This window comes from Perognathus longimembris, chromosome 12, assembly GCF_023159225.1.
Source record: "Perognathus longimembris pacificus isolate PPM17 chromosome 12, ASM2315922v1, whole genome shotgun sequence".
NCBI lineage: Eukaryota > Metazoa > Chordata > Mammalia > Rodentia > Heteromyidae > Perognathus > Perognathus longimembris.
Window position 1 is genome coordinate 10024637 of NC_063172.1, and position 288358 is coordinate 10312994.

Genomic DNA, 288358 nt, shown 5'->3' on the forward strand with positions numbered 1-288358 from the left:
CCCTAGGATGCAATAATATCAATTATGTCAGGCACAGACAGGCATACACCTATCGCCCAGCATTCCAAAGGATCACAAATTTAAGGCTGGGCTGAGCTACACGATCAGATCTTGTCTCAAAGGAAGGAGAAGGAAAAGGAGGAAGAGGAGGAGCTCAGTTACATGGGTTGAAGTACTCTCTCTGCAAGGATTTTGAAGAAGAAAAGCACTTGGGTCTTAATTCTTAAAATCACTTGAATATGTTTTAAACTCAGGTCTGTCTGTGTCTTGCTAACTTGTAGTGAAAGCCAAGAACCTACTAAACACCAAGCACTTCAACCCATCATCTGGTTTAATTCACAGACCACTCTAACAAGGGATGGAGCAAAGGAAGAGAACTGACTTACCTCGACTGAGGCTGCAGGGCTAGCTTGGGAATTCAGACTTACATCTTTCTGGTTAAAAAGCCCATAGCCTTGCACAGTGCTGAAGAGTATGGGTTTAGAGGGAGACAGCCCCTAGCTAGAGAGTCAATGTGCCCTTGCTGGCTGTTGACCTTGACAAGTGCCTCAAAGTCTCTGAGCCACAGTGTCCCCTGGGTGACAGCAGGAGGATATGTAGCACTCAGCCTAAGCATGGCTGGAAACATGGAAGGAGCTGACTCATGTAAGATGCACACAACAGTATCCAGCATAGATTAAGTGCTGCAGAAACCTTAAACTAGTTGCCTCAGAAGGCCAGCTGTAGAAGGAAATAAACACAAATGAGAGTTGTGTATTTCTTTCATTCTTCTTTACAGTGAGCTCATCTATGTTTCTCCACTGAGATCTTTGTGTGTTCCCATATCCAGAGATCAGGCTCCAACTGTCCACCCATCCACGCTGCTCACTCATTCACCAGAGGACACTAGGCTGAGGGTCATGACAACCCTGAATAAGCAACACAATGGTGAGGGCACCGTCCTAGAGCTGCCGGCTTTCAGAAGGAGACAGATCCTAAGTGACACATGACAGAACAAAGTCTGGGAGAGCCGCAGAAGGGGGACAGCAAGATGCGTGGAAGCACATGTCAGGGCAAGCCCCCCCTCCTTCATTGAGGATGGTCAAGGCCACTTATCAGTGGGGGGCCTGGCTGAGCTGAGCCTTATGGGAACTGAAGGTCATAACAGGACAAGGCCCTGAGGAGCAAAACGACTGCACAGCTGAGCTAGAATGGGGTGAAGCTGTCAAGGCCAGCAGGAGCTCTGCTGCATCCAGCAGGCTCAATCTTAACAGCTCTACTTGTTGCTTCGGCAAAAGGTAATGTGAAGAGGTTGGCGTTGAAAGAATTCATGTGAGTACAGAATTGAGAAAAGCAAGGCCTGGAGGTAAAGGAAGATGAGGATCCCTCCCCAGAAAGAGAAGCCATGGGACATCTAAAGTAATCAGACTGAAAGCACCACTTGCCAAACACATCATACCAACAATACCGTTGGGTCACTTGCAAGGATGGAGCTTGTTGTCTGGGTTCTATGGGGCTTACCACACTGATTTCTACTAGGATTTTTTTTTTTAACAGTGGAACCAAGAATTGTTTATGTGTCAGACTCTTTTCTGTCCTTCTTTGGTTCCATGCGTCTCAGTCAGAGCAAATAAGAAGAGCTCCTCAGTCAGCAGAGCAGAATGGTGTTTAGTTTCCAATCCCAAGCATCATCTCCACCGAGCCTTCATTGCCAGGCAGCTCAGGGGACAGACCCAGAGGGAGAGCTGAAAAAAGGAGGAAAACCAGTTTTTAATAATCATAGGCCGCTGTGGTATAATCACAGCTTCTGATTTACAGAGCATGTCCACAGACATTATCTCATTTGATTCTCACAGTGAACAGGGTAGAGGGAGGGGGAACGGGCCAATTAGCATTAGCTACACCCTTTCAAATATGAGCATTTGCGGCTCTGAGAGGTTACTCAGTTTGCTCACAATTATAAAACGGGTGAGTCGTCAGAGCAGAATGTGAATTTTATGACGCTTACATGAAGTGCCTTCACTTTGTGCATTAGAACAATTTCGGGGGTGGGGGGAGGAGGAGGCAGGGTGGAGAAGGTGAAAGTGGTTCTTTATGCCAATGGAGAAAGTTAGTGCTTTTGTACCCATGAACTCCTCAGAATTGAGAAGTCAGGCTACAAGAGGGCCCCTGGGCAAATGAACCACACAACAGAATCAACTCATCTGGGTAGCGCAGTGAACAGGCTGGGGCGGGCTGGAGGTACTAAAGCTCAGGAAAGTACTAGCGCTCGTCTTCACCTGAAAGGATTGAATTTCCCAGAGGAATGGGGAAGAGTAGAGCGAGCAGGCAGTCTCTACAAGAGTCTAGGGGCTGGTGGGTGGGTGATCCCTTCCTCAAGAGACTCTGAAATCCTATCCAAAAGTCAAGGAGCAAAAGGCAAGTCCCCTAAGCAGCCAGGCCTGCCTGAGCAGAAGCACTTAGGTCCAGGGACCTTGCCCAGGTGCCTGTGCATGTCACCAGATAGGAGAAACAGCACCGGGACTCTGCCTGTGGATGCCACCATGAGACTGGAAACACAGAAGGCAGCGTGTAGGGCTCTACCAGCCTTGGGCCTAGAGCTGCCTGGGCGGCCGTGAGAACCACAGAAAGGAATTTGTAGGAATGATCTGCAGGAGCCAACCAGGAAAGCGGGGGGGGGGGGGGGGGGGGACCCACATAAGATGGCCCTGCTGTCTCCATGCTGAAGAGGAAAGACTGGGACGTATGAACCTCAAACCTGAGAGGCCCATTCCATCCCAAATCCTACTCAAAGCCCCCGTGCTTAACCCTGTTCAATCCCCCCAACAACCCCACATCAGGCTGGAAACAGACTGGAGCAGATACACTCTCCTCCCAAGGTCACATAACAAACGAACTGCGAGGCTGAGATTTGCTGGGAGGTCTGGTGGCTCCGAGCCCAGCTTCTTTCTACTCCCCACAAAGCCTTGTGAGTGTGTGTGCTCAAAATAGCACAGCAGGGAAAGAAGAGGAAGGGAGCATGGAGAAGGGTGGATATGGTGTCTGAAGCCCCAGCCCTGACTCACTCCCCTTAATAAGAGTCGAATGACAGCTGAATAGTCTGCCTTGTTGGGGGGGGGGGCTGGGGGGTTTCTAGAACAGCAGCACTGCAAGGGGGACTCCAGACTGCCAGTGACTGAGGCATGAATCATCATGGCAACTGCCAGGTCAGAAAGGAAGACGGGATGAACAGCCAACCCTGGTACAAGAAGAGTTATGCCCAGGTCATCTGAACATTCTAGGGCCCCACAAAGCTACGTTTGGGCTCCCTGCTTCCATCCCCAGCACAACTTCAAGCTGTTCCATGAAACGCAAACCACCAATCCCAAGCTTTATTCTTGGCCTCGCGTGTAGGGAAGCCCTTCTGGTCCCTGCTCTTTGCTCCTGAAGCGTTCTTGCTCTCTTCTATGCCTTTCCAATCTGTATTTCCCAATCCCTCTCTTTCTAGCAGCTCTCTCTGGTCTGGGTTCATCAATACAATTAGCGAACACTTATTAGGACGAGGCATTCGGGGACCCCGTGCGGCACACTGAGATGCAGGGGTGAGAGCTTCCTGCTGAGTCGGAGTGAAACACACGGCAGGAATGTAGTGAGAACACCACAAGGGCTTCGGCCATGCTCTGGCCATGACACAAATGACATAAATAACATTTTTTTTTGGCTATGGAGGAGTCAGGGAGGCTTCCAGAAGGTGGTGGACATGACTTGAATGAGGAATGTACAGACCAACATACTAACAGTCAAGAAACTAGTGTTCTAGTCCACACTGTTCCTGTCAATGCTAACCTTGGGCAACTCATCTCTCACTTCTTTGAACTTCATAAAAGGGTTAAACCGGCCAAGGCAAATTTCTTGCCTGCGCTCTGACCTCCATGCTGACTGACTATCTAACTATTGCTCATCTCCTGTCTCCAGGCCCCTAGTCCCTTGTCTTTGAGATGCAGATGCGAAGAACCAAACCTTAGGGTTCTAGAAGACTCAGCAGGAGGGCAGGTGGGCAAGCACTTTGAAGGTGCTGCTGTTCTGAGTACTGGAAGGAGATGAGTGTTTGAGTGTTTGCAGGTCATTTCTGCACTGGGCAATGCTCCTTTGCTTCCATGGAGCTAGAACAGGGTCAGGTTCATTCCTTCTATGTGTGAGCATCATAGACACTTCTCAAATGAAGATGGGCCTTACCTTCACACACACACACACACACACACACACACACACACACACACACGTAGGCTATGCATCTGACAATATTCTCCTCTTTCATTCCCAGCAGAGCAATGAACTCCCCTGTCTAAATCCCCCTCCACCCTCAGTTGCAGAAGGAGGTGACAATCTAGACACCGCATCTTAAAGACTCCTTGCTCCTCTCTGAGTTCTTCCATGAATACATTCAGGCCCCAGGTTTGTGGGGAAGGAAGATATGAAATTAAACCCTTCCTGAATCAGTAACTTTGGATAGGTAATTTAATCTCACTGGGTCCCAGTTTTCTCAAGTGTAAGGTAGTTACTACCTTATACTACATTACGGAATTATCTAGAAACTAAGAAACAAAGTGCCTGACACATAAGTATCCAGTAGGTTTTATTTTATAGGCTCACTGTATGTTTTCCCATACATGGTGCTTCATGAATATTCAATATTTGTTAGTTACTGCTATCCTCATCACTAGTGATGAGAGCCTGAAATTTTTTCTTTGTTCCTCTAGTTATAAAATAGGTATAGTAATGGCATCAGCTCTTAGGGTTATTTTTTAGGATTGAGTAAAGTCTGCAAAGCATATAGTACAGTGCTTAGAATACATAAGCTTCAAAATATTAGCTATCATCATTGCATCTTTTATGGTTAATTCTACATGTCTTACTTTTATGTTACTATAATTCCAAAATGATTTTATAGGCTCTGTGGTTTCTTAAAGGAATGGTTACCAGTTCTCCAACTCTCATTGAGAAGTGCCACCTACCTTCTGTCTCTTTATAAGAATGAACAGGACTATGATGGTTTCAATCAGTCAAGTCCAATAAGTGACACCCTGTAACTTTTGTAGCCAGACAATAAGGGTCATGGTGTTCTCTCTTGCTGGAGCACTTCCTTTCTCAGTCCTGAGCAGCTGTTTAAGACATCTGACCTTGAACCTACGTGCTTGAAAGTTTGAAGGCTGCATGTTGACATTCTTATAGATAATCCACAATGAGCATAGCCCTTACCACATCCCAGAAAGGAATGGAAAATGTCCTTCTCAGTTCTCTGAGCCATCTCCAGCCACTCAGGTCTTCCAGACATCATGGGGTAGAGACAAAGCTTCCTTATTGGGATTGGTCCAAACCCACGACCACAGGATCTTTGAGCACAGCACAACAGCTGACCTGTTGCACCACCTAAGCTGGAGTGATCCATTTTCCTGAAATAGATAGCTAGAATTCACTTGTCAGATGAGCCCACCCAAGTGTACAGACACTAGCTTATCTGCCCATGTGCTAAACTCCCACAGGGGCTTTCTTAGTTTCTCTTCGATGTGCTACAGAGGTCTTACCCTCAGCCATCTCATCTCTAAATGTTCTAAATACCCCCACGGGGACCATGCCAAGTCCCCAAACTTCCATCTGATGTAATGAATTCTTGTGGCAGAACATTCTCTTCTAACAAAATGGATACCAAAGCTGAGACTGAAAATATTTACAGGATTTATCTGATGATATTCAGCTGTTTTATGGCTCTCACTCTAATGTATTTTTTCTGCTACAATCTGTTATAATTATGGTGATAATGAATGCCAAATATCTATACTCTGGGTCCAAAATGAATGAACTTATCATGGGGCCAGAAACAGCACTTACTCACTGAGGATTCCCCAGTTTCTTTTCTTCACAGTCCTAGAAAATTGTCACCCAGTCTGCAGAAACAACCTCTTAATGGCTTAATCAGGAGTGACAGCCAAGCATTTGCTTCAGAATTAAATGCTGCAATTACGTAGCAGATGATGAACATATCTGTGTATATATACATAAAGCACTTAGGCTCATATGGGCAGGACCTAGAAATTCTAAGAGTAAGTCCTGCCTAGCTATCCTTGTCTCTTTCATTCTTTTTCATCCTCCAGAACCAAACACAACAAAAGTTTACAATTACATACTAGGAAAATTGCTCTCTCTGTTTCTCTCTCTGTCACTCTCTGTGTCTCGCTGTCTGTGTCTCTGTGTGTCTCTCTGTCTCTCTCTGTCTCTGTCTCTTTCTGTCTCTGTCTCACTCTCTGTGTTTCTCCATGGGGAGGGTGCTCACACACATATGCGTGCACACGCGCGCGTGCTACCACGCTGGGCCTATGCACACTATCCTTGAGATTTTTTGCTGGAGGCTAGTGCTGTACCATTTGAGCTACAACTCCACTTCGGGCTTTTTTGGTGGTTAATTGGAGATAAAATTCTCATAGACTTTCCTGCCTAAGCTGGTTTTGAACCATAATTCTCAGATATTAGCCTTCTGAATAGTTAGGATTATAGGTATGAGCCACCAACACACAGCTACATTCTCATTTTTTGTTTAAGACTTTTTGACGGTAAGAGTCTCATGGACTTTCTTGCCAGGACTGGCTTCAAATCTTAATCCTCATATCTCAGCCTCCTGAAAAAAAAAACAAACTAGGATTATAGAGTAAGCCACTAGTTATCAGCTTTGAAAGGATTTTTTTTAAGCCTTGATTTGGGGCACTGCCAATTTTCATGGTGAACAATACTGTCATCAAGACCATTTCATACCACCAACATGAAGGGTTGGAAAGAGAAGCATCCTCAGTTCTTGGGCACCAGTGGGAGTCATCTCCAGTACACTGATGGGCTTCTGTCTTCCCTCTAGTGAGGACAAATCACAGAGTCCAATTGCCACATCAGTTTTATCTCTTCCTGGTTTGGTTTCCCTAAATGTTCCTTGTACACCAATGTCCTGAGAATTGATTCTTACATCCTGAATGAGATATCTTCTACCAGGATGCCAGTCCTATAAAATTACAGAATTTGGCTTATGTATTTACTGTTTTTTTTCCCTTACTCTTTTCTATATAAGAAGTTTGGTGACTCAAAGAATAATTCCTTTGCATTAACAGGACTCAATACTCTGCTTTATGACTTGAAGGTTCTAGTACTCTCTTAGCTTTCAGCTTTTAGTAACTACAGCTTGACCTGAGATCCTGATAGAAAGGAAAGTAGAATGCTAAAATGCTTACAAAGATACTTAACATTCATCCAGTATATACTGTGTGTGTAGTATGTGCTTGAGGTACTTGTAGTAACACAACAGTGATTAAATTTAAGTCTTTCTGATAGTAACATTGATGCGAGTGAACCAGATAGGCACGAAACAAGTTAATGTGTGAATGAGCAAAATAAAGTCATATATTATCAAATACTGAAAAAAAAGTGTCAAGAACCACAAGGCCATGTCTAAATCACCTTGGAATACCACAATAGAATTCCTTTGCAGAAGTGCCAAGGAACACATCAGGAACAAGGGAGCATTTGAAGTGGATATTGTTGGGTAAGAGGAAGCTTTCTATGAAGGCAGAGTGCCAAACAGAAGAGTGAGAGGAAGAGTGAATGACACTTTTTATAGCAATGACACTGGCCATAGGAATAACAAAAGACAGAGAGACAGATGAGGAGACTGAAAAAAAGACAAAAAGACAAGACCCACTGTAGTGTTTGAGAATGCAACATGGAAGTGTAGTAAACTTAGTAACTGTGGTTAGTAGAATAACTAGGACCATTCTAAACCTTCTGGAATCTCTGTCTAGTGTCACTGTAGGAAGATACACCACACACCACTATTTTCCCTTCCTTTCAGTATTGAAAATAGACTCCGCTTCTCTGTTCTTCAGCACAATGAGTCAGCCATCCGCTCATAAGCACTGTATCTGGGCTCTACTGTCTTCTGGGATATCTTGGACCTTGTTAGTGTATGTCCTCGGCAGTTAGGCTCTATGACATTCTTCCAACGAATCCTTACAACAACTCTATTAGATAGGAATTACCTAGTTTACCAAGAGTAATTATTGTCATCAAGTGAATATTGATTACGTGCTCACTGTACTAAATATTTTACAAGTATGAAAGTATGAATTCATTTCATCTTTGCTACAATGTGGATGAGTAGACATTGTATTAGTCCTATTTTACAAGTGGATAGCAAGACAATGGACAAATGTTTACAGCAGTTTTGAAATGACCAAAAATTAGCAATAATCCATAATGACCATGCAGAGATCAGTGGATACACAAACTATTTCCATTCATAAAATGGCTTATCAGATGATAATCAAAGGAGGTCCACCATGGTTGAAAGTATTAAAGACCATATGATGAGTATTTTTGCTTATAGGAATTATAGTGTACATTAGTAGGGGTCTTAGAGTTGCCAAGGAGAGTGAACAAGGAGAGGATAGAGGAGATTATAAAAAACATTTGGGTATGAGTGATATGAACATTATTTATTTCATGGATGTATCATGTGCCAAAACTGTATGCCCTAAATATATGTAATTATATTTGCCAGTCTATTGCATTCCAGCTATACCTGGATAAATGTTTTGTTCTTTAAAGAAATGATATGGAGATAAGGGTACTTATAATGATGAAGTCTTGGGCTGGGAATGTGGCTTAGTGGTAGAATGCTTGCCTAGCATGCATGAAGCCCTGGGTTCAATTCCTTAGCACCACATAAACAGAAAAGACCGGAAGTAGTGCTGTGGCTCAAGTGCTAGAGTGCTAGCCTTGAACAAAAAGAAGCCAAGGACAGTGCTCAGACCCTGAATCCCAAGTCCCAGGACTGGCAAAAACAAACAAACAAACAAAAATGATGAAGTTTTCTTTGTTGTGTGTGAAATTGTCTTCTGTGATTTGTTATCCCCCAAACAGTCACACCTAGTATATGCTGAGGCATCTCCATAAGTGTAAAGGAAAAGGATTTTGTGGGGATAAAAGCTGCGAGTCCTAGATTGCACCCTCCTTTCCAGTTCTGTGTGACTTGGCATTGATACATCTGGAAGCTGATTGGTGGGGAGCCACCAATGCAGTAGGGTCTAAGAAAACACTGGGTTTGCAGCCCATACCCCCTGTGGACTTTCTCTTCACCTTGTCACTGAAAAGTCATATGTGTGGAAGGGTGCAGAAAGCCTAAGTAGGGGACTTCACACCTGAACACCTCTCCCAAAGGATCCCCAAGCACACCCGGAAGCTCCCTCCAGATCTACTTCATTTGTTTTTTGTTTTGTTTTGTGTTATCATTTGGTCGTTGTACAAAGGAGTTGCCATTTAACAAAGCAGTTTATACATATAATACATCTTGATCAACGTCACCCCTTTCACTAAGCTCACGGATCCCTCCCCTCCCTCCTCCTTCCCTCACTCTTCTCAATGTTGTAGGATAATACATTGGATTCTTGACCTCATTCCTCCCTCTTTTCTTCATTTGTCCACCTTTTTCCCACTGACCCCGCTCCACCCCTTTCAAATACCAGCTTCCTGGTATTTTATTTTGCTGAACTTCGATTTTGCCTTTCTAAGGAATTACACTATTTGAGATTTTCCTTAAATCTACAGTATTTCAGTTAATATATTTGTATATACCTGCATACCACCCACTATATTTACATATGAGTTTAAGAGTTAAACCTAGCGTCCACATACAAGGGTAAACATGGATTCTTTAGCTCTCTGAGCCTGACTTATCTCACTTAGTGTGGTTTTTTTTTTCCAAGTCTTTCCATTTCTTTACAAATGGTACAATATCATTCTTTCTAATGGATGAGAAAAATTCCATTGTGTATAGATACCACATCTTCTTGATCCATTTGTCCATTGAAGGGTATCTGGGCTGATTCCATACCTTTGCTATGTAGTAAACAGTGCTGCAATAAAGATGGTTGTGCTGGTGGCTTTACTATAGCTGGGTTTGTAATCTTTGGGGTAAATGCCCTGGATTGAAATTGCTAGATCATAGGATAGCTCTATGTTTAATTTTTTTTGAGGCATCCCTACACTTTCCAGTATGAACAAGTTTATATTCCCACCAACAGTATATTAGGATTCCCTTTTGGCCACATCTTTGCCAGTACTCAAGAGCCTTTTTTAATCATTAAATCCAAAGAAAGTTTGATGGGTCTTGTTTATCTGCCTTTGTGATGGTAAGCAGGGAGCAAAGAAATGTAGAGATAAAAGGGAATAAATGCAGCAGTGGTACTCACTAGGTACGTATGGAAAATGAACTATCTAACTTGTTGGTGAAGGCAGGAGGGAAAACCTGGAAGACAGCCAGAAAAGGGGTGATACTGTCAATATATATTCATTACCTAACTTACGCAAGTGACCTCTCTATACATCACCTTATAATAACAATAAAAATTGTTTAAAAAGAAAGTTTGATTGAAATTCTCCCTCCACCTCTCATTAGTGGCATGACTCTCAGCATATTTTCTCCACTATAAAGTGGAGTTAACATTGCCCATTTAACAAGTTTTACTCAATAAAGAATAAGATGAACTAGCATGCTTAAATCATCTAGCGCAAGGTCTAACATGTTAGAGGAATTTTAGACATGGGAGTTCCCTTCCCAAGACATTTGGGAAGGGCAGGCCCCGCAGGATGGAAGGGAAACGGTGAGGGCCGGCTTTCTTTCAAGGCACGCAGTGGGTGAGTCCTGCCGCTTTGCAGAGCCTCCATCTCCAGTTCTATTTTAAAACACACAAACAATAAAAACATCTCATAAATGCTGAACTCGGTATTGTGCTCCCAGAACACTTAACCAGGGACACAAGGATGAATAATGCCAGGCTCTTCTCCTCTAGAGACAGAACTCACAGCTCTCCAGTTTGTGTCCGTTCCCCGTGAAAACTCCAATTTCTGTGCAATCGCATAAATATACGTGAGTGTGCAAATGGGAGGGCAGTTGTCATGTTGCTGGGACTATTCATCGCAATACCGGAAGGGTTTTTAAAGCGTATCCCATCTCATCTTCTCAAAGAATAATGTGTGAGCAGATGTGTGTGTGTGTGTGTGTGTGTGTGTGTGTGTGTGTGTTTAATTCAGGTGATTCTGTTGTAAGTAGTCCCCAGAGAATGTATGGGAAAGCCCTTGGGAAGGAGTAAGATCAAAAGTTGTGCTGAGCCCAGGACAGTCATTTCAAAGTTAACCACTACTTAATAAATAAATACACAAATAAATAGTCTCTGAGGACCAATTTGCCTCCTTTTCATTTTGCCACATTCCCCTAAAAGGTACCAGAAACACACTCTGTCACGCTGAGAATGTCCCATTGTTTGAGTTTCAATCATCAAGTCATTTCTTCTTTGGAACCAGGGTTGCAGCTTTCCCTCCACTGAATCTAGGCTTTTAGGAACAATTTGCTGGCTTTCAAGCAGGGAGTGATGATGATGTGACCAGCCTGTCCCGGGGCCTTCTCTGAACCAAAAGCTCACGCAGCACTGGGAACAAACTGTCCTGTCATCCAAGCGAGCTTCTGGTACCAATGACTCCATACCTGTGGTCACGAGTGCTAACGCTAAGTGACATGCACAGCACAGAAGGTCTATCACCGGTTCTCTGAAGAATGGACAGTTTCAGCCAAACTCAAGCCCCACTTTGTAAAGAATAAGGACTAATAGTCAAAATTGCCATAGTCAGCATTTACAAGGCATTAGCCATTTGTACATACTCTCGCGGGCTCTTGGTTACCTGAGCTCTGCTATGCACTGAATTATTGTCCTAAAGCCAATCGTGTAGTGACTTGTTACACAGCAACAGCGGACTAACCTAATCCCCAAGAACAAAGCTGTCTGTCACACTAGGGCTTGGGTCAACCTCCTGATTGCTTTTAAATGATGTTTGATTAGAAGGCAGACCCACCCACTCCAATGTACAATAGCTGTTCATGCTACAACCTCAGTGTTGAGTGGTAACAAGGACCTTATGATGAATTTGCAAAGATAGTGAATATATTAGTATTCACTATCTGGGCCTTCACAGGAAGTGTTTGCTATAATATTATAAATGTTAAGCCAGGAGCTCTTAAATGACCCTATGTCAAATTCACTTGGAAATGGTTTTCGTTTTGTCACTGCACACAGTTATGTGGAGCTAGGCTCATACCCATAACTCATATAATTTAGCAGAATGCTCAAACACGTGCATTTCTTACAAATTTCCAGGTAGATATTAAAGCTGCTTGTCTGAAGTGTACAACTGTACCAGAGGTAGGAGAAGGTCCTCACCTCTGGCTGTACAATAGAATCTTCTAGAAGTCGCTTTCAAAAAAAATTGTTTTTAATTCTCTTCCTCAAGGCCTCAATTGGTCTAATGTGGGGTCCTGAGGCATTAATAATTATCCCATACTCCCAGGTCAATCCTAGTTTAGAGCTGGGTTCAGGGAGTGACTCTTTCCCCACTGAAGTACTGGTTGAGTAGCTTCTATGAAGAGGCAGCTGTTCTAAGAGCAGCTGTGAGGACACAGTCCGGAGCACCAGCAATCGCACAATCTGGGCAGGAGACACCAAAGCAAAGAACAAGCGGGAAGCTAAGTACAGGCAGGAAGCAAGCATCAGGAGGGGACTTCCTAGGGGGAAGCTGTCAGTCAACGCAACGAGAAGGTGGGGGAGGCGACCTAGAGATGTGGCCCCTGAAGCAATTTTGAAGAAGAGAATTTAATATGCACTTCACCCATCAGGAATGCAGACTGGAGTTGTTCAGCAACTTGTCTGGGGACCACCTCCTAGGAGGTGACAGGACCAGGAGCCAGATCTGGGTGCCCTGGAACTCACCTTGCTGACATCTGGAAAGAAAAGCATGTGGCCCTCTGCATGACAGGTCATTGGGGGATACTGGTGCCGACGACAGTGTCATCTCATATGCGAAGGTAATGATATTTGCAAACGGGTACCCCGCGGAAGAGTGGCTGCCAGAATGGTGTCGGATATGGCTGAACCTTGGTTTGATTTAGAAGGCCCATCGGGATCTTCACGGATGCTCAAGGAACTGCCACTATTCCAGGTACATCATAGTCCTCATCATCTGAGTTTCTTTTTTTTTGTTGTTGTTTTCAAACTGCTTTGAACATCGCAGAGACAAGCAGACATCTTCACTCACCTCCTGGTGGAAGTACACTCTATCCCCTAATGTAGTATCCTTGCTTGAAAATCAACCCCAAACATAGCCATGCACCTACGTACCATTTACAGGCAACGTTGGAAACCACAGGGAGGCAATCTGGAAATTTCAGAAAGAGCAAATAACCCAGGGTAGAAAAAAAACAAACACAAAAACTCCCTTTCACGAGGAAATACACTGTGAGGATAACGGTCTGCTTTGGGCGCAATTGTGTCTCCCTTTCCATCCTTCAGGACCACAGAATGTGACTATATTTGGAGATAGTGTGTTCAAGAAGGCAACTTGGTGACTGGCCTTACACCACCGCTCCCCCTCACTCCTGCTGCAGACCCCGAATGAAGCTGGGGAATGGAGGAATGCTTTGCAGAATCACTCGTCAAGGACCAGGAACAGAACCACTGGGCTGAGGCAACAGCAAGAGTCCTGACCGGCACAAGCCGGGGCACCCACTAGCAGCACATTTGCCTCCCTCACCAGTGGGCTTGTTTATATCTACCTTGTGTGCTTTGGCTTTCACAGCTTCTGTTTACAAATCTGGGTCAAGGAAAGACAGGAATTCCAACAACACACAATTCACAGAAGTCTCCCCATGGCTACTGTGCTCAATTTTCCTTGTAAGAAGGCATTGTGGAACATTGTCCAGTCATTGATGGCAGGCACTTCAAAGCCACTCAAGGCCAGGAGATGCTTAGCTGGCATCTGCAGTGACCACCATTGCCACCTTTTGCAATTCACCTGTCTCTATGAGCCTCCATTGTGTTATGGTTTGTTGTTTTTTGTTTTTGTTTGGGTTTTTTTGGAAGGAAGAGGATAACTCAAACTTAGAATTAGAGCCAACATGCAAAGGAAATAGCATATGGAGTCCTCTCATTTGATACTAGTGTTTACATTCACAGCTAGAGCTTTAATATGTCCCATATCAGGCAGGGTCTTGATGTTATTCTTGGTCCCACTCACTGAAATACAACTGGTTGCTCTAGCTTCTTTCATTGTTATTATAAAAGGTGATGTGCGTATTTCTTTTGGGACAATGTCACCCTTCCCTCACTCATTCCCAATTTGTCCACCCCATCCCCACCCACAAGCTGCATAGTTCATTTCTAACATGGTGTCTACCGATCACCACTGCTGCATCTGTTCATCCTTTGTCCCTCCATTTCTGTGCTCCCCTTACACTGCCAAAGATAGGATAAATAAACAAACAAGACAAAAAGAATAGAACAAAAAAGAGAAAAACGTCTTGTTTTCTTCTCCTGGAGTTGGTTTCCATAGATAAATAGTATTTTGTGTGATGAGATGCACATACGCATTGTGTCTCTCTGTTCCTCTCCTAAGCACATCCTCCTTTGGTCTCGCTCTGTATGAATGTCTAGAGTCCTGTGTAATTTATTATGTCCCGGTATTTTAGAGAGAAAACATATGCCATTTGTCTCTCTGAGTGTGGTTTACCTCACTTAACATTATTTGGTATAGGTCCATCTATTTCCCTGCAAATAATATAATCTTGTTCTCTCTAATGGCCATGTAAAATGCCATTGTGTATGAGTACCACATTTGTTTTTTGGATCCACTCATCTATTTGATAGGTCTAGCTTCAAATTTAACATGAACCTATCTTCTCCCCCTCTTTTGAGGCTCTCCCCAGAAAGTCTCTTCATCCCTAGGTTACACTCAGGAGTTGTTAACCCAGGAGCTTAATCCTGTCTCTGTCACCTCTGACTAGGCAATATTGAGCAAGTTGCTTACCTTCCACAGAACTCAGACTCCTAATCTGTACAAAGGAATGCCAGTGACAGGTGTGGGGCACACACTGTTGATTTCACATAGCCCATTGCTATGTCCAAGGTACGTTCAGAGACTGCTATTGCAGAGGGGAGGCGCAACCCTAGCGTGGCACTGTCTCAAATGTGTAAAAGGTTGTATTATGCTGGGCACTCAGTGGCCTTTCAAAAACATGTTCTAAATGCCTTCAGTGTCCAGTTCCTCATGGCTGAGCTTGGAACACAGCCACAGGAGTGTTCTTTCCAAACTGCAAATCAAACTGTATCAACCTCCTGCTCAGACACTTCTGCCTCCATGATGAAATCGAAGCCTCCCTTGGTGTATAGTCACTCAGTTTACCTCTCTCTCAGCCCAAACTTATGTGCACATTCTCCTGACCCACTGACAGTCATCCCTGCTTGCCTCTGTATCGACTTTCATTCATCCACTGATTCATCTACTCATTAAAGAATAGTTTTCAAGCACTTACTCTGTAACCCTGTCTCAATTACTTAGGCATCCTGGTAAACAAGAGTGACTTCTTGTTCTCAGATGTCACGTCAACAAATGCAGGTGCTCCTACCCATGACAGCAAATCAGAAGTACTCATGAGGCTTTTAAAAGTACAGAGGCTTCATCTCAATAGACCAGGATGAGAAGGGAGGGGAAGAAAACATCAAGCAAGGAGAGTCAAAAGAGTGTGCAATGATGAATTGAAATGACTCTTACCCCTTTCTAAGAGCCAGTGAGTGAATGTACAACAGCTGGGCTTTGGAGTCTAAACAATGGTGTTCAAAACTCAGGGACCCGTGTCTTCTAGCTTACTGAGGCATTCTACCTTTCCATCTGTTGCTTGTCAAAATTATAAATCATTCCACCTTTCACTCCCAAAAGTGTCTTAGTAGGAGTGGGAAATGATATAGTCACCTTACTTTGCATGCAAGTTTGCCCCTTCCTATTCATATGAGCCTAGAGAAATCAGTGACACTCCCTAGCCTGAGTTTCATGATCTGCCTATCACAGAGTGAGCAACACCTGTTATAGAATGTAGGAGAATTAAATGAGATGATATCTGCCCATTGCTCAGCCAGTGTTTACTTCCCAAAAGTGCTCTTATTTCTGCCTTGTAGACAGCAGTCCTTATCTGTTCTGAATTGTTCACTGTCAAATGCAACAGGACCTTCACAATGAGCGCCCATTCAGATGGAAAACAGAGCATGTATATGTAGGGAGAAGACCTGAGCCAACAAGACACTGCTTAGGTGATTACTGGCTAAGATGACAAGCCCGACTTAAACACGTTTATTACAGTATTTAAGCCACAACTCCACCATCTAGAAAGTAGAGCTCTCTCCCATCCCCACTGTTGGTTTAAATTGCCCCTAGAATTGGGTCACAAGCCTGCAATGGACACAGCTGGTTGGAAGCTAATAGGGTGTCTAGGGCCTGGGAGAGGAGGGCCACTGACACATTATCCATCTCGGTGACCATACGAGTCATCTGCCCTCCCCCCCCCCCCCCAGCAGTGATTCATCCGATAGCCAGAAGGACCTGTCTCGGGCCAGTGACTCACTGATGCCCACCAGAAAGCCCCCTTCTTAGGTCCTCTTTCTGAGTTCTTCAGTTGGCACTTGTGGCCTAAGGAGATTTAGAGAGAAGAGGAAATGGGGTGGAAAGGTCTGCAACTGGATTGGCACACTTTGACTAAATGGCAGAGACAAGCCTACAGAGAGAGGAGGAGAGGGAAGAGGAAGTGCTGGATTTAGATGGCTCCCGAATGAGAACTTGAAGACAGTCATAGGAAATAACAGTCATAAGTGGTGATGGGTATTGGGCAGTATGTGGGTAACGCAGGGGTCCTCAAGGGATGGAGAGGTTCACAAAGGAGACAAAGACTGAGCCTTGCAGAAACCTGAAATCTCCTTGGATGAGAGGGCAAGAAGGTTGTCACGAATGGATTGCTTAAAAGTCTAAAGTGGATCCAACTGAAGATAAAGCGGATCAACACAAAGAAAGTATCTGTAGTGAGCAAAGGGAGCAAGCTGAAGGCTTGGCATGGTGGTACGTGCCTGTAATACAAGTTACTTGGAGGCAGACATAGGAGTATCCCATTCAAAGCAAGTCCAGGCAAATGTGTGAGAACCCTATCTATAAACTAAAAGCCAAAAGGATCGAGATGTCGTTCCAAAGGCAGAGCACTTGCCGAACGAGCATGAAGCCAAGATCAATTCCCCATTGCTACCAAAAGAAAAAAAGAGAAGGGGAAGACCAAAGTTACCCAGTGTGTCACAGTAGATAGTTAAGTCTCAAGAATTGTCCCTGACTTCTCCAGTAGGGGCCTGGATGTTCAGTAGGCAAGAACAATAAGGTATGTACATGGAAAGAAAATTTCCCTTTTGTAGCTATGAATATACTTGTTATGTTCATACCACTTGTACATCAAACCAATAATAACTCATACTCTTCTTCAAAGACAGTTAAGTAAAAATGTGTAAACTCTTTCTTTCTCCAGCAATGACAAGCTTTGGATCCCCTTCAATTCCCTCTGCCTGCAATGTTCTCCACCCCAACTGCTTCCTGCCATGACTATCTCAGGTCCCAGATTCTCCCAGAATTCAGGGCCGACACTGTGAACTTCTGGGTAGCACAGACCACCATGACAGACGGGTGAAGCTTGCAAGTCCTCCACAGCGGGATGGTGTTGATTCTATCACACAAAGACAAGCTGCTTCTGATGAAACTAGTTACAGAACTGACTTACACGCGTGCGCGCGCACACACACACACACACACACACACCTTTTGAGAGATTCATTATTAAGTGACTAAGTTAGCATATTGCAGTGACAGCATGTGTCGACTGAGCTTAGAAGACAGAGGTTCTTGGAAGGGACATTGGGAACAGCACACATCTGAAGCCACACCTTCCTGTTGGGGGGACATTGTGAAGATAGGAAATATGGGGAACCCTGTAGTGGGATTTTATTCATCTGTTGGAGTCCTGGAAGTTAGAGCAGTAGATTCTTACCCAGACAAGAGACATCAAAATGAGAGGAAAGAGAACCCATGTGGAAGGTTGAAGCCAACATCTCAAGGCTGATGGAGAGCAGCAGACAGAGAAGCAGAGGGTGGAGTGGGGACAGTGGAGCTCGGGAGATGAGAGGCCATCCGAGCTCCAGGGATTCCGGGGTAAGTACTAGAAAATGTACTATTCCAAGTACTTTAGCCTTATGCAGTTAAGGGCGACACCACCATAGAAAATGGAATTCCATCTCTCTTCAGAGTCGAAATCCCATGCTGTAGAATGGGCACCAATGTTCCACTTTCCCAAGGCCTTCATCTTCTAGCTACTCCTAATGGAAGGGCCCATGCATCCTTGTACCTCCAAACATTAGGTATTTGCAAAGGGACACTGCTGGACCTGAGAAGCAGCGATAAATCAGGCTGTCTCTGCCTCAAGTTGTTCTTAGTCGAAAGAAAGAGACAAACATAGATGCTGACACCAGGAAGGACCAACTCAATATGGGCTGCACCTTTGACCAACTTTGGTGGATTTCTAAATCTCGAATTTCCATCTGTTAAAAAGAAAAAAGGTAGTATCATTCACCTCACTGAGATGACATATTGAAAGAACCTCACACAAGGCCTGATGTGTCCCAAGTGTGCGTACGTTGCTTTCCCTTCTCGCATGGTTTCCCAGTTGTCTGGTCACTGTGCTTTATGCGTGAATGTGAGGCTTAGCTCCTGTGCACAGGCTATGGCAGACTTCTGAGGATGGGTCCTCTCCCACCAAGGTTTCCTCCTCACCCCAAGGTAACAGCTCCATAGGACGTGATGCTGTGACACCATGGAGTTCTGTGGAACTCATTTTTGTGAATCCAACAAGAGGAAGAGTTCAGCTTCGAGGCAGCCATTGTCCAGCACAAGCTTAATGAATGAGGGTGGTAAATAGTAAATCACAGGAAGTCCTCTGGAGTCGAGGGCAAGGATTCTCTGTACGAAAGGGCATCATGGGTTGGAGGGGAAAATCTTGGACTTAGTTCTTAAAAACATGGAGGACTTGGGTAAGTGGAAGGGAACTGGGATGGTAAACAGTAAGCATGTTTCTCTGTCTTTTCCCCAGGAAAGACAGGGAGAGATGGTTGAGGTTGAGCACAGAGGAATCTACAGCGGCTTCTGCCGAATTTCATGTAAGACAATGAAAGATTGGAAGTAACTGTGGCAAAATGTCAGCATCTGTTACAGCCTAGCAGGAAGCACAAAGGCTATGACTGTATTCCGCGCATCTTGCTGCGTTAGAATGATTTCACGCTGAGAGAGGAAGAGAGGCATTGTGGTGAGAGGAATGGCATGGACATGGACAGAGAGCTTGGGAGGGTTATGGTAAGTGCAGAAAACGAATCTCTGAAGTGGGAGAATTTATACTCAGACCCCAGGAGGGCATAGGGTCCTAAAGAGGGGCTGGGGAGCAAGATGGGCACTGTCCTTGGTCCTGAACCACACTACCACACCCTTGGGTGCTGCTATTTCTGGCTAACCTCAAACACTGGGCTCCTTCCCACTCCCAACAATGCTCACAGATTCCTTGGTATTCTGTAGCTTAATACCTGCAAGTCAGCCTTTAATCAAGTTTGAAATGCCCAAATGAGTATTTTTCAGCCTATTAGAGTATATTTCAGTCTGTTGTTAGTATCTATTTTTATCAGGATTTTTCTGTGCTAGGCACTATGATGAACATCTTTCATATGTTGTCTCTGGTCATTATACTCATTGTCTTTTTTTTTTTTTTTTTTTTTTGTCGATCTCTTTTTTAACTCTGGGCCTGGGCACTGTCGCTGAGCTCTTCAGCTCAAGGCTAGCCTTCTACCACTTTGAGCCACAACATCACTCCTAGTTTTCTGGTGGTTCCTTGGAGATAAGAGTCTCTTGGACTTTCCTGCCCAGGCTGGCTTTTAACTGCGATCCTCAGATCTCAGCCTCCTGAGTTGCTAGGATTACAGGCGTGAGCCACTGGCGCCCAGCACTCATTGTCATATGATAGATGAAAAAGAACATACAGAATGATTGAGATCCCAGAGCCCACAACAGCAGAGTCAAATTCAAGTGAGACACATAAGTACTTATCCTAGTGATTAACAAACCACACAAATAAAGCACATGTAAAAAGGCCTTGACTCAAAGCAAATTGTCCCCATAAAGCCATTATCTCAACACCTTCTAGATTTTTCCATCTGTAAAAGCAAGATTGTGGGTTCAAAAACAATGCAAGTGAATGTACCTCATCAATGACAAAGCCTTTTACAAATCTTGGCAGCTCTCTCTACTCTGTTATTTGATAGGAATGGTCACCTGAGAATAATAAGCATTCTGCAGAAGCCAACATGACAGACTCTGTTCTGCTCCGTTGCTTAGAGAGATAAGCCAGGGGAAAAAAGGGAAGAAATAAAGCAGAAAATGTTCCTGCATGGGATGGGTCAGCTGTGAATTTTTGTCTTCTGTTTTAACATGTACTAGCAATGTGACTATGGGGTCATTGAATGGCCGCGCAGCCTCACTTTCCATAGCTAAGAAGTAATTATGTTAATCCATACATAAGGATAAGAGACAGGATGGTGACACCTGTAGAAAAGGGTATGATGATGGTTGTGACTCTCGTTATGTATGGATTACTTACTGCCTTGGGCCAGGTGTTCTGTGTGTGTGTGTGTGTGTGTGTGTGTGTGTGTGTGCATGTGTGTGTATGTATATATGTGTGTATATATATGTATATATATATATATACACATACATATATATTTGATGAAATCCTTTTACTGGTCCTGGGAAGTTTCCGTCATTATTATCTCCATTTTGAAGATGAGAAAACTGAGGTTCAGAGGGGGCCCTTAATAATCATCCACTAAATCAAAATCCAATTTGACCTCTCCATAAAGCGGATGGGAAGGTGCCCAGGTGGCAAGGGCAGGGAAGTAGGAAGGAGGTGGCCCCACTCTGGATTTTCCAAAAACCTAGCAGCTACTCCCAAAACAGGTCCCAGTTGGAGCCAGAGCATGAAAAATTTAAGGAGCATGAGCTGCTACAGGATTTCCCAGAAGCCCAGGTTCTAAATGGGATCCAAAGCAATCAGGTTCCTCTGATCATCGAACACACAGCGAGCCAAACTGTAGTGCTCCCCATCCCTCCTCTCCTCTCTGAATATCAGAAGAATCTGCCCTGCAGGCAGCCAGAGCCAGTGCAAAGGAACTGGCCTCCTCCTCCCTTTTGGAGGGAGCAGGGGAGGGGACAGGAGGAAATTGTGCCAAAGGTCGCAGTGTTCTGGTCAGTGTGTTCCAGCTTTGAAGTCAGAGAGCTGCCAGGATCTAGGCAAGAAAAAAATGCTGCAGGCTATTCCACCTGCCAGCCTCCCACAAGCTACAGCTGGGCTGTGTCCTCAGAAAGAGCTGCACGCTGCAAGCGGGCCCGGTTCACCAGAGACCTTCTTCCTAACAGCGGCAGCTTCTATGCCTCCAAAAGTCCACCTTCTGCGTCTCCATCCCAAACTCCGGCAGGGGAAATAAGCACTGCTATTCTCCCACCTCCTTCTCCTGCCTCTCCCTACTTTGAACTTTATGTGTTCAGTGTTGAATCCATCCCCCAAACACAAGCCTAATGTTCACTGTACACCTACTGTGCGTCTCACGCAGGGCCAAGCTAATGGTGGCTTCGTTTATGAACACACCATTGTCCTTCATAGAGCTCACAGAGGGAAGAAAACATTAAACAAGAACGGAAGAAATTAAGATAGAAATTTTCAAAACAAGAAGCTAGGGACAGTGCTCAGGCCCCAGGACTGGCCAAAAAAAAAACGAGCCCTCTGTGGGTAGGGTTTTTTTTTTGGGGGTTTTGTTTTTTGTCTAGGGGAGAAAATAGAAACAAGGTGCCTTCCAAACAGGAGGTAAGGAAAGTTCTCTGCAAGCAGGAAACGCTGAGATTGAGGGTTTCAACATGAGCAGAAAGCTGCCTTATGAGACCAGAGTGGTGTGGAGATGGGGTTTGTCTAGGGACAGCACAGGGAAAGCTCTCGAGGCAGGAAAAAGAATGGAATATTTGAGGAACGGCATGGCTGCCTGTACGTGGCCCATGAAGCTGTTGGGACCTCAAGACTACATCTGAATGCTCTTGCCTACATCGCACTGCAAGCCGGTGAATACAAGCAACCCAAAGTGGCATCATTGTCCATGTTTCTGCAACCATTCTTTCTTCTGGCTTGTCTTAGAGAGTCTTTCTATAAATGGGAGGAGAATGTGGACAAAGAATGTGGGAGCCTAAGGCCATTCCAATTTCCTGTTTCCTTTCTACTGAGTGAAGGAGTCCTTCGGAAGGGATCTTAGAACTGAGACACCACTACCCTTGTGCTCGTGGTTCCCCAGGGTCCTGGATCACAGACATCTCCAAGGATGGCTCAGGGAACAGCACTCTGGCACTCACATCAGGGCTGGATCCCACTCTGTTCCTTGCTTAGCTCTACTCATAGAGGCCAAGGTGGAAACAATAAAAATAAAACAATATATATTTATATGGTATCCTATCGGGCACTGGTGGCTCATGCTTGTAATCCTGCTCATGCTGAGGTCTGAAGATAGCAGTTCAAAGCCAACCCAGGCAGGAAAGTCTGTGGGACTCTTATCTTCAATGAACCACCAGAAAACTGGAAGTAGAGCTGTAGCACAAAGTGGGAAAGTGCTAGACTTGAACAAAAAAGCTCAGGAACAGTGCCCAGACCCTGAGTTCAAGCCCCATGACTGACTATCTCTATGTGTCTATGTATGTATCTATCTATCTAGTATATGTATGTGTGTACATGACTGACTATATACAGTATTTGTATGTGTATATATATATGACTGACTGTATATAGAGTATATACATGTATATATAGGACTGCATATGATATGTCTGATTATACATATTTATGTGTGTATTTATAATCAGTCATACACGTAGATGCCTGGACTCCTCTCAGCACACAGCCCTGTGTACACAAAAGCGTGGTGAACGCACAGCAAAAAGGCCTTACAGGAAGCATACTGAAGGTGGCATCCCTTGAAAATATGTTAGATGTGCCCCAACATTTTAGCCATCGTCAAAGTCACCATTCTGGAGTTAAATACAACCTTCCTAGAGGCTTTTACTCTGTACTGTTGACAGGTAGAGCATGGTGAGTATGCACAGGCTTGAGAATCAGAGGGAAGTCTTGTTGAAGTCCTCACGTTGGCTTAAGTACCGGGGAGCTCAGGTCCAAAGGCCAGCTTCACAACTGGGGAGCTTAGCAGGTGATAGGATTTCCTAAGTCTTACTTTCTTCTCAAAAAAAGTGATGTGACAATTGCCATATCTCAGAGCAGCTGCTAGAACTCAGCATAGTGTCAGGTAGGTCCTTGAACATAGCAAGCACAGAGGGAGTGAGCATCGCTACCTTTATTGATAAAGCTTGGATCTCTGATATTCTGGTGACTCTTGGGACGGCCAAACCTCCTTGTGGCCCTGGACAAAGCTAGCAGAGGATTCAGATCCTCACCTTTATGAAGAGCATATGGATTGAGGGCCTTCAAGTCAAGCAGGCATGGGTCCAGATCCAATCCCACTCAACACTCTTCCTGAGCAGTGACTTTACCTGCAGGTATCTCATGAATACCTGGTATAACAGAAACATCACATGAGCTATCCTTCTACCCAGAAAGACTGCATATTCCTTGTCCACATGGGAAGGTGGCATGGGTTCTAGGTGACAGTACCTAAGAGGGTAAGAGGGGTACAGAAGCGGAGGGACCCAGGATGAACACACGCAGCCGTGGTACTCAGTAGACACTATGTCGAAAATGAACTTGTGGGTGGGAATGGGATGGGAGAGAAAAACTGAGAGACAGTGAGAGAAAGGGTGACGTGATCCAAAAAGAAATGTATTTGCAAACAGCCATTGAAATCAAGTTGGCTTTAATCTTAAAAAAAAAAAAGAATTATGCTATGCCTGTTACTTTAGCTGCATAATGAGAATACTGGTCATCTCTACTTGATTTTCTGGGATAAATGACAATGTCCATGTGAAGTGCTCAGTAGAATGGCAGCAACAGGGTAAAGGCATCATAAAGATGAGACGGAAATGATGTATTAATTTGATTTTATTGTCTCAGTGGTTCTCGCCACCATTGTGATTACGTGGTAACAGGTAGCACCGCCACCACCCTTGTCTTCTCCTGCACTTGGGTGAGGCATTCCTGACAACGTCCAAGGGCACCCATTAGCTCAGCGTCTATCTCCAATGTTTACCGAGGGAACCTTAGCGTCCCACCCACACCCAGAGATGGTTCATCCAAGGTCTTCTGCCTATTTTTGGCTTTGAAGAAGGAAAACAAATTCAAACAGCAAAGCACCAAACAAGACAGCTGCCCCCCACCCCCCACAAGGCCAGGACTCCATTGTCAGGAATTCGGAGAAATGTTTCATTTCTAGTAACCTCTCTGCAGAAAAGTATATCCGCATCACTCATCCTGGAGTTGTGAATCAAAGCCTCCCATCCTGTGATCTAGCACAAGGGGTTATCTACTTCGCTATTTGATTGATGCTCCATGCAATAGCAAGATGTTGGCCTTGGTTACTGATCCCCTGGCTCTTCCACACCCTGTGTGACAAACATCCATGCACTATCAACTCTTCAAGCACATTATCCAGGCTATAAGCCAGACACTATTATGTACACATCTCATATAAACCTCTCATTGACCCTAACCCAATCCAGGTCCTCTTTGCTTTGTCTATCCTTTGAGCCAACAGACAATTCTGTTGTTGTTAGTATTGCTATTATTATTATTCATTATCTTTAAGTAGCTGTCCAAGCAATGCATCTTGATCAGTGTTATCCCTTCCATCATTCTCTTCCCCCCATCTATCACAACCCTGCCTATCCCACCCGGTTCCATTTTCACCTATCCATATGAGATGTTATGACTATATTCATCCACTCTTTCTCTCTCCATTTGTCTGCTTTCCCTCCCGAAAAGCCCCATCCTTCTCTGACAAAACATATTTCAGCTTCCTGGTATTCATTTTGTTTAACTGTAAGTTAGTTGTTCAGACCAGTTACACCATTAGAATCCCCCCTTGGGTAAGCTACATTTAAGTCAATTTCATGGTGTGTATATGCATGTGGTCCTGTATATGTTTTCATACATGTGTATATTTTAGATTTAACTTCCACATACATTCAAGAGACAACATGTACCCTTCCTTACTCTGAGCCTGACTTAGCTCATTTGACATAATTTTTTGAGTACTCGTATGTGTCGCGTAGAGTGCCAGAAACTGGCAGACAGACATCAAATGAGATTACACTGTAATGTAATATATAATATAATGTAAGGTGATAAATGTGACAGTGAAGAGAATGATCAGACGTACAGAGTCCCACATCCCTACAGGTGGAGAGCTTTCTCTATTTCCAGGATTCAGATCATTGGAGAAGTGATATTTCATCTACTGAAGAAGAAAAATGGCCATTTCTCACCTCTAACTTCCCTAGTAATTTATCTCACTAAATAGGAAAGTAATCCTTTCCCAGCCCACCTCTCTCCAGCAGCTGCCCTCTCAGAACAGTTCTATGTAGGCACTCTGCCTGACCTAATGCTCAGAATCATCTAGAATTTCTATGAAGACATAACCTGGCCTGCCATGTGCTTTGTCATAGCTATAAGGAGGTAATCTTTCCCAGTATGTCTTATGCACACAACCAACATTTGTCACCTTAAATAAAATGCCAGGTGATGATCTTCTACTGTGGAAGTCCCATGCTAGACAACAGTGATATGACACAACTTAGACACATCTGCAAAAAGGAGTCACGAATAATAGAAGCCGACACATGAAACAACTCAATGACTGACTGAGATTGCAGAAGCTAGGTAGACTTAGTAAGTTTAACTCAGTTCCTTTAAATCTAATGCAACAATTGTCAATTGTTCCTTTTAGGTGAAAGGAGTGCTTTATGAGCAAGAGGAAATACAAAATTAATCAAAGGAGATTAATCAATGTGAAGAAGCCCTTATGCTCACCATTTTAACCTAGAGGAGAGAATACAAATGCATATACAAATAGCATAATTTAGAGGCTATGAATATTCAAAAAGAAGGTATTTAGAAAGTCTCTGAAATTAAACCTTTCTATGTGGTATCAGATGAAGTAGAGGGAAAAAATATTCCAGGAAGAGAAAGGAACCCAAAGCAAACAAGGAGATAGAAGACAAATTGTTCTTTTCAGGACAATCTAATTTGACAGTCATCTAAACAGTGCTCAAAAGTAAACAGATCCTTACCTCTAGTCTTCAGAGAGCCAGCCATCCCTTCCAGGAACCTGCTCCACAGCTTTGACGTGTCATGGGCCCAGCCTTCAATGCCATAGTGATATATTTTCTCCTTTTGTTTCAGAAAGAGGTGGCACAAACACCATAAAACCATTGGCAGACGGCTAGGGAGTAAATCTATACTGCTTCTCTCTGCCCAATGCTTCCTCCATGGAGGAACTACCCTTCTCCATTCCAAGTGGTCCTGACTGGACCAGGATAGCTCACCTCACCCTTCATCAGCAGGAGTAGATACAAGGAGAGCCATCCCAAAAGCAAATCCCCCTGCAATAATAAACAGTCTGACAGTGGGCACTTAAACCTTCAGGACAGCCATTAGAATCCTATCCTAGATTGATGCCCCGACATTGCAGAAGAGATGTCTCTTTTCAGTTGCAGTTGCTAGACTAGGAGGAAATAGTGTTGGACATTGTTGTGTTGCTCTCTACACTAGCCAAATGTCATGAAGCCAATGAGCAGGGCAAGTAGCTGAAGGATGGAGAGATGACATGACCACACACGTTTACAGAGGGAGAGTCTTCAAACCTGAGTGGCTGAAGTAAAGATGGACCTGCCAACAGAAAGGCAAAAAGTTCAGAGAATGAGTTAATCTTCAGAAAGAGACAGTATCATCTCAAATCGCAAAAGCCAGGCATTATTAAAAGTTATGAAGGGACTTGACCCAACCATTTATCTGATGCCCAAATTGTTTTATCTTTTGCTTATGTTTTTCCCATAATGAATTTGATTCTATTGGTGGTTTTATTCAGTCAACACATGATGATGAAACAATTGATCAATTTGATTTTTTTAACTGTTAGATTTTTATTTTTTTTCAAATTTTTATTATCAAACTGATGTACAGAAAGGTTACAGTTTCATACATTAGGCACTGGATACATTTCTTGTACAGTTTGTTACCTTGTCCCTCATATCCCCCTCCCTCCTCCCCCTTTCCCTTCCCCCCGCCCCCCACGGAGGTGTTCAGTTCACTTACACCAAACAGTTTTGCAAGTATTGCTTTTGTAGTTGTTTGTCTTTTTTTACCCTGTGTCTCTCAAATTTGGTATTCCCTTTCAATTTCCTACTTCCAATACCAGTATACACAGTTTCCAATATACTCAGATAAGATTACAGAGATAGTGTAGGTACAACCACAGGAAGGTGATACAAGAACATCATCAATAATAGAAGCTACAGATACACATAGGACATTGAAAGTAGTGACAACTGTTTCCATAACATGGAGTTCATTTCACTTGGCATCATCTTATGTGTTCATAAGGGTATAGCTATTGGGCTCTTGTGATGCTCTGCTATGACTTGCCTAAACCTGTACTAATTATTCCCAATAAGGGAGACCATAGAGTCCATGTTTCTTTGGGTCTGGCTCACTTCACTTAGTATAATTGTTTCCAAGTCCTTCCATTTCCTTACAAATGGGACAATGTCATTCTTTCTGATAGAGGCATAAAATTCCATTGTGTATATGTACCACATTTTCCTGATCCATTCGTCTACTGAGGGGCATCTGGGCTGGTTCCAGATTCTCGCTATGACAAATTGTGCTGCAATGAACATTGCTGTGCTGATTTTTTAATGCACTAGCTCTTCGGTTAAGAGGTTTTCATTTAGTTGGGGATAAACGCAATAAAAAAAGTGAATAATATGGTGTCAGACTTCAAAGGCAGGTATTAGAAGGAAATCAAACAGAGTCACATGCTGTCTATGAATATGCTGAGTTAGATAGGATGGCCAGGAAGGACTCTCAAAGAACTTCTCATGTAAGTAAGAGGCTTGAATGAGGGAAGGATGTAATTCCACAACCATCAGGATACAAAGAGGCAGAAGCCACAAAGAGAAGAAGCACGTCAGGCATGCTCATAAATAATAACTCAAGAAATTGGGAGGACACAGAGCTCAATACATGGGAAAGATTGTCACACAAAGGTCACCTCCTGCCTCTGATATCACAACTGGAACTTGGTTTTTCATGAAGCTAGAGAATGGAAGATGGTAATTAGAAAATGAACAGAAGGTCCAGGAAGGGAACTTTGAGCAGCCATGGAATTAAACTTGAAATGTTGGAGGGCAGTACATGCATAAGTGCAGAGAGATGCACAAAAGTTCTTGGCACATTTCAGTGTCCAGAAAACTAAAACGGGAGGTTAGACTCAGACACCAGGCTGAGGAAAGAGCTACTGGAAGTTTGTGGAAAGGGAAGATGACACCTGTCTCAGAAAATTATGATTGCACCTGTGAAGAGAAGCTGTTATAAAGCAGGAATAAGAAGAGATTTGGTGTTAGGCAGTTCTGGTTCAAATTCAGCTCTACTTTTAGTGTGTAATTTGGGCAACCATACTGATAGGTGAAACTAAGAGAAAAAATATCAATCAAGAGGTGCCTCGTTCTTAATAAGGAATGTTCCAGAGCAGGGCCAACTATCCTGGTATATGTGTTGCAATAGGACACAGATATAGTCATTTACACATTGTCAATAGCTGTGGTTGCACACTACAATGGCCAGGGCCCCCCCAAAAAAAATTACTAACAAACCCTAAAACAATTACTATCAAGTCTTTTAAATAGGGTGTATTGTCCCTTGTTTGGAGTCTTACAGAAAAACCTTGATATGACTTGGCCCCTCAGCAGGGGAGAGAAATAAACATAACTTCTGTCGCAGGTGTCATCGTTTAGAAGAATGGGGGGCACCAGGAGGGTTGACTTCTTTCCCAGAATAAGGGCAAGAAAAAAATTTTTTAATAAAAAGTGTTAAGAGCAGCCACACCATGAGAGAAAGACCTAAAATGGATATAGAGAAACACAGATGAGATACTAAAGAGATAAGAAGATAGCTGTGGATCTGGTTGAAGAGAAACAGACACCAAGGAAAGAGAGGCAAAGAACAGAGAGATCAAGAAAAAAACTGCAAGATGAAAAAGATAGGGGATGTTGCGAAAAATATTTATATTTTTCAAAGAAACGGAATGAGTAGTCTCTCTCTGGGGTTTTCACACAGTGTTTATACCTTCAACACAAAGAAAATACCTTTGGTGAAATGTCAGAAGGTTATTTCTTCATTCCAGCCTTCCCTGAGATGGGTAATCAGGCCATATTGACCCAAGTGTTACCTGTATTGACAGAGACCAAGACAAGATCAATATAAAGTTTCGATGACAAAGTTTGCAGAACATTGAGGTAAATATGGATACATTTCCCACACGCTTTTATCAGAAAATATCTGTTTCAAGTTTATGAGGCCTCCTTCCCTGTCTGTCTCTTTCTGAGCTTATAAAAAGCTTTTAGAAAATGTCCGTCTTATCTGCAAATATCAAAAATGGAAATAATGAGGGCTTTTTTTTTAAATACCCTCTCAAAAAAATGAGACCATAAGAAGGACAAAATGCAGCTAGAAAAGTCTTAGAAAAGTCACAGGTGGATCCCTGAGTGGTCGCAGAAGCGTGACAGAGCTGTGAAAGAGATCCAAGACAAAGGGGGACAGAGGGAGGTGGACAGTCGAAGGGATAGAGGGAGGTGGACAGTCAGCGGTGAGCAGGGGGCTGGGCAGAGGGTTATTTCTGCTGTTTACCACTTGGGCTCTGGGTGAATCACAGTGGCTGATGGGGATGTAGGCAAATCAGGATGTGCGTTATAAATCTGACACATGGGAACTGGTTGAGCATGAGCAAGAAGTTCCTTAAACTCTCTTAGTCTGAGTTCCACTTGTGAATCACAAACAGTTAATAATAGTTGGAGTTTTAAGCACGTGTTGAATAGGATAAGTGATACTAGTGAAGATGATAAGGATCATGATGATGATGATACGGAAGTTAAAGAGACAGTGAATTATTTGTTTCTAGTCTGTGTTTCTTGGGTTATGAGTAAATAAGTCTAGCCCAAACTGGTTTCAGCCTAAAAGGAGTTTAATGACCTTGGATCACTAAGGATTTTTGTATCACTTTGGCTATAAAAGGTTGCAGAGATTAAGCATGGTAGCTGAAGTCTGTAACCTCAGCTGGAGGCAGAGACAAGAAAGATGTTGGTTCAAGGTGAGCCAAGCAAAACAAAAGTTTATGAAACCTGATCTCAACAAACAAACGTTGGGTATAAGTAGTGTGTGCCTGTCATCCTAGCTATGTGTGAAGCATGAATAGGAGAATCGTGGTCTAGGCCAGGTGAGGCAGAAACTCAAGACTCTATTGTGACAGTAACTGAAAGCATAAAGGGCTTGGGGCATGATTGAAGTAATGATAGAGCATGCCTCACTAGGCACTCGGTCCCTAGTCCAAACCACAGTATCACCAAATCACAGTATCACCAAACCACAGTATCAATAAACAAAAAATTTCAGATGACTGTCTATAGGAATCCAAATAAGTATCATCTGTCTCCATCTCCGAAATCTAATTTCTCTAGTTTTGGTTATAGGAAGACAAACTCTTCCCAAGAGATGTCAAGGTGTCGCCCATTGCTGGGGAAATAGAATATGGCCTGATTCACATCATGCTCATCTTTCTCAGCAAAAGGCATGTTTTAATACTCATCTTCTCAAAAATCCCAACTGAAAGAGCAATTCTCTATGCCCAAAACTTCAACACGAGTTTCAGTGGACCATCCTGGATCACATGACATCCTTAAATTATCCCTATCACCATAATTAAGAAAAGATATGCCAATCTTAGGTTCAAAAACAGGGGGAGTGAAAATTGAATAAGACTGCATTTTGAAAAGAAAATATCCAGTTACCACTGTAATCAAACCAACACCTCCAAATCAATGTGTTGCAAAGCTCATAAGGTATTGAATCCATAGCCGGCGCTCATTCCTCTTGTGCAGATGCAGTAAGAGGACAACAGTTGTTCACAGTGATGGGCAACAGGACTTAGTATCCAGCTGGTTTCCCAAACAGCGCTACCCTGAAGGTTCATTTGAGGACTGGCCCCACTGTGACTGCCAAAGGAGATGAACAGGAATTCAATGCAACTGCAGTACAAAACACATACTCGGCTTAAGAAGGTATTTGAAGTACACAACCCATCCAACCATCTCTTGCAGGTATTAAATATAGCAATGGGACAGGAGCAAAGTGGTCATGTGAATCCTCTTGCAGGAGATTATTATAAAAAGTACATAAAATATTTTTAACTCGAAGCAGTGGAAAGCACCCCAAAGCAGACAGAAGCCATCTAAGAGTTTAATCTTGAAAAACAACTTTCAGGAGAAGAACTAGGGCTATATGGATTTCTAATCTGAGTGTAGCATGACCATACCTGTGAAAACCCAAAGTTGTTGTGGCCTAATATGCCATAGGTCAGAAAACAGAGCTACAAAAACTGGTGAATTTAAAGGCAGATTCCTGACAAGAAAGAACCACAGATGTAGTGAAATGAAGTATAAACTTTGCTGACACCTAAATTACACAAGCCTACAAGAGAACCAAAAAGACCAGTAGAAAGCAGGTGGAGACAGCATTCTACTCTCTAAAGTCAGAGCCACAGTGGAAAGATCTGTGTTCACAGAGCTTAGGTGGCAAAAAACTGGAGTCTTACAGTCTTGAAATGTCAGAATGCAGAACATGATGGAAGAAACTTGAACATGAGTAGAGAAACTAGAAATTAGGATAAAATTTGTCAGTAAAAAACAAATACAAACCTGAAAATGTGAACACAAGATTGTCCAAATTCTTGGCAAATAACCAAGCAAACAGGTCCTAGGAGACATTCCCCCCCTATATCCCGAGTCAGATTTAAAAAGCAGCAGTGAGAAAACATGAGCCAGCAAAGACATCAGATGCAACAATATGAAGTTAGTGCTCTGAATGCAGCTAACTTATCTATTTACTATAGCAAAATCTAATAATTCTCATAAGAACACAGCATAACCCAAATTATATAGGAAACTGTCTACAATGGTCTAGCTTTCAACTGAAAATTACCAACATATGAAGAAATAGAGGAGAGCTAGCTAAAGGCAAGATCACGCCAGACAATAAAGCAATGCTTGTGGAGGAGGAGGAGGAGGAGTCAAACTTGATAACATTTCAAGAACTGACTATATGCCAACCAACCAAAGACATACCTCAAATATATGTCCCAAGTGGATTAAAGATGAAACAAATGAAGGAGATATCATACAAGTAAAAGGCATGAGAAATCCAGGGTTACTATATTACTAGCAAATAAAATAAGTTGCAAGATTTCTAGTGACATTGGCAGACACTTTATAATGATAAAAGGTCAACAGAGGCAGGGAAAGGAAGGGAGAGAAAGACAGAAAGAGAACTACAGCTATTACAAAAGGTATTTCCTGTCTCTAGTCCTCTATAGTGAGGATTACAGCATGTAAGATGCCTGATTATCATACCCTGCATCAGCATAGGCAAAGCATAGGTACATAACTAATGTGTGTGTGTGTGTGTGTGTGTGTGTGTGTACTTATATATTTGAACAAATTTTACTACCATAATTCTTTTTTTTTATATTTTCTTAGCAGGTACTAATTGTACAAAGAGGCTTCATTATGTTATTTCCATGCGTGCAAATAATGTATTTTATTCACAGTCAACCCTCTTTCTTATCCACTCCTTTTGTTTTTACAAGTAAAGTGAGTTTCATTGTTCTGTTTTCTGTGCATGCATGTAATGTCCTTGGTAAAATTTAACTATCATGTTTCTTCTCTCACCAGAGCATAAACTCTAGGAATACAGAGACCTATTTTTTTTTGGTCTGATGTATGCAATTCTGTATCCCCCAGCACCTAGAACACAGATCCACAGGTCCTTGTTAAGTCCTAGTTCAAAAGAGACACTCATGACTGAGTAAATGAATGAAATGGCTGCAGAGAAACAGTGTTGGAGCACCAGGAATGCCTTTCTCTGCCCTGTTTCCTTTCTTCCCACGTGAAAGGAAATGCATCCGCCAGTTGCTCTGAGACGAAGTTCACAGATCAGAATCCATTCTCATCCCAATCAAAATAATGTGTCTTTTGGCTGAATGACACAGGAAATGACTGACCACAGAGAGTGACACAGTTGTTGGCTGAGGAGAGGAATGGAGAGTTTCTGGGCAGAGGGGGCGACAGGGAGCCACTGGAATGTGAGGCAGAACCATTTCTGAATGATTTTTTTTAATGGAATGATACAGCTTGCTTTCCAGTTATTCTCTGATAAATCCAACACTCACTCTACAAAAAACCTGTGATTTAGTCAGCCACATCTTCCTGTGGGAAGAGTGGTAAGTCAGACTCAACAAATCAGAGAATTTGACTATCTCATCTTTGGGGGAGTAACAGGTGGCGAGATTCTCTGCCCAGAAAAGCACATTTCCACAAGACACTTTTCATACCCTGCCAGGGAGTTAAGCCATGAGATGTGAGACAAAATGCTCCATTTTACAGGTGGAAATCTCCAGTCAAAGAGTAAAACCAACCACTTACTGTCCTAAGAAAATGCTCTAGCCTGACCTGACTTCATGTTTATCTCAAAGCTAGTATTATTTTTGTTGTTTCATAATTACTTTGCTTTTCATAAGCATTCAAAATATTTGCAGGCTTTTCTGATGAATACGATGACTCAACCAGTCAATATCCTAGTGGAAAATGGATAAGGAAACAGGAATGTGATTGGGGTTTGCATCTCAGAGGATCTGGGATTTTTTTTCAAGTAATGACTCTCTCCTTAGCTTTTCAATTGTGAAGTCAATGCTGATCATTTCTTAACTGTTTTATTTGTGTGGGAAGCAAAAATTTATATTCCCATCTTCAGGATGTCTTTAAGCAAGGTTAAATAAGTAATCTTGTAAATCATTCCCTGTCACCAATAGCAGCAGTATTACTTTCATTATTTTAAAGCACTTTTTTTTTTAAATGGAAGCACCAAGAATTTTGAGTAATGGCAGTGATGTTGAGATAAAAGTATCTAGTAACTGTCAGTAACAACACTAGCACTTCTCTAGGGTCTGTGCTGGGAGAGCTAACCTCAGACCAAGCAATAAAGAGAAAACGGTTCAGGCAGAATGGAAACACTGTGTTCTTATAATAAATCCTGAAGACTTACCTCCACACATACTTATATCGCCTTCAATGATTTACCCATCACCCATCACCCGGGACCCCCTGTGCTTTGTACCATGGCAGGGCCCGCCCACCATCCAATCCAGAGGGAATGCCATGCTGAAGGCCACCAATGATGATTCTGTGCTTCCGTTCACATTGCCTTGCCCAGGCCATGTATACAGGGGGTAACAATGTACAGCACCGCCCCTAAGGAGATGTCAAGAACATTCATGAACCAAACACAGTCTGCCTTGGTAGACTGGAGCTGCCCTCAACAGAGACCACCTGACGAACAGAACATGGAGCTGAAATGTTAGAGAACAACTGACGACCACTTGACTACTCTATTGACAAAGGACTAAAGCCAAAGCCAAAGCCCAGGCATAACAAATAGGCCACAGGCTGGAAAGGAGATGAGGGACGTGAAACATGAATGTCATTGTCACTGTTTGAGAGAGAGAGAGATTGGACTCTAGCTATTTGACTGTAAGTGCTTTCTGGCTCACCTGGCAAGCATGCTTTTTGCCTAAGCATTGCCTCTACAACGAGTTCCTAATAATAATTATTATCATTATTATTATTATTATAGTGATCTATACAATGAAGTCCTAATAATAAAAAGTTCTTAGAATGCCCAGGAGGGTTATTCAGTGTGACTATAATTGTGATGTGCTGAGCACATGCCTGGTCCATTTTAGATGTTTGTGGAATATGTGTGTGTGTGTCTACGGCTTTGTATACATGTCACATACACACATGTCTATGCACACATATTTATCTACATTATCTGTATCTCAGATCACATCATACTCAGGGACTTGCACAACAGGGAGGCCAACAGCTCTCCAACCCCACTTGGACCTCTGTCCTCACAGCTTAGAGCCCCGATCTATGTACAGTGTCTCAGCATTTGTAAAGAACATCCCCAGCTACGTCCTCCCAGGTCATCTCTACAATCTCCGAGTGTAAGGATCCACAGCTCATACATCATGAAGCCTTTGGGATGGGATCCAGTCCTGTACCATTCACCACAAAATCTTGCCTGAGGCAAAGGAGGCAAAGCTCCATGTTCTCTCTCTCTCTCTCTCTCTCTCTCTCTCTCTCTCTCTCTCTCTCTCTCTCTCTCTCTCTCTCTCTCTCTCTCTCTGCCTTTCCCAGCCAGCGTGTCCAACCCAGGAAATGGCTGGCTTTGGGTCAGTGCAGTCCGAGTTCTGGACTTCAGCAGCTCTGACACAGAAAGTCTGCTTCTCATTGTTACAAGGTTGCACTAATTAGCTGTTTGATTTTGCATAGGAGAGAGGATGCAAATGAATGCAAAGGAGTATACAAATGAGAGCATCCCAGCTCTCCCAAAGAATGAGCCTGGAGTGCTGATGTCAGTGACAATGTATATTAATAGCCATCTTGCCAAAGCATGCTGCCTTTTTTTTCCAGAAGGGAAGAACATCAGGTTTTGGTTTTTTTCTTGAACAATAGTGACTTTCGATTGTATTCCAAGTTTATGATCCTTGACAAGAGGCACACTGGTCATAATGTAGTGATCTGTGCAGAAGGTTCCCATTGGAGGGGAGGAGGAGGTATTGGAAGAACAACACAGGCTAGGAACCAAGCCATAAGTAGTAGTTCCTGCTGTGAACCAGTATAGTACACATTTATAACCCCAGCACTTGGGACGTTGAGGCACAAGGATCACTTGAGGCTAGCCAGGATACGTAGACCCTGTTTCAAAAAAAAATTGTTAAGCCCATCGTAGTGGCTCACACCTGTAATCACACTAACGCACAGCAACCCAGGAGGTAGACAAAGAGCCAAAGGATCCTTGAAGGCCAATCCCGACAAAAAAGTAGCAAGACCTCTATATCAATGAGCAAGTCAGGCATGGTTGGTCATGTTTGTAGTTCTAGCTACACCAGAAGTATAGGCAGGAATTTTGTAGCCTGAGACTGCCCTGGCAAAAAGGACCAGACCTTATCTGGAAAAAGAAAGAAGAAAGGGGAAAGAGAAGAGGAAGGATGGAATGAGGGAAGAGGAGAAGAAAGGGTGGGAGGAGGGAAGCAAAAAAGTCTTGGGGTCATGGTTCAAGTGGTATAGCACATAATCTGTACAATTCTCAAATCTTTTGGCTGTCAAACATGGTGCTTCACAGCTCTGAGTGAGGTCTAAGTGAGATGATGTTTCAAACCAGCTGAGATAGAGTTGGTGATCAGCAATTGCTCATCTCTCCTTTCTCATTCCTTCCCCTATGGGGGAACTCAATGCGCAAATGACAGAGCTTCACTACTGTGCACTGCTTGTCATTCGGGTCAATGACAAGAACACGTGGCCCAGTCATCTTCTCACCAGGAGCTCCAGGACCTAAGGTGCCTCCCTCTGCAGAACAGCCGTTTTCCTTACCAAGCCTCTCTTGTCCCCCGCCCTGCCCTGCCCCTCGGGGTCCCTGTGCACTCCTGGAAGGCCCAACGGACCCCCAGAATTGCTCTGTGGCTCCGGTGGATTCCTCTCCCTGCTAAACAAGGCAGATCATCTGTGAATCATCTTTCTGTCCTGACATCGCAAAGGTGCTCAGCATGGAGAGAAAGTGAAGGTGGCAGAGGGTGAAAAGGAGATGACATCTCTGTGACCTGGCTGAGACCTACACACTGCTGTCTACACCAAAATATGGAAAGTGGCTCTGCCCAGTGCCTGGCACCACATGAAGGCCTGAGCTTCGGTCCCTGACTCCATATCCTACCTCAGAGCAGGAAGCCATGAGGAGGAGGAGGAGCTTGAGTCCCTGGCCCCATTTCCTACCTCAGAGCAGGAAGCAGGAGGAGGAAGATGCACTGTAAGGTAGACAATGCAGGGGCAGAGGGACTTGGGCTTGGGGCAGTGGGTTTCCCAGAGCAGTCTTCTCGGGGAGTAAAATGTCGGAATGTTCTGCCTAGAAGATGGAGACTCTTATCTTTTAACTGAAGCCTCTAGCCTGACATGAAACAAAACACACACACACACACACACACACACACACACACGCATGCACACACGCACACACACACACTCGGAACTACTCCCAGGAGCAGACACCCATACTGAGCACCTTTGCTTCCCTTCTGTTCCACACATGCAGATGTTGTTCCTGATGGTGGACACATTTTCTGAAGCTCCGTGGATGCAAAATGGCCCAGAGGTAGGCACCCACGCAGGCCATCCTAGGACTCTACTCCACAGGCAGGTCATCGTACCCCTTATGATTGAGTCTGGAGAATGACCCAACTTCATCTGAGGGCTGTTAAATTACCTCTGGGGCCAAAAGGCTGAGCAAGCCAGAGGCTGTACATCCTCTCATGATATCTGCTCTGATACTTAGTTGTTATCACCTTTAAGGTAAAGAAACAGGGAGATAAATGGAACTTGAGGCAATAAAGATGTGTGGCTATTGAGCCAAAATGGAGACTTACAACCTCCCCAGCCCCAAGCCCAGACCTGCTCCCCAGGGCTGAGCATTTTGTAAAACAGATTCTTAAGAAGAAAACAGCCCAGACATCCAGAGTGAAACTTCTCAGCCCACAAAGGTGCAGAGACCACCACAGAAGAAGGAAGGAGAGTAACGTTGCTTTTTCTGAAGATGAGTCTGTCCTTCTGAAAGGAAGGGCAGAACAGAGAGGGAAATGGAAAGAGAGAAGGAAGGAGGGAGGGAGAGAAGGAAGGAGGGAGGAGAGAGAGAACAAGAGGGACAAGAGGGAGAGAAACGGAAAAGAAGAGAGAGGGGGGAAGTAGATAGATGGATGGAAGGGAAGAAAGAAGAAATGGAAGGAGGAAGGGAGAGGAATGAAAGGTTAAAAAGAAGAGAGGAGGAAGGAAGGAGGGGTGGGTAGGCGGGTGGCAATCCACCTCAGAGTGAAGAGTGGGTTCTCCATGGAAACAGAAGTGCCTGTTTGCCTCAGGATGCCACCAAAGAGGAAAATTGTAAATCACTTTCCAGGCAGGAGGCATGATGATTACTGTGGCTTTGACAGCTGAATTTGAAAAACACTCCTATCAATCTCCATAGATTCCAGAGCCTCCCACCTATGCCAGGTGCTATAGGGCGATTCACAAAGAAGGCAGCCGCAGACACACTATTTCATCTTAAACATTCTGTGCAGACAAATAGTATGCAGAGATCATTTTGTCTCTTTCCCTTCTCCCAACTGCAAAGCAGAGCGGAAGGAAGGCAAGGGGAAGAGGAGGAGGGAAGGGGAAGAAGGAAGGAAGGAGGTGGGGAGGGAGGGAAGAGGAAGAGAGGCTAAGAGGGAGAAGTAGGTAAAGCTTACCTAACTGCCATCAGGTAAATACAAAGTGAAGGAGTAAGTAAGGATTTTTCATCCACATACAGGTGCTACAAGTGAGTAGACTGGAGTCTGAAACACAACAGCCCATGCACCAAGCTGTGTGGCTAAGAAAGCTGCTCTGTTGCTGACCCTGGTCTGGGGATAAAACATAATCTGCCCACGGTCTCATGGAGTTGTTCATAAGGACGTAACTTGTAACATAGCAGCTGAGTAAGTACCTGGCCAAGGGTCAGGCGTTCTTCCTCTCCCCTCTGATGCTATATAAAACGCCCTTCCCTAATGGATCCAGTGTTGCTTTTGGCGCTTTCAGTTATCTGTAGTCAGCTATAGTTCAAAACTGCCCACTTACAAATTCCAGAAATAAACAGTTATTGCATTTGAGGTTGCATGCTCTTCTAAAGAGCATAATGAAGTCTAGGGAAAGAGGGGGGCAAGAATCACCCCTTCTTCCAGTGTTTGCACAGTATATAGGCTACTGTCCCACTAGTGACGATATCACAGTTATCAAACAGACTCAGATTGCACAACCAGTATTCAAGTAGTCCTTCTTTTACTTAATAATAGCCCCAAAGCCCAAGAGTGGTAGTACTGGCGGTTCTAATATGCCAAATTGAAGCTGCAAAGTACTTCTCTTAAGTAAAAAGATAATTTCCTGACTTGTGGGGTACTGGTAGCCTAAGCCTGTAATCCTAGCTCCTCAGGAGGCTGAGATCTGAGGCTTGCTATTTGAAGCCATCCCTTTTTGACTGGACTCACTCCTATATTTGTGGGTCATCAACCTCAGGTCATCCTGGTTCCTGCTGTCTATTTGTGGTGGGGGTGGGGATGGGCGTGCCTTTTTCTGCATAGGCTAGTGTGGGCTTCAATGCATGGTGTCTGAAACATTTGAAAAATGTGGGTAGGGCTTGTGGGACCCCAAGAGTTCTCCTCATGTCACTTTTGCAATAGTCTATTCATCAGATCAAGGCATAAAGCCATCTTTGATTAAAAAGAGTAGAATAGGAAACATTTGTGGCCATCAACCTCACCACTTCAATGTGCAGAACCTTCCTTTCCTTCTCAACATAATTCCATCTGAGCAGGCTTTCTACTTCCTACTGAGACCCTGACAGGCCCCATGTAGAACATTATTTACCATAGACTGCAGCAATCCTTTTCAAAGAGCTTCTTATGCCTACCAGCCTGTTTTTGAGTTGCACGCTTAGTTCATTTCCCTTCTCTCCTCTAGTAAACTAGTATGAGTTCCCTAGAGAGTGTAATTAGGAATAAAGTTGCTATAGTGTAATCCTGCCAAATCACTTTCTAGAGTCAATAATAGTCTTCTGTAGAACAAATAGAATTTGAGAGCTGAACACAGTTGAAAAACTGGGTTTGCCTTGTATTAGGCATTTACGGGTTTTGAAGTAGTATAGCAGTATCTGGCTGGAATGAAGCTCCGCGCAATGTAAGAGTCTTTACAACAGTGTTCCAGGAGGTTGTCAAACAACCCTTTGTTGAACTCTTCAAAGTCCTGGGTTGGGGGTGGGGAAGGCAGGGGGATTGATATACTCACTGTAATTCCCTCTCTAGTGCAAGAATACTTTTTTCCTTTGATGGTATTGGGTTTGAACTCACCACTCAGGCTTGCTTGGGTGGCTCTCCACCACGGAGGGATCTCTGTAGCCTAAAGCAAGAACAGTTTGGAGGGGGAAAAAAGAATCATCACTCCTTTTGCTGCAGCCTGTTCCAAGGCACTGTAATAAATGGGGAAAGGGAGAGGGATGAGAGGAGGTGGTGGCAGAGCATGTAAAGACAATAAGAAAATAAGCCAGGAAGCCAGATGCCAGTGGCTCACACCTATAACCCTAGCTACTCAGGAGGCTGAGATCTGAGGATCGCAGTTCAAAGCTGGCCAGGGCAGAAAAGTCCCTATGAGACTCTTATCTCCAATTAACCACCTAGAAACTGGAAGTGGTGCTGTGGAGCAAGTGGTAGAGAGCTAGCCTTGAGCACAAAGAGGCTCAGGGACAACACCAAGGCCCTAAATTCAAACCCCACAACTAACAACAACAAAAAGGTAGATGAGGAAACAGGAAAATTATCTTCAGCAATTATGAAAAGGGCTAGACTCAGAAATTAAAACTAAAAATCTGGAAAGTCTTCCTAAATGGGTAGAGACAGAAAGGAAAGAGGAATGCTTTGCTTTGGTGTTTAAAAGCTCATCCTGTCTAGATCATCCAAAATGATGGCAGAGAGACCTAAGAGGAAGTAATCATGACATGGATATAATCCCCACATGAAGAGACCCTGAGGATGAAGAAAGAGCTTGTTCCAGGGGTTGAGATGGAATCTGGAATAAAAAAGACAGGTCACTCATGTACTTACATGTCTTGTCAACCTCCTTGAGCATTTTCTTCTTTATCTGTAAAACAAGGATCACTATAGTGCTGATTTCATAGAACTAGTGGGACGATAAGTGAAATTTGACTCTCAAGAAGCTTAATGCCTGGTTCAGTGTGTGCTACTTACTTTTTATCACTGAAAAAGATCATTGACAGCTCCTAAGAATGACAGCAGTTAGGGTAGATTGCACTGTTATTGCTGAGGAGTTTCCAAATGGATAAATAATGAAAATACAACTGAATTTTATTTCTTATTTGCATGACAGTCCAAGACCCACATTCTTTACTAGGAGTCACCTGCCCTTCACATGGTTAGAGTCCAAAGTAGATTCCTGTACTCCAGAACATTCAGTCTGAGGACAGTAAAGAGGAGCATGCACTTCATGAAGTCTCCTGAGGTATGTGGGAGCAGAGTTCCTATCCACATTCTATTGGTGAGAACAAGTCATGTGGCCATACCTAGCTGCAAGGGATGCTGGGAAACAGTCACTGACCAAGCCACTGCTCCTAACTCTTCCAGGGCAACTCAGTCATAACACTGCTGCCACCGCAACCTGGCTTATACTTTTCTGATGGGCTGTATTGTGTGTGTGTGTGTGTTAAGGTTTTTGGTAACAGCCTCCACATATTATAGATTGAAGATCTCTCATCCAAAATGCTTACGAGAATAATTATTTCAGATTATTTTTAATTTTATAATATTTCTATTTACCTAATAGTAGATGCAAATCTGAACACTAAACATGCTTATGTTTCCTCTCTTTCTCTTTCTCTCTTTTTCTCTACACACACATATACACACACAAAATATATGAATAGCCCAAAGTTAAATAATTTTGGCCAGCAATGGAGTTTGAACTCAAAACCTTGTGCTTATTACTCAAGCTTGCACAATTGGCTGGTACTCTACCACTTGATCCATGCCTGCTGTCTTGGGGAGGAGGTTGCTGATTATTTTGGACTTCTCTGCCAAAGCTGGATTCAAAGTGTGACTATATCTCAGCCTCTTGAGTAAACAGGATTTCAGCCATAAACCATCAGCACATGGCTAATTTTATGAAATACTTTTAGAATGTTTTTTACATGAAACAAGATTTCATGGTGTGGACATGGAATCATGTCAGCATTCAAATAGATTCTGGTTTTGGAACATAGTTCCAGATTTTTAGATTAGGAATGTGCATCCCGTAGATATTAGCAATATGAACACACACTTCACCCCAACCTCCATCACCACAACTAAACGTGCTCCAGAAATAATCTCTTAAGGAACAAAATCAGCCCTACTAGAAATCACTGCTGAACAGAAACATATGGGAAAGCCATGCTGGTTTTCCACGGGAAAGAGAACATTCAAGCCAATAGCTTCCCTTTATTCATGGTCCCTACAGGATTCGAACTCCATAAGTGTGCAGGTTTGGCATATTTTGATTTCTGCAGGAACCCCTCACCTAACATACAGACAACATGCAAAAAAAAAAAAATAGCTAATAATTAACTGGATATGGTATTTTATAGGCTCGACCATCCTTTACTGTTGAAGTGGCCCTGTAGTGCTTTCCATGAACCAATCATTGTACTTCAAAAGGATTTCCTGTGCCAGAGCTAATGACAGCAACCACCACAACAAAACCCCATATCCACTGGTAGGAGGAAATCGCATGGGTCTATCTACTCCAGCTCTACCTCTGTAGATACTGAGCACCTGGTACTAAAGGAGAGAAGTGAAACTCTGGCTCCGACTGCGGCACCCCACTGTTCCTGATTTAATTCCTCTAAAGGGCCTCACAATGCCCAAGTGTTGTACATTCCCCCTGCCAAGCCTGACACCACGCCATTACGTTCTCTGAGAGAAGACCTGATTATACCATAGGAAGCAACCGACAATTTCTCATCGGCTGAGTGAGACTCCATGGGGTTTTAATTCCTCCTCTCTCTTTCGAAGCTCCTATCCTCTCTTCTAAGCATCTCCCCTCCTCCTGACTCTGACATCTCTGTCAACATGACAGGATCAGGGATGCAGCGACATTATGGCTGCCATGGATTAATCTAACAGCTATATTGATTTCTTGCTTACATCTGCTCCAAAAGAACTACAGAGAGTGGGCTCCTAAGGGTCTGAAAAGATAAAAGAAGATGAGACATAAATGCGCATTTTTCTCCTTGAGGAAAATAACAACTACAAACAAATTAGCATTGGAGCCTTGGTTCTGTAGCCTTTATTTGAAGAGATCATGAGATGTGAGCACAGCAGGACAGGGTATGAAATGTGTGATGCAGATGAAATCAATTGACGAAAACACCTGGAAAAGAATCTAGAAGTTAGATACAAGGCAAAACCCAATAAATTTGCAGGGAGACTGTATGTGTAATAGGAAGACACTTCCTAGCGAGGAGACATTAAAATCTCTATGCCACAAGTTCCTCTTGGGTAACATGGAACTAATAGCTTTCCTTGTGAGGTAATTGTAAAGAAAAATAAAGGCAACAGAGAGGACAATACCAAGTTTCTGACACACATTATTAGTATTAATTTTGCTTTGCAGAGAGGAATAAAACAGATATTCAGGGGCTGGGGATATAGCCTAGTGGCAAGAGTGCCTGCCTCGGATACACGAGGCCCTAGGTTCGATTCCCCAGCACCACATATACAGAAAACGGCCAGAAGCGGCGCTGTGGCTCAAGTGGCGGAGTGCTAGCCTTGAGCGGGAAGAAGCCAGGGACAGTGCTCAGGCCCTGAGTCCAAGGCCCAGGACTGGCCAAAAAAAAAAAAAAACAGATATTCAGAAAATATGCATGGCTTTAAGCAAGACAGTTCTTATAAAAGTATAAATCTTGGAGCCCCATCTTAACAACTCTTGCTACATAATAGTAGATGCAAAGAAATGCCTATAAAATGATATGTAGTTCCTCTCTGATGCAAACTAATGTAACAGCTAAGAGCATCCTAGAACTCAGTAGTTTCAGCCAACACAAAACTCAACATCTGTATCCTCTTCCTCAGCACCAACACCAACACCAAGAGTTCCATCCTAGCCATACCTTGAGGGAGCAAACTGCCTACCCTGGGAGTCATGAGCCAGGAAATTAAAAGAGGGGGGATCAAAAGGGGCCAGACTGATTTCTACAGGCAGCTTGCAAATCAAAACCAGACTACCAGCTACCAAAGAAATCAGACAAACTCATGAAAAGAGAGCCCTGGGACTCCTTCAGCCAAATGTTCTCATCTACATCCTGAAACTGGCGGGGAAATCTTCATCTCTAACACACTAGCCAGTGTGGAAAAGGGAAAAGTCCCTCCTTCTTCCCATTGTGGCCACCAGGCACTGAGTTTCCCAGAGACGGTACAATGAGTGGCAACTGTTGAGATGTCTTTGATAAGCCTGGGGACGATCCGGAAACCACAGGGACAATGACATTTTGTGTGTGTGTGTGTGTTCCGAGAACAGCCCCACTTGAACTTGGTCAAGCTGGAATAGGGAAATGTGGCAAACGACAGGCATACCTATTAAAAGTGGCCCTCTAGGATAAAGACTTTTTATTTCATCTATCGTGGGGCTTGAACTCAGGGCCTGGTGCTGAGGCCTGAGCTTCTGTGCTAAGGCTAGTGCTCTACAACTTTGAGCCACACACCACTTCTGGTTTTCTATGATTAATCGGAGGTAAGAGTCTCATAGACTTTTCTGCCCAGGTTGGCTTAGAACCGCGATCCTCAGATCTCAGCCTCCTAAGGAGCTAGAATTACAGGTGTGAGCCACCAACAACTGGCTCAGAATTAAGACGTTTAAGCGATAAGCACCCATAGTGAGTTGGTATCAAGAAATAGAAGCCATCCTTCAGTGGCCACCTACAATTCACTAGCCCTTGGGGAGAGATTAAGAAATGCACAATATTCAGTTAGCAAACATCCACTAAGCTACCTTACGTGTCAGCCCTAATACTAAGAACTGGATCCACATCAGTAAACAGTAGGGATAAGGAGCATTTTATTTTTCTCCCAACTTCGACTTCTTTCTTAGAAGGGTGTACAATACTAGGATTGGAACTCAGGATACTGAGCTTTCTAGACCGGTGTTCTACCACTTAAGCCATACCACCAGCACTTTTTGCTTTTTCCAATAGGGTCTTGAATTGAGACTGGACCACAATCCTCATAGCTCAGATGACAGGTGCATGCCACCACACCCAGGTTGCTATTGGTTGAGCTGAAATCTCATAAATGTTTTGCCTGGGTTGGCCTTGAACTGGGATCTTACTGTTCTGTACCTCTCGAGCTAGGATTATGAGTGTGAGACCTATGTCAGCCTTTTCTGTCAAGTTATTCACGGAGGTCAAAAAAGTAAATGGATATTTCAAATACAAGGAGTAAGTCCAGGGAAGATGGACAGAAAGGGCTAGGAGGAATCCACAGTAAGTGACTTGATACGGGTGATGTATGCTAACATCAATGCTAACAAGACCAATGATAGCAACAGAACAACCAATGGCATTTCTTTAAAATTTTTGTATGCAATTCCATCTGTTGAAAGGGCTTTTGGGTGATGTGTGCATTGGACATGCCCTATTTTGCAGATGAGAAAACAGAGATGTGATGAAGCTAAGAATTTGTGTCAGTAGGGCTGGGTATGTGGCCTAATGGTAGAGTGCTTGCCTCGCATGCATGAAGCTCTGAATTTGATTCCTCGGCACCACATAAACAGAAAAGGCTGGAAGTGGCACTGTGGCTCAAGTGGTAGAGTGCTAGCCTTGAGCAAAAAGAAGCCAGGGACAGTGCTCAGGACCTAAGTTCAAGCCCCAGGACTGGCAAAAAAAAAAAAAAAAAAAGAATTTGCTTCAAATCATAAGTCCACACATGGCAGGCTAGAGTCCGCCTTTCTCACCTCTGGTTTTGTGGGTCACAGGAAGTTTAGCTTGTATTTCAGGAAGAGGCCATTAAAAGATATTTCATAGACTGGGCTCCTGAACATGTCTGTATCTAAGGAAAGACAGGCCTGGGGCAGAGCTTTTAATGTCTACACAGGCAAAGACAAGAGCTGGAACAGAGAGAGAGAGAGAAATCAGCAGCTATATGCCTCTGGCCATGAGGAGGGCAAGGTCAATATTTATTTCACTGAGTACCGAGGGTGTCATGGAGCTGGTGTCATTTCAGTAGAGTCACGTAGGAAGACAAAGACCCCTGGCAGATGTCACAGCATTTCTATTTTACAAGAAATCTAGAAAAGGCCATGTGGGGTGCCACCTGGGAAAGCAGAAGGAGCTCTAACATACCACAGTGAGACCAAAGGAGGATACTCTTAGAAGGCTACTTAGAGGAACGCAGAGGCGCAATGCCTAAGTGCATCTAGTCATATAAAATAACATTTATTGAAACGAGCTCCAGGAAATGGAAATCAGAGGTTTTCTTTGAAAACACACACACACACACACACACACACATGCACACACACACACACACACACACACACACACACACACACACATACCCCCTGTTAGAGAGCAAAGGGAGGAAGAATGATGGCGGGGGTGACTCTGATCAAGACGCATTACATACATTAAATGGACATTTCTGCTTTTTTTAATTTAAATTTTATTGTAAACGTGATGTACAGAAGGGTTACAGTTACAAAAATCAGGTAATGAGTACATTTCTTTTTAGACAGTGTCACCAGCCCCCCCCCGCCACCCATTTTCTCCCACTTTTTCCCCTCCTGACCCGCTCTCCCTCAAGTTAAAAAGTTCATTTCCAACCTAGTGTTTAGTGAGTATCACTGCTGCATTGGTTCACCCTTTGTACCGCAGTTTCTATCACTCCTCCTTTCTTTCCCAGATCAGATAAACTTACATACTAGATAAAGGGTATAGAAATCCAAAAACAATAACAACAGAGAACAAACCAAAGGAGGGAAAAAGAAAGAAAAAGGAAATGACAGAAAACAGTATAATTTTTTTAAAGCTCTTGTTTCCATTTCTTGGAGTTCATTTCAATAAGCATCATTTTATATGGTCATATGCGCATAGTTATTGAGTCTTGCGATCCTCTCCCAAGAATATCCTCCTTTGTTCTCACGGTGTGAATGCTCAGAGTGCTGCTTAATTTGTCATGATAAATGGCTATTTTAAAATATAACTCTCTCTTGCACCACTAATTGATGTTAAAGCAAAATTTTAAATTTTAAAATAGCATGTTCTCTCATCAGAGTTTGTCTGTGGCCTGGACTCTAGAGCCTGAAGGTTTCCTAAAGCTGGACTCCATGGCCTGCAGCTTGCATTGCATAGACAATGAAGAGAAATGTATGCAAGGACCCCCTCTACGTGTCAGGAGAGTCAGAGTGTTCATCTGAGCATATATACCTCAAACAGCATGAAAGCTGCTGACGGGAGAACAATGGAGCTAAAGGCCCAAAGAAATGTCCCCTTCTGCTCCTTTCCCAATTTCACTCACACATACAGCCGTACCTCGAAACCTGCTGGCATGTGAAGGAATTCCTCTGAGAGCATCTGGACTGGGAAAGGGCAAGGGGAAAGCACCTGAGCTCAGACCCAGCCTGGCCCTGGTCAGGGGTGGGCTCATCTCACCATATCCTCCTTCCCAGAAGTTCTCAGACTTCCCGGAAGTTGGTTTGTAGACCGGGTAACACTTTTAGTCCACAGAATATGTGTAAAGACAAGAGAGGCTCTTCTAGGCCTAGGAAAGCATCCTATGACCCTTTGACCTCTCCTTTTCCTCCCCATGGTCACATTGAGAAGCCACCTGCTCCAAACGCTGCCAATCTAAGATGGAGAAGAGCAGCTCAGCCCCAGCAGGACAGTAACATGAGCAAGAATTGACTGCACCAACCCACTGAAACTTGGGCTGTTTGTCTCTGTAGCTAACAGCAATTCTCCAGCGGCCCTGAGAGCTAGAACCATTTCACAGCATTGAACTGTGTGGTTTCTTTAGCTCCACCCCAATCTAGAACTCAAAACCTCACAAAAGGCCAGTGATGGCCTTTTAGCTGGTTCAGCTAAAACATTTGCAAGCCACTGGCTCATTCTGGTGGGCCACTACATGGACTTGGTTTGTTTTGTTTTGTGGTTGTTGTTTTAGTGGGTTTTTTTGTGTGTGTGTGCTGATCCTGGAACTTGAACTCAGGGCCTGGGTACTGTCCCTGAGCTTTTGTGCTCAGGGCTAGCACGATACCATTTATACCACAGCTCCACTGCCAGCTTCTTTGGTGGTTAGAGGTAAGAATCTCACAGACTTTCTTGCCTGGGCTGACTTCAAGACATGATCCTCAGATCCCAGCCTCTTGAATAGCTAGCGTTACAGGATTAAACCACCAGGACTGGATGTAGTTTTGCTTTTAGACTCAGATTTCTCCTCCGTTTGATGGGGATAAGAATATCGCCCTTGGCAAGTCACAACAGAGGATCATAAGAGCCCAATAGCTATACCCTTATGATCACATAAGATGATGCTAAGTGAAATGAACTCCATTTTATGAAAATGATTGTTATATCAGAGTTGTAACTACTTTCAACATCCCATGTGTATCTGTAGTTTCTACTATTGATGATGTTCGTGTTTCACCTTCTTGTGATTGTATCTACACTATCTCTGTAATCTTATCTGAGTGTATGGGAAACAGTGTGTACTGGTATTAGAATTAGGAAATTCAAAGGGAATACCAAAATTGAGAGACAAAGGGTAAAATACGAGAAACAACAACAAAAGCAATACTTGCAAAACTGTTTGGTGTAAGTGAACTGAACACCTCAGGGGGGGACGGGGAGGGGGGAGGGGGGTATGAGGAACAAGGTAACAAACAGTACAAGAAATGTATCCAATGCCTAACATATGAAACTGTAACCTCTCTGTACATAAGTTTTATAATAAAAATTAAAAAAAAAAAAGAATATCGCCCTTGGTGGCATTCCTGAAAGGGTTAAGTGAGGCTGCCTGGTGTTCATGCAGGAAGAGTGAAACCAACCCAATGGCTGATTCATTCATTATAGGCAGTGCACAGTGCATTCATTCTCAATACGGGTGCAATGTTAGGTAGCTTCCTCCAACCAGAAACCAGGTGCCAGAAGAAAGTAGGACCCCTGGCTCCTGTCACTGTGGGTCCCGGGAGCCCTTGTATAAACCCCTCCAGGTAGGAGTGGATAGACCTGAAGACTCGGTCCTAGTGAACAGAATATGCTAAGGCCATCCTCCCTACAGAGGTTCTAGGAAAGAAGCCTGTGCCTCTCCCAGCCTCAAGGAGATCCCTGCCAGTACCACTCCAACCTCTGCCTCTTTCCTTACATGCTATGCTCCATCTCTCCTCTCTCTCTCTCTCTCTCTCTCTCTCTCTCTCTCTCTCTCTCTCTCTCGCTCACACACACACACACACACACACACACACACTCGCTTCTTTTCTGTCTCTTACAGAGATAGGAAGTCGATTTAGGGCCCCCTAAGTAACCCAGTGTGTGTTTTCATCTCATGATTCTGAACTTAATTCCATCTCCATCACATCTTTTCTTTCTCCAAATGAGCTCACTTTCATGGTTCCTGGGATAAAAGACATTTCTCTGAGGAAGTGCACTGCTTGACTCCAAAGTTGAGGCCAGGTCCTACTCAACCTGAATTCCCCTGACCGAGGCCCCTCCTGTCATATTTAGCATGCAGTAGGAATTTGACACAAGTTGTTTTTTTTTCGATAGAAAGCCAGCAGTGCATAGCCAGTGGGTTTTAGAATTAGCTAAACTCTATTCATACTCGGACCACTTCAAAGGTTGTAACGTTAGGCAAATTATTTGGCTTCTCTGGACCTCAGTTTCCTTCTGCGGGCATTTTAATAGTATCCGTCTTGTGAGAGTTATTATGAGGACTCAGCTAGTAAGCACAAAAGCACCTACTGAGTGTCCAGTACCTAATCGGGCAGTGAAATACAGCCCTCAATTCCAGCACAGAGCAAGTGCACAACATGGCCGTCCATTCTGACTGGCATGTGGACGCTTGGGACTTTCTGTCCTTCTTGCTCTCACGAAACCTTCTCCCACCCTTTTTCTCTGACTGCCTTGGGGTCCTCTATGCCTGCTCAGAGAGAAAAAGTGAGGGGGCTGTCGCCAGGGATCCCCAAGAGCCTTCTTTGAGACAGCCAGTCCTGCCTTCCCACTGCCCGGTTCCTGTGCTCCCATGATGCTCTGGAAGCAAGGTTGGCAGCAAGCTCACCCAGGCCCTTCATTGTGATTCCTGGCACAAGGCATTCCTGCCAGCCTCCTCATAAAAAAATAAAAATACGTGCATTTCTCCTTTCATCAGAGCAGCCCAAAGCCACGTGCACCCTCCCGAAATGACCCCAGCAGGTCTGGAAGCCGGCTGCTTCCCAGGATGGTCTGGTATGTGGGAGGCGGAAGGAGCAAGGATGAACCCAAATAACCCCAGCCTGGGCACTGGGCTCCAGCCTGCCAGGGAGATCGAAGACTTGGTGTGCGCCAGCCGCTTTCTCTGAGTCACATGAAAGGGGCCCCAAGACCCCACTCTGCTACCTGGCAGCTGTGAGATTGTAGGCTAAACCTTTCTGTTTTCAGGCTTGGACTCTGAAATCAAGGAGTGGGACAAGAGCATTGACTTCCTAGAGTTCCTGGGGGACCCACGGGGCTTAGCAGGCACAAACTTGTCGGAAATACTTGCCCAACATATGGTTCACCGAGCACTTGTGAGTGGAACACATGCAACTCAACAACTAAAAGACAAAGCACGTTCCTTTGACACAGAGAAGACTTGCACAGGTGACAAGGGAGAGGCACGGCACACACAGGCAGAGCTGCCCAGTGCCTTTAGCCATCAGGGAACCCCAAATGCGAGCACAAGGAGGTACCCTGTGTACCCCTATGGTAGCCAGAGTTCAGGCTGCCAGTACAAGTGTCGCTGAGGGCACAGAACAGTTCCACCTCTCATGGCTTCCTGGTAAGAGGCAAAAGTGGATATGTTTGATAGTTGCTTACAACTAAGTCCCAAGATAAATGCCCCTTCTAGGTGTTTCCTCCAAATGGTGCGTGGCTCCTCAGTGAGTCTCCAGCTCTGCCCAGCTTGCCTGCGATCCACCCATGTCTCCTAGGAGTCCTGCAGGCCGTGGGGGAAACACCAAGACTCTGAGAGCAGCCATGGTACCTCCTCCTGGCCCCGCAGGGCGGTCCAGCTTCCAGACCTCCAGGGCCTGCTCCAGCCTCACCGGGCAGTCATTTGTAGGAAGGAACTGTTCCTCATGCCTTTCACAAAGAACCCTATGCACCTGCGGATGACAGGAAGACAAGAGGAGAAGAGACTTCCTATTCTCCCCTTGCCAACAGGCTGCTGGCTGCAATGTGCCCACATCTTGGATGTGAATCTAACAAAGGCCTTGGAAGTCTTTGGAAGAGATACTTTTGTAGGAGATGAACGAAGTGTCCCTTTTCTGCCCTTCGACCAAAAGGCATGGTCTCAACACGAGTCAAAATCAGAACAGGGGCTCACATGTAGCTCAAGAGGAGAGTTGTGTGCTTAGCACTCACAAGGCCATGGGTTTGATCCCCAACACCACTCATCTCTCTCCTTCCTCCTCTCTCTCCCCCTCCTCCCCTTCTCCTCCTCTTCTTCCTCCACTTGCCCCTCCCTTCATTTTCTTCCTCCCTCTTCCCTTCTTCCTTCTCTTCCTAGTGTTGTTACTACTAGTAGTAATAATAATAATAAATAATTGAAGTAATACATTTTGAGCTTGGAGTATACCCAATGGTAAAGTATTGCTCCTGGCCTGCAGAAAGCCCTGGATTTTGCCCCCTCTTTACCCCTCTCCCTCCAAAACCCGAGTCAGAACAATATGCAGTAAATGGCTGCTTTTGCTCCTCTGAGAGGGAAAAGACTCGTCTCGTCCCTATGGTGACAAGTTGGTACCTAGCACTAGCAACATCATTAACCAGGCCAGCACAAAGTGAAAATACTTCTTCAAAGAGGGAGAAAGCCCTTTCTTCCTTCTGAGACCTGTCATGACCTGTCACGGTGTGTTTCTAATTAGCTACTTCATGTCACTCTCTCTTCTGCACAGGGACACGGGCAGGAAGGGTGCTGTCTCCCCTGTGACCTCCGTGTGTGGGGACCAATCCTCATCTCCAGGGCTGTGCCCCAGCCTCCAGCAGGAGCATGCTGGTGGAGGGGGGCAAGGACTGGGGTACCGGCACCCAGGAATCCATCTAGGGAGGCAGAACGGTGGAAGAAACAGGACCTCACCTACAAAACACAAATGCAAAGCACACGAAGCACTTCAAGATGTACCACAGATGATGAAACCCCAGACAGGAAGTTGTCTTATTTCTCACAGTCAGCTCAACAGTTGAATGTCAGGAGCCTGGATTTCCATCGTCTGATCGTCCCGGGCTCAGGCCAGGGTCTCTGCCTCTGGCCAAGTCATGACTCTCCCCTATGTGTACAATGGGGAGAAAGATGGCACAGGCTTTGGATTGATGGGTGCTCAGATGATCTGAAGTCACGGCGAAGGGTGAACATGGCAAACCAGGAGAGCTGGTACGTATCAGCCCAGAGCATCGTGCAGCACGAGGCACACAGAACATGCACCATGGTTCTTCTTTGCTGTCATTTAATCCTAACAGGGGGCTTTCCCCGCAAAGGGCTCTTCCACTCACTGGAGATCATTCTAAAGAGGAGGCCATGGAAACTCAGAGACACCGAGGAACTGGTCTAATGTGCACCAGCATGACTGAGTTTAGGAGATGAGGAGAGGTGGGTTGTGGGGAACAGAGGCGCGGGGAAGCTGAGGCTCATGACAGAGGGGTCCTGCACAGATACTCAGGAATTCAGACCTACACCATGGTGGCAGTTGTTGCTGGAGGGCTTTACTTTAAAATGGTGTGAGAGATTTGGGAGTTACAGGCCCAGGTTACCAAAGCCACCGATTATCAGGGCAAGGTGGTAGCATGAAGAAGGAAACCAAGTCCAAACTTTGCAGCTGGGGAAACTGAGGCTGAGGGAGGGACACGGCCAATTAGTGTTCCTACTTAGAAGGCATGGCCCAAGGAGGGAGTGACCAGTGAGGCCGCTGAGCTCGCCAAACTTGGCTGAACACAAACCAAGCTGCCAAGTCTGTAAATCCGGGGGCTGAAAACGCCTCTTAAACTGGACCCAGTGGCTCACACCTGTAATCCTAGCTACTCAAGAGGCTGAAACCTGAGGATTGCAGTTCAAACCCATCCTGGGTAGGTAAGTCTATAGGACTCTTATCTCCGATTATTTACCAAAGAGCTGTAGCTAAAGTGGTAAAGTGCTAGCCTTGGGTGGAAAGAGCTAAGGGACAGCACCCAGGGCCTGAGTTCAAGCCCCACCACAAAAGAGAAAGTGGAGGGGTAGGAGGGAAAGTGGGAGGGAAGGAGGGAGGGAAGAAAAGAGGAAGGAAAGGAGGAAGGTCCTCTTCATAGACAGCTAATAGGGCTCTTATTCCCCAGCATAGCCCAAATCCCCACCATAAAGCCCACAGTGATGCTTATTTAGGGTGATATTTGGGGCTATAAAATTTAGAGGGGGAAAACAACATCTCATTCACCAACAGAACCATTGACTTTACAGTTGACCACTTACTGGCTGGGGACCTTAAGCGGATTACTTAGTCTCTCCAAGCTTCCAGTTCCTGACCAGCAAAATGACTCTGAAGGGAAATCACTTCACAGGATATATACCTTTCTGGCAGATAGTAAATAGAAAGGCAGCTGCGTGTAAAATCCAGCACACAGTAGGTCCTCAGGAAAGGCCATCAGAATCCACCAGAGGCCAATGACACAGCAGCAGTGAGCAGATGTGGTCAGGGAAGGCAGGGGTTCTAGAAACTCTTACAAGAACAGAACCAGCAATGCTGTTGGAAACCAAGGAGCAAAAGTGTAACCAAATGTGGGGCCTCTGCAACAGGGCCACCCCACACCCTGCCTTAGGATACCAGCCGGGGAGGTTTTGCAGATGGGAGACTGGAAGAGGAAGTTGAAAAGCAAGTTTAAGTTGTGTGAGAACTTACAATTTGGGGGCTTTTTTTTTTTTTTTTCCTACTTAAGGTCTTGCCAGCCACCATGGAGCAGAACTCATTTCTAGCTCATGCTGTCAGCAGGAAAACATGTTGTCACTGAAGAGTAAAACGCACCAGGGCCTGCAGAGCCCTGGGGCTCTCCTGGGTCTTTGGTCTCCTGGGCTGGGTTCTGTGATTTGAATGACCTCCCTCTGAGGATTTCCAGAGGAAGCACCCTGGGTGAGCGTCCGCCTGGGGAATCTCCTGACACGCGGTCAGATTCAAATGAGGAGGAATTTGCTTCCCCTAGGACTGCAGTAACCCCATCCAACCCACTGCTGAGTTCATTCACCAGACTGCACACCCAGTGCATGCTGGGTAGTCTGCTAGGCCCAGCATGGACTACAGGGCTCCCATGCTCCCAGGACAGCCGTGGACGAGAACCATCAGGCTACAGACCCAGAGAGGACACAGAGTGCTGGTGCTGGATGAACCCACTCACAACTGGGAAGGACTCAAAGGCAGCTTCTCGTGTGGGGAGCAGGCCTCCGGGGCAGCCATACACCGAGGGGCTTCAACCCGCGGTGGATTCTCTCACAGCTCCTCTGGGCACTTCAGGTGTCAGCAAAGCCTGGCTTTCTCTGAAGACCATAGGAAAGCCCTCCTGCTGTCCCTTCCTACTAGTGCTAGATCTGGAATCCTCAGGGGGTCCTTGGTCTGCAGGTACCTTGCCTCCATCTCTGCCTCCTCTTTCAGACAGCTTCCTCCCCTATGTGGCAGTGTCCTTGTAAGAGTGACACTGAAAAACCACCATCTCCCGGACCAGGTACTCTGTCGCTGTGGTCAGAGAGGCAGAAGAGGACACCAGGGTGCTGCAAGGGACCCCTCTCCTTCCTCAGATCTGCTTGCAGCAGCACCTTACCTAGGCTGGTTGCAAGAGGTAGCAATTACTCAAGTGTGTGTCCCCTCAGAGTACAAATTCAGCAGAGCGGAGGCCTTGCCTGGCTTGAGTATGCCCGTATCTCCAGAACCAAGCTAAGGCCTAACTCAGAGGAGGGGTCTATGTGATACTAATACATGCATGCTGCCATGAATATTTAAAGTAGGGAGTAAGGAAGGGAATAGAGAAAGAAAGGGAGAAGAGGAGGGAAGGAAGGAAGGAAGGAAGGAAGGAAGGAAGGCAGACAATTTAAGTCATTTTCAGGCTCCACATTGAAACCCAGGTCTGCCTTTCCCACTTCCACTCACTTCCTTTCCCTTACATCACCGTTAGTCAGTGACTCCCAGGGCAGGCCCCACGCTGAAGACCACAGATGCTTACAGAGTTTAAAATATTACCAAGGAGCCAAACTAACGCTCACGGAGCCCAAGAGTGAGTGGGATACATGAAGGGAAGCGTGCCTTCTCAACAGACTCAAGAGAAGCGTGCAATTCTGTGTCAGCCAGGGAGCACGAGCTCAGGAACCCAGTGTCCCCACATCTGATGACCAGAAAGAGAGGGTCCAGCTGGACGGTACCCACCCCCCACCCCCACCCCCTGTTCTCTGGGTGATCCTGCTGAGTCATTGCTCCTGAGAGCATTCGCTGTCTATAAGGTGGGGAGTGACTCGCCAGCTGCTGGCAGGACAGAGGGATTGTTTCTGTGTAATGAATGGGACAAGAGCCAGTATGGCTAGACAGTAGCCATTCACTAACAGTGGCGAGGATGATCCCTCAGGAATCCCGTGCAGGGGTGAGGGCCTGCTGAGATCCGAAGGAAGATGCGGAGGTTGCTGCCCACAGCCGTCCCTGCTCACATAGCCTGGCCCTCTGGGTCAGATGCAACAGGGATGGCCACGCACAGGACACGTGTAGTACTGGGTACCAGAAGCGGGGTACTGCGGCCTGGCTCTCCACAAAGGAAACCTCCAGAGAGGGCTGGAGTGGGAAGGCAGCGAGCAGAGGCATTTCTTGGTCGGACACCTTCCACATGGCAGAACCCACAGTCACTCCAAGAGAAGATGCTGGTCCACATCCTTTTTAGAAATGAAGAAAGTGAGGCCGAGTGCAAAGCAGCCACAGACCAGAGGATGGTGCGTCCCTCTTCCTTCTGTTGGATTTCGCCGGGACTGGCAAGACCCCGCCATTAGGACAGACTTCGTGTGGCCCTGTGGTACTACGGGACTGCTGATCACAGAGGCTCTGCTCAGCCCCGTTTCTTTTTAAATTTTATTTTACCTTTTTTTTAAATTGTAAGTATGAAGTTGATGTACAGAAGGGTTGCCATTACTTAAGTCAGGTAAAGAGTACATTTCTTTTTGGGCAACGTCCCTCCTTCTCTCACGCTCTCCTCGTTTTTCCCTCCCGTCCCCACCCTCAGCCCCATTTCTGAAGCTTCTAGTAACGTTCTTCGTGATATTGGAAGCCCAGGACTTGTCAGAGGAATGAGAGTCTTCAAACACGCCAGCCATCCCCCCATCAACACGGTAAGCCGTTTGCTGTTTGCAACATGGCACATGCGGTTCCAAGTCATGAACCAGACAAGATACACACCTGGAAATCCCAGCCGTGGCTGGTTCCATCAGTGCTAGCTCTGAGCTAGCTCTGAGCGCCTCCCTTGCATGCACTGGTTCAGGTGAGCTCCTCTTCAGTGGTCCCTGAACGGACTTCACGTTGGGACTTGGAAATCTTGGAGCCCACTGTTCTGTCCTGGGGGGGACGAGAGGCAAAGATGGCTGGCTGGGCGGTGGTACTGTACACCACTAGCCTGTGGCATTCACTGGTGTCAGATGTGGACCGACCTCAGGTGCAGACCTCAGGGCTTGGATACATACTTCCCATTCTGGAAACTTCACCTGTACCAGCCAGGAAAACAGGATTCCACAGGTTCTTTTTGCGTACATGATTTGGGGCTTGAACTCGGAGCCTCTGTTCTCACTAACACTTTTTTTTTTTTAATCCCCTCAAGGCTGTTGGTCTAACATTTGAACCACATCTTCACTTCTGGCTTTTGGCTGGTTAATCGGAGAGAAGAGTCTCACAGACTTTTCTGCCCTGGCTAGCCTCAATCTGGGCCTCTGGAGTTGGTAAAATGACAGGAGTGAGCCAACCAGTGCCTGGCCCCCATCGGCTTTTAAGAGTGGCAGAGATCTTGGAAGCTCTCACGCTCCAATGACAGTAAAGATGAAGGATTTGTTACAGAAATGCCACGTGGCTACTGGGTTTCTGATACCAGACACATTATCTTATTGAATCTTCACGAACAACCCACGGTGACGTATAGATCACTGTTGCCATCTTGCCCACCAGAGATGAGTTCGAGTGAGTCTAATGGGTCAAAAGTCATGACACTGAAGAATGAATGGACACTCATGACCCCCCTCACCCCGTGGCCCCTTGTGGGCCCCTCCTCACCTGTCCTGCCCACACCCTAGCTGCACCCCGGGGGGAGGGAGGAGCCGCACTGTCCCACGTGGGTCCCATTGCCTGGGCTCCTTGCAGGACACACGGTCAAGTCTTTATGGAAATGGCAGCAGTGGGCAGGTGGGTTCGGTTTCTTTTTACCCAGAAATGAAAGTAACACCTCCTAACAGAGAAGAGCTGGGGGGGGGGGGGGCGTCGAGGTCTATTCTTATCCGGGTGGAATGAGGAGCGAGGGCGGAATCCAAATGGCGAGGACAACTCTACATCTCTCAGAGAGCACATCAAAAAGACGGACCTCGGTTTCATTGCTGGTTTCGGATTTGTGACCACCTAACATACTTGCCACCAGAAGAAATAAAAATCTGGGATCAGCTGCAAGACGGGGGAGCCTTGGCGCTCAGAACAGGCTTCCCCAGGTTGGCGGTGTGTGCTTGAGTCTCTCACACACACTATTCAGCAATCCCAATCCCAGTGCAGGGGGAAAGCAGCCACAGATACCATATCAACGAGCAGCCAAAGCTGTGTTCCAATAAAACTTTATTAACACAAGTGGCAGGTCACAGCCGACTGGTTCTGGTTTAGAACAGGGATAGCAATGTGGCTACTTCATCGTGATTAAGGAAGGCAGAGCTGACAGCCACTGCCCTGCGCAAAGGCCTGGGCTTGGGCCGGCCTGTCACCCCTGTCTGTCCCTGACTTGGACCCTGAAGTATGCACACTGTGTGGAAGGGACACGCAACAGGGAGGCAGTGCCCTAAAGAGGAATGCGTCCCGAATCCTGCTTTATGTCGGTGCTTCATGAGTACTGTTGTGGAGGCCTGGGCATAAAGGGTCAGGCAGAAATGTTGCCAAAGCCTACCCAGGCCATGGCCAGTGGGAGCTCCGAGCCTACCACTCACAGTTCAGATGGGCAATTTGTGAATAAAGAAACTGAGGCCAGAGAGAACGCACCCCGCATTTTCCTAGGACTGCCAATGGTAACAGCTACTGAGTGCTTGTGCTGAGTAGTTCCTGTGAGTTACAGCAGGATATTGCAATTGTTATGCTGTGTTATATATAACATGCTGTGTTGTGATGGTGTCATTGCTATGTTAATGCACTGTAAATGTTATCCTGCTGAGAAGCTTTCATTCAGCACAGAGAAGTTGCTCTTTTCAATGTGAAGTACACAGCCAGGATTCCATCCAGGCTAGTTACCCCTAACCCTTTGACACTTTCCCATCCACTGATACAGGGCCTTCTGTATGAGAAGCACCCCCAGAGAATAGAGGGCAGGAAGGTGAAAGAGAGGAAGGAAAATGGACTCTGGAGACACTCTTCCCAGATGAGAAAAGAAAGGGCCTGTTGAAGGAGAGCGGACCAACCCGATTGCCGTGTGATGGGGGACCGGGAGAGGGCTCTGAATTCAAGTCTGTGCTTTTCCAGAGCGAGGAGTCAGGCTGGAGAGGGACCGTCCTGCAGACCACAGCGCCAGCAGGCAGCCAAGGCCCAGCTGGAAGCGGGCCAGCGGCCGGGCTCTGGGCGGAGCTCAACCCTGTTGGGTCACTTCAGAACGCCAGGCAACCTTCGCACCAGAAAAACAAACTGGCCACTGCCTGCCAGGCAGGCAGAGTCGAAGGAATAAACAGCAGTGATGGCACCCCAGGGACTCGGCTGCTCCTCCCCATCCTGCTGGGCTATGAATAATCTCCATGACTGTCACAGAATAAGCTTGGCTGCCATAGGGGGTGGAGGGGGGGGGGGAGGAGGAGGAATAACTTCAAAGGTCCAAATAGCATGGTGAGATACTTAAGGACTCACTAAAAAAAAACTTAATTGTGCATTTCAAAGTAGCCAGTGTAGACAATCTCCAGTGATGACCACTGGAGTGTTAAATGTCTGCTGAAGTGACAGACACACCAGTGAGCTGGGTGGAGCTCTACATGATATGTTCTCTACCTGGGAAAATGCCCTGGCCTACCTCATAGATAGGCACAATGACTATGCATCCAATACGATTTTATAAATGTCTTTTACTATATAAAAACCCGTGGGAAAGGTGATGAAAGAGTTTCCACGGGACAGCTGAGAAATCTGGGAGTGAACTCACCTGGAGTGGCTGAGCTGTGTCACGAAGGAGCTAGAATGGAAACAGGAGTTACGGGACTCCACCCTCTTGCCACTGGGACTGCTATGTCAGAGGGAAGATGCCTGCCAGGGTACAACAGAATACAAATAACAAATATCTCCAAGTCTTCAGGGGCCTAGATTACAGGCAAATATGTTCTTAATTCCATCACTTCTACATGGGCGATCACACATCAACCGTGGTGTCTTTGTCTGGTAAGCAAAATGAAGACCTCAGGTCCCAGCAATGAACACTGGGATAAAAGCACAGTGGCGGAGACAGGCATGGGGCATGTGCTTGTAATCCCAGCTGTTCAGGCACAAGGCAGTCAATGAAAACTTATCAGCAACAACAAAACTAAACACAAGGCCGGGGGCGTGGCTAAAGTGGTAGACCCTCTGCCTAGCCCAAAAAGTTGGAACACAATCTGGTGAGAAGGCACAGAAACTGTGTGTTCATCCAGAACAAGCTTTTATGGAATGATCTGAATCCACAGGAGAGGAAAAGAAGACCCTTTCAGAGGTTGTGAATTCCATCACAGATAGCAAACTACCTCCTTACTCTTCTAGAAACTTTCTTATCCTTCTCTCCCCGAGGCAGAAGGAGGAGAGCCTAGGCACAGAACTGTGTCCTGCTTTGTTTATGCCAGTATTATGGCTCAAATGCCAGGCCTCTTGCTCTCATTCAGTTCGTTATCTCACAACTGGTGCTTTACCACGTGAGCCATATTGGCTTTGTGCTGGTTAGTAGGAGACAAGTATCCCAGATTTGTCTGCCTGAGCTGGCTTTAAACTATGATCTTCAGATCTCAGCATCCTGAGTAGCTACGATTACAGGTATGAGGTGTGAGCCACCAAGACCAAACGTGTATTTTAACATAACCATATTCCTTCACATTCCTGAGTACCTTATCCTAACACCTTTGGAAAGCATTATACTAGAAAGGAATCTCAAGCTTCTCCCATTTGCCAAAATGCTCTTATGGCATTAAAAAAAAAAAAAGTTTCAAGATTTCCAATCCTGGTGTTTCAGGCCCCAAGGAACTTATGCCTCTCTTAATTTTCACAAAACCATGATATCAACAAGTTGCTAAAAGGGATACAGACAGGATAGTGTTGCCCCAGACCCCAGCTTTCCTGTGGAAATCAAGTGCGTGTGTGTGTGAGAGAGAGAGAGAGAGATTCTCTTATATATCAAGTCTTTTCCTATTACAAGCCCCACTTCTGCTGTGCATAGCTCTGTGTTCAACTATCTACAGTCCCTTGTGGCCTGAGGACTCTGGGAAAGCAGGGTAATCTATCTGGGCACGTAGAACTGGAACAGGAAGAAGAGCTGTTATAGTTGAATGTTTCTGTCCCCCTAAATGGCATATAGAACCCTCACTTTTGGTGTCATGGTATTAGGAGGTGACCTCCTCATGAAGGTGGAGCCCCTGTGAATTGGATTAGTATTCACACAAAAAGACACCACAGAGCTCTCCTGATCCCTTCTGCCACCAACACACAGCAATTAGGAGGCCATCTATGAAGCAGAAAGTTGATCTTCACACGATGCAGAGCCTGCTTTGATCTTGCACTTCTTAGCAGCACAAATGGTGGAACCCAAATCCCTGTTGATAAGCTCCAGTCTGTGTTGTTCTGGAGCTGAATGAAGTAAGAAAGCAGCAGCTCTCTGGCAAGAGGCTTGAGGGACACTGAGCTGTTACACAGCTTCTCCCTTCGTTTTGTTGATGAGTATCTCCTGGAGGAGACCACTAGCTGCTTCCTCTTGGCCTCAGCAGTCTATTTATTCATCTTTTCTTCTTCTTTGGGTCCCATGTGTGGGGCACACGTGGAAGTCAACTAGCTGGCCCCGCCTGTTTCTCAGTCTTGGGGCCACGTGTGGCTAAGATGGCGGCGCCTAACAACAATGCGCAGCTGCTACAAGTGTCTTTGGTTATAACCGGAGGCGGTTCTGTGGGCTGTGATGCCCCGGCTCTTCCGCCCTTGATGGACAGCTCACCCCTCCCCTTCCTGCCGATCTTAGACCTGATTGGCTCCTGTGCCTTATATTAGTGGCACGTACTTCCCCAATAAACGAGATCTTGCGCTGACTTGACTCCCAGGCCGTCTGATTGTCCTCCAGTGATGGAGGGCTGGGTGAGGGCGGCCTGCCCACCCTTCTCCTTTCTTGGCTCATCCAGTAGGAGCGTGCCTTCCCCGTCTCTCCCGCGGGGCGGGGGAGAGGGGGCTAAAAACCCTGACACCATGGAAGACACATTGGCCAGGGTCTGTTTCCTAGAGTTGGGGCCTAACTTGCAGCTTCTCTCTCACAGGGCTGTTCTCTCTTCCTATGGACATGCTACAGGAAATTATGGGCATGCCTGTCCACACAGGAAACAAAACTGCCTCCCGATTGGGGATTAATTTGGGTATCATAGCAATAAATGAAAGAACAAGTTTTTCTACACCAAGCAACTTTTCCTCAGGCTGAGCACTGGGGCTTTCATGATGGGTATTTATGGAAAACTCCACCCCTGAGCATAGAGGAGATACTGCTTTCAAGTGTATGCTCACCATGATACACTGAGCCACTAAGGACATCTCCACTCCTCTTCTATTAGTACATATTAGTTGCACACAATGATGCGTTTCATTATGACCTTTACATACGCACGTCTCCATAACTCAAAAATACTGAAGTCGCCCTGGCATTTGTGGCGCATGCCTGTAATCCTAGCTACTCAGGAGACAGAGATCTGAGAATCAGAGTTCAAAACCAGCCTGAGCAGGAAAGCCCATGAGACCCTTACCTCCTATTAACCACCAGAATAGCCAGAAATGGAATCGTAGCTCACGTGGTAGAGTGCCAGCTTTGAGCAAAGAAGTGAAACAAAACAAAAAAAGCAACCAAACAAAAACAGATCGGGAATCATGTATAGCATGGTGGGAATAAATGGGAAGTTGTCAATAGCAGCAGTGCTGTCCAACATCCCCGGGATGGTTAATTTGACTTGTCAAGTTGGTTGTGGGAGAAATGCCCAGGAGGTTGGGAATGCACACTTCTGGGTGCATCCGTAACGGTGTTTTCACAGATGGTTAACTGGAGGAGGAAGACCCACCTTGACTGTGGGCCGCAGTATCTCACTGGCTAAAGGCATGGATGGGATGAAAAAGGAGGAGGAGGAATGTGCCCAGTCCAGGCACTCTGTCTCTAGTTCCTGGTTGCTGTGAGATGAGAAATATTGCTCTACTACGTAGAAATACTGCTGCAGACCCAAAGAAATGGGAGCATCTTATCATGAGCTAAAAATTCTGATACCACAACCAAAATAAATCCTTCCTCCATTTAAGTTCTCTCCAATATTTATTATGATGATGAAAACCTAACACAATCAGCACTACTTGGAAATGAAGAACCCTGTTTAATGCCTTTGATACTGGCAGCTCCACCTTTCAACCTCTGCCCCATCCTAACCTCTTCACCACAGTCAGGCCCTCTCAAGCCATTAAAGATGCAGGCTGACCAACCTTCCTACTTCCTCAGCCAAAGGCATGGCTGAAATCTTGAGCAAATCACGTATTGTCTGGTCTGCATCACGAACTCAGGCAGAGAACTCACCTCCAGCTCTGTTCTGAGACCCTCCGCTCTCCCCAGATCCCTCTCCAGTTGCCACACTAAGGAGCCCTCCCCCCCACCCACCACCAACTTTTGACCGGACTGTCCAGAGTGGGGAGACACACTCGCCTGTGTGAGGAGCCTCACGATATTGACTCCGCGTTCTCTAGCACACAAAGCCATCATAAGACACAGGAAACACTGCTTTGTGTTGCTCTGCTTGCCATACAGTCCGCAGAAGTTCCCCAAGTAGAGCTTCAGGCAAAAGATGACGGTGGCCTTGACATCTTTGGCTAGGGGAGTAAGCGGGATCTGAACAGAATGTTAACAGGCTGGTGCAGGAAATGTATACACAACAACAGTTTGCTCAGACAAAGGCAGTTGAGGTTGCATTTTCCTACAAATCAGGCTAAGAGAATACAGACAAGAATGAACGGGAAATTAAGACCTTAGTTAAAGCACACCTGAACCCATTAACCAACGTCTTAGTGATCCATGGCTGTGAACAAGCTCCCGAGAGAAACAACTTAGAGGAAAGATTTATTTTTTTGGCACATGGTTTCAGTGCATGGTAGGCTGATCCCATTTTTCTGCACTTGTAGTATAAAGTATAACATCACAGTGATGGTGGCAGGGCGTGATGAAGCAGAGCTGTTCAACCCAGGGCAGCCAGGAAGCAGAGAGAAGAAAAGAGAGGAGAGAGAACGACAGAGGATGGGAGGAAGGGATTGAATTATTTCTTTTTCCCTCCTTTATTTCATCTGGTCCCCAGGCTATGGGATGCTGACGCCCACATATAGGATGGGTCTTCCCGCTGCTTAATTCATCCTCTTCAGAAACATCTTTATAGACACATCCAGAAGTATGCCTTACTAATCTCTTGGGTGTGCCTCAACCCAGTCAAATAGACAATCAAGATGAACCATCCCAACCAATCTCTCCCCACCCTCCACTTTCTCACACTCCCTAACCCTTCAGTAACCATCATTCTATACTCTGCTTATACGACTTCAGGTTTTTCAAATCCCACACACAAATGAAGTCTGGCTCTACTCATCTTCCTGTGCTGGTCTTGCTTTGTTTAACATGATGGCCTCTGGTTCCTTTCACACGGCCTCAAATAACAGATTTTTCTCTTGTAGCTGAATGATATTTCATCACGCATAGCTACTAATTTCTTCATCAGGGAGAGTATGTTCTGGTGTATTACTGTGCAGAAAGGGGATCAGAGTTAATGTCAGGGTGTCGCCTAATTCAAAGTGCCTAGAAGAGAAGATTCTAAATAGTTCCATCACAAAGAAATGAGGAATGTTGGAGGTGATATACAACTATCTTGAGCTGGTCACTACACAATGTATAAATGTACCAAAACATCCCACTGTACCCTATAGGGATGTACAATGACTTCCTGATGCCTAAAAAAGGACAACTACATCATAGAAGCTAGTCTAAAATGTTCTCCAAACTCAGCTCATGGACTCTATCAAGAAAAGGGCATCTAAAGAGAGATGAGATGACAATTCAGTTAGGACATGGGCAAAGGAATACACCTGATTCCTCCTCCATAAAATGGGGAGATAGTAAAGGAGCCCCACTCAGAAGGTTAAAGATGAAGAGATGATTCAGGAAGACATGGGCAAGTGCCTCTCACATAATTATAAACAGCACTGGGCATCTATCTCATGATTCAAGCCAATGCAGTTACAACAGGCCTGGAAAGCAGATACCAAGTTGTCTTCCATTTTGTCGGTAAGACAAAGTGCAAAAAGACTAAGAAATGTGCCCAAGCACCCAAGCTGGAAGCCATGGAGGTGAGCTCGACTCTAACACCAGAGCCAGCCTCGGGACACTTTCGGGCTCTTGGGAGTGACAAACAGAAAGTTGAACTCCATGAAAGCAGGTCAAGACATTTCATGGAGGCAACACGGACGGGAACTTCTGTAGAACAACAGGCTAAAGGGTCCTGTTTGAGCCAGGTCTCAACGAACTTCTGTTTTTCTCCAGGAACACAAGTAGGTACAAAAGGCCTTATAGGAGGAGGCCTGCCCAGGTAGGAGCAAGAAGGTATGCGGCCGAAGCCTCTGATTGGGTTGGACTGTCCAGTCACGTGCGGCAGTAAAAGCCTGGCTGTGCTGGGAACAGCACCGTGAGGAACTCACTTCTACATCTCTGCACACATTCTGATTTACACCACGCTGGAATAACCAGATGTAATCAACCAGTCTCTTGTGAAGAAAGATTTATCTCTCTGATCCTGAAGTGGGCTCATCTTCAGCACCAAGGTCAACATAATAATAACTGACGAACTGGGGTGCTCTGGGTAGGGACCATCATCATCAAGCCTGCTAGGATCGCGATGCTTGTGTTTCTGCTCCATTATATATAATCCCAGATATAATCTGGGTCTCCTCTGTCGGCTTCATGCCCACTCACTGGCATCTCAAAAGGAACTTCAAGTTCATGTCCTTAAAAAGAAAAAATCTCAAGACCCAAAGACAGGGCTTGATCAATCACTATAGCTAGAGATTAGTTCCTGCTAAAAAAAAAACAAAACAGCCCACCCTGATGTAGGGATCTGAGCACACCCCTCTGAGCTAAATAACCAAATAGCTGTGATGTGATGTCAACTTGAATGCCCAGGAAAGGCACGGTCATGTAAAATGGGACCACAGACTGGAGACATAATACAAAGGCCTGTTTGCTTTGAGTTCTCTGCTAATCCCTTCCACACTCAAATCCTCAGGGTCTTGTTTCTCATGTGAATCTGGCCAGGTCTTTGTGTTACTCCGTCTTCAGATCCTTTCATTTTTTCCAATTTCAACAGCTCCAAAATAAATGTGTCAAACAACCGCATGCTGCGGTTTAATTGAAACATCCGATGCGGTTTAACTGAAACATTTGATTTTTTTTTGAACACATAGATAGATAAATGGTGGTGTATAACTGAGTGCATGTTGAAATGCAGAGGGTGCTGGAAACTATGTTAATTTAGACAAAACTTGCTTTCACTCTAACCAACAGCATCTGTAAAATCCCTTCAAACTTAACAGGTGAGCAACTGGATACCTAGAATGTCAAACTTTTTTTTTTTTTTAATGGCATAGCATATAGGAGAAAGAAATCAGATGAGTTCTGTATCTGAAAACTTAAGTGTGTTAAAACAGCACTGAGTTTTCTATAACTCGTTATTTTCTTTTCTTTTGGCCGGAAAATTTGGAAAGACTCATCTGGTTGGTTCTCACCAGGGTTTTCTCATGACCTTATGGATGGATGTCAGCTGACAGAGCAAAAGGCCTAAACAGCCGAGATGGCCACGCACAGGATTGCTGCTGATGGATGACTGGGAGCTCAACTAGGACCACAGGCCAGGCACCCACGCCATCTCTAGGAGGTGACAACCATAGCGTTATCCCAGAATGAGGATCCCTGAAACACCAGGCAGGGTTTCGCATACAGTCCACAGTGACTCAAGGGAAGAGACACAACAGCAAACACTTCTGTTGGGCTCTGGCTATACCTTTAAGGGGCAGTCCCGAGAGGCCTGCCTCTTTCCCCACCCTAGGGCTGCTTGGCTGTTAGCCACTCCTACCCCCTTCCGGGTTCTACCGGAAGAGGCCCAAACCAGCCCCGCCTTCCGCCTCGGCCACGTGTGATATCATAATGGCGCCCAGCCGAGCCCAAGAGGGCGGTTCTGTGGGCCGTGATCTCTGCCTGTAGAGGAAGTGCTGTGACATCACTATGATGAGCAGCTTGTCAGCCTATCGCTAGTATGCAGTTAGTCCCTCCCCTTCCTGCTGCCATTACTGTTATATAAACCCCTCCCCTGAGTAAATCCGGTGGGAGTTCCAGAAGCTCACCCCGAGATGCCCACACTGGCGTCCTGTGTCGTTCTTTAAGGGACCGAGGGGAGGAGGGGTGTCTCGCGACTAGCACCCCCAAGGTTTGCACACTGGGTTTGCACACCCGCCCGGCGGGACGGGGCGGGATACGCGCGAGGGTGAAGAGCGGAGCCCGACACACTTCAACTTCAATCCCATGTGTGGGGGCACTTGTCAGGACCCCAGGAGAAAATGGAGGGAGCAAGGGAAGAGTTGGATTCTCCATCAGACGCAGGATCCATCTCATCAGAAACAGCTTCCTTTCCAATGTGCTCATGTGGGAAATCCTTCCCTATGGTGTCTCTCTTTGCTCAGAATGTATCTGGAACGTCCAAGAGCATGGTTTCATGGCTAACCTATAGCAGGTTCACAGAAAACAGGCTTAGCACTTGATCAGCGATACTTTGTTTCTTACCCAAACTGGCTTTATTTAGCATCTTAACTACTTAGTGAGCACCAGAGAAGAATATTCCAGTGTCTGTGGAGAGAGTCTGCAGAACAGAATGTTTTCTTCTTCACCAGATTCACATTCTGGTGAGTGGGGGAAGGGGATTTCAATAATAGCAAGTCAGCAATGAGGTTCAGCATCTCACTAGAGATAACAGAAAAGGAGGAGCAGAGAGAGTGTTCAAGAAAGGTGGTCACCCAGGTGTCTGTAGCTCATGCCTGTAATCCTAGCTACTCAGGAGACTGCAATCTGAGAATGGTGGTTCAAAGCCAACCTGGGCAGGAACGTCCATGAGACTCTTACCTACAATTAAGCACACACACACACACACACACACACACACACACACACACACACACAATCTGAGAGTGGAGCTGTGGTTCAAGTGATAGTAGTTCAAGCCCTAAGATACATACAATGCGAGAACGAGAGCTAGAGTGAGAGAATAAAAAGTAATCAGGGGAAAAAAAGAAATAAAGGGGTGGTCAGAGAAGGCCCCTCTGGAAATTGACATGGAAAAGGCTGGGATGCAAGGGAGCAAACGTGCATGCAGGGGGAAGAATGTTCTGGATAAGGGAGATGCCACGGCAATGGCCCCGCGGTGGCTTGCTCCACCAGCCTGGGATGCGGCGGGAAGGCCAGGGGGAGCGTGATGGGAACAGACAGCAAAGCAGCAGCGGCAGCTGTGGGCCTGGGGTGGGCACAGCAGGAACTTTGCATTTGATTCTAAGTGAGAGGGGACACTGAGGCAGAGCTGAGCCTGAAGTCTCAAGGTTTGTTTGTGGTAAGGGATCTGAATTCAGGAGATTCTGTGCTACTGGCGAGGCAGGTGCTTGGCACTTGAGCCACACCCTCCACACTCTTTTTGCCCTAGTTGTTTTTCAGACTATAGTCTTGCATTTTTCCCCCAGGGCCAGCCTCAGACTGCAATTCCACCAAAGCCTCTTACAGAGCCGGGACCGCAGACCCACGCCACCACTCCAGCTTATTGATTGGGATGGAGGTCTCATTACCATCTTCCCCAGGTTATCTCCCGCTCTCCAGCCGCTGTGATTACACATATGAGCCACCATGCCCGGCTACTTGGTCGTGTTTATGCAGGTAGGGTAGCAGCAGGAAGGCTGATGAGGAAGAAGTGCTAACTAAAGGCGGTGCTGCCTGGTCTTTGGTGTTAGTGGAGAGGGTAATAAGGGGTGGGAAAGGGCACATGTTGTGCAGGAAGTTTACACAGGATTTGCTAATGGGAACACCTACTAGTTGATCTTTTAACCCTGTGAACAAGGTCTATTTCAAAATAATGCTGAGTTGTTGCTCAAATTCAAAAGTGACCTCTCCACAGAGTGGTCAGCTGAGAGTAGCAGGAAAAACCCAGACCATGCTGGTTCCCTACATACTAGCCTGTGAGCTGCTCTCCCCCTTCACAGGGACAGCTGAAATAAAGGCTTTAGACCCCTTTCTCCATCCCCAAGCTCTGGCCAGAGAGACCGGTGGGGGTTCAAAAGAATATACCCCTCACTGGAAAGACCCTTTTTAAAAAGGTGAAAAAAAAATAGAGTCTTCTAAAAGTAGCTGCCAAGAAAGACCCAACCCCATTTGCATGGGTGCAGGTTTGGGTATTTTGGTCTCTCAGTGATATGACTTGGTGGTGCTGGCCCCTTCTTGACAAGCCAATGCTCTCTGAGGAGACTTTTGTGTCAAAAAGAAACCACCAGTGTGACTGCTTTGGGACTAAAGTCTAGGTGGGCTTCATGCTCCATGGGTCTCAGTACCTCAAGGGTTAAGGGTCTGCATAGAGACCACAGTGGCCCAATGGCGGGATGGGATGAGGAACAGCGACTACCTTTCTTTTCATTCCATTTTAACAAACACCTCAACAGCCACTCACTCTGGCAGGCAAGGGCCTAACTTACCCTTCCATAAAATATCTAGTCATTTAATGAGCCCAATAGTTCATATGAGTAAAAGGAGGACTGCCAACCTTCCTTTATTCAACCTGCAACTGACACTTATCGAGCATTATCCAGATGAATCACCGAGAACTCAAGTGACTTGCTCGAGCTCACTCAGATTAGAACCCACCAACTTGGGAAGCCTGGCAGCATAGCTGGTGAGAAATCTGGGTATCAATTAGATATCTATTAGATAATCTGCTAGAACATCTAATAGAAATGCTTGCAGCTGAAATAAGACAACCCCATTTAGAGTGCTTTGAACAGCCCGAACCTGCTTCCTGTAACAAGGGACTATAAGGATCTTCCTGACTTTCTCTTCTCTTTATATCTCCCTCCCTCCCTTCCTTTTTTGGTGGTGGAAGTGAGGTTTGAATTGAAGTTTGCACTTGCTAGGCAAATGCTCTACTGCTTGAGCTACATCCCAGTCTCTTCCTGTCCTTTCTTTTCTAGCTTCTTAGTCTTCTGCTTTGTTACCTCATGGTCACATGATGGCTGCTATGCCTCCAGGCACCATCACATCTATAAAACACTGAATTTTACCCCATAAATGTACTCGATTATTATGTCACTTTAAAATTAAAACTAAAGAGTGTAAGAACTGTATTTTTTAAAACAAATAAAGGGCAAAAGACCTGAACAGCTTATCAGAAGAAACACACAGACAGAAAATGGATATATCAAGATGCTTTCAGCATATATCACCAAGGAAATGAAAACTAAGCACTGAGTTCCCACCACACAGACACCAGAATGGCCCCGTTCCAGAGTAGCAGCACGACCAAAGGCTGATGAGGAGTCACGGAACTCAGCTGCTGGGAATTCAGCATGCTACAGCCACTATGGGAGAATATGGCTGTTTCTTTCTTTCTGTTTTTATTTTCTTCTTTTGTTTACTTTTTATTGTAAAAGTGTTGATATACAGGGGGTTACAGTGACATAAGTAAGGTAATGGGCACGTATCTTTTCAAACAGTATTATTCCCTCCCTCATTTTCTCCCACTCCCCCTCCCAAGTTGTAAAGTTCATGTCCAACATAGTATCTCATGAGTGTCACTGTTGCATTGTTCAGCCTTTGTCCTTTGTCTTACCATTTCTTTAATTCCTTTTCCCATCCCCAAATCAGATAAACATATATATATGATATAAAGGGTGCTGAAAACAAAACAAAAACAGTGACAGCAGGGTATAAACCAAAGGGGGAAAAAATGAAAGAAAAAGAATAGCTATACACAGTATAGTAAGAAAAACAAAAACAGTCTACGGCCATACCACCCTGAACGCGCCCGATCTCGTCTGATCTCGGAAGCTAAGCAGGGTCGGGCCTGGTTAGTACTTGGATGGGAGAAAAACAAAACCCCTCATTTCCTTGTAGTTCATTTTGTAGTTTAAGAAGCATCATTTTACTAGGTCATATGTACATAGCTATTGAGCTATTGTGATCCTCTGCTAGGACTGTCCTAGACATATACTAAGTATTACAAATGAGGGAAACCAGACAGCCTTTGTTTCTTTGGGTTTGGCTTACTTCATGTAATACGATTTTAATGTGAATGTGGCCGTTTCTTACCTACTAAACATTCTCTCAGCACAAGCTCCAGCAACTGTATAGTATTTATATAAATAAATGGAAAACTTATCTACACAAATGTTTACAGCAGCTTTATTTATAGATGCCAAAGCAGAAAGTAACCAAGATATCCTTCAACAAGTGAATGGATGCTATAGTGCATTCCAGACAATGGAATATTACTCAGCATGAAAAGGGAGTGAACAACTAAGGCATTCAAAAGCTGTGGAAGAATCTTAACTGTATTACTAAAGGCAAGAAACTATAAACTTTGGGATTCCAACCATGGAACTTTCTTGAAAAGGCCAAACTATAGAGATCATAAAAATGTCCATGTGGGGCTGGGAATGTGGCTTAGTGGTAGTGCTTGTCTAGCATGTGTAAAGCCCTGGGTTTGATTCCTCAGCACCACATACACAGAAAAATCAGAAGGGGCACTGTGGCACAAGTGGCAGAGTACTAGCCTTGAGCAAAAAGAAGCCAGGGACAGTGCTCAGGCCCTGAGTCCTAAACCCCAGGACTGCCCCCCCAAAAAAAAGTCCATATATGCTAGGGGTTAGGAGAAGAAAGGATGGATGGATGGGAGAACACAGTGGATTTGGGGTTCTGTATGTTGTAAGACATCTGGAAGGAGGATTCAGAACCATACAAAACAATGAATTCACTCTCATGTAAACTCTGGACTTGTTAGGCATGAGGCATTAATAATGGCTCATAAATTCACATTAGTGCATGATGCTAATAAAAAGAGGGTGACCTGGGTGCTAGTGGCTCACACCTGTAATCCCAGCTACTTGGGAGATTGTGTTCACACTTCAAAGGTAGATTCAGAAGAAAAGTCTGAGAGACTTTTGCCTCCAATTGGTTAATTGGAGTTAAAAAAAAAAAAAAAAAAAAAGCTAAGGTGGCTCAAGTGGTAGAATGTCAGCCTTGAGTGAGAAAGCTAAAAGATAGTCCCCGGGCCTGAGTTCAAGACCCATAAGAGAACAGAATGACCTTTAAGATACAAACCATGTAAAAAAATACATAAAGTCTCATAAATGGGCAAGAATAATTTCTATTGTGTTAGCAAGGGCTGTGAGCTATGGATCATGTTTTATTTTATTTCCATTTTCTTATGTGTTTAGTATACCTGCCCAATATCCACTGGGGGAGGGGGGGTGTCCGTGACCCTTCTAGCAAAGGGAGAGAAGATGGGTGAGGTAGCCAGACACGAAAGGACGAATGCACTCACCACCTTCCCACCATGCTCTCCTTCTCTACGTCACTGGGAGTAACTCACCAAGGCAGAGCTAGATGGCTCGGGACTATCTGTGCATGGGTACGTAAAGCTCTGGCTTCTCACAAGATGCCAGCTGAGGACAGTGGAGTCACCAGAGGTGAGAGCAGAAGAGGTTAGCAACCTCCCCGATCCCTCCCTCCCTCGCCTGTGTTTGCCAATTCCTCTCAAGAGGCCCTAAGCGCAGGACACAATGAGCTCTCTAGCCTCTGGGGACTCCCGGGCTCCTCTCCACCAAAAGGCAACCTCTTCCAAGCTGTGCAGGCTACTCTCCACCAAGCTGTGATAGTTCTCACAGCGGATGGGTGTGCTAACTGCAGAAGGGGCCGCAGGCAGGAGTTCATCGGAGCTCCATGAGCAACCCTAGTCCGCGGCCTGCCCCAAGGCTCCCTCCCCACGGAAACCGTGAGACCTCAGGGGCCGCCAGAACCCTCTCCTCCCAGATGTGTTCACTTATACTGGCTTTTTGAGGGGGGGGGGGTCAAGGAATTTTATTTCTGGCTTCCCCCACCTTTCCCCAGCATCACCAAGCATTTCGGATCAAGGATTTACGAATCACAGGTGTGGGCTGACTCATTTCTGAAAGTTTCCAGGTTGGAGAGGAGGGTGGGGGTAGGGCGGATCAAATACTGGGGAAACAATGTGATTGACAGGAGGGGAGGAGGGCACCTGGGAGGAGGGCAGATCAAATACCGGGGCGACAATGTCGCTGGCTGGGCTCCGACCTGCCACTGAACAGCTGACTCGTGTGCATGTTGTTAAAATGAAGGCAGCTGCTGGACACTGTGCAGGCAGGTCCTTTGTTAATTTATTCATGCTAATTGCTCATTTATAACATGCCGTTCGGAGCTCAGCATTGAGGAGGAGCACCACACACCGGGACCTTTCCCGTACGATGCAGCATACACACAGGCAGAGTAGTATTCAGGCACAAAAGCTTAGGGAAACCAGGAGTTGGGAGGGCTGGGGATCTAACTTAGCGGCAGCACACCCATCTAGCATGTGTGAGGCCCTGGGTTCGATCCGCACTACCACAACACTACTAAAGAGGCTGGAACAAGGAAAGCCAAATCCCCAGAGCCTACCCGACTCTGCCCGCTCTGCCCTTTGCACCTCCCGACACTGACCTTTCACCTGCAGCACCCCTCAGGGGGTGACACTCACAGCTCACATGGGAAAGCCTCACCAGGGGAACCCACCATGGGCGAGTGACTCAGAGCCCGGGAACCGTGTCCTCGCCCCCTCCCACACCAGACAACCCCAGAGCGCAGGGGCGAGAGCCTCACCGGTGAGTCATGCTGCTCAGGATCTTCTGGGGAGGTGGGGGGCTCGCTCAGAACCCTTGAAGGAGCAGGGTGCGTGCCACTAGAAGCCAGGCCAGCTGCCATTTTCCTGTGAAACGAGATTTTGTGGCTTTGGGTGGCATTTCTTGAAAAGGCTGTCGTACGAGTGGGTGATAGGAGACTCAGAAATGCCAGGTCAAATGCTCATAATGGATGATTTACCAGTGTTGACAGTTCCTTGATGAAACTCCTGGGTAATACAGAATCATAGTGTTCACAGAGACACCTGAAGAACATAAGCGACCCACCTAAGTAAACACACATAGGATTAAACAAACCTGGAAGTCCAATTCGGAGGTCTGTACTCATTTTCCTCTTCACTGCATTGCCTCATTTAGAATAAAAAGACCAAAGCAAGCACAGCGTAAAATTTGTTTTAAATGAATGGAAAAGCCATTAAAAAAAAAAAAAGAGGCAATATTTTGCTGGCCAATCCTGGTTGAGGACAAGGGAATGTTGGTCCCTCTGGCACATAATTCTAAGCTCCAAAGTAGGTGGCTGACTTAGATGAAATTTGGTATAGCTACTAACAGGTAGCGATGGATATCGTTCATTTGTGAACTTATGCAAAAGAAGGGATCTGGAAGTGTAATAGATTGAAAAACAGGTAAGAGTATTCATTTGGTCCAAGGGATAGGTGACATATCTGCTCACTGCGGTGGAACGATGCTATAATTAACACGGTTAACATGGACTGTATTCCTTGATAGACCACTTAGCATAACACGTGAAATGTAGAATACATTTTGTATGTCATAAGTCTGCAAAGAGTTCTTTGCGGGGGAAGGTACGCATAAAAGCACTTAAAATGCAATCTCCCTATTTTAGGTTTTTCCCAACGTAGCTGACGTGATAGACCTGTGACCAGGCCCAACTTCGCTCCTTTGAAATAGAGTCTGGCAGATGGACAGGAGCTAAAATCCTCCCAATTTCAGCTTTCCAAGCAGATATACTTAGAGGCATCAGCCAGCTTAAAACTGGCATTAATAAAATAAAAAAGGGGGAAGAGAAAATAGAAAGAAACAGGAGCTTAAGAATTTATCTTTCTGTTTATTCACTGTTTCAGCAACTACCATATGCCAGGCATGCAACAAGGTGAAAAGTTCAGCCTCTTCCCACAATCAGCATTTGAAGAAGGCAAAACAAAAAAAGGAAAGAAGATGATCTTCACATTTCTTGGGGAAATCCAGAAGGCCAAAGCAGGGTCCCCAGGAAATTCTGCACTGGCTGCCATCTTGAAACACAGTGATTAATGGCCTCCATTTGAAAGAGGACGAGTCCTTGTGATTTTTAAAAGGAATCCCCATTGTTTCTTGGTTTTAGAGTTTGAAGTAGAATAGCACAAAGGGTGAAATTTGAAGCTCTCAACTACTTAGCCTCACAAACAGAGGGGTGGAGGTGGTTGTGGTGCTCGTTAAGGACACCTGCTCCTTGCGCGTTTTCTATCAGTCTATATGGTTTACTCGGCTAGGCTAGAAAGGGCCTCTACCACAACTGCTGTTTGCATTTCAATTTCTAAAAATAAAATCATGGGAAGCCTGGAGTTAAAGAAAGAAATGGCTATACGCAGCCGTCTCAGAGAGATGATTCATTCAGAGAGCAAGATGTGAAGCATTTGAATTGAATTACCTAAGAGCTGAAATTGAGGGCAAATCTCTCCTTGTAGCCACTGCTGTATAATTACCATCCTAATGGAATCCCTTTAAAACCAAGGCAGTCCAACAAGTAAGTTTAATTGAAAATAAAATTTTCACACCCACTATTCTGTCAAAAACCACATTCAATGAAGATAGCTCAGCCGTGACCAAATCACGAATGCAATGCGTCTGGGGTGACAGGAGACAGGGGGAGAAGGGGAGGGATGCTATCTCCTTTAGGGCAAGTTTCCAGGCTCAGTTTTCCAGTTCTGTAGATTTTTTTAAAGTAAGTCTTTTGGAACAAGGTGTTGAATTCTCTCTGGTCCAGTGTTACTCCTGTGTGTCTCCTATACAATTTCATCACAGTCTCCTGAAAAGAAGAAGGAGGATTAGAATCTGGAAGGAAGGAGGGGAAGGAGGGGAGAGGGGAGAGGAGGGAGAGAAGAGGGGAGAGGAGAAAGGGGGGAGGAGAGAGGGGAGAGGAGAGAGGGGAAAGGAAGGGGAGGGGAAGGAATAAGAGCAGAGGAAGGGAGGGGAGGGAAGAAGGGAGAGGGAAAAGAGGAGAGGGGAGAGAGGAGGGGAAGGGAGAGAAGGGAAAGGGGGAGAGGGAGGGGAGGGGAGGGGAGAGGAGAGGAACCACTGGACATGCAATTCTCCCCTCACCCATCCAGTACACATTCTGCCTTAGGAAGATCACACTTACCCATCAGCTGACAACTTTTGACAGTGCCCCAGAGCTGCCCTTAGCCTGTGGACGTCCATCTCTGCCACTTATCGCAGTGTGACCTCCGAGTTCCTTCCCATCTCTGAGCAGTAGTTTTCTCGTCTAGAGGGGAAACACAAAGATTATTAATTCCCACATCTTCCCTCTGTGAGGAGGGATGGACAGGTCCCATCTTTGCCACCCACAGTGTTTGAACTAGCAGCTGCATAAACCAGGCGCCAAGGATTCGCGCAGAAACTCAACCCTAACCAGAAAAATTGGCCAAGATGCTGCTGGTGAGAACCCTGGGCCATGTCTCAGGTGTGTGCTCTTCCGCCAAGTAACCACTAGCAGTGGTCTGGACTACATGTCTTTGTGATCCATGGGCCAGAGTGTTTCTTTAGAAAACTGTGATGTGGTCTTTGACTGTGAATTGATGCTCTTGTTGAGGGACTGTGCACACTCCTGAAGGTACAGCCCAGCACTGGAATCAGACACGGAGGTTCAAATTGCGGACCTGCTAATCAGAGAGGTCAGGTGTGTGGTAAGCTGATTCCTAGGAGCCTTTCCAGTTTCTTTATTCTTAAAAGTAGTGCTGAGCAACTGGTGACTCACGCCTACAATCCAAGCTACTCAGAAGGCTGAGATCTGGGGAATACGTCTCAAAGCCAGCCCAGCAAGTGAAGTCTGTGAGACTCTTTCCTCCAGTGAAACGGCATCAAGCCAGAAGTGGAGGTGTGGCTCAAGTGGAAGAGTGCTAGCCCTGAGCAAAAAGCCCTGTGAGAGCACCAAGACAGGAGTTCAAGACCCAATACTGACACATACCAAAAAAAAAAAAATGGTGACGACAGCAGCCATTATTAGATTTACTAATCTACTTGTGAACAGTACTTTTCTTCTAGGTGCACAAATGTGAAAGCCACGGGTGAGAAAGGCCAAGCTGCCTGCCAAGGACAACTCTACTAATAAATGTCATAAGACTCCGGCAACCGTTGGGGTGGAGCCCAGGACATCACAGTACAGACAAGTTCATGGAGGGCTGACAGATTTCTACGAGATTTTAGAAGCAGAATGCGTACCAGAACACTCAATAAATTATAACAATTGGAAACTGCTTCAAAATTAGTTTCTTTGAACCATGCACTGGTGGCTCACACTTGGAATCTTAGCTACTCAAGAGGCCGAGATCTGAGCATAACGGTTTGAATCTAGCCTGAGCAGAAAAGTCCATGACTCTGATCTCCATTAAACTACTCAGAAAAAGCCAGAAGTGGCTCAAGTGGCAGAACGCTAACCTTGAGCAAAAGAAGATCAAGGACAGCACCCAGACCCCAAGTTCAAGCCTGAGGACCTACACATCCATACAAAACTAATTGGTTTCTATGGTGAAGCTCTGCTGGAGGAGCAGCTGCTGATTGCATAAGCACTGTTCTCTGGCAGCTGGTATCAGAGTCATGCACAGGGCTGGGAGACAGGTGCTGCTCTGCTCTTTGAATCCTCATATTGCCCTCTGAAGGGATGGCCCACAGAAACCTAAGCAGGGGCATCTGGGTTACAACCAATCTGTGGTCTACTTGGCAAGAAGAACGGCCATTGCCAAAACGAACTGGACAGATCGAATCTCCAAGACATTGGACACGTGTGGGCTGACACTTCATTGGAACTTCTCTACAAATGTTCAGTGGATCAGATCTGGGGAAGATCCTTTGTATGAATACACCAACCAATGTACAAACAAACAAAAAACTGGAAGAAGTAGAAATCTGGTACAAGAGACAGTTGGCTGCTGAGTAGCCAATCAACATGTCTTCTCTTCCTTATTAAAATAGCCCCAGTTCTGCTTAGGTTTAGGGCTCAAAAGTAGTACAGTAATACCACAGTATTGATGATCGATTACATGCAGTTTTGACCAAGTAAGATACAAAAATAATGTTCTTGAGAGACAAAGGATAAAAGATGAGCCAATGCGGGCTGGGGATATAGCCTAGTGGCAAGAGTGCCTGCCTCGGATACACGAGGCCCTAGGTTCGATTCCCCAGCACCACATATACAGAAAACGGCCAGAAGCGGCGCTGTGGCTCAAGTGGCAGAGTGCTAGCCTTGAGCGGGAAGAAGCCAGGGACAGTGCTCAGGCCCTGAGTCCAAGGCCCAGGACTGGCCAAAAAAAAAAATTAAAAAAAAATGAGCCAATGCAACAGCACTATTTACAAAACTGAACAACTTGTGAGAAGGGGGGAGGGAAGTGAAGGGGGGGGGAAGGTAACAAGTTGGTTAAGAAATGTACTCACTGCCAGGGCTGGGAATATGACCTAGTGGTAGAATGCTTGACTCACATACATGAAGCCCCGGGTTCGATTCCTCAGCACCACATATATAGAAAAAGCCAGGGACAGCGCTCAGGCCCTGAGTTCAAGCCCCAGGACTGGCAAAAAAAAAAAAAAAAAAAAGGGAATGTACTCACTTGCCTTTCATACTTGCCTTCATACACTTTCATACACTTGCCTCTCATACTCACATATGAAAACTGTAACCCCTCTGTACATCACTTTGACAACAAATACATCAAATTTTAAATTAAGTTTAAAAAATTATGTTCTGGGCTGGGAATATGGCCTCGTGGCAAGAGTGCTTGCCTCCCATACATGAAGCGCTAGGTTCGATTCCTCAGCACCACATATATAGAAAACAGCCAGAAGTGGTGCTGTGGCTCAGGTGGCAGAGTGCTCGCCTTGAGCAAAAAGAAGCCAGGGACAGTGTTCAGGCCCTGAGTTCAAGGCCCAGAACTGGCAAAAAAAAAAAAATTATCTTTTCTTTTTTTAATTTCTTTTTCCTTTTTTTGGTGCCAGTCCTGGGGCTTGAGCTCTGCCCCAGAGCTTTCTTTGCTCAAGGCTAGTGCTTGCTCTACCACCTGAGCCACAGAACCACTTCTGGATTTTGGGTGGTTAATTGGAAATACGAGTCTCAGGGACTTTCCTGCCCATGCTGTCTTTGAACCACAATCTTCAGATCTCATCCACCTGAGTGGTTAGGATTACAGGCATGAGTCGCCACGACCTGGCTCAAAAATAATTTGATAAAGATAAATAAATAAGGAAGTGGAGCTGTGGATCAAACTGGTAGAACACTAGCATTGAGCAAAAGAGCTCAGGGAGAGTGCTCAGGCCCTGAGTTCAAGCCCCATGACAAAAAAAAAAGAGAAAAATAAATAAATAAATAAGAGAACAAAATATTTTAATTCCTACATGCACATTACACATGATGTAAAAAAGTTCTCAGTCCATTTCACATTGCTGTCAGGTGTGTTTAAATTGTCGTGCAATCTTCGGAGTATTTCCCCGTATATAATTTTGGAAAATATGACTTCCAAAAAAGAAAAGCAAAGTAAACGTGAATGTGCTTAATTAGAAATTTGGTAAAAGATGTTATGTGTTCAATGGAAGATGAGTGGCAGTATGGGGAAAACTGACTTAGGCATCTGCGGTAGAGTACCGAACTCTGAGCATCTTAGCATTGGTGGGATTTCCTCAGTGGTGATCTTCCTGGAAACATATATCCGTGAATAATGAGGGCTTTCCTGCCCATGGCAAGAGGCCATCCTGAAACAGCCAGGAAAACCCTGTCTTCTCTGACAGGGACTGGCTAGGAGGACAACTGGCCCAGATTGGCCAATGAGGCATAAGGAAAGTCTACAGTGGCCATCATGGCCACATGGTCGAATGTGTCCTTGCCATATACATGACAGACGACACCAGATGCTAGGAGAAGTCACGGGAAACAGAAACCCTTGAGCACGGCTGATGGAGGTGCTAAGTGGTACAGTCATTCGGGGGTAACCATGTGCCAGGGCCTGTGAAGTTACGTGTGCAAGTGTGCTATGACTCATTTGCATTAGTGCTGGGTCCACACCAGAGAAACTCTCCTACAGTCCACAGAACAGGTGTGCAGCGTTCATTCCAAACTCGGGCCCAGGGAACTAGCATCCTCCAGGAGGGCACAGGAGCCGTAAACAGGCAGGAGCTACGGCAGGCACCAAGGCTGGAGGGCTGGAGTTGGCCTGTGGGTGGGTTGAGTATGTCCTCCAAGGCGCAGAGGCCCGAAGCCTGGTCCTCAGAGCTGTGATGATGACGGGGATGGGGTGGAGGGGGATGAGACCTTACTCCATGTTCCAGGGAGCTCCTACCAGTGAAGTCCTCCAGGGTGACAGATCCAACCTCACCTCGCAGGCTGCATCCATCAGGAGGGGCCCGCTAGGCTGCGCTAACATGTATCCCTACATTTCAGCTTGTCTAGCTGTGCTGGATGAATTGACATAAAAAACTTTTGTGTACAGCATGACTATTTCTATTTTATAGCTTTTTCTCTTGTTTGGGTTTGTTTTATTTTTTCCTTTTTTGCTTGTAAACCAACAGTTTTATCTGTTCTCAAACTTGTTTGTGATTCAGTGAAACAGGGATAAGTCCTAGGCACTATATATTGCACTTAACTGACCAAATGGACCTAGCTAAGAATATTGTTAATATATATGTATACATATATTAATGTATACATGTATATTCATATTACATATGCTTGCATATATGTATACATATAGGCAATGATATATTTTACATATACATAGAATATATGTATATGTGCATATATTATATATAATACACACACACACACACACACACACACACACACACACACACACACACACACACAGCTGCTGGAACTCAGACTCTCTGAGCTAGAAAATCAAACGGAAGCCCAAACCTGCATTTTAGGAAATTTCCCAGGTGATGGTTTGCAAAGTAAAGTCTGAAATCCAATGCCACTTAAAGGACCTGAGAGAGGGAAAAGGATGAAAAGGATGGCAGCTAGGAGGCTGGAGATTCGCTCTAGAGGGGACTGTCGAAAGCAGGTGAAAAGGACAGTGGTGAAGGCTCCTGTTCTGCATGTGTGCAAATGTGTGTGCACTGTGTGTTCTACCGGGAGAAACAAGTTTGCAAAACCATGGCTCGCCATCTGCAGAGCCCCTCTTCCAGCCCTGGTCAAGAATGCTCACACTCGATCTGACAGTGTTCACAATCCTAACATGCACGAGGAGTTACCTTCCCCACACAGCAAAGGGGCACACCCGACAACCTGGCCACAGCTGTCAGGGACCCGGAGTCATCCAGATGTTTGCCAAATGTCACCAGCTCTACCTTCACTAATTCCACCAATCAGCAGTCTTAATTCAATGGGGGGGGGGAATTTTATGTTGTTTCCTTTGAATCTGACTTAAAATTGTACGCGAGGTGCTACACAACATTTTGCAGTGCACGTAATATGTTGGAATGACTCAATGGTTACTGATTACATCTAGTGTCTCGGCATTTTTCAGGAATTATAGCTACTGTGTGGTTAACTAGCTTTCTCCAACTAATTGCTCCTGCCTAACATGAAATTTTGTGTCCTCCGACACAAACTCTCCCATTTTCCAATCACCTCTGGGACTATTCACCAACTCTAGTTTTTTGTTGTTGGTTTTTTTTTTTTGGTATTCTTTTAGATTCAACATGTGAATGAGATCACATCACTTTTATCTTTCTCTGCCTGGCTTGGGCTACATATATCAAACACACATGCATATATATGAGAATAATGACTTGAAATGCAGCCCAGCAATGAGAAATCATGGAGTCTGTACTATTGAAGGCGGCTTTCCAAGGCCCCAGGAAGGCAGGTCACAGTTGGAGAAGGACTCAGTAGGTACCCAAACCCCCCCCACCCCCCTAAGCCTCATATGAGGAAGAGTATATTCTGCCTCATTCTTCTGAGAGGAAACCAAAACAGGGACTAAACCTGTGACTTGCCTCAGGACCTAGGAGATCTCACCCTGACCTTACTGACCTCAAGAGTCACACTGTGCTGCTTTGAAAGTTCATAAGATTTTTGATTAGGTGCTGATGGCACATTCCTATAATCTCAGCTACTCGGAAAGCTGAGATCTGAGAATTCAAGATGGAAGTTCAAAGCGAGCCTGGGCAGGAAAGTCCATGAGGCTCTCTTTCCAATTAATTAGTTAAAGAAAAAAAAGCTGGACTGGAAGTGTGGCTCAAGAGGTAGAACACCAGCCATGAGCAAGCACGACAAGTGAGAGTGTGAAGCCATCCATCAAGCCACAGGACCGGTACACACACACCAAGTTCTTTTGATATAAGTATCGAAGTTGGTGTGGTGAGGTGTGAGCCTGTTCTACAGAGAGGGGCCCAAAGATCTTCCTAGTTAAAGAAAAACCCAAAATATTTCATAACAATTCAGTTCATGAGCAATGAATGGCTATGAGAAAAAATAAGTAACAGATGAAGAAGAAAACTGTAATCCCATTACCACCACTCCAAATATTATATACTTCTACACATTTGCATATTTTCTAGCCTACACATAGAATGCAATTTTTACCAAAGTTGTACAGTTTTTTTTTTTTTTAAAACACGGATGGCTAGTGGTGCTTTCCCAGTGCTAATTGGTGCATTCATGCTGACACACACATTGCTTTGCAGGTTCCAATAGAGAATAGGAGCCTTTCACCTTTACTTTTCTTTGTTTCCTATGAACTGTGTCTCTACCATCAAGTCATTTAGCAAGGGTGTTTTACTGAGAGGACTTTGTAGAAACGCTATGTTTTGGTGCATACCGTGGCCTTGAGAAACAGAAACACCAATTGAATTGGCATCCATTTCCTCATAGATGAAAATAAAGAATGGGGCTTAAGAGCAACTAATAGAAAATGATGCAGTAATTTTACTCTTGATGCCAAAGGGAAATAAATGCAGCTGGAATGCCCACCCTCAGCCCCTCCCCATCCAGGCAGCTCCATGACAAATTCTAGCTGAGAGAGTGGAAAATAGCCTCCTTTGCTCCCCCTCCGGTGCTAACGAGGCTCCCCACGGAGACGTAATTAATTGCATTCAATTAAGAGCCTTGCGCACTTGGCCCTGTGTCCACGGGAAAGTAGGTAAGAGCATCAGCCAGTTGCCCCGCATGATGATCGAGAGATCTGTATTTCTTAGCCCCTCCATCTACACTCAGCATCAGCCAATTGCACCGCACAATGATCGAGAGACCTGTATTCTTAGCCCCTGCATCTACACTCCTCGTCTGTGCCGTTTTCTTTAAGTTAGGCATAACTGAGGCACAGGGAAATGGCCAGCCTAAGTCTGACACATTAACCCACCTCAAATGCACCATAGCACCAAGGCAGAACATTTCCTCCACCGCAAAGGTGTCCCTGTACATTTCCCAGGGGCTTCTGCCCACTTCCCAGAGGGACCCGCCACTGATTTCTAATACCACATCAGTCTCACATGTTCTAAAAATGCCTGCAAGTGGAATTGTGTTTCAGACGGGCATGACCAGTGAGCAAGAACAGACAACGTCTAATGGAAAGGCAGACAGACAGTGTCTGCACTTTGGAAAACAGTCAAGCAGTTCTGCAAAAAGGTGATAAACAATTACCATACAAACCAACAGCTCCACTTGCAGATAGACGCATACCTCAGGCCAAAGAAAGCACAAGCCCAGCAGAAACCTGTGCGTAAACCTACATTAGCAGTGTATTCCAGACGACGGAAACCGCCCAGTGCAAAGAAATGAAGAAATACAACAGGCTGAACCCACCCAATGGAATAGTTTCTAAGCACACACACACACGGAATATGGGCTGGGTACAGGTGGCTCACGCACTGTACTCCTGGCTACTCAGGAGGTTGAGTGTAGAGGACTGCAGAAAAGCTTGTGAGATACTACCTCGAAAATAACTAGCAAAAAGCAGACATGGAGGTGTGGCGCAAGTGACAGAGGGCCAGCATAGCAAGCGAAAGGCCCTGAGCAAAAGCTCAGTATTACATGAGCCGAGCAGAAGGGGCCAATCACAAAAGACTGTCATGCGTGTCACACTTACGTGAAGTGCCTACCACAGACCAGCTCGTACTAAGGGAAAGGAGATTCATGGGTAACAATGGCTAAGGAAGAAGAGAATTGTGAGGCGATAACTAAAGAGTACAGACATTCTTTCTGCGATGATAAAGACATCTTAAGGTGGAAATGTTATATGCCACTTCTATCTCAAAAAAAGCGATTTTAAAACGAATTTTGAGCATCCATAGAAGTGCTGCTTGGAGACAAATACACAGGCCATGCATCCGTCCATTCGAGTTGCTACACCTCTGAGTGAGAACAGGTGCTTTCAGATTTTTCTTCTGGCAGAGGCGGTGCTGCGACAGGTGCTCCCACACTTCCAAAGTGACTTGGCTGGTAAGTTAGCATGGTTAGTTGCTAATTCCTCCATCCAACCCATCCCCTTGGAAGGACCCCCACTCAAGTCAGGGACCAGGGCATGCAGCGCAGAAACAAGGTGGGCGAGACAGAAGTTTCCTGTTGAGGGCAGAGGCCAGCCGGGTCACGCAGCCATTGCTCAGAAAGGCACAGAGAGTCTAGGGTACGGCCGAGAGGACAAGGAGGGCAGGATGCCTCACAACATGTCCACACCGCCTTGGAGCGCACGCACACACTCAGCTAGCAAGCCCGGGACAGGACTCCTGGTTCCCGGGAGGAGATGGGTGTTGGCGCCCGCAGCAAAGCAGGTGCTCTTCTGCATCTGCAGGGCAGGTAGCCCCTGGAAGCAGCTATGAGGACACGTGGGCTTGGAAAACACTCCGGAAGTGACAAGGCCCCGCACACCCAACAGGGAAGACTTAATCTTCACATCCACACCCCTTTCTGCAAGGCTGACAACCCGGAATTTAAATCGTGACAAATGCCACACCACGCAGGGGAGAAAACATGTTTATGCACTGAAGACGGCAGGGCGACGCAGGGAGATGGATGCGGGGAGCCACGGAGCTCCAGGTCACCGCGCCTCCGCCTCCCTCCCAGGGCGCCCATCTTCTGCCTCCCCGTGCCGCCAGCCTCAGGGCGCCACCTGACCTTCCGGCACCTTGTTTGCAACCCCAAGGACGAGCTTTACAAATTGTAAATTGGATGCCAGATTTTCTTCACCTGGTTTAAAGGGTTTTTGTTTATTTGTTTTGTTTTTGTTGCCAGTCCTGGGCCTTGAACTCAGGGCCTGAGCACTGTCCCTGGCTTCTCTTTGCTCAAGGCTAGCACTCTACCTCTTGAGCCACAGAGCCACTTCCGGCTTTTTAAAAAAATATATATATGTGGTGCTGAGGAATCGGACCCAGGGCTTCATGTATATGAGGCGAGCACTGTACCACTAGGCCATATTCCCAGCCCCCCGCCTCCACCTTTGAAAGCAATCCTCACAGGCCAGACCTGAGGATGGGGGAAGAAATGGCTTTCCAGCAAGGTGGGACGGGTTTGAGATCTGTGTCTGTCTGTAAGTGATCTGTCATTTCCTGGTGCCCCGGGGGGATGGGGGGAAAACAAGTCATGATGAAGGGGAGACCCTGGTGGTCTGACCGATCTCACCCTGGAGAGGGGACCTGGTCTCTCCAGGGAGATAGGATAATAGGACAGAACAACCACACAGAAGACTGGCTTGGCCCTCAGCATCCCATGAGGTCATAGCTGTACACGGGAGGAATACTCCAGACTATTCTGGGTAGGAAGAGGACTAGGACTTAACATCCAGTGAAGAAGGTGCCAAGGGAGGGAACACAGGCCAGCCAGGGCCAGCTGGGAGCAGAAGCAGCACCCGCCAATTTCCATGGCAACCGGCCAAGCAGCTGGCAGAATATTCCAGACCTCTCTGACTAAAGAGGCCTAGGACTGGATGCAGTAGCATTCTGAAGTTTCAAAGACACACCTGCACATACCTTCTGGTGTTTCCCAAGTACAGGCCCCAGAGCTGCTTGTGCGGGAAGAACGGCACTGGGAGGCGGCCCAAGTTCAAGACCCACCTGAGGACCAACTCTCTGGCCTAACTTTAAATTTTTCTCACACGAGTACCAGTGCTTGACCCAGGGTAAAGAGACGACTAGTCCTTAAGAGCTATGCATGAAAGGGGCTGGGAATGTGGCTTAGTGGTAGAGGGCTTGCCTAGCATGCATGAAGCCCTGGGTTCCATTCCTCAGTACCACATACACAGAGAAAAACCCGGAAGTGGCGCTGTGGCTCAAGTGGTAGAGTGCTAGCCTGGAGCAAAAGAAGCTCAGGGACAGTGCCCAGGTCCAGAGTTCAAGCCCCAGGACTGGCAAAAAGAAATAAAACAGAGGAAAAAAAAAAAGAGCTATGCATGAAAGAACTAAACTCTATGAATAGAAATACACACATACTATATATGTATAAATCTGTGTATATATACACATATGTACTTACACATCTTTATGCTATATGCTCAGTCACATATGCATACACACGCATACGTATATATGTACACCCACTGCAGCATATACTGTCAGGTGCACACACTCACCTCTGATTATTCCTTGCAAAAGTTCTGCTCTGCTAATACAATCCCTATACCCCGGTAGGAACAAGTGGTAGGGAGGAAGTGAGAGCCTTTCCTAGGGTCACACTGCCGGCTAGTCAGAGACACAAGTCGCATTTGGAAAGGGCTAAATTCCAGAGCTCAGAGGTGCGAAAACAACTGCTTCCTGCAATAACAGTGAGTCACTGATGGAATCTCAGACACACAGAGTCTCCTACAAATCCTGCCTCTTCTCCTCCTATTGGTTACACCACCCACTTCTACTGCAGTTCTTACCCAAAAGATGCCCTTCTGCCATTCACACCCCCCCCCAAAGGAGCCACAGTCAATGCCCCCCCCCCCCACCTTGTTATTCAAAGCAGAGTGCAGAAGGGCTCAGGGCTCGGGAGTTATCGCTCACTGGATTTTGTTTTCCTGCACCCACAGAAGCCAGCCATTTCCTTCAAAACTGGTATCAGCCAGGCCAGGAAGTTGCTCTTTCCCTGATCTATGCGGTAAGCCGGGAGATCAGAGAGCGCTGTGGGATGCGTGCATGGAGCAGACCTCTGAGGCTGCAGGCCTCCGGGCTTAGCCAGTCCCCTGTGCCAGTGCAGCCGCGTCTGCCAAGAGTCCATTAGGACAATGCCTCAGAAGCCTTCCCAGCGGCCTAGAGGACCTGTGCTCTGCTCCAACGCCACTTTCATGACACCCTTTCCATCTCAGAAACCCACTGCCCACTTAGGCTCCCAGTGATAATCCGCCAGGTGTGGCTCCAACAATGCCGCACCAACCCCCACTCTGGAACTCCTCCGATGAGAAGCACTTTGTCTCATTCAACGGTCCATCTCACCATCTCCTACAGACAGTCTCTTCAGTAGAGCAAAGCCTTTCTGGAAGCAGGGGCTGCGTGCATGTCAGGTAGGAGACCCTCTCTCATTTTCACCCCCCAGATAAATAGCATTTCAGGTACGTGAGGTGTCATTTTAAAGGCCTGGGCTGGGTTGGGAGAGGCAACCTTATAGCCACCTAAATAAATTTGCTTACAATAAAGGAAATTATTCTGGATTATTCTGTGGTCCCAAAGGTTGTCTGAAGAGCCTTTAAAAATGGAAGAAAGAAACTAGGTATGGTGAGGTAGGCTTGCAGTCTCAAGTACTTGGGAAAGCTGAGGCAGAAGGGCCTCTGGAGCTCAAGTTTGAAGCCAGCCTGGGAAACATAGTAACTGTTTCGAAAGAAACAGACAAAAATCAGGAGGAAGAAGGGGGGAAGCAGGGAAGGGGAGAAAAGGAAGGAAAGAGGGAGGGAGGGAAGAAGAGGGAAAGAAGAAAAGGAAGAAGGGGAAAAGGGAAGGGAGAGAAAAGGGGAAGGAAGGAAGATATGAAAGAAGGAAAGAGGAAGAGGAGGAGGGAAAGAGGAGATAATAAAAACAGGAGAAGGAAGCAGAGGAGTCAGGGAAGCTGTCACTGTGGAGGAAACAGGGCCACGTAATATTGTTGATTCTGGAGACGGAGAAGGATGAGCACATGAAGAAAGCAGTTTGTCCCCTGGAATCTTTGGAAGTAACACAATCTTCTGTTAACATGTAAGAACCTTGTCACGCTTCTACAGATGTGCAAGACAACATACCTCTGTGTTAAGCCACTGGGTTGAGAAGGCTTCATGTCATCACCAGGAAAGGAACATGAGGCCAACAAAACTCATGAGGCGAACAGCTTCTCACGGACCAAAGCAAGTCACATGGCTACGGCCAAAGTGAAGAAGCGCAAGCTACCCACACTGACATCACAGTAAGGGGATGAATGCAAACCTTCTTATGATTTTTTTTTTTTGGGGGGGGGTCAGTTGTAGGGCTTGAAATCATCAGGACCTGGGCGCTGTCCCTGAGTCTCTTTGCTCTCAAGGCTAGTGCTCTACCACTTGAGCCACACTGCCACTTCTGGTTTGTGTGAGTGGTTAATTGGAGATAGGAGTCTCACAGGGACTTTTCTGCCTGGGTTGGCTTTGAACTGCGATCCTCAGATCTCAGCCTCCTGAGTAGTTAGGATTCTAGGTGTAAGCCATCTGCTCCTAAATGCATAATTTCTTAATGGAGGAGTGAAGAACTGCACCCAGGAAGGAGTTCAGTCTCTAACAGATAATAAGCACTACTGCTAGCATCTCATTTTACAGAGGGGGAAACAAAGTCAGAACCCTTAATGTGTATTGGAACCAGGGAAGGGAAAGGGAACACCAAAATTGAGAGACAAAGGATAAAAATACAAAAACCATTGCAATAGCGATACTTACAAAACCAATTGGTGTAAACTGTACAACTCATGGGGGGCGGGGAGGGAACTGGGGATGGGGGTGAAGGGGGGGAAAATGAGGGAGGAGGTAACAAGTTGGATAAGAAATGTACTTGCCTTACATATGAAACTGTGACCCCTCTGTACTTCACTTTGACAATAAAGAGAAAAAAATATTATCTCTTTCCACTTAGAAGTGAGAAGAAAAAAAAAAGCAGCTCATCCACAATCACACCATTGGTAAATAAAGGAGCCAGGATTAGAAGCCAAGCAACCTGGCTTCAGAGTGCTGGTGAGGAATTTCTTTCTGCTGTTGAGTGGCGGTAAGTGTCCTTAATCCTAAATGCACCGGCTCGGGAAAAGGTGCAATACGCAGGGCTGCAGTGCTTTCCAGAAGCACAAGAGTGACAGTCAGGAAGGGTGAAAAACAACCCAAAAGACAAGCCAACCTGAGCCCCCGTTCCCTGGTCCAGGCCCGAGGCCACGATGAGTCCGTGGGTTTCCAGGGATGATGTGTTCAGCAAGTCCAACCTCCGGGATGAGTCCACGGTCCCTGGCTGCCACTCGGCCACGTGTCCTGCCCTCATCTTTAAGGGTAGAATCTGCTGCGGGGGACAGGCCAGCTCACAGGACGCCAGCGATCTGGTTCCTTTGATAACCGGAAGCCAGAACAAGGAAAAGTGCAGAAGGGACAGCAGATGCAGAGAATGTGGAAGGAAGTGAAGCTGGCAGCGAGGCAGGGCCGTCCCCGGGCTGGAAAGCAGATGGAGGAAGGAAGAAAGGAGGCTTCGGGAGAAGCTATTTCTCACTCTACTGAGTAATTACATTTCAGGACACCTAGTTGGATTTCCTGGAAAGGGTCACAAAGCTAACAACACCTATGGTTCTGGGCCTAGCTGGGGCCTCCTTAGGAAGAAGGATCACGGGGCAGCAAGGCCAGGAGCAGCAGAATCTCTTCATGAGAAAAGCAGCTAGCATGGGAAGCCCCAGAAGGACTGTAGAGCCAGAAAGTAACCGGGGGAGGCGGTGGCCTTGGGTCACGTGGCAGGGGCAGATGGTTAGCAGAAGCTCACACACGCAGTTGCAAAAAGAAGTTGGTGGCAGAGCTGGCTTGATGTGATGATATTCTAAGGCTAAACGGAAGGTGAGCGCATTCCCCTGTGAGCTTCAGCAACCCAGCCCTGTGCCTGCTAGCTGTCAATCTAAGTCAAAGTCTCCCTCCCAGGCATTATCCTCCCGCCCAGCTACCATCTCCTGACAAGGAGCGGGAAGCACGACCTCACTTAAGACCCAGAAGAGCAGGTGCCCCCTTTTTGCACATACAGTGTAACCCTCCAGTTCATTCCTTTCCTTGTCTCCTCCAAGACAAACAGTAAGAAGTCACACAGCTTGTTCACAATCACCAAAGGGAATGGGACCCATGCAGGTCTGCTGGATTCCTTGGTCCTGGTCCCTTCTGCTGCCCCACACTATGAGTAGAAATCCAGGACAGTGATCCTTGGATCCTGTACCACGCATGTACCAAGAGGCCTCTGTGGTGACTCGTAGAAGAATCACCTGTAGGATGGGGGTTAGTAGCACAGATCCATCTGCCACTGTGTGATTCGGAATCCTGGCTTTACCATCCACCATTTAGATGAGATGGCAAGGCTGTGTTGCTTAATCTCTGTGGACCTCAGAAACTGTGCCTTAACAATCCTTTTATATTTATTTATTTGTTACTTATTTTTCTGGTGACATAGAAGTTTGAATTCAGGGCCTCATACTTGCTAGGAAGATATTTTTAAGCCACATCCTTGGGCAATTTTTTTTTTGCTTTTAGTTATTATTTATTATCTTGGATAGCCTCTCATCTGTTTTTGCTTAGGACCAACATCAGACCACACAATTCTCTTACCTGTATCTATAACTGCAATTACATGCACGTTCCACCACGCCTAGCTTGTCTGTTGAGATGAGATCTAACTAACTTTTTGTACAGACTGGCCTCAAAACCAGGATTCTTCCACTCTTCTTCTGAATAGCTGAGATTATGGGTATGCAACAGACTATGGGTATGTTTCAACAGTCTTACGGGGATGATTTGGTTGAAATGAAGGGCTGAGCACAGTGTGTGGCATAGAGTTAGTATTATAAAAGCAGCAACGGTTTTTATTGTCATGACTGTGATAGTCAAAACTGATTTCCAAAACACTTGCCTTCACTGGGTTTAAATCTAGTGGAAGGAGACAGAGGTGAGACAAAGACAAATCACACCGTGAAGGGGGAAGTGACTGCAAGACGGCAGGAGACGGAGGCTCACAGGCAAACCAACCTGAGCAACCTTTACAAGCTGAGCACCTTATGCTTGTAATCGTAGCTACACAGGAGAATGAGATTCTGAAGATCGTGGTTGGAGGCTAGTCAGGGAAGAAAAGTTTGTGAGACATTAGCAGGTTAGCCTGGGCAAAAACCGTTCTCCAGATTCCATCTTCACATAAGATGCTGGAAGTACAAGTGTGTGCCTGTCATCCCAGCTATGGTGGAGGCGATGACGGGAGGATCAAGGCCCAAGTGCATGACTGAACAGGGAGAAACAGCCTACTTCCAAGTGTGGTCCAGGGCTAGAGCTCTGCTGAAGAAAATACAAGGCCTTGCATTCAAATCCTGTATCTGAAAAAGAAAGATAGAGAGAAGAAGGAAAGGAGGGAGGGAGGGAGATTTTCTATGAGCTAAGGAATGCAAATAAGAGATTATTAAAACCTGCATGGAGCCTTTCAGGCAGGAAGGACAGGAAAGATGCACTTTGGGCAGGAAGGACAACTTCAAATGTTTCCTATCCAATCTCCCCCAAGCCAACTCAGTGCGGCGAGGAGAGGCCCTGGCTTGGCTGCAATCAATAAACCCACCCCACTGACCACTGTGAAGACCGGCCCCCAGAGACTTAGGGTCTGGATCTTTGCTCATGGACCCAAGCTTTAGGCCCATGCTCTACTGACCCAAGCTCCAAGACAACCCAAGTTGTCGGCGACTTCGGGATGGCCCAGGAGTCTGGCCAACCTGCCCAGTGCCTCACCTTCCTCTAGAAGGTGATTGTTTCTTCAGATGTGCCGTGCAGGGCCACAGGACAAGTAGCCAGGCCAACAGGCAACCACCAACCAACGGAACCAAATGAAACACCAATAATAAATCTCAAAGAAATCCAGAGTCGTGGGTTCAACATCATTGTTCAAAATCAAGAATTCAAAAATCATTGTTTCCGAAGGAGCTCAATCAACCACATGAAAACAAAGACAGATGACTAAATGACATCAGGAAAGAAAACATGAGCCAACATACAAGGTCAGTGAAGTACAGAAATCATGAAAGAAAAAAAAAAAAAAGAACATAAATCGGGCACAACCCACAGAACCAGCAAGTAGTAGAATGGGGGTTTGAACCCAGGACTCTGAGGGTGATGTCAAGGTGGGTCTTAAATGCTGCTCTAGGAAGTCTGGTCTGAGTCCTGGAGTGACTGTGTTTGAGCCAACGAGGAGCTATGTCAGACCTTCACTATTAGGAAAGGACATGCGAGACGGGAAACCTCCGTGCCCCCAATATAAGGCCCTCGATGGAAAGGAACGCAGAGAGCTGAGAGACACGGGGCCACAAAGAAAACGGAGCCCCCAGGAAGGAAGCCGAGGCAGGAACTGCTGACAGGAAGGGGTCCTGGAAGAGAGAAAACCACTTCTCCTTCCCTTTTTGATGATAGCTAGATTATTACTGGGGAGCAGGGCCGGACAGGGCAGGACTTCCCAAAAATTGGGAGGGGAAGAGTCCTGAGCATGTGCCTGTGACCAAGGGTACAGCCCCCACTCACGTGATCAACCCTGATGTCTCTCTCTCTCTCTCTCTCTCTCTCTCTCTGTCCACCCTGGAACTCTCCAGTGCCTTGAGCTCTGGCCGCAGGCAGACTCTCCTGCCCTTTCCCTCAGAATCTCAGAAGGAAGTAAAAAGCCCAAAGACCACGGAGCCCCCAGAGCAAGTCATGAGGCACACGGTAAAGAGTACAGGCTCCCACGCGCTGGCGGCCCCAGAATTCCCACCTGCCCAGTCGTTCATGAAGAACACACCAGAGTCTGGATTGAAACCCGGTACGCTCTGGGTAGATCTTGACTGAACAGTGGGATGAGCTGCCCCCTGCGGCATCACCTGGTAGATGGACACACAGAGGGGAGCAGAGCACAAGGCCCCAAAGGCTAGGGCTGGACAGAGGCTGTCGGGGATCCCACCATCCCAATAATCCAGCCCTTGCCTCAGCTACAGAGCCGCAGCAGGGCGCTGCCCACCGAGGAGTCAGTCTCCCCAACCCCCCCCCCCCCCCGCCCCCCGTCAGCTGGACAGCACCATTCATGCTTTCTCTTCTTCCTTCCCCATTCATACGCCCTGGCCCGGCCTCTATCAGTGCCTGCAAAATGCAAAAATCTCTCAAGAGCCCACTTCCGACAAGGCAAGCCACAGGCCAGGAGTGGCTATCTGAACAGATGATACTACTCAGGAAGGCCTCGGTGACCCAATCCCAGGTGACCGGCCCCTCCCTGCCCCCTGCCAGCTCAGAGCCCTGGTGGCCAGTGAATAGAAAAAGACCTATCTCTGATTCCTCAGGGCCTCTGATAAGAAATGTCATCCTTTGCTGGGTAATATTACCCGGCTAGATAAGGATCTCTATCAAGCTCAAACATATGGCTGGCTACATAACACAGAGCCCGGTAGAACAGGATAATTTATTTGCCTAAGCTGAAAAAAAAAAAATCCCTGGTGGCTGGGAGAAATGTACTGAATCACAGAATAAGAGCTAAATTATAACCTCTTCTGACTTGGCCTTGGGACTTCTCTCCCTGGGAGTGCTGAGGCTGCAGAGGACAAAGGGGACAGAGGGACCTCCTCCTCTTCCAGCCCCCGTCCCTCCCCCCCCCCCCCCCCGCCCCTGTACAACAAGCATTTTCTCCTCCTGGTCCCCAAAGGCATTTGCAACTGGAGTTATCACACTTCATCCTCACTACAACCTCAAGAGAAGCAGGAGGGGGAGGGGGAGTTTCCCCCCTCTCCCCCCACCCAGCGGTCCTTTAAAGATCAGGAAATTGCGATTCAGCAAGGTTAAGTGAGAAGGTCAAGGTCACGTGGCTACAGTGTTGGAGCCTGGTCTCAGACCCCAGCAGATCTGACTCACCAGCACACGCTGCTACGACTTGAAGGCTGATCTCAGCTCCTGAGCTGGCTCAGCTTGAAAGACTCAATTAATCAATTAGGTCAGATCTGCCTGATTTAACTGACAATGTCAGCTACCCAGGATAATCTCAAAGGGCCATGTCTGTTACTTGTTTCTCTGCAGGCTGGGAGGAAGTCTTATAGAACAGAGAACCACAGAGAGGAGAGAAGGCCAGGGACAGAACCCCCGAGGAGGGAAAAAGGATCACCATGGGGCCTAGGTTCCAGCTCATGTGTTTAAGGAGCAGCAGCAGGGGGAAGCTTATTGTAGAAAGAAAACTCTCCCTCCGTCCATCCATTATCCATTCATCTATGCATTCATGCACTCAAACAAAGCTGAAAACTGTCACGGGGGCTTGCTCTGGTCTGGACCCTGGCCTTGCCTTTCTCACCACGGCCTCCGTGGTCTGTGTCCTAGCCCTGACTTGCTGGTCAGCAGAGGCAGACGCAGCAACGTTAAAGTGACCTTGTACATGCCTCCAGTGCCTGGCTCTAGTTTTATGTTAAACCAATATTGCTAAGATTGGCGTTATATGTTAGCTGCTAATAAAACTTCAAGATTGCTTCCTATCAGTTCATAAAGCCATCAATTATTTTATTATTATTATCACTATTTTTTTTTGATACTACAGTCTGAATTGAGTGTTTTGTGCTTGTTAGACAAACAGTCTGCCATTTGAGCCACACACCCAGCCCTTTGTGCTCCAGTTATTTTTTGATAAGGACTTATTTTCTGCCCTGGACCATGAACCTTTAAATTCCTCCGCTCTCACATGGCTGGGAGCCTGCATGGGCCACCGACATCAGTCCTACTTTAACTGGTTTTAGTGAATAGGTAAAAACGCTATGTATTTATATGGTATAGAACATATTTTGAAATGCACTTCACTGAAGATTGGACTGAACCAATGCATGCAGGCATTACCCTATCTACTTATCTTTTATTTATTTTATTTTATTCTATTTTTGCCAGTCCTGGGGCTTGAACTCACTGAGCTTCTTTTTGCTCAAGGTTAGCACTCTACCACTTGAGCCACAGCACAACTTCCGGCTTTTTCTATTTATATGGAATCAAACCCAGGGATTCTTGCGTGCTACAAGCACTCTACCACTAAGCCACATTCCCAGTCCTTCTACTTATCTTTTAAAGCTAATTCTTTTTAATAACTGTATAATACTCCATTGCATAGATGTATTGTGATTTAACTGACTAATCCTTAACAAATGAATATTAAAATTGAGTCATTTTCCTTTTCTACTTGAATACTGTTGAAATGAAGATTCTATTTATATCATGTGGTACTTACACGTGTTTCTGTGGAAATTTACTTAACATCATTTGACCTTTGACTGTTTTGAGTGGAATAGCAACAAATCATTAATAATGTACATTTGCAAGCTAGTGGATCCTAAGTACCCGACCCCTGCAGACCATGGTGAGACTCTACTCAGGGTCCCTTGCCCATCCTTGGTGAGCAGACACTGCATGTCCACAGGAATATATAAGCAAACAGAAACCACTTTACTTCTGGTGGTCTTTCCTGCTGCCCTCTGCCTTCTCTAGCTCAAGGCTCAGATACCCCACTTTCTTCCTACAGGCCATTCCCAGCGCTAGCCAGCGCTCTTGTTTTCTTCTGAGATATTCAACACTGAAGAGAAGAGACACACACCTCCACTGGAGCTCAGGACTCAGGTTAGCTTTTATTCCCACCGGGGAAAGTACAACCAAGGCCAGTTATGCAATGCGGACCCCTAGGCCTCTCGCAGGAAGCCATCAGTCCCAGCCAGAAAGCGCTGGGACAGTCAGAAGATGAAGAGTGGGTCTCTGTGGCTGGAAGCGAGTCGAAGCACGCTGACCCGCACGTGAGAGGAGGCCACCGTGAATGGCCAGCACGTGGAAGGACAGCACCCCTCCCCCGAGAGCCCAGCATCCCCGGAGGAGACGGGAAGTTAGAGAGTGGATGTGTGAGCTAGGTGTGACTGAGCAGGAGTTCCCGAGGCAAAGCAGGGGAAGGGACGTGGAGGCATTTGCACAGGAACGTAGAGGAAGGGCCTACATGGTCTGGCTTCGAGGGGTACAGTTGTCCTGTGAGGAGGGAGACGTACAGGCTCCGGGGCAGCCGAGTTCTGCCAGATCAGAGCTATGCCTCGCCATGGAGGAGACACTGAGGAGTGAACATGTTTCCCTAGGAGAGCACGGCTTCCAGCCCATCCTGCAAGTGGTGCAAGGCTGGCTGCCACCGTCAGCAATCACGCCTCACATCCCGACCCTGCCCCTGGCACCACAAGCATGAGCCCTATCCACTTCACTTCCAGTGTTCTCGTGTGTGATAGGGGGCTCCTGTCAGCAGAGGCCTCCTGGGCGGCCGTGGGAACAGCGAACGGGATGAGCAGCTCAGGGCAGTGCCTGGCCCACAGCAGGGATCAGGCCTGACAGCCATGGCGACGGCTCCGGCCCCCTGCGCCTCTGGGCTTCCTCTTTGGGCACCTCCCAAAACGGGAGCCGCTGTGATGGGAGCCAAGGTGAGCAGCTCTGGCAGGGTTGGGACTATGTCTGAAATGGAGTCTGGGAACTTCCTGAGTCCACAGAAGGAATGGTGCAAGCCCCCATGCCCAGACCCACGCCACGTGATGTCCACGCATAGCGGTGGGGCGCCCGCACCAGGGCTGCGGAATTCCAACATTCAACCCAGCTTAAGAATAACAGGTGGGAGGGAGGGGGCTAGGGAGGGGTAAGCGGGAAGAAATGAGGGGTGGGGTAACGGTGTTTAAAAACAAATGGACTTATGTAACTGTAACCCCCGGTTCATCACCTTTCCAATAAAGATTAAAGAACAAAATAAAAGAACAACAGGTATGAGGCCCAATCCAATTGGAGAGGGAAACAAGGCAGAGGATAAAGCCCTCCACCCTTCAGCTTGGAAGGTTCCAGAAGCCACCTCAGCTCCCAGAAGCCTGAATGCTTACAAGGAGGTAAGAAACTAAGTATCCTATATCTCTATTGTGTGCACTTCTTTTTTATTGGGGGGGGAGGGTTGGTTGTGAGGCTTGAACTCAGGGCTTGGGTGCAGCCCCTGAGCTCTTTTGCTCAAAGATAGCGGTAGAACACTTTGAGCCACAGTGCCCTTCCCGGTTTCCTAGTGCTTAACTGGAGGTAACACTGACGTTCCTGGCTGGGCTGGCTTTGAACTGAGATCCTCAGATCTTAGCCTGAGTAGCTGGGATTACAGGCGTACGCCACAGGGCCACTGGCACCCAGCTTACTATCCTACATCTCTAACGCCTCCCCTGAGTCCCTCCAAGGAGGAAAGAAGTGGAGAGAAAAGGAACAAGCTGAGCCACGCTGGTCGCTAATGCACAGACAACTCTGGGTTAGGAGTAGATGCTTACAGTCCCAGCTCTGCCACAAAGACTGTGTGGTCCTAAAAGTAACCCAACTGTGGAGCCTCAGTTTCTCCCGTGGTAAAATGGGGATGAGAATGGACCCATCCGAGTGTCTGTGGGGTCACACGGGGGATGCAGGCCACTCTGAAAAGGCAGACAAATGCAAGTCACTTTTGTTTCTCATGTCTTCTCGGTCTTCATGCACAGTTCAAGAAAGACAGAGTATTGGTTGCAGAGTTAATGTTCTGCTTAAGAACATTTTTACTCTGGGGGGGGTGGGGTGGGGATGGGGGTGGGGGGGATTAAGAAGCCAAGCGGCCACATGAAAGTTGCCTTCGGAGCAGGCAGGGGGTCCACGTGGGGCCAGTGATAGGGCAGGCTCTGGGGTGTGTCTGAGGGCTGCCCCGCAGCAGACGTTCAGATAGGAGGTGTTATCTGGGAACAATGGAACAACGGAACAGTTGTCCTGGATCTGAATCTGACAAGAAAGGATAAGAGTCCAGGAAGCAATGTCCCCAAACGACCGACGGCCAGCCTGGCCCCAGCAAACCTCCAGCCCATTTGTTTACTCATCTCTTTTCTTCATTCATGCACTTATAGTAGAGTGTATCAACCACATACCAGGAATGGGGGGGGGGGGGGAGGTTGCCCTGCACAAGGCTCTATCCCCACTGTCAGGAAAGACGCGGACAGAAATGCCAAACAAGGAACATGGGAGTGCAACACAATGTGCCAAACCCACTGAGAATAACAAATACTTGACAGACACTGAAGGCGAATGACCCAGGCAACAAACGGGGTATTTTCTACGGAACATCTCACAACTTCATCAGCCCTTCCTTCCTTCCTTCCTTCCTTCCTTCCTTCCTTCCTTCCTTCCTTCCTTCCTTCCTTGTTCCTCCCTCCTTCCTTCCATCTTTCCTTTCCTCCCCTCTCCCTTCCCTTGTCTCCAGCATGGTTTCTATTACAACATAGCTTTGGGCCCAGGTTTGCCTGCCAGTCGCCGGGTGACCTTGAGCTAAAGACTTTATCTCTGTCCCTGCCAGGATCTGGGCCTGAAGGTCATCTCTAAAGTACAGATTCAATATTTATTCATTCATTCAGCACAAATTTACTAGGCACCTCTCCTGTTCCAAGGAATGAAGGCATTCATCAAAGGCAGCAAAAGTTTCTGCCTTTATGGGGGTGAAGGTGGCGGTTAGTAGGCAAGTAAATGGACAGAAAGGAAAGAGGTGGGGACTCGCAGCAGAACTGCCCACAGAGGCCAGGGAAGGTCCCACCAATGAGATGTCATTTAAGCTCCGTGTGTGTGTGTGTGTGTGTGTGTGTGTGTGTGTGTGTGTGTGTTGTGGTGTGTGTGTGTGTGTGTGCTTGCTGAGTACTTCCTGCATGCCAGGTTTCATTCTGAAGTTAGGTCGATGGTTCATGAGAAAAACTGCGCCCCTCCTCCCCACCCCCACCCCCCAACATCCCTAGAAGAAAGCCCACAGCATGAATCCCACTTTGCACACAGGACAAAATGGGAGAGCCACACAGAGCATACAATGCGTCTATGAAGGCTTCCATGCCTAGTGCCACACCACAGATCTTCACTCGGGGTTCTGTCACAAGGATCGAAAGGAAAGAATTCCACGCGTGAGGCGCTGGGGACGGAGGCCTGACGGCATGCTTTGAACGCATTCGGGAAATAAGGGGAGATCATGGCTTCCTCTCCATCTGTAAAACAAATGCTGCCTTCACTCCGCTGTGCACACCTCTCCAGGAAAGAAGGCCCTGGGGTCCTGTGAGCACTTTAAAACTAGTCCAGGATGGTCCTCTCATCCCCTCTCGTGACCCTCATTCCAGAGCCCACCATAATGTGTTCTATCCAAGCCGCAGGAACCAGCTATGGGAAACAGTGGGGCAGAAGGGCAGGTGGTGGTGATGACAATTCTAGAAGAATCCGAAAGGCAGAGGTGGCCATAGTGGCCCAATGGTGGACTATTCCTTTGAGAGACAAGCATCTGCTTCAGAGGATCTCACAGAGGAACTGCTTCTAGCATCCCCACCAAGTGATTCCCCTCCATCCCCCTGGTCTGCAGTCCCAGGGACCAGGCCCCAGGATCTGGCCCCTGTATCAGATCTGTAGGGAGAAAGGCTGGATGAGACAACAGATTCAGGGATGCAGGGGAAGGAGGATGGGAAAGAGGGAGGGAGGATGGGAAGGAGGGAGGGAGGATGGGAAGGAGGGAAGGAAGAACACAACTTGGGTGACCCTCTGACATGAAACCATAAGTATAAATAAGAAAGCAAAACAGACAAAAGAAAATGGGCATTAATGAACCACAGTAGGGAAAACATGTCATGTTTTCATGTACCATGTAACAATTTGAGAAGAAAGAAAGGGCCACCACACGTTGACTCAGGTCTGAGATCCCAGCACTTAGGAGGCGGAGGCAGGAAGATTGAGAGTTTGAGGCTCATTTATGTGACATGAGACCTGCCTCAAAAACCCAATAAGAATACACACACACACACACACACACACACACACACACACACACACTAAACTTCGGACCATGGAGTAGAAAATGAAGAGGGTGAAATATTCGATTTCCTCTGTCTCTGAATGCCATTGAGGACCTGATGTTTGGGACAGAGCAGGTGACCAGCTCCAGCCCCTCTGTAAACATAGGGTTTCATCTAAGACAAAGGAAGGCCTCTCTACCTCCCTAGGCAACAGCACTGTGACTCCCCCCCCCCCCCCAGTTCCTTGAAAATACCTGTGATTTCAAAACATGATGAATCAAGAGAGCTGCCTGTGATAACCTGTGAAGAACAACAAACTAACCGCGGGCCCCGGAAGGGACACTCGGGGCTTGATCTAGCTATGGATTTCACCTATCAGGTGCTTTGAGTGTTTTGAAGTTCACAGCCATGTCTGAAATCCAGGGCATTTCACTGCATTACAGAATCCAAATTTAACCTGGCAGTCCCAGAAAGCCCTCCACAGTACGGCATCAAGCAGGCAGGGTGCCAAGAGAGGGAGGTAGCTTTTACAAGGACAGCCATCCCCAAAGACCCAGCCTCCAGGAGCCACCTTGCCCAGTTCCTTGCTGGCAGAGACCCTGATGCTCAGCGAGGTGGGAAGTGTTGTTCCAGACCATCCTGCAGTCCAGGGCGGAGCCAGTGTTGTGCAAGGTGGCCACAACACAGTGCCCCCCTCGTCCTTCTAGTGGCAAGCATTTGGGGTACGGGGTACTCCACCTATAAGTACACAAAGCCCAAACACATTGCAACACACTCTCCAGAATTAGCCCAGGCCTGGTCACCAGGACGAATCTTGCTCAATGTGATTCTTTGCTTCATGGTTTCCACACCTCGAAGAACAATACTTCTCTAAAAAGATCAATTGTCCCCAGCAACCCACCTACACAGTTCTTGGAAAATATGGGCTAAACATTCTGCCTCGCAAAGAAAACAAGGAACAAAGAGGGCGAGGGCAGTCCCTCCGTGGGGCACTCTGCTCGGCATTATTCACACCAAGTGTTTTTCGAGTCACAAAGTTCAAGTGACTCTGTCTCTCGGGGCTGCAGAACTATTTTTACAGGGGCTTGCCAGTAAGGAAGCTGCGCATGTTTTAATAACCAGTATTATTCAGTTCCAAGGGAAGCTAGATGGCTTCCAGAGGCTAGAGGGCAAGGGAACAGAAAAGGGCCCGGAAGTGGCCAAAACAGTCTGACCCAGGACAAGCAACAGCTGGGGCTCTGCGACTGCTCCCCACCGGGAGAGGCGGCAACACAAAGACTGTGCAGCATCGCACAAAGCTGGTGGCCACAGTGGGACCCTTGCCCATCGTTCCAGGGAAAACCAGCATTAAAAGATGGATAGCTCTGGTGTCAAAAAGAGGCATCGCTGAGGGATGCCAGGCCCATAGTAAGTGACCATTAAATACTGGCCCCATTCACCTACTCATATATATTCAATGTACCACACACACAGACATTACCCGCCCCCTTACACACACATAGTTCTGAGCCTCCTGACCTGCACTGTATACCCCAACAAAATGGTTCCGCTGCCCATATCTGCCTGTGTGAAGTGATCACAACACTGCCTCAAGGTTCAAAGAATCCAAATGCTTTCTTCCTCTTTGTAAACCCAAATTGAGCACTTTCCTGCATGAATTAGCTAAGAGTTGTTGTCCAGAGAAGTAGAACAGACAGACGATCTTAAGAGACTGGCTCACACAATCACAGAGGGCTCCCAAGACCAGATCAGATGGCTAGGCCAGCACAGCAGGGCTCAGAAAAGAACTGATGCAGCAAGTGGGCAGCAGTCAGAGTCAGAGGATGCTACGATGTCAGAGTCAGAATCCGCACTTCCCAGTGCTTCAAGAGACCCTGGTCTTGGGGTGGGGATAGGGGATGAAGGAGGAGGTAACAAGTTGGATAAGAACTGTACTCACTGCCTTACATACGAAACTGTAACCCCTCTGTACACCACTTTGACAATAAAGAAACAAATTAAAAAAAGAGAGACCCTGGTCTTTTCTTTTTGTAAAGCCTATAACTGATTGGATGAAACCCACTTACATTATGGTGGGTTATTCCGTTTATTCAGCATACTAATTGAAGTGTTAAACTCACTGAGAAATCACCTTAACCAGGTGTGCTGGTTCATGCTCTAACCCTAGCACCTAGGAATCAGAGGTAGAAGGATCAAGAGTTCAAGGCCCACCTAGGCTACATAGATAGACTCTCCTTCTCAGAAAGAAAACAAATAAACAAAAAACATCTTCAAATGACAGCTCAACTGGTAGCTGACCAAACCTCTGACCACCTACCTAGTCCAAATGACAAAATGAACTTCCCACTCCAGATGCACATAGCTAGCTTCTTCCTCAATTAAAAAAAAAGATCTCCATTCAGATGTCTGATCAACATCTGAACTAGAAAAATCCCACTCTTGCTCACAAAAGAAACACCTGCACTTCCGCTCTAATTCCCAGTAGAAACTTAAGTCTCCTTTTCCCTGGTTCCTCATATCCGGCCTCCCCCCTGCTCCCCGCCCCCCCTCGGCCCCACCCCGCCCCAGCACAAGCGCTACCTTTGATAGACATACACAGACACCTGGCCAGGCCACTGGCTTCTCCTCCTCCGTGACTGCAGTACCCTGGGAGACCAGGAGCCTCCTGCTTGGTCCAGTGACCACGCTCACTCGGAGCCATCTACCTCAACCCTGAGCCCCACTGTCCTTTGTGGCTGGAATATGCCATGTCAACCCACTTCTCAGGACCAGATGAGGCACGGAAGGCCACATAGCTGGAAAGGGTCCAGGCGTCCTTAAGCCACAGCCATGATGACCTGAGCACAGTGGAAAGGAAAAGGGCACAGCAAGCTGTTGGCGGGCGGGGTTGACGTCTTCGGTGGAGTCCTGTCCCTAAGGTGGCTACTGTAGATTGTTCTCTCAACTAAGAGAAGAATGGGATGGCAGCCAGGTAAGGAAGGGCGGAGGGAAGGAGGGAGGAAGGAAAGAGGGGAGGGGAGGCAGGAACCTGAGCAGGTATTCAACAACCTCTGTCAACTCTACCGCCAAGGAGCTACCATTTCACACACCAACGGTCACAGGAATCTCTGAGAACAAAGGCAGAAAGAATTACACATGATTGTGGCCAGGAGGGGGGGAAAAAGTCTGCTGTGGTTCAGAACAGGATGGCCAGACAAGCAAGGTGGATCCCCCCCTCCCTATCTACCTGTCCCCTTCTCCTCCGACAGCCAGGACCTAAGCACAAAGGCAAGAGGCAAGAGACCAAGGAACCCTGCTGGGGACTGAGACCCTGGCTGACGTCATGGAGCAGGAAGAAGGATCTACCATTTTCCCTGTGCAGATCATAAAGTGTGATTCCCAGGCCTTGCCCAAGTGCGGGGAGAGATTTGTCAACCGGACCAACTGAAGGTTTCCAGAGTTCTTCTCACTGAGCTTCCGGAAAGCAGCCTGTATCCCACCTTGGAAAGAGGCCTGCCATTCTTAGACCATCAACTACAGAGCGTATTTTCATGAGCAGTGAAGGATTTTGTTCCTAGGGAGAAGGCCAGCAGGAAACACACCGAATGATCCAGAAGGGGTACAAGTGAGGGATGCACAAGTATGCAGGACTGGACACATAAATAAACAAAGGGTCCACAGATCACCACCCTGGAGCCTGCCACACTTTCCTCCTTGCTGTGTGTGTGTGTGTGTGTGTGTGAGAGAGAGAGAGAGAGAGAGAGAGAGAGAGAGAGAGAAGAGTCATGGGGGGCTTGAACTTAGGGTCTCTTGCTTAGCTCATTTTGCTCAAGGCTGGCAGTGTACCCTTGAGCCACACCCCTACTTCCAGCTTCTTGCTGGTTAGTATTAGAGGCATGAATCTTTCAGATTTGTCTGCCCAGGCTAACTTTGAACTGCCACCTTAGTTGCCAGCCCCAGAGCATAGCTTGGATTATAGGTATGAGTAACCAGCTTCTGGCCACCTCTCCTAGCCTTAACTGCACCCAAAATCCCATTCTCATTCATTCCCTCCCTCTCTCTCTCCCTCCCTCCTCTCCCCGCCCTCTTCCTCTCTCCCCCCACTATGGTTCCAGGCCTCCTCTAGTGCAGTGGCCAAGTTGCTGTTTGATGGAGCACCCTCATGCCCACAGGAAGTTCTGACACCTGGCCAACACTGAACAATACGAGTGGAGTAAATAGCACTGCTCAGGCCTGAGGGGGAGGAGTTGGCACAGGGACTCGGGGAGAAAGCTGGCTATCAAAGGTACTTCCACAGACATTTGATGCAAATCCTTCATCTCCAATGACTAAATGAGTTTCTAGCAGTACACCTGCGTCTCAGAACTCCTCCATGGGGGCTGCAGGCTGATTTTTCAATTGGGCAGCAATGGTTCCAGATGCGGAACCTTCCTTTTCAGTTAAAACAAACACACACACACACACACACACACACACACACACACACACACACACACACAGTTGTCACCTAACGCATCTTTGTTTGACACAGGCCAGAATGCATCAATTTGGCTTGGTGACATCTCCCCTCCCCACCAGAAATACTTAACAAATGAGGTTCATTTAGTTAAAAAAAAAAACAAAACCTTCAAGTAGGGAGTCAAGAGAAAGAACTTCTGGTGTTGCAAAGGTTGGGAGCCAGAGGTTCTGCATCCAGGATGATTTAGCTGTCACACACACCTGGCAGGGCATTTGGCAAAGCCATGTGCAGTTCATCATGAGGTGGAAACGACTAATGTCCTTCTTTTACAGGTGGCAGCTATATCTGAGGCTTTGGGAAGTGACAGAGCAAAAAAAACCCTCTGAACTCGCAGAAAGCCAATGCAGGCATTAGAACGTGGGTCAGAGCCAGCGAGCCAGGCAAGCCCCTGCATCACCGTGGGGTCATGGGATTCAGACATCCCACACCATACTCCAGTTTCTCTTGCTGATATAGCTAGTGACTGTAAACACAGCAGCTGAAACCACCAATGTATTCTCTCACAGCTCTGCAAGTCCAAATCTAAAAGAAGTCTTAAGGAGCTAAAAGGACACAGTCAGTACCCAGTACACTGGTTCCTTCTGGAGGCACCAAAAGAGAACAATTGCCAGGGACACCTCCTGCCCTGGCTCCTGGAGACATTGCCATCACCCCAATCTCCACTTGTATGGGCACATCACCTTAGTAGTCAAACCTCCCCTACTTCTCTCTTCTAAGGGTACTTGTGATGACAGTGGGTCCACTTGGATCATCCAGCAGAATCCCCTTTATCTCTAGATCTGAATCTTCATCATGTTCTACAATCCTTTTCCTAATCCTTGATGCAGACACAGGCAGGCACCCCTGAGACAATCACGGGCTGACCTGTCTGTCCCCTGTACCATGTCTTACTCTTCATCATTTCCCCAAGGCCTAGCCAGGTACCTGACATACAACTGAGTGCCCAACAGATGGAGGAAGTGGCAAGAAGATGGCTGTCAGCGTGGTCCTAAATATCAACATGCTGGTTCTACGGGAAGCATGATAAATCATGAGGTGTCCAGAGCCCACTGGCTCAAGGATGGAAGTCCCCAGTGAGTAATGTTTGTTTTTCTGTCTTCTGTATGTTCCCAGTGCTATCACAGCCTAAGCAGCCGGCCAGCCAGAAGCAGGTGGCTCCTCTCCCGAAGACTTCCTGGTGTGGGAGAAAGGCTTGTTCCAGAGGGTAAAGCATCTTGGTTCTGTCTGCTCCTTTCAAGGCTCTGCGCTTAGATCAAGCCCAAGGCCAAGACGAAAGGCACATAAAGTCACCTTTAGATGCCCATTAAGGGCACAGGGGAGATGAGTTGATGAAGGAAATATCTGCCCAAACAAGCCTTTGGCTTCTGGCCACCCACGAAGCACCTTCAGCCCCACCCTCTTGGTGTGAGAAGCAAACAAGAGTACATAGGTCTCCAAAGTAACTGAGTGGGGAACAGTGCCCTTTTGGGGGCGGTGAAGGAGGAGAAACAGCTCCAACCATATAAGATTGAAGGATATAGGTGGAGGCCAGGTTCCTAACTTTTGTTTCAGTTCTCAAGGCTGGAAATGTTTTTTAACCCCTCTACATCCCAGCCCACCCACAGAAGCTAGGTTCTAGTTCAAGGACTGACACTGATATCTCACAAGATTCTTCCCTGAAGACTCCTTGCGTGTCCAGCGGAAATCTCTGCTGTGTCCTAACGTGGGGCGGCCACCCACAGGGATGTTGGAGGAAGCCACCAGTTCTAACAGGCTGTAAGATTCTCTTCTTCAGAGCTTCCTCTCCCCAAGCAGCACAGCGTGATGGAATGGGTTTCTCATCTGCGTCACCTGGTCACACAGGAAACAGGTAGATGACACTTGAGTACTGGCTGAAAGCCTGCTAGTCCCACCCAGCCCGGGAGTCACTGTCCAATCTCCTGCAGTGATTTGTCCTGGCACCGAGTGATCCTTGCTAGCCTTTCTCTTTCTAACAGTGCGATGGTTTTTTAAGTAATTTTAAGCTCAAGGAAGCCCAAACGACATCTGAGATGACTCTGTGAGTGATATATTGGAAACAGCGTCCCCCTACCTGCATTCTCACGTTCCTCCGCTCCACTGCTACAGACAATGACCCTATTACTGCCCTCGGCCAATGGGATGTCAGCAGTGAGAGCCCAGCAGAAGGGGAATGCAACCCTGCTCCATGAGGAGGGGTCTGGTTCTAGCCCTCTGCTCTTACCAAGAGAAGGACATTCTCCCTAGGTCATCTGTGGGACCTGGAAGGAGAAAAACACATGAAGAGAAACCTAGATTCACCAGCCGCTCAGCTAAATTGGATCCGCTAGCCGGGAGTCACACCCCAGTCCTGGAGGAAGTCAGCCAGGGTCAGCAGGCTGCTTGGCCAGCCACCCCAGGTGTGTGGACGCTGGACACTTGCTACTGAGAGCCGCTCACTTCTGTTGCTACCTGACACTCCTGGAGCACGAAATGACTGGCATGATGACAGGCTTAACTCTGTTGACAGAAGCAACCACACTATCACCCTCTCAAGGGCACTGGAGATTGACCGAGTTACACCAACATCTGTGGACAATGAATGGTAGTTGAGTCCTTATCTTCAGGAGAGAGTCCATGGTGGCCACAGGCTTGTCTAGATACAGCCTCCTTCTTCTGTCTGGAGGGACTGGTACAGCAGGGGAGGGATGAGCTTTCCCTGTTAAAGCCTCAGCCTGATGTCACCAGGACTCAGTTACCAGCCCCAGGCCCAGACTTGGGCCTCCACCATAGGCTATGTCGATTCACATCCACCAAGTGCTACTGATTTCAACTCCACAGCCTGGATCTGTAGCTCTCTTGGCCACATGTCACAGGCCAGTCTCCTCAAATTTCCACATGGTTTACCTCCCCAGGCCTGCTCCGAGGATCAACTATGAAATGAATTTGAAACTTCAACAATAATCAGATTGCTACACAAAATGACTATCATCGCCGCCACCACCATCATCAGCAACACCATCACTACGACACCCCCCCCCCACCATTACCACTACCATGGCTTTATCATCATCAACAGCACCACTGTCCTGCTGGTTATTCCCACTGTCAGACCAAATAGGAAAATGGAGTAGTCAAAAGAGAAGAGGGGAAACAGGTAGCAAGCCTGTGTTTTACTAGATTGGGAGGTTTGACTCTGGCTGGCTTTGGCTGAATCGTGTAATACAGGGAAAGTTTTTGTTTTTGTTTTGGCCAGTCCTGGGCCTTGGACTCAGGGCCTGAGCACTGTCCCTGGCTTCCTTTTGCTCAAGGCTAGCACTCTGCCACTTGAGCCACAGCGCCACTTCTGGCCATTTTCTGTATATGTGGTGCTGGGGAATCGAACCCAGGGCTTCATGTATAGGAGGCAAGCACTCTAGCCACTAGGCCATATCCCCAGCCCCCAGGGAAAGTTTCTTAAGACCTCTGATGTTTCATTTTATCATCCATAAAATGAAGATATCTGTACTACTGACTTCGTTATGAAAATTAAATTAAACGTGCTTGACACAAGCCACGTCCCAGTGATTTATGCCTACATCGCCTTTCTACTCGGAGGCTGAGATCTGGAGGACTGTGGTATGAAAAGAGCTCAGGCAGAAAGATTCCATCTCCAAAATAATCACCAAAAAGCAGGGCCAGAGCTATGGCTTAAATGATAGTGTCAGCTAAGGAGGAGAGAGAGGCTTGAGCCTCACACTGCAAAATAAACAAATAAGGACAATTTGAAGGGTTGGCACAGAAAATATGCCCAGCAACCATGATTCATTATCACAACTCTTATTCACATGCAACACAGACATTTTAATTTCATCAATTCATCTCATGCTCCCAATAATCCCTGAGTTTGGACTCCTCGATTGGGTTTTACAAATGAGGAGAGGAAGACCGGAAAGATGAAGGGCTCTGCCTGGCTTCCAGGCTAGTGTTTTGTCTACAACGTGAGTAGGCACGTGCAGTGTGCCAGCCACAAGGCCCAGCAACGCTCCTAGAGCCTTCCCGGCCCCACACCTGTAGCCAGGAGACAAGCTGATAAGCTGTCCTAACGCTCCCAGGTCCTTTCCAAGCTCCTTATGCTGGTTTCCACAGCCTTTGTGTTCCACAACACACGGGGTGAGGCCGGCCAGCCCCTGTGTGCGGATCAAAGGCCCGGCTGGCAGCCACCAGCCACCCGCCTGGCAGCCCGGGAGAGTCCCAGGGAGGCGGAGCCCAGCCTCACCTCCCAGGATTACTTAACCTTTAGCTATGGGATTTGGGCTGGAACAGGCCAGGTGTGCCAGTCCCGGGTGGGCCAGCCAGAGACTGACATCCAAGCTGTGTCTGGACCCAGGGTGGCCAGCAAGTCTCGGACAACACAATGATGGGGGAAACTTAACTTCTGCCTGTGAGGAGAGTCCAGAGGGAGACCTCGGCTTCCCCTGAAGGCCATGTTAATGTACGGAGAACCTGCTCCAGAGCAGGCTGAGACTGAGGGAGCCAATGATAATCTATCATGTGCAGCCTTGGGGACTTGTCGGCTAGTGAGGTGCCAGGCGGAATGACATAGCTGATGTCACAGTGGGTTTGAACAAGAAAGGAAAGGGATGGGACATCCCACAATCATTCACTCCTAGGACAGCCGCCTTGCACAAGTGCAGGGAGACATGGCAGACACGTTGCTGCTCTCCTGGGACTTGGATTCTTCTGCATTAGCATCTTCTTGGTTTAGATCCTCGCCTCTAGTAACCATGGCAGGTCCACAGAGAAGTCCTGGGGACCATCCGTGCCCCGAGCAGTCCTGTACTCATGGGGACTAACACCATTTTAATCACATGTGGCCTTCAAATTTTCCCTTGGGGGGGGGGGTGTCGTATGCGTATAGACACAAACACATTATTCCACTGGTGTAACTAACTTTGAACATCTCACAGTCTTTTTTTTTTTTTTTAATATATTCTTTTTTTTTTTTTTTTTTTGTCCAGTCCTGGGCCTTGGACTCAGGGCCTGAGCACTGTCCCTGGCTTCTTCCCGCTCAAGGCTAGCACTCTGCCACTTGAGCCACAGCGCCGCTTCTGGCCGTTTTTTCTGTATATGTGGTGCTGGGGAATCGAACCTAGGGCCTCGTGTATCCGAGGCAGGCACTCTTGCCACTAGGCTATATCCCCAGCCCTATCTCACAGTCTTAACAAAGTGAATACCAGGAAGTTAAGACGTGTGTCGAGGAGGGGGAGGAAAGATGGGCAAATGCAGCCATAAGACTCAACGTACACATGTGAAAATGGAACTAGGAAAGCTGAGGGGATGAGTAGGGTTGGGAGAGAGAAGGACGAAAGGGGTAACATTGATAAAGATTCACTGAACTCCCAAACTGAAATGTTGAATTGAAATCCCTTTATGCAATGAAAGATAACTTTTTAAAAATAAATTTCCCTGTAGAAAAGTTTTTATAACAGAATATAGTTCATCTTAGGTTAAAGGACAAAAGCTGATTACTACAAACTTGAGAAGGCATTCTTTTTTTGTTTTTCTTTTTTTCTTTTTAAAGTTTGTCACTCAAACTTTAGAAACTACAGAGAGAGCCAGGCACTGGTGGCTCCTGCCTGTAATCCTAGCTACTTAGGAGGCTGAGATCTGAGGACCTCAGTTTGAAGTCCATGAGATTGTTTTTCTGCAATAAACTACTCAGAAAAAGCTGGAAGTAGTGCTGTAGCTCAAGTGGTATAACACTAGCCTGTAGCACAATAAGGCTCAGGGACAGTGTCCAGGCCCTGAGTTCAAGCCCCAGGACTGGAAAAAAGAAAAAAAATTAAAAAAAAAAAAAACCACTGTAGAGAGTCCATTGTTTAACTGTCTTGATCACATGTACATATGCAACAATGCATGTGTAAGGCATACAGTATAGAATGCTGCATATGTCCATTATAACGTTAACAGATGGTAATGAACACGTGCATGAAGACAAATGTATGCGGGAAGTGAACTGCTGTTCTAGTGTAGGTACACCTGAGTGTGGGCCTGTGTATCAGCAGGATAAGTGTTATTTTAGTTTATCTTTTGCTAAATTATACAGTAAGCGCGTACTGCTTTTCGAAGTCCAACAGTAAGCACCGAAGTCCTCTCCGGCTCCGGCGAGTGTAACTGCAGCTGGGTAACGCAGGGAACGGGGCTCAGCTGAGCTCCCGCTCTGCCTCTCGCTCTTCCTGGCCATGCCCAGCCACCAGGGTGATGGTGCCCCTTAGAGTGGCATGGCCTAGCAGCTTTTATTAGTGGAAGTTTACAATGTACTGAGCCCACAGGAGTTCCTTACCCCTCAGTGGAAGCCCATGAATGTGCCCTGCTCTCTAAACTTACAGAAGAGGAAACTGAGGCAGGAAGCAGGTAGGTCCCATAGCAGAGGAGGTGCAAATCAGTGGCCAGAGGCTCAGCCAGGTGATTTATCCCGCCAAGATCCCTTCTGGAGACACAGACCGTGGGCTTCGGGGTCTGGGAGAAAGCAGAGGGCTGAGAAAAGACTCCAGGCTGTGGGAATAGCCCCGGCTGGCAGCCCTGGACGGCAAGTCCATGCCAGCCACAGCAAACATCCGGGCATTTTGGTCCCCGTGTGAATGGGCCTCCACGCTGCCAGGTCCGGGGAGCCGGCAAGGCGGGAAGCGGCTGCCAGCTCTGGCACCGGCACCCTGCCTTACACGCTCGGCCAGCTCAGTTGGCTGCCTGTCAAGGCTTCAAAGGGATGAGGGAAGCTGGCTGGGGGACCAGGCTGGACAGGTCTGCCCAAAGCTGAGATGCTTGAACAAAAGAAGGCCGTTGTGGGCTGCGTTGGCGGGAGCTGGTGGCGGGACGGAGGGCGGCAAGGGGAGGCGCAGAGGAGGGCGGGGAAGAGAATCACCAGCCACCGTGAGGACTGGGCAGCCCGGGTACTCAGGAGGGAGCAGAATCCCAGCAGAAAGCCACAGCGATGGCCCTAGCGTGTAGGGGAAACTGAGACCCAAGAAGGCCTGGCAGGGGGCAGTCCGCACAAAGCAAACCCTTGGGTCTATCGGAAGTCCAAAGGACTGGCTAGCTGTCTATGCGTCTCAGAAATTCATTCACACCTTTCTCCATTCTCCACATCGCCTGCACACCTGCTATGAGCCGCACACTCGGCAGGTAGGTAGTACTAAGGACCCTGCTCCCTCACCTGCTGGCGTCACCCCCAGGGTGTTTCTAGGATGACCTAAGGAAGGACAGAGGCTTGTGCCACAACACAGAAGTTGTTCCAAATGCCTCGGCTCCCCTCCTGATGCCCTCAGCCGCTGTGACCCTGTGCACGTGACCTCACCCTGTGTCCGGGAAAGATCAGCTGGCTGCTCAGGGACACTGGTGCATTGCGGGAAGAAGGGTGAACTCACAATGGAGGATGCTTCTAACTACATCCAGCCAGCCTCCCCACAGGAATGGCCCCTGTGTGCCATGGGGGATTTGTACTATGCAGAGATCCGGAAGAGCCACGCACTTGGCACAGGGCCTGTCCATCTGAATGTCCACCCAAGGGGCATGGCTGCCGTCTCTGCAGCCGTGACAAGCGGAGCTGGGATTCTAAGAGGCAGAGATGACAGCAGCTTGCAGGATCCACGCAGGAAGGGTTGGAACTAGATCCAAAACCCCCAAGAACCCAGCCCTGCTCCCCCAAATGCCAGCTCTGCATGCATGGAAACGGCCCGCTCCTTGCCTCTGGCACTTAAGTTCTTCTGGAGATGAGAACCGTATCAGTGGGACCAGGCAGGGCCACAGCGCAGCTTGTGATCAAGAGTCGTCACTCCTGGCTAAAAGGTACGAAAGAAAGCAGACTGACGGAAAGAACCGCGAGTAAGGCCCAGACCACTGCCCGGGGTGGGATGCGACCAGCCATGGCCCCAGGGCAGCATCCGATTTGTTAAATGAGAAGAATGAGCAGAAGGCCTGCAAGACCTTTCTCTCCATACTGCCACCCCATGTTCTGGCTGGAGGGAGGTGAGAGGAGGCTGATGTTGGAACTTTCTGGGCCCCAGAACAGAACTTGCAGTGTGGCACGAACCCAGATCAGTTCCCCCATTTATCCAACCTCCTGGTTACACCTGGCCTCGGAAGGAGATTTAACAGTACACAGAGAAGAAGAGACATGGGGGTTAAGAGGTCTCCATCGACGGTTGTGAAACCGGACACAGCCCTGTGAGCCTGGAGAGGAGCAACTCCGGCCTCAGAGCGAGGTTTGCCAGGGGAACATGGTACAGCAGAGTGGAAAGTCATGGACTTTCTTGGAGCACAGGCCCTCTTGGTAAAGACCCCGGGTCTATGCTAACACCCACTTCGTTGAGAGAATCAAAAGGAGGGGTGATGCTGGGAGCGGAGACAGCTCTGGGGCTTCTGTTCTACCAGTCAGGAAGGCCCTAGGCGGGGGGCTCTAGCTCCCTGATGTTGGCTGTCCTATCTGTAAGACAAGGTTACTGAGAATTCTGCATCGATGGCTTCCAGGTTCGAGTGGATGCAAAGCCCCTTTGTGAACCACAAAGCTCTTTGCACATTCATTACTACCATGTACTGTCTTATCAAGAAGGAGACCCACCTGGCTAAGCAAGGGCTCTAGCGCCAGTCCCTTGGCCTGGTTCTCACAGGAAAGGAGCTGTTGTGCTGAGATGAAGTTAAATCATGCCTGACATCTAATGAAAGTAGACACTGGAGGCTCTCAGAGTTCCAGCAAATAGTTTTTTGGTTTTTTTTCCCCCTCCTTGAGACAGGATTTGCTATGTAACTGAGGAAGAAACAATCCTTCTGCCACTGCTTCCCAAGTGCTGAGACTGCAGGCACGCACCACGGCAGACACTTCTGACATGGCCCTCTGGGAATGGGGCAAGAAGAGTCTCTCCCTGCCCACCCAGGACAGAACAAGCAGGCACCTTGCTGGCATCCGCTCTGTGCACATCAACTGGCCCTGCTGCTTTCTCCCCCAAGTTACACTGGGGGCATTACGATCCACACACTGGGTATTGCAAAGAGGGAGACCCAGAGAAGAGGCGGGACAGATCTTCCAAGTGCCCAGCCCAGAAGCTGGTCCCTGAGGCCTGGATTACCCAGGGCCCAAAAGACACAATCTTACTTCCTCACCCCAACCCTCTGAGCAAATACACGAGGATGGCAAGTGCCCAGGGCGGCCAGCCAAGTAGAGCTCTTGCGGAAGCCTAAGAACATCGCTGGCACCGGCTCTGCCCCATCCTGTACTGGCAGCAGGACAAAGGAGAGGTCGGAGACGGGGAGCAAGGGGTGGGCGCTTCTCTCCTCAGCTCCTTCGAGGGGCAGTTTGGGGACATCATCCCCCCAAACCCACCTTCATACTTCCGCCCACCCTGCACTGTCTGTCCTGATTCTGCCTGGTTTTCTCCAGGGCACACTGAGGCTCAGGGCACGAAGGCACACAGCGCCTCCTTTAAGGTGCTCATGTGGACAGAACCCCATAAAATGACCGTGCCAGCCTGGGAAACTTACCCAGGCATTTCAGAGATGCTCAGTGATCCATGAGGTCTCAGTACTTGCAACAAGTGTGGTGCACTGAGGATGGGGGAGCCCCGGGGGCAGGCCACGCCCCTCGTCAGTCAGGATTCCTACCTGAGTACAAGTGCCAGGCTTAACCCGCATGATGCATGCTTTGCTCTCAGGCAGTCCTGGACCTACAACTTTCTGCTGTCACCTTCTTAGTTGTGTGCTCCCTACACATTTGTTTGATGTCTCCGAGCTTTCTTCCTTTTCAAATCTCGGGAGAAGCTGGGAATCAGCGGCTCACGCCTATCATCCTAACTACTCAGGAGGCTGAGTTCTGAGGATCCCCTTTCAAAGCCAGCCTCAGCCTGGGCAGGAAAGTTGGTGAGACTCTTATCTCCAATTAAACACACACACACACACACACACACAAGCCAGAAAGGAAACTGTGGCTCGAGGTGGGTAGGGTGCTAGCTTTGAACAAAAAAAAGCTCAGAGACAGATCCCAGGGTGCTGAGTTCAAGCCCTAGGACTTCTCTCCACCCGCCTCTACACATACCTCATGAGAGCACTCCCCACTGCAGAATCAAATAGGACAGGAAGTACCGAGTATACTGCAAATGTCCCCAAACAAGGGCACTGCTATTTCTCTAGCTCACTCCACACTGCACTCAACACTGATAAGCTGCATCAGAATGTTCGCCTTGAGAAATGTTAACACGCCTGCCTTGGGATTTGGGGTCCAAAGCGCTGAGTAGATCAAGGAGACCCACCGCCCCCGTGAGCTGTGTACATACAGCTCAGCCCCACCCCTCGTCATCCTCTCATTCACTCCATCTGTCCAGCAAATGGCACCGCTACCCTTGTAGAAATGAAAGGTAGTTAAGACGAGTGAGGAGAAGTAAAGCGAATACCGACCCCAGCTCACAATAATCTCAGCAGACTGAATGAGTAACCTGCCACATAGACCTTCACAGGGCTAATTCATTCATGCAAGGTCATCCATTGATTTATTCCATAAGGACTTTGTGGTCCAGGCAATGCACGTGGGCCTCTCCAGCTCTGGCCCTTGCAGAGTGCAAGTCATCCATACAACAGTTGTTAACTAACACTCCCGTCACACCGATCACCAAACCAACACCGCAGTGAGACCTCCGCAGCGTAAACACTAGGGTGGTGTCCACCGTTCTCAGGAGGCAGGCAGGCAGCTTGGAGCGGTTTTCGCCATTCAGAGTCTGGACACCTGTTGGCTGTCACGTGGCCTAGGGTGGTTTCAATGACGGTTTAGACATCATCCTTTTAGAACCGAAGAGTCACCCCAGACATTCATCTTCCGCCATGGTGGCAAGAGTTCAACAGTAGACACAGCAGCGCTTTTCCCAAGCTCAGCTGGCAGCATGTCTGCTTCATGGCTTCTTGGTCACCGTGATGGAGAGCTGCAGAAGACTGAGGCATGGAGGAGTCACTGGGGACATTCCTGCAATCAACTCACCACATCCCTTTACACACAAAGAACAAAAAGAGAGCACCCATAGATTGATTGTATTACTGAGAGAAAGGAAGGGAACGAAGCGTCAGGATTTGTTCGGGTTGTTTTGTGGCACCTCCAGGCCTGAAAGCAGGTGATTTGTTCTGTACTAAACCTTGAGTGAGGGCTGGGAAGGTGGCCTAGTGGTCAAGTGCTCGCCTCGTATGCACGAAACCCTGGGTTCGATTCCACCGCAACACATATATAGAAAAGCCAGAAGTGGCGCTGTGGCTCAAGTGGTAGAGTGCTAGCCTTGAGCAGAAAGAAGCCAGGGACAGTGCTCAGGCCTGAGTTCAAGCCCCAGGACTGGCAAAAGCAAATAAATAAGTAAAAATTAAAAAAAAAAATCAACCTTGAGTGACTGCCATTATGTCACAGTTGCCCAAACTCTTATTTGGGTAGTGGTGATACCCAGGACTCCAACGCTGTGGACTTGGTACCAAACCTGGGCTCTGCTATGGAACTCTTTGGTGCAGTCTAGGTATGGACAGCATGAGTGTTGGGTCATCAAGAGCTCGTGCCTCTCTTTGCCAATACAGAAGGGAAGCAAACGGCACCCAGCTAAATAGCTGAAATCAGCCAGAAGCCCAATTTGGGAAAGTGGGTATGAATTAAACAGCTCTAGAGAAAGGAATGCAACCTTGCTGTACTTCCAAGCTCCATAAACCCAGGGTAAAGGTCAAGCAAAGACTCGAAGTTAATTGATCCATTTCCACCCACTTCCCGCCCCCAAATGTCCCTGTTTTCCTGGGGATAAGGATAGCACAGCACGTAGTAAACACCTCGCACGGTCTGCAGCACATGCCGGGCTGAGACAGCAAAGAAAGGGCCCCCGCAGGGACCACAGCCAACCGCCAGCATCTGGCTCAGGGGCTCCAGGCTGGATGGAGCCTCTGCACTGACATTGTCAATACACTCTCCAGGTGAGTCCAACACAGCTCTTTCCCAGGTCACATTTGGAAGCTTTCCGCTATCAAACCACACAAGTGAAGCATGCCGAAGGGATGGAGTATTCATGTTTCCACTGGGGAAGAGACATATAAGTGGCAGTGCATGCACATGCATACACATCCACAGGAAGAAAGAACGCGGTCATTACCAACCCCTGAGCACCTGACACACAAGCGGTGTGTGCACACACGACCTCAGCTGACCTTTACAGTAACTCGGGGAAGTGGAGGAGAAGTTTATGGCCACTTTTCAAGTGAGAAAAGTGAAGCCCAGAGAAGTCAAGGTATGCAAAGCTCTCAGGCTGCCTGGAGGCATCTGCAGACTTTAGACTCCAGAGTCCAGAAGAGACTTGCTTGGAAGAGATGGGGCACTGCCAGCTATGGGAAACTGGAGCCTGTCCTGTAGTGTCACTTAAGAAAAGATTGTGTAGCCCGGCACTGGTGTTTCGTGCCTGTAATCCTAGCTACTCAGGAAGCTGAGATCTAAGGATTGCGGTTCAAAGCCAGGCAGTAAAGTCTGTGAGGTTCTTACCTCCAATTAAGCACCCAGAAACTGGAAGTGGCTCTGTGGCTCAAGATAGGGTGCTAGCCTTGAGCAAAAAAGCTCAGGGACAGCGCCCAGGCCCTGAGTTCAAGCCCCATGACCACCACCAACCACAAAAAGGTGAGAGTTGGTGTACTGGCCTGTAATCCCACCTACATGGGAAGCAGAGGTACCAGGATTGTAATCTGACACTGGATCTAGCACAAGGGCACAACCCTACCTGAAAAACAAGAGTCGGGGGTCTGGTTCAACTGGAAGATCACCTCCCTTACCAAGTGCCTGGCCTCAAGTTCAAATCCCACCACTACCATCACAAAATAAGACAGCCAAGTCCTTCAACAAGTGAACAGGTCCAATATCCTCTCTGGCCAAGGCAGTGACTGCCAGCTTGTTCACCTTTTCTAGCTGGCTGCTTCATTCCTTCCTGCCAACCCACCAAGCGGCGGTGGGTAAATAAAACATGGCACTCCTCCAGGCCCCCGTGTGCACTCAGGGGAGAAAGGTGCCTTCCCGTCGTCCCCAGAGGTCTCGCTGGGTCCGCTTCCTCCCCTCCCGACAGAGGAGGCTGAAGAACTTGCTTAGGATCCAGCGGGCCTCGGGTCCGGCCCTGTGTTTGCACCTTGGCATTGTCTAACACAGAGCCTGGACTCGGCCTCCTCTAAGCTGTGATTCACGGCCTTTGTCAAAGCTCTGGGGACGTCAAAGTCTGGCTGGAAACTGTGTTGACCATCCATACTTGAGGGAGAGGAACTTCCTGTGCAATTATTAGAAGTAATGCCGGGGCGGGAGGCGGGGAGGGTTGGGAATGGGAAACATGTCGCTTCCCAGCATAGGGGGTACTGGGGCCAAGGACATGGTGTGCTTTCTAAGCACAGTTCGGATCAAGGAAAGCGCAGTTCTGGGCCCTCCTTGCCCAGGACTGCTGGGGAGGCCCCCGGGGCCATGCACTGGCTCTTGCTCGGTGATGCTTACGTGGCTTCCGAGGACAGAGACGAGCCTCTGGCCAGAAGCCGATTTGGCAGGCTTCCCTAGAATGGAAGACGGAAAGACATTTTCCCTCGTAGGAAATCAGAAGGAAGAAAGGAGGCCTCAGTATTGCAGCAGGGGGGTAAAAAAAAAAACAACTCAGGGATCAAAAATCAAACTTGGCGCTGGGTGCTGGTGACTCACACCTGTAATCCTAGCTACTCAGGAGGCTGAGATCTGAGGATTGCAGTTCGAAACCAGTGCGGTCAGAAAAGTCCCCCGCAAGACTCCGATCTCACAGCTAACCACCCAAAAACCGCAAGTGGATCTGTGGCTCAACGCGGTAGCCCACTAGCCTGGAGCAAAAAAAAGACAGCTCAGGGACAGTGCCCAGACCCTGAGTTCAAGCCTCCATGACCAACAAGAAAACAAAGTAACAACCGAAGACTAACATTACAAAGAAAACAGCAGGGCTGCCAACTCAGGCCTGTGTGAGGCTCTTAAGGTCAGGTGATCAACTGCCGTTGTCTTCCTGGTGCAAGGACCGGAGCTCTAAGAGTGGCGTGGGAGGTGAGTGCTGGGTGGGCAGTCCTCGTGACTGTGAGGATTTGAAGGGATAAGGCCGCTGGAACCGTCGCCACCGCACCTGGGCGGCATCTTTGGATGGAATCATCCTTGCTCCTCACCTATCATCCTCTCCTCCCTACTGTTACCGAAATGGGAAGAAAGGAGAAGGAAAACTCTCAGTGTTATTCCCACGGTGGCAGACTCCACAGCCAAACTGCCTGGGCTTTTCATCTGGACTCTGCTACTAACCAGCTGTGCGACCTTTGGTCACTCACTACTGTTCGTCTGCTACCCACACTGTGATGAAATATTTGCAGGAATGAACGTCCAGGAGGAGAAACGGTGTTTGCGGCACGTGGTTTCAAAGGATTCTGTCCATGATGGAGTGGTCTGGGGAGGCAGACCGTCACGGTGGAAATGAAACGGAAGGCAAAAGAAGCTGCTTGTCTCAGGCAACCCAGAAGCAAGAAGGGAGAGGGGAGAGAAAAAAGAGAGACAGAGACTGAGACAGACTAACAGACAATCCAAAGCCACCCGGCTACGACTTAATTTCCAAGGAAGCTCCTACAGGTCTTATCGCATCCCAACACCCACTAAGTCATACATGCACCAATGGTGTAGCGCTCTGATGGAGGCAGAGCTCTCGGGACCCCGTCACCTCTCCCCACTCTGAGCCCTGCTGCCCCAGGAACCAAGCCCCCAACCACTAACCTTCAGGGGAACATTTCAGATCCAACCCATGACAATCACTCTGTGCCCCAATGCCCTCGCCATAAAATGCAGATGCTCAAGAGTCCAACCTCAGGGCACCCCTGTAAGAACACCGCAGGTAACTCCACCTCAATTCCAGGGGTTCGGCACGCTAGCTTTGATGACACAATAGAACAGTGCACCTGTATGTCTTGTCAAATATTTGACAACGTGTCCGCCAGCCATCTTTGAAGGGTAAGCAGCCCTTACACAGAGAAATGCTGTTATAAGAGGAATCTGCTAAAAATACTTGGACTCTTCAAAGTCCTGAGAGGAATCCTTGTTCAAGCAGGGCAAGAGGAAGCCATTACATGTTCAGTGAAGAGCTATTTTGATGTGTGGTTGTAGGCCCTATGCCTAATATGGTGAAAGGGACTTCACTACACAGATGCCTTGCTCCTTCACTCAAGATTCCCCTTGATAGGCATGCAAGTATACCCTAGAGCCAGGAGATCAACACGTAACATGGTGGTAAACTTCGCCAAGTGGTCACTGTTGGTGGGTAGAGAGATAAAGAGTCTGAAAGATGGCAGAATCTGCTCACTCTGAGTGAGACCCAGAGGAAGCAAGGCTGGATGTGTAAAAGGGAGCTGAGGGATGAGAGGGCCTCCCGGGAAGGAGCAAAGAGAGCAACACCGGAAGTTAGAAGAGGACCTTAGACCCAGAGCCTATGTTCCCAGCTGTTAGAATCCTACATGGACTTTCTACAGTCATCCTTACACATCTCCACAGACTAAGACGTTTAAAACAACACATATGTAATTACCTCAGAGTTCTGTGGGTCAGGACGTAGGTTGGCCTGGCTGAAGAATCTGCTCAGATGGCAAAGCTCAATGTCAGGTGTGGGCTGTCTGGACTCCTATAGGAAGGCATTGGGAAGGGTTCTCCGGGCTTTTTGTGTTGGTGAATTCAGTTGCCTGAGGCTACAGGATGGTTGTGCCTGTTTCTTGGTTGGCTGCTGACTGCTGGCCACCCTCTTTGCAGTCCATACATGCGGGTCCCTACATTGAACTGACCATTGCGTGTCTAAACCTCCTCGCCCCTAGGATCCCTTCTGACTCACTTCCTGGCATCTCCTGATCCCATCAGAGCTCTGTTTGTGAGGGTGTATGGGATTATGGACTCAATCGATTAATTTAAGATACTTTCCCAAGAACCAGCTGGTTAGTAACCTTAATGACATGTGCAGCCACTTTCGCCGTACAAAGCAATACAGTTACCTATGTAAGCATGACACTTAGGGATTAGGGGTTCTCAACAAGAAACAAGTACACATCGTTCAATAACTAAGAAGGTCAACTGACGGACAGTACAGTAGCAGGATGTTGGATTCTAAGGAATTATGGAGAAAGGCACTTAGAGAGGGCTTAGGGAATGGGAGAGTATCAGAAAAGGTTTAGCCACAAGAAAAAGTAAGATTCTCTCTCAGAACCTGGAGATGGTGAGGAATGAAGAAAAGGGTCTGAACTTGACTAGAAGCTAAGGAAAGACCAAGGGAAAGCCAGAGGTGGACAGAACTACAGGAGTCAGCCCCGTCTCTGCGAAGCACTATGGTCACTTGCTCCTCTCCTAGCAAGCAGATAGATCTTCCTTTCTAAGAAGGTTCCAGAAACAAGACGTACACCGTCATGGAAATTCTACCACACAAGTAGTGGAGCCAAGTGGGCCTCTATGTGCAGGTCTGCAAGATATCCTGACCGAGTGATTAATCGTGGTACATGGGTCTCCAATTACAGAAGGAAGGTGGGAGAAAAGGGAGAAGATGAAGAAGAAAGGGAAAGAGAAGATACTAACATTTGTGAGCCTATAAGAGCTTTTCCAAAACCAATGGTTAAATTTTCAAGGGTTTCAAACCTTTTATCGTCTCAAATCAGCAAGTGTGGGATTTCACTGCAAACACAGAAGAACTTTCAGTTCAAAGCTCTTCTCCCCTCCAAGTAAACTTAACTATATGCACGTGCTTGGGTTTATATACATTGTCAGATGATAATCCAGTTATTTCAAGAAGGGGCAAGATGATGTGCTTCAAATTGGCATCGGCTGCTCTCTCTGGTTTTTGCCATTCGTTGCATAACTTGGTGTGATTACAGGACTATTTAACATTTTCTGTTATCTCTCACACCATATTAAAAAATAATGCATGTAAAACAAGCCCCTCCCTGCTGACTCCCACATTTCCCAGGCTCTTCTGGGAGTTGGCTAGAGCCCGCTGGCTGCCTCCAGCTAGCACAGACGCAGGGGTTCTGACGTGACCGCCCTGCTGGGAACCGCAGGCCCAGGCCAGCCACGCCTCCTCAGGGGAGGGCTTTCCCGGCGGCAGACGGAGCCTTGGACCTCAGGGCCCATCTGCCGCAATCATCTTGAATCATGCTCAAGGAGTGCAGGGAGCACTGGCTTCTCTAGGGCCAGCCCTTCCTCCCTGTGTCAGATCCAGAGGAAGCCCGCAGGCTCCAGAAAGCAGCTCTCATGGTAGATCCTGGGGCACTGGCAATACTCGGGTTCTCCCTTAGGAGGCTGGCTGTAAACTCGGTCAGTCCCCTAGGAAGACACGCCTGTTGTCCTCCAACTTCCATTGCTGTTGCCACCTGTAGACATGATTGGTCCATCTGTAAGTCAGGTGCCCACCAGCTGGCATTTCCCCAGGACTCCCTTCCTGTGTGGTGGCTCAGCATAGTGAGCACACACAAGGTCACTGTAGGAGGCAACGATGTCGTAAAATGGTATCACGTGTAGTGATGAAGATGCTCACACATGTAATGGAGAGGTGGTAAACCTTGTACCAGGCTCTGGTCAATCTAGCCCGGCCCAGGAAGCTAATTATAACATCCTGCTGACATGTGTGTATGTGTGTGTGGTTTTATCTGACCTTTTACAGCAGTTTTTTCTTTCCACTTTGTCTGCCATTTGAACATTTTGCATCCTGTAACTTTGTCCTGTAATATGGTCAGTTTTAACCATCATTTTCACATATAAGCAGAAGGAATTCTTTACACAACTACCTGTTTTGTTGAGACAGAGCCTTGCAGTGTCACTGAAGCTAACCTTGAATTCACGATCTCCCCTTCCCAACCTCCAGAGTAATGGGGTCTATAGGTCTGTACTACCATATGCTTGGCCTACTTCTGATTTTTCATGGTCAAAGGACCAGTGTAGCCAGTACTTTAATAGATTCACAGGAAAGGTATCTGAGGCAGATCTACCTAGTGATACGTCATTAACTGACCTCCAGGGCACAGGAGGGTGAGCAGATCTGGTATTCCACGCACTCCTGGCACACACAGGAGCAGAGTGTGACCTGTACCTCAATCACATACAGAGCTGCTTCTGATTTGGGGAAGTGAGCGCCCCCTCCCTGAGACAAGGCTCTTCTCTGACAGGTGACAGGCTGGGGTGGCTGCCAATATACAATGAGGCAGTTGGCAGCCAGGTGCTATGAATTCATGTTAAAAAAAAAAATTGAGGAAGATGCAGCTGACTGTGTTAGTTGTACAGACAACACAAATCTGATCATCTCATGAACCAGAACTAAGAAGCTTGCTTCTTAGTGTGTCATGGACCTACCTGTCTGTTTCGCCATGGTTACTGCTCATCCATTCTCCAACACTCTTCAGGAAGGTCCTAGAGACATCTAGACAGAATGTGTGGAAATAGAGCAACATAGTACCCTGGGATCTTGATTCAAAAACCAAACAACTTCTGATAAAGACACCCGGATGTGAAGTCTGGTGGCGTTTCACCAATCCTCCATTCATGCTCCACCCTGAGTCTGTGCTCCTGCATCCATAAGCAGGTGGGGTGACGATGACCAGCTGCTCTCAGAAGGCCCTTCTCCGACGTTCTCCATGGTCCAGGAAGCTGCTGACTCAGGAAAGCAAGGCGCTGGTCTGCTGGTCCACACACGGACCTATACAGCAACTTCTCTGTACTTCAAATCCCTGGAGTGCTGATGAGGAAAGCCATGGGGTTTCCAGCCGGGACAGCTCCATTGTGCCTGTGGCTTGTGCAGCTTATTCAACTGTAAGCGCATGGAAGGGAAGGCTTCGCATGACTGTTTCTTTCTTCCCCAGCAGAATCCCGCAGTGGTGGTATGGGGAATTCAAGCAGTATTCCTTCTTCCAGAACAAAGCCCAACACGATCTACAAGAGGACAGCAAGGGACAGGTAAATCACAACCCAGCTGCATGGCGGCCTGTTAAACGTGGGGTGCAAATCTACCTTCGGCGGTACAGGGAGATGTCCACAGCACATTCTCTAGGGGATAAATTAATTACAGGACTGCAGGAACAGCCCCACACAGCCATGAGTACCTATTGGGGAGGGGGGGTATTTCTATGATGTTTTTAACAGTGCTAGGTCCTGGGATTTCTTAAATTTATCTTTTTCCCAATGATTTAACTCTTCCTAATAGTGTTTATGGCCACAGTTGGGGAAACTATGGCCTTCGGGGTAAATCTTTTTCTGTTTGGCCTGTGAGCTAAGGATGGATTTATTTTATTTAATTTTTATTGTCAAGGTGATGTACAGAGGGCATTTTGGTTACATGGATAAGGTAGTGAGTACATTTCTTGTGGAACATTGTTACCCACTTCTTTGTTTTTCTCCTACTTTCCCACCCCAGAATGGATTTTTGCATTTTAAAATAGTTGGGGGAAACTGTCTAAAGATGAATGGAACAGGATTCTTTGACACATACAGATCATGTGAAATTCAAATTCCACCGTGCAATTCATAGTGCTGATGGTGCAGAGCCGTGCATATTTGTTATGTGTCTAGCTAGAGTGATGGGCAGAACCTGGAACAGCCATACCCTGGCCCTTCTATAAGAAGCCAGTCCATTGCAAAGACTCAACAGAAAAAGAAATCCAATCTTAAAACCAAGTTGAGCTGTCATGTAGGATGCTCTCATTAGCGTTCACTTTTTTTTTTTTTATTGTTGCATAGGGAAACAGAAGCTCCAAATAGGAAGTTAAGGACACACTGCTGGAAATGTGTTGGTTTCTATTCATTTCTTGGAAAGTTTGTACCATCTGTGATCTCTCCCAAATAACCAGATGCTGACATGCCAAGAGCTTAAATACACACAGAGTCCAAGAGAAGAGTCCAGGGCAAAATGACTCTGAAAGAACACAGCACTCTAGAAACAGCTGAGTTGTATTTGTCAGTAGCTGTGCTGTCCAAGTTCCCATTTCTTGGTTGGTTCAATCCACCTACAATCATTTCATTTTCAAAAGAAACAGGGGTAAATAAGGTCATGGATATCACTGACCATCCTCAAAGCTCTCTGCTCATTACTGTGAAATGGGCTGAAATGGCCATCTTCTCTACCCACTGGGTTCAAGAGCCACACACGTGCCCTGCCCAGTCTGTGTTCTCTGTTCAATTCATTATCACCACTACCTAATGACCAGACATGGCCAAGCTGATTCACACAAGCCAGAGAACTTACCTGAAATAACTCACAATTTGACAGTGAGGCCAGATGTACAAAGAGGGGCATTTCAAAACCCTAACTTCCCTCCTCCAAATTAGTCAACTACTAGAATGATGAGAGTCTGAGAAAGTCACAGAACAAAGAACCTTCCCAGGCAAACTCCAATGAAGGAAAGATTGTTTCTGCACTCCTTAGAGGATTCTAGAAGTCAGTATTGGTTGAGAGCATCATAATATTAGCTAATCTCCTATTTAGAGAAGGGGATAAGCTCCCCCCCCAAAAAAAAAAGCTATGCTACATTGTGCCTTACTGTGCACCTGTTGGGTCAGGTGCTGACTGAATCTTTGGGGGTGGGGAATTACATGCAAAAAATCAGTATCTCACTTTGAGACACCGAGCTTGCTGTCTGGTGGTTCGCACCTGTCATCCTAGCTACTCAGGAGGCTGAAACCTGAGGATCAGTTAGAAGCCAGCCTGGGCAGGCAAATCAATAAAGCAGTAAGAAAGCATAAGCAGAGATGTGATTCAAGTGGTAGAGCACTAGCCACTCAAGCGGTAGAGCAAAAGGCTGATCAAGAGTGCAAAGTCCTGAGTTCAGGGCCTCAGTACTGGCACAAACTAAAAGAAAAAAAGGAAAACTAGGGTTTCCAAAAAGACAGGGGCCACAAGCCCCTGCGTCTCCATTCGTCATTAGAGAAGCCATAATAGCAACTGGAGGTCCTGAACCTATCTTCACTTACCTCCCCATTCCCGAAAAGATTGGGAAGACTGGGGCTGGGAATACGATTGAGCAGTAGAGTGTTTGCCTTGCATGCTTGAAGCCCTGGGTTCGATTCCTCAGCACCACGTAAACAGAAAAGACCAGAAGTGATGCTGTGGCTCAAGTGGTAGAGTGCTAGCCTTGAGCAAAAGGAAGTCAAGGACAGTGTTCAGGCCCTGAGTTCAAGCCCCGGGACTGGCAAAAAAAAAAAAAATTGGGAAGATTTCTATTAAGGGGTATTCATTTGTATGACTAACACTTGATACTAAGAGTTATTTACACTGCTCTGGACTAAATGAATGAATGAACCAGACTCCTTACACAGAAATGAAGAAACTGGTTTCCTACCCCAAGGAAAGGACCCCAGCTCCATGTGCACCTGTAACTAGGTATGGAGTCTAACTATCCACCCGCCAAATACAATCCCGAGTTAGTACTCACATCATCCTTATAAGGAAACTACTATGATCACCTCCACTTCCCAAAAGAGAAGGCTGAAACAGACAAAGAAAATGAAGGTGGACTGGGTCCCTGGACCAGTGAGCATACATAGCAGGCCAACGAACCAGGCCTCTGGGAAACTAGAGCTTGTTTTCTGCCTCAGAAGTGAGAGCAAGTCAGTGGGGTGCAGGGTGGAGGAGCCACACAAGACTCCTCTCAGTCCAGAGCAGATATCGATAATGGTACCTCATAAATCCACAGGTGTAAGCCAAGTCCTTCCACTCACAGGGCTTGCGGAGAAGTAGTCATGTGTCTTTCTAACGGTCAGAGATGCCCACCCCCACCCCACTGGCTGATGAGCAAGGACAGCCATCTTTGGTCCTGAAGTTGAGAGCCATCAAAGCCGCTCAGAGCTTGGCTCCTGTGTAGAAATAAAAGGTGAACAGGAACCAGATTGACCTTTGGATGAAGGTTCACCATCGAAGTCCCAGGTCTTAATGACAGATTAAGTCTGTAAAATTTTAATTTGGCAACGAAGCAGCTGTCTGCCACAATGCTAATCAGTGGGCTGCAAGTCTTGGGAGACGTCTAGTGTGTGTAGTCTTAGCATGAACTGAAAAGTGGGATCAAATGTGGCCACCATTTGCAGATAAAAGAGTCCTGGAGCTTTGACAGGCAGAAATAAATTGGAGAAGTATCTTTCTAAAATGGTTCTCCAATGGCCAGGAGACAACTGTCATATTCAGTAAAAGTAGGCTTCCTTAAAGCCAGGTGCAAATGGCTCACGCTGGTAATACTAGCTACTCAAAAAGTTGACATCTGAGGATTGTGGTTCAAAGCCAGCCTGGGTGGTAAAGTCTGTGAGATGTTCACTTATTTCCAATTCACCACCAAAAAGCAATAAGTACAGTGTCATTCAAATGGTAGAGCGTCAGCCTTGGTTAAAAAAACAACAACAACAACAAAAAGTACAAGTGTAGTACCCAGGCCCTGAATGCAAGCCCCAGTACTGGCATATACAAAAAAAAGAGGCTTCTCTAAGCTCCAGCCATGAAAGTGGGAATATGAGAGGGAGGCTATAGTTCGAGGTAAATGCCAGTCACACAGAGCTATGCTAAGCCAGTCCAAGAAAGCCTCTAAAATGGAATGCTGAAAAGCAGTTGCAAAGGGCTGTAGTTGCTAGTCTAGCTCAGCAGAAGGACAAGTTCTCCTTTTGTGTTCCTGTCACTGTACTCAACACTTAGCAGAAAGATTCCTGCTGCTCCAGCTTAGAATACAATTTTTATCTATCGGCTTTCCAAAAATCACGCCCTATTGTACTATGCTTCATATTGTAATCCATTTCCTAGGTCAGAATCTCATCGATGACGATGTTAGAAAGATCAGGTACCAAAATACCCAGCAGGAAGCATGCATTTTTCCCCCCTGGAAAATAATTTTATTGTCGGGTCCTACACGTGTGATTTTCATCAGGTTTGTTCTTGTTTTTTAAATCTTATGTATTCAAGGGGAGAACGCAGCTATAAAATTCAAGACATATCTTACAAAATTAAGAAAAATGAGAGGAAGAACAGGGCTGGGAGGCCTGGGGAAGATATCAATCCAGATGTACTGTATTCATGAACAGTCTTGTTGAATCTCTTTGTACAACAACTTAAAGGTAATAAAAATATAATTAGCTAGCACCAGTGGCTCATACCTGTGATTCCAGCTACTCATGAGGGTGATAAGAGAATCATTGTTTGAAGCCCACCTGGGCAGTTAAATCCATTAAATCCATGAAACTCTTATCTCCAATTAACCACCAAAAAAGGTGGAAGTGGAGGTGTGGCTCAAGGGGTAGTCCAGCCCTGAGTAAAGAAAGCTCAGGGACAGCACCCAGGTACTAAGTCCAAGCCTAGAACCAGCACTATCTATCTATCTATCTATCTATCTATCTATCTGTCTATCTATCTATCCATCTATCCATCTATCAAATTAAAATCTGAAAATATGCATTGTACTCATGAAATGACATGTTGATGTGAAACTTTTGTACAACTATTTAAATATAATTAAAAAGAAATTGAAGATGTAATATAAATATATATACATATACAGAACTTTTGTCTGATTTTCTGTAATTTACAGAGATTTACTTTTTTCCCCCTACGCTTCAGATGGCTGCACAAAGGGGGTTACAACTTAGTATGTCCACGTATGTGTCCAGTGCTTCTTGACCGGCATCTCATCTTCCATCATTCTCCCTCACCCCATCGGCCCCTCTCCCCCAGAACAATTTCACATTTCCCACTTCGTTTATCACGTATGTACAATGAATGTTCCGACAAGTTTAACAAGATAAACAAGCTTGAATGGGGGAATCTAGTGGGAGGGAGCTAGCATTCCCTCTTAGGCACCGTATGGCTAATCCCTTTCGTTATCTCCAGCACTGAAGATGGGGATTATACAACATAATTATTTTGTCCACTTATCTTTATGTTTGCATCGCTCATATTCACATACAGATTTATAAGGATTGACACAACCTGCTTTTTAATGGATCTACTAAATGTTAGGAGATTCTTCAAACTGTCAAAAGTCTCATGTAGTGCTGTTATTTTTGAAAAATCAATTTTGAGAAAGAACAGCGTTCTGGTGAAAGGTCCATTTAATGACATCAGTATGTCTTCAATGTCTTCAGACAAAAATGGCTTGCAGTTCAATTAATGTTTCCCCTTTGGGTACAACTGAATTGGGAGGACCTAAAATAAGACTGGCAAATAATTTCTTCTATGATCAAACCTGTGTGTTATGCCAGACAAATAGAATAAGGCATTTATGCTGTAAATGTTTTAAAAGATAGACATACTTTGTGATGATGTACTTTTTTATTGTTAAAACAATTCATAACCGGGGTTGGGGATATGGCCTAGTGGCAAGAGTGCTTGCCTTGCATACATGAGGCCCTGGGTTCAATTCCCCAGCACCACATATGCAGAAAATGGCCAGAAGTGGCGCTGTGGCTCAAGTGGCAGAGTGCTAGCCTTGAGCAAGAATAAGCCAGGGACAGTGCTCAGGCCCTGAGTCCAAGCCCCAGGACTGGTCAAAAAAAAAAAAGTGTAAAAATAAAAATTTATAACCAAAACATTTCTTAATTTATCTTGGCATTTCTTTAGCCATACTTATGGGAAACTTATTATATTTGATGAAAGATAGATTTTCCTCCCTTCAAACGTGTTTCTACTAATGAATTAGGCAGGTATCTAATACTTCATATGCCTTCGAGCTGTAAAACTTAATATTTGTACACTTCATAGTTTGCTTATTACATAAAATGGTAATGAGCATTAATGCTGACTCAGTGATATGCTTATAACGTCTGGAAACATATGGTCACACTTTTGTGGGAGAAATACTTTGCTCGTGTTCTCTTCTTTGTGAAAACTCACTGAAGAGCTTAAACATCTAAGTGAACCTGAAGTGCAAAGTTCACGTGAGGTATGGCCTTAGCTTCGAGTTCCCAGCTAGGACTGGCTGCAGACTTTAGACCCTGGGCACAGTGAGTCCTACAACTGCAGAGAGTGAATGAGAGGAGCAATGTCACAACGCGCAAGCTCGTGCCCGCCAAACGCGGGCTTGATGAAGACATGCGCAGATTCTCTATTTGCTTATCACTACCACTGTAGCCACGGCTAAGAGATCCATTGGTGGAGACAGCAAGCAAGACTGAGCAAATCAGAAGGCACAAACAAAACGAACACTTAGGAGCTACAAGAACATAGTTATGAAGAAAGTGGTGAAAAGAAGTCTAGAGAATAAACCTTCAAAGGAGTAAGGAACGGGCAAGAGAAAGTGGCAGCTAACTCAAAGAACACCCAGAACCTGTGGGGTATACCTTTTCTTAATATGTCTAATTCAATGATAAACTGGAATAAATTCACCTAGCAGCAGAAGGCTAACATTGGTTAACATGTGCAATGGCTAAAGGCACACAGCAGGCTTGCATTATTTACTTCTGTCCTCATTCCCCTCTTCTCAGTGTAGTGTCTGCTTTAAACACCAAACTTGTCCACAAAACAAATCCATCTAAAAGACATTTTACAATAACTACACAGGTCTCTTGACCATCAAAATTTCTTGGGAAGGCTAGGCACTGGTGATTCATTCCTATAATCTACTCAAGAGGCTACTCAAGAGGCTAGCATCTGAGGATTGTGGCTTGAATCCAGCCCTGGCAGGAAAGTCTGTATGACTCTTATCTCCAATTAACCACCAACAAGTCAGAAAGTAGAGCTGTGGCTCAAGTGGTAGAGCACTAACCTTGAGCAAAAAAGATCAGGGATAGACCTTAGGCCCTGAGTTTATTACGCCCCATGACTAGTACGCACGCACACACGCACAAATTTCTTGGTAGGAACTACACTAGTTCTCTTATTAATTAGATTGAGATCATAAACACTACTAAGCCATTGCTTTTGTTTTGTTTTTTTGTTTTTTGTTTTTGTTGCCAGTCCTGGAGCTTGAACTCAGGGCCTGAGCACTGTCCCTGGCTTCTTTTTGCTCAAGGCTAGCACTCAGCCACTTGAGCCACACCGCCACTTCTGGCTTTTTCTCTATATGTGGTGCTGAGGAATCGAACCCAGGGCTTCATGTATATGAGACGAGCACTTTACCACTAGGCCATATTCTCAGCCCCTGAACCATTGCTTTTTAATGGAGCAAAGGTGACGACTGTAACTTGCAAATGTCTCACTTAAACTCTTCCAGGGGGACTGAATCGATACAAGATTAGAAATGAAATTCTCCTTACAGTTTTCAAAGGTGAACAATTGGCCAATTGTGTAGATAAAGAGGCGCTGGCTTTGAACGAAGGCAACAACTTTCTTTGTGTCTACTTCTAATCCATGAAAAGATTGCTCAGATGTGGAAAAATGGCTAACGGGGTAACCAGAAGTAAGAGTCCCCTGAGCAAAACCCTGTGCATGGAAGACAGCAGAAAAGGGGCTGAGCATAGAGGCCTCTGCACACATCATCCCGGTGTGGAAGCCCGCTCGCACCCTCAGCCCACAAGGTGAGCATTTTTCCGTCCCATTCTAACGCCTGCCCTTTGTTTGACAAAATATCAGAGAGTAAAAGCCCCCCCCCCACCGTGTCTCACAACTTCCACTCACATTTCCTAGAAATAGCTGTTCACAGGACAAACATTCCCTTTTCAGAACTTCGCCTAAGTGTAGAGAAATACGTTTAAGGACTATCTATTGTTCTATCTTGTCTAAAACATTAAAATAATATGGGTCTGTTCTGCCTGAGCTACAATAGTTTGTCTTTCTCAGTACAGTGTATTTCTGATGGTTGCCAGCTCATAGTAGGCCCTATGAGGCTCTTGTTATATTGTATATTGATTTTCAATTTTCATTTTGAAATCTCGCATTTATGAAATACAAGAGAATTCCTATATAGCCTTCTGATTTCTCAAACACTGATATCTTATGTTATCATAGCAGTTATCAAATTGAGTTGGGAAAAGAACGTCAGTAAAATACTACTGCGAATCAAGAAACCTCATTCGAATTTTACCAGTAACATCCAAGCAAATGGAACATGCTATATATATATATTTAGCTGCCGTGTGCTGTAGTCCCTTTTAATGTGACATCATCACTCCTCTGGCATTCATCGTCTCCTGACTAATCACTCACTAATTTGACCCCTCCGTTCAGATAATTAATTTCTAGCAAGACTATCACAGAAGCCTGTTGACACCAGGCCTACAAAATGAAAATGGGCCACAAAGACAAAGCTCAGAGCATGTGGCAATGTCAAAATCCAGGACATAAACCACAATGTGAAGGGCATCCTAACAGCCAAATGCCAGAAAACTTCATGAATTATGGCCCGTAATAAGAACCCATGAGTCCAGAGCTAAGTAAATAATTTTTTTTCAAATTTTTATTATCAAACTGATGTACAGAGAGGTTACAGTTTCATACGTTAGGCATTGGATACATTTCTTGTACTGTTTGTTACCTTGTCCCTCATGCCCCCCAGTAAATAATTTTTTAATGGAAAAGAAAACGTATCCTTTACAGTAGAACTCAAACTCATAAACGTGGAAGTCATGATGGAAAAAGAAACTCACTGTTTTGGCAAACACCTGCGCAATAACTGTGTGGGACACAAATTCTCGATGGGTATTAAAATTAGTTCAGGGAAAGTATAATGACAAGGAAGATATTTATGTACTTCTAAAGTACCCCCCAACAAGATACCTACAAAGAGGAAACTAGAAACTTGACAGTACCGAAGCCCGGCAGTCGCCAGCTTAGTCATGGGATGGAGTGGGAAGAAAGTCCCACGGGCGTTCTGATCTGGCGCGCTGAGGAGGACATGTCTCATGGCTATCTTTGAGGCTCCATGGTATCCTCATCGTAGAATGAACACCAATTGTCCACAGACTCCTAGAAGGACTGCAGAGTCCAGAGGCCGCACACACTCGAAACACAGACGGGGCCCACCAAGCCTTCCTTTGCCAAAGTTTGTCTAATCTACCATCTCCACCCCACCTAACAGTGGAGGAGAATACCCAGGTCCTTCCCACACATCACAGCCTGCCAGAAGGCTTAGCACATGAACACGATAGCCAGACAGAACAGTCAGGACCTGCTCAGGTATAGTGGATCCAGGCAGAGGCAGAAGAACTCTGTATACACCTGAACACGGAGCAACTTCCTGAGGGTTTAACAAGGATAGAGCTGCAGGCACCAATAGGTGAAAGTACAACAAGGAGCAGTCAGGCTTCTAACGTATCCATCTGATGCGATTTCTAAGGGCGGCTATTTGGAAAAGACCAAAGGGTTTGAATTGTCGGAAACCCCACCTGGCTTTATTTGCAACCTCCAACCATAGATCTTTAAAAGTTAAAGCAAAACTGAGAAAGATCAAGAGCTAGACAGAAGCCAAGCATCATTAGGTCACGCCTGTAATCCTAGCCACTCAGGAGGCTGAGATCTGATGAGGGTGATTCAAAGCCAAGCTTACACAGGAAAGTCCATGAGATGCTCATTTCCAATCAACCACTCAAAAGCTAGAAGGGGAGCCGCAGATCAAATGGTAGAACATCAGCCTGGACCAAAAAAAGCTGAGGGGCTGATAGCAGGCCCTGAGTTCAAGCCCCAGGAAAAGAACCTGTGTGTGCCCCCACCCCTCCCAAAATGTTAAAACAATACAAATGTAGTGGAGTTCCCAATTAAATGTGTAAAGGATAATTATCAAATCTTTGTATTTTCAAACTGGCTTTATGCCTGAAAAGTGAATTCAATACAGGCGTTTAGATGGGGAGTGGGGATGCTATAGTCTGAATTATCTGAATATTCTGTGTTATACTCTTTTTTTTTTAATTTTTTTTTTTTTTTTTTTTTTTTTTTTTTTTTGGCCAGTCCTGGGGCTTGGACTCAGGGCCTGAGCACTGTCCCTGGCTTCTCCTTTGCTCAAGGCTAGCACTCTGCCACTTGAGCCACAGCACCACTTCTGGCCATTTTTCTGTATATGTGGTGCTGGGGAATCGAACCCAGGGCCTCATGTATACGAGGCAAGCACTCTAGCCACTAGGCCATATCCCCAGCCCCTGTGTTATACTCTTAACCAGAGGTGATGGGCCGTGACCAAGTGAAGCATTCATGAATAAAATATACTCCCGGAGTGTTCTCTGGCTCCTTTTGCTATAGGAGGAACTGGGAAAAAAAACAGCTGGGTGTGAATCACAAACTGAGCTTTTACACAACATTTACAACTACCTGTACCCTGTACCGCTGCTCTTGGACGTGTAGCCTCCAGCACTGTCAGAAATAAATTTCTGTTACTGGTGGTATCCAAATGGAGTAAAGAAAGAGACCGAACAAGAAAGGAGAGTTGGTTTTGTTCCCCGGGGCAAATGCTTTGTGCTCTGAGTAGCAGAAAGTAAGCCGCCGTGTGAATGGGGGGGTGAATTGCCGGGTCACAGGAAGCTGTCTGTCAGCCTGCTGGGGGGCCCTCTGTGTGGAGGAAACCCCCCAAGAGGCACCCAGCCCACAGTGTTCTCCCCAGCGCGGCTTCACTTCCCCTGTCAGCACTGCCCGGATCTATTCTCACAAGATTCTTTCCATCTGACATGGCCACACACTCCTGCAGATGCAGGAGCCCGGCATACCCGGGACAGCTAGTTGATCATGGTGGAAAACCCACAGCCTCACCTCTGTGCACAGCTGGCTGTGGAAACAGGGCAGCCCCTAGAGCAGGATGGGCTGCAGATGGGAAAGCAGACTTCCTGGCAAAGGGCCCTAGGAGATGGGGCGGGGGGGGGGGGGGGGAGATACACATAGGTGACAGCACCCTGGGTCTCCAAGTACTGAGTTGAGATGTGGCTCAGAGCTCAAATGAACAAAGGAAGGGAGGGCAGGAACTACAGGCGTGCAGCCGGGGTGCTGATGAGGGCTTGTTAAGGAAGAGGACGCACACTGGCTGTCTTAATAGAATTTCAGGAAGGAATAAACCCATGTGGAAGAGTCTAAGGGGGGTCGGGGGACATAGAAGCAGGAAGCCGATGTTTCCTGATGGGATTCTCAGAGCTAAGAAGGGGACGCCATGGGGCGGGGGGGGGGGGTGGGGGGTGGGGGGGGAGGGTAGCCCCGCAGAGGGCATCTGAGGTCTCAAAAACGCAGCGGGTGTGCCTGTGGCACAAACAGGCCAACAGGTGAGAAATACCTACTGTAGCCACTGAAACGATGCCGCCGGAGCAGAACTACACGGAGGGGGTGACACCGTCAGCTCGGGGCTGTTAGCAGGAGCACACGTCCAGTCTTCCTGTGCACAACAGAAGCATCCACCCTGAGACTGCTGTTCATGATGGCCATAGTCACTGGTCACAGACTGGCCGCTGTCCCCTTTATATTTGCACGCACAGGGACATGCCCCAAAATATCCTGATGCAACTCCTTAGGCACAGAACCCAAGCAGGGGTGTTAGAGATGGCCCGGAGCAGAGCAGGCAGGCAGGCTGCGCCCTTGTTCATCTTTAACCCAGCAGGCCCTGCTTCACATTGATCAAGCTCAGGTTCACAATCTGCAAAAAAAAAAAAAAAAAAAGTGGCTTCATTAACAGGAGCTTCTCGCTGGATGTCTTAATTAAAGTGCTCAGGAAAAGGATGTACGTAACTAGAATGTAGTTAACAAGGGCCAAGCCACCTGGCCAAAGGAGGAACCCTTCGAAGAAATTATAATAATTCTCTTATGAATTCACAGAAAGGAAGCAAAGTATGATGGAAAAGATGCTTTTCTCACAGTAGACAGGGATCTGACCACTTGGATGAGCCTGAAGCCAGGCCACAGATCCTGTCTGACCAGAACCACAGTACTGGCTGGTTCCTGAACCAAACAGTGAAGTTGAGAATACAACTGAGAAGGCTACCCGGTGGAGGGGAGGGGGTCCCATCAAGGCCATTGCTCTTGGTGGGCATGCTCAGGCTACAGGAATGACGACTTCCTGGAACGTGGACAGGCTCAGCCTGGCATGGTTTGCAGAGCTGGTGAAGATGAAAGTGTTCTGCACAAATCAAAGCCCAGCATGAGAAGAACACAGAAAGTTCCTGAAAGGGCTATACAGCCAAAGCAGGAAAACCGAGCAACGAAGTCAAGCCCAAGAGGCTAATAATCCAAAAAAAGTTTTTAATTATTTTTTTTTAAAACTCTAGAGACCACAAGGACATAAACAAAGAAGTACAAGAGAATAGACTGATCTCCCATGCAAAAAAAACCTGCAAATAGCATGTTCGCGCAACCCACCAAGAAGAATCTCCACTCTTCAATCTGGGCTGTTCACAGTCATGTCCCTCTACAGAGGACAATACGGAGAGGGATTAACTAAGCAAACAAACAAATACACAAAGCGTATGTTAACACTGAAGAAAGACTTAATTCTTCTCAGACAGGATATCACATTTAAAACCATTATTGACAAATCATATTGGCACGATGTCATTACCATGGCACCTTACCTCTGTGTTTCTTCCCCAAACTTGAAATTGCAATCCAGTGATGAGAATTAAAAGCTTTCAGACATAAGCTGGGTGCTGGGTGCTCACACCTATAACCCTCCCTACTTAGTTGGATGAGATGAGGGAATTGTGGTTTGAAGCCAGCCAGGAAAGGAAGCGCATGAGACTTATCTCCAATTAACTCCCAAAAAGCCGGAAGCAGAGCTGTGGCTCAAGGGGCAGAACACTAGCCTTGAGCACAAATGCTCAGGGACATCACCCAGGCCCTGAGTTCAAGACAGGTACACACATACACACACACACACACACACACACACACACACATTCAGGTAAATCATCATAAGAGACACTGAATAGAAGGCCAGGCAATACTTGTGCAAACTAAGTCACAAAAAAAAAAAAAAACAAGGAATAAGTAACAAACCATCTCAGCCCAGAAGATCCTAAAGTGACAAGATAAGTAAGTGTCCAGTGGGATTCCAGAACAGCGTGGGGAACCAAGAACAGAGGGCACTGGAGGAATGTTATAAAAGGCGAAGGCTTTAGTCAATAATAGTTTATGAGTATTGGTTTATTAAGAGTAACAAATGTATCATACTAATGGTAATAATAGACAAAAGGGACCAGGAAGGGTGTCTCAAGCCTGTAATTGTAGCCACTTGGGAGATGTAGAACAGATGATCACAGCTCAAAGCTGGCTTGGGCAAACAAGCTGGTGAGACTCCAACTCAACCAATGTCAACCAACTGTCATCCCCAGTGTCACAGGGGAGCATGGGAGCAATTCCACTGCCCCACATCAGTGCGGGAGGCAGGACTCACACCTGTAACCCTAGCCACTCAGGAGGCTGAGAACTGAGGACTGCAGTTCAAAGCCAGCTTGGACAGGAAAGCCATGAGACTCTTTACCTCCAATGAACGAACCAAAACAAGCCAGAAGTGAAGCTGTGACTCAAGTAGTAGAGCACTAAGCCTTGAGCCAAAAGCTCAGAAACAGTGCCCTGGCCTTGAGTTCAAGCCCCAAGACTAGCACCAAAAAAAGAAAAAAGATGCAGAAAGGAACTGCCTACCAAGAGCAAACCCCCAGTGCTGATGAACATAACTAATAACAGACCAATCTTGGGTTGCAGGGAGTATGGGAAATTCAGATCTATCTTTACAATTCTAGGTAAATGTAAATCTCTTTTGAAAATAAAGTGTGTTTTGGGAAAATATGGGAAGTGTTTTGTGCCGCTGTGCACATGAAGGAGTGTACGTGGGAAGGGTTCCTGTCAAATCTGACACGTGGGGACATCCCCTTCAGCCTTGTCTCCCCAGGGGACACCCCTGGGCCTGCCACCATTAAACCCTAACACTCCACCAGTGTGGAAAGTGCACAGGGCACGAGTGAATGGTGAGTCAGAGGGGGACAGATGCTACCCCAGGCTGGGCTTTCACGTACAGAGAAGGAAGATCAGGTCCCAAGGCCTGAAGCCAATGGCCAGTGTGGGCTTCAGCTCTGCCCCCATTGCCAGGGCCTCTGATGCCTTAAAGAGTCGCAGGCCATGATGTCACCCTTGTCCTAAGAAAAACCCATTTTGCAGAGAAGGAAAAGAGGCTCAGAACAACCATAAGCCTTCACCCAGATACAAGGCAGACAAGTAGTAGAGGAATAGAAGGCAAAGGGTGAGGGGAATGATGGTAAAGGTGGAACAGGATAGAGGTGGCCAAGTGAGCGACACTTAAACTGAGCCAATGGTCCTCTTATTGGCGCCTTAACTTAAAAAATAATTTGAAATTGTGCAAAAATCCAGAGCACCAATGGCTCAACTTGATGACAATCCTATACAGTCCATGGGAAGATCTTCTTTCTCTTTTCTCTTTCTCTCTCTCTCTCTAGCTCTTTTGCTCAAGATTCGTCTCTACCACTTGAGCCACAGCTCCATTTCTGGCTTTTCTCTGATTAGCTGGAGAGGAGTCTCATGGACTCTCCTGTCTGGGCTGGATTCAAACCACAATCCTCAGATCTCAGCCTCCTGAGTAGCTAGGGTTACAGACATGATCCACTAACCACCCAACCTTCCTTTCTTCTCCTGAGTGTAGTTGCTAACTACTCCATGTCCCTGCAGGCTGTTCAGAGCAAATGAGAGAGTACACTGGAAGCTTGGAGTCCCTGAGTAACTCACTCTGGCTAGTATCATGTCTACCATCCCTGCTGGTAGTACCAGGGGCCCGATCTTCCCCGTCATCATGATGACCACTCGTACCAGTCCAGCTGACACTATTCTGCCACAAGGACAGTAGCTCATTTGTGGTACCCAGTACTCATCTGTGTCTCCCAGTGTGATGTTTATGTGTCACCTTGACGGCGCCCCCAGATGAGCAGACAGCTTCTTGGTAGTGAGATGTGAAAGGGAATCGCTAGACCCAGGAACGCAGGTCACCCTCCCTAATTTTGGTCATCACGTGGTCCTTTGAGGATTAGGATAATAGGTGACTAGAAAACAGTGAAAGTTGGGACGGGAGGAATTTGATATTGTCCGGCCACTTGAGCTGGGCAATCTTCTTCTGAACTTGGTCTTCTTGTTATTCAGCTTCAGACTTGAATTGTAATTAGCTATGCCAGTGCCCCTCCAGCTCTCTGACCTTCCAGCTACACCACCAGCTTCCCTGGTCTCCAGATGGAGACAGAAAATCAGACTTCACAGCCTCTGAAACTGTAGGAGCCAAAGCCATAGAAGTCGGAAGCTTCCCCATATAGATATAGCTATGGAAAGATATATATATTATTATAGATACATTTATATAGCTAGAGATAGATACAGGTATGCTTCCATCTTCATCTTCCATTGTGTGTGCTGCTCCGTGGACAGAGGTGACCAGTATATTTTAAAGTCTTTGAGGATGGAGATCATTTAACCATTCAGCAGCAGGCTTACAGCAGGAAGACAGAAAAAGTGGGAAGGCAGGGAAATGCTATGTTCCACCCATCAACAGGGAGAAGAACACACTGAAAGCCAGGGAGACCTGAAGCCGGCTCTTGAGTGACTAGCATAAGCCACTGGCAGTCATCTCCATTTTCACTTTGCACATCAATGTCAGTGTCCAGAAAAAAAATCAAGTACATCAAGAAAACTGCCTCCATACATGTCCCCTTAGAACCTGGCACAATACCAGCAAAAGTACACTGAGACTATTCCTAGAAATTATGGCTCAACCAGAGAGCAGAGCTGGTGTTAGGGAAACTGGCTGTAAAAGAAAACAAAGCTTATGAGGGAGACTCTGAGCACTGAAGATTCACAGCCTGACCTTGGCCCTAATGATAACTGTAATAATGTATAACCATCAAGCTGTGATGTCTGTTCCTCTGGGTGGCCAGCTGTTGGATAAGCTGGACTAAGGCCCAGAAACACTTATTTTTCTCTGCAGAGAATCTGACCACTGCTCCCTCCTCTCAAAGCCCTCGGGAGCATGGCTGAGGAAGCTCCCCGAGTGTAAGTGTCATTGTGCACAGTTGGGGACAGATTCTATCAAAAGAAATAACATTAGGCTCATTTTCTCCAGGCTTACCAAACCCGTCCTCTGCATAAATATATGTATGTGTGTGTGAATATACATATATACATATATATATGCCTTCATGTTTTGACACTAATTGAACTGTCTTTACTGCTAAAAATAAACTCGAGGTCTAATATAATACATCCAAAAACCTCAACATGAAACCACAAGAAATAGTAGTACAGAGGCGGGCCAACAAGATACGATTTGCAAAGACGTCTTTTTCTTACTACTGTCAACAGTGAAGAAATACAGGAAGCTACCTTTACCTGTACCTGTACAGGAAGCAACCTGTACCCTGTGGCTAAAGACCAGAGCTGCTGGAGTCCACAGACAGGAAGGCAGAGCCCTCTGATGCCCTCTTACCAGTGCCAAACAAGGCCCATGTGTGAATAACAGGCTGGGATTCAAAAGAAGCAACCAGGGCAAGTGAGGTCAGGAAAGAGCCCAAAAGGCCAAGAGGAAGGTCAAAAGAAAAGACTCGGCTGCCACAGAATCGCTGAGATTTGTTTCTTTATGAAACACAGAGGTTCTAGAGACTCAAAAGTTCAAGATTTAGGCAACGGCACCTGGTTGGTGTGTTGGCAGCCTCAGGGAAGGATAAATGGGTCCCTGTGGAGGAGAGAAAAGGGGGCCAAACGCCCCTAGTGTCCACTTTTTTAAAAAAAAGCAAACCGTTCATGAGGGCTCTGCCCAGATGAACCAAACACCTACCTCTCCTCCCCCTACCATACCTCCCAACACCGCACAATGGGTCTTCCACTTGAATGCTCTTCCACTTGAGCCACAGTGCCACTTCACTTTTTTAAGTAGTTTATTAGAGATGAGACTGTAACAGAGACTTTCCTGCCCAGGCTAGTCTTCAAACCATGATCCTCAGATCTCAGCCTCCTGAGTAGCTCAGATTATAGGTGTGAGCCACTGGCACCCGGCTCATGAGACTCTTATCTCCATTAAACTACTAAAAAAAAAAAAAAAAAAAAGCCAGAAGTAGAGCTGTGACTCAAGTGGTTCAAGCCCCAGAACTGGCAACAAAACCAAAAAGAAATGCTGGGTTGCCTGTGAAGCCCTGTCTCTGTTAGGCCTCCAGGGCACCTCAGGACAGTGGGTACCAACAGGGGTCCCTAGACTGCAAATGCAGAACGTTGGGCTTAGTGAGGCTGAGCCCTTTGCCCCCGTAGAGACCAGTGGAGGAATAGGAAAGTCTATGCCTGCCAGAAGCCCGCAGCCTTCTCCTCTCAGCCCCTATCCCTGGGCAGCTCAGGTTTGTGCGGCTAGAACACGTGATGGAGGCAGAGGAGGAAATGCTGAATGGGTTGGGCTGAGGTCACAATCTGGGTGCCCCAAAGGTGTTCTGACCTGATTACAGAACCCCTCCTCCCCAACCCCACTTCTTCCCCTCCCTCCCTCCCTCCCTCAGTGTAGTCTCCATGTGTCAAAGCAAAAAAGCCGGACAGGCACAGGATTCAAAGAGAGCCAGAAGGGGGAAGGTGTGGGCTTGGTTGCCCTAACATTGAGAACCCCACGGGGAGCTGGAGGGCAGCTACATGGAAGCCAGCCTGCCGAGCAGTTTGTAGGAAGACAGGAAGACAAATGGAGAATTCGAGAACCACACCTCAAGTGGTGGTGCAGATACCATCTATCTCAACAGCTATTTCTATTCCCACAAAGCTCAGAAGAGCACCCCTTACCTCACCTCAGTCCCTCAAATATCCCAGCATTCATTTGGGGAAAGATGCCCACAAGTGCTTCTGGAGTGCTTACTACAGGTTTTTGTTTTGGGTTGGGTTTGTTTTGTTTTTTGCAGGTTATAAGTATGGAAATCCCAGGTGTAATAGGATTCCAGAAATGCACAAGGCAAGGAGGAGTTATGAGTATCCATGTGCACTCTGGATGTACTTGGAAATGAGATGTTTCACTCATTTGAAAAATAAAACCTGCACCTTTACTGTACACCAAATGACAAGCACCAGGGAAGCATTTGTGGAGCTACTAGGGTGTGCCAAGCCTTGTGTTAGGCATTTTATTCCCGGAAGATCGGCTTTGATGCCCCAGTATTTCAGGAGTCACGCAAGAAGCCAGACCAGAATGGATGCTCCGGTCCTCCTGACCCGGTGACCCTGTTCCTTTTCCCTGTTGGAGTTGGGTTTTGGTTTTCCTTCTTCCATTCTTGTGTTCGATCTTGTGTCTGTTCTTGTGTCCATTCTTTGTTCACACCTCCTCACTTGATTCTGAGTGGTCCGTCTTGAGCACACGGCCTGTTCTGTGGACCGTGGGGATTGTGTGGGCCACAGAAGCAACATCAGACTAACCTAGATGTAACTTTTATCTAAGCCAACGCTATCATCTAAGACGCGTGACCTGTGGTATTACTCCAGGAAAAAAGAAAAAAAAGTGGCCCCATGAGAGATTCTTATCCTAACGGATACTGAAGCAGCCAGCTACAAGAGGAGGCCGATGTGAGGTGGTAGGGGGCATGGAGACCTCTGAATATTTCCACATGGAGAGAGCTTCCAAGCTTCTCCCCGGCCTGATGCCCAGCCTGGCAGTCTCAGACACACACTTCTCTTGCTCTCCGAGGGACGGTGATGAGCGAGAGGGGCACCTATGGGAAGCTAGGCTCTTCCATTCACAGTGCCTCCTCTCCGTTCCTCCCTCAAAGCCACTGGACAAGGGGGCTGGCTGAGCCCATGGCAGAGGAGGGGAACTGGTTCCCAGCTGTGGGATCAACTTCACCAAATATCCTTGGCCCAGAGGTGGGGGCAGAGGGCAGGTGACTCGCCCTCCCCGCCATAAATTTCCCTCTCTAGGAACAACACAGCCATCATTTGCTTGTCTGGGGCCCTCTGGGTGTCACAAAATCCCCTCCTCAGAAAGTCCTGCCGACCAGCAGCACATGCAGAAAGTGGCCACCCTGTCCTCTCCAGCCCAGCAGGCCACCACGCTCCTGGTCCATGAATACCAGGAACGCACATTTTTGCTGTCTTGTCAAAATTCAATCGCTTCATTTCTCCCCACACACACCAAAACCAAGAGCAGCAACACAGCTTCCCGGATGGTGATGGGTTCTTATCAGAAAGCCTGGGGGCCCCATGAGCTCTGCAAGTCCCAGGGGCTTCAGCGAGTTCCTTTAGTCTCTGAACCTGTTTCCCATTTCAATGCTTTGCTCTCTGTGTTACATGAGACTCTTAGTAGAGTCTTGCATGAAAAGCACCTAGAAATGTCAGCCATTTAATAATAGCTCATAAGCAAATGCTTGAGCCTGAACATCTTAGTCACCTCCTAATAGACAAGAATGTGAAAGGTCTGCCCTCCTCTTGTCTCACTGCAGGGGCTCGCTCAGAAAAAGGGACCAGCAATCGGGAGAAGTGAATATATGAAGATCGCGAGACTCCAGCTACTGCTTGGGTCAGCAGCCCTCAGCTCCAGGTCTGCCTGTGACTCTCACTTGTCAGTGTTCTCATCTGTGAAACGGGCTGGATCACCACATTTCACCTCCCCAGTGTACTGCAGAATGAGAGTGCACGAAGGAGGAGCTCGGTGGTGTGCCGGAGCGATGGAATTCGTGGGAACCACTGCAGCATGTGACAGCACGCCCTGCAGAAGTACTTTCTCTAAGGGTGGCCCTTCTGGGGGCTAAACATCCACAGTGACAGACAGACAGACAGACAGACACACACACACACACACACACACACACACACACACACACACACAGGTCCAGACACATGCAGCCATCATTCCTGTCTTATAGCACTCAGACAGGCTAAGTAGGCAGTCAGGCACCGGTCAATAAATACATGACATAGCAACTCGTTCGCAAGCTGGCTCCCACGTTTTCTAGTAATACAAAGTAGTGGGATAAATAATAATTAACTCTAGGTCCTGCAGGGGGAAAAAAAGGAAAGAAGGAAGAAAGGAAGAAAAGAAGGGAAGGAGGGAGGGAGGGAGGGAGGGAGGGAGGGAGGGAGGGAGGGAGGGAGGGAGGGAGGGAGGGAGGGAGGGAGGGGCTCTTTCAATGTAGACAAGCTGATTAACATTTTTTGTATTTGTTTTAGCTTTGCTTTTTGTGCCAGTCCTAGGGCTTGAACTCAGGCCAGGGCACTGTATCTAAGGCTTTTGCTGAAGGCTAGCACTCTATCACTTGAGCCACAGCTCCACTTCCAGCTTTTTAGCAGGTAATTGGAGATAAAGAGTCTCATGAGCTTTTCTGCCCAGGCTGGCTTCAAACCATGATCCTCAACTCTCACCTTCTTGAGTAGCTAGGATTACAGGCATAAGCCATCCGCTCCTAGCTTTGATTCATATGTGTAGCCATACACAAGCACTGATAGATGAAAATTAAGAAATTAAACTTCTCAGTTTCTCTAAGAAACTACTGCTGCAGTGGCAGAGAGAAAGTCCCAGGCCAGCCACAGGACAGAGTATAGTACGGAACATCGGGTCCTGGATTTGCCTTAATGCACCAAACCACTGAGTCCCCTCACACCTAGAGAGGCCAGATGGACAAGGGGACTGCACAGCCCAGGCCACTGTGAGGGGACCTGCTCAGAAACAGCAACACCAGCATTTACCAGGGGCTGGGCCTGAAGGGTGAGGTAGCCAGCTCCCAGACGGTCCTGCCATCTCCTTACTAATGCACCATCCCCAAAGCCAGGACGGGGGGTGGGGGTGTGGCCCTGTGCTGGCAAACACACCCACCTGACCTGCATGCACAAGCCCCAAGCCACAATGACAACCCTTCCCTGACATCACTCAGGATTGCAAGGACCCCTCATTACCACTGTTGTGCTCCGCAGTCTGGGGTCCTTCTCTGCCAGTGACAGGCAGATTCAGCCCCCACGGAGCCTAGCCCTCCGGAGGTAAGAGGCAGAGGGGGGGTGCCCTAGCCATACTCTCCTGAGATCTGCCAGCAAAATTCCAGGCAAGGCACAGGTAACATCAGCCTGGCCCTGCACGCCACCCAGACCGTGAGTGCCCTGGCATGAGGGACCATGGGTACGTAGATGGCACAGTGACCAGCCAGCCCGTGAGCAGGGGAAAAGCCAGTCATGAAATGAGCAGCCATGCACAATCTCTAACCTGGAAATCATCTACACGCTATCCAGCCGCTGCAGAAGACCTGAGCGTGAGAGTGGGAAGAGCACAGGACAGAGGAGGCTGGCGTGTTCGGGTTGCCTCATCAAAAGGCCCGTGTGTTTGTCTGGTGCTTGAACTCCCAGCAGTCTGCAACTTCCCAGGGGGTCTCACTGGCTCAGAGACTTTACATCATCACCTGAGTAACTGGAGGCTGGAATGAAGTGGAAATACTTGATACGATTTTCTTCGGTGAGTCACCAAAAACTACAGCCCAACATACATATGTGATCACTTGGCTCTTTTTATTTTTCCTGTATGGAAATGAACTTTCATTTCCATTCAGGAAGTAGAGACTCTGAGCAAGGAGGAGATGAAATCAGTGGATTTTTAGATTAGAACAAGACTTAGAGATTGCCTGGTTCAACAACCTCTTTTTTTTTTTTTTTTAATCAGTCATGGGGCTTGAACTCTGGGCCTGGGTGCTGTCCCTGAGCTCTTCAGTTCAAGGCTGGCCCTCTACCACTTGAGCCACAGCACCACTTCCAGTTTTCCAGTGGTAAATTGGAGATAAAACTCTCTCATAGACTTTCCTGCCGGGCTGGCTTTAAACCACAATCCTCAGATCTCAGCCTCCTGAGTAGCTAGGATGACAGGCATGAGCCACCGATGCCCAGCACAACGACCTCTTAAGAGGGGAAGGGCTACTTGGGGAGCCCCGGCCATGAAAGCCAATGAGGAATGTTAGCCTGGCAGAATCCTAACCACAGCTACCCAATTCTGGCAAGGCATACCCGGAAGCACAGAGCGGCGATCTTCCAAGCCTAACCCCAGCGCAGGGACTCTTAACCATCCCCGCCTTACAGCTCAAAGAACCAAGGGAGCGAAGAGTCAGCGGAGGCCCCATAGCCTCTGCAGAGAGACTGAGGCTGGGAGGAGGAGGAGGAGTTCTAACTTCAGAAGCCTGTAGGTCCCCCAGGAAGGACAGTGAGGACCACACGGTCCCATAACTAGAGACAGGTGTCTCAGCGTTCCCCAAGCCAAGCTTCCTCAGAAGGCTGCTCCCGGTGAGACAGACAATACCAGCTAGCAGACTCTCCAGTGAGGCCCGAGGGAGCGCACAGGTACAAACCTTCTTTGTACCTGGAAGGTGTCATGCGTATCTTCCCACTGGACCAGGAAATAGGAAGGGGGTGTGGGAGGAAGAAGGATTCCTGAAGGTCACCCAGAGTGGGAGGATTCCTTGGGCCACTACAGAATCATCTCACCCCCTTGTCATCCACCTCAAACTTTCCTTTCTGTACTTACACTTGTATTCTGCTGCTCCTCACAAACATCCTCTCGCAATAGAAAGGACAAGTGATTAAACCATCACCCAAAGGAAATAGTTTCATTTCTCCAACTCTCAAACCTCCCTTCCTGCCAGCACGCTTCAGTCTTGCCACCCAGATCAAAACCCCTGATTTCCGTACACGCCTCTCTGATCACCTGGGTGACTGAAGTAGATAAACACAGCCTCTGCAAGAGAAAGAAGCTGGAAGAAGGGGAGGGCTCTTCTGGCAAATATGTGCGTCCCCCCCGCCAAACCTCTCTGCACACTGCACCCCTCTGCAAAGAGCCCTTCCCCTCGCAAGTTACGAAGCTAAACCAGGCAATCTCCAAGTCTCATTCTAATCTAAAATTCACTGATTTCATCTCCTCCTCCTTGCTCAGAGTCTCTACTTCCTGAATGGAAATGAAAGTTCATTTTCATACAGGAAAATAAAAAGAGCGAAGTGATCGCCTAATTTGTTGGGCTGTAGTTTTTGGTGACTCACCGAAGAAAACTGTATAAATATTTCCACTTCATTCCAGCCTCCAGTTACTCAAGTGATGTAAAGTCTCTGAGCCAATGGGACCCCGGGGAAGTTCCAGGCGGCTGAGAGTTCAAGCATCAATGAGTATAAGAAAAGCAGGGAGTTCCCACACATTCAGGTATACCAACACAAGGGCTGTGAAGGGGAGACTCCCCTCCACAAGCAAAATGTCCCGTACTCACTCAACTCTCTATTTTAATAAGCTATCTTCTCTCGACAGGCGAGGAAACTTGGGGCCCACCAGTAGCTCAGAGTTCATAGTCCAGGAAGTCACACCCCCAGAATGAAGGTTGCCTCTTCCAGGAAACCAATGAATGTTGAACCACTGCACACCTAAAAAAAAAAATATTTTTTTAAAAAAACCTAGGTCATGAACTCCTTAAGAGTGACAATGGCTATAAATAAGTAAATAAATAAATAAATAAATAAATAAATAAATAAATGAATGGGGAAAAACAGTAGGTTTAAGGTTGTATTATTAGACTGAAACTTCTGGCATACACCAGGTGTATAATCTTTGACAAGATACTTGTTCTTTCTGTGCCCCTGTTTCTTCATATATAAAAATGAAGAATAGTTGTTTAATTAAGGAAAATGTAGCAATCATGCTACTCATGCTTTTACCTATACTCCCCCGACATCCAATATAGGAAAGAAATTTCTTTCCAGTTTAAGAAAGAAATTTGACAAAACTTCTCTTGAATGATTAAATGATGACTAGATCGACAGATAAATAGACCCAAGTATTCCTGGAGCAAGGAAGTTGTACCTGAAGCTGCTACACAATGAAATAAAGGACACAACTGATTTGGCATTTAATTCTGTAGTTAACTATCGTTTATCCCAGTTCTTAATCAACATTAACAATGAGGGAGATGGTGGGGGTTGTGTCAGGAGCCTCCATCCTGAGCATGCAGCTGCAGGGTTAGAATCAACCCTGAAGAAACCAAGACCCTGTTCTCAGTCTCCCTTCCTGGAAAATTGACAGACCCTGGGAGGTCATCCTCATTCAGAGTCCCACCGGAACCTCGGCCACGGAGCAAACTTTCCTGAGAGTAATGCTCAGAGGAACAGATGGAAGCGTGGAGCAGAAGGCGAAGGAAGAGGAGCATGGGGCTTGCGCAAACCAGAGTAGGTGCGTCCTAAGGACAGTGGGAAAGGTAATTATGAAGCCAGGCAGATCACAGAGGTTGAGAGAGTACAGTGTAATTCTAGAAAACTCTAGTGCCTTTTGGGCTGCGGTTGGATGCTTCTCCATAATAGCTAAATACCGGAGCCATCAGAGGAGGCAAGCTAGGAATCAGGTTGAAGGTCATGAGTCACAGGGAGGCAGTACAGCTCAGGGTATAAGCAGGCAGGCTCAGCTACCTGGGCTACCTGGGCGGGACGGGAGGCTCCAGCACTTCTTCCTGCAATACTTCCAGTACACAGAGTGGAGCACGCCTTGCTAAGCATTGGGCCTCTTGTGTGCTATGGGGCTAATAAGCACATAGACATCCTAAGGGGCCCGCCGGACCTGATCACCAGCGAGGGCAGAGCACATGACACACAGTTAATGTTAAGTAAGCAATGCTAGTGTCACTGGACTCACGGGTCATAGGCCTCCCACTCTGGTCTCTCCACAAAGCTCCACAAAGCCCTAGAGTCCGGGGGATTCTCCCGAAGGCCATTTCTGGGGACTTAGTAGAAAGAAGGTAGGGACAGTAGGATCATAACTAGCTTGAACAAAGTTACATGTACAAAGCCTGAACATGGGATTCCAGTTGCCAAAGGTAACGGAGGGCTTTAATAAGAAAGCATGGAAGCTTCAACGTGTCATTCTCCACTTTCTCAAAGAAAAAACTAGAGCCAGGTGTCAGAGGCTCACACCTGTAATATTAACCAGGAGGCTGAGACCCGAGGATTGCAGCTGGAAGTCAGCTTGGGCTGGCAGGTCAGTGAGACTTTTATTTCCAATCATGACCAAAAAGTCAGAAGTAGAACTGTGGCTCAAGTGGCAGAGTGCTAGCTCTCAGTGAAAAAGCTAGGGGACAGTGCCCAGGCCCTGAGTTCAAGCCCCAGGACTGGCACACACGTGTGAACACACACACGCTGAAAGCTCAAGAAAGGCAGCTAGGCACAATGGAGTACTTAGGGATGCTCGGGTAAGTTGTGAATTCAAGGACAGACTGGACTACATAGTAGAACCATGTCTCTAAAAAGCAACAATAGAAAGGAAGAAGGGGGGGAGAAGAGAAGGAGGGAGGGAAGGTATGAGAAAGAAATGAAGGGAAGAATGGAGGAAGAGGAGAAAAAAAGGCCAAACATTTTTTTTTAATCTTCTAGCCGGGCGCTGGTGGCTCACGCCTGTAATCCTAGCTACTGAGGAGACTCAGATCTGAGGATTGCAGCTCAAAGCTAGCCGGGGGAGAGAAGGTTGTGAGAGTCTTGTCTCCAATTAACCACTAGAAAACCGGAAGTGGTGCTGGAGGCCGAGCCTCACGAGTTGGCCGGTTCCACAGGCCAAAGCCTAACGTGCAAGCGTGGTTCCTTGAGATCCCAAAGGAAGTCCACAAATCCTCTTCCCTAGAACCTGGAGCCAAGTGCAAATGGGGAGTAGTCAGGTAGAGTCCAATTCTGATGGGGCGGGGGGGGGGGGGCAGAGTTCCTCCCCTTAACTCTCTAATTCTTCCTCTACCTTCTCAGAGCTGCATGCTAGTCCAGGAGGGCTGCAGCTTCAGAGAGATGCTCACATCACACAGAGGGATGCACACAGAGGGAAGCTCACATCAACAAGTGCCAGCAATCAAGGGCCAGAACCAATCTCCTTGCCAAGAATCACTGTCAGATCTGTCCAGGTGCTCTTGTGGCTTTCAATTTGCCCCCAAAGGTAGGTACAGGCGCGCACACACACACACACACACACACACACACACACACACACACACACACACACACACACACACACACACACACACCAAGCACTTGCGTGACTGCTTCCCAGGCAGGAAGGAAAAGAGAAAAGGAAGATGACTTTTCACAAATGTGAATGCTCTCAAGTGACCCCAAGGTCGGCTATCAACCAACACATCAGCTCATAAAAGGGAGGAAGCCCCAGCATCGAAGAGCTGGATCCAGGGGAAGTCACTCATCACACCCATTCATGGCTACCCTCCTTGGTGGTGGCTTTAGTACGTTCCGACAATCAGCTATGCTGTCCCAGATGACAGATCAGTAAAAGGAGGCTCGGGGAGTTTACGGAGGCAGCCACATTTGAACGCATACGTGTTCTAAGACGGGCCATACCTAAGTCTCCTTGCCTTTTTGTGTGTGTGTGTGTCCTTTCAACTAGAAATTCTCATATATAGGATCTAAGTTTGTAGGAGCCCAATATTAATCATCAAGAAAGCAGTTGATTGCCAGACCAGAGCAGGGCTGGGGGGCGGGGGTGGGGGGGGCGGGACAGGGAGAGATATGCAATAGCGACCACCCCCAAAATGCTACAGAGGGGGAGCTGTGCTCTGCAGAAGAGCTGATTCTGCAGCTCTTACATTGGAATTCCACTTTCCACCCTATGAATCCTGTAGGGAGGAGTACGGATACTTCAATACATCTGAGCATGCTCCACTCTTGTCTTAGGAGAACCTTTCCAATCCATCCTGGCTCTTTCTAACCAGCCTTCTCAGAGAGGGGGGCCCAGCTGGAGGCCTGGAGGAGCAGCAAGCCCACAGGATGTGGTGGGTTGAGACAGCAAGAGAAAAATCAGAGAAAGCTATCTAGAAAGGGAGCAAACATTCCCCGAAATAAAGACTTAACAAGAACAAACGGGGACTCTTCTTCTTCTTCTTCCTCCTCCTCCTTCTCCTTCTTCTTCCTCTTCTTCTTAAACTTTTTTTTTTTCAGGTAGAAAGGCCAAAAATAGTGGAAGGTGTGTCTCAAAGCTTTTCTGAAGAAAATAAAAAATGCTGCCTCGAGTGCTAAGTCCAACCTTGAAAGTCACAGTCACCAAGGGCCAGTTCAGTGATTTCTACAGAGCAAGCAGAGAATTGCGGACCCACCCTTCAAACTTTCTGCAGCCAATGGAAGGCAGGCCGGCAGCGTTCTGTACAAAAGGCTCAATGTTGCGGTTCATTCGTTTTCAGGAAAGACTGCATTGCCACTGGCTCCACTTGAAGGCATGGAAAGTAACGAACTTGGCTCAAGCAGCAGCCAAAGCCAGCATTCTCAGAGTTGGTAAACAAGCAGGGGGTGGAGGAGGGGAGAAGCCACACTGAGGATTCACACACACACACACACACACACACACACACACACACACACACACACACACACAATGTAACAAGCGACCATTTTACACCTATTGAATTGTAATTTTTTAAGCTAATAATAACCTGGGTGTTGATGGGCTTGTGGTGAAACTGCATGCCCTGGGTGCGAATGGAAACACATAAACAACCCTATTGGAAAGTAATTTGGCAACATGGGTCAAGAGTCATAAAACTGTGCCTTTGATTCAATAATCCAACTGCTGGAAATTCTTCATCCATAATGGCTTTCCAAGAGGGAAAAAAAAAAAAAGCACTGTATTCAAAGATTGCTCACTGCACCCTTAGCAAATGCTTAGGAACTTTTGTGGACCACACAGAGTACAACTGGTTTTGAATATGATTTATCAACTTAATGAACTGCTCCTGACCCTTACAAGTGATCCTTTGTAAAATGCTTTAATAAAATGGAAACGCGTTTGTAATATAAAATGTCACCTAATGAAGACTGGATGCCGAATGATTCTCCATACCTCCATTAATCAATGAATGGCCAGCTTGTATTGGACATCTGAAATAACCTAATTAGTCAAGATGGGTGGACTATTGATTCGGTTCTTTAGTCCTTTCCCACAGTTATAATGCTGTTGGTGCAATAAATGATCGTGACAGCGATGATGGTAATATTTTACTGCTGAAATTTCAATAACGGATGAAATACAATGATCCAAAGCCAGAATGCACCCCCCCCACCCCCAAAGTGGTCTTTCACCAGTGAACGAAGGGCAAAGGACACAGTGAGCTCACATATTAGCTATGTGAGCCTTCTGGGCCCCTCGTACATCCCACAGTCTCTGACTATCTCAGCTTTGAGAGACCCAGGTCTCCTCTTCCTATCTAGGGTACCCAAGGGGTTCAAGCAGGAGTAGAAACGCCTGATACTGTGTGTGTTCAAATGCTACCCCCCTAAAAACAAAACCCTTCAGAGAAGTTTAGAAATGTTTAGAGCCTGAATTTACTTAAATTCTCATTCTCTCTCTCTCTCTCTCTCTCTCTCTCTCTCTCTCTCTCTCTCTCTCTCTCTCTCTCTCTCTCATCCTGGGGCTTCAACTCAGAGCCAGGGTATTGTTCCTAAGCTTCTTATGCTCATGGCTAGTGCTCTACCACATAACCCACAGCTCCACTTCTGGGTTTTTTGGTGGTTGATTGGAGGCAAGAGTCTCACAGACTTTTCTGCTTGGGTTTGAACTGTGGTCCTCCCATCTCATCCTCTTGCAGTGTGAGTTACTGGCTCCTGGCTAAACTGAGTCTCTTTCTGAAAAGAAACCCTGACAGCTTCCACTGATGCTTCTTGAGGTTAGGGGAAACTTTAGCTTCCCATGAGCTGGACTGGGTGGGTCAGCACTTGGCAGCTCCAGGGACCTAAGATTAGTCCTACCCCTGACCCTACGAGTCTCAGAAGTCTGTTTTCACATCCATAAAACAAGGGTATTCCAAATGCTTCCTTGTAGGGCCAGGGTGAGAATGAAACATGGATCAGATCTGACTGCAGCGGGGGGGGGGGGGGGGGGGGGCATGCTTCCATGGTTCCTGTGTCCTGAGTCTCCTCCTTGTGGATTTCTCTCCCAGATCTGCACATGTGCACCTGTGGCAAGGCAAGGCACACGCGAGAAGAACTCAGTGCCCTGATAACATCCGGGTCACCCAACTGCTTCCAGGGCACAGATGTCCTAGATAGCACAGTGGTATCTTCTTGTCAAGCGAGGGTCCTGGCTACAGTGTGAAGCTGATTTCTCTGCGTGGCAGGGCTGAGACACAAATGGCTCATGGGAGAGCAACCAGTGATTTCTTCTCCAAACTCTCAGGCCCGAGAGAGCATGAATAGAGAAGGGAATCTTCAATTCAACAGCTCCTGTGGGAATGAGCCAGTGTTGGGTATGTGACTGACAGAAGGCAAGGGTTCTCCAACCTGCTGCTCATCCCAGTGACTTTCTGTGTGCAAGCAGTATGGCGGGCCAGCCAGAGTGACCTGCCTGCCCGGGGCCATGGGACACCTCGCCGAAATGAGTGGTGACACCTCCGGAACACCAAGTCTCCAGTGCTCAGCTTCCAGATCCAGCTTGCGGCCATTCCAACACAATGCTAGGGGTCCAGCAATTGTCGGGGAGTCTGCAATGCTCCCCCACTAGATGCTCTGCCTCTCCTCTGGGCTGGCTCAGTAGAGGGACCGCCCCGCCATCTTCAACACTTGCACCTGCCTGGGAGTTGCGTTTTGCAGGATCGGCCTGTTGCTCTTCTCTTCTCCATTCCTGCAGGGTGCAGAGCCAGTGCCCGTGAGCCTACAGAACAGCTATTTCCAGCACACTGTCAGCCTGACCTACAGGTCCCCTGCACGTGCCTCTAGCCCTCCCGGGAGTCATTTGGGGTTAAATTCTAGGCTTATTCTCACCTAGAAACTAAGGCACGGGAGCAGCTGGCTTCCTTGACCAGGGTCACGTGTCAAACTGGAACTCGAGGCCTTGTGCAGGTTCGAGTCAGGCTTCTTCGTAGCACACTGCCCTGCCTCGCTGCTTCCTTTACTGATTCCTCCTACTGCACAAAAAGCCTTGCTGAGCCCCTGCATGATGCTAGCCCAGGTAGGAGGCCAGAGAACATTCTATCAGAAAAGACAGAACCGATCCTCAAAAGAGCTCACCCCTTTCGTAGTTCCCGCACAGCCAGTGTGTCGTACTGGACGGCTTCCTGTCACAGGCCCACTGCGTGGCCCTCCCAAGCCCCTCCCTTCCAGCCCTCTCCGCAAGAGAGGGAGAATTCTAGCAACTGAGGAGGATACAAATGAGAGCAAATGAGAACAGAGAGGATGTATTTCCGGTCTTATAAGCCAAAGATTCTCTGCCATGACTATATCACTCTACCCAAAGCAGCGGGAATGACGTGTAAGTGGGCAGGCACGGCTGTGTTCCAATATAACTTTATGTATATGACCGGGCCTGTCTGTCCGCGTGCTGACCCTTGAAGTCCATGCTGCGGTAGTGACATGAGCCAGGAGAGTCAGGAGAGTGATAAGAGCCTGCTCCTTTTGTCTTTGGTCCCCTTTTAGAGCTCTGAGGCCTGGAGGTACCAACGACACTGTCTCGTTCAGGTCTCATCGGAGCGGGGAGGGTGTTAAGGGAGCAGACAGTCAACCAATGACGCCCCCTATGCCTAAGTTCTAAACTGCTATTCATTAAACCATCGTCCATCATCCTCATACTCAGGAATGTGGGGGAACATTACAACAGGAGAGGCCCTGCCATTAGCCTGTCCCTCATCTATGTCTAAATGGCTGGGAATTATGGAGCTAGCCTTCCCTGATGGAAGTGGCCTCAAAGCTGGCTAAGCCTCCCAGCAGCTGCAGGCCGGAGCACTTCCAGACCTAGGAGACGAACCAGAGCACCCACCCTGTGCTGCCCCAATAGCAGCCTCTGCTCTGTCCATTCCCTCTGGTCTCCAGATTGCAAACTTACTTTGTGCCAGTACGGGGATGGGGGAATAGGAGACTTAGCAGACAAGGACTAAGCCATTATGGGCCCAATCCCCAAATCCCATCCACCCTCCTACCCCTCTCTCCAGGTCTTAGGAGAGCCCATTCCCCTTCTCCCCAGCACATGCCCAGTACTGTGCCAGATTCTCATCTTTCTTTCTGTTGAAGAAAGGCCCTGCCTTCCTCTGAGCTGTCCATTTGTCATTACAAGAGGACACCCTTTCCTATCGCGAGCATCCTACCCACAACCAGCCGGCAGTATGTCCCAGGAGCCTCCAGAAACAAATACTCATTTACCCCCAAAAGTTGCCAGGTGTCCTGGCCCTGAACCAAGGCTCCTAGAAGCCAGAATTAATGGCCCATTGGAGGACGTCCCTTCTGGAGAAGAAGGAATTGGTACTCAGGGACCACATCAGACAGTTAGCATTGCAGCCACCGTCAGAACAGGAAGCTGGGAGGTCATCCCTTCAGAAACACTTCACAGGTGATGTCTGTCCTACGGCAGTCCCATTCTCAACCGGGAAGGGACAGCAGTTTACAGTCCAGGGTAGCAGCGGGCCTACAGCTGGTACAGAAGTCTCTAGAAGGGCATTCTGCCCGGGGATTTCAACCTCTGAGTCAGCAGGTGGCTTCCTTCCCAGCGGGAGGCAAAGGCCGCATGTTGGTGTCCTGGGGTGGGTCTGGAGACCAGAGGCCTGCAGGCAAGGCATAGGCAAAGCCGTGCACCCCTGCAATACCTGCCCTGGGCTCCTGCCGGTGGGGCCGCCAACCGTGCTGACCTCGCTGCCTGGGCTGATGGCTTCCATCTTGATCTTCGCAGCAGCTGACTAGAGCATCTTTGGGGAAGCACCTAGGACCCACACACACACCCGTGAGCCCCGTCCTGTGTCCTCAGTGTCCTCTCTGTGAGTCCCAGGTGGTTCCATTAACACTCAACCACCACAAGGGCCAGGCCCTCTACCCTTCACGGTATGCGCCCGCTTTGCGAGCAGCCGTAGTTGAGGGGTCATGCGGGTTCAGGTACGCACAGCACATGGCAGCAAGTCTCCAGCGTGGAGAGACAACCGTCAGGCAGGAGCACTGGACGGCCTGTGCTGCGTGCTCCTGAACTCGGCACCCACCAACCCTCATCTGCTTCCTGGACCACAAGTGGGCCGGGCCACCTGCATGGCTCTACTAGTCCAGGACACCCCCAACATTCCTGAATAGGGGCACAGCACCAACCCAGAGGCAACGGCCTACACCAGGCACAAAACAGGATGTTCCATTCCCTCCCTACCTTCCTTGCCACAGCCCCTCAGGCTCCTCCCATACCACCATCAGGGGATGCCCCCTCTAGAGGGGCTCCCTAAGACACCCACATCTCTTTCTGGTCAAACCCCTTCACCACTGCCTGGTTGCCTGGAAGGTGTATTTTTTTCTCCAGTGCTGGAGGTTGGACCCAGGGCTAAGCATGCACCCCCAAATTGAGCTGACCCTCCCCATCCATCGATAGCTCTGAGCTCCTCCTTTCCCCTCTGTCTCCATTATACACGGGTCAAAGCCATCCTCGCTTCGCATGTTTGCTTACAATCCCCATCCACCCAGCTCTGCCTTCAAGTAAGGCCCAAATGGTCCCTGGTCAAAGGACCGTTCCCCTTCGCCTCTTCTCTAGGCTCTTTCCTTACTGAATACTTCCTGTGGGCCCCTTGGTCTGCCTACACTGCATCCCACAGCCTGGCGCAAAGATCCTAAGCTGTGATGAACTTATTTCTTATCTAACCTTCTCCTGAAATGACACCCCAAATTCCCTGCCCATTACTCATCCCATACTGCCAGGACTTGTGCTTGACTCAATAGTGCCGTAAAGAACTATTTCAAGTGTCCCAGAAGGTCAAAACAGTGATATCTTCACTAGGACTTTGGGAAGAAGAAAAAAAAAAAGATAACGCTGATCTATACCTCAGTGTTTGTATCTGCAAAGTAGAGGCAGAGTCCAGAACAGGGCTAATAGGAAGGAAGCCCCTGAAAGGCAGCCCGGCAGAGGCCTTGGGTGATAAGTACCCCCTGCCCCCCTTCAGCTAGCCCGGCTCCCTATCAGGGGAGGTCCATCCACGAGGCTGGCAGGGGACAGGCTCCGCCACAAAGATCCAATCTCCCTCCAACTGAACTTCAAAAGCATCTTTATCTGTGAGACCCACCTCAAAAAAAAAAAAAGGTGGATTCCTAAGAAACATCTCTGGTAAGCCTTTTATTCTGGGCCAGGCACACCCACTCAGCCTTATCTGCAATGTCCCCAAGCTGTTGTCTTTCCTGGAAGGGTGTCTCCTATCTACAGCTCTCCAGGAGGCAGGGGGACTTAGGCCGGTGGAAGTGTAGCCTCCGAGGCCCAAACCGGGCTGTGGCTTCAGCCCTGCCATTCCCCCAAGGGAGTGCCTTGCCTAGCACCACCTTTTGGGGGGATCGAGGTCTCCTTCCATTTGGGAACTGCATTAATGAGAGCTAGACTGGGCATGCCAACTGGACACTACCACGTCCACGTCCACTTAAGCGGATCCCTTCTAGCCAAAACCAGGGCCTGGTAAAGCGGAGGAGATGGGGAGTATCTCCAGAAATTACACTGTGCTGGGGGTGTGTGATACAGAGCCCTTCTGAGGCTCTCTCGGGGTGTCAGAAAAGGGTGGCGGGGGAGGGGGGCTGCAGGAAGCAGACATGGGGGCGGGGGATCTAGCTGAGGCTCGTTTCCTGGACCTTGGAGAGACGCGAGGTGAATGGGACTCTGAAGGGGCTCTGTGGGCTGGGCGGGGAGGCTTCCAGGGCCTGGCACCTGAACGTCAGAGGCTGCGGACCTAGGTCCTGATATCTCTCCTTGAACCCCAGGTCCTGAGCACCTGAACAGACGTGCTTAACAACAGCCTGCCGCCGTGACGGGCACAGGGCTGGTGTCTGTTTCCCGCCTTCTTCTCTGAAGAAGAACTCCGGCCAGGGAAGGCCCCAAGTCTTCCCACGTGTGCATGCTGTGGGATACAGCGTGGCTTCATCCACTCCTGCTAAGCACGGGAGGAAACGGAGAAGGGAAGAGTTCCGGGGCACTGATAAACAAGCATCCATTCACTGGGTGCAGTGCATTCATGTTCACCACACAGGAGACCCCGCTCGGTCCCACCCCTCCTCCCTCAGAGCCCAAAGGTGTTCCCTCAGACTGGAGAGCAGCACGGGACAGGGGCAAAACGTGAGGGGCACAGCGCCCTATTGCTCTCTGATCTGACTTACCGAAGCCCCATTTCCACAGAACCAAGATCCTCGTGCGCTATGAGGAACGTAGGAGAACTGGGCCCGGCACAGCAGAATTGACAGCTGCCGGCTGCGTGAACCCCATTCCAGGGTGGGTATGTGTGCCGTGAAACCCACTACTGATCACAGGCGCTCAGGCCCCGTGTGGTCAAGATACTCTGAACTTTGGCCTGGAGCCCTAATCCCCCAGCTCTGTGCCAACTCCGGTACCACACTTTTTCCCACTCTGAACCTCAGATTCCGCCTCGTTAAGCCTGCTCTGTCTCCCCCAGCCCCCCCAATAGTGGATCAAACAAGACAGAAGGCGGAAGCCTTCCCAAGGTTGAGACTGTAAGTGCTGAATGATATTATCTATTTGAAAGAATGAATTACAATCTCTGCTTATCGGTTTAAAGGAATGAACTACAATCTCCGGCCCTCTGACCACGTGGGGGCCACCCACAGCAGCCCCTCCCAGCGGCTGACCCCCTTCCTGTGAGGGGCCCTCAGCTTTGATCATTCGGCTGGGGTCCTGATGCCAGGGAAGCAGACCCCGGGCCAAGATCTAAGGATGAGCCTGTCCCAGATTGCTCAAGCCATGCCCTGCCCCAGGGCCTCAGCCTGTGGAACAGGGAACAGCAGGGCAGGGGGGGGGGGGGGGCGGAATCCCACCCCCTCACTTCCTCTCCCTGCCCCTTTGTATGAGTGCCGGCCTGCCAGGCCGGGTGCCACGCCGCCCCCAGGGGAAGTTAGTGTGTGTGCTCTGGATTGGCAGGGCAGGGCTGGGAAGAAATACCCTGTGCCACAATAGGCAAGTCTCCACACTGAGTCTCGGGCTCCTCACCTACGGAAGAGGCCAGGCCCCCGTGACCTTAGGAGACAGGTTTGAAAGCACCCCAGCAGCCTGGGCTCCCCTGCCAAGCGCTCACTGTCTGCTATTCCCGGTGCTCAGAAGCACAGTGAGGTTTCTGTTACCTCCAAATGGTGCAACCTTGGGAAAGGAACTTGACCTCTCCTAACCTGAGCTTTCACAGTTACAAAACAGAGAGAGGAATAATAGCTGGGGTAGAGGTAAACAGTGGGTAAAAGAAAAGCTGGGCCTGCTATACTGGCTCGCTTTTACAGAAAAGAATAGGAGCAAAAATGATGGTGATGATTATAATAATAACAGTAATAATAACAATAATAACAGTGCCTGCTCTGGCAGTGGGTATTATGAAATGGCCATTCTTTTTAAAAGTCAACAAGTAGGCAAGAACAAGCTCCCAATGAAAGACGGGTCCTAGCTCCGTTCCGCGGCAGCCCATGCAGAGACGCGTGGGTTTAATGAACTCATTTTCCTGACAGGTGACGAAGCTTTGCCAGGGAGCACAGCGTGGAGATGGGACAGTACCTCCCAGTCCCTTGTGCACATGGGAAAAGCAGCTAGATCTGCAGCCCTGAGTCCCGCCAGCCCAGGCTCGGCCTTCAGGGAGAAGGGTGAGTCTCCAGCGTCCAAAACCACATCACCACCAGCCTGGCTCAGCACTCCCTTCCTGAGGACAGAAGGAAGGCAAACCAGGCTCAACCTGGAGAGACTCGCGGCTGGGGTCTCAAAGCCAGGTCTGACCTACCCAGACCCGGTTGGCCCATTCCACCCCTGCTGTGCGAACGAACAGTACAGGGTTCCCACAGAAAAGAGGCAGTCCAGTAGAGTGGGTATATTCAGAGCCCCTGAGCCCCAAGTACCCAAGTTCAAGCTCAGCCTAGCACAAACAAGCAGGGTCCCTGCGGTAAGATGCTCGGCCTCCCAGCCCGGCGAATCACCTGCAAACTGGAAACAATACCCACACAGACTTCCCTTGATGTCTACGAAGCTCTCAAGGGCAACAGATTTGGTAACCTAGAGCCTGGACGTGAACTCGCCTGTGGATGTGTATAGATTTTATTCATGCCACTGACTATGAAGATGAACAGATTTCCTACAAAAATCCCACCATAGGTCAGTGGCATAGCCCCTGATACAGAATGCCTTAGACAGGCCAGGGGTGTCACAACACAGTGACACCCCAGTACTAGAGACTGAGTGCCTTACACAATAAAAATACACTTCCTCACAACACTAAGGCCAAGGCGTTGGTAGGGTTGGCTTCTAATGACGCCTGTCTTCCTTGGCTGTCCATGTCGCCTTCTTGCTGGGTCCTCCCACAGTGCCCCCCCCCACCCCCGTACCTGATACCCTCAGCGTCTCTGTAACTACTTCTTCTGAGATCACCAGTCAGACCGAAGAGACCCAGGCTGATGGCCCTTATTTTAATTTGATCACCTCTTTAAATTCAGTCAAATTTGGAGCGGGCGGGTGAGGGGTGGGGGAGAATGGGAGGTGGGGAGTAGGCCGTTCTGTGATGAATGCTCTGAATAGCACTGCTAAACATCCACCATTGGAACAGATGAGTGAGATGACAGAAAGACGCACCTATGTTGCTGTGTGTGTTCACGCGCGCGTGCTCATGCATGTGCCCACGCCAGCTCCAGGGCTTTAACTCCAAGTCTGAGTACTGTGCTTAAGCTTATTCTTTCAAAGTTGGCACTCTACCATTTGAGCCACGGCTCCATTTCTAGATATTTGGTGGTTAATTGGGAATAAAAGTCTCACAGGCTTTCCTGCCCAAGCTGGTTTCAAACTTCAATCCTCAAGATGACAGGCATGACCCACTAATACCTGGCTTTGTGAACACCTTAAAAAGAACCTTCACCTCCAAAACACAGTTAACACCCCCCACACACACACACACTGCAAAAGAGACAAAGGAGCTAGAACACTGGCCCCATGGAGTAGCAGCAGGAAGGAATAAGAGGTGCACTAGCACAAGCTAAAGCATAGGCCCAGGGCCCTGGTGCTACATCAGGTTTCCAAGGACCAATCCACTCCCAGCCATCCAGCAGCAGCACACCAAGAGTTTGCTGAATGAAGGAATGAACCTGTAGATCTGTGTGGAGCCTCGAATCCTTATTTCAAAACTGCATGGCCTTGTATGACCTGCTTCTCTTCCCTGGACCGTGGTGCATGGCGCTGAAGAGCACAAAGCCTACAGAGAATCAGGAATCTTTCTGAATGGAGCCAAGGGGGACTGAAACCACCACTGGACATTGTCTCATCAAAATCCCACACCAGTTCAGATAGGGGTCTTACCAGGCCCCATGCACTTCCAAGAGTGATTGGTTCTCTGCAATGTGCACCTTCACCTTGCTGTCCCAGGGGGTCAGGTTCCTGTTTTCCTCATCTCCAGGCGAGCTTGAGGAGTGTGGGCGGTACTGCTACCATGAGATCAAGCGCTAGGACCAACAGTCTCTGGAAGAGTGACTGGTGCTACTTCCAGAAAACCATCTTTCCTATCAAAGTAGTTTGCTTCCTTTCTGTTATTCTTGAGAGAACTGTTTTTCTGAAAAGTTAACAGTTTGGGCCAGGTGGCTTGGCCCCTGTTAATTACGTTTAGTTACCTACATCCTTTTCCTCAGCGCCTTAATTAAGACACAAAGCTTTAATTAAGAGGTCTTGTTAGAAGCTCCTTGACTTTTAGTTACATCCTGTTAATGAAGCCACATCCTTTTTACAGATTGTGAACAGGAACCCAGCCAATGGGAGCAGAGGAGTGGAGTCTTCTGAATTAGGGATAAAAAGGGAGCATCCCCTGCCTATTCCGGGTTTGCTTGCCAGATGTTTGGCTGATGACAATGCCCTTCTGCAGAAGTAAACTTTGCCTTGCTGATTTCCTTTTCAGACAGTGTCCTTCTTCCTATGTGACACCTCAACATCCCAAGCTATTTCGAACACTACTAAATACGTGATTGCTCATTAGCTGTCATCCATCCACCCCATCCATCCATCCACCCCCCCCCCGCCCCGTCCATCCATCCACCCCCCCCCGCCCCGTCCATCCATCCATCCACCCATCCACCTCACAACCACACAGTTTGCAGAACATGGTTTTCAGAAGCAAAGGCAGCAAAGCTGAGGCTGAGTCATGTTCTAGGGGGAAACTACATCCTGGTATCTGCAGTCTTGGGTCCATCGGTTCCGTCCATGCACAGGGTCCAGTAAGGGCTTTCCTGCATAGGCAGGCTGCAGAGTCTCACTTCCCATCAGCTCGGAGTAAAGATCCTCCAGAACAAGTCGTCACAGAGGTAGCCAGGCCTGCCCTTCCCAATGAAAACATAGCAGCAGGCCATCGCCTCCATTCAAGGCCCAATTCCAGGCAACCCTCCTCGCCCCCATCAAGAAAACGCAAAGGCGCTCTGTGCACGGAAGAGAACCATCTGCGAGATGCGGGTGCCACTGTGGTATGGCAGGAGCTGGCGGCAATCTCAGCTTGCTGTGCTAAGCCAGCTGACCTCCCTGGGGTCCTCATCCTGAGCCTCGGTGGCTTTTATGGGACCAGGGGGAGCCACCCCCCACCTTCACCGGGTTGCAAGGAATTCATATCAAAGAAGGGCTTGGCACAAAATAACGTCCCTCGAATAAGACAGCTCATCCATAAATAAGTACATAAATAAAAGGTAGGTTTTCAAGACACAGAGGAAGTGTCAAATGAAAAAAAAAACCTTAGAAACCAAGAGCCAGGAAGAGGGAGGGAAGGAAGGGGCTTTGCAGCCGGGGAGCCGGCTGTGCTGTGTAAGCAGTCAGGACACTGTTAATACATCCTCACAGCCCCAGGAGCTCAAAGGGCTCTGACAGACATGATCTCAGGAAGAGTTTTTTATTAGCTTCTAGGACAGGTTAACAGGTTCCTCCTGCCTTCCTGCTGAGCCAGGGAAACTGCCGGACACACGCAGCCCAGGCAGCCTTTCCCAGGTGCCTGCGTAGCGAACGCCAGGACCTGCCTTCACCCTCGGCACCTCGTGGCCAAGCGCTGCAGAAGGAGATGGGTTTTTTTTTAAGGGTCAATGACCTATAGCCACATGAATGAACTTTTTTGCTTTTGTTTGTTGTTGCTGTTGTTGTTGTTGTTCCGGTCCTGGGGCTTGAACTCAGGGCCTGGGGGCTATCTCTTAGCTTTGGTGTGTGTGTCTGCCCAGCTGCTTTTGCTGTTGATGTCTTTACGGCACAGAGTGGGGAGAAGTGAAGATTGAGGGTCCACCCTAGGCTTATTATAATCTCAGCCCCACTGCTTCTTTCCATGTTTCCTAGTCTGCAGATGGGAAACGAACACTCTCCTGGAAGCGACGTTCCCAGGACAAGGCAAGGACAAGCAGGCTGGCTCCCCCGCGAGGGCGTGTACTGCAGGGGACCGGGACGGCCAGTGTCCCTGCATCCTTCTGTGACGCAGCCCTTTTGTTTCTCCTCTAGGGGCACTGATTCTGTTCCACTCTCAAGATCCGAACACCTCCTGGCTCCCCCCGCTTTGGGGGCACCGGCCCTTGCTGGACGCCGCCTGCCTTCCTTTTGATTACTCCAAGCACCCACTCCACATGCTGTCGAGGCCCCCGGGCTCTCGGCTTACCCCTCCCCCTCTTAGGGCTACTGGATCGGGTATGACACCCCCGTGGCCATTTCCAGGTAGGAAGTCCTTTGCCCTAAGGGACTGCAGAGCATGGTGGGGTGGAAGCATCTCAGGCCAGCACTTCCCCTCCTTCAGGAAGCTCCAGTGCCATCTTCACGGTGCCTGGACACCCCCCCCCCATCACCGCCATTGCTTCATGGAGTGAGCTCATGCCTGTGCAACGCCCTCCATATTGCAGAAGTGCTGCGTGGGCCATCCTCGCCCTCCTCCTTCTCCTGGGAGGGCTGCGGCCCCTGGTCAGTGTGGAGGGAAGGGAAAAGGACGAACTGTGACAGGACACCACAGAGCTCACTGCAGGGGACCCGGTCCCCGAGCTCTGCCTGTCCCTGGCGAAGGTCCAGCACTCCCAGGCCCGTCTTTGCTTCTCTTGACCCATCTCTCATCCTAAGTGACCGCCCGCTGCTCCCACCCACCCTGCAGCCGGGCTGTATTGCCAGGAGCCCAAAGCAAGTTCACTGCCCGTGCCTGGTGACCCTCGCTCTTTCCCTGAGGAAACAGAAAGCTCTGCCGCCCCAGCGTCGTCAGTGGAGACAGCGCGCACCGTGGTTGGCGTTCACAAGCTGTCACAGGCATGTATGTAGCTCAGTCCCACTCAGGACACCTGCCTTACACTTCTCCACCTGACAGTGGCCACAACACTATTCCGGGTGACTGGAACTTATCCCAGGGACCGAGCCCAGGCCACACCCATAAAGGTGATCTAACTTTGAGTGTCAGCACTTGTGCGGCCCAGCTGGCAACTCCCTTCAGTAAAAGAAAGATGCAATCACCTGCCCAGAAGGTTATTAAGAGGATTAAATGGGGGGGGGGGGGAATGTATTTGATGGGTTGGGCAGGGTCCCTGACACAGGGCAACTGCTCAATAAATGAGAGCTTAATTATTAGAAGGAGGGGAAACCCACACTCTATGGTGTACAGCTCTTCCAGGAACCCAGGTCATCTGGGAGGAGAGGGAGGCCTCAGCCCACGACAAGCAGAGTCTGTCTGGCCAGTGACTAAGGCAGCCAGGGGATCCAGCCGCCCAGCTGGGTAGGGCTGGGCTGGGCCAGTGCCTTGGCTGGCCCAAGTTCAGGGTGATGCATTTTTACCGTAAGCCCTGGGTAACCCCAGGGCCGGCGCTGGCCTTCCCTGTCCCTGGGGCCTGACAGTCCCTCGTCAACAATGAGAGATGCTTTGTGCCAGAGGCAGAGCGAGCGACGCCAGGACCCTGCAAACGGCACACGCTGGGAAGGGCAGCACAGAACTGGAGGAGAAGGTCACTGACTACAAAGCCAACCGTGCTTGGTTCAGCCCTATGACATCGGAGGATCACGGGGCGGCTGTGGGCACCAGGAGACAGGGGTCAAAGAGGTCAAGCAACTGAGAAGGGCCTGACAGGTGCAAACGGTGGCAGCAAAGAGGGTAGGAAACACAGATAGAAAAGACAGACAGACAGAAAGACAGACAGACACACACACACACACACACACACACACACCTCCTCACATCCAAGCACTGCACTCTCCATGCAGACGACAGACGATCCAGTCACCAGGATGAACCTTCTCCAGTGTCTCCCTGGCCCAGGCACTGTGGAGCGCTTAGTACTAAGATCAGCCGTGCCTGACTCCAGCACTTCCTCAGACACCATGGTGTATTATGAGCTCCTTCTCTCAGTCCAATTACCTTTGAGACTGGCAACATGAGTGTCTTCCTAAAGAGAAGCAAAACGCACCCAGGAAGCTCGCGGGTTTCTCCCTGAGCCACGGGGGCTCGACAAGGGGCAGTGAAAGGAACCTTGGCCTTTCGCTTCTACATCCTGTATTTAGCCAAGTGCTGAGTAATGCACAACAGCTGAGAGAAGAAAAAAACAAACAAGTGAATGAACCAGTGGGAACGACAGCGCAGTGGCTTCCCAGAGCACACAGCTGACAAGTCGAGAGCCCCACATAGCACTGGCTTGGGAACAGACGCTCCCTGGAAACCACCCATCACCTCAGGCTCCCTATGGGCCCTGGGGTGAGGAGGACCCACGCTGCCTCTGTGGTCCTTCCACACAGACAAGCGTGTGACAGCGTGCAGGACACCCAGCTGCGGGCGATCAAGAAGCTGCCAGGCGGGGCTGGGGATATAGCCTAGTGGCAAGAGTGCCTGCCTCGGATACACGAGGCCCTAGGTTCGATTCCCCAGCACCACATATGCAGAAAACGGCCAGAAGCGGCGCTGTGGCTCAAGTGGCAGAGTGCTAGCCTTGAGCGGGAAGAAGCCAGGGACAGTGCTCAGGCCCTGAGTCCGAGGCCCAGGACTGGCCAAAAAAAAAAAAAAAAAAGAAGCTGCCAGGGCCACATCGCCTTCATCAGACTGACAAAAAAGTAGTACAACTACGATGGACGGGATGGGGGTGGCAACACGGGGGGGAGGGGCAAGGGGGAGGGTTAGCTGGCATGATTGTTGTGTCGAGTGGTTTGTCAGCATCTTGTCACACAGAACACGTTCATGAGCCTCAGAGAAGGAAGGTCACCCACTTCTAGAGAGAAGCCCTGCAGAAGTTCACCCACCAGCCCCAGGAGGCACCTGAGCAAGGGCCACGGCCTAGGGTTTGCTATGTAGCAATCGTATCCAGAGTATACAAGGGAGGTTTCTAATGGTCTCTCGGGTGTGGCCCGGGCGGGTTCCTGGGGTCAGAGCTGTGGCTGGCTGTCCCATGTACATGTGGGGAGGCTAAGCGTCACCCATGTCATTGCTGCTCTGCTTACAGGAGCCGAACTGTGTTACCAGCCACGCTTCCCAACAACCAATGAACGGATGAAGACAAGATGGTAGATATCATGGATTAGTACTCAGCCAGAAAGAAAAGCAAGGTGAGGCCATTTTCAGGAAAACAAGATAGAACTAGAAATTATCCCGCTGAGCTTCGCAAAACCAAAGATGACATGGCTCACCTGTTTGTGTGAACTAAACCAAAACTGACGGTGGTGACAATGGCGACGGCAATGATGAAGATAATGATGGAGGCAAACGAGTATTTTGGGGTGCTGTATGGGGAGATCAGCAGGAATGGGGGAGAAAGCAAAAGATGGTGAGGGTGAAAAGGATCAAAGTACGTTATGGATATGCACATATTATACGGGCATATACTTCACGTGTACTTCCAAGTATTGTGTGCATATATTAATTGTATATATAATATACATATGCATACTATAACACATATGCATACACATGTGTGTACATACACTCCATTCGCATAATATATACATGTAATACTACATGCACACATACATACTCACAAATTAAAACAACATAATGAAGGTCACCAAATACTCTTTGAAAACGAGGGGAGAGTAGAGGAATAGGGGAACAAACATGTCCTAAGTATATATGTGGGGTTATCACAATAAAATGATGTCTACCAATTCAAAAGTTAAATGAGGCGTCAGCAGGGGCTGGCAGCTTCTGTGAACGGCGGCATGGATGAAGGGGTCCTTGGGAAATTGTCCTGGTTGTCCACTGTCCATTCTCCTCAGAACACCTTTCCTGCAACATTCACCCACTCCAGCTTGGTTCCATGTTTTATCATCCCCACACAGGTAAATGAAATTCGGGTATGGGTAAAAGCGCCGACGTCACCGGCAAGCTTTTCAGAGCTCTTTGCCCAGGAAAGGTTCCCTGACAAGGAGCCTGGCCCTCAGCCATGAGCCCAGAGAGGGAGGAGTCACGTTCATTCCACTTAAACCAATTTGCCGGTCCAGACAGGAGCTAATGAGCAGCCTGCGCCCTTGGAGTCATCGATACCACTTTCCAAATCAAGTTACCAAATTGGTCTTAAAACCACTTCAAAGGGGCTGGGCTGACGGCTCCCAGCGAGGCCTCCGGCTGACCATAGGGTCCCCACTCCTGCTTCTGAAACTCTCCTCCCGGCAGCAGAGGCAAAGGGACCAATTGGCTGCCTCTGTGTCCCTGTGGGGACTTTCTCCTCCACAACCCCCCAGTACCCGAACCTCCAACTTGGAATATGGGAGAGAGCTGGGCACCAGAGGCTCATGCTTATAACCCTAGCTGCTCAGGAGGCTGAGACTTGAGGATGACAGTGTGAAGCCAGGCCTGGCAGGAAAGACCACGAGACTCTTAACTCCAATTAACCACCTAAAAGCCAGACCTGGAGGTGTGGCTTAAGAGGTAGAACACCAGCCTTGAATAAAAACAAAGGTAAGGGGCAGCCCAACCCCTGAGTTCAAATCCCAGTAGTACTGGCATCAACAAAGAAAAGGGGAGAGGGGTGAAGGGGACAGGCTGCTCCTAGGAGACCAATGGCTCCTGCCTAATCTTTAGCACAATAACCCTGAGAAGTCACTATACTCATTGCGTCCATTCTCCAGAGGAAACTACTGAGATTATAAAACCCTCTCAAGGTCTCAGAGTGCCTAGAAAGCGGCAGACACAGAAAGCAACCCAACTCCACCAGGCCACCCCTGTGGAAAGAATAGATAGACCTTTAAGCACATCCTTTCTCTGCAGTTAAACATAAAAATGCCAAGCCTTCCACAAGAAGCGAAAATGGTTTCCCTTAAGACGCTTGTGTTACTAGTCATAAATAACACCTACTTTCTGTTGAGTGCCAATGAAGCTCAAGGTCACACAGCCGGAAACAGAAGAGTATGCACTTACTTGCTCTAAAACTCACTCTTTATTCCCTTCCCTAAACCAGCAACCTCTTTCTAGGCAGGTGGCTCCCCCCTGAGAGAGCTATTTTAACCCTTGTAGGAAGGAGAGACCTGAAAACTCACTGTCTCCACAGAAAGGAGATTTTGTAGCCTTCAGGTAATTAGATGAGGCCCAATCCTTAAAGCTGGTGTCGTGTCTACTTGAAGGCCAGAGAGTGACGCATCTCTCAGGGAAAGAGGGAAAAGTAGAGGGAGGGAAGGAGGAAAGGAGGGAGGGAGGCAAGCAGGAAGGGAGGAAGGGAGAAGGGAAACTCAAGACTCAAAGAAGCTAAGCAGACACAGGTACGGTCACTCACCAAGAAAGCAACGGGAGGCAAACCTGCATCCAGCTCTGCGTGGTCGCAGGCGCAGGTTCTTAGACTCCATTATAGAAACCGTGGCCTGTTCCAGAGAAGGTAGTGAGCTCACAGAAGCAGATGGCCCTCCGTCTCCTGGACCACGAACTACACAAAGATGTCTGGAACGTATCCACCTATGGGATCGATATCAAATATAATCCGCTCCCTAATGGCACAAAGGCAGCCTCCTCCTAGGCCTCCCGGTCTCCACCTTGAGCACTCAACAATGAGAATGACCCCCTGCCTCAACCTCCCTGGAAGAGCAAAGCAGGACTACACACCTTAGCTGCCAACACACAAATGACACTTGGACATCACGCATGAAACTGAGTTCCCAGGTGGATTAGCTCCCATCTGCAAAAGAGGGGGTGCTGCTAGGAGCCTCCACAGTTGGTGGGGAAAAAGGAAAATCAGATAACCCATGAGAAGAACTGTTAACCAGAGTTCAGATTATTATCGATAATCCCTAATTCCTGACAACCATTATGGTTGACAATTAAAAGAACCAAACCAGATAAAGCAACAAACTACCCCACTGGCACTGGGATATGCATGTATGTGTGCATGTGTATATGCGTGCAGACACAGATGGACATGCAAACATCGATCTCTATGTTTATGTATCAAAGTAGAAATGTATATATGTGGTTCACTTTTTTTTTCTTGGCCTGTCCTGGGGCTTGAACTCAGGGCCTGAGCACTGTCCCTGAGCTTCTTTTGCTCAAGGCTAGTACTCTTCCACTTGAGCCACAGCACCACTTCCGGCTTTTTCTGTGTATGTGGTACTGGGGAATCGAATCCAGGGCCTCATGCATGCTAGGCAAGCACGCTACGACTTAAGCTACCATTCCCAGCCTTGTGGGTCACTTTTAAACCGGCAATGGGAGCAGGCACGTTAAGTATAGATGGCCAGGATGTAAGTTGGTGTTTATCAGGGACTACGTCCACGCACAACTGCTCTACACTAAGCATAGTGAAAGACCAAAGTCATGTCCACAGAAGGCTGGCACCTAGCCACGTGCTAGGGAGCTGAAAGGGCTGAGGCTGAGTGAAGCAAGCGGGCTGCCTCTCTCTGGTGTCTGCCTTACAAGTCTTGCAAACAGGACCAGACGAGGCTACACCGTAGCAGTTCTTGTAGGCTCTCTCTGGAGGTTCAGCTGTGGCGTCTGCCCAAAGTTCCTGTGTAGGAAATTTAGTCCCAGTGCAACACTGTTGACAGGTGGCACCTCGAGGGGGTGACAGGGTTCTTCACTGAAGGGAATAACGTCATCGAAGCGAGAGGAGGGAAGCAGAAACGTGGGCGGCCTGCTGTGCCCATCTCTAGAGTCTCCCTCGTGCCTGAGCGCCGCGTGTCGGCAGGTGAGAAGTAGTGTGTGCCATTCTCCGCCAAGACACAGGCCTTGCTTCTCACTGCCCCCCCCCGCCCCCCGCCGCAATCCAGATTGCCCCCTGCGAGGCAGTGCCCCCAGGGATCTGAAACACGACGGCATGGCAGCCCTGCCGAGTTTTCCAGGGGAAATGAGTCACCTCATTTGTGCAGTCACACACCGGCGGGCGAGGAAGTGGCATTGTGTGGGGACCGGTGCAGCACGGCCTTACATAATGGGCACCTCTCCCTTTCTGGCCCTGGCCGTATTTGGGGATTGGCAGGCATGTCGGATGAGCACCTCCAGCCTGTGTAAACACTGGCTTTATTAGGATGGTGGAGCGAGGTCTGGGCTGGAGCTGGGCTTGGCTTGATGCTACAAGCGTAATCACCTCACATGCTCACGTTCCCCAGGCGCCCATCTCCTGGGTGGCAGTGGTGCTCGGTGGTTAGGCCCTGGCTCTGGGAACAGGCCACCTATCCACTCAGAGTGGATCTCCATTTCATTTCCGATGTGTCATGTGGGCACATGCCTTCGCTGCCCTGTCTGTGAGACAGTAATACCGAGGGTGAACCGGGTCAGTCAGGTGCTGTGCTGTGCTGTGCTGACCACAAAAGGCTGGCCAGGCTCCTGGAGAGATGCTCTGGGCTGCCTCGACCTCCAAGACCAACAGTGGGATAGGAAGTGAAGGGCACACAGGAGCTGGGGGTCACACAAGGGAGAAGCACAAGGCTCAGGTCCCCCAAGCACCCAGGAAACTAAAGCGGGCCAGGAACTTCTCAGCATCAGGATACAAAGTTTCTACCGGGGATGTCAAAAGGTTAATGAGACCTTCGAATCCACCCCTGTCAATTGGGTACAGTCCACATCATGGCCCCACCATGAAAACAGAGAGCACAGGCTATCCAGGAGGCTCTGTGGAGTCTCCATCTGTTCCTGCTCCATGCTGGAGACCTGGAACATGGTGGCCAGTGGGTACAAAGGAAGGGGAAAGCCTGGATGTCCTGGAACCGATGCCCCAGGTACACTGCCAAGATGCCCTAATCACAACTTGTGGCAGAAGACACACACACACACACACACACACACACACATACACACACACACCTTCTGTTTAAAAAAAAATGAGAAAACTAAGGCAGAGAGTCTCTGGTCAAAGTCAAACTTTAGTTAAAAGGGGCAGAATTCCAACCCCTGATGTTGGTTGATTCCATTTTTATTTTCGATTTTATGCTACTGCTTTTAGGTGAATGAAATTCCCACACACTCGTGCACAAGTTGGAAGCCTGGCAAAATCCTCCCCCTGCCTCTACTATAATCCACAAGTAGTAGCCTCACCCCCATCACCCCAGAATTCTCTGATGAGGGCTTCTCCAAGTGAAACAGAGTCTGATCTAGAAGTCAGTCAGGATGTCAAACTAACCCCATTCAGGTTTAGAAAACTGTGTATACTCAGACTCAAGTTGTCGGCATTCAGACACCTACCTTCTTCCACACGAGCCCTCTCCTTTGTCCTTCCTCTGGCCTCCTGACCTTGACACTGCGGAGCCAGTAGCAGAGTGCTTTGGAAGCAACGCCCTCCATTTATTTGACTGGCAGCTATGTCCTCAAATTTGATCCATGTTGTGCATCTTTATTAACCTTTATTTTTCCTTTCCTTTGTCGTGTGATCCCAAAGCCAGAGTGTTTGGGGAACAGAGAGATTTCCTGGAAGAAACTGAGCCCACCAACCGTGGCGAGAACCTTGACTTCAGCATTTCTAACAGAATGAGAAGCAAGATGGCGGAGGCTTGTGAATGGCTTCGGAAGGAACCAAAAGCCGTCCGTCCATCTATCCAGGGACCGATGTCAGTGTCTACAGGCCAGAGTGGATCCTGGCATGATTCACACATGACAGCTTTGCTTAACAAATAGGAGAGAAGAAAGAAAAACCCTCAGAGTACAGCTTAAAAGGACCTTTCATGCCCTGCCAGGCCTCTCCCTTGGCCCTCCACCCCTCCCGCCTCTGTCCCGAAGTACAATACATATGTTTATCTTGCTTCAAGTAGGGGTATATTAAAATACTTGAGGATTTTCCCCTCCTCACCCTGGCATGCTGGCTCCCAGCCGCCACACCACCACATATCAGGAGCCGCAAACGCAGCCGTAAATTATGGCCTTTGCAAACACAAGGATTCTTCCCGAGGCTGGAAGAAGTCGCATCACTTGAAAGGCCGACTTTCTTCAAACTTCCAGGAACTGAGTGGCCCAGAGCCCATCTATTTAAAGGTCAGGCCAGCCCTGCTGGGTTTGGAGGGCTGCCTCGGACACAGGCTTATTCTGAGTCCCTCTCCACAGCCAGCAGGGCTGTGAGCGGCACTGTGTCCCTCCAAAGGGGGGGGAGGAGGCCTCCAGACAGCGTGGCTGGGCTGGGGAGGAGATGGAAGGTTGGAAGGGGAACAGGGGTGGGGCCGTAGTGGTTAACTCAGGAAAACTCTCCGCTGTGACTGAATCTCAGAACTCAGCCGTGGTCCCCATTTGCAGATAGATAGAACAGTCCTCTGTGTCCCTGTCTTGATCTGGCTCCCTGACTCTCCCGAGACATTGACAGGCGAGGGGGATGCATTGAAGATTCAGTGGTACTCACGAAAGCATGGTGAAGAAGCATGCCATACAGATGCTCACTAGACAAGGTTTTGCACTGAGGGTGTGTGGCATCGGTCAGATTTTCATCATGGTGACAGTACGCTTCATGGTGGCCAGAAAGCAGGGGGAAAGGAAGAGGGAGAAAGGACAGTGTACGGAGGAGAGAGGGAAAAGGAGAGAAGGAGAGAGGGAAGGAAGGAAGGAAAGAAAGAGGGAGGGAGGGCATGTTCTGTTTTCTCCTTTCCCCCCTTTTATTCCATCTGGGCTCCCAGTCCATGAGATGCTCCCATATTCATGGTTGGGCGTTCTTCCCTTAATGAATGCTCTCTGGAAACACCCTCAGACCCAGCCAGAGGAGGGCTTTACTCCTCTCGAAGATACTTCTCAATCCAATCCAGTTGACACGCAAGATCTGCCTTCAGAGGGAAAGAATGGGCTCAACTCAGATTCAACATGGCCAAGGAGACTGAGAGCCAGGGAACAGGCTGGGGTTGGGGCACAGAAAATTACACCAAGGTTAGTAAAGAGGGTTCCAGCCTAAGGTGTTACGGTGGGATTCCTCCCAGAGACGGGCCAGCGACCAGACTCCATCTGGAGGGACACGGAACTGGATCCGATTGAGGAGATCAGATGGGAGGTGGAGAGAGGACATTCCAAACTGAGTTGTCAAAGTTCTTTGCTTACACTGGATTAGTTCAAGGAAGTGCGCAGGTGAGCCTAGAAGGTTGAAAGCCTAGCGGAAGCTTGGTCAAATTAAGATCTGCAAGTAGGTAGCAGGAGATGTTGGCCCTTACAAGGCAGACCAATCAAGGGGGCTTCAGACCGGTGAGAAAGAAAAAGGCAGCGTAAGCCAGGAAGGCAGTACAAAGTGAACAAAATCAATGAGACCAGAAAAGACTGGGATGGATTGCAGCGATGGACTGGTGACACTGAAGGTGCTCTGTGTTCTCTGCTGGTTGCTGCACATCCCTGACCTAGCTATCCCTGGTCCTCACCACAGTGATGCGAAGGAGGGATGACTGTCCATTTTCGGAGTGGGCAGTCCTAGGTAGCAGTTCCTGGCTACTAAGTGTCAGGGCTGGGCTTTGATCCAGGATTGTGGCCTTCCCCAGGCCCTTTCTTCCTTCTGTTGAGCTCACTGTCAACACAGGAAAGGGTGCTCAAGGGAAATTTGGGGGAAGCATGCCAAGACTGTGATTCAGTGCAGACCATTCTGGTGTCCGATTAGCCTGAAAAGACTTGGAAATCAAACTCAACAAAACAACACCCAACCGGGCAGCCAGGAATCTCCTGTTGTCCTCAGCAAGAGAAAAAGCAGGAGCAGATCCCCAGGCAAGACGTCATCAGAGAGAACCCAGGAACACAGAGTGATGGAGGCGAGAGAGGGGAGACACCTGAGAGGTGAGGAGAAAGGGAGTGGGGGACTGGGGCAGCCAAGGGGAGGGGCTAGGCAAGGACCCTCCTGAGCATTTGGAGAAGACCCAGAATTCAAGCAGGGGAGGAGTCAGCCTTTTGGGTTGTGTGGAACTGGGGTGGTGCTTAGCAACTTCCTGAATGGTCTATCTCCAGAGAAGAGGGGCAGACACAGTGAAATGACTATGGGGGACCAGGGTGGAACCAGCCCCCAGCCAGTGACTTCCCTACAGACTCAGCTGGCCCCAGCCCTTGGTTTGATCTGGCTTCTCCACGAAGCTGGGACCACCGGCACTTGGAAGGACATTAGAACAGGATACTCACAGCAGGGAGAAACTAGACAGAGGGCTGGATGGCCAACAGGAAGCAGGGCGTACAAGAGCACCCTGAGAAGTCCCCTCCTCTTCTTGCTCCTCTCTCCTAAGGCGTCCACCCTGACAATGAAACTACCTCATTCTCCTCATTCTCAAGAAGGGGTTAAACTCACACAACAGCCTGTACTAAACGAGTATTTCCCTGAAATGACAGTCACAAGCCCCTTCACCGCTCCTAGCACACAGTAAGTGCCAAATGAAACGTAATGATATGTCCCGTGAGTACAACTTCACACCTACCACAAGCTGAAAGGTAACCTATATCCTTCCCCAAATCAGAAAGGCAGTCCTCTGTGGAGCCGAGAGTTCTGGTCTTACCCACATGATACTGGATCTGCCAATACTGATTTCTCAACTAGAGTTTCTGCGGTTCCAAAGGGTCATCAACAGATAAATGTCCAAAATAAAAAGGGGCGCTAAGGAGGTCCTTCCACATGTGGAACATTACACAGCTGGAAAGAGGGATTGAGGCGTCACTGGAAGAAGCTACTTGATGACCTTTGAAGAAGTGATACTAAGTGAAAAAAGACAGACAGACAAAAGGACCACGCACCACATGATTCCATTACCACGCACCCACAATGACAGAAAGTAGATTAGCGATTTCCTCCGGCTCAGAAGGAAGGGAGAGGGGTGGCGATTGGGGGATGTTAATGGATACAGGGTTTCCTTTCAGGGTGGCAGACATATTGTAACGTTAATAGTGGTGAGGATTTTAAAACCCCATGAACATAATTAGAAACATGAAATTAGGGTTGATTTTATTTTTGTTTTGGTCCAAGTACTGTGGGGGGCTTGAACTAGAGCCTCACGCCAGCTCTTCTTAGCTTCCTCCCCTTACCTCTGGCGCTCTAGCACTTAAACAATATAGCCACTTCCAGCTTTTTGCCAGTATGGACTGGCTTTGAACCCCAACCCTCAGATCCCAGCCTCCTTCTTGAGTAGCTAGGATTACAGGCACTGGGCCCAAGCTGTTCTTTCAATGAGTGAATTTTAGGGTTTGTGAAGTTTACCCCGATAAAGCCGCCATATTTAATTTTTTTTTCTTAAAAAAGGAAAGGAAGACACTTGTGATCACATGACAGCAGATGACAAAAACAATAACACTACCAGGTCTGAGCCTCTCCCAGTGCACTCCCCCAAAAGGGAAAGACAAGCCGCCCCCCACCCCCACCCCCACCCCCTAGCTCTGCTCCCCACCATCCCAATGGCTTGACAGAGGGGCCTCGCAGAATGCAGCCTGGAACTCTTATTTTGTCTCTTGCCCTGAGCCATTTCTAAACAGTGGGAGTTAAATATTTATAAAGCAGTCACTGTTTGTTTAATGTTCAATCTGGACTCGGGAAGCCTGATGCGGAGAACCGCTGGGGTGACCGTGGATTGTACAACACAGAGAAGCGAGCGGCGAGCGCAGGAGGCCTGACGGTTCCCCGGGCGCGGGCCTCCCCTCCCCACCTTTGCAGGCCGGCCGCCATCCTCTTCCACTCCACACTCCTGGGCTGCTGCGCGGCCAAGAGGCGCGCGCGCTTAGTGTCCTCTTCCCAGATCCACGGATGAAGGTAAAATGGCGCTTGCCACCGAAAGCCACAAGGTCTTCCTGCTCTGGGTGGGACGCGGGCTATCCATCTCCAAAAGGCAGAGCCCGTGCCAAAGCAGTGAGAGGCACACACAGGTCAGGAACACCCCCAAGTTACTACCCCTGGCCCCCCCCCCAAAAAAAACAACTTCCCTCTAGGAGGGTGCTGCACTGTGAAATAAACCTGACTGACTCAGTTTCCCTCCAGTATAAGACATAACAGCTATTCGCAGTTGCGTGTGAGCATTCATTACAAGGGTGCATTGAGCTAGGCACGGATGGCTCAATGCCTGTAATCCTAGCTACTCGGAGGAGGCTGAGATTTGAGGATCTCTGTTCAAAACCAGGCTGGGCAGGGAAGTCCCTGACATTCTTATCTCCAATTAACTGCCAAAAAAGCCGGATGTGGAACTGTGGTTTATGAGCCCCCACCTTGAGTGAAACAGATAAGAAACAGCACCCAGATTCTGAATGACCAACACCCAAGAAGAAGAAATTCACTATGGTGGCCTTGGGTGATTCCAGTCCCTTTTTGTTACTTCCCTGGCCTAATCACCCCACAAGAGTAAGCTAGATTAAGCCAGGAATGAGTGCTATACAGATCCAAATGGGTAGAGCGAGGAATCATTCTCCTTACTATGCTGTCACTGGGTCAGGGGAGTCCACGTGAGCTGGAGCTCTGAGTTGGCCACTGATGTTTCTGACTGCTGTGTCGCCTCCTTCCAAGCCTGTCAACCTCTGACGGTTGTGATCCAGTAAGGTGCCAGCTGTGTCAGGCAACAGCCCTTCCCAGAATCTGTAAACTGCTCGTTCTAGGAACCCCCACCCAGCCTGTGTGCAGCCGGGGCCGGTCCACAAATGCAGGGACAGGAAAAGGCCTAGGTCTGCAGGGTGAGGAAGGGAATCATTCAGGTAGAGGGAGCACCAGGAACCAAAGCCAGAAGATGGGGGACTTGAGGTGGAAACAGGAGCCAGCTGCCAGTGGCTCCCACCTGTAAGCCCAGCCTAGCTAGCTACGAGGAGGCTGAGATCTGAGGACTGCGATTCAAAGCCAGCTCAGGGAAGGGAAGTCCGTCCGGGACACTCTTATCTCCAGGAAACTACCCAAAAAACCAGAAGTGAAGCTGCGGTATGTCATCCTGGGGGGGGCGGGAAATGCACTTACAATAAAGTCCAGATACGTAGTAAGAAGGGAATGTGTGTGTCAGGCTGGGGAAAGCCACCACTTGACAAGTGATTTGTGTCACTTGTCTTAGCCCTCTTCGGGGAGGCCTTCATCTTGCAAAAAGAAACGAAGATGAACTAACATGCTGAAAATGAAACCTCTCTGTACAACTACATAAGGAGAATTTTAAAAATTAACTTCAAGATGAGGGAGTGAGGGAGGGAGGGAGGGAGGGAGGGAGGGAGGGAGGGAGGGAGGGAGGGAGGGAGGGAGGGAGGGAGGGAGGGAGGGACAAAGAATCAGAAGTCTATTGTCTCTATGTTCACAACATAATAATTACATATTACAAATACACTAAAATTGTAAGATAAAATTTGTCTCCTATTTTATACTTGAACTTCAAGGTATCATTTTAACCCACACTCTAATCCTCAAGCAGAGTGAGCCCCGGCTTTTCTTAGTGCGCACTTTCTCACAGCTTGGAAAGTTCCTTCACTTCCCTCCTCTATCATCAAAAGAACCATTTGGCAGAGGACCTTCCGGGGGCTTCATTGATTCTCCCAAGACGGCCCTTAATTTGGGTAGCTTTCCCATCACTCCGTGCCTCTGCCAAGGGCACAGCCTTTTCCTGCTATTAACTGGGGCTCCGCCAAAGCCCCTCTGGTCTCCCCATGGCCCCTCCATCTTCCAGGTCCCGGCTGCTGCTCTCTACCTGGAGGAGAGGCATACCACTGTGCCTGTTTGACACACCTGTCCCAGGTGCTGTGAGCTATCACCCTTGGGTGTGTGGTCCCCTAGACAAGAACCGTTACCTGCTCGCCCCCATCACTGTATCTGAGGTCTCTCCAGAGCTCGGCCCATTCCCAGGAAACAGGGCACAGGGGGGAAGTCAAGCAATATCCGCCCCTTGATCAGCCTCGAAGACAAGAAAACCCAGTATCCAACTTCACCAACGTAGCTTCATTCAAAATGTAGACAACCCAGAAAGCCAGCAACACCGAACATTTTACCACAACTACGTACGGACTGACGGTCAGAGGCCCCGGGCCACGGTCAACATGCCATGTGCAGGCTCACTTCCTTGCCAGAAAAAAAGAAAAAGAATCACACTCTGTCAACACTATAATGTCTGGTTTCAGAAACTTGGCTGCCTACAAAAGCATGGAACTCAGGTTTCGTATAGCTTTACAATTTCTTTCTGTATGTGTGCGCGCACATCACTACTGGGGCTTGAACTCAGAGCTTGGGTACTATCCCTTTGCTTTTTCTCCCAAGGCTGGTCCTCTACCATATGAGCCACTGTTCCACTTCTGGCTTTTTGCTGGCTAATTAGCGATAAGGGTCTCAGGAACGTCCCCATTCCTACTGGCTTCCAGTGGTGGTCCTCAGATCTCTGCCTTCTGACTAGCTAAAACTGCACCTGTGAGGCACCAAGGCCTGGCTTACAGTTTCTCCTTAATTTTCTTTTAAATTACTTTTAAGCAGTTGCACAAAGGTGTTTCGATTCCATGCCAATCTGTGAGTAGAGCACATCTTGATCAATGTCACCCTTCCCATCACTTCATGATAACTTTTGTGCACATCAGCATTATTCAGTTCTTCCCCAAATACTAAACTTTTTCATGAAGCATGTCTATGTGCATAAACGTGATTTTCGCCCGTTAGCAGACCATTTAATGAACACAGCTAACTTGTAGCAAATCCACAGATCAACTGTGGTAACAAGTCTTTGGGACACTCCAGTCTCAATACCAGTTGCCACCACATGCCGAAAAGCACCGTTCTGAGCCTACACAAGTATTAACTCCTTTTGTGATCGTGATCTATAGAAAATATGTACTAGCATTAGTTTGATTTTATAAATGAAGCATAAAGGCGCAGAGAGGTTAGTGGGCGTACCCCAGATCACACAGGAGGTGGCACAGGAAAGCTTAGTTAGAATCGAGAAACCTTGTCCAGGGCCTCCAAAGAGCCAGGGGCCTCGCTCAGTTTGCTTTACAATTTGCAGCCCGGGTTAATCCGATGAATGAGCCACTTGGAGGTCAGTCAGGAGTTTCTGCTGTTCTTGCAGAACACGTGTTTACCACATCCAGCAATCAGGACATGACGGATGATCACCCGGTGTGGGTGGGCTGGGTATTAGCAGCGAGTTCCTGAGCTCCTATCTTCATGTGGTCCTGCCGCTCGGTACACCGAATGTCTCCAGAATCCGAGCAGCTAGAACACGGACTGATTTGTGGAGGCCACGTGAGTCGGGACAAGGAGTTCAGATCCAACCCCGGCCGGAGATACATCTTTGTATTCGGGATCACTGACTGCCCCACTGGTGCCTGGTGAAAAAGCATAGGCAGTCCCTACCCCGCCGGTGGCAGTGCAGGAGGAGAAAGGAGAGCAGCTAGAACAGAAGGGTGGGCTGGAGCTCAGAGACCGGGGGACGACCCTTCCACTCCCGAGCCCCTGAGGTGTCACTCGACTGGAGATGAGCCAGAGGCCAGGCCACGAGTGGAAGGAAACGCTGGAAAGAAGCCCCTCAGCCCTGGCCACCTCTGGGCTTCCATGCTCACCTCGCGGTGCTGTCCCAGTCACACGGGCCGACAGAGTGAGAAAGGACGGATGAGGGAACAACACCTCTGTGGAGAATGGGTGACAACCCAAGCAAGGAGCAGGAGGATGCTGGGTAATGAGGTACCCAATATCGAAACAGGGAGAAACAGCTAGTCTCCAGGACTCTCCTCCTGACGCGCTTGACAAGGCGACACCAAGAACTTCTGAGGTGTGCAGGTTAAGAAAAGTAAACGCTGCCCCCCTGAACCTCGTCCACGTGGTCAAAGTCACCTGGTGTTCTTGAGAAATCATCAACACAAAGAGGAAATTGGGGAACTCGGGCCCCTCGGCATATGACAAAGTGTCACTCAGGATACACACACTCCTCAGCACCCCAAATGCAGTGGGACGCACAGTGACCAGTGACATTAAAAAAAAATAAACAAACCGACAAGCAAAAGCCAGAAGGAGAGCTGTGGCTCAAATGATTAAGAGTGCCAGCCTTGAGCAAAACAACTCAGGGACAGCACCCAGGCCCTGAGTTCAAGCCCCAGGACTGATGCTAAATAAGTAACAAATTCCCCTTCAGTGTCACTACCTACTATCTAACAGAGGCAAAGGGCTGGTTAGAGTTTAGTCCCCTGTGCAATCCCATCAAGAAAGAGGGAGGCCAACTGTCCTGGCCTTCGTTGTTGGTGTTCCGGGGCTGACTAGACAGATAGGTGCCCAGAGTCCACGTACGGTGTGGACGCTTTACAGGAGACTGTAGCAGAGACTTTTTTTTTAAGTGTGTGCTGGTATGGGACATGAACTCAGGGCCTCACGTTCTCGCTTGGCTTTTTCACTCAAGGCTATAGTGCTCTACCCCTTGAGCCTCAGATCCACTGCTGGCTTTTGATGGTTCATTGGAGAGAAGAGTCTCACAGACTTTTCTATCCACGCTGGCTTCGAACCACAACCCTCCGATGTCAGCCTGCTGAGTAACTAGGGTTACAGGCATGCCATATGGCTGCCCGACGCTGCAGGGGAGATGGAATGAATGATTGAAGTCCTCAGCATTGGGTCAGAGCATCACACATGCAACCTACCCTGTTTTAGACCCCAGTCTGAGTTCACTTTGTATTCCTGAACACACTCACTCTGGGCAGGCTAGAAGGACTGCATGAGTGGCATAAGACATCTTTTGCCCATCGAGTCATCTGCCAGACATTTACAGGAGGCCAATTACCTACGCGCATGGCATGGGAGCTGAGATGAGCAAGCCAAGTCTGCAGCCCTGGCCACACAGCATGGCAGGTCAAAACCATCAAAGATTCCTGGCACTGATTAGCTTCAGACTTGCAAAAGGCTGGTTATGAAGGTCACAGTCATGACTATGGCTTTTTCTTTGTATTTCCCCAGTACTGAGGCTTGAACTCAAGGCCTGAGTGCTGCCCCGGACCTTCTGCACTCAAGGCTAGAGTTCTAATCACTTCAGTCACACCTCCACTTCCACGTTTGGTTGTGGTTTTGGTTTCTGTTGTTTAATTGGAGATAGGAGTCTTGTGGATTTTCCTGCCCAGAGTGGCTTCAAATGGCCCATCTTCAGATCTCAGCCCCCTGAGTAGCTAGGATTACCAACCAGGAGTAAGTAACTGGCATCCGACGAATGTTATTCTTTTATTCCCACTGACACATGACTTCGCGTAAAGTGAGTGAGTCTGTATATCCGCACTGACACATGGTCCCACACCACTGGAAGCCAGAACTGACCTCTGCCATGCACAGCCAGCAGGCTAATTCCCCTCTGCCGGTGGCTCAAGTCAATTCTGGGGTCATTGGCCCACCATCCCCCACCAAGGCATGCCAAAGACAGCCTCAGAGATGAAAGGCAGCACGCAGCGGGCATGAGGTCTGAGCACAAATGTCAATGCTTTAATCAGGAAAAACCTCAAATTACCCACTCTTGGCCACAGTCTTTCATCTGCCGTGGGGCAGGCAGAGGCTGCTTATTAGAAATATTGCTCTGTCCGTGATCTCCCTGGCGGGGGTGATGGGGTGAAGGAGCCCACACCGGTGTCACCCTGCGAGCCGCTGAGCTGCCTCACTCCGCAGAGTGGCAGGACCCTTGCAAACGCGGGCTCCACACTGGCCTTGGTCACCCGTCGCTGACTAATCGCGGACAGAGGGGGAGGGACGTCTGGGCCGGTGGCCACCACTGCCCGGGGCAGCTCTGCCAGCAGGCACCGTCCCCAACTCTGGCTGCTGCAGTACCGGGGTACACCTCCCACACGGCCTGCCGCGCCAGGAAACGTGGGCTGGGGACCACACACTGAATGTACAACAGGGTTGGCCAGCCCCTCTGTTTTCTCCTCTCTCTCTCTCTCTCTCTCTCTCTCTCTCGTTCTCCAGCAAAGCCAGTCACTGAGAACTCCCTACCACAGATTCCTGTGGCTCAGAGGGGCCTGGAGATCACCATCACTGCTTTCCGGGAGTCCTTGCAGAAGACAGCCCATGTGTCTTTACAGGGGTCTCGGGGGGGGGGGGGGGGGCTGGCCTCCCCACTCATGGGTACTACAGCAGCCTACGTTTTTCCGAACCACAGCACTCAAGGTGTGCGATTTCTTCTGTCCTTATCCATGCAAGCATCGCCCCCTCGGGCCTGTGAGTGACTCCACACTCGGCTGTGGTTCTGTCCGCATCCTCGGGGCAGCTCACCCAGGACTCCCCGTGCTCCCCTTGCCCCGGGCGGAGCCCGCTCCGGCTCCGGCCTGTGCTCACAAGAGCAACGGATCACTTGGCTCGGCTTGGACTCGTTTCCCCCATCTGTAAAACGGGCGTGGAGACAGAGCCAGCATCTTTAGAGCCGTTTGTCCGGTAGGGGCTCGGAAGGCACCCGCCCATCCTTACGTGCACACGGTCCTCCTCCCTCTACACGCTGTGTGGTACGAGTTTCGGCAATGAGCCGAACACCAGCTGCAAACACCAAAGGCCACGGGACCCCAGATTTTAAAATACGCGGCATCCAGAGGCCTAAGGTCCCCTCAGAGATGTGCAAGGAAGGGCCTGATGGCTCACATAGCTTGGGCTCCACCGAAAGCCCACCACCTCCCCAACCCCTGGCCTCATCCACCAATGCCCCCCCCAACACACACACACACACACACACACACACACACACACACACACACACACACACACAGAGACACACCCACTCTTTATCCACATCGAGCAAGTCCTACCCGTAACCCTGCGGCTGGGTTCCGTTGAAACCTAAAGCTGCTCTTCAGTCCCCTCCTGGCCTGAGATAAGAAGTGTTTGGGATCAGAAAAAAAAAAAAAAAAAGAAGCAGCAAGGACCCACCCCCGGTCTTGACAGAACCGCTCACGCCCCTGAGAAGTCAACAGAAAGGAGAGGGTGCCTGGGCACGGAGGCTGTCCAGCATGGCTGACGTTTAGCTCGGCTCATGGCTTGGCCTCCGGCCAGCTCCTCACTCTCCCAGGGCCTCAGTTTCCCCATCTGCAACTAGGGAGACACAGGGTCCAGAGAGGAAGAAACAGAGCCCTCCGCGCTGGCCAGCCCAGCCCCATGACCTCCAGCTCCCCTGGGCAGAGGCCTCCGTTGCTGGGTTCTGTGACTCCCAGACCACCGCTGGGTCCCGTGGCACCTTCTCAAAGCCAGCCGGGGCTGGTGGCTGTGCCCGGGGGCCTGTGGCCACTCTGCTGTGCGCTCGGAGGCAGTGCTACCCCACAGCATCCCACAGGCCAAGTTCCCGGCAGACACGACGGGGCCCGCTCCTCTGACGAAGGCTGGGAAAGCAACAGACACAAGGACATGGCTAAGCAAATCACTGAGAAGTCACTGCGCGCTGAATGCGATATAAACCGCCCCTGGGATCCAGGAGTCCTCCTGCTAGCCTCCTCTGGGGCACGGGGCAGCCAACGCAGGAGAAAGAGGAGCTTGCGGGGGGACCATGGGTCCAGCCAGCCCCAGGTTCTGAGACTGACAAACTGGGGACTTGAAGCAAAGCTCCATGCCTCCCCGCTAAGAGGCCAGCAAACTGACCCACTATCCCAGCACAGGGATGGCCTTCACCCACACAAACGTCAATCCACCCCTCGGTCAGCACCTGCATTCCCCGGCCCACCCCTCGGGCAGGTTCCAGCTCTGAAGCCACACCCTGAGGATAGAACACCAGCTCAGCAATTTCCAGCCCTGTGACCTCAGACACTATACCCATCGCCTCTCCGAGCCACCATTTGTAAAAATAAAATAAAATAAAATTTTAAAAATGGAGCTAATGAACAGCACTGAACCTCTTAGGACTATTACAAAAATCAAATTATGTAACAGATGAAGCTTTATTGGGATTGCCCGGGAGTTCATAAGTACTACATAAATGTCAGCTATGGTTATTTGTTACTAATCTAATTATCACTACCAGGAAACCATTTAACTGATCTGACTGGTACAGGCTTCATGAATCACTCATTGGACACAAGAAGATCATTAAAAATCTACATCAGAAGATCTAGGTTCCAAGCCAATCAGGACAAGAAATTCTGCAAGACTCAATCTCCAATTAACAACCAAAAGAGAAGAGATGGGCTAGGTGTCCGTGGCTCACATGTGTAATACTAGCTACTCAGGAGGCTGAGATCTGAGGATCACAGTGTGAAGCCATTGGGGCAGGACAGTCCATGATCTCCAATTCAGCACCAAAAAGCCAGAAGTGGAGCTGTGGTTCACATGGTAAAGTGCTAGCTTTGAACAAAAGGAAAAAAAAAAAAAAGAAAAGAAAAGCTCAGGTACAGCACCCAGGCCCTGAGTTCAAGCCCATGGCACCAAACCTACTGTGGCTACTAGAAAATGTGCACCGGTGCTTGAGGGGGGGGAGGGACAGGTAGAAGGGGAGGCCTTTGTGAGCTAAGACAGAGTAGCAATGCTGCCAGGGAAGTCACAGGGACTCTGCAAACACCTCAGCTGGGTTCAACCCCACCATCAGGTAGAGGCTAAGAGAGGAGAGGGAGGCAGAGTCGGAAAACTCCCCAGCAGAACAGATCATCACCTTTTATCTCTGCGATGGAGACCCAGCTGTTTCCTAGTCCTCAGGCACTGGGAGTTCCTCCACTGGGAAGTCTGAATGTATTGGATGTCAGGGTCCCAGACAACGATGCGGTTAAGTGGAAGGTCAGTAATGGCTAACAAGGAGACATGCTCCAGGTGCCGGTGGCTCACACCTACAATCCCAGCTACTCGGGGAGCTGAGATTTGAGGCTTGAGGTTTAACTAAAGCCAGCCGAAGAAGACAAATCTGTAAGACTCATCTCCAGTTAACCAGCAAAATGCAGGAAGGGGAGGTATGGCTCAAGTGGTTGAACGCTATCCTTGAACAGAAAACACTAAGTAAGCAAGAATGTGTGGCCCTGAGTTCAAATCCTATTACTGGCAGGCATGCAAACACACACATACACACACACACACACACACACACACACACGGAGGAACAGACCCTGGAGAATGAGAAAGGAAAAAGGAGGAAGAAAGAAGGAAGGAGACAAAGACGACAATTGCACTGAAATGATAGATAAAGTGAACAGACACAGAAGCAGTTAAAAGTACAAACCAAGGCTCATGAAACTCACAGCCTAGCACCCACTGTGAGTCTGTATAGAAGCAATCTGGTTGTGTTTTACGGAGCCGCACCACGCGTTCACCAACATCCATCACACCACACACACACACACACACACACACACACACACACACACACACACACAAAAGGGCAAATTCCAAAAAGATGAGGCAGCCATCAAACTGAGATAGAGAATGCCACGAACAGCGCACAGCTTCGCTATAACTGCAATGGAATTTCCTCCTTAGTCACTGGAAGGCACCAGGGCCTCCGATTCGGGCCAGGGAGAGGCCCCTGGAGCCACGTGAATCAGCCCTTGTTTTCCAGCTCCAGGGAACCCGAATCAGGAAGGCGCTGGGTGTGGAAGGTTCATTTTTCCTTTTCCTCAGCTCCCACCCTTACCCAACCCTGCCAAGCAACCCCCCTCCTACATAACATCTCAGAAAACCCAGGATCCACGGGCTGGGGTGATAGGTCGGAACCCAGGGGGAGGCCCGGTTTCACACGAAGAGGCCTTCGTGGGAAAATACCATGACGGCATTAGGAGTATTCTGCAGGAAACTTCACAACCCAGATCTGCCCGGCTGAGGCACAGTGCAATAAGCCAGGAGGAGTCCCTGGAAAGTCTGGCCTCCTTGCCCCAACTCTCCTCTGCCTGCTACGCCCTTGCTGTGTCCCGGAGGCAGGCAAATAGAGCTCGGATATAACTTCCGGTCATCCTCCCGGGAGTGCTGGCTGGCGATGGTTTATAACTTCCGGAAATCCTGCAGGACAGCGAGGGCTGTAAACATAACAGGCTCGTGTCACTTCCATCTGGCACAAAGGCTCGGCCTCCTGCAGGGCAGAGGACCCCTGGTTGTCCATCTGTATCCAGAATCTTCCATTTGCTGCACGCCCTGTGTGTTGGCATTCCGGAGGTAGGAAGCAGGCAGCCCAGGGAGGGAGGGTATGCCCGGGGAGTCCCGCGGGAAGAATGAAATGCCTTGCATTCTTGAATTCTAAATTAAAGCCCTCCAAGCTCTGCTGGTCTCCATGCAGTATGACTGGTGATAAGGCGTTCCTCTTTCCGAACTTGCTGGGAGAACCGTTTCAATCCTGGCATGTAGTAGGCAGCACCCAGTGAAGGGTGAAAACTACTTGAGAACCTGGCCCCTGTGGACTGTGCATCAGTGCCTCCGCTACCATGCTCATGACCTTGACGTGTGACCTCGTGCGTGGGAACCTGCCTCAAGCCTCACACAGCACCGGCACCAGGAAAGCACTGGCTTCTGCAGGCTAGAGAGCAGAGCCCGGCCCTCCTGTCCTCTCACCCCAGCGTCCAGCAGCAAGAGACAGCACATGAAGGAACCCAGGCAGGAGTCCTTGAAAGCCAAGCATCACACCAAAGGGACCCAATCTGCTCCGCCTGAGCCTAAACTTCTCCCCCATTTCCCCCTTCTCTCCTGATGTTTGTTGCTATCTAAACATTTATCATGTTGGAGAAGATGCAAAACGCTGCGACTATCTGATATGAAATGCGCCGTCAACTAGAAAGCTCACAGCCATTTGGAGGATTTATTTTGGTGCTAACGAGGGAGCAGATGAATCCCCAGGAATGGTTTAATTAACTCCACAAAAGGCAGCCAGGCATTCCCCCAGTGCCTCCCCCTCCCTCCCATCTCACTCGGGCTTTCGAGATTTCTTCAGGTAGTCAGGGAGGACAAAGGAATCTACAATACAAGGAGAAAAGTGCAGCCCACGTAGCCGTTGGTTCTGTCCATGAAGGAAGAGTGGGGAAATGAAGTGTGGCAGGGCCCATTCCAAACGGACCCTCTCTGAACTAACCCCAACAGTGAACAGGGCATCATGGAAGACTTGGGTTGTCTTGGGGGCTGGGTTTAGTGTATCTCATTTAACGATCAGAATCTTTCCCACATAGATTATTAGGACTCCAGTTTACGGTCGGGCAAACAGAAGCCAAGAGACATTAAGTAACTTGCCCACGACCACATGCCCGCGGCCACGTGAGATAAGAAAGCCTGAGACACTGATGTCGGGTACACCTAGAGTAAGAGATTTGCTGGACCTCCATTTTCTCAGCTGTGAAATGAGGATAGCTGGATAACCACAGCAACACTTTGTAGCTCAGCACACAAAAGTTCAGGTAAGAGGGCTGGGCAGGGGTATCAGTACAACCCCAGCCCTGCACCCCCAAAACAACATGATATCATCAAGTCACACAGTGAAGGGGCTCCAGTCTGACCTCTAAGCATCCACCTGTGTTTATGAGTCTTGGAAAGTCAAGGGCAAACAAAGTCTTCCTCAAGGAAGTGCGGCACCTACAAGAACCCAAAGCTAGGCACGGTGGCTCATAACTAAAATCCCAGCTACCCGAGAGGCTAAGACCGAGACACTCACAGCTGAAGGCCAGCCTGAACAAAAAGTTGCTTCATTTCAACAGAAAAGGCTTAGCATGGTAGAGTGCAGATGTCATTTCAGCCAACAGAAAGAGAAGCAAGAATAGGTCCAAGCTGACCTAGATAGAGACTTGGACTTAAAAAGCAAAAAGGGCTGGGGAGTTGACAAAAGTGGCAAGGGGCTCGTCCAGCAAGTGTGTGAGGCCCTGAGTTCAAACCCCGGCTCCAACAAAGAAAATGAACCTAAAGGCTTGTCTACTGATAAAACACACCAAGGGCCGGCAAACACCTGGAACACTGGTTGGTCCTGGATTGCTGGGGCCCGGGAATCGGCCTGGCCCCCTTACCTCTCCACCCACCCCCCTACCCCCCCACTCCATCCTGTCACCCCTGCCTCCGAAAGGCCAGGCTTGACTTTCCACTCTGCTGTCCTCGCCTAAAAACCCTTAGCCGTTTCTGAACAAGGGGCCCTGCATTTCCACTTCCACTGGGGCCTGCTCGTCATGCGGCTGACCTCCCTGGCTGAGCAGTCTCCCCCTCCCTGCCTCAACATCCAGGAGGCTTAACACCGACCGCAGAGCTGCAAACGATTGGGCCCGGCCAGCTCGGCACTTGGCACCTGGGTTCTGTGTTCCCCAACTGCTGAGTGACTCACAGGGTGCCTGGCAAGCAGTCCCTGTGTCAGGAACTGGCCAGCCCATGGGAGCCGGGTGTCCTGAGAGCTCAGGAAAGCCAGAGGGAGACACACAGTTCAGAATGATGGGGGGTGGGGGACAGGGGGAGGAGGAAGGGCACACCATCATCATCCTCAACATCTTTTCCCTGAAACACTTGGCCCCCAGAATGGCATCATTTAGAGGTCTGAGAAATCTGTACAGACAGACCAATCCTGCCCAGCACCTAGACCCACGTCTATCTATGGTCATCTCTTGGGACCCATCTGCATGCACTACAGGTAGCCCACCAGAGCCAAATCCGGCCCAGTCCGTGCTGTGCAATCGCAAGGGAAGGTTTTGTCTTCTGACAGAGCCCAACTCCACACTTGGGATACATGGGGAGAGAGTCCTATAAAAAGTTCGAATATCATCAACAAAAAACTAATGAAAGCCAGAGTCAAGAATGTTCCAAGTAAGACAGGGCAGTGCGGCTGGTATATGGAGTGAGAGTTGAAGATGAGGATTAAGATGGAGAATCAGATGTTTCCATGGTCACAGAGACATCTTGACTAAGTGCTCTAACAAATGCCCTGAGGCTTCCATCACCATCCACACAACCAACCTCAATGGTGTTGACTTTGTTCTTGGGGAAGTAAAGGCCAGGAAAGGGCAGAAGATAAGATTGCTGAAGCATCGCGTTGGAACTCAAGGGCAGGACTCGGGGCACGATCTCCCCAAGTGGCTCCCGTAACACGGGGCCCCTTTCTGGCTTCTTATTTAAGTGTTTCAGATCTAAACAAGTCATACTATATAGAGGAAGTGTCCCAAGCCCTCATAGGAGGTTCTGGAATCTGAAGAGACTTTCCAAAAGACAGTGGGAGGTGCGGAGGATGAAACCAGCAGCGAGCTCGGACCATCTACAGAATCCCCGCAGCTCCGGCCACAACAGCAAGGCCGAGTTCCTGGTCCCGATCATCTCGGGTGTGTCTGGCTGCGTCGTCTTGTCTTGAGCCAGTGCTGCTGGGCCTGGAAGAAACGGGCTCTCAGCCACTGCAGGCTCGGGGGGGGGGGGGGGGGGGAACTGGGGCTCCGCTCTCCCTGGCTCTGAGAGGCTCCCTCGGGGTCCCCCAGGGACCTCACGCAGGCCAGCTCTCGGGCACTTTCTCAGAGGTGACTCATTTGTCCTCCACAGCAATGTGCCGAGGAGTCACAAGACCAGTGGCCCGGGACTCCAGTGAGAAGCGGGGAGCCTGGAGCTCCTCACCGAGGTCCCCAGAATCGCCCAAGCCGACTCCACACTGAGAACCAGCTGCGGCACGGACCTGATCCCTCGGGATCTCTCCAGGGACAGCAGGCAGAACGGGCCTGCCTCACCCAGCGGAGACAGAGCCACCGTGAGCATGCTCGGAGGAGGGACTTGACCCGCCAAGGTTCACACATCAACTTCCTGGAGGAGGAGGAGGAGAAGATGAGGGCCCACAGGCCTCAGTCTCCCCAAGGCTCACACCGCCAGAAAGCCCCAGGCTGAACTGCTTTCTAGCCTCTCCCCAGAACATTTTTCTATCAGAAAAACTTTTCATTAGGCGTGTCCCATGGTTTCCTAAACACGGAACTTGAAGTTTCTGGGGGTCCCTGGGTGAGCAGAAAGCTGGGGAGGTTTGTGGCAGGCTGTGCTTATTTGTTAATGTCATCGCCTCCTGCTAACCAGTCTAACTTCCCAGGGACTCGCGGGCTCTCACCGAGGGCAGCTACTTATGCGGACCCAGGGGCAGAAAGGCCCAGTGCCCCCCCCCCCACCCACCAGCAGGGACAGACGGTGGCAGACAGATGGGAGGAGAAGACATCCCCACTCAGCAAATGGTCCACACGCCACCAGACAGCAAATGAGAGGAGGAAGAAACGCCTAGCCCACCCTCCACCCTCCACCACAGGAAATGAGCCACTCTCCAGCAAGGTGATAGCCACCAAGATCGACCGGGGCGCGGGTTCACTGTCAAGGCCACCATGCTCCTGGCTAGAGAGAGGATCACAGCCAGAGTTTCAGAAACGAGCCTGGCTCAGCTGACCTGCCTAAGGTGACTCCGGTCCAGTATGGTCTACCGGTTAGGGCCACTTCTGGTCTCAACCACGTTGCAGGCAATGCCACCATACCTGGTGTGCTTTGGTTTTTCCGAGATTCTCGCACAGTCTCTTTCTTACACCCTGGTCTTGCTGTGGGTGTCTGCAGTTCAGTTCCTGAAGAGGGCCCTACTCACCTGCCCTTCAAGGGACCAAAACCACCGTCCTGCACCACCTAGCGAGAGACCGCCTCGCAGTGGCTCTAAACCTTCACTGGCCTCCAAACTCGCTCAGGGATGACGAGGGCTTGGGGAAGGGGCGGGGGTCACCCAGAGACCCTGTGGAATCTGCTCCCTCCATTAACTTTGGAATTCCACAGGCCAGTGTTTTCTCAAGGCTTTCCCAAGGCCAAAGGAAGGACGGGGCAGTACTGCTCACACCCACAGGCTCTAGGGCCCCGCATGGGGAGTGGCTAACACTTAGAGAGCCAATATTAGATGGCCAGCCTGTGGGTACGAACAAGAGATCCGCAGGTCTCATGATTTGTAGATGAACCGTGTAAAGCTCAGGAGAGGTTAAGGAAGGTGGGCAAGGTCACATGACTATAAAATGGCAGAGCTTCAAAATCTGGTTGATTTGGCTCCAAAGACCATATTGCATCAAAAATGGCAGAGATCAGTCAAAGGGGACAGGATCTCTTTGACATAAGGACTCTGTATCGCAGGACACCGAGTGACCATGCCTAGGCTTTAGGCTCACAAGCCTAGCTTGTGAGCTAGGCTTTCTAGCTCACAAGCCACTCAAATGGGTGTGAGACTCTACTCCAGAGACCCAATAAGACACCTTGTTAAGAGGGCCGGAGACTGCAGTTGCCAATGCAGCAGCCCTGCTGGGGTAAACGCACAGGCCTTTGGGTTTCCTTGTCAGTTTCACACACAAGCTCCACAATGACTGGACCAGCCCTAGCGTGTGAAGGCTTTCCTCTGTATTTGCTGCAAAAAGCCCATGATGTAACCATCCATCTGCTGTTTAACTAACCTCATATATAAACATTACCTCTCCCACAGTTTTGCAGCAGAGCCTGTGATCAAGAAGTCTCTGTCTTTCAAAGACAAACAGGCTCCCTTCATTGAAACGAAGGACAAACTACGTTTTATTAGCCCAAGCCTGTTCTTATAAATAAAGTTTTATTGGCTCGTGGCCACACCCACTCCTTTACCTATCACATATGGCGGTTTCCCAGATGCAGAAGTGAGGTAGGAGAAGTTTGCCAATCCTCAATTTAGATACAGATATGACCTACTCTGCATGTTGTGCTAGCTAGGAAGACCAGGACCGAATTTAACATTGTTTGCATAATTCATCTTTAGTATTTTTATTTCTCTCTATATGTTCACACATACCTACATATGTATACATACACCCAAATACAAATACATATGCAAACACCACACACACACACACACACACACACACACACACACACACACACACACAATTTGAGTCAGTCTCTTTACATATAGCCCAACCTGGCCTTAATCCCTCTGGCCTCCATCTCCGAAGATCTAGGATTACATTCTTGTACCACCACATCCAGTTATATGCCCATATGTTTTAATCTAATACCACTTTAATATTTAGTTTAACAACAACTATTGTTCCCTTAGTACACATTATATGCCAGATACTGAATTAAGACCTAAATATGAACTCTTAAATCTCATAATAAACTCATGGGGGAAGTAATGTTACCCACCATTTATTTATTGAGGAGAAATGAATGAAAAACAATGAATGAAGAAGCCATCAAGTGACTGCAAAGGGAATACTTAGTCAGTCCTAACTCAACCTCAGAGAGTAATGCAGGGGTTGATGAGAAGGTCCAGGGCCCAGTAGATGTAAAAGTAGCAAGTGAGATTAGCAACTACAGTTGATTCCAGCAACACTTAGGGACTGTAAGGTACTATCTGCCTTGGAAACCTTCTAGTTTTCTCACTGTAGACCACCTTGTACAGTCACTTCACCAGAAATCCTCCAGACTTAAAGTAAATCATAGGCTCTGCAGACACGAAACAAGGCATAGATCACAAGCTCTGGTAATATGGTGGGGAGCCAGGCAGCTACAACACCACAGAGCTAAACAAAAATCTGCAACTCTAGCCAGACACTCGTGGTTCGTGCCTGTAAACCTGGCTGCTGAGAATTGCGGTTCAAAGCCAGCCACAGCACAAAAGTCCATGAGACTCTCAAGCTCCAGTTAACTAACAAAAAAGCCAGATGCAGAGCTGGAGCTCAAGTGATAGACTGCCAGCTTTCAGCACAAAAGCTGAGAGACAGTGCCCGGGCCTTGCATTCAAGCCCCAGTACTAGCACCAGGGAGGGAGGGAGGGAGGGAGGGAGGGAGGGAGGGAGGGAGGGAGGGAGGGAGGGAGGGAGGGAGGGAGGAAAGAGAAGAAGAGAAGAGGAGACTATCATCAAGGACAGCTTGTGTGCTTTCCACAGCTAACTAACTACATCAACTTTCTTGAATTCCCTGAGCCTATTTCTTCACAGATGTGCCGGAGGCCATACCCTCCTCACCAAAATGAAATACTGGTGAGCTCCATCCAAGCCTGTCAACACCGGCTCTCTCGCACACACTACTGTGTTCACCGGGATCCCAGGAGAAGGCAGGTGTGCAGTCCCATGGGGGACAGGACCAGGACCCTAAGCCATCTCTAGGAACAGTGCAAGTGGACGGATGGGCAGGGGGCGGTGTAGCTAGGAGGGCAGCCGCAGGACTAACACATGTGCTGTCAATCCCCACAGGAGCACTGCAAGGAAAATGCACTTCAGGAAATACATCCTGCCAGGCCGCTGAAGATGGACAGGGGAGGTGAGCACAGGCAGACAGGCTTGGAACTGGACGCAGAAATGCAGCCAAGAAGGGACACCAAGGGTACTGCCATGAACCAGAAAGCCTCAGCCTCACCATTATCTAACTGGGGAGTCCCAGGGGCGAGAGGCCCGCCACATCCTGATCTCCTGTCTTGCAAAACCTGTCATCCCCACGTTCTTCGCAAGCGTCGCAGCCAGAGGAGAAACAACGGAGTCCCTCCCAGACGGGGACCAGAGGAGCCCTGCCGAAGCCAGAGGGCTTAGGGGAGAAGCTGACTCGCTCCGCATCGGCAGATGCTGCGGTCTGTGGCTTTGGGATGGGGCAGAACGAGGTACCCTGGGGGTCTCTCACTTTGCCTCTCAGTGCTCTACTTACTCCGGCAATAAAACAAATGACAAACACTCTTGTCTACCCTCCCCCCAGCTCTGCTTGGAGGTTTGGATGGGGCAATGCTGGCCACATACCCTCACAGAGCTTGGCTTAATAAATAGTGATTATGGCTACATCTGTAGACACAGCAGGCAACTTCCTGTCCCGCCCACCTCTGGCTGGGCCAGCTCTCATGTGTGGCCGTAATGCTGTGTGTCTTCGGGTGCCTGAGGGTCCGTACCACCCGTCACCTCATAGGAGGGAGAAGACATAGCCCAGATCTTCGCAAGGAGGTTTCTCCAGGGAGCAAGAGACAAAAGGGAAGAGGTGGGAGAGGGCATGGAAAGGTGGAGGAGCCTGGGAGGACAGAGGGAAAGAGAGACTGCTGCACAATGAGCCCTTGAGCTGTGGTTCCTCCTGTTGGTTCCTCCTCCAGCCCTAAGGTCTGCCTCCTGGGCACTAGGAGGAGAACCCCTAAAAGCTGTCTCTTCTAAGACAGTGAGCACCCACAGAGAAGTTCTCAATACGCATATTGTTCTGGAGAGCCGAAAAGAACAGCTCACCTCTCAGCTGCTCACGACCAAACACTTGGCAGAATTTGCTTCCTGCTCTGCTTTCTCCTGAGTAAACAACCCTGGGTAAGCGCCATGGTCCCCAGAAGCTCCATGTTCACAGCAAGAACATGGGCACACCGCTACTCAACGGGAAGGGCTGCTGCACTAAGTTAGACAGATATCTGCTCAAGGAAGAGAGCGCTTGGTTCTCTCTGTCCTTTTGCAGTCCCCGGGACTGAACCCAGGGCTGCATCGACTGCTAGACAAGCACTCTACCACGTAAGTCACACTCAGCCCTATTGTTGGGGTTTCGCTTCTGGGATAAGCTCTCATTAGCGCTGCCCAGGATACCCTCGGACTCGTGGTTTTCCTGCCTCTACCTCTGGAGTGGCTGGGATTATAGAGGCACCACCATTGCCCAGCTCTCAGAATTTTTCAGGAAAATGAAAACGACAGAGCCGGCATTTCTTCGAGCCAACTCAAATAGGCCAAAGTGTCTGCTATGTGCCCAGCCCGTGGGGAGGGACAACCGTGGCCTCCTCAGTTGACGTGCCAGCAACTAGAGACCCAGTGAACTCCACTCCACTCCACCTCCTCCAAGTGAATAGGGAGGTGTAACACATGGGAAAGCTGGGGATGGAACAACGTAACTACAACCAGAGAAGTCCCCACAGGGAGGTCAGGAAGGTTTGTCTGAGAAGTACCGCCAGCATGGTAGAAATAGGAATTCAACCACCAACAGACCAAGGCCCCACCCCAGGTCGATCACGGCAGCCAAAGGCCAGGTGCCTTCAGGTGACCTGATTGTGCCTCTGGCCATTGGCGTTGATCTTCACATATCTCAGAGGCCCCCGTCCCCCAGGTCAAGTCCTGCCCAGAGGCCAGCTCAGAGCCTCTCTTGCTGCTCAGCTGTAGGGCCACACAGGGCTCTGTTTTGTCCTTGCCCACTGCCAACCTCCCACTCTGCCTTCCTCTAGAGTGCCAAGGACGGTGACCTTTCACCAGCCGTCACGCTGACCAGCAGTGTCCAGTGCAAAGTCTCACGCTGCCTACCCGGCTCTGCTGAGAAGAGCCGTCCAGGGGCCGGCAAGGCACTGTCCTGACCACATCGCGCTCACCGGGTCTATCTCAGCACCATCCCTGGGAGGTGGCAGGATGCTGAGATCGCCCCCGCTGAGGAGAGACACCACAGGAACCCGGCCCTCGTTTCCTGGAGTCACCCAGAAATTCAGAACTGGGACAGCCATCTGCCGACACACACCAGTCACAGTACTGATCACGTGGTGTCACGTCCTCAGTACGAAGCACAGAGCTGAAAATGTACACTTCTGTGCCCACCTTTCTTAGGAAGCTACCAAGGTCTTAATCCATTCTCCATAATGCCTTCCTCATCTGCCCTCTCTGCACACTGAGAGCCCGTGCCAGGCCCCCTCGATGTCTTAGGCGTGGACAGGCTGCCCCTGGTCCTGCATTCCAGGGAGGCCAGCAGGCAGGGAAGAGAGTGACAGGTAGGGTAGCTGGTGACAGCAAGAGAACAGTTGAATTCCCACCTGTCTCCCTGGGCACCTCACCCCATGCTACACCCATCACCACAAACCTTCAACCCGCAGGCAGGACGGCCTGGCACAAATCCCACCGTACCCTGGACAAAACACCCAAAAGATGCTTTGCAGGAAGAAGACAGGACTCACAGGTCAGAGGGAGCTGCCGTCAGGCGCTCCTGTCCCCATCACACGCAGAGATGCGGCCCTCGCAGCAGCCGTGGTCCTGGTCAGCCTGGAACAATCAACCCGGCGGGCGCTGGGCCAGGCGCTTCACACCAACCCTAACATCCTGAATCTCAGGGTGGAGGGGTTTTGTGACTCCGGGGCAGGCATCTTCCCCCATCGCTTCTCACTATAAATCCATGGGCTGAGAAAATTCCGGATTATCTTTTTATCTCTCTCTGGTCAAAGATTAGGCCTGGACAGGAAAGAAAAGATCAAGAGTCCGGTCACAATCACACATCCAAAGCCGCACTGAGTCACCCTTTCCTCCTGACTGTTACACTCAGAGAGGAACTCTGTGACTCCCCAGGGCGCTGGTACCCAGATGCAGGTGCAAGGGAGCCCAGAGAGGCCTCCAGTCAGAGCTGCCCTGGGCGCAGAGCACCTTCCAGCTCCTCAGAGCCATCAGGGAGGCGAGGAGGTGAGAGGAGAACGCGGTACAGAGCCAGAGAGTTAGGTGGCTGGCCTGGAAGTCCGACTTGGCATCCGCCCAGCTCCCCCGCTGGGCTGAGAGGGCCCTACAAGAGTTTAAAGTCAGCTGGTCGGAAGTCATTCTTTGTTTTGTTTCTTTTTTTAAAGACAACCACAAAACCCTGGCTTGGCTCCAGGCCCGGCCCTACACTGGGAGGGAAGCCTGGGGCCTCTTTCCCATTCAATCATTCATTCTCATTCAGCAGTTCTCAGCCCCTACAAGGTACCAAGAATTCTTCCAGCTACAGGTGATGTCTTTGTGTCCCTAACTCAGACCCAGAGGTCAGAGAAGAACAAATTTGAACAGGGCATTGGTGGCTCACGGCCCCGGTAAACTACATAATCAAAAGGCTGAGAGCTAAGTACTGTGGTTCGAAGCCAGCCCGGGCAGAAATATCCCTGAGACTTATCTTTAATGGATCAACAGAAAGCTAGAAGTAATGGTGTAACTGAAGTTAGAGAGCCAGCCTTGAATGAAAAAGCCAAGTGAGAAGATGAGGCCCTGAGTTCAAGCCCCAGTATTGGAATGGAGGGACGGACGGACGGACACACAGACAATCACGGACACACACACACATCATTCCATAGTCTCTAGGGCTTAAGGCCTAGCTTTCCCCAGCCACCCATACAAGCAGTAACCATCTTGGTGTTGGTGTCTGTCCCTGCTCTACTTCAAGCCCTGGCCTCCCCATCTCGTGCAATGCAGATACGGAGACTCCTGGCCTCGGCTTCCTGAAGAAGATATGCAAACCACAAGGACTCTGCTCCAAGCCAGTAAAGAGGAGAGCCACCTGCATGTGAAGTGAGATGTGTCTGTCTCCCAACACTGAGCCTGTGTCCGTCACGCGGATCCATCTTGTGAAGGATACCTACTCAAAATGGCTGTAACTGCAAACATCCAGAGACTCGCTATTCTCATACCCACAAAGGCTATGAGTTATAAACATTATTATTCCATTTTAGAGACGGGGAGGAAAAAGGCAAGATGGAGAGGTTAAGCAACCTCCTCCCAAAGTCACACACTAAAAACAAAAACGAAAGAAAAAAAAATCGTGGAATCAAAGTGTGGAACTAATGGAGCTGGGAATGTGGCCTACTGGTAAAGTGCTCGTCTCATATACATGAAGCCCTGGGTTCGATTCCTCAGCACCACATATATAGAAAAAGCCAGAAGTGACACTGTGGCTCAAGTGGTAGAGTACTTAGCCTTGAGCAAAAAGAAGCCAGGGACAGTGCTCAGGCCCTGGGTTCAAGCCCCAGGACTGGCAAAAAACAAAACCAAGTATGAAACTAAGCATCTTGACTCAAATGCCAATGAATATGTCTTCCATGCCAACTCCCATCAACAGATTATTACACACTTAGTGGTTTGAAGAAGTACAAATGTATTATCTTAGCCTAATACCGTGGCTTATGCCTGCAATCCTAGCTACTCCGGAGGCTGAGATCTGAAGATGGAGGTTCAAAGGCAGACCAGGCAAGAAAGTCTGTGAGATTCTTATCTCCAATTAGCCACCAGAAAACAGGAAGTGTTGCTGTGTTCAAAGTGGTAGAAGGCTAGCCTTGAGCAAAAGAGCACAGGAACAGTGCCTAGGCGCGGAATTCAAGCCTCAAACAACAACAAACTATTATATTACGGTGCTAGTCAGAAAGCTGACACAGGTCTAAACTACAGGTCTAAACTACAACCAAGCTGAGTTCAGGCTGCATTTCCTCCCAGAATCCCCTGTCCTGCTTCGTCTAGCTCCAAGAGGTTGTTTATGTGCCAGAGACTGAGGCTTTCTCCCTCTGTCTACATACCCGGCCCACACCCTCTCTGTGCTCCTGCTGTCTGCATACAGCTCTTTCTCCGACCCTAAACAGGCAGGTTTTTCTCTTGAGAACACATCGACATGTATAATTACCCTCTAAATATCTGGGAACCCCCGTTTTCCCATAAAAATGACACTTGTCACACAGATTTCTGCCAAGATCCCTGTTTTCCTGAAGAGTTATCAGTGGCCACGAATTAGTAAGATTTTAGGAGACCATCACAAAGCTGGGCGCTGGACACGGATGATTTCATTCAGGACTACAAAGGCTCCCGAGAGGTAGATTTGGTTTTTCCCGTTGTGCACAGTGAGAGTCGGTAACATCTGAGCTCAGACTTTACTGGCAGAGTCATGGGCTACATCCACAGCGGCTGTGACTCCTACGTTTAAGTTTTTCTCCATTATAAAGCAAACCTAAACCTACACGAAGCCAGTGCTTCTAGAAAGTTCTGCTTTGGTCAGTTAGCAACTAGCTCCTGTTGGACCAGCTCTATAACAACTAAAAAACAAAACATTTTAAAAGAAATAGAAAAATAACGGAGAGGAGAGAAGATGGAAGGGAAACAAGGGTAAAGAACAGAACGAGGAAAAGGATATAGAGTTGAGGATAGAGGTGGAAGGAAGACAAAGAGAAAGAAAAGGAAGGGGAGGGGAGGGGAGGAGAGGGGAGGGAGAGAAGAAGGGAGGGAGAGAAGAAGGGGGAAGGAGTCACAGCAAGGCACAACACCCTGGCAAATGGTTAAAAAAACCAATGATGGAGACATTTGTGACAGAAGCCAGAAAGAAGGTCCCCTGTCCTGCCTAAACCTAAGGAAATGCCAGGCACCAATGGAAGTCTGAGTGTCTTCAAGCATCAACCTCTACAAAAGAGGAAGTGCAGCTAGTAGTTAAAACGGGGTTCCAAATTAGCCTACCAAATTACCAATGTTACTATTCTGGGACTGTGTGGTTTTGGGGGGATTGTTGGTTGTTGTGGGTTTGGATAATCGGTTGGTTGGTTGGATTTGGGGTGGAGTTGTTTTTGTTTTTTGAGGTGGGTCTTGTTATGTATTGCCATCTGGCCTCTTCTCACGTCCATCCTTCCAGCCTCACACTCCTGAGTGCTAGGACTATACACAGGCAGTACACAATGACAGCTGCCTTGGTGAACTGCTTTTAATCTTCTGTATCCTCACCTGTGAAATGAATATCAACAGCGCCTACTACTTCATAGTTCCATTGTGAAGTGATGCTATGTTCTCAATATCTGCGTGTCCCCAAAACACCAGTGTTGACATTGGAACACACACACACACACACACACACACACACACACACACACACACACACACGGTGATAGGTGTTAGGAGGAGGGGCGGCTGGGGTATAATTACGCCATGACAGTGGAGCCCTCCGAGGAGCTTAAAGTGTCCTTCTAAGAGGGACCCGAGGGATCTTCTTCACCGCTGCCACCGCATGAGGACACGGCAAGAAGCTTCCTCCTACGAACCAGAAGATGGGCCCTCAACCAGTGCGGTCCTGGTCGTGACCTTCCAGCCTCCAGAACCGTGGGAAATAAGTTCCTCAGGTTGAAAGACCAGGGAGTGTGTGACAGCCACGCACATGGGAAGACTGGCATGACATAATCAACGTCAGCAGGTGGCAGGTAGCTGGGCACACCTGCAGAGCTCCATGGTGCTGTCCCCGTCCCGTCAAATGGGAGAAGCCACGTGCAAGTCAAGCCCCCCCCCCGCCCCTCTCGCTGGCGCCTTCTCATGGCTCCCCACCTCCTAAAGCGGCTGTGCCGGCACAGGGCAGCGGCAAGAGAGAGGCAGCGTGGCTGCACGCACCTCAGGACTGGCACCTGGTCAGCTGGCAGGAGCTGCTTACCACAGGAAGCAGAGCTGTGATTGATGGATGTGTGGTGCAGCCTCAGTTAATAGCAGGGAAGAGAATGGGGGACACGCTGTTAAATATTTACTGAGGCCCCCGGGCAAGTCTGAAGCTGCGTTTATTTTGTCGGAGCGGGATCCATTAGCGCTCCGTCACCTGAGGAAGAATGATGGCATGGTCTCGGGCGCAGGACGGCGGCGGGCAGCGGGCCCTCACCTCGGTGCTCACTCGGGCAGGGGCTGCAGCACGCACAGCACGGTGCCCCGGGTCTCAGGGTGCCATCACGGCTGTGGCACATCTCTTGCAGAGAGTGTTTCCAGTCTGTGTCGCCCAGGCCTGGGAACAGGAATGTGGACAGCACATACGAACTGTCTAAAGGACAAGCAGCCACTCTGGGGCTCTGTTGGAACTATCCACAAACGTGGAGTCCATGCGTGGCCCCGAGGCTCCACTGGATAACAACCTAGCACCGCGTGCACTTGACCAGGGAAAGGCAAGTATGAGGATGCGCCCAGCACTGCTATTCTGGAACGGCCATGGAAACTCCTCGAATGCCTGTCGGCGGTACGATGGGTTTTTAAAATACGCATAATATAGTAAGCGGGCATTGGTGGCTCGTGCCTGTCATCCCAGAGACTCAGGAGCTTACATTCTGAGGACTGTGGTTCGAAGCCAGCCCAGGCAGGAAAAAGTCCATGAGACTTTTACCTCCAATTGTCTTATTAAAAAGCCAGAAGTAGAGCTGTGTCTCAAGTGGTAGAGAACTAACCTCGAGCACAAAAGCTTCGGAAGATAGCATCAGGCCCTGAGTTCAATTCCCAAGATTGGCACATGCACGCGCCCAGACAGACAGACAGACAGACAGACACACACACACACACACACACACACACACACACACACAGTGCATCCACCGATTAAGCTTCTCGGAGGTTACGCCGTGTAAATGACTGGAAGAGCGAGGAGGGGGCTTGTGAAATGCTCTTCCAAGTGCTGAGCGGTTCTGCATTTCACTTGTGAACATTTATCAAGCGATCTATCTATCACAAATGACGTGTCTGCTTCTGGGTATGGATTTTTTAAGTCTGTGAAAAATTAGCTCGCACTTGGTGGGGCCTGTGAGGGTCTGTGATGGCCGCTTGGGAAGCAGCGACTTGCAAGGGTCTCCTGTACATGGTCTCCTAGCTGCCCGCTGCCACCAGCGGCCCCGGCCTTGAGGATGGGTAGAAGAGAAGAAGGCATCCCCAAAACAGCATGGCCCCAGGCCTATTCTCTAGGCTGAGGGTCTTTTCCTCTCTGCCTCTCAGACTGGTCAGGACCCAAGTGTCACTTCCTTCTTGACCTGCCTTGCAGCTATTTCCACCACCACCCTCCAAAGAGCAGATGGAAGAAAAAAGAAAAGAACCACAGAACGGATTGCCTCTAGCACCTCTGTATGCCAGCTCCGCCGGAATATGGGATAGGTGAGGGGAAGCCCTGGCAACTAAAATCCTTGGGTCTGCAAGGCTAGCACAGATCAGTATTTGGAGGTGTAAGGTATAGCATGCAAAGCTGGAGCACAGCACCGTGGGCAGAATGTGCTAGTAATTCCACTGGGTGTGTGTGTGTGTGTGTGTGTGTGTGTGTGTGTGTGTGTGTGTGTGTGTGTTGGGGGGTGTCTTGTGGCTCTGTGGCATTCTCTTTGCCTTTCAGTCTCCTTATCCACGTGTGTGTGCATGTGTGCACGTGTGTGCATCTATGTATGTGTATGTACGTGTTCCTGTCTCCCTGTCCCCACAAGAGTTCCTCACAGTATTGATTATTGGTTTTACTGCTGACCACCGTCAGCAGATGTGATTTTAAACACCTCTGTCACACAGTCCTGGCTACAAGAGATGGAAGAAGGACCACACTGCAAAGTAAGCACCAAGTCACTGAAGCCCTCGCAAGCCTGGCCTGGGCTTTGTGTCAAGTGGGTATGATAAGATTTCCTCAAAACTGACACCACAAAGGAGGTGTCTCCTTCTCAGCCCTTCGCGGAGGGCAGAGGTGGCTCTGGCTCAGGCCATGAGCACATTATTTCTCTGTACCCGAGAGCACAAGCTTGCTCACGCTTGGAAGATGAAGCAAGGGCAGGCTCCATGCTTGCTTCCTCTCCTTTCCTCTCTACCACATGGCGGAATGGCCCGGATCCACCTCTTCAGAATTCCCAAGCCTTCCGGCACGCGATCCCCTAAGAGGATGGAGGTGTGTGGCCTTGGGAACTCTGCTTCCTCATCTGCTTCATGAAAGCAAGAACTCACTTTCTCTGGGTTCAGCTGTGAATGACAGAATGGCCAGATGAAGCACGAAGCGGTGGCACTCTCACCCTGGACGGAATGGTGGTTGCTCCTGTAAGTCAGGTTTGGGATATAGGAGCCAATCCCAGGCCAGTGGCCGAATACAAGGAGGCACGATGGTTGCTTTGACTGTCAACTGTTTGACTGTGTTTAGAAGCACCTAGGGGGTTTAGAAAAGCAGAACTCTGGGTTTGTCTGACGGCTAATCCTCATTTCCAGCGAGGATTAATTAATTAATGAGAGAAGTCCCTGAATGCGAGCCGCAGCATCCCACAGGACAGAGGCCAGGATGGAATTAAAGGCAGGAGGGGGAAAAGCTGCAAACGCAGGTGCACCGCACACACACACACACACACACACACACACACACATACACACACACACCTCTCCTTTTTCCTCTCCCCTCTCTGTCTTTCTGTCTCCCCCTCCCCCACCCCACGCCCTTCCTGGCCACCATGATGTGCACTCCTCTGACACACCCTCCCTGCCATAATCTATTGCAGCCTCTGAATTCCTGGGCCAAATTGAATCCTTCCTCCCTTATGGTATTGTTCTCAGGTGTTTGCTGCTGCTGCTGATGATGATAAAACACAATTTCCCCTGCACTGTGCCAGACTCTGCAGCCTTACAAAGGGGCCAGAGAGATGCCCACCTTCGCCTGCCGGGCACGTTCCCTGTGCTGTGTAATAGAACCGGCTTGCAGCTCTACTGGGTACACGGCTTCGAGTGACTCTGCCGGGCTGGCCGCCTCTGGAAGCCTTCAGAAGACCTGCAGGTTTGCACAGATGACGGCTGGAATGGTGACTCACGGCCGTAGTGGGCACTTAGGATGGGGCCATGAAGACGGGGCTAGGAAAAAATGCCAGGTAAGGAAGACAAGACCCTGCCTTCAGAGGTCTCCAGACCCCACCAAGGAAAGCATAAGCGTGGAAACCTCGCCTGTCCATCAAGAAGAACACATGGCTGGTGGATTCCAGTGGCTCATTCCTATCATTCTAGCTAGTCGGGAAGCTGAGATATGAGGATCACGCTCAGTCATATCTCCAATTAACCAGCAAGAACTCAGAAATGACAGTGTGGCTCAAGTGGCAGAGCTCCAGCCTTGGGCAAAAAAGCCAAGCAAGAGCATGAGGTCCTGAGTTCAAACCCCAGTGCAGGCACAAAACAATTAACTAATTAGACAGATCGCGGAAAGAAGTGACATTGTCCAAAAAGAAATGTACTCTGCCTGACTTATGCAACGGCAACCTCATCACCTTTATAAAAATAACAATAATAAATTAAATTTAAAAATAATAATGAATATAAATAAGAAGTAAATAATGTTAAGTAAGAGAACACAGGGTTATGTCTAGGTTGCCACAATGGGCTGGTAGCCAGCCCTGAGAAGGGAAGGGGAGCTCACATTGGATGGGAAAGGGCCCAGCATATCAGTTCCCATGAAGCCTTGGCAAAGGTAGCTCTAATTTCTTCACAGAACAGCGGAGAAGCAGGACCCAGAGAAGTAAAAGGACACTCACAAGGTCCCTTAACTGAGATAGGTTGGCACACGGGGCCTTAGGGGAATAACTGCACCCTCATTTACAGGTGTGGTGGCAAGACCAGAGGCCAGGCAGAGGAGGGGCTGGCCCCAAGAGCATTGCCTGTGTTGGGTCACGTGATTTCCAGCCTCGCTGTCCAATAGGAAGCGAGGCACCCGTTGGCATAGCAAGCCATGTGCCCAGGCCATCAAGGGGTGAGCGGCAGGGCTGGGAGATGAGCCAAGCCCTCCGCCCCTGAAGCCTGTGTGCTGAACCATTCCTCTGCCCCAACCGGGGAGGATTATGCGACAGGAAAGACGAGGGACAGACACAGTAGCTTAAGAAGCTTCTGGAAGAAAGAGATAAAGAAAGACACAGCAACTCAATTCCTAGAAAAGAAAGCAACAGAGAGACTCCAAAAGCATTGACAGTATCCACAGGCAAGACCTGGCCAGTCCCTGGCCCTGCTCATTTTCCTCCACAGGAAGGACGCAGAGGAACTCTCCGTCAGCGTGGGCCATGCCCAGTTGGGGTCAGCAGCTATGACATTAGGGCTCAGCGAGAAGAGAAGTGGGGGTCCCCGAAACAGCCCACTTCTCCCAGCTGCAGGTGGGAAGGCGGTCACCACAGAGCCCCCGGTGGGCAGCATCCAGGAAGAAGGCGGCTCCTGTCGGTCCCGCAGTGCCACTACCGCCATTTGACTGTCCTACAAATGGATTCCCAGGATGACGCCGCCGCAGCCGTCCTTCTCATTGACCAGATTAGGCAGGAGGAGGACTGCAAGATGGGTTTTAGGAGAAGGGAAGTCGGAAGGAGGGAGGGAAGGGGGATGACGAGACCGGGCCAGAGCGTGGGCTCCGTCACTCACAGGACAACAGGCTATGGTTTGTTGATGAAATCAGCATCTGCACATTGGGTCCTGCCTGGAGAGGTGCGGGGAAGGGGTTTACTAATGCTAACTTTCACAGGCCCAAATAGATAGTGCTCGAGAAACACAAGCCAGGTGCTGGTGGTTTCGTGTGTGGAATCCTACCTACTCAGGAGCCTGAGATCTGAGGATCACAGTTCAAAGCCAGCCCAGGCAGAAAAGTCCATGAGGATCTCATCTCTGCTTACACACCAAAAAAGACGGAAGGAAAGCTGTGCCTCCTGCGGTAGAGCACCAGCCTTGAAAACTTTCAGGGAGACAGCATCCAAGCCTCCGGGCCCTGAGTTCCAGTACCAGGTCAGAAATGAATGAATGGGGGCGGGGGCGGGGAGAGAGGAAAGGAGGGAGAGAGAGAAAAACAAAAGGGAATCGTGAAATGGCTGAGAAGAGTAAATATTCTTCTTCTACAAATGACAATCTTTCAAAGCTGATTTGTGTGTGCGCACACGCACGCACACATGTACTATCAAGCACCAGCACTGGGGTTTGAATTGGGGGCTGTGTGTTCTCCCTTAGCTTTTTGGCTACATGCTGGTCCTCTACCTCTTGAGCTACACCTCCACTTCCAGTGGTTAATTAGAGACAGAGTCCCCTGACTTTCCTGCCCCGCCTGGCTGGTTTCAAACAGTTCGGCTTCTGAGGATCACTGACCCTAAGATCGCAGTCTTCTGAGTAAGCTAGGATTTAAAAGCATGAGCCACCCACACTAGCTCAAAGCTGCTTTTTTTTTTTTTAAGTTTTGTTTGCCTCTGCCCACAAAATCATCAGGCAATTATACCCAAAAACCAAATGCCAACCAAATGCCTACCAAACCCCCCTGTTCAAAAGGCAAAGTGCCAAGGTGCTGAGCCATCAGGCCTGAATGTGCACAGTTCAATGTGCAAGACAGCAGAAGGCACAGCCCATAGGCCTGACACCCAACATTAGGGAAGACCGTGCCTTAGAGCAGGGAGTACTACTGAAGACCCAGCGTTCAGATGGTGGAGGAGGTATGTTGTCCCAGATAGGGACTTCAACTGAGACTCAGGAGCTCACCCCGGTCCCTGCCTACAGGAAATATCCAAGATCAGTAGAGCAACAGGCCTGTGGGAAATGACTAACTGAAGGACTAGATCCAAATGCAATTGTGTTGCACAGACTTTAGACAAGCTGGGAGCTGTCTTCCTGAAAGGGCCATGTGGCCCAGGGACAACAGGAATAGGCAAGAGAGACTGTGGGCCAGGGCCAGGGCTGGGAGCTGGTGCTCAAATAAGGACAGAGGGAAGGAATTAGCACTTCTGAGTCACCAGTCGTTTCTGTGCAAGCTTGCAGTCTTATAGGCAGCAGAGTAGGTCTCTCACCGAGGGTAGGGAAAGAAAGAAAGAAGGAAGGAAGGAGGAAAGGAGAGGAGGGTGGGACAGGAATCTAACATAGTCCCCTCTCTGGCCAGGATGCCGGGTAGTTGGTGCAGCTCTCAAACTTGCAACTTAGGGTAAGGTGAGGCAGGGGATGGATGAATGCAACTTTCCACTTCTAACTTCCTACCATCACAGACTAGGTTGACGACCCGGCCCTATAGTCTCAAGATCAGACAACATGAACAACTACCAAGACGCTTCTCACTGGTACCCGCTTCCCTCTGCTGGAAATGGAGTCCGCGGGGCCTCGGGGACCCGAGGAGATGCCAAGCGAGGGAAACAGGCCTCACTCAGCCGCAGAGCCACGCCACACCTAGGGCTGAGCAAGACTCCAGGTGCAGGAAGGCCCAGGGGGGCAGCCCCAGGGAACCAGAGAGGGGCAGAAAGTTCCCTGCAGCCTAGAGGGGGCCTGCAGGGACACAGAGGAAGGGAAGGGTTGCTATGTGGTAAGGACAATCAGACTCCAGGTAGCTCCTTCTGCTCACACTGACATGCTAACTTGCAGAAGACAGAGAGAGGACTTACACAGAAAGAGCACAGCTCCATCTCCTCAAACTCCCAACCACTGGTGTCATCCTCACACCACAGGTGACAGAATCGTAACACCTGCCACACCGGTGAGGAGGAAGTGAACCAATACTGAGGATGTGGCATCCAAACTCTTGCGGGTTCCATTTCAGTTCAGCCACCACGGCTCTGGCACTAAAGCTTTGAGGCCTTGTTCACCCCCAACGGTGAACTTCTACACATCCTGCAGAGTCCTTCTCTCCCCCCTCAGCCCTCTCCCATCTCCTCGTCATCCCTCTGCCTGACTCCACCTTGTGTGTCTCTCTTTGTCCTCCCAAGGCTTGACGATGCCATGTATTTCGGTGTGTCTATGACAGCACTGGAGGCTTTTGTACTCAGGGCCTCCAGTTCCTGCTTAGCAGTTTTAACTCTTCGGCTTGAGCCACGGCTCCACCTTTGGCTTCTGCTGGTTAATTGGAGATAAGCATCTCACAGACTTTTCTGCCTTGGCTGGCTTGGAACCATGATATGAAGATCTCGACTTCCTGAGTAGCTAGCCAAGATGGCAGGTGTACGCCACCAGCACCCAGCTACGTCAGCATCCTATGTGTGTCATCTCAGCTGACATTGGTCCAAGCCGGCTGGAGCCTCCTCTGAAAGTCTCAGGAGGACGGACCCCAAAGCCAGGGGCAGGTGCGTTCAAGACACCACAGGTGCTGCTGCCAACACCAGCAAGGGGGAGGAGTTGGCGGAGGCCGAAGGGAGCAGCCAGCTGCGGCCAGGTGAGAAGAGCTTCTCCCAGCCTTCGGCACTTCCACATCTGTGCCAACAGACACTGGAGATTAGAGTAGAAGTAGGGTCAGAGAATATGCACGGAGGCCACAAAGACGTCATTTTATCAAATATCTCCCCCGCTCTGAGTGGTCCCGGAAGGGGGCAGGACTTCTCCTTCCTGACTCTCGGAAAAAGTGAGTTCAGGCTAGGATCCCAGGGCCAGGTCTCCAAACTCTCAATCCACATCAGATCCGAAAGCCACTGGGAAAGGCCACGTCGACTTTCTACAAGTCTGTGGTGCTGGAAGGCATTTTTAACAGGCATATCTTCTGAAGACCATCGGCAAAGAAACTACAGATGTCATGCTCAATTTTGTTATCACATTAGCATCTGGCGCTAGAATCTGCAGACATTCTCTAAACGTGAGAACAGTTACTGGCTGTCAGTCAAAAAAAAAAAAAAAAAAAAAAACACTCAAGAAGCCTGACAGTCACAGGTGGCTTGCTCATGCCCAGAGTCCTAGCTACTCCAAGAGGCTAAGATCTGAGGTTCAAGGTTCAAATCCAGCCTGAGCAGAGAAACGTGTGAGGCAGAAAAACCCCGTGAGACTTCTTATCTCCAACTTACCAGTAAAACAGCTGGAAATGGAGGGGTGGCTCAGGTGGTACAGCATCAATCTTGAGCTGTGGGGAAAAGTGAGCGCCTGTGTTCAAGCCCCAGTACCAACAAAACAAACAAAAACCACCAAGCACTATACCCTAATTGCATCCCCTGATGATGGGTGTCCTCCCCACGTGCAGGGAAACCCACACTGCCTTCCCGACCCTAACAGGCTCTACCTAAGGACAGGTAAGCGGCAGGGTCAAAGCACAGACCCAGTCATTCACCCCTAAGTGATGGTCACCTGGTATTCATAACCTCAATGTAACCAACCTCTGCTGATGGGGAAAAAAAAAAAGATGTGGGGAGCAATCTCTCTGAGGCCAGTCTGGAAAGCAAGGTTGCTGGTGGAATGGAAAGAACATGTATGCATCCCTCCCCACCCAGGACCTGGACCAGAAAAAAAGCCAAAGGACCCAAAGCGGGAATGGTACGCATGTGGGGGAAGCAAAAGAGCACCTCTTCTCCCTACTGTCTGTCCATTTGAGTAGAAAAGCTTTCCGATCGCTATGACTTAAATGTCATGTGTTGAAACTTTTACCCCCAAATATGTGTGTGAGTGGTGTTTGGAGGTGAGGCCTTGAGAAATAATTAGATGAGCTCATGAGGGAGGGGCCGCCTTGCTGTCATTACTGACTTGGTAAGAGAAAGCAGAGAGCTCAAGCCAGCAGGCTTGCTGACTTGCCCTGGGGTACCTTCTGCCAATGTTGGGGTACAGCAGGAAGAGTCTCAGGTGCAGAGCAGATACTGGTGCTGTGTTCTTGGCCTCCAACACTAAACCCTTTGGCAAACAATGGAAATAATCTGAGCTACCATGGTCAGGGTAATGTGCTAGAAATGCCCACACCACATCCTGACCCAGACAGAAGGGTTAGCCCCATGACTCACACAACTCTGCATTTTACAGCCAGGCCTCCTAGGTCCAGAGAGACCTGTGTTGCACCATCTACCCACAGTCCTACAATGAGCAAATGCTAAGAGGAGCTTCCTGTAGCCAGAAAGGATGCCTGTCTAGACAGTTCAAGCTTTCCCAGAGCACTGGAGGGAATAGCGAATGAATGAAACGTCCGGCTCCCCCGGAATACACCATCTTTCCTTCAAGCAGCAAGTATTTATGGAGTGTTCATGCATAAAGGTGGGGAAGTTCCAAAGGGAGCCTGGCTGCTGCCTGTGTTTCTGGGGGCCACACCACTAATACAAACACAGTCCCTTATGCATTCCCTCACAATTTGGAGGTTAGAAGTTCAAAGTCGCCCAGGGATCCTGTTCTCCCTGAAGACTACTCCCAAGTAGGAATCCTTCCTCTTTTCCTAGCTCCCAGTCCTTAGCAATCCTTGGCTGCCGGCTACACTGCTATTTCGTCCCTCCTTGTCACCTGGCCTTTTCCCCTATGTCCCTCTGTCTTTTGTCCTCGTTCTCCGTCTGCCTAGGTCTAACACCAGTCACGTGATCTATCACGTGATCTGCCTGAATCCAGTAGGGCCTTATCTTAAGTAGTTATACGTGCAGAGACCCCATGTCCAATACTGTGCATGCCATGAACTGCAGTGAGAGGGGGAATACCATGCAACCCAGCACCATTACCTATTGTGTCCTTCTGCTATCAAGGTCAATCTACAAGGGGCAAACATTCTCAAACTTTTGGCTCATCAAGTTCCAGGCCCCTCAAATCTCGGGAAGATGAGAAGGAAAAGCCAGATGTCTGTGGCTCACACCTACAAGGCTAGCTACTCAGAGGCTGAGAATGTGGCTTAGTGGTAGAGTGCTTGCCTAGCATACATGAAGCCCTGGGTTCAATTCCTCAGTATCACATAAACAGAAAGGGGCCGGAAGTGGTGCTGTGGCTAGCCTTGAGAAAAAAAAAAAAAAAAAGCTCAGGAACAGTACCGAGGCCCTGAGTTCAAGACCCAGAACTGGCCAAAAAAAATAAAAACCAAAAAACTAGCTACTCAGGCTGAGATGTGAGGATCAGGGTTGGAAGCCAGCTTGAGAAGTCAACTCAGGGAGACTCTCATCTCCAGTTAGCCAGCAGAAAGCTGGGAGCAGAGGTATACAGCTCAAGTGTTAGAACACCAGCCTTGAGTGGCAGACCTAAGCAAAAATGCAAGGTCTGAGTTCAAATACCGGCATTAAAGTCAAAAAAGAAAGAAAGTAAAGAAAAGAAAAAAGCCGGGGGGAACACTGCTGATATGCTGAATCAGAGGGGATCAAGGAGACCCTAATCAAAGGCCACCGGAGGTTGGTGCCCCCTTTCTCTCCCAGGGTCCTTTCACTCACCGTAGTTTAGGGTGGGCTTCCTCGCCTCAGCGGAGGCAGGGCTTGGATTCCGCAGGAAGCAGCAGTGGGTGACCGAGGGTGGGTGGGAGTGAAGGGCAGGGAAACTAGGACCTCTGGGACATTTGCATCAAAACAGAGGCCTACTAAGAGAGGCACCTCTGAGGCTTGGCTTCAGTGCTTAGACTTTTTTCTCCCTCCCTCCATCTAACCAAGTGCTCACACCTCCCCACCCCCAAGACATCTGCATAAAAAATGAGGCAGCCCAGCCTGCAAGACTGTCCCCCGGGTTCACTTTTCACCCCCACCCAAGGCCAATCCCGAGGACATTACCATCCCTATGAGCTTGGCCTTGGTCAGGGTGGCTGGAGGGGCAGGTCTGAAAGGCGGGGAGGAAGTGCTGGCTCAGCAGAGCCCGCCCCCTCGGGCAGAGCATCCTCCGGGATCAACTCATTGTTATTCCCGCCAGGTATCCACAGGCCAGCAACCCCAGGACACTGCGGAGGAATGTGTGCTCCAGATCACAGCCCCCAGCTCCCACAAAACGCTTGACACTCCACTCCTCCCCCAGGTGCAGGTGCTGAGGGGGAGGGGGAGTTCCAGGCAAGAGAGCTACTGAGTAGAGCTTGCACCCAGAAAAAACTAATAATAATAACAATAATAATAGACTGCCAGGCCTGGCAGCCAAACCCCTCCTCCTTGGGCCTTCGGAGCAAAGGCACCCCACCCCCTCCCCTTCAGCCTCCCCAGCAACTTGACCTTGGCTGAAGCCAAACACCAGCCCAGACAGCATCCTGGCCAGTCCTAACATTCTGGGTGAGCAAACCTGAGAAATGCCCCAGGGCAGAATGAGGACTGAGAAGGGCGTCTGAGGCCACGGGTGAAGAGTGCACCCGCACCAGGCCCGGGTGCCGGAAAGTACCCGCCGGTGAGCCCAGGTGTCTTCAGAAGCGGCCGAGGCCCCTCCCCACAATGGGCTGTGGTCCAGCATGTGGGAATGCGGTAGGGAGCAGGAGGGCTGCCTTCCCAGCCCTCACCCCCCCCCCCCCCCGCCGCCCCGCAAGAGCCCACACTCACTTCCCACATTTGCTCAGCCTCCTTCCACGGGCAGGCTCCCACCAGATACTGAATGGGAAGGAGGGAGAGGACAGAGAGGATGAGCACCCCTGGGCTCTGTGGGACAAAGGGGGACACCGACAAGGCGGGGCGGCCCATGGCAGGTAGGCAGAAGGCCTCAGTGTGGAATGCACAAAGATGGTGGTCAGGGCTCTGGTACCTCTTTCCAGCCTAACTGCTGCCCCGCTGTCCTATCGGGCGGGTCAAGGGCAAGGAAAGGGGACACACAGGGCAGCAGCTGAATTCCATATGCAAGCCATGGGGGGCGGGGGGGGGGAGGCTGGGAATACATCAAGGGAAGACCAGGAAGGGGAGAAATTGTGAACTGGAGCTAACGTGCACCTGTTGTGTTCCCCCAAACGCATAAAGCAACACCAGCCCGGTAGAGCGGGAGAGTGGGAGGATCATGGCTGAAGGCCTAGGCAAAACCTGGAGACCTCAAGGGGCAGGGAGGGAGATACCATCTAACTCCATTTTAACTGCGGGAACGGGAAGGCCCAACACTTCAAGCCCAAGTACAAGTCATGACTTCATCCCTGCCTGGTGCCCTAAGGCGAAGGCTGGGCTGCCAGAGCAGGACATTTAAGGCAGAGCCTTTTATCTCACCCATCCACAGTGACTCACGCCAGCCTGCCAGGCCACCAGGCCAGCTTAGGTGATCATCACCAAGGATCACACCCAAAGGCGGGAACACCTGCTATCGCACACCCAAAGAACCCTTCCATCTGCAAGTCCCCAAGATCCAGAGCATCTTCAGCCCCCACATCCCACAGGCTGGACGCTACCATGGCTACCAGATGCTTCGTATCCTGGGACTGCTGGAACAAATGCCCACAGATGCAGTGGGCTGAATCCACAAACATGTACGGCAGTTCTGGAGTTGATAGGTCCAAACGAGGTCCCGCCGAGTGTCCACACAGTCGCACGTCTTTCTGCCCGCTCTTGGGTGATTCCTGCTTCTCAGGTCTTTGCTACTTGTAGAGGCTGCTCATCCTCCCCAAGCCAACCACATTACGTGATCTGTTCCACCTCCCTGCCTATCTTTTTTTTTTTTTTGAGGGAGGGGGGGTCCAGTATTGAGATTTGAACTGAGGTTTCACACTCTTGCTTATTAGCTTCTTTTGCCTACAGCTGGCACTCTACCACTTGAGCCACAACTCTGCTTCTGCCTTTTGGTTAGTTAATTGGGGATAAAGTCTCATGAATGTGTGTGCCTGGGATGGCATCAAACTGTGATCCTCAGATCTCAGCCTCCTGCGTAGCTAAGGTTTACAAGTGTGAGCCACAGATACCCACACTTCCTTTGTTCAGATGGTTTTTGGGGGTGCAGGTCCTAGGGTATGAACTCAGGGCCTTGGGCACTGGCCCTCAGGTTTTTTTTGTTCAAGACTAGAACTCTACCACTTGAGCTTTTCTTGGGGGGGGTGGGGGAGGCGGGGGTGGGTATAGATGACTGGAGATAAGAGTCTCGTGGACCTTCCTGCCTGGACTGACTTTGAGCCACAAACCTCAGCTCTTAGCCTTCTGAGTTCCTAGGATGGCTCTCGTCCAGCTTTAAGGACCTCTATCATCACAGTGGCCCACAGCATAATCCAAGGTCATCCCTTAGTTCAAGGTCAGCCTTAAACTCACCTACCATATAGTAGATACAGTATAATAGTCATAGCTTCCAGGAAGTGAACGTCTTGGGGACCAACCACACCCACATTTATTGTAAGCCTTTGGGCCCTGTTCAACATCTATAAAGCCTCCAGATTGATACCTACTACCACCATGGCTGGAAAAACCAGGCTCACCCTGACCCCAGGGAAGCTGGGATGGCTCCAAACACCACACTCAGTGTGGTCTGAGCTCAGGACTGAGTGTGAGTAGGGACTCCCCGCACGGGGCTGCCTCTGTCGCCCATGCCTGAGCTCGAGTGGGCAGGAGAACTTGCCTCTCCAGTTTCCACGGCCTTGACTGAGGATTTCCCGGGAATAGCCACATTTACTGTGCTGCGTGCAGCCTGGGACCATTGTGAAGAGAAGCACGGATCGTAGCCAGCATGCAAGAAGCCAAGAAGAGGCATGCGGTTCCCTCAGCCTTCCGTGCACGGACCTTGACAGCGTGACTCGCCACTCCATTTCACAGACTTGCAACCAGGGATTAGCAGAGCTCAGTTTAGACTGCAGCTAGCAGGAGAGAACAGGCTCTCCCCCCACTGCCAGGTCTATCCATCCTTGCCCAGAACCAAGCCCTCACTGATGGGGCCTGCCACGTCCAAGCAAGTGTTGCACTAGAAGATGCGGTTCCATGTCACATGCTATAAAAGACGGGACATCCGCCTTCAAAAAGTCTGGCATGCCGGGCGCCGTAATCCTAGCTCCTCAGGAGGCTGAGATGTGAGGATCATGGTTCAAAGCCAGCTCGGGCAGGATAGTCTCACAGACTCTTATCTCTAATTAACCACCAGAAAACCACGAGTGGAGTTGTGGCTCGAAGTGGTAGAGTGCTAGCTTTGAGCAAAACAGTTCAGGGACAGTGCCTGGTGGAACCCTGAGCTCAAGGCCTACTGACTGACAAAAACGAAACAGTCAGGCAGCTGAGTACTGACTGCTACCCAGGAGAGTAGGATGGAAAGATCACAGGCCTAGACAACAAAAGTTCCTGAGACTCTTATCTCTAATTAACCACCAATAAATCCGAACTGGAGGTGTGGCTCAAGTGGTAGAGCACCAGTCTTGAGTGGACAGGCCAAGTGAAAGCATGAGTTTAAGCCCCTGTGTTTGCATGCTTGCATTCACACATGCGCGTGTGCACACACACACCATCAGTCTGGTAGGGAAGAGGACAGATAGCCCTTAAATGTCCACACAAGCACCCTTCTACTTGAGAACAGGCTGTGAAGCACTTGTACCCTCAGAGCTAAGTCAGGAGTTTGGGGGTGGGGCTCCCAGAAGAGTTTTATTACCCTGACCCCTGCACTGAGAATAGAGGGAATGGAGAGAGCCTGGGTAAAAGTCACTCACTGAGAATATTTTTAAATCCCCCCGGGCTGGGAATATGACCTAGTGGCAAGAGTGCTTGCCTCACATACATGAAGCCCTAGGTTCAATTCCTCAGCAACACACACACACACACACACACACACACACACACACACACACTGCCAGAAGTGGCGCTGTGGCTCAAGTTGGCAGAGTGCTAGCCTTGAGCACAAAGAAGCCAGGGACAGTGCTCAGGCCCTGAGTTCAAGCCCCAGGACTGGCAAAAACAAAAACAAAAATAAAAACATCCCCAAGGCTACCAGGGAGGAGGGGGCAGGTCTCTGCATTCACTTGCAAAGTGAGGTCTGGCTGCCAGTCAGGTGCGAGCTGGAAAGAGTCGTCCTCCATATACAAGGAGGCAACAGTTCCTGGAACAACATGCCTAACAAAGAGAACAAGAGACACCCCGGGCCCCCACATCTGCAAATTCCGCAAGTTAATCAAGAGGGGTCTTACAAGTCAATGAGACAAGAATTGCTAACACTCCCAAAGGAAATGACCAATTTACAAAATACCATTAGGCGACAAACAGGAAAAGCTGGTCCTCAGTGAAGGCAGTCAGAGTGGCTGGTGTCCGTTCATTTTTCAGTGTGTTGTTGGTGTGTAATGCACTTATCTGCCTGAGGGACAGAACTCTTCTGGAAGAGTTTATTGTTTAAACCCAGGTGCCAGTAGTTCATGCCTGTAACCCTAGCTACTCAGGAGGCTGAGATATGAAGATGAAGGTTTGAGATCAGCCTGAGTAAACAAATCCAAGAGACTGGTATCTCCAACTAACCAGTAAAAAGCCAGAAGTGAAGGGGCTGGGGATATAGCCTAGTGGCAAGAGTGCCTGCCTCGGATACACGAGGCCCTAGGTTCGATTCCCCAGCACCACATATACAGAAAACGGCCAGAAGCGGCGCTGTGGCTCAAGTGGCAGAGTGCTAGCCTTGAGCGGGAAGAAGCCAGGGACAGTGCTCAGGCCCTGAGTCCAAGGCCCAGGACTGGCCAAAAAAAAAAAAAAAAAAAAAAAGCCAGAAGTGAAGGTATGGCTCAAGTGGTAGAGCACCAGCTTGGAGTGAAAAAGCTAAGAGACCAGGAGGTAGAGCCTCAGAAGGACCGGAGATAGGAGACGGAGGTAGGAAACAGGAAGTTCAGCCTCCTCAGCTGTGAGCGACCCCAGTGATTGATGCAGGGAAACAGAACTACCTGCCCCGAGGTGGCCATCCCACACTACCAGGCAGGCTTCCGGTAGCAGCTGCAGCCAACCACGTAATGACTAGGACTGTGGACACAAACACAGGTCCAAAAGAAACTCCATTCTGGGAAGGACAAGAGGTAGAATAAGAGTTAGTTCCCAGGAACATACTGAGTGGAAAAGGTAAAGGAGAAATCCCGCCAGAGCTCATCAATTAACAGACATCAAGGTCTACAGGAGCCCCCTATTCAACTCCACCTCTGGTCCTGGCCCAGTAGATCCAACGACAGTTTATCCCCTAAAATTCCATTCAAACGTGTATCCAGGAAAACTGTCCCTAGACAACTCAAAAGAGAACCCTCACTCCCCTCCATGCCCCATTAGTCTATCTATTATGGTACCTACCATAATATGCATTACCTATGTAATAATTACCTATGTAATAATGACAGTTTATCTTGGCTTCCACTGGAAGAGAGCTCTGCAGCGTCATGGGCTGTTGACTCTTATCTCCCTGTACATCTACAGAACCTGGCACAATGCCAGGGACTCACAGATGGCCAGACAGAAGGATGGCAGGGATAAAGAGTGGTTAGATGGCAGAACGGTCAGGTGGAAAGGTGTTTGTGTGGAACAATAGGTAAGCAGGAGAGGGTTGGGGACTCAAAACGCTACATTCCAGAGGATGGGACTGTGACAAGCTATGGACTTGGAGCTAAAGAAATTTGGAAGCCTGGAACTGCTGGCTCATTCATATAACCCTATCTACTCAGGAACCAGTCCAGGCAGGAAAGTCTGAGACTCTTTTTTTTTTTTTGGCCAGTCCTGGTTCTTGGACTCAGGGCCTGAGCACTGTCCCTGGCTTCTTCCGGCTCAAGGCCAGCACTCTGCCACCTGAGCCACAGCACCATTTCTGGCCGTTTTCTGTATATGTGGTGCTGGGGAATCGAACCCAGGGCCTCATGTATACAGTGCAAGCACTCTTGCCACTAGGCCATATCCCCAGCCCTGGCGACTCTTAACCACCAAAATACTGGAAGTGGAGGTATGGTTCAAATGGTATAGTGCTAGCCTTGAGTTAAAACCCAATTACACAGAGAGAGAGAGAGAGAGAGAGAGAGAGAGAGAGAGAGAGAGAGAGAGAGAGAGAAGAGAGAGAGAGAGAGGAGAGAGAGAGAGAGAGGAGAGGAGAGAGAGAGAGAGAGAGGAGAGAGAGAGGAGAGAGAGAGAGAGAGAGAGAGAGAGAGAGAGAGAGAGAGAGAGAGAGAGAGAGAGAGAGAGACTGGAAAGCCTCAGAAACAAACTCCTGGTAACCTTCTCTTGGCCTCCTCTCTTTTCTTTCCCTACAACCTAACTCATACAAATCAAAACTCGTCCTCCCCAACCCAGGTCTTAGAATCCAAAACGTCTGTTCCCGAAGGCTCCGCTTGCTTGCTTGCTTGCTTGCTTGCTTGGCTACTTGGCTTGCTCTGCCATTTGAGGCATGCTTGACAGCCTAGCTTTTTGCTGAACGTTTTGGAGATAGAATCTCACATCTCACAGAATGTTTTGCTCCAGCTGGCTTTGAGTAACAATCCTCTAGCTCTCAGCCTCCGGAGTGGCTAGGATTACCAGGCATACGCCACTGGTCGCTGGTCTGGACCATGTTTTAATATAAAATTTGCCCTGCAAGAAGCTTCGAGTGCTGAATGACAGTGGCTCACACCTGTAATCCTAGCTACTCGGGAGGATGAGAGCTGAGGAGTCATGGTTCAAAGCCAGCTGGGGCAGGAAAGTCTGTGACTCTATCTCCAATGAACCACCAGAAAACTGGAAGTGGCGCTGTGGCTCAAAGTGGTGGAGTGCTGGCCTTGAGCAAAAAGAGCTCAGAGACAGCCACCCAGACCCCTAGTTCCAATTCCCATGACTGACACAAAAGAAGAACTAGCTTCCTAGCCTTGAAGAGGTCACACGCGAGGGAACAAGTAGCTATCTAATGAAGTGACTGACCATGGACGGCGTAAGAGCTCAATACTGTCCATCGCCTTTAGTAACACCCACCTTCTGCGTCTCCCAGAAATCCTTTCCCTAAACAAGCCAATCTGGAATTCTCAGCCCTGTCCTTGTTCTCTGGGGGGTCCCTTCAAGTATATATATGTTTGTTTGTTTTTAATGGCTGGCAGGGAAGCAGCCATTGCTGGTCCCGTAACACACCCCAGCGCCCACAAGTGGAAACAGGTTGTGTCAGGTGGAACCCCACTCGTGACAGCACGCCATGTGCCAAGCCTGTTGCTCCTCTCCCAGAGCGACCTGGTATAGGTCCAGGAAGTGGCCCTAGGCAGGCGACAAGGGACCTTCCCCCGCGTCCTAGGGGCACCCCAGCTTTCCAACACTGCAAGCAGCTGCCAGCAACTCATGGGGCTCGGTGGCTGTGTTCCAATCCACTCCTAGCATTGCACCATCCCTGGGGCTCCCCACACCCCGATAATACAAGCTCAGGGAGAGTGAGATGACACACTGAGGAGGAGAGAGAAAGCATCTCCCGCGGGACCCGTGACTCAGCCTCTCTACTTGTAGAGACAAAGAAATAAATGACTGCTCAGGGTACCCGGCATGAGAATCTCACTCAACTACCTTTGACCTAGATGGTATCGCCCTTGCTTGACAGACAAGGAGATTGAGGCTAGGCAAGGTTAAACAAAATAAAGGCCTAAGATTCGCCATCCCCGATCCTCCAGGCCCAAAATGACTCTAAAGCCCAGCCTGGAATTTCATGGATCCTTCCAAATCTGTGTTGTCCCGGGCTATCTCAATCTAGAGAGAACCCACAGATGTCAGGCGGTGGTACCAGGACAGCCAAGATGGGGGACCCATGGGAAGTGACTGCAGGCCAGCAGGAGACAGGGAAACCACAACAAGGGGGCAGACAGCAGCAATGGCAAACTCCTAAAACGGAGCGGCATGCGCGCCGCACCTCACGCAGATCCTAACCCTGCGTGCACCTGATGTGGAAGCACACGCTGCGACACGAGCCTGTGGTCAGGGTTAAGCTGCCAAGCGATTGTCCTAAAACGAGAGAGCCAACTGCAAGGAGCACGGGACAAGGGGGTGGGGCGGGGCACTTCCGTTCCATTTTAAAATGCCATGCACAAGAGTGTGGCGGTGCCTCGAAAAACTAAACAAGGGGTGGGGGGGGAGGGGGGGCCGCGCCAGTGGCTCACACCCGTAATCCTAGCTACTCAGGAAGCTGAGATCTGAGGATTGCGGTTCGAAGCCAGCCCAGGCAAGAAAAGTACCCAAGAGACTCTTATCTCCAATAAACTACTCAAAAAAAGCCGCAAGTAGTGCTGTGGTCGAAGTGGTATAGAGCACTAGCCTTGAGCACAAAGAGGCCCAGGGACAGCACCCAGGCCCTGAGTTCAAGCCCTACGACTGGCAAAAAAAAAAAAAGGTAAACAGCCATAGCACTCCTAGGAATCGAGCCAGCATACGCTAAAGACACTTGCACACCCGTGTCCATGGCTGTACTATTTGCAATAGCCAAGTTCTGCAAACAGCCCAGATGCCCTACAATAGATGAGCGGATCCCAAAATGTGGTACCTGTACATAAAGGAATTTTACACAGCCATTAGAAGGAATGTGCCATTTACAGGGACATGGATGGACCTAGAACAAATCAGGTTAAGTGGAGTAAGCCAAGCTCAAGGAGACAGTGTTATGTTTTCTCTCCTATGCGGAAGCTTGATCTAAAATACCCCGGGGACATGACAAAGTATACAGGACTCCAGATACTCACACACAGTGGGACCAAAGGAGGACACTCTCGGGAAAGGAACACAAAGGTACAATGCCTAGGTGCACCTGATCATATAAAATAATCTTTGTCAAAATGAGATCCAGGAAATTTGGAAATAAGAGGTTTTTGTCTCTGTTACTGTTTTTGTCTTATTTGTTCATTTATCTGTCTTTGGGAGGGTAAGCGGGGGCACAGAAATGGAGGGACAAAGGGTAAACAAATGCAGCGATGGTACTCACTGGACATTACGTTTGAAAATATACTATACAACTTGTGGGTGGGGGGTGGGAGGGAAAAACTAGGAGAGAACGAGAGAAGGGGTGGGCATTCTCCAAAAAGAAATGAACCCTTTACCCGACTAATTTAACTGTAACCTCTCTCTCTGTACATCACCTTTATAATAACAATAAAAACAAAAGTGCCATTAAGCTGAGCACCGGTGGCTCACACAGGTTATCCTAGCTATTCCAGAGGCTGCGATCTGAGGATGGCGGTGTGAAGCCAGTTTATTAGGAAGGCAGTAAGACTCTGATGATCTTCAGTTAACTACCCAAGATCCAGAAGTGGAGATGTGGCTCAAGTGATAAGAGTGGAAAAGAGCTAAAGACAATGTGTGGCTCTGAGTTCAAGCCCCAGTCCATCATGATGCTAATGGGGATAATTATTTTAAAAGTCTCCACCCCTGGCAGAAAGGGGCTGTGCTTGGAAAAAAAAAAAACCACCAACCTTGCCCATCCTCCCCTCTTTACATAATAGACAATGGAATCTGCAGAAGAGACAACCCCCAGAGCCACCTGAGAGGAGGGGGTCCATCTGGACCGTGAGCCCTAGAGGTTTCCTCCCGCAGCCCCATTTCCTGCCTCCAGCCCGTCCCCACCCCCCTAGGGGTCCCCACTGCCAATTCCCCAGCTGCTCCCACTTCTCAGCGGATGCCCGCCGCCACCAGAGACAGCCTGGCCTCGGGGGCTCCGCCAGCGCAGGGTTCAATCCACAGTGACAGCAGGGCTCCTAATGACACTTTTGTTTTCCCTTAATAGGCAGCTTCCTGTGCGGCCGACAGCTGCCACCCTCGAGAGAAGATTCCAGCAGCCAGGGGAAAGAAAGAAAAGGAGGGAAAAGAGAAGAGAAAGGAAAGAAGGAGGACAGGAAAGAGAGAGGGGGTTGGAGGAGGTGGGGGGGGGGATTCAAAATAACAAACTTAGCCAGGCAAATCTGGGCATCAAGTCCCAGACCTTCCGTTTTCTTCTTTGTGACTCTCAGCCAGAAGTATCTTCTACCCAGGCAGACCCTCCGTTTCTGCACCCATAAAACGGGAATAAGGAAGAGAGAGTGTGGAGATCTTTGGGCCGGGACAGGAACTGGCAAGTTCAATGCAAATTCAGCAAGCTGCTTAGTGCCCACTCCCTCCCTGGAAATAAGCCCTGCGGCTCCAGGTGGGTTCAAGACGCCACCCCATCTGGAAAACGCGGGAAATGGCGCACATTCTTCCCAACCCCAAGAGCCTTCCCTCTCGACGGAGCCTGGTCTGCCTCAGTCCCCGGTTACACGGTCTGCCCTCCGGATTCGGAATCCTTGGTGGCAGACCTAGGGAGGCCCAGCCTGGGGCCGGGATGCAGGGGATGCAGGAGACCGGTAGCAGAAGGTGAAACGTCAGGCAATCCGAGCTCCCTTTAGATCCTCCAACAAAGCTGCACAAAGGGCTCGCTGTTGAGCCCTGACTCGGGTGACTCAGCAGCCCCCTGCCGGGAGCCCAGCAGTGTGGCCCAGAAGCAGGGGCTCCGGGGCCAGGATGCTGGGGTACAACTCAGCCTGGAGGAATGCCCCCCCCCAGCCCACCCACGCGCCTGCCTGCGCCCATTGCCGGCGACCCACACGCCTGGCATCCCCAGTGCTGCCATGTGACAGACCTGTCGCTGTGCCAGAGTAAACAGGCAGGAAACAGGAACCCGGCTTCCCGGCCACAGAGTGAGGTCATGCCAGAGGAGGGCAAGGAAGGCAGCTGGATCCAGGATTGGGGGGGGGGGGGGGGGGCGGGTGGCATCAGGGCAGGAAATGGCCTGGATGCTTTGAGAGATGAGCCAGGAAGAGAGGAGCAGGGCAGAAAGGAGCAGGTGAGAGCCTGAGCCCCACGGGGACCATGGGAGCCAGGTGTAAATTATTCCTCACCATCTTCAGAGCATCCTGCCCCTCCATCCTCTCTCTCTCTCTCTCTCTCTCTCCCCCCCCTCCTCAGTCTCCCTCTGTTTCTCTCATTTTTAATATGTGGATCAAAACCAGTCAAAAAGCACGCACGCACGCACACACACACACACACACGTTCAAGATCAGCCTGCAACATAGGAAGAAGCCTTCAGTCAGCCCGTAGGTGAAGCTGCCCTTCACTGGACTTCAGAAAACCCTACATTGCCCAGGTACCCCCTCTTCCAGGCAGCCTCCTGGGATGCTGCCGGCCTCCCACTGGGGACCGGATCCTCCTTTCCTCTGGCTCCTTCCCTCTCTGGGGAAGTTACGCCTGGCCCCCACCTGAAGCCGGTACCTAAGGTTCTGTCCCTTAAGCACCATGATTTCCCAATCTGACATCTGAACATTGGGAGAACCTTCCAGGCTCTTCCAATTATCCTAGCTTATTCGTGATAAACACCCAGCCCTGCGCTGGAGGCTCACACCTATAATCTTAGCTACTTAAGAGGCTGAGATCTGAGGTTTGCAGTTCAAAGCCAGCCAAGGCAGGAAAGTCTCTGGGACTCTTACTTCCAATTAACCACCAGAAAATCAGAAGTGGAACCGTGGCTCAGGTGGTAGAATGCCAGCCTTGAGCAGAAAAGCTCAGCGACAGCACCCAGGCCCTGAGTTGAAATCCAATAATCAGCCAAAAGAAGGGTGGGGGGGAGGTGGGGGGGAGGGAAGAGGTAACATTGTCCAAAAATACATATATATATTTTCTTCACCTGACTTATGCAACTATAACCCCTCTGTACATCACCTTTATAGTAACAGTTGTAAAATTTAAAAAAAAAATCTAAAGACAAACGCCCAGGGCTGGAGATATGGCCTAGTGGCAATAGTGCTCGCCTCGTATACATGAGGTCCTGGGTTCCATTCCCCAGCACCACATATACAGAAAAATGGCCAGAAGTGGCGCTGTGGCTCAAGTGGCAGAGTGCTAGCCTTGAGCAAAAAGAAGCCAGGGACAGTGCTCAGGCCCTGAGTCCAAGGCCCAGGACTGGGAAAGAAGAAAGGAAGAAAGGAAGAAGGAAAGAAAGAAAAGGAAGGAAGGAAGGAAGGAAGGAAGGAAGGAAGGAAGGAAGGAAGGAAGGAAGGAAGGAAGGAAGGAAGGAAGGAAGGAAGAAGGAAAGAAAGAAAGACAAACGCCCAGTTCACCCAGCAACTCTCCAGTGAGCTGCTGGGTTCAGAGACCCTCTCCACAGCACTCAGAGTTAGCCCCAAGCAGCCGTATGCAATCCCTGAGCTGCCACAATTGTTGAGCACCTTCTCTTCCAGCTACAGGTGCTGCCGCTACCATCTGGGACAACACACAAAACCTACACAAGTCATCGCCACTGCCTCAGTGACTCAGCTGAGGAATTCCCTTAAGTAGACATTGGGCCAGCCAGCTCCTCCGCAGCGCCCAGCCGGAGCATGGCTACCGAGAATCACAGATGATCAACGCACAGCCAACCTGGTCGGTCCCATGTCATCCTTGTCGAATCCTCCTGGACCCTACAAGCCTGTTGGGAGATCCAGAGCTTGCCCAAGGGACTCCACTCGCTTCCTTTTCTGGACACCAGAATACAGACAGCACAGCCTGGGATGTCCAGCCAAGACAACATACACATGAGCCAGCATTGGAGCTTGAACTCGCAGCCTCGGTGCTGTCCCTGAGATTTTTGGCTCAAGGCTATAGCATGCTACCACTTCAGCCACAGATCCTTTCCCAGTTTTTTGTTTTGTTTTGGGGTGATTTACTGGAGCTAAGAGTCTCATGAACTTTTTGGCCCTGACTGGACTTGAACCCTGATCCTCAGATCTCAGCCTCCTGGCTACCTAGGATTTACAGGCATGAGCCCCCAACACCCAGCCCTTTCTCCATTCTTAGTAACCGTCCCCATGTCTTCTTCCAGCCCTTTTACCTCCATGGCACAGCCAAGAGGACGGATGACAGCTGACAGGGCCCGACAAGTTTCCAGCTCTTATCTGATTGCAAACCAGTCCTTCCACCTCCTGGGAACACCTTGTTCTGGAAGCTTTGGCTGCAAGTTCCCCTTGCGTTCCAACACTGGGAGCTGAAATCCCAGCGATCTGGGAGCTGCTCTTCACCCATGACTAACTTCCGCTCCCTCCTCAACTGCTCTGAGGCCCCTGTGGAGATGCCGAAAAGGTCACTGGAGGCTTGAAGCCGGGCACCCGTGCTGGCTCCCGCCTGTAACCCCAGCTGCTCAGGAGGCTGAGTGGAGTTGGAGTTGTGGCTCATCTTGAACTAAAGAAACCTAGGTCCTGAGTTCAAGCCCCAGCATTGGCACAAAAAAAAAAACACCTCACCTAAAACCAACCTTGTTCCCATATTTCAAGGGTGGAGCTTGCAAGACTCTGCACCCTAAAGCACCAGTTGCCAGAGCAGGCTAGGGCACACAGAGGCAGGACAAGGACCTGTGCCCTCGGGGGGGGGGGGGGGGAGGGCTTCCTGACAATGCCATGACAGCAGGACCAGAGGGAACAACGCCCTGTGAGCCCCACTCCTCCTCACGGTGCCCGACCCCAGCCAGCGTCCAGCCGTCCAGTCCTGGCACGCGAAGGGCTCTGGCTCACCAGCAAGGTCTCTGCAGTGCACCCTGAGGAGAGCCCGCCAGGCTTCGGCTCCCCAGCCACACTGGGCCAGCCCGTTAGGTGCCATCCTCCTTGGAAAACCCAACCAGACAAGAAAGACGGTGTGCGCAGCCCACTCGGCACAGGCACAGGGGCCCCACGCCCCAGGTGTGGCCAGCCCACCCAGGGCAGGCCCTTTGGGGCACCTTGTCCCCCTGCATTCTGCTATCTTAAGGCTTTCAGAGATGTAAACAGACTTTGTTGCTCAAAGGTGGGGTGGGGTGCAGGCAAGTCCACCAAAGTTTTTCCACTGGAACAAAGATTTGAATGCTATAACTCAAAACATGACTTTACAATGGGCTCCGGTGGTCAAGCCTTCCAGAATACCCTTCTGTGAGACACAGGGCCTTCTCTTTCCTGCCATGAATAGGCTGGCGGACATATGGGGATTGGGGCAAAAGAGGCCCTTTCGCTCTTCAAGTCAGCTCCTGGACCCTAGAACTCATCCTAAGGAAGGCAGATGGTGAGTCTGTCCATTCCTACCACAGACACATGCTCCGCGTGGAGGAACCCATGATTGCTAAACAGGTCTGCAAGCCTCCCACAAACTGACCAGACCAGCTCCAAAGAAAGCTGGAGGGCCCAGGGAGGCTCCAGTGGCTCACAGCTATAATCCTAGCTACCCACAAGGCTGAGATCGGACGATCCAAGTTTGAAGCCAGCCCATGCAGGAAAGTCCCCAAGACTCTTATCTCCAATTAATCAGAAAAAAAACAACTGGAACTGGAGGCATGGCTCAAGTGGCACAGCAACAGCTTTGAGCAGAAAAAGCCAGCAGGAGCGCAAGGCCCTGAATTTAAGCCCTAGTACCAGCACCAAAAACAAAAACAAAAAACAGGGAAGGGAGGAAGGAAAGAGGGAGGGGGAAGAGAGGAAGGAAAGGGGGAGGGGAAGGAAGGCAAGGAGGGAGGGAAAGAAGAAAGCAGCTAGCAGTGAATTCAGCCAATGGCGGGCACCAGCCACAAGTCAGAAAGAAGAATCCAGCTGTGACAAACTGCCCTCCTCTCTAGCCATTCCTCCTCCCCTGCCCCATGTAGATCTCCTCACCTTCCAGCACCTCTGCCCATGGTTCATTCACTCAACCCTTCTGCAGCGGAGCCTTGGGAACCCTGTCTGGGCTGCTGCCTCATGCGGCCTCTGCTCTGAGTGACTTGTTATCTGGGTTCAAATCCCAGCTCTGCCTTTCATGAACTGGGTGGCTTTGGGCCAAGTGAACCACTATACCACAGCTTCTTTATCTGTGAAAAGTATCACGACACCAGGACAAGGACACCCTGAGAACACCTGAGCTTGCTGGCAGAAAGCTCTAGAATAGCACATGGCACATGATGAGCCATCAAGAGAGATTGGCACAAATACTGCTGTCTCTGGCATCACGCCAGACAGCTTTAGGCAGGTCAATCACATCAACTCACCAGGCCTTCAGGTGGCAAACCTTTATGAACACAGTCACCACGCTGTCGCCAGGCACAGCCTGCCCAGACACTGTGTCTAAGGGAGAGTTCCCAACTGCCCACGACTCCAGACAAGACACCAGTGCTGTGTGCATATGTGGATTTCTGAATCCGTTGGGCCACACCCTTTAGAACTACCAGAGCAGAGTTCGAGTCCTGACAATGACCGCTGGGCAAGTTCTTCTCCTGGGCCACTTTCTCCAACCAAAATAATTCTCCTCAGTCCAGCCAGGTGCTATGGCTCACACCTGTCATCCTAGTTACTCAGAAGGCTGAGATCTGAGGATGGAGGTTCAAAGCCAGCTCAGAAAGGAAAATCCACAAGACGCTGATCTCCAATTAACCACCAAAAAAGCTGGAAATGGAGATGTGGCATGCCAGCCTTGAGCAGAAAGGCTAAGGGACAGAGCTCAGGCCCTAAGTTCAAGCCCCTGTACTGGCACGCGCGCGCGCGTACATACACACACACACACACACACATACACACTGAAGTATAACTGGCAGAAGCTGAGAGTACTGACAGGGTAAAGACTATATTCAAGAGGCCCATCTTGATTCCCAACATTGGCAATGAAGCCACGGGAAAACAAAGCGCTCGCTGCCCAGTGGCTTCTGGGAGTCCCTGATAGGAGAGCCGTGGCTCACAGTGCTTCCTCAGAGAACCACAAATCCACACTGGAAAGTGTCTCAGCTGCCCAGTCACCGATGCAGGACACACAGGGGAGAAAAAAGAACCAACGGCTCAGGCACACGTTTTGTTTGTGCTTAAACAAAACGACAAATAGATATTATCCTAGTGAGGCTTGATCATTCCAGAATACACACACACACACATACACACACACACACACACACACACACAGCACCTGTTCACCTGGCACATAGGAGTGGCTCAGCCAATATTTGTTCCTTTTCTCTCTTTAGTAAGACACGATAACCCAGGAAACCCCAGGCATTTACTATAGAACATACACTTCAGTTATCCCCATACAAACATGCATACACACAAAAGCAAATGGAATTTTTCCAAAAGAACATCTTCCAGGGTTGAAAGTGTAGCTCAGTAACAGAGCTTGTGCTTAGCACACGTAACACCCTAAGTGCAATCCCAGCACTAGAGAAAACAAAATGTCAAGAGTATGTTCCTCTGGGCGCCGGGTAGCTCACGCCTGTCATCCTAGCTACTCAGGAGGCTGAGATCTGAAGATCGTGGCTCCAAGCCAGCCTGGGCAGTAAAGTCTGTGAAACTCTTATCACCAGTTAATCGCAGAAAAAGCAGAAAATGGCGCTGTGGCTGAAGTGGAAAAACTAGAGCATTAGCCTTGAGCATAAAAGAGCTTGGGGGCAGCGCCCAAGCCCAACAAAAAAAAAAAAGGGGGGGGGGGTAATGTTCCAAGAGCAGTGGCTCAGGAAGGAATTACAGAGTTCTAGACTTCCCCTTAGTTTCCAGAACTAAAAGGAAGACACTGTTGAATGTTAAAATGTCAGTGGCAGACAAAACTTTTACCAGACACACCCCCTTTATTGCTTTCTTCTCTTTAATCTTTTAAGAATTAATAGATGGTGGGCCGGGAATATGGCCTAGTGGCAAGAGTGCTTGCCTCATATCCCTGAAGCCCTGGGTTCGATTCCCCAGCACTACATCTATAGAAAATGGCCAGAAGTGGCACTGTGGCTCAAGTTGGCAGAGTGCTATCCTTGAGCAGAAAGGAGCCAGGGACAGTGCTCAGGCCCTGAGTTCAAGGCCCAGGACTGGCAAAAAAAAAAAAAAAAAGAATTAATAGATGGTGCCTGAAGACTACCACTGGGGCTATCAAGGTGGGAAGGTGACTCCAGATCTTCTCTCCTCCCCCCCACCCAGAGGCATGAACATCTGTCTTTACGGGCTTTACCCACCTCTGTGGGTCCCGGGTGGTTATCAGTCATGAAATGGAACAAGACTCCCCAAAACCCTAGCATCTGTCAAGCAAGCAACTCAAGTCTCAGGAAGCCGAACTCCTGGCCCCAAGGACTTGAGTTGGCATTCTCCAGCGAGAGACAGACAGGGTGAGAGCAGCCACGCCCACTGCCCTTCCACCCAGAGGACTGGGGTCACAGCACCTGGGGGAAGCCCCGTGAGGGGGAGAGGAGGCCCGTATTCAACTGTGCAGACTCCGGAAGCCCAGGGGCCCCTGCTCAGTGGAGGCTGCCGTGCTTGCTGTTGGTGAAGCAGGCTTCCCAGCCTCTCCTCTTCCTCTGTCCTCTCTGTACGATGGAAACAGGATGGTTAGCCAAATGGGGGGCTGTGGTTCAAGAGGTAGAGCACTAGCCTGACTTAAGCAGGGAGAGGCCTCAGGCCCCAAGTTCAAGCCCCAGGGCCAGCCAAAAAAACAAAACAAAAATGAGCAATTAAATTACCTAACGATCCCCTGTGGTGCTCAGCACCCATTGTCATATTCCCAAGTGGTTATGCTTTCATTATTGGTAATCATCACTGTGTCCACCATCTCCAGTCTCCGGTCTGCACATTTTTCTCCCAAATGTTTCAACTGCTGACCCTCCTAGCCCTGGCCCGCTGTGCCTGCAGGTAAGCTTTGTTTATGCCTCACTCCTTCCAGAATATTTACTAGCCACCCACACACTATCAGACAATTCAGAGCACCAGAAAGACTGAGTCACACCAAAAACAAAAAGCAGAGCCGGGAACTGGTGGCTTGTGCCTAGCTACTCAGGAGGCTGAGAACTGAGGATCGCCGTTCACTGCCAGCCTGGGAGGCAAAGTCCGTGAGGCTCTTACCTCCAATTAACCACCAGAAAACCCAAGTGGTGCTGTGGCTCAAAGTGATAAGAAATTAGCCCAGGCCCTGACTTTAAACCCATGACCAACAACAACAACTACAAAAAGAAGCAAAGTTAGTGCCTTTTAACTAAGACTACTATTTATCTTATTTATTATTACTATTATCACTATTAATACAATATACAATAACAACACATTGAGACAAAGAATCATGGAAATTGGGAGATAGGCCTGATCTAATGAGGCAATCTGAGAAGTGGTGGTTAAAGTTGAAATAAGAATGAATGGGGGGGGGGGGGGGCTGGGGATATAGCCTAGTGGCAAGAGTGCCTGCCTCGGATACACGAGGCCCTAGGTTCGATTCCCCAGCACCACATATACAGAAAACGGCCAGAAGCGGCGCTGTGGCTCAAGTGGCGGAGTGCTAGCCTTGAGTGGGAAGAAGCCAGGGACAGTGCTCAGGCCCTGAGTCCAAGGCCCAGGACTGGCAAAAAAAAAAAAAAAAGAATGAATGGGGCCAGGCTTACAACTGTAATCCCAGCTACTGAAGAAGCTGAGATTTGAGGATTGTGGTTAAAATCCAGCCAGAGTAGAAGTATTCAAGAGACAGGGAGGGAGGGAGGGAGGGAGGGAGGGGGCAAGGCAAGACTAGGCCTTCCAAAGAGCTAAGGAAAATGTTCCAGAGCAGACCAGCAAGTACAAAAATCACATGACACCGAGCCAGAAGGATGTCCGCTAACAGAAGTCCGGGGCACTGAGCAACAGGAGAGCCAATCAGATGAGGCTAGAAGCCAGGCAAGGCCAGGCTTCTTGGGATCTCAGGAGTGCAGAGCTACAGGGGGAGAGGTGCTTTGTTTCAGAAGATCTAAAGGACTCTAGTGCTCTACGTGGACAGCAGATCATGAGGGAGCACTGCGGAAGGAGATGTTACCCTCAGGCAGTGACGGTCAATGAGTGCACACAGCAAGCAGGAGGGAGAGTGGACTAAAATACCGGTGCAGTGCCCTATAAGGTCCTTAACTCTGGGGTCACTGGTGAGCTTGTCTCTGGCCTCAGCCTCATCTCAGACCTCCAGTCTGGATATGGGGCGGAGCCTCTGGGTTTTCACAAGCCCTCCAGGTATCACAGATGTCCATGATTTTTAAGAATCACTGGACACGTCACAACTGATCATACCGTGCATTTTCAGGCACCTACTGGCTTCACATTCTGGTAGCGCCAGGTTGGCACTCAACCCCCTACAGACAAGACACTGCGATCCACAAAGTGAAGTCTGAGAATAAAATCAAATAAAATTGACCAAGGAGCCACCTTCCATGCATCTATCCACTTCCGAAGCACTAAAGCCATCCAGACTGGGGTAAAGAAGATAGGAGGGGCCTGGGCTGACCTAGAAGAAGGAAGCAGAAGCTGCAGGTGGAGCTCAGTGGTACCGTGCTTGCCAAACACGCCCGGAGGACAGAGAGGCAGTTTCCGGTTGTGTTCTACGCAAGGAATGCAAATAATGCCTTGGGGGGAAGAGGATTGTAGAATGCCTACTTGTTGACCAGAACTGACCTGTGGAATCTGACTGATTCCTCAGCAATGCTTGCTAGTGGCCCATTCCCTTGGGCTCCATTGGGCCCACAGGGTTGTGAGCTACCAGCAGGTAGCTGGGCCAGGACTCCGTGTGCAAAAGCCATTGGGGGGAAAAAAATCAATTCACTTGGAAGGCCTTGGAGTCAAGCCCACCCTCACAGATCCAGTATCTTTCTACACCTCATTCCTTCTTGGCCCAAGGCATGGTGGGGTTGCATTCCGTCATGAGGAATGCTGGGTAAAACTTAAAACAAAGAGAGAGAGAGAGCTCGCCTCATAACAGTGACCCCACATTTCTCACTAACTCTGTGTGTGTGTGTGTGTGTGTGTGTGTGTGTGTGTGTGTGTGTGTGTACTGGTACTGGGCCTGAACTCAGGGCCTGGGCACAGTCCTTGAGCTTTTTTTTTTTTTTCTCTCAAGGCTAGTGCTCTAGTACTTGAGTCACGCCTCCACTTACAGCCTTTTTTTTTTTTTTTTTTTTGTGGCTCACTGGAGACAAGAGTCTCCCCAGCTTTCCTGCCAGGTTTGGCTCCAAACCATGATCCTCAGATCTCAGCCTCCTGAATAGTTAGGACTGCAGGTGTGAGCCCCAGCGCCTGAATTCTTCCTCCCTTCTTAAAAACATCCGATCCAGATTTCTGCCATTCCTGAGCACCTATGTTCCCCACCATCCAAGTGGTCCTTTCTAATTGTCCTTTCCCGACAACAACTCTGCCTATGATCCCACAGACATCTGAGGATGAGGGTTCAAAACCAGCCCAGGCAGAAGAGCAGTCCATGAGAGTTACAGCTCAAGAAGAAGAACACCAGCCTTGAGCAATAAAGCTAAGAGACAGCACCCAAGCTGTAAGTTCAAGCTCCAGTATCAACACCAAAAAAAAAAAAGAGTCCACAATGAAATTCCTGTGTACAACAAACATATATGCTCATATTTTAAAATCTCAAAAATTATTTTAAGTGGGGAAGATAGAAGAGGTGAATTGGACCAAAATGTATTACACACATGTATAGAAACATTACAATGCAATCCTCTGTACAATTAATATATGCTAATAAAAAAGGTTCTTCCAGGCTATGGAGGTTTGATTCAGCAAGTGCCATTTACATTTTTTGTTGCTGAGACGACCTATTACTATATAAATATAAATATATATACATGTGTGTATAGTACGGATTTTAACTCCATAGTAAAGGTTTGATTGTATGTAATATACAATAATTAATTCTTGCTCATCACTGGGCTCTTTGTAGTTCCTGACCTGAAACATTATCATTATATTTGGCTCTAATGCTGTCTTACCTTGTGAGCAGGCATTCTGGGCAAAAGATCTAAAAATCTTTAACTGGTTGAGGTGTGGAACTGGAAATTAAATCTGCCCTATACTATTTCTTTTGTTTTTAATGCCCGTCCTGGGGCGTGGACTCAGGCTCTGGGAGCTGCCCCTGAACTTCTTGTGTCCGGTGCTAGTGCTCCACCAATTGATCCACACCTCCACTCCAGGCTTATTTTGAATGGTTCATTGCAGATAAGAGTCTCCTAGGCTTTCCTGCCCTGGCTGGCTTCAAACCCAGATCCTTTGATCTCAAACCTCCTAAGTAGCTAGGATTACACGTGTGAGCCATTACAGCCCAACCCCATCTAGCTATTTTTCACAGGGAGAACACAGCCCATCCTGTCAGCTTTCCATTTGGGCGGCGTTGAACTGGCCACAGGCACATGCATAAAGAGCGAGTTGTGGGCGGGGTGAGGCAGGCATTCCTTCCGTACTGATTCACCCAGCTGAATCCAGCCGAACTCACCCCTTCCACCTCTGTGGATGGACCATCCTCACCGGCCTATGGATAGACCACGGACCTTCCTCATTGAGGACTCAGAACTTTTCAGAGCCCCTCCCTGAGGAATGTCATGTCCATGCTGAGCCTCAGTTTCCCCTCTCCTGGGTAATGACAAACTATAGATAAACAGCATGGAGCCCTTGAGAACAAAAAGAACTGCCTTCAAAAAGGGACTCCTACTCAACCACATAGAGGGTCTTGGGACAGAAAGGATACAAGCCCCCATCCCCAAGCCCCACCAAGGGGTCAATATGGCTCTTTGCATGTGAGTGGAGGGACTAAAAGGGGATCCATAAACAAATTTATGTTTCCTGAATTGACCACTGCTCACTGAAGAAAAGAAAGCTCTATTGAACCGGATGCCCTACCTCCACAGAGCAACATAGCCCTAACAACCATGAGACTGGGGCTTCACCAAGATGCAAGGTCCAAGGCTCTCTGGAGGGGAGAAGGGGCTTCCGGCTTTCTGCTTGAGTTCCTTTGAGGACCACCAAGAAGGAGCTTGCTGTAGAACTTCACTTAAATAGGCTGTGTGACTCACTGGGGTGAGGGGGGCAGTAGAAGGGCAAGGATTCCCCTTGTGGACCAGAAAGAAGGGGAAAACCCCCCACATGTATGCCAGACTTCCTTCAGTAAGCTTGGGGAAGCTGAGCTCCTGCCATTTCCAACATGAGCTGGGCTCCCAGACACCTGAGGCCTGCAGGTACCATCCTACCTGCCTACGTTGGCCTTCCCACCACTTTCCTGCTCCGCAAGCTCAGTACTCCCGAGGTTCAAGTCCTGCCTCTGGGAAAATGCATCCTGATTCACCTGGGCAGACTTGGGCCTGAGCTCTCCCAAACACTGAGTTCATTTCCTCTCGCCTTCCCTTTCTGGTTCTCTGCTGACCAGATCTTCCACCTAAGCGGTTTTAGGGTTCCACCACTGATGGACAACAGCAATGTCTGCCAGGCGCTGCAATCCTAGCTACTCGGGAGGCTGGGATCTGAAGATCATGATGTAAACCAGTCCAGGCACAGAGGTGGAGCTGCTCAGCTCCAAGTCACACAGCCTTTGGGGACCGGAGCTCAGCCCTGCTGCCTGTAAATCTAGTTCACTTGTCCTCACTTTCTGCCTGTGGTTGCTCTGCCCAGGCATTCAAGCCACAGGGTTGCCCCCTTCCATTCAAGGGGACGTGTGCCACGCTGTAGCAGCAGCTTGTAAAGATGTCCCATCATGCACTCTGCTGCCTGGGCAGAGGCACATCTGGAAGCTTCACTCAACATCTGGGCAACATTCTCATCTTTAAGAAGCATAATTTATTGCTCCAACAATGAAAATAGCACTACTGACGTGGAGCCGAGGGTGGGGGCGGGAGTGGCGCAACGTTTCGGGCCTCAGCTTGGGAGCTGGGAAGAGGACGATGCGTGTTTGTCCTTGGCCTGCGCGCGCGATCTACCAGGGTAGATCTGCCAGTCTACTCTGAACGAAGTCCCTGCCGGCGAGCAGGCATCCTTCCCCAGGAGGGGCATGACTTGTCCATCTGCACACACCTTCTACACTCAGCCCCACACTCACAGAGACTGAACAGGAGGCGGGGGACAGAACCCAGAAAGCCACCCCCACCACGAATACCTCTGAAAAAGGCCCAGAGTTCCAAAGCCTAAACATTCGCCCCATGATTACACCTATTCAGCTGGGTGTGATTCCAGAAGGATGAAGGAATGTGGATGGTGTGGGAGCCATCACCTGGGGCCTGATGGGACCAGTCTCCCAGTCCACCTCCAGGCTTGCAGCTGGGCTGGGAAAGCTTCCTGGATAAGCAGACTCCAGGGCTGTTCCACCCCCAGCTCTTGGGCCATAATCATCTTCTCCAGGGCCCAGAGCTCTTCCTCATCGCCCTCTAACATCCATCCACAGGAACCCTGCAGGGAGAGACACCTCTAGGCAGGAAAGTAAACCAGCAAAAACCACACAGGCCCTAAAATGCCACTCCCGAAGGCGTTACTCTGGCTCTTGGCATGCTACTGATTCGCATTGGGAAACCACTTAGCTCACTGGCTCCTTCCCATCAGTAAAATGGAGAAATCAATATCAGCCACCTACACTGTTAGGATGAAATATAAAGGCAAAGTGCTCAGAAAGGAACTTAGGGGCAAATAGGAGCCACTTGGTTTGATATGATTTGGAGTTTTTTTGTTTGATTTTGTTTGGTCCAAGGATTTGAAAGCAAGGTCTTTTGCTTGCCAAGAAAATAGGAAAAGAAATGCTTTCTGCAAATTAAATCACATCTTCAGTACTTTTTCTTTGGTTATTTTTCAGATAAACGTTGTTGGTTGGTTGGTTTTCCTCAGGACCTCTGCCCTTAGACTCTGGCCAGACATCAAAAGCACACACTACCCCCATGCCTGGTTTACTGACTGAGACAGGGACTCTAACTTTTTGCTTGGGCTGGCCTCAACTTACAATCCTCCTGATCGTGGCCTCTTGAATAGGTAGGACTATTGGCACCAGCTACTATGCCCATTTAATAATTGTTCTCGTTCTGCAGACAGGACTCAAGCCTGAATCCCAGGCTACAGAGCAGGAAATGGAAAAATGAATCAATGTAGGGAGATGGGCATTGCAAGTATCAATCATTAAATGCCCTGGCTCCTTGGACTTGAGACTGGCTAGATCCAGGGGGGGAAAAGAAAAGAAGAGGCTAAAAATTTGAGACAAACACTGCATGAATAAACAGCTTGACTGAAAACATGTAAGCACTATTTTTTGTTGTTTTAAGAACACACTCCTTCATAAGCTGAATGTTCAGTTGAAAAAAAGGAAATGAAACAAAAATACCTCTCTCCTTCTGAACCTCTCTCCCTCTGACCTTGTATGCTTGCAGCTGATTAGTAGCATGCTCTGAGATTGCGCAAAGACTCTTTAAAAATAAATAAGTAACAATAAACCATAAGTCAGGCACTGGTGGCTACTCAGGAGGCTGAGATCTGAGAATTGTGGCTGGAAGCCAGCCTGGGCAGGAAAACCCATGAGACTCTCATCACCAATTAATCATCAGAAAACCACAAGTGGTACTGTGGCTCAAAGTGGTAGAACGCTAGCCTAGATCAGAAAAAAAAAAAATCGGGGACAGTGCCCAGGCCCTGAGTTCAAGCCCCACAACCAACAACAACCAAAAAAAAAAAAAAATCATAAGTTCTCCTGAGGATACACAGCAAGTTTTAACCGCACTTAGCTGGGAAATGGACACCTCTCTCGGTAGAGTGTCTGACAAAACCCATCCTTGGCTTGAAGCAATGCCCCAATATCAATGACCCAAATTTTTTGAGGCCAATTAAATGTGCCAGGTTTTTTTTAGAAACAGGGGTTGGACACCTATCCTAAGGTAAATTTTTGTGAAATCCTTATGCTTATTTTTTTTCCCCTAAATACTCCTGGTGTCAAAAATATCTTGGGGTATCTTCCGGGAGCACCTACACTCTACCTACTAGAGCTTGCCTCCAGGTTCTGCTAGCTGGCTCAGTTAAAGTTCCACCCAATTTTCTTAACCACTGTGACTGGTCTTGAAATTCTTATTGTGCCATCTAAGACAAGGTCCTGGAACAAAAATTCAAGGAGGTCCCCTTCTCCCCGCAACTCTAAAGAGAATCTTCTCAAACCCCCATCAGCCACCAGCAGTAGTTCCAAAGAACTGAGACTCAGGGCGGAGTTCATAGCAGCAAGAGGTGAAGATGAAGAAGTTGGCCAGAGGCTGGCCCAAAATCAAAGCAAGTGAGAGTCTAGTAGGAAGTATTCATTTCATAGTTTTCCGGATGAGGAAACAGAGACCCAGAGGGAGAACTGGAGATCAGCCCCGGGCCACTGAAGCCACGCCTTCCCGTTAGTTACTCTTTACTGCCTCCCAAGGCAAGAGGGCAATTATCTGTGGCTGCTGGCTGTCAGGCCATCTGACAGATTCAATCGCTAGGCAGAGCCCCAGGTTGTAAAAGGCCCAGACTCTAGGGCTGTTGCAATAAAGAAATAAATACATCTTGCAAATGGATCAGGTCCCTGTCTGCAAAGTCCCTTCCTTCCAGCAATGTGAGCCCTAAGTGAGGAATGTCAGGCAGGGCCTGAGCAGCCGGAAATGAGGGGGCGGGCTCTTCTGGAAACTGATCTAGCAGCTGCCAGTAGGTGGTCTGTTTCTAAAAACTTTATCCATCCCCAACCAAGCAACTGACAAGCAAACACCTTCCTCCCCCAAGGAGACACCCCTTGGTCTTACCTTCCCTGAAGAAAATGGGAAGAGTGGCAGGGGAAGAGAACAGATAATCTGGGTGAATAAACCAAGGTCAGAGTAGAAGGTGTGCCTGGACTGGGAAGCTCCCTCCCCTTGGGCTCACAGCTGGACCTTCTGAGAACCAATGCCCATCTTCTGGACCTCAATTCGGCCTCAGTGTTAGTATGGGGAGAGCATAAATTATCCACAAACCTGAGCAAGGGGGGGGGGGGTCCAGGGTTAATCATTATGCAATGCTATCTCGTTGAAATCTAAAAATCGGTTCTAGATGTTTATCCCTCAATTCTCAGATGTGGAAACTGAGGCTGAGGTATCGGCTTCATAGCACAATGAGCTAAGTCAGGGGATGAGGCAGGTGCAGGAGTGGCTTCGTGACCTCCAATTTTGACCAAGGACGTCTCTGATCCCACTTCTGATGTTCAAAGGGAAACTAAGCCAGGGACAAGCAACAATGCAAACATGTCTGCTGGCGCGGTCACGGTACTGCTGGCTGACGCCCGGCTGCCTGCACCGTCAATGCCTGTAAGACCTCCATGCTGGGTGATGCTACTCTGCTAAGATACCAGCAGCGTGGTGTGCAGCGGGCAGACAGAAGTGGGACCCAGTGGTCCTCTGGCCCTTGGGGCAGGCTGTGTGTCCCCAGGACCCTAACTATAAGGCCTAGATGAGAGAACAGGCTTGCCTTAACATGTTTCACCTGACTCCAGTAGGAAAAAGAGTCTTCAACTCAGAGATTTGCTGCAGACTAAAATGCAAAGATTGTTTTCCCTCATTCACTTAGCAAATGAACTGTGACCGGCAAGCAGCAAGGTGGACAAAGGTCTGTTGGACCGGGCTGATCCTAGGCAAGGTAAATCACCACACAGGCAGGTATGGCGGCTCATGCCTATCACCCTAGCCACACTGGAGGCTGAGATCTCGGGATCAAGATCCAAAGCCAGTCCGCGCAAGAAATCCATTGAGACTCTTACCTCCAGTTAACTACCAAAAAAGCTGGGAATGGAAGCATGGGTCAAGTGGTAGAGCACCAGACCTGAGTGCAATGCAAAGCCTAAGGGAGACCCTACAGTGCAGACAGTGGGTCAGAAGGAGGGATCCAGCGGACATGGAAGCTTGTCTGGGAAAGGGAACCTGGGCAGATAAGGTGATGGTGGGGTGGAGCAGAGGGCCCCGTTGGAGCAATGAGGGAGAGGAGAGCGCGAGGTGGTCCTGAGCAAGAATGAGGTGCCGAGGCGTTGCACTGGGCCCAGCGCGGTTACTAGAAACCGGCGTGCCAGCTCAGGGCACGCCCCCTGCCCCTCTGTGGCACACACGCCCTCATGCCTGTCACCCGCCAGCCCCAGAAGCAGCCCCCCTGACCACGTGGACCTCAGCCGTTCACCATCTTCCCTTCCTCCTCGCCCTCTCCTCTGGCTCCCCAGAAAACAGCTCAAGTTCACCTCCAATCGGAAGCCTTCCTCCACCCTCGGCTACCCCATCTGCCTCCCTCTGCTAACATAGGTTGAGGATCCTGAATCTGAAAATCCCAAACCTGAAATGTTCCGTAACTGGAAACCTACCGAGCACTGATAGTGTGTCACAAGTGGAAAATTCCACACCATGCAACTTGATTTCACGCACCAAGTTCTTTAAAATATTGTATAAAGGTTACCTTCCAGCTACACACGGCGATGGATGGATGCGAAACACAGCTTTGAGTTCATGCTCAGACTTGGTTTTCCTCCCCCCAAATCCGAAAATCAAATCCCTAATCCAAATTAACTGTGGTTTAAACGTTTCTGACAAGGGAACCCTAATCACATGTATACAGGAAATACAGCTAATGCAGGAGACCTGGCCCACATCTTGGAATCAAAGCTACTCAGGAGGCTGAGAGCTGAGGATCACTGTTCAAAGCCAGCATAGGCAGGAAAGTCCATGAGACTCTTACCTCCAAGTGACCACCAAAAGTGAGCAGTCTTGGGCAGAAAACGCTAAGGGACAGCACTGAGGCCCTTAGTTCAAGCCCCAGTACCAGGACCCGCCCCCCGCACTCCCCCCAAGGAAAACAACAAACGAGAAACTTTCAAATTGACCAAATCAGGGCTATCTAGATGATATCATTTTTAAACAGAAATTAAGAATACGAATCTGGGCACCAGGAGCTCATGCCTATAATCGTGCCTAGCTACTGGGGGGGGGGGGGGGCGCTGAGATCTGAAGATGGCAATTTGAAGCCAGCCCAGGCAGGAAAGTCCATGAGACTTTTTTTTAAATCTCCAATTAAAACAAAAAAAACTGGAAGTAGGAATGTACCCCAAGTAGTAGAGCCCCACCCTTGAGCAAAAAACTGCTCAGGGACAGTGGCCAGGCCCTGAGTTCAAGTCCCAGAACAGGCACAAACAAGCAAACAAAAATTAGGAATACTAAATCACATTACTGAAGACTGCAAAATAGTATCACCTCCCATTTCAGCCCAAACTCAAAGATTCATTCATCACAGACCATCATCTGCCCATCGCTCCAGGAAGTTCTATAGGAACTTATGTAGGAAGTTGTGCGAGTTCCTCACCAAAATGTTCATCCGAATTGGTTTGGTTCTTGTAGCACATTTGTGTAGATTTGATCATGACCAATAAAGAAAAAAATATGAAAACCTGTTCCCCAGATGAAATCTTCCACTGCCAAACCAGACAGGAGAGCAGAAGTCAGTGAGCTGTCAGGAAATGAGGACGGCTGAGTAACAAAAATCCCGACTGTTAACTAGCAAGACCCAAGAGGGTGGTATGTGAAGGGGTGGAAAGGGGAGAAGGAAGGGAAAAGAATGGACACCTAGAATGCAGGAAATGAGGAAATGATAGCTTTTCCAGGGGCGCCCAGCCTCCCACAACAACATTCTAAAAGAAAACAGTCAGTGCTGTACTGTCCGGATCAGCGCAAGCCTGCTGGGGGCACAACGTACAGACAGGAAAGGTGAGCCAGTGCAAAAGGAGGGAGTCTAGGGTTTACACTGCTGACTAGAGGAGGGATGGGGTATGTGTGTGTGATGAGTAGGGATGGAGGTGGGAAGGGGAGGTCTGAGCTACTCGGGAGGCTGAGATCTGAGGATCCTGGTTCAAAGCCAAGAAGGGCAGGGAAGTCTGAGATTTATCTCCAATTCACCCAAAAAGTCAGAAGTGGAGCTGTGGCTCAAGTGGCAAAGCACTAGCCTTGGGACCCAGACCCTGAGTTCAATAGTTCAAGTCCCAGGAAAGTCTGAGTTAGGAATAGCAACTCAGGAGACATTATAGAACTTTAAATGTTTCTCTTTGCTCTTTCCCCGGGTTTGTACAGAGCTACTGAGGCCTGACCCCAGGGCCTGGTGCCCTAGACAAGCACCCTAGTTGTTGGTATTCTTCTTCTTCCTCCTCTTCCTCCTCCTCCTCCTCCCATATCACTCCTCCTCTTGTAATTTTTCCATTTTGTTTTGCAGGTAGCAGGACTTGATCTCAGGGCCTGGGGCTTGCTTGGCTTCTTTGCTCGGCTGGTGCTCTACTACGTGTGACCCTTCATAGCTCCATCTCCTGGGTAGCTAGGATGACCACCTGGTTTGCAGCTTTGGGTTTTGCTTCTCTGCTTGCTTGCTAGTTTGTGAGACGGCGCTGTCCGTGTGATCCTCTTTCCTCAGCCTGAGATTACAGGTGCGTACCACCATGTCTGACTGCAGGCTTCTGGGACCCTGGAGGTGTTTTCTAGCACAGGGAGGTAGGGAGGGAGTACTTCGCCATATGTAGCTGCACTGTCCGGAGAGGTCACCATTTCCTGTTGTATGTATGTAATCTGCTCTTCCTCCCCGCAAAACAGCTGACTCTGCAACCTGCCAGGACCCTGGGCAGCCACAGTCTGATGGTTGTGAACTGTGACAGCTCACGGGACCCAGGGTAGCTGGAGCCTTACCCTCGAAGAGCAGTGTGGGTTAGCGGGAATGCTTCCTGGAGGAGTTACACGCATAGATGGGAGTTCCTTAGGAAAGGAAGTTAGGAGACTGAATCATGCCCCATATATTCAGCTGATTCTGTCATAATACAAAAAGTAAATTCTAGAAAATCAGCCAGGCCTTTGGAGTATTGAGTACTGTATCTAAATTAGCTTACCAAAGGGTTGGGGGGGAGGGGAAGCAGTGTGCTTTAATTGCAAAGACTTAACACTACCACGTGAACTAAATATTCTGGTCTAGAAGGCCAGAATAAGAAAGCCTATTCTTCATGCAGGGATAGGATTATAGGACTATAGGACTATATAAATCCATGGTGAGATTAAGGAGTGGCTCACATCTGTTATCCTAGCTACTAAAGAGGCTGAGATCTGAGGATCTGGATTCAAAGCCAACGCAAGCAGAAAAGTCCAGAAGACTCTTATCTCCGACTAACCACCATAAAACCAAAAGTGGAGCTGCGACTACAGTAGCCTTAATGGAAAAAACTCAGGGACAGTGCCCTGAGCTTATCAAGCTTCAGACCACATAAAAGGAGGGGGGAGGGAGATCAGCCTGACACTAATGGCTCATGCCTATAATCCTAGCTACTCAGAAGGCTTGAGATAGGTGGGTGGCAGTTCAAAATCAGACCAGACAAGAAAGTCTCAGAGACTCTTAGCCACTAAAAAGCCAGAAGTAAAGTTGTGGCTCAAGTAGTAGAGTACCAGTACCAGCCTTGAGTGGAAAACATCTAAGCGGGGTCAGAACCTAGCCTCTGAATCTCAGCCCAAGTACCAGCACAAAAAGAAAAGAAAGTCATCCACAGACACAAATCCGCTAGAAGAGTTCGATGCTCTTACGGGCCAGATGCCGCTGACACGCCAGGCCTTACTGGCTTAGTGGTAACCCACGCCAGCAGGTCCCCAGGGCAAAAGCACTGTGCCTCCAAGATCTGAGAGCAGGAGTTGAACCCCAGCCCTTCCTCTCATTAAGCAATTCAATACATAATCACCTGCTAGGTTTGCAACTAATAATGGCAAGCCATTAGAAGCTTCTAGGGGCTTGACTTCCATCAGCCAGTTTGCCATAGGAAAAACCAAGAGGAGAGTGAGAAAGGATGGGGATACAGAAAGAGGCTCTTGCCTGCACGTCTGGAGTTTAAAAAAGAAAAAAAAACCTTGTGTTTTTCCCTTGTAAAGAGAATAAGCATGCAGGGAATGTCTCTCTAAGGTTGAAGACATGTGTGGAATGTTCAACATCATGGTAGGGAGGAGATAGCGCCTCTCTGGTCCTGCCTGCAAGGAGTGGAGGTGGTGAGTTCAGGCCAGCTAGGAAGTGCGCGGAGGACACAGGGCAGGTGACAGGCCTCGGGCCTCGGGGCCCCGGGCCAGAGCATCACACTGCCCCACTTCTCCCTTCTAGGAAGCCATCTGACATCCAGGTGTTCAGGGAAGGCAGCCCTACCGGGAGGGGTACCAGGCCCCTGCTGGATGTGTCTCTGGTTGAAGACCTGAGTGATCTTGTCTTTAAAAAAAAATCGCTGGGCTGGGGATATAGCCTAGTGGCAAGAGTGCCTGCCTCGGATACACGAGGCCCTAGGTTCGATTCCCCAGCACCACATATACAAAAAATGGCCAGAAGCGGCGCTGTGGCTCAGGTGGCGGAGTGCTAGCCTTGAGCGGGAAGAAGCCAGGGACAGTGCTCAGGCCCTGAGTACAAGGCCCAGGACTGGCCAAAAAAAAAAAAAAATCGCTGAACAGGGCTGGAGTGCTTACCTAGCATGCATGAAGCCCTGGGTTCGATTCCTCAGTCCCCACATGCTCAGAAGAAGCCAGGAGTGGCGCTGTGGCTCAAGTGGTAGACTGCTAGCCTTGGGCAAAAAGAAGCTCAGGGACAGGTAGCTTCACTCCAGTAATCCTAGGTTTCCAAGTGGCTCAGATCTGATGAGTAAGGTTCAAAGCCAGCAAAGGGCAGAAGGATCTGTGGGACTCCTACCTCCAATTAATCATCAAAAAGCTGGAGGGGGAGCGGATGTCCCTTAAGTGGTAGACGGTCAGCCTTGAGTGAAAAAGGCAAGCTCATAAAGCCCTGACTTCCAGCCTCAGGAGTGGCACACAGCACAAAGGAGGGCAGAGGAGGGAAGGGGGCGGTAGGAAGGGGGAGGGCAAGGGAGGAGAGGATGAGTGACCAACAAGAAGGTCACAGATGCGCTCTCGGCTACGCTAACTAGCACTTTCTTTAGAGGTCTTAGGCCCGTGACAAACCCTACATTCCACTCTCACCTCATTTCTGCACCAGCTCAAAACTCCACTGTAGCTCCCTGGAACCCGCAGGCTAAAGTCCAAGCACCTCATCCGGTTTGGAAGGCCCCTGGCTACCTGTCCGGGCGTACTTGGAATCTCTCCAGTGATGTTCCGCAAGCAGAACCCCTTTCTATCCATCCCAAGTGAACACTGAATTTGTTCTCTACCTCTCCACAGCCAGAGCCTTGGTCTAGCCACCCTTGCCAAAATGATGCAACCCAGCCCCGTTTCTACTGTCCACTGACCATCCACCATCAACCCAGCAAAGACAGTCATGGCACTTCAATATCAGACTCTACTTCCCCACCTTAGCAGCCCCCCCCCCAAAAAAATGGAGGTACACATAAGGTCCCTACCTCAAGACATGGCCCCGCCCATCCTGGACCCTAGATTCCACTCCAAACACACAAGCCTCTCAACACTGAATCCTCTCTCCCAGATTTTTTCTAGCCTTAGGACTTATACACGTGCTTTTCTCTTTACCTAGTAGATGATCCCTCTCTCAATCTGTTTTCAAATCTAAAAAGCCAGGTGTAGGAGGCTCCCGATAGCTCCTCAGCTGGTTAAGATGTGAGGAATTAGGTTCAAAGCCAGTGAGGAATTAGGTTCAAAGACAGCCCAAGAAGAAGAGTCTATGAGAATCTTATCTCCAATGAACCAGAAAAAAAGCCAGAAGTGCAACTGTGACTCAAGTTGTTGAGTATTAATCTTGAGCAGAAAAGGCTAAGAGACAGTACCTAGGTCCTGAGTTCAAACCCTAATAACCTGAAGAAAAGAGAAAAAAGAAAGGGAGGGAGGGAAAGAAAGGAAAAAGAAATCTAAAGAACCTAAAAGTGATTGTGAATATCATGTCCTCCATACGCCTTCTCATTTTCTTCTCTTTGTCTATATTTTTCAAATGTGCAAGTGAGATGTATAGTTGTTTCTATTTTTCCATAAAGGCGACGTTATATTAAGTGAAGTAAACCAAGTACCAAAAGACTAAGAGAGGCCAAATGATCTCATTCACATGTGAAATCCAAAAATGTTCCTCTCATGGAAGTTGCCAGAATAGGACCGGGGAAGGGGAAGATGGGGCTTTGGGGCAGGGTGGGGGGCAAAATGCGAGAGTGCTGAGTCACAGTTAGACAGGAGAAGAAGTTCCAATATTCTGTTGCAGGGTGGGGTGGCTATAAATGACTACACTATACTGGATGTTTTAAAAAGAAAATATAACACTTATACTGATCTCAATACAATGTAAAAACAAGCTGAAACAAAAGGTAGTTTCCCCACGAATAAGTATAACTTTTAGGTCAATTAAAGAACACAGAAAGGCCCAGGTGGCTCACACCTGGAATCCTCAATACTCAGAACAGTAGCCAAAGGGGGAAAAAAACAACAACTCAGGAACAGTACCTAAATCGTAAATTCAAGCTCTAGGACCAACACAAATGAAACAAACAAGGATGAAAGGGACCCTTGAAAGGTGGCTCAAGTGGTCAAGGGCCTGCCTTTTAAGTAACAAGTATCATGAAAATGCAAGTAAATACACGCAATAAGGGAAAGCTAACAAGTAATAATGTCTTTGACCTTAACCACCGTCATCCTAGTCTCTAAACATTCACACCCAAGTCTGAGCATCCTACAGTTATACACAGCAAGGCTGGAGGGGGGGGGTGTCCTCCCGTGCGTGTGCAAGCCCACGATGGCCTGCCACGGTGGTCTGTGACGCGACCTCCCTCACCCACCCGGGTCTAGTGCCACACTGGCGTGGCAGCACGGAGCCACGCTTCCTATTTCTGGCACATCTTAAACCACAAAAGAACCCAAATGCCGCCGCGGGCACTGGTGGCTCACGCCTATCATCCTAGCTACTCAGGAGGCAGAGATCTGAGGATGCAGATTGGAAGCCAGCCCAGGCAGAAAAGTCCGTGAGACGCTCATCTCCAATGAGCTACTTGGGAAAAGCCAGAAGTGGCGCTGTGGCTCAAGAGCTGGAGAGCTAGCCTTGAGCACCAAGAGGCTCAGGGACAGCAACCAAGCCCTGAGTTCAAGCCCCAGGACCTGGGGATTACAAAAAACAAACAAACCAAATGCCCTTCAGCTGGACAGGAAGGACAAAGAAGAACAAAAGTCCATGTATTCAACACAATGCCACTCCCTTCGTGGAAACCCCAGGCAGTGAGAGACTGCAGGGAACAATCCAGAAAAGAAACCCATTCCTGCAGCCATGTCATCCAACACCGTGCCTGGCTTCTGGCACCCACGGCGCCTGCGTGTTGGCCCAGGGCTCTTGCTTCCCATTCAGATTCCGTTCTCTCTCCAACAAAGCAGCCAGAGGATGATTGCTGAAGCCTAAGTGTGACCCAGTCGCTTTCCTGCCTAACTCACCAAATGAGAGGTGAGAGCTGCGAGGTCCCCTCTTCCCCGACCCCTCTGAGAGCCGCGTCAGGCTGCTCTGCGCCGCTCTTCTGCTACGGGACCACCTGACTACAGGCCCTCTACACTCTTTTTTTGGTTCCCCAGGCTGGTACTGGGACTTGAACTCTGGGCCTGAGCACTGTCCCTTAGCTTTTTACCTCTAGGCTAGCACTCCACCACTTGAGCCACAGCACCCTTTCTGGCTTGTGTATGTGGTGCAGGCCTCTCTCTGTATGCTGGCACGTGCCGTTGTTGCTAGCACGACCTCCATCCCTTTGTGACCCTACTGAATGGCCTAGATTAATACACACTAATACAGGTGGGCAGGAGTTTTTGTCTCTTTTACTGCCTCAGTCTCTCCAGCAGCTACAAGAGTGCCAACACACACCAACATAAAGCACTCGGGATGAATGACTTACTCCATCCCTCAGGAACAGAGCAGCAAGTGGTAGGGCTGACTCACCAGGAAAACAGAATCCAAAAGAATAATAAACAATAGCAATGGCTGTTATGTCTTGCTAGAGGCCTCACTTCCTGTGTGCAAAGTGCTAGGCGCTGTTGGGGGGAGGGGGCGAGACTATTGTTTTCCCTGTCCCGTGGCTGATGAGCTTCAGGGACCTAATGTGTGAAGGGTGACTCCCCCAAACCCTGCCCTGCCTACAGCTCCCATGCTTCTCCTCTTGTTATTTATTTCTGTGCCAGTACTGGGGCTTGAAGTTAAGAGTCTCTTGCTTTTACATATTGCTGTTAGGTTGTTGTTGATTTTTTTTTTTCCCCACAAGGTGAGAGCTCTGCCCCTATAGCTTTTTAGTGATTCACTGGAGATAAAAGTTTAACAGACTTTTCCAACTAGCTGGCTCTGAACCATGACCCTCAGATCTCAGCCTCCTGAGGAGCCAGGATTGATTTACAGGCGTGAACCACCAGCAGAGGCTCTCTCTTCTTGTTCTAACTTCTGTCAGCCAGGATGCTTTCAGATGCTTGAAAAGAACTGCGATGAAGTTACTGCTTGCTCATCATCTGTTACCAGAAAGTTATTTTTATATATTAAAACATCTTAGACTGCTTTATGCAGCTGTGAGAAGTAATAAAACCCCATAATTGTGACAGCAATAGTTGCTCCCTTTCACGGAGGACTGAGTATGAATCTTAAGCCCTATGCCAAGTGCCTGTGTTCATCAACCTACTTCCTGCCTACAGCCGCTGAGCTGGTTATTAATTGTTCCATCTTACAGACAAGGAAACTGAGGTGAATCAACTTGGTCTAGTCACCCAGACGTGTGCTCGGCCTCCTGCTGCTGACTGGCTTCTCTCCTTCTTTCTTCTTTTAAATAACTTTGTCTCTTTTGATCTTATTTCTTGTATTTGTTTATGTAGTACTGAGGAATCAAACCCAGGGCTTCATGCATGCTAGGCAAGCAATCTACCACTAAGCCACATTCCCACACCTGGCTTTCCTCATCCTTTAGTCTCCCCCCCCCCCCTGGAAAATAAGCCACCACCAACACGACCACACAAACACCATATGCCCACCTAAATGACAAGGACAGGTGATCTTTCCTTTTTGTTCTTGGTGGTCATGGAGCTTCAACTCCGACCTTGGGTGCTGCCCATGAGCTTTTTTACTCAAGAATAGTGTTCCACCATTTTGCAACATAGCTCCAGTTCTTGTTTTTAGATGGCTAATTGGAGATAAGAGTCTCACAGACTTTCCTGCCCAGGCTGGCTTCCAACCATGATCTTCAGATTTCATCAGTCTCCAGAGTAGCTAGGATTACAGGCGTGAGCCACCAGCGCCTAGCACAAAGCCATTTTTTTACAGTGAAAGCATCAGGGCTAGGTAGGCACTGGGTGCCCCTCCCTAAAGAAGTTCATGGTCAACCAGGGAAAAAATGTCTGGAAGCAAAATAATAACCCAAATGAAAAAAAGAGAAAGGACTGCAGTAAAACTCAGAGGTAGAACACTTGTCTCACCTGTACAGGGCCCTGGAGACCATCATGACTAAACAGAACAACCAGACAATTCGTAAGTCTGCAAAGAAAAAGAATCAATGAGACTAGGCTGGGAGTGTAGCTCCAAAGAGAGCACTTAGCTAGAATGTATGATTCCTTAAGCTCCCTGCCCAGTAAGGAAAAGGAGAGGAAGGGGCAAGGAGAGGGGGAGAGGAAAAGAGAGGAGAAAGGGAGAAAAAAAAATGAGACTAGAGTTTGACATTATGAATATTTAAGTTTTGCATTTTATGACCCAATATCTTTGGTCTTCTTTTTTTGTTTTTTTAAGAAATACTGCCTATGCAACAGCAATACTTACAAAACCACATGCTGTAAACCAACTATACAATTCGTGGGGGGTGGGGAGGGGGGAAGGTGGGAGAAAAATGAGGGAGGAGGTAACAAGTTGGATAAGAAATGTACTCACTGCCTACTTAACACTAGGTTGGATATGAACCTTATGGCTTCGGTAGAGGGGAGTAGGGAGGGATAAACGGGAGAAAAGAAAGGATGGGGTAACAATGTTTAAAACCCAATGTAATCACTACCTTACTTATGTAACTGTAACCCCTCTGCTCATCACCTTTGCAATAAAGAGAAAAAAAGGTTTTTAAAAAAATCAAAAAAAGAAATGTACTCACTGCCTTATGTATGAAACTGTAACCCCTCTGTACATCGCTTTGGCAATAAAGAAATAAAAACAATACTGCCTATAAAGGGCTATAATTGTTTTTTCTTAATCTTAAGAGTCTGGGGAGAACCACTTCAATTTTTACACTACTAGGGGACTCCATCAAACCTAAACATAAACCCTAGAATATGTGAATGCTCCGTGAAGGTCAGGATTAGAGATCGTCACCAAAGGTCTCCACCTCGCATCTGTCCTAAAGATGACAGTAATTCAACTCTGGACACCATCCTAGCGTGGCTTGGGTCTGGAGACAAAGCAGGAGCCCTGCCTGTCTTTTGCAAATGATTGCACAGAAACCAAGAATCCCTACTTATCCCCACACACGGATCCTGGCCCAGGCCCCAACAGACCCCTCGCCCCCCTCCCCCCATAACAGCCCAGATTTCTCCCTTACCTAACACATCTCAGATCCCTGCCTAAATCAGCCAGTTCTACCAAGATGGCAGAGGCTGGCAGCCTGAGCACAGGGCATCTTCACAAGATGTTAGGGTTCCTATTCACGCTTGAGCTGGGTAGGAAGGGTGGGGCTGGCCTCAGTCCTCCTACTCAAGGCCAAGGCTCATCTTTTGGCTGGTTATTAATTTTACCATCTTCTGACTTCTCTGGAGAGTAGGCCAGGCCGTCAGGTGGCCCTGCCTCAAATCCCATCAGCTTTCCACAGCCCCGCTATGTTACCTAGGGTGAGCTATATGCTCCTCATCTATAAAATGATAATAATATTCCTCCCTTTGACGGATGCGGCGGCTCCCGCCTATCATTCTAACTACTCAGGAGGCTGAGAGGTGAGGATGGAGGTTCTAAGCCAGCCTAGGCAAGAAAGTAAGACTCTTATCTCCAATTAACCACTAAAAAGCCAGACATGGAGATAGTATGGCTCAAGTGACAGAGCACTAGCCTTGAGCAAAAAGATCAAAGACAGTACCCAGGCCCTGAGTTCAAAGCCACAGGATAGACACAAAAATTAACTAAGTAATTAATCGAATTAAACTGAACATAAAAAAAATCTTACAGGACTGCTGCAAGATTACATGAGATAAGACATCCATAGCGTTTAGAAGCAAAGCTGGCCCGTGACTAGAATTCCATTGGTCCTGGACAGTTTATTGTAGATAACTGCCACCTGGGGTCCCAGGAAGCAGACATGTGAAGGGTGTGTTTGGCAAGTTAAATGTGTTCAGATTTACTCCAATACTACTATTACTGTTGCGATTGTTAACTTTTATACTATTTTCTTATCATTCTTAGGCCTATTGTTCTTTAGATCATGTTAGCCAAGGAGGCTCCTGCCAAAGGAATCGTTTTGCCAGCGTTCTATAAGCCTGGAATTTCAGAGATTCTTCTAAGAGGTAGATGCAACTATCCACAGACTCATCGATGGCTAGTATTATTCCAGACTATTGATCTTGTCCCTCCTTGGGTCAGAGGCCCACCAAACTCTAGCATTAGAGGAAAGGAGATCTTGGCCTCTTAATGCCATTTGCAAGCTGGCATCAGGAGAAGGGGGCATAGAAGTTGTGTCTACACCTATCTAAGTGAAGAGATGCAAAGTAACAGAGTATCCAGAAGGACTACAATGTCATCTAAAACACGGTCAAGTGCAGTCATTAGCAGGCCTTCAACTACAACAACCAGCAACCGAGGACAGTCCTACAATTCCCCAGGAAAAGACAGACTTGCTCTTGATCTAAGCAAGTTCAGGGTCACTCAAACAAAGAGAAAGGACGACTGTGGCTCCAGAGACTCTGGCTAAGGATGTCCAACTGGGGTAGGCAGAAGGACCAGGACACAGTAAACACAGGATCCTGAATCCAACCAGTCCATGCGGCAGCCTGCCATGCTGATAAAAACCTAAAGATCAAGGATCAGTTCCACTCGGATGGTAAGAAATCACTGAGTTTTTAGACCAGCAATCACATAAACCAAGTCAGATGCACTACAAAGCAAGACAAAAACTTGCTTCCAGTTCTGCCACAGAAGGGGGGAAGGGAGAACTGTAGAAGAAAAGGAGCCTGGTATAGATGAAGGTGTCGGTGGCACAAACCTGTAACTCCCTAACATCCGGAAGACTGGAACATGAGGATTAGGAGACGGAGGCCAGCCTAGGCTAGAAAGATCCTGTCTCAAACATTTAATAATAATAGTAATACTAATAAAAAAAATTAAGGAAAGAACCAAAAGGGAAATCAACCAGGATGAAAAAAAGGAGACTGATCTTCTATTTCTCTAGAAAAGCTGGTTCATGCAAAATTCTGCACTCTAGATGGGTAAAGCCACAAGAAACAGCAATTCAGAACCAGGGAAAACAATCCCACAGCCAATTACAGATCTCCGGCGGGCAGTCGGCGCTTCAAGCCTGGCAGAACCCCTCCAGAAGTGGAATTCACCGCGCCCTGATGCCAGCCTCCCAGACCACCAAGCAGGTCCTTACCTCCCAAATGGAGCTCATTTCCAACAAGAGACCAGGCCACACGGATGGGATTATTTATCCCTCTGCTTTCCTGTAGGTTTCCTTCCTGATAAATCTTTCAGGAAGTACCATCCAGGGTGCCAAGGATCGATGTAACCCCCTTTCTGCTGGTTAGAGCTTTAGAAGGGCTGGCTATGACCACAGGACTGTGGCAAAGGAACAAGCCTCGACTTGTCACTGCCCATATGCAAAACAAGCCTGCAACATCCTATAACACACTGTTCAGCAGACAGTCCCACCACGCTCGTCTCCCCCACCCCCAACCCACACACGCGCACAAACAGGCTTCTCCATCCTTTCCTCTAGCTGACACACAGACGACTGCACAGCCTCTCTTGGAAGACGCAAACCAGAGAAGAAACGCAAAAGCCTCACCCTCTTGTCCCTGTACCCGCTTACTTGGTTTCTTTCCTGAACTCTTTTAGAATGGCCTGAAGACAGGCGCTAAGAGAATTTCTATCCCATGCCTGCAAACGGCTCAGGAAAAATCCCCGATGCGTCTACAGCTTCCTGAAAATCTGTACTCAGAAGAAAAGAAACAGAAAGAAAGAAAACTGGCATATATAACAGCATAGGCCGATCTTATTAAACTAATAACCCATCCCCTCCGTCCGTTCCCCCCCCTACCCCCAAGAATTACCATGAGGCGGATACGTGAGCATCAACAAAAAACAACGCAAAAGCTGAGAAAGTTTCAAAACACAGTTACAAGAGTTTGAGGACATCACCCGGAGAGGATGGGGAGGGGGGAGGGGGGAGGGGGGTGGCTGATGGAAGGATGGAGAGCGCATCCTACCATTCAGACTTCCAGTTCCACAAAGCGCTCCCCCCACCCCCGCCGGGCCCCGCCGTCTGCGCTGATTGGAGACGGGTCTGATCTCGGAGATTAGGCACCAGGCTCCGATCAAGTGCAATAAATCCGGAATCACCTCCCTGCACGGGCGATTCGCTGTCACCTCTCCCCTCCCCCCCCACCCCCACCCCCGGCCAGGCCCAAACTCGCTGCCAGCCTGGAGTCTGGTGCGCGGCTAACACACACACACACGCGCACACACACGCGCGCGCGCAGCGGGACCCCCTCTCCTCGACCCACTGCGCTTCCCTACCCACCGGGCCAGGCCGAGGCTCCACGAGTTTCCAGACACGCAGAGCATAAGGAAGAATTGGAACTTACTGGGGAGATGGGGAGGAGGTGGCTCGGGCCGGGTCTCCCGGGTCGTCGTGGCGCCCCACATCCTTCCCGAGTGCAGATCCACGTCGAGGGTCCCCCCCCTTCCCCGGAGTGCGCAGGAGGAGGAGGACGGGGCTCCCCTCGCGGCGCGTGGCTGCGCGCCGCTCCCCCGGCTGCCCGGAGCCCGGAGCTCCCGCGCGGCCCGCGGGTCCATGTGCTCGGCGGCGGCCGCACGCGCTCTGCCCGGCGGAGCGCGGGGCTGGCGGGTGGCCCGTGACGTCACGGCGGCTCGAGCCCCGGGCCGCGCGGGAGCTCCGGGAGCGTGCGCGCGCGCGCGCGCCTCTGCCTGCCTGCCTGCGGGCCCGCCCGGCCCGGCGACCCCACTCCACCCTCCAGGGCGCCCCCTCCCAAGGCTCCCCCCCCCACCCCGACCTGGATGGGCACCCAGCCCCGGAAGGCCGAGCGTGGAGGGAGGGTTGGAGGGAGGGACGGGGGCGGGAGGGAGGGCAGGCGGGCCTGGGCCCCGGCGGCTGCAGCAGGCCCTGATGGCGCGTGGAAGGGCGCACGGGGCAACTGGACTGGGGAGAGGGGAGACGGGGGGTGGGGGGGAGGACTTCACGGAGCCAGCTGGCAGGCAGCACTGATACCAGCTCGCGGGGTGCACAGGGGCGGACCCCGGGCTCCCCCCGACCCCTCCCCACGCCCGCCTCCCCCGGCCCCAGGATGCTGGAGGTGAGGAGTTTTGCCACTTCCCCAGGGCAGTGAGTTAGAAAGATCGAGATGCTCGCAGATGACCGCGGTTCCCGCCGGAGACCCCAGGCCCGCTCACCCGAGCGCCTCCCGGGTACCGCCGGCACCCGCGCGCTCAGCGCCCGCCTGGACCACAGGTAGCCGTCCCGGGGCGGGGGGCCACCTGTCAGCGCCGCTGCGCTCCGCCCCGCGGGGCCAGGGTGGACCGGCCCGCGCCCAACGGGCCCCTGGATATCCAACCCCCCCACCAAAGAGAGGGCGCCCGCCCCTGCGTGGCGCGCGTGTACCCCGCTGGCTGTTATTCTCCATAAATGCCTTATTAAAAGATGACACATCTCCACTGGGGAAGCCGGACGCCCCGACGCAAGGGGGAGGAAGATGAGTTACCGGGGAGCCGGGGTCTGGGGAAAAGGTGGGCGCACGAATAGGTGAGCGCAGGATTACAAAAAGGAAACCCAAACCCGGGACCCCACACTCTGGGTCCTTCCAACACGCAAAGGGAGGCTGCCCCCTCCTCTCTCCTGCTACAGCCCCTTCAGTTTCGTCTCTTCCCATGGCTGCTCCTGGGGAAAAAAAGGAAATTTCGGCTTTAGCGGTGGCTCCTGCAACTCCTGGCTCTCTGATTCGCCTATTATTACAAAGCACCTGCTCTGTTTCTGCCTCCTGCCAGCTTGTCATCTCCTTTTGTTGTTGTTGTTGTTGTTGTTGTTGTTGTTTGGAGGTGGATGGAAGAGCAGGGTCTTACAGTGTAACCCAGGCTAGCCTGGAACTCTCACTCCTGCTCAGCCTCTCCCGGGCCAGCTGGGATTCCAGGCTGCAACACCAGGCCCTGCCCTCACTAACTTGTAATGTAGATGATGGCAAAGCTTTGTGTCTACACGGGTGAGGGCTTGTAGAACTTTACCTTTCCCAGGTTAAACGTTTAGCAAGGATACCACTGTTGTGACTGTGATAAAGAGTAGACTTTAGAGGATCCCTAAGTTGAGAGGCCAGGTTTGAATGGAAATCTTAGCCCCTTTACCAGGCCTCCATCCCTCAGACTGCCAGGTCCTGCCCCTTACATAGCTGCATTAAAAAGCCTTCACCGGGGATGACAAGAAACACTTTGGGCTTTCTGCTTTGACCTTTACACCCTTTGTCCTTCCTGGGTTTCTAACTGCTGTGATAGTCATAGATTCTTTCTTCTTCTTTTCTTTCGTAGGTATGGGTTAGGAACAAAAACAAAAGCACTTTTTCATTAAAAATTCACCCAGAAAGTGATTGCACAGAGAAGCCCATGGAGACTCTTACTTCCAATCAACCAGCAAAATAAACTGGGAGTAGAAGTGTGGCTCAAGCAGTAGAACACCAGCTTTGAGCAAAAAAGCCAGAGAAGAACAGCGTAGCCTTGAGTCCAAGCCTCAGTACCAGCACTCACAGAGAGAGACAGAGAAGAGAGAAAAAAGAAGAGAAATTCACAGAAGAAAACAGTATTTTAATATTGTTACTTTCCAGAGCAACCATTTTGGTGTATCTGCTTCCTTTTTATTTTTAATTATTTATTTGCTGATCCTGGGGCTTGAACTCAGGGCCTGGGTGCTGTTCCTGAGCCTCTTTGTGCTCAAGGCTATCCCTCTACCACTTGAGCCACAGGGCCACTTCCAGCTTTTTTGAGTAGTTTATTCGAGATAAGTGACTTTTCTAACCTGGCTAGGTTTGAACCACAACTCCTCAGATCTCAGCCTCCTAACTAGCTAGGATTACAAGCGTGAGCCACCAACGCCAGACTCTACTTCCATTAAAAAAAAAAAAAAAAAAGTCACTTTCAGCCACGTGCTGGTGGCTCCTGCCCTTACTTCACCTCCTGTTTGCTGGCCATGTGTTCTCTTTAAGCTGCTAGTCTTGGTTCCATGTCTGTAATTCCCACGGTTGCTTATTATTGGGCCTATAAGTAAAGTCCTGTCCCTCACAGTCCTTCCCTTCTCTATACCTGCTTCCTTGATCTCAAATTTCCCATGGAAGCTGAGTTTCTGTGGCTCAGGCCTCCTAGCTCCTCAAAAGCCTGAGATCTGAGGATCAGGGATCAAAACCAGCCCAGGTAGAAAAGTGTGTGAGACTCTTTCTCTTCAGTTTGCCAAGAAAAAGCCGGAAGTGGAACTGTGACTCAAGTTGATAGAGCACCAGTTTTTGAGCAAAATATCTCAGGGACCAGCACAATAAATAGACTAAATAAATAATGGTGAAGTTCGTCCTAAGTGCCAGGCAATATGCCAGTCCCCAGGTCTACTCTGTGGGCCTTCCTTCCTTCCTTCCTTCCTTCCTTCCTTCCTTCCTTCCTTCCTTCCTTCCTTCCTCTCTTTCTTGTGTGTGTAGGTACTTGCTTCACTTTTTCGCCCAAGACTGGTGCTCTACCATTTGATCCATAGCTCCACTGCTGGTGACTTGGACATGAAAGTCTCACAGACTTTTCTGCCCGGGCTGGCTTCAAGCCAGAATCCTCAAATCTCACCCTCCTGAGTAACAAGGATTATAGATATCAGCCAGGCTGGCAGGCATAATTTTCTGCTGAGGCAGGAACTACATGTCTTGGCTGCTTAAGATATCTCTAGCACCGGGCTGGGAATATGGCCTAGTGGCAAGAGTGCTCGCCTTGTATACATGAAGCCCTGGGTTCGATTCCTCAGCACCACATATATAGAAAATGGCCAGAAGTGGCACTCTGGCTCAAGTGGCAGAGTGCTAGCCTTGAGCAAAAAGAAGCCAGGGACAGTGCTCAGGCCTTGAGTCCAAGCTCCAGGTCTGGCAAAAAAAAAAGCTATCTCTAGCACCAGCTCCATAATTTGGGCAGACCCCATGCGCATCCCGGATGTGTGTGTGAGCAGGGTGAGAAGGCTCAGGAACTGGGAGTGAAAGTGAATGAGAGGAGAAGCACATACTTAACAAAGGCTAAATAAAGCTCTGGAGGATAGGTGGGGCCTGCCTGCTCCGAGACTTGGAAAAATAGGTTGAAATGCAGCAGAGGAGAAGTGGAGCTTTTGAGCTGGGAGAACAGCTGTTGACCATGTGACCAACTATAAGCACCAAGAAGGCTGGGTACAAACTCACTATAGGAAAAGCAATGAAAACGTTCAGGCCACGCGGCCATTTCCGGCTGGTTAATTGGAGGTAAGAGCCTCAAAGGAGTTTCTTGCCCGAGCTTTGAACAGTGATCCTCAGATCCCAGCCTCCAGAGTAGCTAGGAGTAAGGTGTGAGCCATCAGTGCCCTGCTGCCTTCTGCCCCACCCCCCACCCCCAAATCAGGTCTCTTCCCATTGATGGTCTGTACTTGCTCTGGGTTTATCTGATGAAGATGCGGGTTTTCTCTTCCCACATCTAACTATCCCCTTCTCATCAGCTTTTCCTTTGCATCTTGAAAACTTTACTTTGAGGTTCAGCTATTGCTCTCTGTGGGTTGTTTTTTTTGTTGTTGTTGTTGTTTTGGCGGGGGGCGGGCTAGGTCCCAATCTCTCCTCTTCAGTCAGTACCCCAGAATGCCCAGACTGCATCTTCTCTCTCTTAGGTCTCAGGGCCATATTCACACAGCACTGCCTGGCAACCGCCCAGCCTCTACTGAGTAAGGCTCCTCTCTGGTGTCTGAACTGCCCTCTGGCAGACAAGGAGAGAGAGAGAGACAGAGAGGCTGCCAAAGTCATCCCAGCAGTGAGGCAGGCTCAGGTCCAGAGAAGGCACCGGTTGGTGTTGGTTAAGGTCAAACATCCAGCAAGTGGCAGAACTAGAATGTACTAACCACTCACCCATGTGCAATGCAGTACAGCTCAGCCCACAAATGAAGTGAAGCCAGGCTGAATGTCAGGCAGAGAGAAGACTTCCTGATCTCACTGAACGGACACCTCCTGGACCCACAGATCAGTTCCAACTCCCAACATAAGGCGTCAGAAAGGTCAGGTTTGATGTCAGACCATCTCTAGCTTGAACCTATTGTTACTTATATGAGCCAAAGTGAGTTATTTAATCAGTTTCCAATGTCTTTATTTTTTTCTTTTTTGTGCCTGTATGGGGGCTTGAACTCACCGAGTGGACATTTTAGCTTAGCTTTTTCACTCAAGCCACTTGAGCCCCAGTGTTTTGGTGGTTAATTCAAAATAAGAGTCTCTTTGATTTTTCTGCCCAGGCTGGCTTTGAACCATGATCCTCAGATCTCAGTAGCTACAATTACAGGCCTGAGCTACTGGCACCTGGCTCCAGTTTCTTTTCACTGGCTTAATTTTAGAAGGACACATGACACAGAATTTACCATTTTAATTTTTCTAGGTGCCTCTTAAATCTAATGACATTGAATACATCCACATTCTTGTCAAATCATCTGTCCTCTCCCCAAACCCCTTTCACCTTAGGAAACTCTGTATCTACCAGACAACTCCCCCTGCCCTCCTTTTCCACCCTCTCCCTCAACCTTGGCCCCTGCAACAATGGTTCAACCTTCTGTCGCTATGAATTTGACTGCTTTAAACACCTCCCATAAGGGACATCATTCATTCTTGTCTTTTTGTGGCTGACTACTTCTGAATTCGCCTAGCACAGTGACCCCACGTTCAATCATGTCATGGTAGGTGTCCAAGTGTCCTTCCTCTGAAGGCTGGATGACATTCTATTGTGACGACAGAGCACCTGCCTTTATCCTGCCAGTGTTTATCCTTCCATTCATCCATGGATACCTGGTTGCTTCTGCCTTTCAGCTACTGTAAATCTTCCTGCCGCCATGAACATGAACATACAAGTGTCTCCTCGAGACCTACTTTCAGTTCTTCGGGGAGTTTCCCACAAATGTGATTGTGAGATAGGACAGCAACTCAATTTTTTAATTTTTTTTTGAGGAATCTTTATGGTGTTCAGATTTTTAAAGTGTGGTCTGTCTATCCTGATCCTGCGGCTTGAACTCAGGGCCTCGGTGCTGGCTGTCCCTTACCTTTTTCACTCAAGGCTAACACTTGAACTACATCTCTACTTTTGGTTCTTGGTGGTTAATTGGACATAAGAGTCTCACGGACTTTCCTGCCCGGGCTGGCTTGGAACCCTGATCCTCAGATCTCAGCCTCCTGAGTAGCTAGGATAACACATGTGAGCCACGGGCATCTGGCTGAGTTTTTAAGATCTCTGGCAGTTACAAACAGCAAGGTCCTTGTAAATGCCTATCAGTTTGGACTTCTCTGATATGTTCCTCATGATTAGCAAAGGCTGTTACTTGATCAGTAAGATAAGAACTAGCCTGCCTCCTTCATAGGCTCCAATTAAATGAGCTACCATGGTTTAAGATTGTCCCTTACATTGATCCCTGGCATACCTGCTATATTAAATACAGTCAGTTCCTGAGACGCTTATGACCTTTGTTCAACACTGACCATTTGTCTGCATTTAAAGGCAGAAGTTTAAAATCTCTCTCTCCCTCTCTCCTTCTCTCTCTTCCTCTCTCTCTCCCTCTTTCCCCCTTCCACCCTCCCTCTCATGTTGGTCATGGGGCTTGAACTCAGGAGCCTGGGCACTGCTTTTGCACTCAAGGCTAGCATTCTACCACTTTGAGACACAGTGCCTCCTCCAGTTTTCTGGTTGTTAATTGGAGATGAGAGTCTTATAGATGTTCCTGCCCCGGCTGTCTTCAAACTGGGATCTTCAGGTCTCAGACACCTGAGTAGCTAGGCTTATAGGCACGAGGCACCGGTGCCCAGCAAAATCCTCCTTTTGCCCAGAGGATGTATATGTCACAGTGTGCATGTCACAATTGAGTCACTCCAGCACAGAGTCTTCTTGAACTATATTTTAAGAAAACCATTGATGAAGATGAGTGGAAAGCAAAGATGTGCTTGGCTTTTGCTCTCATGAAGTGATGTAACTGAGAATGGGTTGAGAATTTGGGCTCTGGAGGGAGAGGAACCTGAGTTTAATCTGTTGCCTTTGTCCTCAGAGGCACCTGTCAACACTGCATGCTTTCATTTCCTCATAAGTAAAATGGGTCTCCTATCGGTACTCACACCACAGAACGATTGGGAGGAGAAAGGAAGCCAGTTCACCAATAGCACAGTGTCTGGCACATTGCAGGTACTGAAAAGATACTTATGCTTGTTCATGCAGCAATGAAACACAGTGAAATCATTTTAAGAGGTGTGGAGTGGGGGCAAAGGAGAGTGATAAGGGGTGAGATTGACTAGAATGCATTCGTACGTGTGCGGAAGGAGCAGAATATTGTAATGACATGTTTCTTCACAAAGAATGCATACTAACATGGTCGCTTAGGCTCATGGCTAATTTTCTTGCTTAATTTTTTTTTTTTTAATTTGCCAGTCCTGGGGCTTGGACTCAGGGCCTGAGCACTGTCCCTGGCTTCTCTTTGCTCAAGGCTAGCACTCTACCACTTGAGCCACAGTGCCACTTCTGGCCATTTTCTGTATATGTGGTGCTTGGGAATTGAACCCCAGGGCTTCATGTATACGAGGCAAGCACTCTTGCCACTAGGCCATATTCCCAGCTGGCTTGACTTTCTTGCTTGTGGCTGGCACTCTACCACTTGAGCACAGCACCACTCCCAGCCTTTTCTGTTTATGTGGTACTGAGGAATTGAACCCAGGGCTTCATGCATTGCTAGGCAAGCACTCTACCACTAAGTCACATCCCCAGCCCATAGAGATGGAATCTTTTGAACTTTTCTGTCCAGGGCTGGATTTGGATTTTGATCCTCAGGATCTCAACCACCTGAGTAGCTAGGATTACAGGCATGAACGACTGGCACCAGCTCTGTGTATGTGTGTGTATCTATCTATACATACATATTTTATACTTTAAAAAACCTGGGTATACAATCCATCTAAGCCACCTCTGTGCTGATGAGCTTCTGCTGGGATGTTCTACGAACTTTCATCAGCTGTCTGACATGGGACAAGGCCTGAGTCAGTTTCTTCCTCTGAGCAAAGAAAACAGTATTTATGGCCCCCTTTAATTTTGGCTGATTAATAATACAGATACCTTGCTTGCATGCAGCACTTTTAGATTCCTGATAGCTCATCTTGATGTCTTCTTGCCTAATATTACTGAGCATTTTCCTCTTTCTTTCTTCTTTCTTTCTTTCTTTCTTTCTTTCTTTCTTTCTTTCTTCCTTCCTTCCTTCCTTCCTTCCTTCCTTCCTTCCTTCCTTCCTTCCTTCCTTCCTTCCTTCCTTCCTTCCTTCCTTCCTTCCTTCCTTCTTCCTTCCTTCCTTCCTTCCTTCATGTCCTTGTCCTGGGGCTTGAACTCAGGTCCTAGTCACGGTCCCTGAGCTTTTTTCACTCAAGGCTAGTGTTCTATCACTTGATCCATAGCTCTCCTTCCAGCTTTTTGATGGTTAATTGGAGATAAGAGTGTCACAAACTTTACTGCCCAGGCTGGCTTTGAACTGTGATCTTTAGATTTCAGCCTCTTAAGTAGCTAAGATTACAGGCCTGAGCCACCAGTGGCCAGGTTTCCTTTTTTTTTTAATTCATCTTCTTCACTAGCATTGGGGAAAGAGATTTCATCTGTCCTCTTTACTGCTGTGTCCCCAGGGGCTTAACACATCACAGGTACTCAATAAAACATCTTAAGTATTTGTGAACTGAGTACAGCACCTTAAGAGGGGCCTAACATCTGGTAAATAATGACTGACTGGTTTGTTCCCCTTCCTAGCCCTACAGATGCCTGGCAGCAGGTGTGTGATAAGCTCCACGCATTCTCATGCCAGGCATGATGATATGTGATTGTAGTGCCAGCTATCTGGACAGCAGAGACAGGAGTCTCTAGAAAAGAAAGAAGCGTGACACAAACGTAGCTTTGAAGTCCATGTGGAAAATAAGGGAATGTTGCAGCTTCCCATGTCCCCTACCCACCAGCCTATGTGTGGTAAAGACATTCCATTTCCGTGGGCTCACTTCTGCTTATTTTCCTCAAGGGAGAAGAACCTGAGGCCCCATGGCCACTTTAAAGATGACTTTGGGCCAGATGTGGTAGCACATGTATATAATTCCAGCTATTCTGGAGACAAAGGAATGAAGATGGAAGACCACAGCCAGTCTAGAGAAAGTTAGGGAGATGCTGTACAATCAGGATTGCTGGGTGATTGTGGCTCATGCCTACCAACCTCACTACTCAGGAGGCTGAGATCTAAGGGTTGCGATTAGAAGCCAGCTGGGGCAGAAAAGTACCCATGAGCCTCTTATCTCCAATAAACCACTCAGGAAATAGAAGTGGCACTGTGGTTCAAGTGGTAGAGTGCCAGCCTTGAACACAAAGAAGCTCAGGAGCAGCGCCCAGACCCTGAGTTCAAACCCCACAGCAGACAAAAACAAAACAAAAACTTCCCAGCCCAGCCCTCTCTCTGTTGGCACCATGGGCTGTGGGAGGTACAAATGACCTGCAAGACCACACAGCTAATTCACAGGTATCTCCAGGAACAGAACTAGTTTTCTTTTGGCCCAATGTCTCTTTCCTTTAATGTACATACAGGGAGAGGATCTCCTCTTTGTTTTAGATATTAAAAAACAAAACCAAACTGCCCTGAACTTGCTCACTGGGTCTCTGCCTGTTTTATTTCTTTGTTTTGGGAGAAACTCATTGTACTCCGGTGTACATAGCTAGGAAAGATGGATGGACAATTGCATGAGTATCACGACTTATTCAAGAGAAATATTAACCGGGCATTTCTAGGGCCGTATTATCTCTTCCCATAGAATTTTCTGGCTGGTTCCTTGGGATCAACATCTTCTAGTCTTTCTCGGCACCTTATTTACTCCTGTATCTGATCTCATAAGTGTCTTAGGCCCAGGGTTCCTGAAGAAGCATAATTTTTCCATAACATCCTGGGTCATTGTACTTGAATCTTAGGTCAGACCAGGTAAGTTGGCTCTTGTGAGCTTTCCAACCTTTGCTGAACACAGGAAATCAATGCCGTGTGGTCATGGCCCTGAATTTAGAGCCAAAGCAGTCTGGTTCCAGTCTCTTTCTGCTTCTCTCCAGGCGCGTGTTCATAAATAAGTGATTGACTGTGAAGATCCTCGGGTTGTTTATATTTATACATTTCACAAATGGGAATGACGGCATCTATAGCAGAGGCCTCTACAGATGACTGAAAAGGCCTTTGTGGGTGGAGGTGTGTGGAGAGTCTTTGGTACACAGTAAGCTCTTAATAAACATTTGTTAGGAACTCTCAGTACTTAACCCTTTGGCTTGCACCCATCTCAATGGTGTTTTCTGGGTTTTATTTGTAAACCAAGCCCAACGGAGGCCATGACAAAGATTCTCTCTTGTCATCTGCAGTCAGGCTCTTCTGAGCCCCCAGCATAGGACGAATCTGAACAAACACAGTTGCTAGCAGCACAAGGACAGAACCCCATTGCAACCTTGCCTGCCTCAGAAAACACAAGATTATGAAAGGGGTGTATTGTTGTCTCACCCAGACCCTGAAGACAGAACTTCTGTGTGCCAGCTTCAGTCACAGGCACCAACCCCTCTCCAGTTCTCACTGTTAGTCATTTCCTCTTCCCTGCCATTTCCCCCTCCACTCCTTCATTCTCCCTTTAAAATGCCCTATCACCTCAGCACAAATGAGAATGGAGCTCGCTCAGCGCCTGCCCGCACTGTCAGTCACCACTGAACAAAATCCGGTGCCGCTGTTCTAACTAAAATCCAGCTGTTCCTCCCTTTGATGCTGACAGGCAAAGGCAGAGAGATATCCCTGAGGGGAGGCAGCCCTTCCAGGCAATCATTCAGACAACTAGGCTGAGGCTACTTCTGTGTTTTCAATATGTAGCCCCCAAATTGGCTGGGGGAGGGAAAAAGGGGGTGTGGCTATTATTCTAATCAGCCTGAAGGAGAGCAGAGGAAAAAAACAAAAACAGAGCATAAGCTGGAGATGAGAGTGGGGTCCACTGCTGGCCAGATCTAGAAGTGTCTCCTCATTTCATTCATCCACTGTCTTTTCCCAGAACTCATGGAGAAGCCAGTGACTGAGCATCAATTACACGTCAATGTACTAGTCAACTTTTGCTGCAGAAACAAATAGCCCCAGAATTGCAGTGGTTGGCAGATTGTTTCATTGCTTCCAGACTGGCAACTATAGCTGTGTTGAACTACATTCAAGGTGGGCTCATTTCCAGAGCTCTCTTGACAGATGAGCCCATGTATCTACGTTCCCTCAAACAGAGCAGAAGAGCAAGGAAACATTTCCATACCCTGCATACAGATTTTCAGAGTCTACTCAAAGCTGGGTATCAGTGGCTCATACCTATAGTCCCAGATACTCAGGAGACTGAGATCTAAGGATCAAAGTTTGAAGCCAGCCCAGGCAGGATAGTCCATGAGACTCTTATCTCCAATTAACTAGCCAAAGGCTGGAAGTCGAGCTGCGGCTCAAAGAGTAGAACACTAAAAAAAAAAAAAGCTCAGGGACAGGATGAGCTCAAGTCCTAGGACCAATACAAACAATACTGGACTGGAGGCATGGCTCAAATGATAGAGTGACAACCATGAGCAAAACAGCTGAGTACAAGTTTAAGGCCCTGAGTGCATGCCCCTGTACAGACACAAAACAAATCAAACAAAAGACACTGCTCAGACTTGTTATATTACATATTCAATCACAGTGCATTGGACAAAAATGACCATGACCACAGAAATGCATTCTTCCTATAGAGAGATCAGACAAGAATAAGGAGAACATGTATCATAGTAAACAACTAACACAATCTATGAATCACTTCTTGCCAGACACTGTATCAGAGACATCACAAGTATTTTACCAATCTTAACTTCTTTGTTTAAGATTTTTTTTGGTCTTGTTTTTGTCCGTCGTGGGGCTTGAACTTGGGGCTTGGGCCCCTGAGCTTTTTTGCTCAAAGCTAGCACTCAGCCACTTTGAGCCACTTCTGGTTTTCAGGTGGTTAATTGGAGATAAGAATCTCACAGACTTTCCTGTCCAGGATGGTTTTGTATATGAGGCAAGCACTCTACCACTAGGCCATATTCCCAGCTCCAGGGTGGTTTTGAACTATCATCCTCAGTTCTTAGCCCGCTGAGTAGCTAGGATTATAGGTGTGAGCCACCAGCACCCAGCTAGGATTTTTTTTTTTTATTAGTGTATATGGTTAGCACAAGGGGAGATTTCATTGCGACTTTCCACGCATGCATATAATGTGCCCTAATAAAACCCAGTCCTCCACCACCCTCCCCCATCCCTCTCCCCCTTCTTCAAACACCACCAACACATTTCACTGCACTATTTTCATATACATGCATGCATATTACCATATCCACCCTCATTCACCTCTCCGTATTCACCTTCCCCCTACTTCTCACCTGCCTTCTTAATTAACAGAGGCCATTTTACTTTCCCTTTCTTTTCCTAGAATATACTAATTGTGCCAAGGAGTTTCATCACAGTTTTTTTTTACATGTGCATATATATCTTTTAATAGAATTACCCCCTCTGTTTTTCTCTTTCCTCACCTCCAACTCCCTTCCTTGTCCAACTTCTCTTATCATGCTTCCACATGCTATCTTTATACACAGAAGCAATGACATGGTCTCCTCATCTAGCTCAGACTGGCTTTGAACTCCATCCTCCTGCCTCAGCAGGATACCAAGTGCTGAGATTCCAGGCATGTACCACTATACCCGGCTACACATCCCAAGTTTACATGTTGAGAAGCCAGGCTTCAGAAATAGAAAACATACCTTTCACGTTCTCGCGACAGATGGCAGGTGACGGGGCTAAAATTCAATCCCTAAATCTAATTAGATTCCAAAACACAGCACAAACAAACTTGAGGTGTTATTTTTGTGGTTGAATTTGTTTCTTTTTTGAGAACCTAGAGCAAAGCTATGTGTGAGAGTCATTCTGTTCTCACTTTTACTTCTTCCTCCTTCTTGGTCACACATGCATTCTCGTTTCTCCATGCACTGAATGCCATCGTGTGTGTGTGTATGTGTGTGTGTGTGCGTGTGTGTGTGTGCATACCAGTACTAAGGCTTGAACTTGGGGTCAGGGCACTGTCCCTGAGCTTTTTTGTTCAAGGGTAGCACGTTACCACTTGAACCACAGCTCCATTTCCAGCTTTTTGGTGGTTAATTGGAGAAAAGAGTCTTATGTCCTTTCTCACCCTGGCTAGCTTTGAACCGTGACCCTCAGATCTTAGCCCCCTATGTAATACCAGCCTTGTCCTTGTTGGGTACTTGTGGCTCATGCCTATAATCCTAGATACTTAGGATGCTGAAATCTAAGAATCGGTGTTGGAAGCCATCCTAGGCAGGAAAAGTCTGTGAGACTCTTAACTTCAACTAGCTAGCAAAAAGCCACAAGTGGAGGGGTGGCTCAAGTGGTAGAAAACCAGCCTTGAGAGAAAAAGCCAAGGAATAGCATAAGGTCCTGAGTTCAAGTCCCAGTATGTGCACTGTGTGTTTGTGTTTAATCAGTTTTAAAAACTGGGGAGTGGTCATGCAATAATGCAAATAATAGTAACCGTGAGCCTCTGCTTTGGGAAATTCAAATGCCTCCTATTAAATGTGGACTGAGGAAATGCATGGGCTAATAAAGTGAGACACTGTAGAAAAACTCGTGTGAGGTTCAGTATGTGCTGGGCACTTTTTAAAGTGCTTTCTGTGGCTTACCACATCGAATTCTCACCAGAAAACAATGACATCAATACGATTACTAGCCCATTTTATAGAGGAGGAAATTGAGGCACCCAAAGCTTCCGTGGTCGTTGGATTAGCTTCTGAGTCTATAATTATCAGCCTTGCATTAGAAGGAAAAAGGAGACAAAACACTTTACAGGTTTTGGTTTGTTCTGTCATTCGTGTAGATTCAGCTGATATCTTTTGAAGTCCTATTAAGTACCAGGCATTGTGCCAGACATTCTCAAAACTGTCACTAGACTGCTCTGCTCCATTCCCCACCCCCAGCCTGGCAGGTGATCCAAGCAGGATCGAAGACTCCAGAGTTTTCTCCCACCTAGACAGGTTGAGCAATGCTTGGTCTTTAACCAGGAGCACAGGTTCTCCCCAACAAAAGTATTTCCTTATAGATGGCTAGGATTAGAGGGGTTGGGTTGGTTTATCACCTTTTTGAATGCATTGACATCAGCCCTGCATATCATAAACTGGTTGGACTGGCCTATCAGGTATGAAGTCTTTGATGTCTCCTTGGACTGGGTTTTATCTAGAGCAAACAGAACTGTGTGCCCATCTGTCATTGGTCAAAGGCAAAGAAGCCAATGGCTTTTACAATCAACATCATGGAATATTCTGGCTCCTGGGAAAATGACATATGCTAAAGCCAGTAGTTGCAGTGGCAGGAAAGAGGACTTCTGGGTTTGGTTTTATTTCCTGTCATGTTCCTGAACTAGGCACTTGTCTCTGTGGGATTCGGTTGCTCAGGAGGAAATGGTTAGGACCATCTAGAGTGGTCTCTAGTGCTCAGACGAATCTGTGATTGTCGCTCCTTGAGTCCTGGGCTGGCCTCCTGAACACTGAAGGTCCAACATGATGGTGACTCTTGACAGACATCCTTGTTGTCACCAATATCATCATCACTATTGTTATAATTATTATTTTGGGTTTTTTTCCCCCATTTATTTATTTATTGTCGTGGGGCTTGATCTCAGGGCCTGGGCACTATTCCTGAGCTTTTCTGCTCAAGGCTATAGTGCTCTACCACGTTGAGCCATAGCTCCACTTTTATCTTTACAGTGGTTAGTTGAATATAAGATTCTCCCCACAGAGTTTCCTGCCCAGGCTAGCTCTGAACTGTGATCCTCAGATCTCAACCTCTTGAGTAGCTAGGATGACAGATGTGAGCCACCGATACCTGGCTGCTTTGCTTTTTTGAGATAAGATTTTGCCATGTCGTCCAGGCTGGCCTGGAACTTGGAAATTTTCCTGCCTTCCCCTCCTGAGTGTTGGAGTCACAGTTGTTTGCCCCTATGCCCAACTTGACAGTCATTCCTGAAGCAGGATATCTTCACTCCTGTGATGCTCGCTTTCTGCATCATCCCAGGGCTCATTATGTGTCTAAGCTTTGCTTAGGGAGGCGTAGTTGGGTTGCTTTTGCTTGTTTCCTACTGGCACGCAACGCATGCTCCTCTGGGTGCTCTTCAGGGAACTTCAGGTGTTTTCCTTTATTTTGTGTTTTCAATATCACTTTAATTGTAAAATTTTCATGGCTGGAGGTATGGCTTGAGTGGTAGAGCAGGGACAAGGTCCTGAGTTAAAAACCTGTTACTGAACAAAGAAAGCAAAGAAGAAGAAAGGAAAAGAAAAAAATGGATGGAAGGAAGGAACAAAAGGGAAGGGAAGTGAAAAGAAAGGAAAGCAGGAAGGAGAAAAGGAAACAAAATCTATTGTACAGATTTATCAATTGGTAACATTTTCACATTTACTTATTTTGTGTGTGAGAGAGAGCATTCCAGAGTAAGCTATACACATAGTTCTCTTAACCACATGTCATATTCAACCAATTAAACAACCATGCTGCATTCCGATTTTCCCAACTGCCCTTCAAATGTCTTTTCTAGCTGTGATTTTACACAGTTAGATCCAAACAAAATGTCATATGTCTCTTTTAGTCTGCAACAGTCATCTTTAGCCCTGTTCTTTTATAACTTCTAAAGAAATCAGACCTGGGGCTGGAGGTATGGCTTAAGTGGTAGAGTGCCTGTCTAGCAAGTAGGAGACATTGAGTTCAAATCCCAGTGCTGCCAGAAAAGAAGAAGCAATAATAATAATTTTTAAAAGCCAGGACCAGTGGCTTACAACACCTGTAATCCTAGCAACTCAGGAGGCTGAGATCAGAGGATCAAGGCACAAAGCCAGCCCGGGCAGGAAAGTCCATGAAACTCTCATCTCTAATAAACTATTCAGAAAAGGACAGAAGTGGCACTGTGGTTCAAGTGGCTGAGTGCTGGCCTTGAGCAAAAGAAGCTCGCAGACAGTGCCAGCCTAAGTGCAAACCCCAGGACAGACAGACAGAGAGAAAGAGAGAGAGAAAGAGAGAGAGAGAGAGAGGAGAAGGAGGGAGGGAGGGAGGGAGGGAGGGAGGGAGGGAGGGAGGGAGAGGAGAGGGAGAGGGAGGGGAGGGAGGGAGGGAGAGGGAGAGGGAGAGGGAGGGAGGGAGGGAGGATGAAAGAAAGAGAAAAAAGAAAAAAAGAGAGAAAGAAAAGAAAAGAAAAATCAAATCTGGGAATTGGGTAATTGAGAGTGTAGCTCAACTGTAGGGTGTTTGTTTGCCTAGCAAATGTGATTCCTGGGGTTTGATGCTTAGTACTGCACAAAAACAAGCAGGCCCAGGCCATCTTGTAGAATGTTCTAAGTTGTAGATTTATCTATTTATTTCGGGTAGAGGGAGATTCTTTCAATAGTAAAAGACCTACTAGTTTCTCCCCTAAGTTTAGCCTCTGTCAAAATGATGCTTAGCTGTGTAGATTCAGAGGTACTTAACAGTCCTACATTCTAGCCCAGTCATTTTCTGTTGGAGCCAATTTTGTTCTTCAGGCAACATTTGGCAAAGTCTGGGGGCATTTTTGTGGCACAAATGGGCAGACTGATGCTACTGACTTTGATGGGTAAAGGACAAGGGTGCTTTTATAATGTCCAGATGGCTCCTCATGACATTGAATCGTTTAATCCCAAATGACAGTAGTTCTGGGATCGAGAAACCCTACTGTCCTCTAGGACTGCCATGTCCAACTTGCTCAACTTACACCCTGGGCAGGGGCCATCTTACATGGGACCCCCTTTGAACAGTTCTTTCCAGCTTCAACCTAGTAGACAGAGGCAAAATCTGCTCCACACTTGGCCTCTCTGTGGTTGGGACTGTGTGGCTTAGATTGTCTCTTTGACAGGCAGTAAGTTGGTCACCCCATCTTCTCAATGACAGCCTCTTTTACCTGTTATAGATAAAATCTATTAGGGTCAAACCAGATCCTCAGATCTCAGCCTCCTGAGTAGCTAGGATTACAGGGGTGAGCCACTGGTACCAGGCTGAAGGTTCTTCAGTGTTGCTCTGAAATGGTAAAGGCTGAAAAATAACATGCTATTGTTATCAAAGATAGTTTATAGATCAGGTAATTACTTGTAAAACTTACTGCAAAACCCTATGAAATAACAGAAGTAAACCATGAAACAAAATGTCCCTTAAGCTCAGGAGCACATGAAGAGCCAAGAAGGATAACATATTTATTTAAGTGTCCAAGGTAGTAGATGTCATCCCTTAATTTCAGTTTTCTAATGACACCAGAAGGAAGTATATTACCTTTGCTTTGCAGGGAATTGAGGCCTATAGATACCAAGTATATTGTACTTGCCCCAAATTTGGCCAGAACAAGTGTTTCCCCAGAAAACAAGGATGGGGAAGTAAGGAGAACTGATTGACAGTAGAATGAGGTGGGAAGGAAGACAGGGAAGAGAAGAGAAGGAAAGGTAGAAAGGGGTGATGAGATTCAGTGCAGTCAAAGGACTGCTTTCACTTCTTTTAGCAGAAGTTTAAATGGCCTCCTTACGTCCACTGAAGCTGGCAAGCAACTACTTAGCAGCTGGCTGAGCTGACACTGTGCCAAGCCCTTGGGGTATAAAAATGAACATAAACACAGGTTCTAGCCTGAAGGAATTCCTGGCTGACTAAGCCCAGGATAGCTTCTACTTTGTTTTGTTTTCAATTTCTGTAGACAATGCAGGGCACCTAAAGAAAGGGGAACAGGCAGAGAGGTGGGTGAAGAAGCCAGTGACCAAGAGCAGTGTTCTGGAACCCTACACAAGAATGGGTAGACCAAGAGCCGAGGGTGAGCGATGAGAGCTCAGGGCCTTCCTTCCTCCCTGCAGAATCCTGCACGCTACCTGGAATTCTTCAGAGAAAGGCTTTGAGAAGACAGGGGGCTGAAATAACAAATGGTGAAGTTAACAAGTAAACAAGCAAACAAACACATAGACAAATAAACAAAGCCAGAAACTCTATTTTTATAAGATGTCTCCTGGGGAGAACAAAGACAAGTTTTCTATTCATCTGGACAGCACATGACCATCTTTGGAAGTCTCTTGGTGTGTTCCATTATGGTAGTCAGTATGGCCCCATGATGGTGGCAGTATTCGTCCACATTTCTTGTGGTTGTTCCTCCCATGTTGGGTAGTGATGGCCTATGTACTCAGTGGGATATTGTAAGCGTGATGCATGATGTCTGGGACTGGGTCATTAAAGATCTGCTGTCCTCTGCCTTGCTGACTCTTGCTGTGGGAGAGGTCAGGTGGCAGAGCCTGCAGCAGCCCATGCAGATCATTTATCACACTGTGAGCAATATTTTGGATCTTGTCTTGCTTTTAGACACCAGCATGGGTGGCATATGATGGAGGTGGCCCTCCAGCGTATGTTTTGGGACTTCAGGTCTCAGTTCTTGCTCAGTGGCAGCACAAGCCTTAGGGCAAGTCATTCAGTATCTACTAGGAAGGTGTCAGAGGAGAGCAAGGAGCTCTCTCAACCTCTGCAAGCCCTGTCCCTGGGTCCTGGCTTCCCAGGAGGGAGGGGAAGGCCTGGGCATTTCCTCTTGTCATTTGAAAATGAAAAACTAGAAGGAGATAAGCTTAATAAGGTAGCAGAATCAGAGGACAACCAGCTGAGAGTGAAGACTGGTGGTAGATCTTGTCTCATGTGGGTGAGGCCCTGGGTTCAGTCCCCAAGCACAACGCATGTGCGCGCGCGCGCACACACACACGATGAAATTTAAAAAAAATAGTAGGAATCCAGTAGTTTGCAAAGCGTGGTGATGACTTGCTAGGCATTCTCAACACCACAGAATGTGAAGGCTATCTTGTTAAATCATACCTGGTTATGAAGAGCTCTTGTTAGATCCTATCAAAGCCTCCCTCGGCCTTCATTTGGGCTTTCCTTCATTTGACATCCACCTACCTCAGGGAGGGCCACCTGTTTTCCTCAGTCCTCATGTACATTCTAATCTCTAGCAGAAATACCTTCATGGGCACGCCCAGAAATATTGTTGATTCAGCTCCCTGGGAAGCCTGCGGCCTAATCCAGTTGACTCATGAAATTCATTATCATAGGCCCCATCTCTCAGCTTCTCCAGAGGAGTTCACGGGACCAGGCACGTGAAACGACCTGAGAGATGAGAGGCAAATGCCTAGTACAGAGATGTTCCACTCTGGAAGAAGATTCTAGAAGCCAGCTTATATTCCATGGCGGGGGGGGGGGGGGCGGGAAATAATATACCAGGGTTCTTGGCTCACCAGATTTTTCTAGGTTTACAAGAGACAGAATAAATAAGGTTGCTATCCCTTTTATGTCTATATACTTCCAAATTTCATGGAGGATGCATGTGTGCATGAACCGACATTTGTACATGTACACACTCGTACACACACATGCACTTCCATTACATGTCAAGCAACAACCAGCTAGACTTTGCCTTCACCTACTTGCAGGTGCCTTGGAGATGGAGCTGAGCACATGACTTCAGTCAGTCATCAAGACTGTCAGTTCAAAACATACCATGTAAGCCCTCATTATGCTTATCCCCTAAGATAGCCTGGAAATTGTAGGCTTTACCAGAGACGAGATCAGAGGGTATTTATCTGCAGCTGACACTGTGGGCTGAAAACAAATTGCCCTGTATACCGGGCACATGGAGGAGGACTTGTCCGGACTCTCTGGATGCCCAAGCCTCATGAGAGGAAAGCGGGACCACTTGGGGCCTTCGGCTAGCAGCCTTGGCTCCCCAAAGTTCTACACGTGGCATCTCTGTGTGGCGCTTGCTGAAGATTTTTTGAGCATTTTCACGAAGTAGTGCTTTGTGGTACCAGTGCCCAACCAGCTTGGCCTGCAGTATCTCCTAATATGAGCGCAGCATTTGGAAGAACACACTGAGAGGGGCTGGGGATATGGCCTAGTGGCAAAGTGCTTGCCTTGTATACATGAGGCCCTGGGTTCGATTCCCCAGCACCACATATACAGAAAACGGCCAGAAATGGAGCTGTGGCTCAAGTGGCAGAGTGCTAGCCTTGAGCAAAAGGAAGCCAGGGACAGTGCTCAGGCCCTGAGTTCAAGGCCCAGGACTGGCCAAAAAAAAAAAAAAAAAGAACACACTGAGACCAGTGCTGTCCACGTTTGAGACAAGGGCTTCGGCTGCTGGCAAACACGCTGTGGTGACTGGCAGCCATGTTGATCCAACACATGGCCTGAGAGACACTGGGCTCCCCTGCCCTCGAAGCGCACAGTGTTGATCTCCCAGGATTCCACGGGACACATGGCCCTAACTCAGCAGTGGTTTAATGTGCTCCCATAGCTGTCTTGAAGTCTTGGTGTCTGACTGAGGGCCCCCGCATTATTATTTTGCACTGAGCTCTACAAATAATCTAACCAGTTCTCTTGATTCCTCTCAGCCTTTGTATATCCTGCCCCTAGCTCTGAATGCTCTTCCCACCATTCCTGCCTTGGGATCCTTTGTTTCTCTCATTTCCTTTTCTTCCTTCCTGCCTATCTCACTCCTTTTCTTTTGCTGCTGTTGTTGTTGTTAGTCCTGGGGCTTGAACTCAGGGCCTGGGTGCTATCTCTGAGCTTTTCTGCTCAAGCCACAGTGCCACTTCCAGTTTTCTGGTGGTTATTTGGAGATGAGAGTCTTATGGACTTTCCTGCCCAGGCTGCCTTTCAATTGTGATCATCAGATCTCAGCCTCCTGAGTAGCCAGGATGACAGGTGTGAGCCACCAGCGCCCCGGCTCTTCCTTTCCTCTTTCCTTCTTTCTAGTTTCCTTCCTTCCACAATCAATTCTCAGCGTGGTGGTTTGAGCTCTCTGTCATTCGTCTGGGGGCCTAGGATTTTAGGGATGACAAGACAGAAGCAATTATTGTCCCTAGGTTACAAACTGGAAAGGAGCTAGATGTACAAAATCACAAGGAAACAGACTTTAAACAAAAAAATCAGTTGCGAATGATAGCCATCGTTATGAAGGAAACATATGGAGTGCTGAAAAAAGAATCACAAGCAAGGGGACAGCCTCTTCAGGGAGGAGGTCAGAGCTTGGGGTCAAAGGATTCCCCAGAGCATCTCTCTACTCTCAGACAACCTGGTCATGTACCGAGGGCACAGAGCGGAGTATTTCCCTGTCCCTCCCTCCATCCTGTCTTCAAGCGCCGGCCACATCTCTCCGCAGTTATGAGCAGATGGTCTCTCATAGGTATGGCTGCTCCTCAACGCCTGGTGGCAGTTTTGATGGCCATGATCTGGGGCAAGAGTGGGGCTCCTTAGAGAAGGTGTGAAACACCCTACCATCCACAGAGCAGCCCCCAACACATCTGGGAATTTCCCAGGCCCATAGGTTAGTGGGGTGCTGAACTTGAGAAGCCCTGCTGAGATCAGGGCTTCGTAGTGCACTTCTTCAATCCCAGGTACTTGGCAGGGAGGATGAAAGGTGAGAAACAGAAGAAGGAAGTACTTGTCTAGTAAGAGGACAACCCTGGCTTCAATCTTATCTCGCCAAACAGTCACACACACAGAAGCCTTCGCCTTAGGTAAAGTATCAACACATACTACTGAATGACCTCCTAAGGTTTTAACAGAGTAGCCAGACATGACTTGGTAATAATCCATGCCTTCTTCTCAGTGGGACCACACTGAGGAGCATCTTTTTCTGGAAGCTTCTGAGGGGTAGCCCCAAGGCTGCCGGCACACGCTGGTGTCCCCAGCCGTGGACTCACGCACACGTAGTGAGCACTGGCCAGCCATGCCTTCCTCCTGCCCGGCTCTCTCTCCCTGGCTTCCGTGGGTCCACATTTCTCCTGACGCAGGGGAAATGCACTTCCTCAGAGGGGCTCAGTGGGGTGCACTGCCTGTCACCCAGGAACATGACTGAGCAAGTGTGGGAGCAAATAGCTGCTCAAGGGATTTGGGCTGAGGGAGGAAGGAAGGAAGGAAGGGACATTGGGTAAGAACCTTTACCCGGGGCCAAGCTCTTTTCCCATTAGAACACTCAGCATGAAGTTTCCAGAGAAGTATTAATAGCCCGGACCTCTGCTGCTTCTAAAAAGGAAGCAAAGGAGATCCCACAGTTACTGCAAGGAAGTGGCCGCACTGACAGTGATACTCACAGATTCTTTCTTCTTCTTTTTCCAGTACTGGGCTTTGATACTCAGGACCTGGAGCTTGTTGGGTAAGAACTCTTTATCATTTGAACCATATCCCCAAACAATCCTATATCCATTGACTTTCTGGTGCTAATGCTTGTTTGCTAATGTTTGATGATACTAGGGTTTGTTTTGTCACGTGTGAGGTCACTTTTACTTTTCTCGCCCACATTTCAAAATGGAGCCAAGTACTGGTGGCTCACATCTGTAATCCAAGCTACTCAGAAGACTAAGAGCTAAGGATCGTAGTTGGAAGCTAGCCCTGTCAAGAGAGTCCTGACAGTCTCAAAAGTCTCAACTTCTTTTTTTTTTTTTTTTTTGGCCAGTCCTGGGACTTGGACTCAGGGCCTGAGCACTGTCCTTGGCTTCTTTTTGCTCAAGGCTAGCACTCTGCCACTTGAGCCACAGCACCACTTCTGGCCTTTTTGTAGATATGTGGTGCTGAGGAATCAAACCCAGGGCTTCATGTATGTGAGACAAGTCCTCTTGCCACTTGGGCATATTCCCAGCCCCTCCTTGAGACTCTTATCTTCAATTAACCAGCATAGAGCTAGAAGAGGAGCTGTAGCTCAAGTGGTAGAAGAGCTAGCTTTGAGCAAAAAGGCTCAGGGACAGCATCCTAGGCCTGAATTCAAGCCCCAGGACTGGAACAACAACACCAAAAAGAAGATATGAGTCCATGAGTTTCCTTTTCTATATATTGTAAATGAAAGTATAAATAAAGAAATTAGGAAAACAAAGAAGAGAACTATAATGATTGATAGGAAAAATTAAATGAGTCAAAGATAAGTTACTACAAAAATTGGTCCTTAACTTTTATATGCTTGCTAGATGGGTTAGAATTTGATTCAGAACTTCCTAGCAGCTAAGGCAAAGTAGGACATTATTTGTTTCTAATATTCCCTAGAGTTTAAATATATTAAAGTAAGGTGGTAGCCAGGCGCGGGTGGCTTGTGACTATAACCCTAGCTACTTAGGAGGCTGAGATCTGAGGATCACAGTTAGTAGCATTAAAAAAAAAAACAACAAAAATTTAAAAAGTGAAGTTGCAGTCTCTGAGTCCAAAGAGATAATGCTATCTGGACACCAGACAGAAGAGATGCCTTCCTGGCCATGTGGGCCTATGCAGACACCTGCCAGATATGTAACATCAAGAAAAATGCAAGAAAGTACTCAAGCCAGCTGCTGGTGGCTCAAGCCTGTAATTCTAGGTACCTAGGAGGCTGAGATTTGAGGATCACAGTTCAAAGCCAGCCTGGGCAGGAAAAGTCCATGAGACTCTTATCTCCAATTAACCACCAGAAAACTGGAAGTGGTGCTGTGACTCAAAGTGGTCGAGGGCTAGCCTTGGCCAAAACAAGAGCTCAAGGACAGCACCAGACTAGCCTTGAACTTGCGACTCCCTTGTCTCCACCTCTCAAGTGCTGGGACTCTAGGTGTATACCATCATACCTAGCTTTCCATTTTCTGTATGCTGTCTCTCTATCTTGATTCTGAGATCCATGTATACTGGATATTGGATCTCCTTTTTCATGCATAGGAACTGGCAAACCTCTTGGATAGATGATATTGGATTCACTTGCTATTCTGTCTCAGGGTGAAATACAGCCCATCACCTCACCATCAGTTCCCCAGACCCAACATGGAAGTCTCACTCTTCCTTTTCTGTCTGCCTCCCCTCTTCTATCACTTTCCCTGTATCTCTCTGTGTCTTTCTTTCTCTTTCTGCTAGTACTAGGGCTTGCACTCACGGCCTGGGTGTTGTCCCTCAGCTTTTTCCACTCAAGGTTGATGCTCTACCACTTGATTCACATCTCCACTTGCAGCTTCTTGCTGGTTAATTGGAGATGAGAGTCTTACATACTTTCCTGCCCTGGCTGGCTTCAAACCCAGATCCTTAGATCTCAGCCTCCTGAGTAGGTAGGATCACAGACGAGAATCACCAGTGGCAGCTAGGTCTGGCTCTCTTACCAATGAATCAGAACATTCTCGGAAAGCAGGCGTTCCAGGTTAGACAGGGCCCCCAGGACCCTCCTGAGTTTAGTTCCTTCATGCTTCCCTACAGCTTAGCTGCTGGCATCTCTTGCTGATGTCTTCTGTGTGCTTTGGGGTTGACTGCTATAGAAGAAGGAAGCACAGTTTAATCACCACTGACTTCCTTCCTGTTTGCTGTCAGCTGATGAAACTCTCGCTGGCATCTCCCTAGCTGGGAAGAAATGAACTAGACATTGTGAGTGGGGGTTCTGGCTGCTGGAGAGGCCAGGGCGCCAGTGCTCGTGCCAGAGGATGAAGAAGGAGCCCGGAGCCAAGGATGCAGCAGGTCTTCTGAGAAGAGGGGCGAGGCTGGCCAAAGCCTCCTCCCCACGACAACTGGCATTGTTCCTCTTCTTTTATGTAGCTAATTACTATTTTTCCAGCGAGGTGAAATGCTATTCTCATACAACCTCTGGTCAAATTGCCCCCTACAAACACACATTATATGCTATTTTATTTTTATTTATTCTTATTACTGTAATTATTATTGCTTTTGATACAGGATCTCACCAGGTAGTCTAGGCTGGCCTCAAATTTGTGAGCCTCAGCCTCCTGAGTTCTAGGATTACAGATGTTTGTTACCACAGTTGGCTCTGTTATTCTCTCTCTCTCTCTCTCTTTCTCTCTCTCTCTTTCTGTATGTGTGCTACTGGGGGGCTTGAACTCAGGGACTGGGTATTCCTGCTTAGTTTTTTTTTTTGTTTTTACTGAAACCTGCGGCTTGACCATTTGAGTGATAGCTACACTTCTGGGGGTTTTCTTGGTGACTAATGGGTGATAAAAGTCTCGTAGACTTTCCTACCTAGGCTGTTTTCGAACTTCCATCCTCAGATCTCAGTCTCCTAAATAGCTAGGATTACAGATGTAAGCCACCAGTGTTTACCTAATTTGATGTATTTGTTAATGTACTTGTTTATTTATTCATTCTGTGCTGGGCATTGAACCCAGCGCCTTTGATATGCTAGACAAATGCTATTCCACTGAGCTATGCCTCCAACTTCTGTGGAGGCATATCCCGACAGGCATAGAAGCATACATGCAATCTCAGCTACTCAGGAGCTAGATACAGGAAGATCTCAAGTGGAAGGTCAGCCTGAGCTATGTAGTGAGAATTTGATTCACAAATGAAACAAAATAGTTTGTTTTCCGTGTGGGGGGGGTGGGGGAGGGGCTGCTTTGATTTTTTTTTTTTTCCCACACTGGATCTAGCGATGTGGCTCAAGCTGGTTTTGAACTCCTGGACTCAAGGGACCCTCCTGCTTTAGCCTCCCAAGCAGCTGCACTTCAGTCTCTGCTAGCCTACTTTGCTCAGCGTCCTTCCTTTATATAAACTGAGCTTTGTGCGCGCACGCACGTGTGTGTATGTGTGTGTGTATGTGTGTGTGCGCGCGCATGTGCACCAGTACTGGGGCTTGGACTCAGGGCCTCGTATTCTTGCTTAGCTTTTTCAGTCAAGACTGGTACTTCTCATGAAATTTTCTGCACAGGCTGACTTTGAACTGAGAGCCTCAGATCTCAACTTTTTGAGTAGCTAAGATTACAGATGTAAGCCACCAGTGTCAGGTATTGAACATCATTTATTTATTTATTTATTTTTGCCAGTCCTGGGGCATGAACTCTGGGCCTAGGTACTCTCCCTGAGCTTCTTATGCTCAAGGCGAGTATTCTACCACTTGAGCCACAGCACCATTTCCAACTTTTTTGAGTGGTTTATTAGAGATAAGTGAGTCTCACGGACTTTTCTGCCTGGGGTGGCCTTTACAGAAAGAGTGGCCTTTCCTGGCCACTATGGAAAGAGATACAAGCAGACCTGAAAGTATGGCTCAGTGGTAAAGTGCCTGTCTTGCAAACACAAGGCCCAGAGTTCAAATTCCAGTACCTACAAACAACAAACAGAAAGAGACCTGAAGGGTTAGTGAGAAGGAGAGCTGAAGAGTTTTTGGTATCTAAGAGCCCAAACCTGAAAGGTGAAAGTCCTTCTTTTTGTAGCTCTCTAATCCTGGAGCCTCTTTAACCTCATTGTTCTTTGCCAACCCTTAGATCCTATCATTCCCAGTGGCTTATGCCTGTAATCCCAGCCTCTCAGGAGGCTGAGATGGGAGGACAGAAGTTTGAAGTCAGCCCAGGAAAGTCTTTGAGACTCTTATCTCCCATTAACCACCAAAAAGTCAGAAGTAGAGCTGTGGCTCAGGTGATAGAATGCCAGTGTTGAGTGGAAAAAAGCCGATGGCTGGGGCTCTGGCTCTGAGTTCAAGCCCCAATACAGGCACAAAAGAAAACAAAAACCCCATAAAACTGCAAATGTAGCAACAGATGAAGAGGAAAAAGTAGCAGCAATCTGGAGCCGGCTTTGCCATTTACTGGACAAGTGATCTTACATTTGTTACTTAATCTCAGTTTCTTCGCCTGCAAAGTGAGAGTAGACAGCACAGTGAGGTTGTAATGCCCATTGCCGGAGCTGATGGGAGCCTGAGTCTCACAGGACACAGCCATGGATAGTGAGCACAAGGACACTGAAGTGTGGCTCACACCTATAATCCTAACTACTCAGGAAGCCGAGATCTGAGGATTGTGGTTCAAAGTCTGCCTTGGGCAAGAAAGTCTGGGAGACTTTTATCTCCAATGAACCACCAGGAAGCCGGAAGTAGCACTGGAGCCCAAAGTGATAGAGTGCTGACCTTGAGCAGAAAAGCTCAGGGACAGTGCCCAGGCCCTGAGTTCAAGTCCCATGACTGACAAAATAAAACAAATAATCCAAAACAACAACAACAACAAAAAAAAAAACCCTTGTCTTAGAACATAATAAAAATTGTAAAGATGAAGCAATGATTCGATTCTAGGAAGCCTGGTCCAGGATCTCCCGGGCACCTGGAGAGTTTGCTGCAATGCTCTCTTCTCAGGCTCCACCTTAGAGAATTTGACCTAGTAGATGTGTGGAAAGGCCAGATGTGTAACACACACACACACACACACACACACACACACACACACACACTCCAGGGTCCCCTGAGGGCCCAGTAAGGAACCCTGCTGTCTGGTAGCTGGAGATGGCCTAACAAAATCTCCTTGACCACACCACTTTGAAGAACAAGCTAGCAGGACACTGCTTGGGCTCAGGGAGGGGAGGCGTTGGGCAGAGGAAATAGCAGGTACAGAGAAGCAAGGGAGAACAGGTTGGGTCATGAGAGAGAAGAAGCTTACTTTGGGAGGATTAGGGGTCGGGTATGGGAGGCCTTGCGCTGACTTTAGTTGGAGCATAGATTGGAGCGTGTCCCCAGCACTCCGAACGTGCCAAATCAAGTCACGTGGAATCTTGCCAGCCAGGAACATGGTGCAATTTTGAGTAGTTTGCACTTTCAGGGCTGAAGTTATGGTAATTAGAAACCCAAAGCAGCTGTCATGAGAAAAATCAATTATAAGGAAATCTTTTTTTTTTTTTTTTCTGGTTGCGGAGCTTGTACTCCATGCCTGGATGCTGTCCTTAAGTTCTTTTGCTCAAGGCTAGCATTCTATCACTTTGAGCCAGAGCTCTACTCCAGGTTTTCCGGTGGTTAAATGGAGATGAGTCACGCATCGTGTACCCGTGCCTCCTGTGTGTAATCCTAGCTAGTCGGGAGGCTGAGATCCAAGGATGACTGTTCAAAGACAACCTGGGCAGGAAAATCTGTGAGCCTCTTACCTCCAACTAACCACCAGAAAACCCGAAATGGCACTGTGTCTCAAAGTAATAGAGCATAGATTCCCGGGCTGGCTTTGAGACATGATTCTTAGATCTCAGCCTCCTGAGTAGCTAGGATTGCAGGCATGAGCCACCAGCACCCCATTTCCAAAGGAATATTTAGAGGTTATCATAAGGTCCATCCCGGGAGGGCTCCATGCAGGTGCCCCCCACTTGTTTAAGTCTGAGCCTAGTACCTGAGTTACCTGGGTGACTGGCACACCTGGAGGCAGTTACCTCCCCCTTCTCTGAGGTCACATCCAACCCACCTGGCCATACCTTCCGCCTCTTCCTATACAATCCGGCTCAATAGTCCCTGCTCTTCCTCTCTCTCTCGTTCTTTTCTCTCTTTTTCCCTTCTTCCTTCCCTTCTGTCTCCCCATGCCTCCATCTTGTGCAGGCTGCGGTTTGCTCCCCGCCAATAAACTCCTTTCTGCCAGAACCATGTGGAGGGTTTCCTTTCTGGCGAACCTTACAGTATATCAGTGGGGCCCCTGTTAGCAGTAATCCCCTATCCCTACCCCCAATTATTTTCCAGGAGAAGGAAACTAGGAAGATTCTACTAGACTCAACTCTAAAGGAAATGACAGATGATATTCAACAGTCGTGTAAGTCTGGGGGATGCTTGGCTGGGAAACCCTCTGGAAGAATAACATTCTCAGAGGTCACTCGAACATACTGAAGAGGATGGGGTCTGGATTCAAATTCTGCCCAACAGCTGCATGTCCTTTGACAAACCACCAGTTGGCTGCGCAGAGAAAGGCAAAGAGAAAGGGACATGAGGAGGGAGAAGTGTTAGGCACTTCGCGGGCCCTGAAATGACAATGTTAAGCCTGCTAGGCAACAACGCATTATCCATTTTTCATCTTAAGGAAGCAGATATTCAGAGACTAATAAAGAGGAAGCCCGGGGCAGGAGCTGCAATGAGGAAGGAGACTTCTCACTTGGGAGAAACTATCTGAAGGGTGTGTGCCTAGGACATTTGACTAAAGGCTGAGAATTCTGTTCAGTGTTGAGGAGGAACGCGGAAGGCCGGGCACCCTGAAAGCACAGCGAAGAAATGCGTGCACGCATTAAGGAAGCCCAGGAGGGATTTCCTTACCTGTGAGACGCGCAGGCAAGCCCACAGACCCACAGTCTCCGCTGACCACCTGCTAACCACCATTCTGAGCTGTGAGGAAGAAAAAGGAGGCAAGGGTGGGTGGGAAGTGGGAAGAGAAAGCTAAAGTCAAAAAGGGAAGGAAGGGGGCTTGGGTGTGGTCACCCATGCAGTGGGCTGTGAGTTGAAGCCAACTGCCTTCCAGTGAGTGGATCTCAATGCTGTCGTCCTTTGTCTGCTCTTGAGCGTGAGTCCCAGCCTGCACTTCTGAGCACCTACTGTATGCAGTCCCCAGCTAGGCAAGGAAAGAAGCGGGTCTGTGCTTCAAGTGGAGCCCTGAAAACGCTGGTACGCTCGCACAGGGCTGGATTGTGTCCTCCTCAGTCTTCTGCCCACCAGGAACCTCAGGACGTCACTTCAGTGCCAGGTGTGGTGGTGCACTCGGGAATCGCAGCCACTGGCAGAATTCCAAGCTCAAGGCCAGCCTGGACAATGGTCTTGAGACCCCATCTCAAAAATAAAATACAAGCTGGGTGCTAGCGGCTCACAGCTGTAACCCTAGCTACTCAGGAGGCTGAGATCTTGAGCGTCACAGTTCAAAGCTAGCCAAGGCAGCAAAGCCATGAGACTCTTCAATTCACTACCAGAAAACTGGAAGCGACACTAGTGGTAGAGCACTAACCTTGAGTGAAAAGGTTGAAGAGACATTGCTGAGGCCCCGAGTTCAAGCCCCACAACCCACATAAACAAACAAACAAATAAAATTCATACTCACAAACAAAATAAAACCCAAAGAAGGTTGAGGGCTTAGTTCCAATGGTAGAAGGCTTATGTAGCAAGAGAGAAGCTTTGGGTTCAATTTCCACACCTCAAAAAAATTTCCGGGGGGCTGGGAATAGGGCCTAGTGGCAAGAGTGCTTGCCTCATATACATGAAGCCCTGGGTTCGAGTCCTCAGCACCACATATATAGAAAACGGCCAGAAGTGGCGCTGTGGCTCAAGTGGCAGAGTGCTAGCCTTGAGCAAAAAGAAGCCAAGGACAGTGCTCAGGCCCTGAGTCCAAGCCCCAGGATTGGCAAAACAAAACAAATTTTCGAGAATTTCTGTGGTTGAGCAGGGTGCCGGTAGCTCATGCCTGTCATCCTAGCTACTCAGGAGGCTGAGATCTGAGGATCAGGATTCGTAGTCAGCCCAGGCAGGAAAATCCATGAGATTCTTACCAGAAAACAAGAAGTGGCTCTGTGGCTCAAAGTGGTAGAGTGCTAACCTTGAGCTGAAGAGCTTAGGGACTAGAGCCAGGCCCAGAGTTCAAGCCCCACGACTGACAAAAAAGAAAAAAAAATTTTAAAAATTCTGTGATTATAAGCCACCCCACTGGTGATTATTATGTCAGCCCTGGGAAACTGATGACTTGTTATTAGAGAAAGATAGAACACTGGGTCTCTCTACAAGCTGTACAAGGTGCAGTGTTCATGAGATCTTCTAGGTATCAGAACTGTGGCTCACGGTAGAATGCTTGCCTAGGGAGAATGGGGTTGTAGGTTGAATCCCCAGCACCACAATTTCTTTTTGTAAATGTTGATCATTTACCCAGGTTTGCCCAAGACAAAACAGTCTTAATCATTCAAAATAGCTCCTTTCTTCTCCTGGTTTGTATTGTAATGGTTTTATATTTGGCTTTTAAATTGGAAATGATAATGTATGCCTTTCAAAGGACAATTTCCTGCAACTTTCCCATAGGGGGGTGGGAAGTCCTGAATTGAGAGCCACCTGCATGGGGGTGGGGTAGACATGGACTCATTCCCAAGCAGTGCAGCCTACGGTTTTTGGAACAAGGTCTCTGGCGTCAGACGAAACTGGGAGGCTATCTAATGTCCACCACCTATTAGCTACATGACCTTGGCTACCCTTCTCCATTGCTGAGAGCCAGTTTTCTCATTAATGCAATTAAGCTAATTGTATTGCACAATGCAGAGGACCGTTGAGATGATTGGGTGGTATGTGTGCAATCAGCACTATACCCATCATCATCATCACCATCATAATGATTTCTTTAAGGACAGTTTACAAAGATCTCAGAATTACACTTCTATTGGAGAGTTGAGACATTCCAGGAGGAAGTGGATTCGGATTTCTAGACAGTGGGAGTGGAGGCAAGGCAGGGCACAGACCACCCACTATCAGTTGGGTTGGGAGGTGACCTTCAAAACAGTCTCCCTCACTGTTGATAAAAGAGAAAAACAACAACAAAATATGTAGCCGAGGAGATGAGGAGACCCAGAGTTTGTGTGTGTGCAGTACCTTGTTATGACTTTCAGTGTTCCTGTCTCTTTGTTTCATTTTGTTTTGGAGATTGGGGTTGCTTTGGGCCACAGCAAAGCAAGCATATAATAATATTGTGGGGGAATTCTGAAGAATACTCCATCCTTCAGGGATTTTTTTTTTAATTGCAAAGAACAGAAAATTCTAGGGGTTCATTTAGCCCTGAGAGAGATTTTCTGCTAGCCAGAGACAGGAGTTAGGGCAAGGCAGGCTGTCCCAGAGACGGCCACCAGCCGGGATACAGATTGGCCACGAGTCACTGCAGGTCGGATCCAACATCAGCTTCCTCTACCCTGGGTATCTCTTCATCTTAGAGAAGGGCAAGACAGTCTAGCAGACCTTCCAGGCCCACCCACAAAGGGTTAGAAGAAATGCCAAAAAAGGGTGGTGGCAACATCAGTAAAGAAGATAAAAGGAATGTGAGCAGACCCAGAGTCTCTACCATAAGGGTTCCCTAAGAATGGCCTGAGGATTTCCGGTTTCTCTCTCAAAGGGCTCTGGAGATGCGTGGGTTCTGCGCACAATCGCACCCTGTCAGGCCTCACAGCTTTTACCTTGGTACACATGAGTCTGCCACTTTCCCAACCAGAATGCTCTCTGGCTCCTGGCAGTTCCCACTCCTCTGATCTCCCATTTCCTGGTGCTTAACCTCCCGGACCTCCCACCCTGTGATCACCAGTGGAGAAGGGAATCAGAGATCTGTTTCTGTGGCGCTGATGCTCGCAAAGGCCCACCAGTCAATCCCACAGGCCAGCAGGAGAGGCATTCCGTGACAGCTTCCAAATTTATGGTGGAAAAGGCAGTAGTCCCAGCGTCTGGGAGATTTGTGAGGTGAGGGAAATGACAGCCTGGTTTGTTAAGAGAAGCAGGAGCGGCCTGCCTGGCTCCTGGAAAAACCACCTCAGGATTCCTGTCTGGCCAATGTGACTCCGGGGATGGATCAAGGCACTGAGGACCAAAGAGGAGGCTTACATCTGGCGCTGTGTGCCTCACACTGAGGTGCCATTGAACTTGGGTGGGACCCACACCTCATGGGGTGCTTCTGTGGGGGGCGGGGAGCTCACAGGAGACTGTCAGTGTCACACCGGGTGATCTGAGTTCAAAGAGGCTGAGGTGGCCCTGCCCATGTGAGGCCGGCTCCTGCTTCGTTGGCTTTGCACGCGGTGAAGACTTGTTCAAGGACCTTCGCAGTGTGCCCGTGTCAGTGGTGGAGGCTGGCTGGGGAGAAACAGTAGAGCGGAGTCTGACTTTCCTATCTCTCTAGTCTGTGCTGGGGGAACCTTTGACCGTGGGATCCATCCCTCTGAGAGTCTTCTCATCTGTACAATGGACAGAGTCACTCACAGGTAGCCATGGGGGCCCAGGGAGAAAATACGCAGAAAGTACTCTGTACTATAAAAGGCATAGAGAAAACACCCAATAAACCGGGCGAGGTGGCTCATGCCTATGATCCTCGCTACTCAAAAGGCTGAGATCTAAGGATCTTGGTTTGAAGCCAGGTTAGGCTGACAAATTGGATGGTGTGTGTGTGTGTGTGTGTGTGTGTGTGTGTGTGTGTGTGTATGTGTGTGCCAATTTTGGCCTAGGGATTTAACTCAGGACCTGGGCACTGTCTCTGAGCTTCTTCTTTCTTTCTTTTTTTTTTTTTTGTTGGTCAGGGGCCTTGAACTCTGGGCCTGGGTGCTGTCCCTGAGCTCAAGGCTGGTGCTCTATCATTTTGAGCCACAGCACCACTTCCGGTTTTCTGGTGATTAATTGGAGGGCTTCTGTGGAGGGGTGACGTTCAAGCTGAGGTGGGGGTAAGGGGAGTGGGAAGAATGTCATCTGACAGCAGGGAAGAGTGACAGCCGGCATGCAAGGGCAGAAGGCGCCTGGAATTTCAGATAAATGAGGGAGTCTTCAATGAGATTGTAGCCTTACTCAGAGGAGTGATGTAACAGCAGGCAAGGCAACCATGTCATCTAGGGCACAAACCAAGAATGGGTACAAAGAGAGTTGTACTGTATAATAAGTGGAAAGAGGGCTACCACATAATCTAGCATCAGAGAGCATCTGACCAGTTTGCTTTTTAACTTTTTACCTTGGTATCTCACTATGTAATTGAGGCTGGCCTACACTCACATTCACCCTGCTTCAGCTTCTCAAGTGACAGGATTACAACTCCAGCTAAGAATCAGGTTTATCAAACCTTTAGATCCTTCCATGTCTCCATCTCTGAGAGGCTAGGGCTGCAATTCGCCAGAGTTCAACAAGGGCACCTCTGTGCTTTTTCTGTGTTCACCTTCTTCTGCCTGATTTGGTCAGTCTCATGGCCCTAACTCAACTTCTGCAGGGCTAGGAGACAAGCCAGACAGCTGGCCTCTAAGTGGCCATGACTCCAAGAGACAAATTAAGAGCTTTTGTCTGGGGATTGAGGAGGGACTTTTATTTTTGAAGATGCCCAGGTGAACCCAGCTCAGCTGGCCATTGTCTGTCCCAAGTGCGAAAGCCCAAGGGGAAGCTGTAGAGAGAGGAGTTCTGTTTAAGCCCCAACTTTGAGTGACCGCCCCCCTCCCCGTTTTTTTGTTCAGCTATATAAGCTAATATACTTGTTCATTTGTTCATCAAGATTGTGTGTATGGGCCATCGTAGGCCTGGGCATTAGGACAAAAGACAAAGGCACACACATGCCTTGCCCTGTAGACCCGACCAAGGTAGAAAGAGAATTCAACAGGTTGTGGGAGGTGGGCAAATCCAGTGATCAAGGTGGGGAGTTGTGGGAGTTTGAGAAGTTCAGCTGCCTGGCTGTGAAGTCATGGCTCTGAAGCATCTTTACCTGGAAGGAAGGGAAGAGCACATTCCTTCACCCATTGGCCAGTCCCATCCCACAGACAGCTGAACGCTGCAGGCAGTGAGCTGCCTGGCCCTCCCGTGCTGCAACCGGCTGTGTGGGTTTCCTGCTTCCTGTCTTTTCAGTTCTCCCCTCCTTGAGTCTTTCCCAAATGATCTCTTTTGGCTTATCCAATCAAAATCTAATCAAGAAAAGCAAACGAAATCAAAACCCTGGCCTTCATTGCATTCATGCATCCATTTTCTTCCTCACCTGCCCAGCTGCTGGAAAAGGTGGTAGACTCTGCTTCCACTTCCTTCCCTCCTCCTGGCCGTCGCATCACCTAGGTGTCTCCTCCTTCAGTCACTCAAAGGATGATGGAGTTGCTCTTGGCTGCTGAGCTCTGAGGACTCACTGCTGAGCGAGACCCAGATGTTGCTTTAAGGGCAGGACAATCCATGACAATCCAGTAGCGTGAGCCTGGCCAGGGCTGGCCTTGCCTCGCTCTCAGAGAATAATCAAAGGGGAACCAGGAGGCGGAGCAAGAGTATGCCCAGCTGGTGAGCTGGGGTGTTTGGTGGATGAGTGCATGGTGGGTGAACAGCAAGGATTAAAGATGGACGCCTGTGATGTAGAAGGAAATCGGCAGCCTCTGCAGATGGCTCAAGTTTCACTGCAGGAGACAGAGCTTCTGAAAACATCACCAAGTCCTCCAGGGTACATTACAATGTAGTCTGCATCTCTCAAGATTCACATTCAGATTGTGTGGCTGGGTTTGTAACACTTCACAGGTGACACGGAGGCTGTTTGGCTACAGATCACAGTTTGGAAGTTCAAGAGAAAGCATTGGCGGAAAGTTAGGCATAGAAGCAGGAGGCAGGAGGATTGTGAGTTTGAGACCAGCTTGGGATTCATAGAGAGAGACTCTGTCTCAAAAAAAAAAAGGAAAGAAAAAGAGAGGAAGGAGGAAAGGAAGAAGGGAGGAAAGGAGGGAGGGAGAAAGGAAAGAAAGAAGAAAGGAAAGAAAGGAGGAAGGAAGGAAGGAAGAAAGGAAGGAAGGAAGGAAGGAAGGATGGAGGGAGGGAGGGAGGGAGGGAGGGAAGGAAGGAAGGAAGGAAGGAAGTGAGGTGCCAGACTTTGAAGTCAGGCCCCACCACGTGAACCCCATTTTAGAATCGAACCCTGAGCCAATCAGATTTGTACCTGTGTGCTAATCTTGCTTGCACAGCTGATTGTTGTAACCTTGTTCTTTGCCTTTATAAGCCCTGTGTAATCACAACTCGGGGCTTCCTCCTAACCTCCGCTGTGTCGGTGGGTAGGACGAGGCCCGAGTTGGCAGCTCGTTAAATAAAGCCTTGCCTTGCTTTTGCATTTCGGAGTGTCTGAATCTCGGTGGTCTTCTTGGGGGTGGTCTTGCAACTTGGCACAACATTTGGGGTTTCGTCCGGGATAGCCCCAGAGACCCCGAGATCCCAGACTCCGAAGGTAAGAAAACAGCGCTGTTCATTTGTCTTGTCTGTCTGTTTTGCTTTTGCTTATACTTGTAGGGCGCGAGTCAGTTTGGTTTTTGGCTGGAACTGACCAGGAGGACCTCCTAAACGAGACTCAACCCGCCCACCTTGTACTTGGGTCTGCTCCTTCTGCTTATCTGGCAGGAGGTTGTGGGCCAACTTGGGTCCACTCCTCCCGTACCCTGGCAGGAGGTTGTGGGCCAACTTGGGAGATCTCCAACTCGTAACTCGGGTCCACTCCTTCTGCACCCTTGCAGGAGGTTGTGGGCCAACTCGGGTCCACTCCTTCTTACAGGAGGTTGTGGGCCAACTCGGGTCCATTCCTTCTGCACCCTTGTAGGAGGTTGTGGGCCAGCTTGGGAGATCTCCAACTCGTAACTTTTCTTAGGCCTGTGTGTTTTCCTCCTTTTGTATTCATTGTTTTGTTTTTGTAGCCTTTTGGAAGAAATTTGGAAGTAAAATTGTCCTAAATAATTATTGCAAAGTGAGAAAAGGAGAATTATGGCTACCAAAATGTTTAATTGCCATTCCAGCTTCTTTGTAGGTTTTTTTGTAACAGTTTCCAGCAGGCCCACAGAGAAGCACAGGTGATTCCTACAAGTTTGTCAAGATCTAATACTGACCCTTAATAAGTTCCAGGTAAGAGAGCATGCTTAAAAACTACTTCTGTGTGGACCACCTTGTTGCTTATAATTGGAGTAAAGTGGCCCCTTATAAGACTCATTGATCTGAATCTGCGGTTCGAAGCCAGCCCGGGCAAAGAAAGGTCCCTGTGAGAGACTTGTCTCTAATCAGCCAGCAGAGTGCTGGGAACGGAGTGGTGTGGAGCTCAAAAGTGGTACGGTGCTAGTCTTGAGCTGGAGAGCTGAGGGACAGCACTCAGGCCCTGAGTCCAAGTCGAAAGTCACTCCTCCTGGGACAAAAGTGATGGAGCATCCAGAGGCAGTAAGCCACTGCTTGGATGGCAGAGATGGTGTCAGATCCTAGAGTCACTACTGTTGGCCTTTCAAAAGTTAAAGCCGGGAAGTCCTAGAAGAATAGTTCATAAGCATGCCTTTCCAATGCCCATGTCTGTCTACTGGGCAGGAATTTACCAGTCATCTGTGAGAGTGGTTAGTAAGGGTAAGTTTGTCAAATGAGAGGATAGATTAAAATCTCACCCCCCCGCATTTACTCAAAGCCCTGACTGGCAGTAAGAATTTTAAGCTGATACATCTGTTTAGGAAAGAAAGCTTGTAGACCTGAGATTGTGTTGTGTCCTTATTGAGATCTGTTAAAGGCCTGTCAGCTTGCCAATGCCCCCAATCAACAGATTAACCACGGTGGAGGGGACCCTGGACGGCATCGCCACTTGAGTTCATTGCTTCCACGCCAGGCCAGCTGACCCCTTTGCCCTGGATGACAACTACCGTGATGGAACATGGGAGGTCTCCAAGCACCCAACTCAGCCGCTTCGCCTTTGCCTCAAGAAAAGAAAGTTAGACTGAATATTGTTATAATTTTCTTTTTGCCTTCTTTCCTTACTACCCTGGCTAGTGTTGATGTCATTTTGGCAGCTCACTCCAAAGTGAGGTGACCCCCTTATTTTAGGTAGTTTTGAGCTTGCTCAGGAATACGGGTATAGCCACCCGACCCTTAGAGCACAGTTGAGAAGTTTATGTATTATTTTGTTGCTTACATTTGGATACTAAACACTATAGAGCTAATGGTAAGTCTGTATAGCTGAAAGTTAATTTTCAGTTTGCAGCAATCCTGCAGTCCCTTGGAAAAGTAGACTAAGGTTATAGGTTCCTGGCTAGGTAAGGTCAACGCCCCTGAGTCAGCCTGAAGAAATTACAGAAGATGGATGATCTTCACCCATCAGCCCCCCTTTAAAATCAAGGGACCAGAGTTGTTTTTGGGAAGATGAGGCAGGATAAACTAGAGACATGCAGAACAGAGGTACAGAGAATATTCTTGTAAGAAATGGTGACAGGCCCTTTGGTTACTACATTGGGTCCTACTGGCCCATGCCTTACCTCTATATCATCCCCTAGACATGCAAGCCATTGAAATGGACAGAATGGAGCCATGATTGGCTCCCAAGGTACCAAAAAGAAAAAGGGGGAAATGAGGTGCCAGACTTTGAAGTCAGGCCCCACCACGTGAACCCCATTTTAGAATCGAACCCTGAGCCAATCAGATTGGTACCTGTGTTCTAATCTTGCTTGCACAGCTGATTGTTGTAACCTTGTTCTTTGCCTTTATAAGCCCTGTGTAATCACAGCTCGGGGCTTCCTCCTAACCTCCGCTGTGTCGGTGGGTAGGACGAGGCCCGAGTTGGCAGCTCGTTAAATAAAGCCTTGCCTTGCTTTTGCATTTCGGAGTGTCTGAATCTCGGTGGTCTTCTTGGGGGTGGTCTTGCAACTTGGCACAACAGAAGGAAGGAAGGAAGGAAGGAAGGAAGGAACGAAGGGAAGGAACGGTCTAACGTGGGGTCAAAGGTGAA

At 48.6% G+C, this 288358-nt stretch overlaps 2 long non-coding RNA genes across 4 annotated transcripts; one reads left to right on the forward strand and one right to left on the reverse strand.

Annotated features, from left to right (window-relative positions):
- Positions 1–75542: 75542 nt before the first annotated feature.
- On the reverse strand, positions 75543–195470 carry LOC125360447. Of its 3 annotated transcripts, XR_007212744.1 has the most exons (5): positions 195036–195470; positions 134416–134753; positions 122605–123180; positions 75956–76078; positions 75543–75622 (listed from the first exon to the last, which is right to left on the reverse strand). It is a non-coding gene; the product is annotated as an uncharacterized LOC125360447 (long non-coding RNA). The 3 variants fall into 3 exon arrangements; XR_007212746.1 differs by lacking the exon at positions 134416–134753; XR_007212745.1 differs by lacking the exons at positions 134416–134753; positions 195036–195470 and adding an exon at positions 133886–134239.
- LOC125360449 lies at positions 92534–106090 on the forward strand. Its single transcript, XR_007212747.1, has 3 exons — positions 92534–92544; positions 101653–101667; positions 105735–106090. It is a non-coding gene; the product is annotated as an uncharacterized LOC125360449 (long non-coding RNA).
- Positions 195471–288358: the final 92888 nt, after the last annotated feature.